This window comes from Aotus nancymaae, unplaced genomic scaffold, assembly GCF_030222135.1.
Source record: "Aotus nancymaae isolate 86718 unplaced genomic scaffold, 86718_ANA_hifiasm-v0.15.2.pri h1tg000015l_1, whole genome shotgun sequence".
NCBI lineage: Eukaryota > Metazoa > Chordata > Mammalia > Primates > Aotidae > Aotus > Aotus nancymaae.
The window spans coordinates 8,276,770-8,493,738 of NW_026988427.1; the positions used below are offsets into that span (position 1 = coordinate 8,276,770).

Consider the following 216,969-nt stretch of genomic DNA (forward strand, 5'->3'; position numbering starts at 1 on the left):
GCTTCTAGTCTAAAAGAAGAGACAGGGAACTAGATCATCATAACACAGCATATTAAGGGCTATGCTAACATGCACACCACTGCACTCCAGCCTCGGCGACAGAGCCAGACTCTGCCTCAAAAAAAAAAAAAAGTCCTGGGGGATATTAGCTTCAGACAGAGTTAGATCCAGGTTCTCATCAGAAATGAGCCTCTCCTCATCTGGAGTGAAGTGGCACCATCTCAACTCACTGCAATCTCCGCCTCCTGGCTTCAAGCGATTCTCCTGCCTCAGCCTCCTGAGTAGCTGGGATTACAGACACGCACCACCATGCCTAATTTTTGTATTTTTAGTAGAGATGGGGTTTCACCATGTTGGCCAGGCTGGTCTTGAACTCCTGGCTTCAAGCGATCTGCCCCCTTGGCCTCCCAAAGTGCTGGGATTACAGGTGTGAGCCACTGTGCCCGGCCTCCTCTGTGTTGACTTAGTTCTGAAGCGGGCTGTCCTTATGTGCTGGACACTAACAGCTGAAGGCTATGACTGACTACTCAGTGGGGTCGCAGGCTCACTCCTGGAATCAGGGAGCAGGTCAGTCCCTCTGAACCACAGGGTCTGAGAATGGAGCAGGCCTGATATCAGGTGTACTCCCAGGCAGGTGACTAAGTTACAGCCCTCAAACAGAGAGGGGCTCCTGAGGGAAATGTCCTGAGGGAAGGACAAGTCGGCCTCAGGAATGAGCAGATATGCTAAGATCAAATCTCTCTCCAAGGATACTTCTTGGTTGTGTAAGCTCTGCAAAACTTTGTCCTTGACTTTCTCCTGTGAAATCAAGTCTTTTCCACTGTCTTGAGGGTTAACTGAAATAGCAAATACTGGGGCTTGTGAAGTCCCCCTGTTCTCTTCCCATTAAATCAAAACAGTAAGGGCTCGGGGCTGGTCTACCTTGCCAGCAAAAAAGGAGTGGACTCCACCTAGTGGCTATTGGGGTCATTGCACTGCAGAATCGACCGTTTACAGAACGTCAAGGTTTCTTCTAAGTTTTGACATCCCTAGACAGATGAAGCAGCATATATGAACAGTAAGCTTGGGAGAGCCAGGCCAGGGATGGGTCTGCCCTGTCTCTGTAATGTGGGCTTTGCACAGGGAAGAGAGGTGAGATTAGGTGGATGGTCAGGAGCGTTCTTCCTATTGTATTTCACACTAGTGCCAGCTCATCAGAGTGTCTGGTTTTGGGGTGGGAACAGCTCATCTGTCAGGGACTGCTGTGAGGAAAGAGCTTTCTTCTTCTTCTTTTTTTTTTTTTTTTGAAGAAGTTCCACTATGTTACCCGAGATGGACTTGAACTCCTGGGCTCAAGTGATCCTCCTGCTTCAGCCTCCCTGAGTAGGATCCCAGGATAGCAGCTGGGATTACAGGCTCGTGCCACCACACCTGGCTTAGGGCTTTGGGAGGAACCTCTACCTGCTTATTGCTACTTCTTTAGGATTTGAGCTGGGAGCTGTGGTTTCTTCCAGCTTTCACGTTGCAAGACAGTATCAAGGCCTCAGGCCACACATAGCTGGTGGCAGTGCTCAGATCAACACTTAGCGACCCTGAATTCCAGGCCAGTGTCCCTCATGCCACCCCTCATTGGCTGCTATATGAGTACATGTATAGATCTGTAGACACAGATCTATATGTGGTATGAATACGACACTGGTGGGCTGTCATATTCAAACAGTTGCTTTGGATCTAGCTCTGGGCTAAGAGCATGATTCCACTTCCTCTTGATTCCATTTCTTCCCCTCAGGTAGTGACGCCTGAGAAGTGTCATTGGCCAAAGAGCCTTGGGCCCGGGATAAGCAGGGGCTCTCCAGCGGTGGCAGGTCTTCTCGCTGGACCCTAGAAAAGAATCACTTCTAGCCACTTTTTCCCCCTCCTCAGTCAGATCCGATTAGGATTCGGGCATTTCATAAACCACTGAATCTTATTACATGGGGCTATGCCAGATGCCATCTGCCTGTGGCCTTACCCCGGCTCCAGGGGGACTCAGGGCTTACTTCAGGCCAACATAGAAAGAGCAGCAGCTATAATTTACATAGCATTTATCATGCGTAAGGCACTATTTATTTCATATCTATCTATTCTTTTAATTTTCACAATAACCCTATGAGGTAGGTACTAACGTTCCACCCTGAGGCAGCTCCGCGACGGCAGAACTGGGATCTGAACCGTGGCTGCTTGCTTCCCAGAACCTCAGTTTTTACCACTACACTAGACTGCCTTCCAGAGCCGATGCCTCCCTGAGACCCTCCCGAGGCACCGAAGCCATGAGCAGGGGCTCCCTCTCACGCTTGCCTGCTGTATTACAGGTCCTGGGCACTGACTTCTGAGACTCTAGGCTACAAAATTCAAATCTGTCTTGAGGATGCTAAGAGTAAGAGGGGCCCTGATTTCAAGTCAGGAACTATGGATTTCAGATTCCTGGGTGCCACCAGAATGGCCAGTATTAAAGAAAACTGACACCACCAAGTACTGACCAAGATGTGGAGCTGTGGGAGCCCCACACACAGCCGGTGCGGATGGAGTCAGTAAAGCCACTTTGGAAAACTGTTTGGCAGCATCTAGACAAGCTAAACATATGCCTACTCTATGACTCCATGCCCGAGTACGTGAGTGAACACGTGTACCAAGCAACGTGCACAAAATTCTTCACAGCGCTTGTATTTATAGTACCCCCAAACCAGAAGCAACCCAATTGTCCACCAGTAGGATGACTGGGCCGGGCGCAGTGGCTCACGCTTGTGATCCCAGCACTTTGAGAGGCTGAGGTGGGTGGATCCCTTGAGCCCAGGAGTTCAAGGCCGGCCTGGGCAACAGAGTGAGACCCATTTCTACAAAAAATACAAAAAATTAGCTGGCATGGTGGCATATGCCTGTGGTCCCAGCTACTTGGGAGGCTGAGGTGGTAGGATCACTTGACCCAAGGAGGTCAAGGCTTCAGTGAGCCTTGATGGTGTTGTACTGGCCCGAGCATAGAAAGTCAACACCAAGACAAAAGTATTGCAGGGTCTTTATTGCCGGCGGCCACGGAGGACTCGCGTCTCTCCAACCCATGGCCCTGAAAGGAGGGTGTCAAGACCTTTTATACCTGTAAAACCATCTCGGGAGTGAGGGTGAGGGGCAGGGGTGAGGGTGAGGGGCTCCAGACGATCTGAGGGCTAGTGGATTCTGTAAATCACCTCCTGGGTGGAGACGAGGGTGAGGGGCTCCGCACATTCCGAGGGCCAGGGGACTTTTGACATTCTGATTGTTACTTAAGTGGTTCACAAAAGTCAAGATTAGCATTTATTTACACATTGTCTGGGTAGGGTGGAAATTACAGTCCTTAATTACTTATTACAAGTCGCAGGGGCCAAGATGGCGTGGGTTTGGACTGCTTGCCTGTCACATTTGGGTTACAGAGAGCAGTTTCAATAGAAAGCCGAGGTGTGGTTGAGGTCTGCAGTTTTATGGGGCTTTTACCATGTCACAATGGCACCACTGCACTCCAGCCTGGGTGACAGGGTGAAAACGCCTCAAAAACAAAAACAACAGAACAAAAAAGAAGGATGGCCAAATTGTGCTATATTCAAATAAAGGACCACTACACAGCATGAAGAAAATGAATTTTTTTTTTTTTTCATTTTGAGACAGAGTCTCACATCACCCAGGCTGGAGCGCAGTGATGTAATCTCAGCTCACTTGTAACCTCCACCTCCCAGGTTCAAGCGATTCTCCTGCCTCAGCCTCCTAACTGAGATTACAGGTATCTGCCACCACGACAGGCTAATTTTTGTATTTTTAGTAGAGACAGGGTTTCACTATATTGGCCAGGCTGGTCTTGAACTCCTGACCTCAAGTGATCCACCCTCCTTGGCCTCCCAAAGTGCTGGGATTACAGGCGTGAGCCACTGCACTTGGTTGAAAAAATTGAACTTCTGAGACATATAGTAACATGGATGAATTCCACAAACATAATATTGTGCAAAATTATGTATAATTCCTTTTTTTTTTTTTTTTTTTGAGACGGAGTTTCGCTCTTGTTACCCAGGCTGGAGTGCAATGGCGCGATCTCGGCTCACCGCAACCTCCGCCTCCTGGGTTCAGGCAATTCTCCTGCCTCAGCCTCCTGAGTAGCTGGGATTACAGGCATTTGCCACTATGCCCAGCTAATTTTTTGTATTTTTAGTAGAGACAGGATTTCACCATGTTGACCAGGATGGTCTCTATCTCTTGACCTCGTGATCCACCCGCCTCGGCCTCCCAAAATGCTGGGATTACAGGCGTGAGCCACCTCACCTGGCCGTATAATTCCCTTTTTATAAAACTCAAGAGCAAGTCAAACTAATCTGTAGAGGTCAAAATAGTGGTTACTTCTAGGGGATACTGACTAGGAGGGGAAATGAGGGAAGGTTCTGGGGACCTGGCAATGTTCTGTATCTTGATCTGGAGGGTAACTGCCCTAATGTATACATATTGAGGATTCATCAAAGTGAAGTCTAATATTGGTGCACATTACTGAATGATGTATCTCAAAGTTAGGAAAAAAAGGAAACAGTTAAACAATTTCTGGGTATGGTGGACAAGTGTTTTTGTTCCCTCCTCCCCATGCATCCGTTCCCCCTTAATCCAGAAAGCCTCCAACTTTCTTTTGGGGTTGCAACACTCCCTTTTTTTTTTTTTTTTGAGACAGAGTCTCGCTCTGTTGCCCAGGCTGAAGTGCAGTGGCACGATCTCGGCTCACTGCAACCTCCACCTCCCGGGTTCAAGCGATTCTCCTGCCTCAGCCTCCTGAGTACCTGGGATATCAGGCACATGCCACCACCAGCTAATTTTTTTGTATTTTTAGTAGAGACGGGCTTTCACCATGTTGGTCAGGCTGGTCTCAAACTCCTGACCTCGTGATATGCCCGCCTCGGCCTCCCAAAGTGCTGGGATTACAGGCGTGATCTGGCCCCTACTCCCTTTCTGTGTTTTAGGTGGAGCTGACTGGGCTGTAGGCACATGACCCAGGCTCCAAATCAGAGTGCCATTCCCCTAGCCACAGTGATTACTCCAGGGATGAGAACAGGACTAAACCGGCTGAGGCAATCCCAGAAATTTTGTTGGAACTAATGGAAAAAGTTGTCTTTCCACTGTTGTTACTGACATACCAGGATAGAAGCCTGGGGCTGCCAGTGGCCACCTTGCCACCTATTAGAGAGCCTGCCTGAGGGCACACAGAGGAAAGCAGAGGGACAGAAAGTTCTTCCTGATGAACCCATCTCTGAGTCTGGGTCCAGCTATCACTGTATTTGAATTTTTCATTAAGTGAATCAATACATTCACTTTTTGAAGCTAACTGCTTGGATTTGGGTTTCCAACAGTTTAATAATGAGAGTCTAATATACCGGGAATGAGCCAAAATTATGAGAAAAACGGAGGGACCTGGAATATGAACGCTGAGCCTTGATCCATGTTTTGTGGCTGCTCACCCTGAGACCGCGGCACTAGCAGGAGACGGGTGAGGCAGGCTGCAGCGGCCATGTGGGAGGGACTCTGGTCCTCACTTGTAAAGGGTTCCAGAGCGAGTCTAGAGAACCAGGTTCTACTCTCCATTCTGTTGCTTCTTAGAGGCAGGACCTTGGGCAAATCATGACACCTCTTTTAGCCTTGCTCTTTCTATGATTTTTATTTATTTGTAGAGATGGGATTTCACCATGTTGACCAGGATGGTCTTGAACTCCTAGCCTCTTGTGATCCACCTGCCTCAGCCTCCCAGTCCTGGGATTACAGGTGTGAGCTACCCCACCTGGCCTCCTCTATATGGAATATTGACTCTTAGCTCAAAGGTTGTTATACAGATCAAATGCTAGTTTCCCAATCTCTCCAGCTTTTTTACACCCTTGGCTGAATCAGCTCATGCATCTTGGGAATTCTTATCATTGTCATAATGATCTATAACCATGTGTGAACCCCCAAGGGCAAGAAAATTTTCATCCCTAGGACCCCTTACCAACACGGCTGGCCACACAGCTGGCAGGGACTACCAAGCGGCCTTGCAGCTGAGGCTTACAGTATGATAGCCCACTCACCCCCATCCTCCATTCCCTTGCTTAGTAGATGGGGCTGAATCTGGCATACTGGGGGAAATTGCTGAGGCAGTCTGGTCTTGGGGAGCTGAATGCTGTGAACCTCCCCTGGAGCTGGGTGGAGCCTTTCACAACTCATCAGAAGCAGGGGCTGAGTGGTGCTGAATGGGAGCTGAGGCTGCCTGGGCCCCTTCCTCAAACTTGGCTGCAAAGGATGGGACAAAGAGCTCCTGAGGCCATAACGTTCTTCTTTTTAAATTGTAAAAATTACATTTTTAGAGACGGAGTCTTGCTCTGTTGCCCATATTAGAGTACACTGGCATAATCATAGCTCACTGCAGCCTTCAACTCCTGGGTTCAAGCAATCCTCCTGCCTCACCCTTCCAGGTAGCTAGGACTACAGGAATGCACCACCACACCCAGCTGTCTTCTTTTAAAATTTATTTTTATACTTTTTTTTTGAGACAGAGTCTCCCTTTGCTGCCCAGGCTGCAGTTCAGTGGTGTGATCTCAGCTCACTGCAACCTCCGCCTCCCAGGTTAAAGTGATTCTCCTCCCTCAGCCTCCTGAGTAGCTGGGATTACAGGTGTATGCCACCATGCCCAGCTAATTTTTGTATGTTTAGTAGAGACGGGGTTTCACCATGTTGGTCAGGCTGGTCTTGAACTACTGATCTCATAATCCAGCCACCTCGGCCTCCCAAAGTGCTGAGATTACAGGTGTGAGCCACTGCGCTCGGCTATACTTTTTTTTTTAAGACGGGGTTTCACCATGTTGGTCAGGCTGGTCTTGAACTCCTGACCTCAGGTGACCCACCCGCCTTGGCCTCCGAAATGCTTGGATTACAGGAGTGAGCCACCATGCCTGGCCACTTTTTTTTTTTTTGAGATAGAATCTTGTTATGTTGCCCTGGCTGGAGTGCAGTGGTTATTCACAGGCACGATCGTAGCATACTACAGGCTGGAATTCTTGGGCTTGAATGGTCTTTCTGCCTTAGCCTCCTGAGCAGTTGGGACTATAGGTGCATGCCACCACACCCGGCCATAACATTCCTTCTCAGCTTATTTTTGGGTCGTGGAAAATGCTCTTTCAAGACTCACCAGGCCTATGATAAGTCCCATGGAACAAACCTATCACTGCGTAAGAGCTGAGCGGGAAAAAACATCTGTCCTCATACAATTCATTCATTCATTCATTCATTCTTTAAAACTTCATGACACACCACTATGGACATCAGAAAGCAGAGATGAAGAAGGCTGGGTCTCTGCCCCGAGTGATGCGCCTGGAAAGTCATACTGGCCTCCCTGTCTCCTTTCCTAACCCCACTGTATTCTCTTACACAACAGTCAGAATAATTCTCTCAAACACATAGCAGATACCCAGCTTAAACCCTTTAAAGACCTTCATGAGGCCCTATGTGACAGGAGAAGCAGGAAAAGGTGGATGAGATGAGGCTGTATTGAAGTTCAGGGCACCTTGGAGACGTTCACAGGGTGCTTGACTCTGTCCCAACTCCTAAAATGACTACTGAGGACCCGGGGGTCTGAGTGGGGTGGGGGTTAGGGGTCAAGACAGACATACTAGATCCCATAGTAATATAACCCTAGATTCGTTAAGTTGCAGTCTGGCTCATGGGAGTAATTCTTTATTTGGACGCTTCAGTGATCAAGAGACGGAGCATTAAGCACACACATCCACACACAGCCACACACACACACACACAGCCACACACAGTATGCAAAGCAAAGGCATTTCACAGATGAAGGGATAGGGAGTGGGGGAAGGAGGCCATGAGAGCAGCTAGGGGCTTCTTTTACACCATGAAGAGAAGCCTCTGATGGTGACACTCCTCGGAATTCTTGCTTCAAAGCTACAAGGAAAAATCTATCTCTGTGGAGTCAGTCCCAGGCCATAAAACACAGCAAAGATAGATAAATCTGGGTGTGGGGCCTGGGGAACATGTGTTCCTCACTGTATAAACCTACATCAGCTCTCCATTTCTTTCTCTGGGACCCAGAAATTGCCTAGTGGATGATGGGGAGGGCTAGCACCACAGCAGCCTGGGCGAGGTGGTCTGCTGCACAAAGGGAAAGAGAGGGTTAATAGGGTCAAGGGGAGCAATGAACCTCATAGCTGGCTGGCATGAGGCAGCTTGCCTTTAGGGGCAGAACCCTCAGGGAGACTTGCACGTGGGTCACTTTCCCATGTGATGTTGGGTCAGAGCACCTCTGATGGAGGAGGGGAAAGGTCCCAACCCCATTGGAGTGTCCCATTATCCCAGTGGACATAGAGGCTTCCCCCAGCCCCAGCTTGTTGCCGCGTGCTGTAGATCCTTAGCACCATTCAGGGACTGTGGAGCAGGGCAGGAGGGGTAGCAATGCTCCACCAAGACCGTGTCATTGCTCCAGGAGGAGACTTCACAGACGGCAGAAACCTGCACAACTGGCCGTATCTTGTCTGAGGCTCGGGAAAGCCTGCACTTGGTGGGGGAAAGCGGAGTGTTGTATCAGCTCCAAGCTTCCGTGTAGCAGCGATTTCCTCTGTTTCCTGCCCTGGCCCAGGTTTGGTATAAAAGTTCCAGGTTTCACTGGAAACGTCTAGGGCCCAGGGAGATCTCTATTCTTTAGTTGCAGGAACTAGCCCAAAACTGACCTTCAGAGGAAAGACAGGTCGCTAGGGCCTCAGCACCTATGGCCCAGAGGGGTTGGGGAAGGGGGAAAGCCATCCTCCAAACTACCACCCCGTGAGACCACAAGCTTCTCAATACCCCTGCCTCCCCTATCATGACCTACAGGACCCCTGCCAAAGGGAAGCAGCAGGAGTGAATTAGCCTGGACCAATCAGAGGCTGTTTGTGGCCCAATCCTGCCTCAGGCCTGTGTACTTTCCCGGTGAGAACAAGGAGTAAGAGGGAGCCAAGGGCTGAGCAGTCACAGGAAGCTGGCTCATGGCTGGCCCAACATCGGACGCTGGGCAGAAACACCTCTAGTCTTCCAAGGTGGTTGAGTCTTTCTGAATGGGTTGCCTTTGCATTGGAATCTGGCCCAGGGATGATGCCACTGTTTTTGGTGACCTGTATTTGAGAAGGAACAAAGGAACAGGGTCAGTGTGTGGCAGCTGTACTGGCTTATTGCAATGACAGCAGCGCCCTTCTAGGGTCTTGGAATAATAGGCAAGGCAGCTTTCCTTCACTGAGGTCCACTGTGGGCTGGCAGAATGCCAGATGCTTAGCTTTAATCATTCCATCCTCGTGGCAATTCTGCAAGGTGAGAAACAACACCCTCATCTTATATACAAGGAAACTAAAGTTCAGAAAGTTGAAGTGGCTGGCCCAAAGTATGGTTTGTTTTGTTTTGTTTTTTTTTAGATGGATTCACTCTTGTTGCCCAGGCTGGAGTGCAATGGCATGATCTCGGCTCACCACAACCTCTGCCTCCCAGGTTTAAGTGATTCTCCTGCCTCAGTCTCCTGAGTAGCTGGGATTACAGGCATAAGGCACCACACCTGGCCCAAAGTATGTTTTTAAGTGGTAGATTTAGGACTGTAGCCCACGCCTTTTCACTATACTAAACCACTGCCTACAGGGCCCTATACAAACTCATTCCATTTGGTAGTGGCAGAATAAAATGAATGGGCTTCAGAGTAAAACAGGCTTGAATCCTAGGTCTAACTCCAAGTAACTAAGTGACCCTGGGCAAGTCAATTAATCTATCTGATAATTAGGGTTTCTTTGGTTGTAAAAGGTGGGGTTGGGAGGGGGTATCCTAATTTCAGACCTCTTGTTGAGAATTTAATGAGACTGACTCAGGTGTTCAACAAATCATAGCTTTATCCTTACAGAAGAATTAGAGACTTTTAAAAATTTTGAGAGGATCTCTCAGTCACCCAGGCTGGAGTACAGTGGTGCCATCGTAGCTCCCTGTTGCCTTAAACTCCTGGACTCAAGCTCTTCTCTCACTTCACCCTTTCAAGTAGTCGGGACTACAGGCGTGCTGCCACACCTGGCTAACTTTATTTTTTGTAGACAGGGTGTCACTACATTGCCCATGCTGGGAGAATTAGAGGCTAATTGACTTGCCCAAGGTCACATAGCTGGAAAGTTTAGCAAGAGAACAGTGAACAACACTAGCACTTTCAGGTCTGGGTGGCCCCAGGGCAGGGCTCTGGTTGGCTCCAGGTTGTCTATTGTAACTGCCATCAATCAAACTTTAAGGGAGGTATGCATGCTGGAACAGTGTGTGAGCTCCAGGCTGAGTTGCTGGGGCTTGTCCCAAGGCTATCCTTAGAGTCCCCCAAAGTAAAAAAAATATCCACAGGTAAAGAGGATGATCTACAGTGTGAGAAAGGAGACTCCAGGCAGAGTAGAGAGAACTAAGGACATTTTCTTACACCAACACCCTGCGTTTCCATCACCTTTAAAATCATTCAGCTCAATGAGCAAAGCAAAACAAATGACTAAAGTCAAAGCAATTATTTCAGCGACTTGCCCGCCTAAAACTCAGTCTCCTTGTCTGTAAAATGGGGATTCTGCTACCCATGCTGGGGTCAGCTGCAGTGGCTCCCATCTGTAATCCCAGCACTTTGGGAGGCCGAGGCGGGCGGATCACTTGAGGTCAGGAGTTTGAGACCAGCCTGGCCAACATGGTGAAACCCCTTCCCTACAAAAAAAACAAAAACAGAAACCAAAACCAAGGTTACGTTGTGGCACACTGCTCATAACACATGTTTCCCTTAGCGGGGAAGGGACAGAAGCATGGAGAACCTCCGGGCCCGTCCTATCCTCGTCATATCAACGGTCCCATAACCTACTTCTGAGCCTGACACCTTGGAAGGAGCATGCTGTGAGCCAGACAGGCTTCAATTTGAATCATGACCCTGCTTCACATCACCACTTAGAATGCTGGTTGTTTCTATCTATAAAATGGGAATCATTATCTCTTCCTCTCAGGGTTGGAAGGATTACCTGAGAAAATCTGCTTGACATACGGCCTGCAATAGAAGAGGGGCACAATGACCGTTGTTTTCAAGATTACCGTGAAGAGGTAACTCCCTGTTTACCTGGTTCCTTCAAAACCCTCATCACAATCTGCAATTCCTGGTTGTTTACTTGCTTAGCCTCCCGTCAGGTTGTAAGGTCATGAGAGCAGAGTCTGGGTCTGTCTAGGCCACCATTCAGATGCTCAACCAATACGTGATTAATGAATGAGAGGGCCTGATCATATCTGATAATGACCTATATATAGAGGGAACTCTTGCCAGCAAAGGGTAGGCTCTCCAGGCTAGTGGAAAAACACTTCCTCAGTCAGAGTGCTACAGAACAGAAAAGCCAGGTGTTCTTAGGGATCTACCAAAGAAATCATGTATGCTTCTCCATTAAAACCTCCAGCCCAGCAGGTCCAAAGGCTGGGCAGAAGCTGGCGGAGAAATACATACAGAGGAGACATTTGTTCCTGTTAGATGATTTATCTTCTGTTCACTGAGAAAAGGCTGCCAGGATTCCGTTTCAGCCAAGAACTACCTGGCTTTGTTCTGATGCAGAAGTCCTGAGTTACTGCTAGAATTTCAAAAAATGGTTACTTACTGGTTCTTGTGTTTGAAGCCACTGACATGAGCTTGGTACTGTTCTATGGAGTTCAGCACTATCTTACACGTTTTGCAGGGGTAGCCCTTTCCAGCTGAAACACATCAAAATCAAGATCTTAGTTATCCAGTAAGAAGGAACCTGAAGACGGCTGCTTTTCAGACTGTACAAATGCCCTTCTGAGGACTGACAGGTGAGGCGAGGTGAGGCTGCTGGCCCTGATGAGAACCCAGAGGTCACAGGGCTCAGGAGGCACAGACTGCGTGCCTATGTGCTTCCTCGGGTTGGGAACATCCTAATTCCTGTGTTCCCAGTCCCAGCATAGAGCCTGGCCCAGACTAGCTGTCCGCTGAGTGACAGAAGAATGACAGAGCAAAGAGGTGACATTTGGTGTAACTGTCTTTTCTACCTGGACTGTGCTAAGTGGCCTCATTAAGGATGCCCTTCACTGAGCGATCTCTGGGAAGGTGTCACTCTCCTAGGGCTTGCAGTAACAGTAATTAATGAGAACGCTGGTTATGAAAATCAATCTGTCTTCCTACCTTGGGATTCACAGAACCCTCTCTCACTCTACTCCAATGACAAAGTGGCTTTTCCCACATGGTCCAGTAGTCAGTGAAGAGCCAGGATAGGGAACTAAACTCCTGCTTCTGCTTTCATGTGACCTTGGCTAGATCCCTTCCTTTCTTACCCTAAGTTTTTCTTTTTTTTTTCCTTTTTCTTTTTATCTTTTATTTTTTTTTAAGATGGGGTTTCACCATGATGGCCAGGCTGGTTTTGAACTCCTGACTTCAGGTGATCCACCTACCTCGGCCTCCCAAAGTGCTAGGATTACAGGCGTGAGCCACCACGCCCGGCCTCTTATCCTTTTTTCTTAACCTCAAACCAACTATACCATAACTTATTTATTTTTTTGAGATGGAGTTTCGCTCTTGTTGCCCAGGCTGGAGTGCAATGGTGCGATCTTGGCTCACCACAACCTCCACCTCCCGGGTTTAAGCAATTCTCCTGTCTCAGCCTCCTGAGTAGCTGGAACTATAGGTGCGTGCCACCATGCCAGGTTAATTTTTGTATTTTTAGTACAGATGGGGTTTCACTGTGTTGGCCAGACTGGTCTTGAACTCCTGATCTCAGGTGATCTGCCTGCCTTGGTCTCCTCACAAAGTGCTGGGATTACAGGTGTGAGCCACTGCGCCTGGCCCCACAACTTATAATCGTAGTACTTATTATAAACATAGCTGCTATTTACCAAATGCCTGATAAATCATGTACTTCTTGCTTATATCCATTACTGGAGATAGTTAAAAAAATATCATGTACTTCATATAATTTTGTTTGTGCCTCATAATGATCCTGTGAAAATCATTTTATAGATGAGGAAAATAAAAGACAGTCAGATGTCCAAGAACACAGAGCTAGTAAGTGGCAAACTTCAGCTTGGCTGACTACAAACGCTGTACCCCTAACATGCCAGATGCCAGCTGTGCAAGACGAGGAGCTGCACACGTGATTTCAAGGGCCCTTCTGGCTCTGGCACTTTTTGAACCATTTGCCACCCTAAAGTCTCACAGCTTTTGAATGAGGTCACCTAGGTTCAAATCTCAGTCCTACCGTTTCTTAACTGTGGAACCACAGGCCAGATACTTAATGTCTCTGAGGTTTGGCTTCCTCATATGTAAAAGTGGGGCTCCTTTGAGACTCAGGTTCCTCACCTATAAAATGTGGTTGATACTAGCATCAACCTCATAAGGTTATTATAATGATTTAAACAAAAGCAGCTGGGTGCAGTGGCTCATGCCTGTCATCCCAGCACTGTGGGAGGCCGAGGCGGGTGGATCACAAGGTCAGAAGTTCAAGACCAGCCTGGCCAAAATAGTGAAACCCTGTCTCTACTAAAAATACAAAAATTAGCTGGGCGTGGTGGCGGGCGCCTGTAATCCCAGCCACTCCGGAGGCTGAGGCAGAGGACTGCTTGGACCCAGGAGGCAGAGGCTGCAGTGAGCTGAGATCGCACCACTGTACTACAGCCTGGGTGACAAAGCGAGATTCCATCTCCAAAAAACCTGGCATACAGTAAGAGCTTGAAAATGTGAGCTTGTATCACTATCACGGTTTCACTCTTATGGGCTCCACAGTCATGCTGACAAAGAGCGAGCAGTGTAGGGGATCTTTTTTGTTTTTTGAGTCGAAGTCTCGCTCTGTTGCCCAGGCTGGTGTGCAGTGGCACAGTCTCAGCTCATTGCAACCCCTGTCTCCCAGGTTCAAGCGATTCTCCTGCCTCAGCCTCCTGAGTAGCTGGGATTACAGGTGTGCACCACCACGCTCGGCTAATTTTTTGTATTTTTAGTAGAGATGGGGTTTCACCATGTTGGCCAGGCTGGTCTTGAATTCCTGACGTTGTGATCCACCCGTGTCGGCCTCCCAAAGTGCTGGGGATTACAGGCATGAGCCACTGTGCCCAGCCTAGGGTATCTTTTAAACAGCCTTCCACGGCAGCCGCAACTATTGAGAACACCAACAAACCCGCTACTCAAGTTACCAACGTTCCTAGTTATGTTTATTTCCTTTGTATCTTCAGGTATTTCCTGGAAGGCACATCCCTTTAAAACATTTAAGGGGAAATTACTGCAATCAGAATTCTGTAAATTCTTTAAACCCTTTTTAAAGAAATGTTACTTTTATAAATTTGAGACAGGGTCTCACTATGTTGTTCCAGCGGGCCTCAAATTCGTGGGCTCAAGGGATCCTCCCACCTTTGCCTCCCAAGTCAAGTAGCTGGGACTACAGGCATGCACCACCACACTCAGCTGCAAGGTCCTTGGTAGACATCAAAGGTCAGTATCATGTTTTAACACTACCAGGGAAAAGATATAATGAACTTGTAGAACCACACTCCTCCCAAGGTCAGGAGTGGTACTTGGGGCTGGTATGGGCATGACAACCACTAATGGTTAAGAGTCACTGATGCCCAGATTACCAAGCTCACTCAGTATCTATTAAGCACTAGACACCATGCCAGAACTTCGTATGTCGTAGGATTCTTATAACCGCCCTGCCAGTGAGGTAGTTATCACCACTTTTCAGAGCAAGAACCAGGCTCAGAGAGGTACAGTGGTTTTCCTGGTGTCAGAACTGGGGCTTGCCCTCTGATCTGACTGTGAAGCCCCTGTTTCTCCTTCTACACTGCAGGTCTCTGGAAGCTGCTATGCCCCCTTCGAGGTACAAGATCTCAGCACACTATTTGCTTATCTGTAAGCTGGATTCAAATAATTACTTGGGGGCAACTGGAGAATTATTGGTGCTTCTAAAAAAAATAGATTTGTCCTATTTACGCAGTAATAAATTTCCATCTGCTTGTTTTTACATGTCTGGTATTCTGTTTTGCCTATGTGATTTTATGAAGTCACTACAGCTGCTTTTTAAAAGTGGCTTATTTAGAAAAGCACCGATAGCAGAAGAATGCCACTTGTCTCCAGCTGTCTGGTCTTTCATCCCATTTCCCTTTCTAGGTACCACCTTTCTTCCCTCCTCTTTTGCTGCCTCACCTCTTGAAAGAGCTATCTACACTTGCTTCTGCATTTCCCTGCCTCTCAATCCCTTTGTAACCTACCCCATTACACATGCACACACACACTTTCCCAGGCCAGTGGTGGCTTCCATGCATTTAAATTTAACGGACAGCCCAGGCGTAATGGCTCACACCTGTAACCCCAGCGCTTTCGGAGGCTGAGGTGGGCAGACTGCTTGAGATCAGGAGTTCGAGAACAGCCTGACCAACATGGCAAATCCTGTCTCTACTAAAAACACAAAAATTAGCCAGGCATGGTGGTGTACGCCTGTAATCCCAGCTACTCGGGAGGCTGAGATTGCAGCAAGATGAGATTGTAGCACTGTACTCCAGTCTGGGCAACAGAGTGAGACTCAGTCTCAAAAAAAAATAAATAAAATTAATACATTTAATGGACAAAATGGATGTTCACTAGGCCTCCTCATATTTGACCTCTCAAAGAATATATGACAGAACTGGTGCCTCTTGCCTTCTTCAAACTTCCCCAGCCCTTGGCTTTCAGTATGCTACACTCTTTCACTTTTTTTTTTTTTTTTTTTTTTGAGGCGGAGTCTTGCTTCTGTCACCCAGACTAGAGTGCAGAACGATCTTGGCTCACTGCAACCTCTGCCTCCTGGGTTCGAGTGATTTTCCTGCCTCAACCTCCAGAGTAGCTGGGGTTACAGGCATCTGTCAACATGCCCAGCTAATTTTTTGTATTTTTAGTAGAGACAGGGTTTAACCAGGTTGGCCAGGCTGGTCTCGAACTCCTGATCTCAGGTGATCTACCCGCTTCAGCCTCCCAAAGTGCTAAGATTACAGGCGTAAGCCACCACGCCCAACCAGAGACAGAGGTCTTTCTATAATACTTTCCTCTATGTATTTAAAAACTTGAAATAATCAGCATAAAATGAACATTCCATTCAGTACTAATTTTTTATTTTTAATTTTTTTGAGATGAAATCTCGCTCTGTCACCCAGGCTAGAGTGCAGTGGTGTGATCTTTGCTCACTGCAACCAGGTTCAAGCGATTCTCCTGACTTAGCCTCCCAAGTAGCTGGGACTACAAGTGCATGCCACCATGTCCAGCTAATTTTTTTTTTTTTTGAGACGGAGTCTAGCTTTTCTGCCCAGGCGGGACTGCAGTGGTGAGATCTCAGCTCACTGCAACCTCCCATCCAAGCGATTCTTGTGCCTCAGCCTCTGGAATAGCTGGGTAATGGTGTGTGCCACCAGACCGGGCTAATTTTTGTATTTTTAGTAGAGACAGGGTTTCGCCATGTTGGTGAGGCTGGTCTCAAACTCCTGACCTCAGTGATCCACCTGCCTCAGCCTCCCAGAGTGCTGGGATTACAGGTGTGAGCCACCGCAACCTGCCAAATTTTTTTTTTTTTTTAATGGAGACTGGGTTTCACCACGTTGGCCAGGCTGGGCTTGAACTCCTGACCTCAAGTGATCTGCCTGCCTTAGCTTCAAAAAGTGCTGGGATTACACACATGAGCAACTGTGCCCGGCCCTAGTTTTTTATTTTAATCGGAAAATTATTCCTGAGGCAGGGGGAGATACGTTGCTCGTTCAAATTAAAAAGGACTCAACAGGGCCAAATTTATGTCAAGAAAATGAAAACAGAACCTTTGGAAAAGCAAGGTAATACTTTTACCCTACCAAGTCTTTCTAGACTGGACACCAGGATGTTTATAATTATTATTACAGTATGAGACTTTGGGACCAGATTCTTTATTTTGTGACTCAGGGTCAATATTTTCTGTTGAAAACACTGACATTATCTTTTTATTACCAAAGATATACAATCAATTTCCAGTTTCCACACATTTATGAAGTAACTTTCTGAAGTTCTCTTAGTGCCCCAAATTTTCAGGGACAGCTATATGAAGTCTCACAAAAATCTACGTATTAGCGCCGGGTACAATGGCTCACGCCTGTAATCCCAGCAGTTTGCGAGGATGAGGCAGGCGGATCACCTGAGGTCAGGTGTTTGAGAGCAGCCTGGCCAACACGATGAAACCCCATCTCTACTAAAAATACAAAAAGTAGCCAGGCATGGTGGCGGGCATCTGTAATCCCAGATACTCAATGGCTTCGACAGGAGAATCACTTGAACCCAGAAGGTGGAGGTTGCAGTGAATCAAGGTTGTACCACTGTACTCCAGCCTGGGCAACAGAGCGAGACTCAAGTCTCAGAAAAAAAAAATCTACGTATTAGTAAACATTATATGTAATAGTAATATGTAGCAAAATTAACATATTAGTAAAATTTAAATAGAACTGTTTACTTTTCAGAAAGGTATCTTTACCATAAAGAAGCTACTCTATTTCTTAATTTATAGAACCAGTTTTTACCCAGAAATCTAAGTAAAATGAATTAGTTAACCTCACTTGAGGTCTTTCTGTTCTGGAGTAATAGATTATACTATGCAATTATTACAGTAGCACTGCCAGCACACCCCACTCACCATCTGCAGATTTGCCTTCTAGGGTTTCAGTTATCTGTGGTCAACTGCAGTCCAAGAATATGAAATAAAAAATGCCGCCAGGCGCAGTGGCTCATGCCTGTAATCCCAGCACTTTGGGAGGCCCAGGCAGGCGGATCATGAGGTCAAAAGTTCGAGACCAGCCTGGCCAACATGGTGAAACCCCAACTCTACTAAAAATACAAAAATTAGCTGGGCATGGTAGTGGGCACGTATAATCCCAGCTACCTGGGAGGCTGAAGTAGGAAAATCGCTTGAAACCAGAAGACAGAGGTTGCATTGAGCCAAGATCACACCACTGCACTCCAGCCCAGGCAACAAGAGCAAAACTCTGTCTTCAAAAAAAAATTGTGGCCGAGCATGGTGGCTCACGCCTGTAATCCCAGCACTTTGGGAGGCTGAGGCGGGTGAATCATGAGGTCAGGAGATTGAGACCATCCTGGCTAACACGGTGAAACCCCGTGTCTACTAAAAATATAAAATAATTAGCTGGGCATGGTTGCACAAGCCTGTAGTTCCAGCTACTTCGGAGGCTGAGGCAGGAGAATTGCTTAAACCCAGGAGGCAGAGGTTGCAGAAAGCCTAGATCACACCACTGCACGATACCCTGGGTGACAGAGCAAGACTCCATCTCAAAAGAGAGAGAGAGAGAGAAAAAAAGCCAGGCTAGGCGTGGTGTCTCATGTCTGCAATCCCAGCACTTTGGGAGGTCAAGATGGGTGGATCGCTTGAGCCCAGGAGTTTGAGACCAGCCTGGGCAACATGGCAAGACTGTGGCTCTACAAAAAATAAAGTAGCCAGATGTGGTGGCAACTTGTAGTTAAGCAATTTGGGAGGCTGAGGTAGGAGGGATGCTTGAGCCTGAGAGGCTGACACTTCAGTGAGCCATAGCTGTGCCACTGCACTCCAGCATAGGTGACAGAGCAAGACCCTAAATCAAAAATTAATTAATTAATTAGAAATAAAAAATTCCAGAAATAAACAATTTTATTTTTATTATTATTATTTTTTAAAGACGGGGTTTCACCATGTTGGTCAGGCTGGTCTTAAACTCCCGACCTCAGGTGATCCGCCCACTTTGGCCTCCAAAGTGCTTGGATTACAGGTGTGAGCCACCACACCCGGCCTAGAAATAAACAATTCACAAGTTTTGTTTTGTTTGTTTTTTCAGACAGAGTTTCGCTCCTGTTGCCCAGGCTGAAGTGCAACGGCGTGGTCTCGGCTCACCGCAACCTCCGCCTCCCGGGTTCAAGCAATTTTCCTGCCTCAGCCTCCTGAGTAGCTGGGATTACAGGCATGCACCGCCATGTACTTTTAGTAGAGATGGGGTTTCTCCATCTTGATCAGGCTGGTCTCGAACTTCCAACCTCAGGTGATGCACTCGCCTCGGCCTCCCAAAGTGCTGGGATTACAGGCGTGAGCCACCGCTCCAGGCCACAATTCACAAGTTTTTTAAAGTGCTGGCCATTCTGAGTAGAGTGATGAAATCTCAGGCTATCCCATTCTACCCTGTTCAGGATGCGAATCATCCCTTTGTTCACCACACTCTATGTGCTATCTTCTCATTAGTCCCTTAGGCAACTCGGTTCTCAGATACGAAAACATAGTATATATAGAGGGTTTTGTATTATCTGCCATTTCAGGCATCCACAGGGGGTTTTGGAACGTATCTTCTATGGATTAGGCGGGGACTAGTATATTCTAAAATGTGTTAGTATGTCACAAAATGTTAAAATACACATAGATTTTGAAATGTTTTATGAATATAATTGGAATGTACAGTAAAAAGGCCGTAAGTATTTTCTCCCAATGAATTCATAGCAAACAAGAACACATGTAAGCAAAACTAACATTAAGGTGAATTTTTTTTTTTTTTTTTTTAGACAGAGTCTCTCTTTGCCTCCCAGGCTGGAGTGCAGTGGCATGATCTTAGCTCACTGCAACCTCTGCCTCCTGGGTTCAAGCAATTCTCCTGCCTCAGCCTCTGAAGTAGCTGGGATTACAGGCACGTGCCACCACGCCCGGCTAATTTTTGTATTTTCAGTAGAGACAAGGTTTCACCATGTGGGTCATGCTGGTCTCGAACTCCTGACCACGTGATCCACCCACCTTGGCCTCACAAAGTGCTGGAATTACAGGTGTGAGCCACCATGCCCCGCCTTTTGTCCTCTCTTAACAGTATAATATTCATGAAGACTGAATTTCTTCCAGGTCTTTTTAAATTACCCTAATGTATTAGAAATGGTCCCTACATTTTAGTTTTTCCCCTAAGTGTTATGTTGGTGATGTTATAAAAAAAATCCTGATGAGTTACAATATATTTAAAGTTAAATGTTAAAAAATTAGGAAGACCAGTGGGGCATGGTGGCTCACGCCTGTAATCCCAGCACTCTGGGAGGCCGAGGTGGGCGGATCACCCAAGGTCAGGAGTTGAGACCAGCCTGGTGAACATGGTGAAACCCCATCTCTACTAAAAATACAAAAATTAGCCAGGTGTGGTGGCACATGCCTGTAGTCCCAGCTACTCGGGAGGCTGAGGCAGGAGAATCATTTGAATCTGGGAGACGGATGTTGCGGTCAGCCAAGATCACACCATTGCACTCCATCCTGGGTGACACAGTGAGACTCAGTCTCAAAATAAGGAAGACCACCTTTCCAGTCAACTTTAAGGAATGTTTATTTTATTTTATTTAGATTTTGAGACAGAGTCTTGCTCTATCTGTCGCCCAGGCTGGAGTGCATGGTGTGATCTCGGCTCATTACAACCTCTGCCTCCTGGGTTCAAGTTATTCCCTGCCTCAGCTAGCCAAGTAGTTACAGGCGCCCGCCACCATGCCCAGCTAATTTTTGTATTTTTAGTAGAGATGGGGTTTCACAATCTTGGCCAGGCTGGTCTTGAACTCCTGACCTTGTGATCTACCTGCCTTGGCCTCCCAAAGTGCTGGGATTACAGGCACAAGCCACCACGCCTGTCCCAGGAATGTTCATTTTAAAACAGCATTAAAAGTACCAAAATACACAAATACTTTGAGCAAGACTTAAATGCATGCTTAATAAAAGCAGGCTGGGTGTAGTGGCGCATGCCTGTAATCACAGCATCCTGGGAGGCCAAGGTAGGAGGATCACTTGAGCCCAAGAGTTCATGACCAGCTTAAGCAACATAGAGAGACCCTGTTTCTTAAAAAAAAGAAAAAAAAAAGATAAAAGCAAGGAATTCATCCTTTACCAATGAATGGTAAATGGATCCTGCAAGTCAAGAGAAGATTTCAATGCTTTCTCTCTTTCTCTACAGATGTTCCTTGACTTACAATGCAGTTACATCTGGATAAATCTATTACAAATTGTTGCCTAGCAGTGCAGGAGAAGTACAGTTTCTACTGAACATCTGTAGCTTTCACACCTTTGTAAAGTTGGAAAATCATGAAGTTGGACCATAGGAAGTTGGGGACCATGTGTATGTACAGTTTTAGTAGTTTTTCTTGGTACCGGTATCTCTTTAATATAACCACAACCAGAGAATGGGGGAGACAAAGTTTTAATGTAGGGGTCTAAATTCTGCTGATAGGAAGCAACCTTTTCTCTCTCAGGGTTTCACCTACGCGGAGGTATAAAGTAAGAACTATCAGAACATGAGGTTCTGATCCAATCTGCCGAGGGTCCTTGGCCCAATCTGGCTTGTAGACAGGTTTGACTTACACAGGGTTTAAAAATAATTTTTTTGGCTGGGCATGGTGGCTCACGCCTCTAATCCAAGCACTTTGGAGGCCAAGGCGGGCGGATCACCTGAGGTTGGGAATTCAAGACCAGCCTGACCAACATGGTGAAACCTTGTCTTTCTTAAAAAATAAATAAACAAAAATAAAAATAATTTTTTTCTTTGGCTGGGCATAGGTGGCTTAGACAGAGTCTCACTTTGTCTCCCACGCTGGAGTGCAGTGGCATGATCTCAGCTCACTGCAATCTCTGCCTCCTGGGTTCAAGGGATTCTCCTGCCTCAGCCTCCCAAGTAGCTGGAATTACAGGAGGATTAGATCAGAACCTCACACCTGTAAATCTCAGCACTTTGGGAGGCCAAGGTGGGTGGAACGCTTGAGGTCAGGAGTTCAAGACCAACTTGGCCAGCATGGTGAAACCCTGTCTCTACTAAAAATACAAAAACAATTAGCCGGAAATTAGCCAGGAAGGGTGGCACATGCCTGTAATCCTAGATACTCAGGAGGCTGAGGCATGAGAATTGCTTGAACCCAGGAGGCAGAGGTTGCAGTGAAGTAAGATCGCACCACTGTACTGCAGCCTGGGAGACAGAGTGAGACTTCGTCTCAAAAAAAAAAATTTTTTTTTTGAAACCCGGTCTGGCTCTCACTCAGGCTGAAATGCAGTGGCACAAACATAGCTTACTTCAGTCTTGACCTCCCAGGCTCAAGTTATCCTCCCACCTCAGCCTTCCCAAGGTGCTGGAACTACAGACATGTGACACCACATCCAGCTAATTTTTAAAAAGTTTTAGTAGAGATGGGGTCTCGCTATGTTGCCCAGGCTGGTCTCGAACTCCTGGGGTCAAGTGATCCTCCTACCTTGGCCTCCCAAAGTGTTTGGATTACAGCATAAGCCACCATGCCTGGCTGGACTTAAAAATTTTTAGTTACACATTTAAAAATCAGAGGGATTTCTATATAAATCTGGCTTTCCAGAGTCTTTTGAAAACCTGAAAGATATGGCAACAACCATCTACAACTGACTAGCAGTGGCATTCACTCTTCAGCTGTCCACATCCCCTTCCTGGCTCTCACTCATTTAAATTTCTCGTCTGGTTTCTGTAGGCATCTGAGTTTGCAAACCCTACTTACAAGACCTAGGGAGGAAAACTACAACGTCGGCAGGTCCAGAGAGCCCCAGGGGGCAAGCCCTGGTCCAGCTCTGGATGTGAGCTAGGCCCTCTCACCTGGAAAGTCAGTGACAGCAGGGTCCGCCATCCGCCCATAGCGCGCCATTAGTTTGAGCTTGGTCTCCTGTTTTCTGTGTTTCTTGCCCACATAATGTTGTTGAGCCATGACAGGGTCGTTGAAAGTCGCATGGCAGAGGCTGCAGAACTTGTCTGGGTCTATCATCTCTCTATTCTGGTGCAAGGCTAAGGTGGAGGCCATAAGGAAAGGATTTGTAAGGCGTTTCGACACAGCTGCGGTGAGAGAGTTCAAACAGAAACAATGAAAAAACCCAGAAGGCGCCAGACTTTTGAGTATGCTGAATAGAAAGAGAGGCTGTATCACCTGTTAATCCCACTTGCAGATGTGGCACTTTCTATGTGAATGGCACAGTGAATGCATTCTATAATTGGGAAAACTGGGAAGATTTGAGGGAGCCCAAAGACTGGCTATTTCATTCAGCAGCTTTAACTACTTTAATAAGCACGCAAATCCTGATTTTCTCATATTCTCAGGAGACTCTGAACTTCTCCTATCAAGTTGCCAAATTACAACAGACTAGATGCTACTTGTACTCTTGCAGGGATACTTCAGCATTTCTCAGAACTTCACAAGTTTGGGAGTTTAATTCTCATCCTCAAAGTAATACAGTTGCAGAACTGGGAACCAATGCATAGATAGAGAAATTGAGGCTTGAGTTCCTAGAGCTCATACAGGGTCATTTAGAAAAGGTAACCATGCGGCCAGGCGTGGTAGCTCATGCCTGTAATCCCAGCACACTGGGAGGCTGAAGTGGGAGGATCTCCTGAGGTCAGGAGTTTGAAATCAGCCTGGTCAACATGGTGAAACCCCATCTCTACTAAAAAAATACAAAAAAATTAGCTGGGTGTGGTGGCACACACCTGTAATCCCAGCTACTTGGGAGGCTGAGGCAGGAGAATTGCTTGAACCCCGGAGGTGGTCAATGAATTCAGTTAACTAGAGCCTGGTGTGGGCATACATGTGAGCCTCTTGTACATCTGCCTATGTCTTGTCTTGATGCTGACTGTGGGCTGCGCTGCTGCCTCATAAAGTGGATGCCACGACGCCCTAACAAGTCCGTGTGGCTGGAATGGTGTCAACCTAGCAATTATCGCTTTAAAAATATGGGGCCCAGGCTAGGCGCAGTGGCTCATGCCTGTAATCCCAGCACTTTGGGAGGCCGAGGCAGGCAGATCACGAGGTCAAGAATTTGAGACCAGCCTGGCCAACATAGTGAAACCCCATCTCTACTAAAAATACATAGCATGCACCTTTAGTCCCAGCTACTTGGGAAGCTGAGGCAGGAGAATCGCTTGAACCCAAGAGGAGGAGGTTGCGGTGAGCTGAGATCGCACCACTGCACTCCAGCCTGGTGACAGACGAGGCTCCATCTCAAAAAAAAAAAACAGTGTGGGGCCCAGAAGCCCCCACCAGTGGTGGAGGAGGGATGGGACTCAGCAGGACTCTCAGATGAGGCAGCTCAGATGCTCTTCCATATCCATACCACTTCAACTGGGGAAGTTTTGAGGATTTTGGGCAAGCCAGAAGAAATTTGCTGGCCTTTTCCACAATGGTTTTCCAGTATAGGAAATCTCAATTTCTCTGCGTGTTGATTTTGTTTCGGCAAGTCATTAAAAAAGTAATGTACATGTTGTAGAATATTTTATAATATGAGAAAATATTCTGTTTGTGGTGTTAAGTGTGAAAAAAGCATATTACGGGCCAGGTGTGGTGGCTCGTGCCTGGAATCCCAGCACTTTGGAAAATTGAGGAGGACAGATTATCTGAGGTCAGGAGTTTGAGACCAGCCTGGCCAACATGGTAAAGCCTGGTCTCTACTAAAAAAATACAAAATTAGTGGGGTGTGATGGCGAATGCCTGTAATCACAGCTTCTCGGGAAGCTGAGGCAGGAGAATCACTTGAACCTGGGAGGCAGAGGTTGCAGTGAGCTGAGATCATGCCATTACACTCGAGCCTGGGCAAAAAAAGCAAGACTCCATCCCAAAAACAACAACAACAACAAAACTCAAGTTACATATCAATCTGCTTCTTATATCCTCAATTTTTTTTTTGTTTGAGACAGAGTCTCACTCTGTCGCCAGGCTGGAGTGCAGTGGTGCGATCTTGGCTCACTGCAACCTCCGTCTCCCGGGTTCAAGTGATTCTCCTGCCTCAGCCTCCCAAGTACCTAGGACTATAGGTGCGCACCACTACGCCCAGCTAATTTTTATATTTTTTAGTAGAGACCAGGTTTCACCATGTTGGCCAGGCTGGTCTGGAACTCCTGGCCTCAAGTGATCCACCCGCCTTGGCCTCCCAAAGTGCTGGAATTACAGGCATGAGCCACCGTGCCCAGCCTACGTCCTCAATTTTATACAACAACAACAAAAAACACATAGGTGATTGCATGGAAAAGAAGATCAAAAGCATAGAGAGTAGAGTGTGTTTCACTATTTTCCAACTTTTCCTTCTTTTTTTTTTTTTTTTTTTTTGAGATGGTGTTTCACTCTTGTTGCCCAGACTGGAGTACAATGGCGTGATCTCAGCTCACTATAACCCTTGCCTCCCTGCAACCTCTGCCTCCCGGGTTCAAGTGACTCTCCTGCCTCAGCCTCCTGAGTAGCTGGGATTACAGGCATGCACCACCACGGCTGGCTAATTTTGTATTTTTAGTAGAGACAGGGATTCTCCATGTTGGTCAGGCCGGTCTTGAACTCCTGACCTCAGGTGATCTGCCCACCGTGGCCTCCCAAAGTGCTGGGATTACAGGCGTGAATCACCGCACCCAGCCCCCCTTTCTTTTTGAGATGGAGTTTCATTCTTGTTGCCCAGGCTGGAGTGCAATGGCGTAACCTTGGCTCATTGCAACCTCCACCTCCCAGGTTCAAGCTATTCTCTTGCCTCAGCCTCCTGAGTAGCTGAGACTACAGCCTCATGCCACCATGCCCGGCTAATTTTTGTATTTTTAGTAGAGACGGGGTTTCACTATGTTGGCCAGGCTGGTCTTGAACCCCTGACCTTGTGATCCGCCCACCTCAGCCTCCCAAAGTGCTGGGACTATAGGCGTGAGCCACCGTGCCCAGCCTGCAATTGTTTAAATTCGAATTATTCATAATGAGTATGCATTGTTTTCATAAAAATATTAAGGTTATTTAAAGTAGTTTATGTTTGCATGCACATATACACGGAGTTAACCTATGCATAAAACAAATATACACACATACACATAACAAAAGATCATAGGAGAAACAGTACTCCAAAATGTTAACAGTGATTATCTGTGAATGGTAAAATTATGGGTAACTTTTCTTTCCATTTATCTGTATTTTCCAGATCTCTTACCATATGTTTGTATTGCTTTTACATTAAAAAATGTTTAATTTCAGAAACATAGTTATAAACTCGTGTAATAAGATGAAAATGTGCTTACACTGTAAAATTAAATGAAAAGTAAAAGCAGGATATAAACGGTACATGAAATTATGATCACAACTATATAAAAACAAATCGGTATGTGGCAAAAGCTGAAAGTGAATACGGAAAATAATCTCTTGAGTATGAAGTTTTAGGGACGAGGCATAACGCAGACAATTTTCCCATTTGTGGAAAGATTAGTCTGTGACCTTATAAAAATTTTTTTTTTTGAGACAGGCTCTTGCTGTGTCACCCAAGCTGGAGTGCAGTGGCGTGATCTGTCTCAGCCTCCCGAGTAGCTGAGACTATAGGCTCGAGCCACCACACTCAGCTAATCTTCATAGTTTTAGTAGAGACAGGGTTTCACTGTGTTGGCCAGGCTGGTCTTGAACTTCTGACCTCAAGTGATCCGCCCACCTCGGCCTCTCAAAGTTCTGAGATTACAGGCATCAGCCACCATGCCCAGCCTATGTCCTATTTTTTCTTTTTTCCTAACCACTAGACTACCAGGGATGTCCTATAAACATTATCATATCCTCACAACCGATGAAGTAGATGGTATTATTATCATTTTATAGGTTAGGCAATTCAGACACAAAAAAAAGTCATACAAACAATAAGTAACAGTGCCAGGCTTTAAACCTGGGACTCTGTGACTTCAGAGTCTGCATTCTGCTGTTTCATACCATTGATAATTAGATGTAGGTGTGATATAGATGTATAATTATGAGTGGTCATGTGTGGCTCATGTCTGTAATCCCAGCACTTTGGGAGGCCAAGATGGGAGGATCACTTAAGGCCAGGAGTTCAAGACCAGCCTGAGCAACATAGTGAGAAGACATCTCTATTAAAAAAAAAAAAAATTATGATTTTTTTCCACTCTATCTTCAAAGCCTTCCAAAACACTGTTGTCAGTAAACAAAAAAAGGATAACAGCATTACTAATAGTGTAGTCTACTTCTTGCTCCAAAATAGAGAAGCAAAAGTTACTAAGAAAACAGTGAAATGAACATCAAAGAACTTACACTCTTGACTAATTAATTGCAGTTAACAGAGGTTAATACCCCAGAAAGTCAGGAGTTAATGAGATGAAAGTGAGGGCTGAGCCCTAGTAGTGACAAGTTAAAGAGGGCTGTTTCAGAAGTCCCTGTACTAGGAATGAATTCATGGCAGCTACAGATTGCTGGGCAGTAGTAGCAGCAGTGAAGTATTCAGCTTTGAAAGGCAAGTCCCTGTCTTGAGGAGAACAGGCAGCTTTTGAGGATTAAAGTGAGTAGGCCATAACCTGAGCATGTGAAAAAGACGAGAATTCAGCTTTCAACTTGGAACATGCAGTAATAAGGGCAGGGGGATGCTGGGATGGAAAAATCTAAGTGGGAGAGGTAGGAGATAGAATGCTCTCATGGTATGTGTGGCCTGGAGGACTCTGGCAATCCTGAGTTATAATTGGCAGGACAAAAGCTCAGGCTATAGAGAAAAACATGTAACCAAAGAAAGGGAGGCTAGGTGAGCACAGTTCTGAGGCTGCATTTCAATGAAGCTGGGTCTACTTGGAGTCTTTTTTGTTTTGTTTTTTTTTTGTTTTTGAGACAAAGTTTTGCTCTTGTTGCCCAAGCTGGAATGCAATGGCACGATCTCAGCTCACTGCAACTCCCACCTCCTGGGTTCAAGCGATCCTCCTGCCTCAGCCTCCCCAGTAGCTAGGATTACAGGCGCACACCACCATGCCCAGCTAATTTTTTGTATTTTTAGTAGAGACGAGGTTTCACCATGTTGGTCAGGATGGTCTTGAACTCCTGACCTCAGGTGATCTGCCCGCCTCGGCCTCCCAAAGTGCTAGGATTACAGGCGTGAGCCACTGCGCCTGGCCTACCTGGAGATTTTTACGGGCTCTCAAAAGCAATTTAACCTCTTCAAGTCTGTGGCCCCAGTGAGCATTTCTGTGAGCCCCTGGCGATGGTGCCAACCAGTACCTTCCATCTTAGTGGATTGCTGCTTCAGCTTTAAGTTCTTTGCATGGGTCTTCCCCAGGTAGTGCGACTGGGCCACGACAGGGGAGGAAAAGGTCATGTTACAGATGGGGCAGCACTGGTTCTTGTCTTTGCTTCTGCTGCTCTTCTGGTTGGAGGAAAGAACACAGGTCTGATCACACCACTGCCCCGCCAGAAAACCTTCAATGGTTTCCCACTGCCCGTAAGAGAATAGGGATTAACACACATTAACCCCAACCTACTTTCTAGATTCTTCTCCAGCTACTTCATCCCAGGCTCTATTCATCATCCCCCACTTTATTCTCTGATGCTTCCTTGCTTTGCTTGGGCCATTCCTACTGTCTAAAATGCTTTTTCTTCCTTTCCTGCCTAGCAGTGCGTCTGCTTAGCCTTCAAAACCCAATTTAAATATCAGCTCTTCTTCTGAGGAAATTTCACTCCAAAAAAAAGAAAAAAAATCATTCAGTAAACAACTATCAAGTCCTTTTGTCCGTGTATTCCAGGAGGAATTAACCCTGCTCCTCTTCTCTACTCCCAGAGTACATTAAATAGACCTCTGTCATACCACTTGCCACCATAAACTGACAGTGTCTTAGCGTAGGAGACTTTTCTATGAACTCAAGTGTGACACTGGGACAGGGACTATTTGACTCATCTTTGTTTCCTATCCTTCACACCCAGCTGGAGTCTGGCACACAGTAGATGCTCAGGGTTTGCTGAACAAATGGACCATTGGGTTTTGTGGGGTTTTTTTTGAGACAGGGTCTCACTCTGTCAACCAGGCTAGAGTGCAGTGGTGTGATCTCGGCTCACTGCAATCTTCACCTCCGGGGCTCAAATAATTCTCCCACCTCACCCCTGCAAGTAGCTGAATTACAGGTGCATGCCATCACACCCACCTAATTTTTGTAAAGACGGGGTTTCACCATGTTGCCCAGGCTGGTCTCAAACTCCTGAGCTCAAGCAATCTATCCACCTCAGCCACCTCAAGTGCTAGGACTACAGGCATGAGCCACTGCAACTGGCCTCCCATTGGGTTCTACTTGTTGATTATGATTAGGCTAGAAAACCATGTATTTCAAGCCTGCATTAACATCTCTCTGAGAAAGCCTGGTATCTGAATAGGGTATTTACTAGGTCAACCTTGGCACTACTGACATTTTGGGCTTGGTAATTCTCTGTTGGTGGTGTAGGGGGTAGGAGGTGGGCAGATGCTGCAATTTCTTTTGTGTGTTTTTGTTTTTTTCCTTTTTATAGAGATGGGATTTCTTCATGTTGGTCAGGCTGGTCTTGAACTCCTGACCTCAGGTGATCCACCCGCCTTGGCCTCCCAAAGTTCTGGGATTACAGGCGTGAGCCACAGCACCCAGCCCAAATGCTACAATTTCATTTGAACCATCAAGCCACCCATCCTGAAGTTAAAGGAACCAAGGTGCAAAGATGTAAAATGACTTGCCCAGGGTCATAGAGTTGATCTTGCCTTTCTGAATTATAAATTATAAGAAGAGGGCCAGATGCAGTGGCTCACACCTGTAATCCTCGTACTTTGGGAGGCTGCGGTGGGAGGATTGCTTGAGCCCAAGAATTCAAGACAAAGTATGACCCTATCTCTACAAACAAATGTTTTAAAAATTAGCCAGGTGGCCGGGCACAGTGGCTCACACCTGTAATCCCAGCACTTTGGGAGACTGAGGCAGGCAAATCACTTGAGGTCAGGGATTTGAGACCAGCCTGGCCAATATGGTGAAACCCTGTCTCTACTAAAAATACAAAAATCAGCTGGGTGTGGTGACGCACACCTGTAGTCCCAGCTACTTGGGAGGCTGAGGCATAAGAATTGCTTGAATCCAGGAGGCAGAGGTTGCAGTGAGCTGAGATTGCATCAGTGCACTCCAGTTAGCCAGATGTGGTGATGTGTGCCTGTAGTCCTAGCTACCTGGGAGGCTGAAGTGGGAGGATTCACTTGAGCTTGGGAGGTTGAAGCTGCAGTGAGCCATGATTACACCACTGCACTCCAGCCTGGGTAACAGAGGTAGATCCTGTCTCAAAAATAAATAGACAGACAGTTAGAGAAATAGATAGAAAGGAGGGAAACCAGGGATAAATAAATAAAATAAATAACAATAAGGGAAACCAGGGGAGGGGTCCAGTGAATTTTGAGAAGAGATAAACAAGTCCCTTCTTAAACTGTGGCTATCATAATAGGAGGTAGCAGTTTATAGAGTAAACTCTTATTTATTGAGCATCTACTAGGAATTGAAACTTTACCTTGCAATACCCTTACGAAGTAGGAATTATCTCTACTTTATGAGTGAAGTTCACAGAGTGACTTGGCCAAAGTTGTCCGACCAGTAAGACACCGAGCCAGCTTGGAGCCCTGGTCTGCTCAACTTCTCTTCCCATAGTGAGATGACACTCCCGAGGGATTGGGGGTTGCTTCAGCATAACGCTCATAGTATTTCTGAGCCAAAAAGCACATGTGATCACCCCTCAATCAGAGCAGGCATTTGGAAAGGTGTTCCTTCTGCTTATTTATTCAAAACATCCAAGTGCTGAACGTAGGTCTTTTCCCCTGCTCGCAGGAAAGCAAGCAGCCTGGCTTCTTTCCACTTTCTCTTGTCTTGCTCCAATAAACCACTAGGTGGTAATATATAACACCAGCACCATTACTGAGTCCCTACTATGTGCCAGGCTCTGAATTAGGTGCTTTTTATAAACCTGCCCTCATTTTAGTTTGGAAAAATCTTGAAAGGTAGTTGATGTTACCATCCTCATTTTTATAGAGGAAGAAATCGAGACTTGGTGAAGTAACAGATTTGCCCAAGTCACACAACAGGGCTGGGATCTGAAGCTGAGACAGTCTGACTTGTTCATCGCACCAACCTGCTGGCTGGCTTCGTCAGGAAACAAGCAGGCTCAATATGGCAGCTGTATTACCTGATCTGAGTCTAGCTTCTTCGTTTCCCCTTTTAATGTCTCCATTCCATGGATTGCTAGGTATCTCTTCACTTTGTTGGCATGTTTTTTGCTCTGCAAGAACCCAGGAAAAAGATCAAAGATAGCCAAATGCTACTTCATACTGAAGGCACTCAAAAACACTTACTAGATTTTCATCTGACTCATCCTCACAAAAGGTTTTGAGAAGGAGGTGAGGGAAGTTTGAGTTCCTACTCTGCGTAAGGCACTTTACAGCTATCAAATTTAATCTTCACAAACAATCTATGAGAAAATTATGACCATTTGATGAGGAAACTAAGTCTAAAAATGATGAAGTTTCTTGCCCAAGATGAGTAGCAGAGTTTTGATTCAAACTCAGATCTATTTAAAGCCAAAGCTCATATTTTATGCTATGCCAAGCTGCAAGGGAAGATATACATATAATGATCCTGATTTGGACAGGAGAGATGAGACTCAGAGAAATTAAGTCAATCTTCAAGGCACAAGCCAACATGCATGAAGGCAACAGCTGGGTGGTTAAGCAATTACGCTTCACCATGCAAGCCAGGGAGAATGAAGGGCTTGGCACTGGATCTGAAAAGAAACACAGTTCTAAAAGTATGATGGCATACCTGGTAATGTGCCAGCTTCTGGGACTCGGAAATAAGCAAGGCGCAGCAAACCTTACATTGGGTGTTGGTGAAGAGACACTGGTTCTTCTGGATCATGTGCTCCACTACAAAGGGGAAAATAAGAAATCAGTGAGTTGACAAACACTACCTCAACAGCACTGTGTTTGAACTCTGCCTCAAACACAGGCAATGAATAATGGGATGCCATACTAGGACACTGGCAGAACTCAGCCACCCTCTCCTACTGCTGCCATGACTCATGCTATGTTCTCACACCACCTACACTATTACTTATTTTATAATTTTATGTATGCCAACTTTCTTTACTTAGGAACTTCTTTTAAAAAGGAATCTTTAGATCATAAACTTAAGTAGATACCAATAAAAATAAATATGATAAAAATGAGGCTTGGAGCATTCCCCAGGGAATGAAACTGTCTTAAGTTTCAGAACTGTCTCAGAAACTGTGCTGAGAGGTTTTAAGACATGGTAGTACCCAACTGAAACTTCTTCCCAGATAGAATCACGAGGACTGAAAGACTTGAAAAGGGAATGCTTTCTCATTGTTCTTGATCTGACTTTGAAACATTTAAAATTACATAACAGGGCTGGGTGTGGTGGCTCAAGCCTGTAATGCCAGCACTTTGGGAGGCTGAGGTGGGCAGATCACTTGAGGTCAGGAGTTCGACCTCAAGTCGAATGTACATTTAGTAGAATGCCTCTACTAAAAACACAAAAATTAGCCAGGCGTGGTGGCGCACACCTGTAATCCAGTGCTACTTGGGAGACTGAGGCAGGAGAAGTGCTTGAACCTGGGAGGCGGAGGCTGCAGTGAGCTGAGGTCATGCCACTAACTCCAACTTGGGTGACAGAGCTAGACTCCATCTCAAAATAAATAAAATAAAATCACATGACATATTACATAAGTGCCACACTGTAGGAAACATGGTATTAACCTGCGCTAATTATTGGACCTGGAGAACAGTCTTACCTTTTTGAGGAGAGGTAAAGATCTCTCCCAAGGCATAAGTTCTATCATGCCACTGGTAATATGTGGCAGAGGCAGAGTGTAAAACTGGGAGGGAGAGGAGGGCAAGCCCATATTTTAATCTTCTGGTCTGGGCCAAAAAGGGATCAAGGCCAGGCATGATGGCTCACGCCTGTAATCCCAGCATTTTGGGAAGCTGAGGTGGGAGGACGGATTGAGCCCAGGAGTTTGAAACCAGCCTGGGCAAGACGGTGAGACTCTGTCTCTACATAGAAATCAACAAACCGAAAACTAGCTGGGGGTAGTGGCACATGTCTGTGATCCCAGTTTCATGGGAGGCTGAGACAGAGACAAAAGGATTGCTTGAGCCCAGGAGGCCGAGGCTATGCTGAGCCATGTTAGTGTCACTGTACTCCAGCCTGGGTAACAGGGCAAGCCCCTGTCTCAAAAAAAAAAAAAAAAAGGTCAATGCCCTGGAAGGAGGTTCTTGGCGGGGAGCTTTTAAGATGCCTCTCCTTAATCCACAAAATCTAAAACTTACCTATGTCAGCCCTTTTAGGCAGAAGGGCTGTATTTCTGTCCCTAAAGATCTCTTTTTATTTCTGCATTTTTCTCTTACAACAGTAAACTTTTGTGACAGACTTTGCCTGCCTTAGCTATGCTCAGAAAAACCAAGAGAAGTGACTCTATAAACAGAGTTGGTCTAGAGCTTTTAAAAGAGTGTCAGAGGCAACCGAACACAGTGGTTTATACCTGTAATCCCAGCACTCTGGGAGGCCGAGGTGGGTGGATCACCTGAGGTCAAGAGTTCGAGACCAGCCTGGCCAACATGGTAAAACCCCATCTCTACTGAAAATACAAAATTAGCCAGGTGTGGTGGTGCATGCCTGTAATCCCAGCTACTTGGAAGGCTGAGGCAGGAGAATCACTTGAATTTGGGAGGCAGTGGAGGTTGCAGTGAGCCGAGACTGTGCCACTGCACTCCAGCCTGGGCAACAAGAGTGAAACTCTGTCTCCCCCACCTCCCAAAGAAAAGAGGGTCAGAGGCTTCTCAGAATGAGAAATTACCTTCCCACATGGGGACGGTAATACCCAGGTATCAGAGTTCAATCATCACTTCCTCACGTAGAGATTGTGGATTTTGTTCTTTTCAAGAGATGGGGTTTCAAGCATACTCAGAATCAGACTCTCAAAGACTAAACAGGGCAAGGACTATGTCATTTGTGACTTTGTATCCCCATTATCTAGTATATTACTGTACCCACAGCAGGGGCAGGTAAGTACCTGCTAAATAAATGTATCTCTGCTGGAATGCACTCTTTGGCCTCAGAGAGTACACTCACATAGTCCACAAACATGTATTTATAGTACCTGCTTTGTGGCAACACTGCACTTAGTGCTGGGGGCCATACCAACAAATAAGATAGGGTATAAAGTAAAAAATAACAAGATAATGACAGAATTAGAAATGCTATGAAAACAAGCAAAGTATGTGATAGAGAATGATGGGGCAGGTGAGTTAGTAAAGCCCATCACAGGGCTGGTTGTGGTGGCTCACACCTATAATCCCAGCAACTTGAGAGGCTGAGGCAAGAGGATTGCTTCATCCCACAAGTTTGAGACTAGCCTGGGACACACAGGGAGACCCACATCTCTACAAAGATTTAAAAAAATGTAGTTGGGCACGGTGGTGCATGCTTGTAGTCTAACTACTCAGGAGGCTGAGGTGGGAGAACCCCTTGAACCTAGAAATTTGAAGCTGCAATAAGCCGTGATTGTGCTATTGCACTCCGGCCTAGGCAACACAGAAAGACCTTGACTCTGAAAACAAAAAAAAAAAAAAAAAAAAAAAGATCATCATGGAGAAGTGCCACAAGAAGGCTTACAGGAAAGGCATTTTCCAGCCTGAAATAGTATTAAGTCTCTGAGGCAGGAATGAGTTTGGCATATCCCATGTTCAAGGAATAGAGAGAAGGCCAATATACCTGGAATATGGTGAATGAGAGAAGAATGGTAGGAAATTAAGTTGGAGAGACAGCATGAGGCCTAGTAGATCATGTTGAATGAATACAAGGCTCCATAAGCCACAGTATGAACTACGGATTTTATTGTTGGTGTAATGGGAGGTGACAAGATCTGGTTTGCCCTTGAAAAGATTACTCTGACAGTTGTGTCAGCAAACTATATGGGGACAAGAATGGAAGCAGAAAGAACAAAGGAGGCTGTTGTAGTCTTCAGAGAATAGATGATGGAAGCTTGGACTAGGCAGGTTGTCAGTGGAGACGGAGAAAAATGAATGAATTTGGAATTATGTTCCGGCAGTAGATTTGACATCTGATTTCTTAGACTAGATGTGGGGGTGGGAGTGAAGGAAGGAAACAAGTCAAGGATAACTCCTAGGTTTTGAACTTGAACAAGTGAATAGACTAGAATTGGGGGAAGGTAGCCTTGGAGGAAAAATTAAAGACTTTTCGTTATGTGAGTGTGAGTGGTCTATCAGATACATAGGTGGAGATGAGTTGGAGATTCAGATCTGTCAGTCACTTGAAGCTCAAGGGGGAGGTAAGACCTAGAAATATAAATGGGGAATCACTGGTATATCAGTCATATTTAACGCTGTGGGTCTGGAAGAGAACGCCTAGTGTAGATGAAGAAGGAAAGAGGTTCAGAGACTGAGCGTTGGGACCTTCCCAATTTTGAAGTCAGGTAGAGGAAGCAAAGTTGAATATAAAACAAGGTGAGTACAGGGTGGAACTTCTGGCCAAGGCAGAGTGAGGAGATCCTCTCCTGCAAAAGCAACAATAAAACAGGACAAAACTGACAAAACCAGCCGCTTCAGCACCCTGGAAGTTAACCAATGGGACTTACCAATCTGAGCAACTTTTATGCTTGTAAAACTGCTGGACTTCAGGTTTTTTTCCACTCTGTGGAAAAAATAGTAGAATCAGTGGCTTTCTTTTTTTTCCAGACAGGGGGGAAAAAAAACAAAAACGTAGGGTTGCCCGGGCTGTAGTGCCCACAGTGGAATGCAGTGACATAATGTCAGCTCACTGCAGCCTCAACTTTCCAGGCTCAGGTGAGGCTGCTGTCATCCCCTCCCACACACAGTTGGTGTAGAAACTCTGGCAAGAAGGTGTTGGCCGGCCGGGCGCGGTGGCTCAAGCCTGTAATCCCAGCACTTTGGGAGGCCGAGGCGGGTGGATCACGAGGTCAAGAGATCGAGACCATCCTGGTCAACATGGTGAAACCCCATCTCTACTAATACAAAAAATTAGCTGGGCATGGTGGCGCGTGCCTGTAATCCCAGCTACTCAGGAGGCTGAGGCAGGAGAATTGCCTGAACCCAGGAGGCGGAGGTTGCGGTGAGCCGAGATCGCGCCATTGCACTCCAGCCTGGGTAACGAGCGAAACTCCGTCTCAAAAAAATAAAAAATAAAAAAAAATAAAAGAAGGTGTTGGCCGTGAAAACAAATAGCTTCCACACAGAAGGAAGGAAATCACTTGATTTCCTTTGTATGCAGCAATATTGTTGATAGAAGCGATGATCTCCAAGGCAGTAAGCAGGAGGAGCCAAAGGCTCGACTGGCTGGAGGTGTGTTCCCGGCTGCCACTGTGTGACAGTGTAGACCTGAGAGGGCCCAAGTTAGCCACATACTCATGGCCCATCCAGAGGCTGCATACACACGTGGAAGAGATGCAGAAGGACCTCGTTGGAAGTAAAAGCCAGGGTAGATCTCAAAATGACTTGCATTTTGAATATGCTTCCCTACCAACACACAGATCCAACAGTACAAGACCAGGGCCTTGTAGGCTCCAGGTGTTTAGGAACAAGATCCTGTTGACTCACTAGCTGATCTGACCACTAAGCAACATAAACGCACTAAGATATAAAATATAAAAAGGAACCAAATTGGGAATGTTGGCTTTTACAGTCTTTGGCCACCATGTAAGCAGTCTGCTCTGAGGCCACCAAGCTGTGAGGAAGCCCAGACTATTTCATGCATCAAGACCACAGGGAGAGTTCCTGACACCACATGAAAAGAGAGATGTCTGGCCAGCCCCCAGAAGCTCCACCCTGCTGCCATTTCAGCTGTAGCCCCCAGAAGCTCCATTCCCCTGATGTTTCAACTTGAGCCACCATCTGACTGCAACTGCGTAAGAGATCCTGAATCAGAACTATCTAACCAAGCCTTTCCCAAATTCCTGAACCACAAAAACTGAGAGGTTTATAAGGCTGGAGAAAGCTAAGGCCCACAGAGGGGAAAAAAAAACCTTAGGTAAAATTGTCAATTAGGCCAGGCGTGGTGGCTCACGCCTGTAATATGAGCACTTTGGGAGGCCTAGGTGGGCAGATCACGAGGTCAGGAGTTCAAGACCAGCCTGTCCAACATAGTGAAACCCTGTCTCTACTGAAAATACAAAAAAATAGCTGGGTGTAGTAGCAAGTGGCTGTAGTCCCAGCTAGTTAGGAGGCTGAGGCAGAAGAATCACTTGAACCCAGGAGGTGGAGGTTGCAGTGAGCCGAGATTGTGCCACTGCTCTCCAGCCTGGGAGACACAGCAAGACTGTCTCAAAAAAAAAAAAAAAACTCAATTAGCCGAGTGTGGTGGCAGGTGCCTGTAATTCCAGTTACTCAGGAGCTGAGACAGCAGAATCATCACTTGAACGCAGTAGGCAGAGGTTGCAGTGACCAGGATCGCGCCATTATACTCCAGCCTGGGTAACAAGAGTGAAACTCTGTCTCAAAAAAAAAAAAAAAAAAAATCAAAATTCTGAGATGGCAGCATGACTACACTTCCTTTTTGCCATGATATCTGCACACAACTTTAATCTAACTACCAACTATCTCTCCAGGATGCAAAAGATTTGAAAGATTTGATATGGAAAATGAGGTGCTTTTCATTCATTCACTGGAGATGCAGGGTGCGGTGGCTCAGTCTGTAATCCTAATACTTGGGGAGACCAAGGCAGGTGGATTGCTTGAGGCCAGGAGTTCAAGACCAGCTTCGCCAAAATGGCAAAACCCTGTCTCTACCAAAAATACAAAAATTAGGCCGGCATGATGGTGTGCGCCTGTAATCGCAGCTACTTGGGAGGCTGAGGCATGAGGATCACTTGAACTCAGGAGGCAGAGGTTGCAGTGAGCCAAGATCGTGCCACTACATTTCAGCCTGGGTGACAGAGTGAGATTCCATCTCAAAAAAAAGAAAGAAAAGAAAAGAAAATCACTGGAGAGGCTGAAAATATGGTACTAGGTTGGGCATCCAGAAACATCTTCAGGAATAATGCATATATGTTCCAATAGGTGACATACAGTCTCTGAGGCTTCCTTCGCAGCTTTGCTGGAAGCAAGATGCTTTGACTGTAACAACTTCTCTCTCAACCTATAAAGCTGGACAATGGATGCAGGAAAACTGATGTAGGAAGATCTCACAGTTCCATGACCTTTCTTAACAGCAACAATAGCCAAGTGGCACAGAAATATGGTCTTTACCACATTTCTGCATTCTACATCTTATAAGATGTTAAGTATTCGCAGGATTTAATTTATATCCACATGATAGCCAAGTAGACGATGTATGGGGCAGAGGTTGAGAGATGCAATCTAGAGTATGAAGCACAGAGCTGCTTTTCACAGCGTTGATGAAGTAGGGACACAGAGAACTTCTGTGGGACAGCAAGATAATTAATAAACAACACATTTACGGGTTGGGTGTGATGGTTCATGCCTATAATTCCAGCACTTTGGGAGGCTGAGATGGGAGGATCACTTGAGACCAGGAGTTCAAGAACTAGCCTGGGCAACACAGTGAGACCCTGTCTTTACAAAAAATAAAGATTAGCTCAGTGTAGTGGTGCACACCTGTAGTCCCAGCTACTTGGTAGACTGAGGTGGGAGGATCATTTGAACTTGAGCCCAGGAGGTCAAGGCTGCAGTGAAATGAGCTGTGATCACACCACTGCACTCCAGCCTCCATCTTGGGTGACAGAGCAGGACCCTGTCTCAAAATTTAAAAAAAAAAAAAGGAAATAAAGTAAATTTAAGCCAGGTGTGGTAGCATGCATGCACCTGTAGTCCCAGCTATTCAGGAGGCTGAGGTGGGAGGATCGTTTGAACCCAGGAGTTCAAGACCAGCTTGGGCAACATGGTGAAACCCCATCTCTATAAAAAACTACAAAAAATTAGCTGGGTGTGGTGGCGCACCCTTGTTATCTTAGCTACTCAGATGGCTGAGGTGGGAGGATCACCTGAGTTTGGGAGGTCGAGGCTGCAGTGAGCTAGGATTGCACTGCTGCACTCCAGTCTTGGTGTGGAGTGAGACCCTGTCTCAAAAATGACTTGCTATTCCTGAGGCCTACATGTGACTTTAGAATCTACGATTGAGTTCTATATAAATTCATCAACTGACTGAAGATGGTCCTTAGAAAGATGAAACGTATTTACAACCCAGTTTATTAGGAGGTAGAGAGTTTTTAGGTACAGCTATAGGTAGAAAGCAGAAAATAAAAGATCCTAGGGCTGGGTCAGTGGCCCATGCCTGTAATCCCAACACTGTGGGAGGCTGGGGCTAGAGGACTGCTTGATGCCAGGAGTTTGAAACCAAACCTAAGCAGCAAAGTGAGACCTCATCTTTACAAAAAAATTTTAAAAATTATCCAGGTGTGGTGGCACATGCTTCTGGTCCTGATTCCTGGGGAAGCTGACATGGGGGGATCACTTGAGTCTAGCAGTTCCAGGCTACAATGAGCCATAATTTTGCCACTGCACTTCTGCTGGGTGACACAGAAAGACTCCCCGTCTCAAAAGCAAAAAAAAACCCTCAAATGATTGTAGGAAAGAGAGGTTGGGTATAATCTACCCATGGGTAAGAATGGTTAGGCAATGTAGTTTTTTTTTTTTTTTTTTTTTGAGACGGAGTCTTGCTCTGTCACCAGGCTGGAGTACAGTGGCGCAATCTCGGCTCACTGCAACCTTTGCCTCCTGGGTTCAAGAGATTTTTCACCTCACCCTCCCGAGTAGCTGGGACCACAGGCACGCGCCACCACGTCCAGCTAATTTTTTTTGTATTTTTTTAGTAAAGACAGATTTCCCCATGTTGGCCAGGATGGTCTAGATCTCTTGACCTTGTGATCCGCCAGCCTCGTCCTCCCAAAGTGCTGGGATTACAGGCATGAGCCACCATGCCCGGCTGGCAATGAAGTATTTTAATGGGCAGTTTGGCCTACAGGAATGAACAAGATGGTCCTATTAAGTCTACTTAGCAGTCCATACTGTTTTTTTGTTGTTTTTTTTTTGAGACGGAGGCCTGCTCTGTCGCCAGGCTGGAGTGCAACGGCACAATCTCGGCTCACTGCAACTTCCACCTCCCAGGTTCCGGTTCAAGCAATTCTCCTGCCTCGGCCTCCCAAGTAGCTGGGACTACAGGCACGCACCACCATGCCCAGCTAATTTTTGTATTTTTAGTAGAGACAGGGTTTCATCATGTTGGTCAGGATGGTCTCGATCTCCTGACCTTGTTATCCACCTGCCTCGACCTCCCAAAGCGCTGGGATTACAGGCATGAGCCACCGCGCCCATCCTCTTTTTGTTTTAAATTTAATTTTTTAGAGTCAGTCTTATTATGTTGCTTAGGCTGAATTCAAACTCCTGGCCTCAAGTGATCCTTCTGCATCAGCCTCTCAAGCACCTGGGACTACAGGCGTGGGCCACCATGCCTAGCCAAATCCATACTGCTGATGGTCTAAAGAAGCTCAAATTTTTATCCAATGAAAACGGCATGAAGAGGCTGGGCGTGGTGGCTCCCTCCTGTAATCCCAGCACTTTGGGAGGCTGAGCTGGGTGGGTCACCTGAGGTCAACATGGTAAAACCCCATCTTTACTAAAAAACACAAAAATTAGCTGGGCATGGTGGTGCACGTCTGTAATCCCAGCCGCTCGGGAGGCATAAAGAAAGAAAGCAGTAAAGTAAATGTAAGGGTACTGATGATGTGCTGCTAATAAACAGAAACGAATGGAAATTCTGGAGTTGAAATTATAATAAATAAAATAAGGCCAGGCACGGTGGCTCACCTCTGTAAGTCCAGCACTTTGGGAGGCCAAGGCAGGCAGATCACGAGGTCAGGAGTTTGAGACCAGGCTGACCAACATGGTGAAACCATGTCTCTACTAAAATATAAAAAACTAGTCGGGGGTGGTGGCACGCGCCTACTCAGGAGACTGAGGCAGGAGAATCACTTGAACCCAGGAAGCGGAGGTTGCAGAGAGCCGATATTGCCACCACTGCACTCCAGCCTGGGCAACAGAGCGAGACTCCATCTCAATAAAATAAAATACAATAAATTTGCTGGAGGAGCTCAATAGCAAGTTCAAAATTGCAGAGGAATCAGTGAACTTAAAGATACAGCTGATCTGAAGAACAAAGAGAAATAACATTGAAGAATAACGAACAAGCTTCAGAGATTATGGAAAAACTTTAAGCATACTAACATATGTATAAGGAGAACCTCAGAAGAAGAGAGAAGAGGCCGGGCGTGGTGGCTCACGCCTATAATCCCAGCACTTTGGGAGGCTGAGGCGGGTGGATCACGAGGTCAAGAGATCAAGACCAGTCCGGCCAACATGGTGAAACCCCGTCTCTACTGAAAATACAAAAATTAGCTGGGCATGGTGGCGCACAACTGTAGTCCCAGCTACTTGGGAGGCTGAGGCAGGAGAATTGCTTGAACCCAGGAGGCGGAGGTTGCCATGAGCCAAGATCGCGCCATTGCACTCCAGCCTGGGTAACAAGAGCAAAACTCCATCTCAAAAAAAAAAAAAAAAAACAAGAAGAAGAGAGAAGAGACAGAAAGAATAGAAAAAAAATATTTGAGTTGGACGCAGTGGCTCATGCCTGTAATCTCAGCACTTTGGGAGCCGAGGTGGGTAGATCACAAGGTCGGGAGTTAGAGACCAGCCTGGCCAATATGGTGAAGCCCTGTCTCTACTAAAAATGCAAAAAATTAGCTGGGCATGGTGCCATGTACCTGTAGTCTCAGCTGCTTGGGAGGCTGAGGCAGGAAAATTGCTTGAACCCAGGAGGCAGAGGGTGCAGTAAGCTGAGATAGCGCCACTGCACTCCAGCCTGGGCAACAGAGCAAGACTCCACCTTAAAAAAAAAAAGAAAAAATATTTGAAGAAAATGTCCAAAAAACCTCCCATATTTGATGAAAAACATTAAGCTACACATTCTAAAATATCAAGGAACCTAAAGTAGGAAAAATATGAAGACAGCTGCACCTAGAGACATCACAGTCAAATTGCTGAGAGGCAAAGACAGAAAATTCTGAAAGCAGTGAGAGAGAAAAATGACTCATCAGGTACAGTGGAATAATTCAATTAATGACAACTTCTTATTTGGCAGTGGAATGACATATTCAAAGTGTTGAAAAAGAATAAAAATGTCAACTAAGAATTCTATATCCAGCCAAATGATCCTTCGAACATTACACTCAGTGAAAGAAGCCAGTCACAAAAAGGCCACATATTTATACAATTCTGTTTACACAAAATGTCCAGAATGGGCATCAATCTATAAAGAGAGGAGAGAAGTCATTGCTAGGGATGATTGCTCCTGGGCACAGGGTTTCTTTACTGGGTGATGAAAATGTTCTAAAATTGGACAGTGGTGATGGTTGGACAACTTTGTGAATATACTAAAAAACACAGAATTGTACATTTTAAACAGGTGAATTTTATGGAATATGAAATTTATGTCAATACAGCTGTTATTCAAAAAATAATACAACACAACTGTCATTCAAGAATGAAGGCAAAACACAGACATTTTCAGAAAAAGATTAAGAAAATTCATGGCTAACTGGTCTGTTTTGTAAGAAATACTAAAAGAAGCCCTTCAGGCTGAAAGGAAGTGACACCAGATGGTAATTTGAATCCAGAAGAAAGAACACCAGAAATGGTAAACATGTGGGTTGATATGAAATACTCTATGAATATATTTTTTCCTCATTTATTCTCTTAACTTTAATTTAGAGGACATAATACTATATAAAGCAATAATTATGACACTGAGTCATTAGGTTTATAACATACATAGATGTAATATATATGACAAAAACAGGACAAAGAAGGGGGAATAGGGCTGTATTAAATATTTTTATATTTTACCAGAATTAAGTCAGTATTAATTTGAAGTAGACTATGATGAGTTAAGATGCATATTGTAGGGCCGGGCGCGGTGGCTCACGCCTGTAATCCCAGCACTTTGGGAGGCCGAGGCGGGTGGATCACGAGGTCAAGAGATCAAGACCATCCTGGTCAACATGGTGAAACCCCGTCTCTACTAAAAATACAAAAAATTATCTGGGCATGGTAGCGTGTGCCTGTAATCCCAGCTACTCAGGAGGCTGAGGCAGGAGAATTGCCTGAACCCAGGAGGCGGAGGTTGCGGTGAGCCGAGATCGCGCCATTGCACTCCAGCCTGGGTAACGAGAGCGAAACTCCGTCTCAAAAAAAAAAAAAAAAAAAAAAAAAGATGCATATTGTAAACCCTAGAGCACCACTAAGAAACTTAAAAAAAAATCAAGAGGAATTAAAATGGTAAACTAAAAATACTTAACACCAAAAAAGACAGTAAAGGAGGAAGAGAAGCATAAAACAGAAAGGAAATAAAGCAAAATGGAAAATGTAATTTTCATATCAATCAATAAAATATGAATAAACAGTACACTCAAAAGGCAGAGACTATCAGACTGGATAAAAAAGCAAGCTCCCACTATATGCTATCTATGAGAGATATACCTTAGTTTCAAAGATACAAAGAGGTTGAGATAAAAGAATAGAAAAAATATATTATGCAAAAATAATCATAAAAGAGCTAGAATGGTTCTGTCACTATCTGACAAAAGACTTTAGTATAAAAAATATTAGAGGCAAAAAAAGACTTGACATAATGATAAAGGGTCAATACATCAAGAAAATATAAAAATTATATGTATAGTGCTCGCTTCGGCAGCACATATACTAAAATTGGAACGATACAGAGAAGATTAGCATGGCCCCTGCGCAAGGATGACACGCAAATTCATGAAGCGTTCCATATTTTTAAACCACATGATTATCTCAATTGATGCAGAGAAGGCCTTCGACAAAATTCAACAGCCCTTTATGCTAAAAACTCTCAATAAACTAGGTATCGACGGAACGTATCTCAAAATAATAAAAGCTATTTATGACAAACCGACAGCCAATATCATACTGAATGGGCAAAAACTGGAAGCATTCCCTTTGAAATCTGGCACTAGACAAGGATGCCCTCTCTCTCCACTCCTATTCAATATAGTACTGGAAGTTCTAGCCAGAGCAATCAGGCAAGAAAAAGAAATAAAGGGTATTCGATTAGGAAAGGAGGAAGTCAAATTGTCTCTATTTGCAGATGACATGATTGTATATCTAGAAGACCCTATCACCTCAGCCCAAAATCTCCTGAAACTGATAAGCAACTTCAGCAAAGTCTCAGGATACAAAATCAATGTGCAAAAATCACAAGCATTCCTATACACCAATAACAGACTTAAAGAGAGCCACATCAAGAATGAACTGCCATTCACAATTGCTACAAAGAGAATAAAATACCTAGGAATACAACTAACAAGGAACGTAAAGGACCTCTTCAAGGAGAACTACAAATCACTGCTCAACGAAATTAGAGAGGACACAAACAGATGGAGAAACATTCCATGTTCATGGTTAGGAAGAATTAATATCGTGAAAATGGCCATACTGCCCAAAGTAATTTACAGATTCAATGCTATCCCCATCAAGCTACCAATGACCTTCCTCACAGAACTGGAAAAAACCACCTTAAACTTCATATGGAACCAAAAGAGAGCCCTCATAGCCAAGTCAATTCTAAGCAAAAAGAACAAAGCGGGAGGCATCACACTACCGGACATCAAACTGTACTACAAGGCTACAGTAATCAAAACAGCATGGTACTGGTACCAAAACAGAGATATAGACCGATGGAACAGAACAGAGGCGTCGGAGGCGACACAACATATCTACAACCACCTGATCTTTGACAAACCTGAAAAAAACAATCAATGGGGAAAGGATTCCCTGTTCAATAAGTGGTGTTGGGAAAACTGGCTAGCCATATGCAGAAAGCAGAAACTGGACCCCTTCCTGACACCTTACACTAAAATTGACTCCAGATGGATTAAAGACTTAAACATAAGACGTAACACCATAAAAACACTAGAAGGAAACCTAGGCAAAACCATTCAGGACATAGGTGTAGGCAAGGACTTTATGACCAAAACACCAAAAGCATGGGCAACAAAAGCCAAAATAGACAAATGGGACCTAATCAAACTCCACAGCTTTTGCACAGCAAAAGAAACAGTCAATAGAGTGAATCGGCAACCAACAGAATGGGAAAAAATTTTTGCAGCCTACCCGTCTGACAAAGGGCTGATATCCAGAATTTACAATGAACTAAAAAAGATTTACAAGAAAAAAACAAACAAGCCCATTCAAAAATGGGCGAAGGATATGAACAGATACTTTACGAAAGAAGACATACATGAGGCCAACAAACATATGAAAAAATGCTCATCATCACTGGTCATTAGAGAAATGCAAATCAAAACTACATTGAGATACCATCTCACGCCAGTTAGAATGGCGATCATTAAAAAATCTGGAGAAAACAGATGCTGGAGAGGATGTGGAGAAATAGGAACACTTTTACACTGTTGGTGGGAGTGTAAATTAGTTCAACCACTGTGGAAAACAGTGTGGCGATTCCTCAAGGACCTAGAAATAGAAATTCCATTTGACCCAGCAATCCCATTACTGGGCATATATCCAAAGGATTATAAATCGTTCTACTATAAGGACACATGCACACGAATGTTCACTGCAGCAGTTTACAATAGCAAAGACCTGGAACCAGCCCAAATGCCCATCGATGATAGACTGGACAGGAAAAATGTGGCACATATACACCATGGAATATTATGCAGCCATTAAAAACGAGGAGTTCACATCCTTCGTAGGGACATGGATGAACCTGGAAAACATCATTCTCAGCAAACTGACACAAGAACACAAAATCAAACACCACATGTTCTCACTCATAGGTGGGTGTTGAACAAGGAGAACACATGGACACAGGGAGGGGAGCACTATACACGGGGGTCTGTTGGGGGGAGGGGGGATAGCGGGGGGGTCGGGAGTTGGGGAGGGATAGCATGGGGAGAAATGCCAGATATAGGTGAAGGGGAGGGAGGCAGCAAATCACACTGCCACGTGTGCACCTATGCAACAACCTTGCATGTTATTCACATGTACCCCAAAACCTAAAAAGCAATTAAAAAAAAAAAAAAAAGTGACAAGCAGGAAAAGTTTATAGAGAGAAAGGAATAAGGCTACATGACAGAAGGCCACCATCCCCAGAGATAACAGGCCTATGAAAAAAGCCACCAAAGAACTTTTTTAAAAAGGCATTTAAAATCTTAAATATTGAGTTGCCTGCATTGTATCATGTAAACCATATTCATTTAGTCATACCTGAAAAGTCAGCTGCCCACACAAATGCCTTTGTTAGGAAATCGCTCAAATTGTTTTCTCATAAGCATCAAGGAAAAAGGGAGTTGTTACGTATCTGGCATAACTGCAGAATGGGGGCAGCAAAATTAAAAAATCAGCAAGCATGTGTTGAGTGTCAGAAATGATTCACGCGTTTTGGTTGTTACAGGCTATAGAAGCAAATAAAGATAACTAAGATGCAGTCTAAAAAAAAAAAAAAAAAAATTATATATATATATGAACCTGACAACAGAGCCTCAAAATGCATCAAGAAAAAATTGACAACTTTAAAAACAGACAAACTAGTAATAATAATTGGAAATTTCAATATGTAAACTAAAAAACTCCTACGCTCCCCAACCAACTGAACAGAACCCCTCCTGACCAAGGCAACTCTAAAGAAACCTGAAAAACTGTGCTCCTGGCCATGACAAGAGGTTAGACACGCCGCGTTATCAAACTTTCTTTTGGAGTTTTTTTTTTTTCCTTGAGACGGAGTCTTGCTCTGTCGCCTAGGCTACAGTGCCGTGGTGCAATCTTGGCTAACTGCAACCTCTGCCTCCCAGGTTCAAATGATTCTTCTGCCTCAGCCTCCTGAGTAGCTGGAACTACAGGCATGTGCCACCATGCCTGGCTAATTTTTGTATTTTTAGTAGAGATGGGGTTTCACCGTATTGGCCAGGCTGGTCTCAAACTCCTGACCTCATGATCCACCCACCTCGGCCTCCCAAAGTGCTGGGATTACAAGTGTAAGCCACCACGCTGGCCCTATTTTTCTTTTTGAGAGGGAGGCTTACTGTGTCCTCCAGGTTGAAGTGCAGTGGCGCGATCTTGGCTCATTGCAACTTGTGCCTCCCAGGTTCAAGCGATTCTCCTGCCTCAGCCTCGAAAGTAGCTGTGATTACAGGTGCCTGCCACCATTACTGGCTAATTTTTGTATTTTAGTAGAGATGGGGTTCCACAGTGAGGCTGGTCTTGAACTCCTGACCTCAAATGATCCGCCAGCCTTTGCCTCCCAGCGCTGGGATTACCGGTGTGAGCCACTGCGCCCAGCCCAGTTTCCCTCCATTTAAAAGGACTGAACTAATAAGTATATTCTTTGAATCCAATGGAATTTAATCAGAAGTCAACAATAAGAAGAAATCTGGGAAATTCTCAAATATTTGGAAATTGAATAACATGGATCAAAGAAAAAAATACAAGGGAAATTAGAAATTATTTTGAACTGACTTAAATGAAAATAAAGCATTAAAAAATTTGTGAATTACAACTAAAGAAGTGCTCTGGAGAAAAAAAACTCAGTTTATCCTACTTTACTTTTACAACACAGAACGCTTCTGTGACCATACATGTGGGCTTTTTCCTCCCAGAAACCAGGCACCCAATTCTGCAGTAGACACCAGTCAGGTGTCCTCTAATTCAAATCAATTCTGACACTATCTACCTGAAGATAGCTTCAGATCCTGCAGGTTGAGGGCTTATTCCTACAAGACTGAGCCCTACTTCTGATGCCAACTGCAGGTTCCATGTTTTCATCTAATTTGTTAGAGCAGCTTACAGAACTCAAGAAAATACATACCGACATTAATCTAAACTATACATATATTTAATATATTTTGGGACAGGATCTCACTCTGTTTCCCAGGTTGGAGTGCAGTAGGGTGGTCACAGCTCACTGACTTTCTGGGCTCCAGTGACCCTTCTGCCTCAGCTTCCTGACTAGCTGGGACGACAGGCACGTACCACCACATCCAGCTTTTTAATTTTTTTTTTTGGTAGAGATGGCGTCTCTCTATGTTGCCCAGGCTAGTCTCTAACTCCTGAGTTCAAGCGATCGTCCTGTTACAGTAGGTAGCTAGGCAGACATGAGCAGAGCAGGAAAGGGCCCCCTACAACCACGAATATCAGGCAACCATCAGGTGATGGTCAGGCAGTTATTAAACTGTCTCTCTAAAATAATGATTAGTCACAGGAGACGTCAGGGAAAGGCAGTCTCCTCACAGATAGAAACACCTGAGGCCGGGTGCAGTGGCTCATGCCTGTAATCCCAGCACTTTGGGAGGCCGAGGGGGGTGAATCACGAGGTTAAGAGATCAAGACCATCCCGGTCAACATGGTGAAACCCCGTCTCTACTAAAAATTAGCTGGGCATGGTGGCACGTGCCTGTAATCTCAGCTACTCAGGAGGCTGAGGCAGGAGAATTGCCTGAACCCAGGAGGCGGAGGTTGCAGTGAGCCGAGATCGCGCCATTGCACTACAGCCTGGGAAACAAGAGCAAAACTCCGTCTTAAAAACAAAACAAACAAACAAACAAACAAAAAAACCTGCTTGCTATCACCACAAGTAGTTAAGAATTAACCTAATAATGCCCCACCTGATATATCCTCCATCCTATAGCATAACAATGTAGCTAGTCACTAATCAATGTTATTTCTGTAAATCAGTGAGAATTCTTGACAACTTTTTATCAGTCCAACTCTGTCCACATTTTTTTTTTGAATTAACATCCCTGACTACGTAGAATGGTTGTCCACATTTCTTTGCCTTTAAAAATCAACTCTGTAAATCGTATTTTGTGTGCTAGCCTCTTCCTTGTAGGTTGACACTTCTATAAAATACTGTGAAAAGAAATATTACCGGCTGGGTGTGGTGGCTCACGCCTGTAATCCCAGCACTTTGGGAGGCCGAGGCAGGTGGATCACCTGAGATCAGGAGGTCAAAACCAGCCTGGCCAACATGGTGAAAATCTGTCTTTACTAAAAATACAAAAAAATTAGCTGGGGCTGGTGGTGTGCACCTGTAATCCCAGCTACTCAGGAGGCCGAAGCGAGAGAATCGCTTGAACCTGGGATAGGGAGGCTGCAGTGAGCAGAGATCACCCCACTACACTCTAGCCTGGGCGACAGAGTGGGATTCTGTCTTAAAAAAAAAAAAAAAATTACCAATCCATCCTTCACAAATTCACAAACTCTTTCAGAAACAAGATGAGGAAGGAGCTGGGCGTGGTAGCTGACGCCTGTAATGCCAGCACTTTGGGAGGCTGAGGTGGTGTGCGCTCGTAATTCTAGCTACCTGGGAGGCTGAGGCAGAAGAATCGCTTGAACCAAAGAGGCGGAGGTTGCAGTGAGCTGAGATCACGCCACTGCACTCCAGCCTGGGTGACAGGGTGAGACTGCATCTCAAAAAAAAAAAAAAAAAGGATAAAAATAAAATTTATGTGAAAATGAAAATGCAAAGGACATAAGAGGATGGCTAATACAATTTGGAAAAAGAACATAATTGGAGGACTTACACTGCCAGATTTTAAAACTTGATATAAAGTCACAATAATCAAGACAGTGTGGTACTAGCTCAAGAATAGGTATATAGATCAGTGGAATAGAATTGAGAGTCCAGAAATAAACCCTTAGGCCTACTGTCCAGTGATTTCCAACACAAGTGTCAAAACAATTCAACAGTGAAAGGATAGTCTTTGTAACCAGTAGCGCTAGGACAGTCATATAACACAATGCAAAAAGAAAAATGTTGACTCTTACCTCATACTGTACATAAAAAATTAACTCAAAATAATTCATAGACCTCCTAAGCAACATGGTGAAAGCCTGTCTCTACAAAAAAAAAAATTAACTGGGTGTGGTGGTGGCACGCACCTGTAGTCCCAGTTACTGAGGAGGTTGGGGTGGTAGAATCACCTGAACCCAGGAGGTCAAGGCTGCAGTGAGCCATGATCATGCCACTGCACTACAGCCTGGGCGACAGAGTGAGACCCTGTCTGAAAAATGATAATAATAATAGTTGTTGAAAACGGGTTTATAATGTCGGGAAAATTCCACAGCGAGACAATGGATCACTCAGCAAGGCTCGTTTACTTCCTGCAGGAAGGGTGCACCTCGCTGGCAGTCTTGCCACGGGAGCACACCTGAACAAGGAGACAGGGACATTTATAACTTTCATAACCTGACGCAATCGTCCTACTGCCGCGTCCAGTTTCCATTGGCCAGAACGGGACCTCATATTCTATGGTTGACCCGACTGGCTAAAAACTTGAAAATTTTCTAAAGAAATAAAGGCAGAGGAGAACAAAGGAAAAGAGGAAGTAACTTGAGGAATGCTTAGAGAAGTGAGAACATTTTCAAATAAGGAAGGGGAATAAGCTTTGACCTAAGACTTGCCTGGGCTTGTCCAGGTATGTCAAGGCAAATATCTAGGTTAAAGTATAAGAACTAAAAGCATGGGATGCACTTATTTCTTTTTTATGACTAACAGCTACTTTAAGATACTTAGCAGAAGCTTTAAAGTAAATTAACCTTTGAAGAAACTATTATTTGTAATGAACTAAGAGGAAAGCTTTGAAGAGGAACGTTTTATTTAATTTCCTGCCATAGTAATAATCATAGACCTAAAGGTAAAGAGCTAAAACTATAAGAAAAGGAAAATCTATAAGAGAAAGTTTCTCAAATCTTGGGTTAGGATAAAGAGTTCTTAGACATGACACTAAAAGCATAATACCCAGGAGAAAAAAATTGATAAATTTAATTTCATCAAAACTTAAAACTTTTGTGCTTCAAAAGGCACTGTTTAGAAAATGAAAAGACAAATCACAGTTGGGGGGAAATATTTGGAAATCGTATCTATAATAAAAGACTTGTACTTAGAATACACAGACAACTCTTACAACTCAGTAGAAGACAAACAGCCCAATTACAAAATAGGCAAATGATGTGACTAGACTATTTCACCAAAGCTCTACAAATGGGTAGTAAGCCCATGAAAAGTGCTCAGTATCATCAGTCTGTAGGAAACCACAATGAGGTGTCACCACATACCCACTAGAATGACTATAATCACACAACAAGTGTTGTCAAGGTTATAGAAAAATTGAAACCCTCATTACATTGATGGCAGAAATATAAAAGGTGACACCATTTTGGAAAACAGTTTGGCAGTTCTTCAAAATATTAGAGTTACTGCAACAAGATCATCTTGATAAAAATAAAAAATATCAAAAACAAAAATTAAAAAGATATATTAGAATTATGATATGACCCAGCAATTCCATTCTTTTTTTTTTTTTTTTTAAGAGATGGAGTTTCACCATGTTGGCCAGGCTGGTCTCAAACTCCTGACCTCAGGTGATCTGCCCACATCGGCCTTGCAAAGTGCTAGGATTACAGGCCTGAGCCACCGCGCTCAGCCAGCAATTCCATTCTTAGGGATATACTCAAGAAATGAAACGTATGTTCACACAAAAACTTGTGCATGAATGTTCACACCAGCATTATTCACAAAAACTCCAAACTGGAAACAATCCGAATGTCTAGAACTAATGAATGGATTAACAGAATGTGTTATAGTCATACAGTAGAATTCTATTTGTCAATAAAAAGTAATGAAGTACTAATATACACCATGACTTGGCTGAACTTCAAAAACATGCTGAGAGAAGCCAAACTCCAAAAATTACCCTAGACAGAAAACAGATCACTGGTTGCCTAGGGCAAGAGGTGGGAGTGGGGATTTAATATAAATGAGCTCAAAGGAACTCACTGGGGTGATGGAAATGTTCTGAAACTGGATTGTGGTAATGGCTATACAACTCTGTACATTTGCTAACAATCATTGGAGATATAATGGGTGACTTGTGTGGTATATAAATTATAACTCAATGAAGGGGCTAGGAGAAGAAAAAGGGTAAGCAGAACTTAGTGTTGCAGGTGTCTACCTAGATTTCATATAAATGTGGAAGAAGTGAGGGGAACCGGGAAACGAACTGGGTCGTAACAGTGCCACTGTACACTCATATACACATAAGCAGATAGTTCACTTTTCAAAGCATAGTCTCTGTGTTTTCTGCTTCAAGATCCAGGGCAAACGTCACTTTCTTTTTGTGCACCTCCAACTCTTAAAACATTCCTCATCACTGCATCCCTTACATTACACTGGAACTGTTTTGGTGTCTGCTTCCTGGACTAGATTGCAAGCCTCCCCAGGGCAAGGGCAGTATCTTCCTCGATAACACTGTAGCTCTGAAGCCCAACCAGTTCTTGGTCCAGAGCAGGTATCAGTGAATGTCTGTCAAATTAATGAAAGGAAAATTGGGGTTGGGGGAGGAAACTACCAGACAAGTTTAAAAGTAGAGCTGGGCGCAGTCGCTCACGCCTGTAATCCCAGCACTCTGGGAGGCCGAGGCGGGCGGTTTGCCTGAGCTCAGGAGTTTGAGACCAGCCTGGGCAACACGATGAAACCCCATCTCTACTAAAAATACAAAAATTAACCGGATGTGGTGGTGGGCGCCTGTAATTCCAGCTACTCGGGGGGCTGAGGCAGGAGAATGGCTTGAATCCAGGAGGTGAAGGTTGCAGTGAGCCGAAATCGCGCCATTGCAGGCCAGCCTGGGCAGGGCAACAAGAGCAAAACTCTGTCTCAAAAAATAAATAAATAAATAAATTAGCTGGGCGTGGCGGCGTGCACCTGTAGACCTAGCTACTCTGGAGGCTCAGGCAGAACTGGGAAGCTGGGGTTGCAGGAAGCCCAAATGGTGCCACTGCACTCCAGCCTGGGCAACAGAGCAAGGCTATCTCAAAAAAAAGTAGGAGAGCTGGGTGCGGTGGCTCACGCCTGTAATCCCAGCACTTTGGGAGGTCGAGGCAGGCAGATAACTTAAGGTCAGGAGTTTGAAAACAGCCTGGACAACATAGTGAAACCCAATCTCTACTAAAAATACAAAAATTAGCCGGGCGTGATGACGGCTGCTTGTAATCCCAGTTAACTGGGAAGGCTGAGGCAGTAGAATTGCTTGAACCGAGGAGCGTAGGTTGCAGTGAGCTTGTGCCACAGCACTTCAGCCTGGGTGACAGAATGAGACCCACTCAAAAAAAAAAAAAAAAAAAAAAAAAGGAGAGACAGGGCCTTATTTTCTGTATCTATAAAAGGAGAGAGGGCCCCAGAAATGGGGTGTGTGTGTATAAAACATATATGTACACATACCATTTCTGGGGCCCCGTCTCTTTCAGATATATATACACATATATATATGTGTGTGTGTGTGTGTGTGTGTGTATATATATATATAAAACACATTAACTTAGGAGACAGCCTAGACTTGTTTTTAAATTGGAGAAGTATATACCAAGGTATAGGTCTGTGTACCACCCCTAATTTAAACATATCTTCCTTAGATATGGTCAAAAATTCAATTTTATCCAGGGCAGTTAGTTCACAAACAGCATATTAAACTTTCCAAGACACTCTGCTCAGCAAGCAAACAAATCACTGGAGAAATCTGATTTCCCTGCAGATACCTGACAGGGTTAGCAGAGAAGCCCAGATAAAGTTCTTGTACATTTGGGTTAGCGTTAAGCAGCTGGCTCTACAAAGGACGGTGAAGGGGGTCACACAAGCAGGTCAGGACAGCTCTTTTCCATCCTTCTCTTTCTATCTCCCATCTTACCTAGTCTCAAGTGCAAGCAAGTTGGGACGCTTCGGCCCAGAAGTGACCCCTGCCGTAGCTTTGCTTACGCTGTTCTCAGCAACTTTGGGTCAAGCGTAGGACACAAAGAAGCTGGAGCCAAAGCACACCCAGACCAGTTTCTCGGGCTCCTGGTCCCCACCTTAGAATAAGGGACCCAGCAAGTAGAGGCCAGAGAGCTAGAAACTGGAGTAAGCCAGGGTTCAGCCATCAAGAACAGGAGGAACTCGGGGGGTAAGGAGAAGGCCTTCCAGAGCCCTCCAAGTGTGGGGCTTGAGAAGAGGGAGAAGAGGGAGGCAAGCGACCCTCAGGGGAAATCTGGAGATTGGGACGAGGAGGAGTCGAGGAGTGGTGAGGGACACTCGGCTCGGATTACGGGGAGTGCCACAGCAAAGACTGTGGGTCTCCGAGAGGTCGAGTATAGGGATGACAGTCCTCGAGTCTGGGAAAAACTGCGCTGTGATGAATGATGACGGAGGAGGGGAAAAATCCAGGGCCTGAGCGTGAGCGGTCCTTCATCCTCAGCGCGCTGGGGGCCCGATTCTTGGGGTGCCAGCGCCCGGATGGGGAGCACAAGTCTGGGAGTCCCGGGGCGCAGCACGGAAGGAGGCGGGCCAGGGGGTGTGACCGCATACCCGGAGGCCGGCTCACGGTGCCGCCGGCGCTTCCGCCGCTCCCCGCGAGCCGCGTGGGCGGATGAGGGGCTTCCTGCCTCCTAAGCCTCCGACTCACCTTCCTCCCTCCCCACTGGCTGGGCAGTGGACACTGCTTCCCACAGGCAGCACGCCCTCTCGCGGTCGAAGCGCACCCAGTCCGGCTCCTGGCGCTCCAGCTCCTCGGAGCTGTTGTAAGGCCCGGCCCCTCCGCCGTCTGCGGCCTTCACCGTGCCCGGTGCGGGATACTCCATCTTTCCCGCAAGCCCTAACTCTTGGTCGAAAGACGCTCAGGCGTCTAGGTATCGCGAGATGGGGACGGGGCGGGGTGGGGGGGAAGGGGCGGAACTTGGCCCGGCTAACAAATCTCGCGACGTTTGGGCGCTGAACTCGCGCCGCCGTGCGGGACCTGGCGCTTATTTTTATTTGCTACCTCTGGTAGGTACCCCGGGGCGTGTGCTGTGGATTCAGAAACCTGTCGCTGATTCCGCAGCAGTGACCTCCCTCCCGGAGGGACTCGTGCGGTTTTGGGTCAGGGCTCTCACTTTGCTCACGGTCAGCCTTTGACACTTCATTTCGTTCTCAAGGTCCCGTTAATTGGGAGTGTTTTCGCCGTTTCGTTTACAGGGAAACAGACCCAGAGCCTAGAAATGGTTAAGAGTTCGCTGCTAGTAAGTGGTAGTGCAGCCGAGGTTCCGTATCACTGCTAATAATGGGTACTATTTGTTGAGTTCTAAGTGCCAGCTCCCAGCTCTAATTTTCCCCGAGACTCCGGACGTACTACATACATCCAGTTGCCTATTCCACAGTTCCACTCGAATGGCTAATAGGCTTTTCCAATGTAACTGTCGGACCCCATATTTCATCTTCCAACCCCAGAGCTGCTCCTTCCCGTGTCTTTGGGAGCCACTATCTCTTGCCTAGGTTACGGTCGTAGCATTTTCACTGGTATTCCCCGCACAGCAGCCCCAGGGATCCGCTCATGACAAATCAGATCACTTCGCTTCGGTTCTCAAATCCTCCAACAGCTTCCCATCTCACACTTAGTAAAAGCCAAAGTCCTTACTTTGACCAACAAGGCCCTGTACATTCTGAATTCCCTTAATCTCCTTGACCTCATTTCCTCATGTGTTACTCAGTCTCCAACTCCTTAATTCCTGTCCCAGTTACACAGGCCTCCTGGTGTGCATTTCTTCTATATATCTTTATGGCTTAGTCTCCCATTTCCTTCTCTGGCTACTCTATCTAAATTATCTTCTCTGGCTATCCCATCTAAAATTTTACTCCTCCACACACACTCATGTCCTTCTTTCCTGCTTTATTTTGTATATATTTTCTTTTGTTTATTGTCTCCCTACTAGAAGACAAGCCCCAGGAAGGCAGGGATTTTTGTCTATTTTCTTTTCTTTTCTTTTCGATGGAGTCTCCCTCTGCCGCCCAGGCTGGAATGCAGTAGTGCCGTCTCGGCTCACTGCAACCTCCGCCTCCCAGATTCAAGCGATTCTCCTGCCTCAGCCTCCTGAGTAGCTGGAATGACGGGCACACGCCACCACACCCAGCTAATTTTTGTATTTTTGGTAGAGACGGCATTTCACTATGTTAGCCAGGCTGGTCTCGAACTCCTCACCTCGTGATCCGCCTGCCTCAGCCTCCCAAAGGGCTGGGATTACAGGCATGAGCCACCGCACCCGGCCTTTTGTCTATTATCGCACCTGAATCTCCAGCACCTTGAAATAGAACCTGGACCCTCTAAGGTACATATACAATATTTGTTTAATGAATGAAGCTTTTAATATTACTAGCTTATTTCAACTTCATTTGTTCAAATACTTATGGAGGATTTACTATGAAGTAGATGATATTTTGAGCATGGAAATATAGTGGTGACCAAGACGGGGAAGCTCTAGTAGAGTATTTTTTATTGTAGTGGAGGGGAGTACAATAATAAAGTTAACAGTAGGCCAGGCACAGTGACTCACGCCTGTGATCCCAGCACTTTGGGAGGCCGAGGTGGGCAGATCACTTGAGTTCGAGAGTTCAAGACCAGCCTGACCAACATGGAGAAACCCCGTCTCTTCTTAAAATATAAAAAATTAGCTGGGCGTGGTGGCGTGTGCCTGTAATCCTAGTTACTTGGGAGGCTGAGGCAGGAGAATGGCTTGAACCTGGGAGGCGGAGGTTTCAGTGAGCCAAGATCCCGCCATTGCACTCCAGCCTGGGCAACAAGAGCAAAACTTTGTCTCAAAAAAAAGAAGTTAGGAACATTAGTCAGGGTAGTGTCAGGGGAAGCCTCTGAAAAAAATGACATTTGAGCTAAGGGTTGATTAATGAGAAGGGATAGCCATGCAAAGAGCTGGGCAAGAGTGTTCCAGGAAGAGAGAACAGCAGGTGCAAAGGCCCTGAGGCAGAAGAGAGCTTGATGTGTTAGAGGAACAGGAAAAAGTACAGCATGGCTGGAGCCCAGCAAACAAGGGAGGAAAGTAGTATCAGAGGAGGCCAAAGAGAAACAGACAATAATTATTCTTGCTTGAGATCACCACAGCTCATCAGTGTAATTTAGTCATTTATACTACAAGTATTTCCTTACTTCAACTACAAATATTGAGCACCAGCTCTCTGTCAGGTCTCAGGCCCCAGAGCTTCCAATACAGTAGGTGACTGATGTTTGGGCAGTGCTTTACAATTTTTTTTTTTTAAGACAGTTTCGCTCTGTTGCCCAGGCTGGAGTGCAGTGGCCCGGTCTCGGCTCACTGCAACCTCCACCGTCTGGGTTCAAGTGATTCTCCTGCCTCAGCCTCCTGAGTAGCTGGGATTACAGGTGGGTGCCACCACATCTGGGTAATTTTTGTATTTTTAGTAGAGACGGGGTTTCACCATATTGGTCAGGCTGGTCTCGAACTCCTGACCTTGTGGAGACCTGCCTCGGCCTCCCAAAGTGTTGGGATTACAGGCCTGAACCACTGTGCCCGGCCTACAATTTTTTTTACCTTTTTTTTTTTTGAGATGGAATCTCTGTCACACAGGCTGGAGTGCAGTGGCTCAATCTCGGCTCATTGCAACCTCCACCTCCCGGTTTCAAGCAATTTTCCTGCCTCAGCTTCCCGAGTAGCTGGGATTATAGGCACCCACCACCACATCTGGTTATTTTTTGTATTTTTTAGTAGAGATGGGGTTTCACCTTGTTGGCCAGGCTGGTCTTGAACTCCTGGCCTCAGGTGATCCACCCACCTGGGCCTCCCAAAGTGCCAGGATTACAGGCATGAGCCACGGCACCCAGCCTACAGTGTTTTTTAATTTTTTTTTTTTAAGACAGGGTCTCACTAGTGCAGTGGTTTGATCATAGCTCACTGTAACTTCAAATTCTTGCACTCAAGTGATCCTCCTGCCTCAGCCTCTTGAGTAGCTAGGACTACAGGTGCACACCACCATGCCCAGCTAGTACATTTTGTTTTGTTTTGTTTTGTAGAGACAGGGTTTCCCTATATTGCCCTGGGCTGTCTCAAACTCCTGAGCTCAAGCAGTCCTCCTGCCTCAGCCTCCCGAAGTGCTGAGATTCCTGATGCGAGCCAGTACACCCAGCCCAGGGCAGTGCTTTACAGTTTGCAAAGCACCTTTGACATACATTATAGCATTTAATCTTCGGGTGGTTCTGTGGGGGATTTCTTCATAAGTGATGATAAAGAAACAGACTAGAAAAGATAAAGGTTTTGTCAAGATCACACAGCTAGTTAGGTACAGAGCCCATGCTTGAACACTGGTCCTTAGACTGCAAATCTATGTCCTTTTGTCGACACCAGATGACCAGCCTAAAAGCCAGTAACTGCATATTACTTACTATCTTTTTATTTATGTATGTATTTATTTATTTTTAGGAACGGGGTCTCACTATGTTGGCCAGGGTGGTCGCAAACTACTTATTTATCTTGAAGAGTTCTAGTTACTCATACTTGCAGAGTGTAAGTTATTCATGGATAACCCCCAAGGGATAGGGAGCATTTTTGTTGAAGTCACAGAACCCACGAGGATATTTTTGAACACACGGAAGAAATCCTGGGAGTGGAGTATGTAAGTTGCTTTGCATATTATTAGAAAACAACCCCTCCTCCTCCCACCACTCTCAATCCAATTAGATGCTCAAAATAATGTCCATTTATTCTCCAATGAGTGCTGTCAGGGTTCATCCCTTGTACCCCGGAGGCAGACTCCTGAGCCACCCTGCTGAGGGTCTAAACAGCCCTCACTGTTGCCAGTTAGAATTTTGTCTTTGTGTGAGTGCTTCCAAGAATGCCCCAGGCCTGGACTCCTTGCTGGGACGTGGCAGTGCAGGTAATGCCTTGTATTTGTTGAGCTGGCTTTTTATTTCTTCCTTGTGGAAAATGAGAACCATTTTCTAACACATCCTACTGTGTATTGTTGCCATGGGTGATGAACGATCCCAGGGAAATGGCTTTGCTAAGGGACAGGAACTGGCTACAGTTCAGCATACATTTCAGTTGCTTAAATACTGACTCTGTGTGTGTGTGTGTGTGTGTGTGTGTGTGTGTGTGTGTATGCACGCACGTGTGCTTTCTTTTCTTTTTTTCTCTTTCTTTCTTTCTCTCTCTCTTTCTTTCTTTTTTTTTGAGATAGAGTCTCACTCTGTCACCCAGGCTGGAGTGCAATGGTGCAATCTCAGCTCACTGCAACCTCTGCCTCCCAGGTTCAAGTGATTCTCCAGCCTCAGCCTCCCAAGTAGCCAGGACTACAGGCGTGCACCACCAAGCCCAGCTAAGTTTTAAATTTTGATTAGAGACAGGGTTTCACCATGTTGGCCAGGCTGATCTTGAACTCCTCACCTCGTGTTATCTGCCCACTTTGGCCTCCCAAAGTGCTAGGATTACTGGTGTGAGCCACAGCACCTGTCCTGAAACTCTAGTTGTTCTGACTCTAGTATGTCTAATCTAGTGATAGACATAAAAGTATCTACCGAGTATGTAATATCAGAGAGTATGTTTTAACTGCTATTACGGAGATAATGACCAGGCTGGGCACAGTGACTCATGCCTGTAATCCCAGCACTTTGGGAGGCTGAGGCAGGAGGATTGCTTGACCCCAGGAGTTCAAGACCAGCCTGGGCAACATGGCAAGATCGTATCTCTACAAAATTAAAAAAATTAGCTGGGCATGGTGGTGTGTGACTTTGGTCCCAACTACTCAGGAGGCTGAGGTGAGAGGATCACTTGAGACTGCAGTGAGCTGTTGTACCACCGGACCACTGCCTGGGTGACACAGCAAGACCCTGTCTCAAAAAAAATTTTAAAAAAAGGCAGGCACAGTAGCTCACGCCTGTAATCCCAGCACTCTGAGAGGCCGAGGTGGGCGGATTACCTGAGGACTGGAGTTCAAGACCAGTCTGGCCAACATGGCAAAACCCCGTCTGTACTAAAAAAAATACAAAAATTAGCCAGGCGTGGTGGCGGGGATGCTTATAATCCCAGCTACTCAGGAGGCTGAGGCAGGAGAATTGTTTGAAGCTGGAAGACGGAGGTTGCAGTGAACCGAGATCGCACCACTGGACTCCAGCCTGGGCAACAAGAGCAAGACTCTGTCTCAAAAAAAAAAAAAAAAAAAATAGAGAGATGACAGCTGAGTGGGGTGGTGTGGATGAGGTGGGACAATGAATCTACCACGTGGGGATCAGAATGGTATCTGGGTTACCTCCTAATAGTCTTTTTACTTCTCATCCTAAGAACACATCTCAAACTGTTAGAGATGGCCACAGATTAGTTTTTACTTATAGGATGTAAAGAAGTATTGTTTGAATCAGAACCTGAGATTGGTCCAGAAAAGCAGGGGTGCTCTTGAGGAGAACTGTGGAAAAGCAAGCCCAGTAGGGGCCCAGGGGCACTTCTTTGCTGCAGTCCTAGTCTACTTCTCAGGTTGGGTAATTTTATTTTATTTTAATTAATTAATTAATTAATTATTTTGAGACAGAGTTTCACTCTTCTTGTCCAGGCTGCAGTGAAATGGTGCAATCTCAGTGCATTGCTTCCTGGGTTCAGTGATTCTCCTGCCTCAGCCTCCTCAGTAGCTGGGATTACAGGCACCCACTACCATGCCTGGCTATTTTTTATATTTTTAGTAGAGACGTGGTTTCACCATGTTGGCCAGGGTGGTCTTGAACTCCTTTTTTTTTTTTCTTTTTTTTTGTTTTGATTTTTTCTTCACACTGGTTAAAACAAGGTCTTGAACTCCTGACCTCAGGTGATCCACCTGCCTTGGCCTCCCAAAGTGCTGGTGAAGCAGGAGCGGCGGGGAACAAACCTCTGGAACACTGAACTGAGGAAGGAAGTGGCTTTTTATTTGGCCAGGAGCTGCGGGGGGGCTACAGCCTCATTTACTGAGCTCCCCAAGCTGCAGCTTCTCTCCCCTTCTATAGGCTTACAATGCTAAAGGGGAAACTGAGGCGGAACTATGTCATTGTCCATTTGATGGACGTCCGACCATACAGTCTTTGGGCTTCATTGATTTGTTAATTCATATGCAGCGTGAGTGGGGACCAGCAGGGAAGGGGCTTACAGAGACAAGACAAAACCAACAAGCTATTTGTTGACAGAGGTGTTTCCGGGAGGGAGCCTGGTCCGTGGAGACCTGGGCGTGTGAACCAGTGCCAGGCTCCAGCTGGCGGGGATAACATTCATTTGCAGCTCTTTCAAAGTTAACAGGTAGCAGAGACACTGGGAACTAAAAAGGGAGTCATTTCCCCAGCTCTTTGGTATCGTATTTTATTTTATTTTTTTCCTTCTTCACCCTCCTTCGATCTGGAATCTGCCCTCTCACTGGGATTACAGGCGTGAACTACCTCGCCCAGACTGCTGGATATATATATATTTTTTTGAGATGAAGTCTTGCTCTGTCTTCAGGCTGGAGTGCAGTGGCACAATCTTGACTCACTGCAACCTTGTGCCTCCTGAGTTCAAGCGATTCTCCTGCCTCAGCCTCCCAAGTAGCTGGGACTACTGGGCATGCCACCATGCCCAGCTAATTTTTTTGTATTTTTAGAGATGGGGTTTCACCATGTTGGCCAGGAGGGTCTCGATCTCTTGACCTCGTGGTCTGCCCATCTCAGCCTCCCAAAGTGTTGGATTACAGGTATGAGCCACCGTGCCCAGCCTGGATAATTTTATAGTATCTTTATTTTGTTTAGTTTAGTTTTGTTTTTTTTTGAGACAGAGTCTCACTCTGTCACACAGGCTGGAGTGCAATGGCTCAATCTCGGCTCACTGCAACTTCCACCTCCTGGGTTCAAGTGATTCCTCTGCCACAGCCTCCTGAGTAGCTGAGATTACAGGTACTAGCCACCACATCTGGCTAATTTTCGTATTTTTAGTAGAGATGGGTTTCACCATGTTGGTCAGGCTGGTCTTGAACTCCTGACCTCAAGTGATCCACCCACCTTGGCCTCCCAAAGTAATGAGATTACAGATGTGAGCCACCACATCCAGCCTCTTCTTCTTTTTTTTTTTTGACATGGGAGTCTTGCTTTGTAACCCAGGCTGGAGTGCAGTAGTGCAATCTTGGCTTACTGCAACCTCCGCCTCCTAGGTTCAAGTGATTCTGTCTCAGCCACCTGAGTAGGTGGGATTACAGATGTGCACCACCATGTCTGGCTAATTTTTAAATTTTGGGTAGAGACAGCATTTCACTATGTTGGCCAAGCTGGTCTCGAACTCCTGACCTCAAGTGATCTGCCTGTCTTAGCCTCCCAAAGTCCTGGGATTACAAGTATGAGCCTCTGTGCCTGGCCCAATTTTATGGTATCTTTAGGGCTACAGGGAAGTACTGTCTTCAGGGGATGCCAGATTTTAATTTATAGATTTTCTAAGGACAGATTGAGGGCATAGGGGAGTTAGTTGATCATAGACTGGGATTTACAGAGGATTTTGAGAAGGAGAGGAAGGAGGAGTATTGGGTTAGAGTCAAGTAATGCTTTCCAGCCTTTTCTCCCTTATCGTCCACATAGAAAATGAGCATATATGTAGAGCATGTTAGACTAAACAGATAAGGTTGCTCCTCCTTATCACTGCAGTGACAGTTTGGGGATTCCAGCCACTCTGTGCCCCACTGGGCCACCCTTGGAGCTCGAGGGATGTATGTCCAGAGCCATGTCGGGAAGAGAGTCCATGTGCAACAGATAGCCATTATATCTTGAACCCTGACTGAGTATTAACCACAATTCTCTGAGAATTGAGCAGTTAAGGCTGTGTGGTACTTAGCTTGACATCTGTTGCTCCATTCTGCACGCATGACTTATGTGATCTTAGGTAAATCTTAACATTTGTGAGGCTGCTTCTCCAACTCTAAAATGAGGAGATGACACCCACCTCAAATGGTTGTTGTGAAGATGATCTAATATAATCTTCATAAACTACTTAGCACACTGCTTAGCACATAGTAAATGGTAGCTTACTATGTAGTTTATTCCAAAAGCTATATTTTTCTGATAATTTAACATACTGATGTTAAGTTCTAGTTCCCATCTTGGTGAATACTATCAGCTAAATCTCACTCTTTGGCTGGACACAGTGGCTCACACCTATAATCCCAGCACTTTGAGAGGCTGAGATGGGAGGATCATTTGAGCCCAAGAGTTTGAGACTAGCCTGGGTAGCTTGACAAAACCCCATCTCTATAAAAAATAAAAAAATTAGCTGGGCATAGTGGTGCACGTCTGTAGTCCCAGCTACTCGGGAGGTTGAGCCGGGAAGATCACTTGTGCCTGGGAGGTTGAGGCTGCAGTGAGCCATGATTGTGCAACTGCAGTCCAACCTGGGTGACAGAGCAAGAACCTGTCTCTTTAAATAAATAAGTCCCATTTTTCTCTATAATTTCTAGAACCAGTTTCAATCAATAGTTTGTGCATTTGATTACAGATCAGGGGAATTCAGTTCAGTTTAATGCATCCAAGAAGATGTAGACTGGCCGAAGATGATCCGACCACACTCTAACACCTGTAGAGTGTTGCCAAGCAACCTGCATAGACCTTGAACTTGTAAATAGTTTGAGTCACATCAAATCAACAGGTTTTATTTGAGGCCTACAATGTGCCATGCACTCAACTGTACCCCTTTCTTTTTCTTTTTCTTTTCTTTTGAGAAGTAATTTCACTCTTGTCACCTGGGCTGGAGTGCAATGCTGCAATCTTGGCTTGCTGCAACCTCTGCCTCCCTGCAACCTCTGCCTCCCAGGTTCAAGCAATTCTCCTGCCTCAGTCTCCCAAGTAGCTGGGATTACAGGCATGCGCCACTACACATGACTAATTTTTGTATTTTTAATAGAGGTGAGGTTTCACCATGTTTGTCAGTCTGGTCTCAAACTCCTGACCTCAGGTAATCTGCCCTCCTTGGCCTCCCAAAGTGCTGGGATTACAAGCATGAGCCACTGCACCTGGCCTATACTCCTTTCTTGCCTGCAGTACTTCAGTGGCTTCCTGTTGCTTATAGGACAAAGTTCAAATGTCACGTGGTGTAAGAGGCCCAGTATATCCTGACTACTTCCTTTTCCACCCACGTCCGATATTCTCTCAAGCACCCAGTCCCAGTGAATGAACTTTAGCACTATGGTTGCTTCTCTGACTGGGGCATCCTTTCACACCACTTCACCTTTATTCATTCTATTCCCATTGTCTTTATTTACTTATTTATTTATTGAGATGGTGTTTTTTTTTGTTCTTTCACCTAGGCTGGAGTGAAGTAGTGTCATTTTGGCTCACTGTAACCTCCACCCGCCCCCTCCCCCCCGACCCAGGTTCAAGCCATTCTCCTGCCTCAGCCTCCTGACGTTGCCTTTAATGTCCTTCTACCATCTCCTGCTGTCCATTTGACAAACTCGTTCAACTTTCACCCCAAGTTTCAGCTACAGCATTAATTATGCAGAAAAGATTTAACATAGGCTGGGCACGGTGACTCATGCCTGTAATCCCTGTACTTTGGGAGGCCGAGGTGAGCAGATCACAAGGTCAAGAGATTGAGACTATCCTAACCAACATGGTGAAACCTCTTCTCTACTAAAAATACAAAAATTAGCTGGGTGTGGTGGTGCACACCTGTAATCCCAGCTACTTGGGAGGCTGAGGCAGGAGACTTGATTGAACCTGGGAGGTGGAGGTTGTAGTGAGCCGAGATCATGCCACTGCACTCCAGCCTGATGATAGAGCAAGACTCTGTATTAAAAAAAAAGAGTTAACATAGCAGGTCTGAGGCTATATTAGACCTTTGAAAGTTCTGCTCTCAAGTTTGGCTTTTGGCTGGAAACTTGGATTTCAGAAGTGTTTCCAAATTCCTTATAAAAGTGACTCACTGAGTGTAAACTGTTGATGCAAACAATATAGTTTGTGCTGAGCATCTACTTTCCTCCTGGGAGTGTGAAATTTTGGAATGCACTAGGCAGGGGTCGGGGTAACTGACCCCTGATAAAGTCCTGGATTCCTAGACTCAGGCAAGCCTCCCTGGTAGATACCACTTCACAAATGTCACAATTAGATGCTGGAGGAATTAAGTGACTCCACTGGGACGGTACTCATGAAACTTGTGCCCAATTCCCTTTGGGCTTCATCCCATGTGCTGATTTTGCTTTGTATCCTTTGGATGTAATAAATCATAGTGTAAGTGCTGTAGTTTGAGAAGCATTGGTTGGTTTTTTTTCCTTGTGGTTTTTAGCTTGAATCTCTATTGGCTGTGTTTCCTTTAACTGGAAGTTATATCTAAACACTTGGTGTTTTTAAGTTAAACATTTTGGCAAGAATACGTCTTTGGAGATGTTGCGTGATTCATGTTGCGTAGCTTCTGAAGAGCATAATAACATCATATATAATTAATTCCCCAAGTGAAGCTAAATTGACCACTGGATTAGGATAACGGTAGTTTAAACCTTCCATTATGTAAATAAGTTTCCTCCCTTTTGATTAGAAAGTATCTTTGTGCTTTTTTTATTTTTATTTTTTGAGATGGAGTCTCACTCTGTTGCCCAGGCTAGAGTGCAGTCTTACTGCGTCACCCAGGTTGGAGTGCTGTGGCGTGATCACAGCTCACTGTAACCTCTGCCTTCTGGGTTCAAGTGATTCTCCTGCCTCAGCCTCCCAAGTAGCTGGGATTACAGGCATGCACCACCAAGCCCGTCTAATTTTTGTATTTTTAGTAGAGTCATGTTGGTCAGGCTGGTCTCAAACTTTTGACCTCAGCTGATCTACCCACCTTCCCAAAGTGCTGGGATTATAGGTATGAACCACTGTGCCCAGCCTTTTTTTTTCTTCCCCGATACAAGGTGTTATATGTAAATTTATGGTGCTGCAAAAGAAGTAGCACTGGAATATAAATTTAATTTTTCTCAGCAAGTCAATTTTACTTTCTGCAGAAAGGGTGCTCCTGTTAGCCATCTCGCCATGAGAGGACACTGAACGAAGAAGCCAGGGCCATTTATATCTAATGCAGCTGCCCTACTGCTGTATCCTGGTTCCGTCTGCTGGAACTGGACTTCACAGTCTAGGCTGCACCCAGTTGGCTAACAACTTAAAACTTTCATAAAGAGGTAAAGGCAGAGGAGAACAAAGGAAAAGAGGAAGTAACTTGAAGAATGCTTAGAGAGGCAAAACTACTTCCAAATAAAGAAGAGGAATAAGCTATAATCTAAGACTTGCCTGGGCTTATCCAGGCATGTCAGGGCAAATATCTAGGTTAAAGTGTAAGAACTAAGAACTGGATACACTTATTTCTTCATTATGACTAACAGCTACTTTAAGGTTATTAGCAAAAGCTTTAAAATAAATTAACCTTTGAAGAAACTATTATTTATTCATAATTAACTAAGAGGAAAGCTTTGAAGAGGAACCTTTTGTTTATTCTTCTTTCTTTTTTCTTTTGAGACGGAGTTTCGCTCTTGTTACCCAGGCTGGAGTGCAATGGCGCGATCTCGGCTCACCGCAACCTCTGCCTCCTGGGTTCAGGCAATTCTCCTGCCTCAGCCTCCTGAGTAGCTGGGATTACGGGTGCCTGCCACCACACCTGGCTAATTTTCATATTTTTGATAGAGATGACGTTTCTTCATGTTGGCCAGGCTGCTCACAAACTCCTGGCCTCAAGTGATCCACCCAGCCTCCCAAAGTGCTGGGATTATAGGTGTGAGTCACTGCACCTGGCCCTGAAGTCAGTTTTGAAATCAGTAAGACTCCATGACCCATTGAATCTGTGGGGGAGAGGGGCTTTGTGGTGGTAGCCTAGGAGGCTTGAGGGAAAGAGTGGATAGTAATGCCATTAGAGAAACAAATACTGTGTTAAATATACAGATTTCAAGGGGAAGATAATAAATTTGGTTGTGAATATTCTGAGTTTTAACTCTGGGATATACGGGTAGAAAAGTCAAGTAGGCAATTGAGATATGCTGCTAGGAATTAGGACAGGAAAAACAGATTTGGATGCCAGTCACCAGGATATAGAAAATCTCCCTAAATGGGGCACTGGGAATCCCAGACCTGCAGTGATTGGCCTGAAATCACTGTGACCACCTAGCTTGAACCCTTAGTCATTTCCTGATGTTTTGGAAAATAAGTGTGATTAGCTTCAGGAGGTTGGAGGACATGAGTGAAGTGACAGTTGTCTGTTTGCTGCTTTTGTCTCTTGGGCTTTTGGGTTGCCCTATGGAAAAAAAAAAAAAAAGATAGGATATTGATAAATTTAGAGAACATGTGATGTGAACGCTTAGGTCTGAAGAATGCTTTGTTTATTATGAGAGGGGAGACCCCCCTTTGCCTCCTTCAATTTCACCTCCTTCCTCCCCCACTTCCAGATGGGAAGGAGGGTGAAGAAGGAAAAAAAAAATGAAATAAAATACCAAAGAGCTGGGAAATGACTCCCTTTTTAGTTCCCAGCACCTCTGCTATCTGTTAGCTTTTTTTTTTCCTCTACTTTTTTTTTTATTGCATTTTAGGTTATGGGGTACATGTGAAGAACATGCAAGATTGTTGCATAGGTACACACATGGCAGTGTGATTTGCTGCCTTCCTCCCCATCACCTATATCTGACATTTCTCCCCATGTTCTCTCTCCCCAACTCCCCACCCCCCACTGTCCCTCCCCTATTTCCCCCATACAGACCCCAGTGTGTGATGCTCCCCTTCCTGTGTCCATGTGTTCTCATTGTTCAACACCCACCTATGAGTGAGAACATGTGGTGTTTGATTTTCTGTTCTTGTGTCAGTTTGCTGAGAATGATGGTTTCCAGGTTCTCCATGTCCCTACAAAGGACACAAACTCATCATTTTTGATGGCTGCATAGTATTCCATGGTGTATATGTGCCACATTTTCCCTGTCCAGTCTATCATCGATGGGTATTTGGGTTGGTTCCAGGTCTTTGCTATTGTAAACAGTGCTGCAATGAACATTCATGTGCATGTGTCGTTATAGTAGAACGATTTATAATCCTTTGGATATATACCCAGTAGTGGGATTGCTGGGTCAAATGGAATTTCTATTTCTAGGTCCTTGAGGAATCACCACACTGTCTTCCACAATTTTTGAACTAATTTACACTCCCACCGACAGTGTTAAAGTGTTCCTATTTCTCCACATCCTCTCCAGCATCTGTTTTCTCCAGATTTTTTAATGATCGCCATTCTAACTGTCATGAGGTAGTATCTCAATGTAGTTTTGAGTTGCATTTCTCTAATGACCAGTGATGATGAGCATTTTTTCATATGTTTGTTGGCCTCATGTATGTCTTCTTTTGTAAAGTGTCTGTTCATGTCCTTTGCCCACTTTTGAATGGGCTTGTTTGATTTTTTCTTGTAAATCCATTTTAGTTCTTTGTAGATTCTGGATATCAGCACTTTGTGAGATGGGTAGATTGCAAAAATTTTTTCCCATTCTGTTGGTTGCTGATTCACTCTAATGACTGTTTCTTTTGCTGTGCAGAAGCTGTGGAGTTTGATTAGGTCCCATTTGTCTATTTTGGCTTTTGTTGCCCATGCTTTTGGTGTTTTGGTCATGAAGTCCTTGCCTACGCCTATGTCCTGAATGGTTTTGCCTAGATTTTCTTCTAGGGTTTTTATGGTGTCAGGTCTTATGTTTAAGTCTTTAATCCATCTGGAGTTAATTTTAGTGTAAGGTGTTAGGAAGGGGTCCAGTTTCTGCTTTCCGCACATGGCTAACCAGTTTTCCCAACACCATTTATTAAACAGGGACTCCTTTCCCCATTGATTGTTTTTTTCAGGTTTGTCAAAGATCGGAAGTTTGTAGATGTGTGGTGTTGCCTCTGAGGCCTCTCTTCTGTTCCATTGGTCTATATCTCTGTTTTGGTACCAGTACCATGCTGTTTTGATTCCTGTAGCCTTGTAGTATAGTTTGAAGTCCTTTTTCTTTTTTTGCTTAGAATTGACTTGGCTATGTGGGCTCTCTTTTGGTTCCATATGAAGTTTAAGGTGGTTTTTTCCAGTTCTGTGAAGAAGGTCATTGGTAGCTTGATGGGAATAGCATTGAATCTGTAAATTACTTTGGGCATTATGGCCATTTTCACGATATGGATTCTTCCTAACCATGAGCATGGAATGTTTCTCCATCTGTTTGTGTCCTCTCTTATTTCATTGAGCAGTGGTTTGTAGTTCTCCTTGAAGAGGTCCTTTACATCCTTTGGTAGTTGTATTCCCAGGTATTTTATTCTCTTTGTAGCAATTGTGAATGGCAGTTCATTCTTGATGTGGCTCTCTTTAAGTCTGTTATTGGTGTATAGGAATGCTTGTGATTTTTGCACATTGATTTTGTATCCTGAGACTTTGCTGAAGTTGCTTATCAGTTTCAGGAGATTTTGGGCTGAAACGATGGGGTCTTGTAGATATACAATCATGTCGTCAGCAAATAGAGACAATTTGACTTCCTCCTTTCCTATTTGAATACCCTTTATTTCTTTTTCTTGCCTGATTGCTCTGGCTAGAACTTCCAATACTATATTGAATAGGAATGGTGAGAGAGGGCATCCTTGTCTAGTGCCAGATTTCAAAGGGAATGCTTCCAGTTTTTGCCCATTTAGTATAATATTGGCTGTTGGTTTGTCGTAAATAGCTTTTATTATTTTGAGATACGTTCCATCAATATCTAGTTTATTGAGGGTTTTTAGCATAAAGCGCTGTTGAATTTTGTCAAAGGCTTTCTCTGCATCAATTGAGATAATCATGTGTTCTTTGTCTTTGGTTCTGTTTATGTGGTGAATTATGTTTCTAGACTTGTGTATGTTGAACCAGCCTTGCATCCCCGGGATGAATCCTACTTGATCATGGTGGATAAGCTTTTAGATGTACTGTTGCAATCGTTTTTCCAGTATTTTATTGAAGATTTTTGCATCTATGTTCATCATAGATATTGGCCTGAAGTTTTCTTTTCTTGTTGAGTCTCTGCTGGGTTTTGGTATCAGGATGATATTGGTCTCATAAAATGATTTGGGAAGGATTCCCTCTTTTTGGATTGTTTGGAATAGTTTGAGAAGGAATGGTACCAGCTCCTCTTTGTACGTCTGGTAGAATTCGGCTGTGAACTCATCTGGACCTGGGCTTTTTTTGGGTGGTAGGCTCTTAATTGCTGCCTCAACTTCAGACCTTGTTATTGGCCTATTCAGGGTTTCGGCTTCTTCCTGGTTTAGGCTTGGGAGGATGCAAGTGTCCAGGAATTTATCCATTTCTTCCAGGTTTACTAGTTTATGTGCATAGAGATGTTTGTAATAATCTCTGATGATGGTTTGTATTTCTGTGGAATCTGTGGTGATATCCCCTTTATCGTTTTTTATTGCATCTATTTGATTCTTCTCTCTTTTCTTTTTTATTAATCTGGCTAGTGGTCTGTCTATTTTGTTGATCTTTTTGAAAAGCCAGCTCCTATATTTATTGATTTTTTGAAGAGTTTTTTTGTGTCTCTGTCTCCTTCAGTTCTGCTCTGATCTTAGTTATTTCTTTTCTTTTCTTTTTTTTTTTGAGACAGAGTTTCACTCTTGTTGCCCAGGCTGGAGTGCACTGGTGCGATCTTGGCTCACCGCAATCTCTGCCTCCTGGGTTCAAGCAATTCTCCTGCCTCAGCCTCCTGAGTAGCTGGGACTACAGGCGTGCGCTACCATGCCCAGCTAATTTTTGTATTTTTTAGTAGAGACAGGGTTTCACCTTGTTGACCAGGATGGTCTTGATCTCTTGACCTCGTGATCCACCCGCCTCGGCCTCCCAGAGTGCTGAGATTATAGGCGTGAGCCACCGCGCCCGGCCGATCTTAGTTATTTCTTGTCTTCTGCTAGGTTTTGAGTTTTTTTGGTCTTGCTCCTCGAGCTCATTCAATTTTGATGATAGGCTGTCGATTTTAGATCTTTCCTTGCTTTTCATGTGGGCATTTATTGCTATATATTTTCCTCTAGACACTGCTTTAAATGTGTCCCAGAGATTCTGGTATGTTGTGTCTTTGTTCTCATTGGTTTTGAAGAACATCTTTCTTTCTGCCTTCATTTCATTGTTTATCCAGTCAACATTCAAGAGCCAGTTGTTCAGTTTCCATGAAGCTATGTGATTCTGACTTAGTTTCTCAATTCTGAGTTCTAACTTGATTGCACTGTGGTCTGAGAGACTGTTTGTTATGATTTCCGTTCTTTTGCATTTGCTGAGGAGTGATTTACTACCTACTACGTGGTCATTTTTAGAGTAGGTGTGATGTGGTGCTGAGAAGAATGTATATTCTGTGGAATTGGGGTGGAGAGTTCTGTAAATGTCTATTAGGTTTGCTTGGTCTAGGTCTGAGTTCAAGTCCTGGATATCCTTGTTAATTTTGTGTCTTGTTGATCTGTCTAATATTGACAATGGGGTGTTAAAGTCTCCCACTATTATTGTGTGGGAGTCTAAGTCTCTTGGTAAGTCATTAAGAACTTGCTTTATGTATCTGGGTGCTCCTTTGGGTGCGTATATATTTAGGATCGTTAGCTCTTCTTGTTGCATTGATCCTTTTACCACGATGTAATATCCTTCTTTGTCTCTTTTGATCTTTGTTGGTTTAAAATCTATTTTATCTGAAATGAGAATTGCAATTCCTACTTATTTTTGCTCTCCATTTGCTTGGTAAATCTTCCTCCATCCCTTTATTTTGAGCCTTTGTGTATCCTTGCATGTGAGATGGGTTTCCTGGATACAGCACACCGATGGGTTTTGGCTTTTTATCCAATTTGCCAGTCTGTGTCTTTTGATTGGGGTATTTAGCCCATTTACATTTAGGGTTAATATTGTTATGTGTGGGGCTGGGTGCGGTGGCTCATGCCTGTAATCCCAGCACTTTGGGAGGCCGAGGCGGGTGGATCACGAGGTCAAGAGATCAAGACCATCCTGGTCAACATGGTGAAACCCCATCTCTACTAAAAATACAAAAAATTAGCTGGGCATGGTGGTGCGAGCCTGTAATCCCAGTTACTCAGGAGGCTGAGGCAGGAGAATTGCCTGAACCAGGAGGCGGAGGTTGCGGTGAGCTGAGATTGCACCATTGCACTCCAGCCTGGGAAACAAGAGCGAAACTCTGTCTCAAAAAAAAAAGCATTTTAGACAGTAGGAATGGCCCAAGCAAAGCAAGGAAGCATCAGAGAATAAAGTGGGGGATGATGAATAGAGCCTGGGATGAAGTAGCTGGAGAAGAATCTAGAAAGTAGGTTGGGGTTAATGTGTGTTAATCCCTATTCTCTTACGGGCAGTGGGAAACCATTGAAGGTTTTCTGGCGGGGCAGTGGTGTGATCAGACCTGTGTTCTTTCCTCCAACCAGAAGAGCAGCAGAAGCAAAGACAAGAACCAGTGCTGCCCCATCTGTAACATGACCTTTTCCTCCCCTGTCGTGGCCCAGTCGCACTACCTGGGGAAGACCCATGCAAAGAACTTAAAGCTGAAGCAGCAATCCACTAAGATGGAAGGTACTGGTTGGCACCATCGCCAGGGGCTCACAGAAATGCTCACTGGGGCCACAGACTTGAAGAGGTTAAATTGCTTTTGAGAGCCCGTAAAAATCTCCAGGTAGGCCAGGCGCAGTGGCTCACGCCTGTAATCCTAGCACTTTGGGAGGCCGAGGTGGGCAGATCACCTGAGGTCAGGAGTTCAAGACCATCCTGACCAACATGGTGAAACCTCGTCTCTACTAAAAATACAAAAAATTAGCTGGGCATGGTGGTGTGCGCCTGTAATCCTAGCTACTGGGGAGGCTGAGGCAGGAGGATCGCTTGAACCCAGGAGGTGGGAGTTGCAGTGAGCTGAGATCGTGCCATTGCATTCCAGCTTGGGCAACAAGAGCAAAACTTTGTCTCAAAAACAAAAAAAAAACAAAACAAAAAAGACTCCAAGTAGACCCAGCTTCATTGAAATGCAGCCTCAGAACTGTGCTCACCTAGCCTCCCTTTCTTTGGTTACATGTTTTTCTCTATAGCCTGAGCTTTTGTCCTGCCAATTATAACTCAGGATTGCCAGAGTCCTCCAGGCCACACATACCATGAGAGCATTCTATCTCCTACCTCTCCCACTTAGATTTTTCCATCCCAGCATCCCCCTGCCCTTATTACTGCATGTTCCAAGTTGAAAGCTGAATTCTCGTCTTTTTCACATGCTCAGGTTATGGCCTACTCACTTTAATCCTCAAAAGCTGCCTGTTCTCCTCAAGACAGGGACTTGCCTTTCAAAGCTGAATACTTCACTGCTGCTACTACTGCCCAGCAATCTGTAGCTGCCATGAATTCATTCCTAGTACAGGGACTTCTGAAACAGCCCTCTTTAACTTGTCACTACTAGGGCTCAGCCCTCACTTTCATCTCATTAACTCCTGACTTTCTGGGGTATTAACCTCTGTTAACTGCAATTAATTAGTCAAGAGTGTAAGTTCTTTGATGTTCATTTCATTGTTTTCTTAGTAACTTTTGCTTCTCTATTTTGGAGCAAGAAGTAGACTACACTATTAGTAATGCTGTTATCCTTTTTTTGTTTACTGACAACAGTGTTTTGGAAGGCTTTGAAGGTAGAGTGGAAAAAAATCATAATTTTTTTTTTTTAATAGAGATGTCTTCTCACTATGTTGCTCAGGCTGGTCTTGAACTCCTGGCCTTAAGTGATCCTCCCATCTTGGCCTCCCAAAGTGCTGGGATTACAGACATGAGCCACACGTGACCACTCATAATTATACATCTATATCACACCTACATCTAATTATCAATGGTATGAAACAGCAGAATGCAGACTCTGAAGTCACAGAGTCCCAGGTTTAAAGCCTGGCACTGTTACTTATTGTTTGTATGACTTTTTTTGTGTCTGAATTGCCTAACCTATAAAATGATAATAATACCATCTACTTCATCGGTTGTGAGGATATGATAATGTGTATTAAAAACATAGGACATCCCTGGTAGTCTAGTGGTTAGGAAAAAAGAAAAAATAGGACATAGGCTGGGCATGGTGGCTGATGCCTGTAATCTCAGAACTTTGAGAGGCCGAGGTGGGCGGATCACTTGAGGACAGAAGTTCAAGACCAGCCTGGCCAACACAGTGAAACCCTGTCTCTACTAAAACTATGAAGATTAGCTGAGTGTGGTGGCTCGAGCCTATAGTCTCAGCTACTCGGGAGGCTGAGACAGATCACGCCACTGCACTCCAGCTTGGGTGACACAGCAAGAGCCTGTCTCAAAAAAAAAAATTTTTATAAGGTCACAGACTAATCTTTCCACAAATGGGAAAATTGTCTGCGTTATGCCTCATCCCTAAAACTTCATACTCAAGAGATTATTTTCCGTATTCACTTTCAGCTTTTGCCACATACCGATTTGTTTTTATACAGTTGTGATCATAATTTCATGTACCGTTTATATCCTGCTTTTACTTTTCATTTAATTTTACAGTGTAAGCACATTTTCATCTTATTACACGAGTTTATAACTATGTTTCTGAAATTAAACATTTTTTAATGTAAAAGCAATACAAGCATATGGTAGGAGATCTGGAAAATACAGATAAATGGAAAGAAAAGTTACCCATAATTTTACCATTCACAGATAATCACTGTTAACATTTTGGAGTACTGTTTCTCCTATGATCTTTTGTTATGTGTATGTGTGTATATTTGTTTTATGCATAGGTTAACTCCGTGTATATGTGCATACAAACATAAACTACTTTAAATAACCTTAATATTTTTATGAAAACAATGCATACTCATTATGAATAATTCGAATTTAAACAATTGCAGGCTGGGCACGGTGGCTCACGCCTATAGTCCCAGCACTTTGGGAGGCTGAGGTGGGCGGATCACAAGGTCAGGGGTTCAAGACCAGCCTGGCCAACATAGTGAAACCCCGTCTCTACTAAAAATACAAAAATTAGCCGGGCATGGTGGCATGAGGCTGTAGTCTCAGCTACTCAGGAGGCTGAGGCAAGAGAATAGCTTGAACCTGGGAGGTGGAGGTTGCAATGAGCCAAGGTTACGCCATTGCACTCCAGCCTGGGCAACAAGAATGAAACTCCATCTCAAAAAGAAAGGGGGGCTGGGTGCGGTGTTTCACGCCTGTAATCCCAGCACTTTGGGAGGCCACGGTGGGCAGATCACCTGAGGTCAGGACTTCAAGACCAGCCTGACCAACATGGAGAATCCCTGTCTCTACTGAAAATACAAAATTAGCCAGCCGTGGTGGTGCATGCCTGTAATCCCAGCTACTCAGGAGGCTGAGGCAGGAGAGTCACTTGAACCCGGGAGGCAGAGGTTGCAGGGAGGCAAGGGTTATAGTGAGCTGAGATCACGCCATTGCACTCCAGTCTGGGCAACAAGAGTGAAACACCATCTCAAAAAAAAAAAAAAAAAAAAAAAAAGGAAAAGTTGGAAAATAGTGAAACTCACTCTACTCTCTATGCTTTTGATCTTCTTTTCCATGCAATCACCTGTGTGTTTTTTTGTTGTTGTTGTATAAAATTGAGGACATAGGCTGGGCACGGTGGCTCATGCCTGTAATTCCAGCACTTTGGGAGGCCAAGGCGGGTGGATCACTTGAGGCCAGGAGTTCCAGACCAGCCTGGCCAACATAGTGAAACCTGGTCTCTACTAAAAAATATAAAAATTAGCTGGGCGTAGTGGTGCGCACCTATAGTCCTAGGTACTTGGGAGGCTGAGGCAGGAGAATCACTTGAACCCAGGAGGTGGAGGTTGAAGTGAGCCAAGATCGCACCACTGCACTCCAGCCTGGTGACAGAGTGAGACTCTGTCTCAAACAAAAAAAAAAATTGAGGATATAAGAAGCAGATTGATATGTAACTTGAGTTTTGTTGTTGTTGTTGTTTTTGGGATGGAGTCTTGCTTTTTTTGCCCAGGCTCGAGTGTAATGGCATGATCTCAGCTCACTGCAACCTCTGCCTCCCGGGTTCAAGTGATTCTCCTGCCTCAGCTTCCCGAGAAGCTGTGATTACAGGCATTCGCCATCACACCCCACTAATTTTGTATTTTTTTAGTAGAGACCAGGCTTTACCATGTTGGCCAGGCTGGTCTCAAACTCCTGACCTCAGATAATCTGTCCTCCTCAATTTTCCAAAGTGCTGGGATTCCAGGCACGAGCCACCACACCTGGCCCGTAATATGCTTTTTTCACACTTAACACCACAAACAGAATATTTTCTCATATTATAAAATATTCTACAACATGTACATTACTTTTTTAATGACTTGCTGAAACAAAATCAACACGCAGAGAAATTGAGATTTCCTATACTGGAAAACCATTGTGGGAAAGGCCAGCAAATTTCTTCTGGCTTGCCCAAACTCCTCAAAACTTCCCCAGTTGAAGTGGTATGGATATGGAAGAGCATCTGAGCTGCCTCATCTGAGAGTCCTGCTGAGTCCCATCCCTCCTCCACCACTGGTGGGGGCTTCTGGGCCCCACACTGTTTTTTTTTTTTGAGATGGAGCCTCGTCTGTCACCAGGCTGGAGTGCAGTCGTGCGATCTCAGCTCACCGCAACCTCCTCCTCTTGGGTTCAAGCGATTCTTCTGCCTCAGCTTCCCAAGTAGCTGGGACTAAAGGTGCATGCTATGTATTTTTAGTAGAGATGGGGTTTCACTATGTTGGCCAGGCTGGTCTCAAATTCTTGACCTCGTGATCTGCCTGCCTCGGCCTCCCAAAGTGCTGGGATTACAGGCATGAGCCACTGCGCCTAGCCTGGGCCCCATATTTTTAAAGCGATAATTGCTAGGTTGACACCATTCCAGCCACACGGACTTGTTAGTGAGTCGTGGCATCCACTTTATGAGGCAGCAGCGCAGCCCACAGTCAGCATCAAGACGTAGCTTGATGCACAAGAGGCTCACATGTATGCCCACACCAGGCTCTAATTAACTGAATTCATTGACCAGAATCAGGGATATTTTCTGAAGGTGAAAATATGAGGTATAGCCTTTAGGTCTTCTTGCCACACTCTGGCAGCCTAGCATAGCAAAGAGAGCATAGGCTTTAGGCTCACAGACCTGGCTTCACTCACTAACTGGGTCACCTTGGGCAAATCACTTCACTCATCTGAGCCTCGGTTTTTCTGAATAATGTGGCAAAGTGATACCTATCTCATTGGGGTAGTTCTGAGGACCAAAGGAGAAAATACATCTACAAAATACCTAACTAAATGTTAACGGTCCTCTTTTCTCCCTACTCAGCCTAACCCAGGATGGAGTGCAGTTGGCGTGATCTTCACTGACTGCAACATCCGTCTCCCAGATTCAGATGATTCTACCTCAGCCTCCTGAGTAGCTGAGACTACAGGCACATGCCACCACACCTGGCTAATTTTTGTATTTTTAGTAGAGATGGGGTTTCACCACGTTCACCAGGCTGGTCTCAAACTCCTGACCTTGGGTGATCCGCCCCCCTCAGCCTCACAGAGTGCTGGGATTACAGGCGTGAGCCACCATGCCCCACCAGTCTTCCTAATTTTTTAACATTTAACTTTAAATATTTTGTAACTCATCAGGATTTTTTTATAAAATCACTAACATAACACTTAGGGGAAAAATTAAAATGTAGGGACCATTTCTAATACATCAGGGTAATTTAAAAAGACCTGGAAGAAATTCAGTCTTCATGAATATTATACTGTTAAGAGAGGAAAAAAGGCGGGGCATGGTGGCTCACACCTGTAATTCCAGCACTTTGTGAGGCCAAGGTGGGTGGATCACGTGGTCAGGAGTTCGAGACCAGCATGACCCACGTGGCGAAACCTTGTCTCTACTGAAAATACAATAATTAGCCGGGCGTGGTGGCACGTGCCTGTAATCCCAGCTACTTCGGAGGCTGAGGCAGGAGAATCGCTTGAACCCAGGAGGCAGAGGTTGCAGTGAGCTAAGATCATGCCACTGCTCTCCAGCCTGGGAGACCAAGAGAGACTCTGTCAAAAAAAAAAAAAAAATTCAGACCAGGCGCAGTGGTTCACGCCTGTAATTCCAGCACTTTGGGAGGCCGAGGCGGGTGGATCATGAGGTCAAGAGATCGAGACCATCCTGGTCAACATGGTGAAACCCCGTCTCTACAAAAAATACAAAAAATTAGCTGGGCATGGTGGTGCGTGCCTGTAATCCCAGCTACTCGGGAGGCTGAGGCAGGAGAATTGCCTGAACCCAGGAGGCGGAGGTTGCGGTGAGCCGAGATCGCGCCATTGCACTCCAGCCTGGGTAACAAGAGCGAAACTCTGTCTCAAAAAAAAAAAAATTCACCTTGATGATAGTTTTGCTTACATGTGTTCTCGTTTGCTATGAATTCATTGGGAGAAAATACTTACTGCCTTTTTACTGTACATTCCAATTGTATTCATAAAACATTTCAAAATCTATGTGTATTTTAACATTTTGTGACATACTAACACATTTTAGAATATACTAGTCCCCGCCTAATCCATAGAAGATACATTCCAAAACCCCCTGTGGATGCCTGAAATGGCAGATAATACAAAACCCTCTATATATACTATGTTTTCGTATCTGAGAACCGAGTTGCCTAAGGGACTAATGAGAAGATAGCACATAGAGTGTGGTGAACAAAGGGATGATTTGCATCCTGAACAGGGTAGAATGGGATAGCCTGAGATTTCATCACTCTATTCAGAATGGCCGCACTGTAAAAAACTTGTGAATTGTGGCCTGGCGCGGTGGCTCACGCCTGTAATCCCAGCACTTTGGGAGGCCGAGGCGAGTGCATCACCTGAGGTTGGAAGTTCGAGACCAGCCTGATCAAGATGGAGAAACCCCATCTCTACTAAAAGTACATGGCGGTGCATGCCTGTAATCCCAGCTACTCAGGAGGCTGAGGCAGGAAAATTGCTTGAACCCGGGAGGCGGAGGTTGCGGTGAGCCGAGACCACGCCGTTGCACTTCAGCCTGGGCAACAGGAACGAAACTGTCTCAAAAAACAAACAAAACAAAACTTGTGAATTGTTTATTTCTAGGCCAGGTGTGGTGGCTCACGCCTGTAATCCAAGCACTTTGGAGGCCAAGGTGGGCGGATCACCTGAGGTTGGGAGTTTAAGACCAGCCTGACCAACATGGTGAAACCCCAATTTAAAAAATAATAATAATAAAAATAAAATTGTTTATTTCTGGAATTTTTTATTTCTAATTAATTAATTAATTAATTTTTGATTTAGGGTCTTGCTCTGTCACCTATGCTGGAGTGCAGTGGCACAGCTATGGCTCACTGAAGTCTCAGCCTCTCAGGCTCAAGCATCCCTCCTACCTCAGCCTCCCAAATTGCTTAACTACAGGTTGCCACCACATCTGGCTACTTTATTTTTTGTAGAGCCAGAGTCTTGCCATGTTGCCCAGGCTGGTCTCAAACTCCTGGGCTCAAGCGATCCACCCATCTTGACCTCCCAAAGTGCTGGGATTGCAGACATGAGACACTACGCCCAGCCTGGCTTTTTTTTTTCTCTCTCTCTCTCTCTTTTGAGATGGAGTCTTGCTCTGTCACCCAGGGTATCGTGCAGTGGTGTGATCTTGGCTTTCTGCAACCTCTGCCTCCTGGGTTTAAGCAATTCTCCTGCCTCAGCCTCCGAAGTAGCTGGAACTACAGGCTTGTGCAACCATGCCCAGCTAATTATTTTATATTTTTAGTAGACACGGGGTTTCATCGTGTTAGCCAGGATGGTCTCAATCTCCTGACCTCATGATTCACCCGCCTCAGCCTCCCAAAGTGCTGGGATTACAGGCGTGAGCCACCATGCTCGGCCACAATTTTTTTTTGAAGACAGAGTTTTGCTCTTGTTGCCTGGGCTGGAGTGCAGTGGTGTGATCTTGGCTCAATGCAACCTCTGTCTTCTGGTTTCAAGCGATTCTCCTACTTCAGCCTCCCAGGTAACTGGGATTATAGGTGCCCACTACCATGCCCAGCTAATTTTTGTATTTTTAGTAGAGTTGGGGTTTCACCATGTTGGCCAGACTGGTCTCGAACTTTTGACCTCATGATCCGCCTGCCTGGGCCTCTGAAAGTGCTGGGATTACAGGCGTGAGCCACTGCGCCTGGCGGCATTTTTTATTTCATATTCTTGGACTGCAGTTGACCACAGATAACTGAAACCCTAGAAGGCAAATCTGCAGATGGTGAGTGGGGTGTGCTGGCAGTGCTACTGTAATAATTGCATAGTATAATCTATTACTCCAGAACAGAAAGACCTCAAGTGAGGTTAACTAATTCATTTTACTTAGATTTCTGGGTAAAAACTGGTTCTATAAATTAAGAAATAGAGTAGCTTCTTTATGGTAAAGATACCTTTCTGAAAAGTAAACAGTTGTATTTAAATTTTACTAATATGTTGATTTTGCTACATATTACTATTACATATAATGTTTACTAATACGTAGATTTTTTTTTTCTGAGACTGAGTCTCGCTCTGTTGCCCAGGCTGGAGTACAGTGGTACAACCTTGATTCACTGCAACCTCCACCTTCTGGGTTCAAGTGATTCTCCTGTCGAAGCCATTGGGTATCTGGGATTACAGATGCCCGCCACCATGCCTGGCTACTTTTTGTATTTTTAGTAGAGATGGGGTTTCATCGTGTTGTCCAGGCTGCTCTTGAACACCTGACCTCAGGTGATCCGCCCGCCTCATCCTCGCAAACTGCTGGGATTACAGGCGTGAGCCATTGTACCCGGCGCTAATACGTAGATTTTTGTGAGACTTCATATAGCTATCCCTGAAAATTTGGGGCACTAAGAGAACTTCAGAAAGTTACTTCATAAATGTGTGGAAACTGGAAATTGATTGTATATCTTTGGTAATAAAAAGATAATGTCAGTGTTTTCAACAGAAAATATTGACCCTGAGTCACAAAATAAAGAATCTGGTCCCAAAGTCCCATACTGTAATAATAATTATAAACATCCTGGTGTCCAGTCTAGAAAGACTTGGTAGGGTAAAAGTATTACCTTGCTTTTCCAAAGGTTCTGTTTTCATTTTCTTGACATAAATTTGGCCCTGTTGAGTCCTTTTTAATTTGAACGAGCAACGTATCTCCCCCTGCCTCAGGAATAATTTTCCGATTAAAATAAAAAACTAGGGCCGGGCACAGTTGCTCATGTGTGTAATCCCAGCACTTTTTGAAGCTAAGGCAGGCAGATCACTTGAGGTCAGGAGTTCAAGCCCAGCCTGGCCAACGTGGTGAAACCCAGTCTCCATTAAAAAAAAAAAAAAAATTTGGCAGGTTGCGGTGGCTCACACCTGTAATCCCAGCACTCTGGGAGGCTGAGGCAGGTGGATCACTGAGGTCAGGAGTTTGAGACCAGCCTCACCAACATGGCGAAACCCTGTCTCTACTAAAAATACAAAAATTAGCCCGGTCTGGTGGCACACACCATTACCCAGCTACTCCAGAGGCTGAGGCACAAGAATCGCTTGGATGGGAGGTTGCAGTGAGCTGAGATCTCACCACTGCAGTCCCGCCTGGGCAGAAAAGCTAGACTCCGTCTCAAAAATAAAAAAAATTAGCTGGACATGGTGGCATGCACTTGTAGTCCCAGCTACTTGGGAGGCTAAGTCAGGAGAATCGCTTGAACCTGGTTGCAGTGAGCCAAGATCACACCACTGCACTCTAGCCTGGGTGACAGAGCAAGATTTCGTCTCAAAAAAATTAAAAATAAAAAATTAGTACTGAATGGAATGTTCATTTTATGCTAATTATTTCAAGTTTTTAAATACATAGAAGAAAGTATTATAGAAAGACCTCTGTCTCTGGTTGGGCGTGGTGGCTTGCGCCTGTAATCTCAGCACTTTGGGAGGCTGAGGCAGGTAGATCACCTGAGATCAGGAGTTCGAGACCAGCCTGGCCAACCTGGTTAAACCCTGTCTCTACTAAAAATACAAAAAATTAGCTGGGCATGTTGACAGATGCCTGTAACCCCAGCTACTCTGGAGGTTGAGGCAGGAAAATCACTCGAACCCAGGAGTCAGAGGTTGCAGTGAGCCAAGATCGTTCTGCACTCTAGTCTGGGTGACAGAGCAAGACTCCGCCTCAAAAAAAAAAAAAAAAAAATGTGAAAGAGTGTAGCATACTGAAAGCCAAGGGCTGGGGAAGTTTGAAGAAGGCAAGAGGCACCAGTTCTGTCATATATTCTTTGAGAGGTCAAATATGAGGAGGCCTAGTGAACATCCATTTTGTCCATTAAATGTATTAATTTTATTTATTTTTTTTTGAGACTGAGTCTCACTCTGTTGCCCAGACTGGAGTACAGTGCTACAATCTCATCTTGCTGCAATCTCAGCCTCCCGAGTAGCTGGGATTACAGGCGTACACCACCATGCCTGGCTAATTTTTGTGTTTTTAGTAGAGACAGGATTTGCCATGTTGGTCAGGCTGTTCTCGAACTCCTGATCTCAAGCAGTCTGCCCACCTCAGCCTCCGAAACCTGGGAGACAGAGGTTGCAATGAGCTGAGACTGTGCCACTGCACACCAGCCTGGGCAACAGAGCGAGACTTCGACTCAAAAAACAAAAAAGATACCCTACACTGCTCGCTCTTTGTCAGCATGACTGTGGAGCCCATAAGAGTGAATCCGTGATAGTGATACAAGCTCACATTTTCAAGCTCTTACTGTATGCCAGGTTTTTTTGAGATGGAATCTCGCTTTGTCACCCAGGCTGTAGTACAGTGGTGCGATCTCAGCTCACTGCAGCCTCTGCCTCAGCCTCCGGAACGGCTGGGATTACAGGCGCCCGCCACCACGCCCAGCTAATTTTTGTATTTTTAGTAGAGACAGGGTTTCACTATTTTGGCCAGGCTGGTCTTGAACTCCTGACCTTGTGATCCACCCGCCTCGGGCTCCCACAGTGCTGGGATGACAGGCATGAGCCACTGCACCCAGCTGCTTTTGTTTAAATCATTACAATAACCTTGTGAGGTTGATGCTAGTATCAACCACATTTTATAGGTGATGAACCTGAGTCTCAAAGGAGCCCCACTTTTACATATGAGGAAGCCAAACCTCAGAGACATTAAGTATCTGGCCTGTGGTTCCACAGTTAAGAAACAGTAGGACTGAGATTTGAACCTAGGTGACCTCATTCAAAAGCTGTGAGACTTTAGGGTGGCAAATGGTTCAAAAAGTGTCAGAGCCAGAAGGGCCCTTGAAATCACGTGTGCAGCTCCTTGTTTGATCTAGCCAAACTAGATCATATGGGAATTCTATGTTAATTTTTTTAAGGAACCACTAAACTGTTTTCCGCAGTGGCTGCACCATTTCATATTCCCATTAGCAATGCACAAAGGTTCCAATTTCTCCACATCCTTATCAACACTTGTATTTTCCTTTTTTTTGATAGTAGCCATTATGAGTGTGAGGTAGTATCTCATTGTATGTGTTTTGTTCAAACACAAGGTCTCAGATATTTATTACTGAATCAACTTCCTTGTGCAAAGCATATAAACAAAGAGAAAAATCACTTTCCCAATAAAACATGTCCCACTGTCCAGATAATGGTGACATTTTCAGCCTGATATGGTAAGAAGCTAGTGACCTTGATTTAGCATAAATACATGTGACATATCATGTGCAATTCCTCATAGATCTAGCTTGGTTCTTATCCAGTGTCTCTTCTTGGAGTTGTAAATGATTTTATTACCAGTTTTCATCTGAATCCACTGGGGAATGGGCAAATTTTGCTTTTGTTTATTGGCCAGGAATTGCTTGATCCTGACTATCTTGTGAAAAGACATAGCAAAGTTTGGAATCAACCTCATACACCATGGTGGAGGAGAAAGGGAGAACGAGCTCATTGTAGTTTTGATATGACTAATGATATTGAGCATCTTTTTATGTAGTTATTGGACATTTGTATATGTTATTTCTTTTTTTTTTTGAGACAGTCTCGCATTGCCTCCCAGGCTGGAGTGCAGTGGCACAATCTTGGTTCACTGTAACCTCTGCCTCCCAGGTTTAAGTGATTCTCCTGCCTCAGCCTCCCAAGTAGCTGAGATTACAGGCCCCTGCCACCACACCCAGCTAATTTTTGTATTTTTAGTAGAGACAGAGTTTCACCATGTTGGCAAGACTGGTCTCAAACTCCTGACCTCATGATTTGCCCGCCGCGGCCTCCTGAAGTGCTGGGATTACAGGTGTGAGCTGTATATGTTAATTGGAGAGATGTCCATTTAAGACCTTTGTGGCCAGGTGTGGTGGCTCTCGCTTGTAATCCCAGAACTTTGAGAGGTTGAGGCAAGAGGATCACTTGAGCCCAGGGGTTCAAGACCAGCTTGGGCAACATAGTAAGACCCCCTATCTCTACAAAGAATGAAAAACATTAGCTAGGCCTGGTGGTGTGTACCTGTAGTCCCAGCTACTTGGGAGGCTAAGGTGGGAGGATTCTTTGAGCAAGGGAGTTTGAGGCTGTAGTGAGCTATGATTGTGCCACTGTACTCCAGCTTGAGTGACAGCAAAACTGTGTCTCCAAAAAAAAAAAAAGAGTTGCTCATTTTTGAATTGGGTTGTTTTCTTTTGTGTTGTTGAGATGTAGGAGTTTTAAGCAATATTTTCTGGATATTAATAAATATATGATTTGCAAATATTTTATCCCCTTCTGTGGGTTTTCACTCTCTTGATGATGTCCTTTGATGTGTGAATGTTTTTAATTTTGATGGAGTCCATTTATTTTTTCTTTTGTTGCCTATGCTTTTTTCCCAGTTTTTTTTTGTTATGGTAAAATACATATAACATAAAACTTACTATCACTGTAACCATTTTAAGTGCCCAGTTCAATAGTATTAAATACATTCATAATGTTGTATAGCTATCACCACCATCCATCTCCAGAACCCTTTTCATCATGTTGCCTGTGCTTTTGATGTCATATTCAAGATATTATTGCCAGATCTAAGGTCATGAAGATTTTCCGTTATGTTTTCTTCTAAAAGTTTTATTTTTTTAAAGCTATTACTACTTTTTAAAGACAAGGTCTTGCTCTAGGAAACAGAGAAAGACCCTGTCTTTAAAAAAGGAACTCTTGGGCTCAAGGGATCCTCCCATTTCAGCCTCCTGAGGAGCTGGGATTATGGGTGCACACCACCATACCCAGCAAATTTTTAAATGTTTTTGTAGAGATGGAGTCTTACTATGTTGCCTGGGCGGGAGTACAGTGGCTATTCATAGGCATGATTATAGTGCACTACATCCTTGAACTCCTGAGCTCAAGTAATCCTCTCACCTCGGTCTCCTGAGTAGCTGGGACTACTGGTATGTATCATTGTGCCCAGCTTATAGTTTATTCTTTTTTTTTTGAGATGGAGTCTCACTATGCCGCGCAGGTGGTATGTGCAGTGGCATGATCTCAGCTCACTGCAACCGCTGCCTCTCAGGTTCAAGTGATTCTCCTGCCTCAGCCTCCTGAGTAGCTGGGACTATAAGTGCATGCCACCACTCCTGGTTAATTTTTTTGTATTTTTAGGGTTTCACTGTGTTTGCCAGACTGGTCTTGAAATCCTGACCTTGTGATCCTCCCCACTTAGCCTCCCAACGTGTTGGGATTACAGGCGTAAGCCACCGTGCCCAGCTAGTTTATTCATTTTTAATTACAAAGTAGTGGTTCTCTTTCTTCCTTTTTTTTTTTTTTTTTGAGACAGGGTCTTGCTTTGTCACACAGGCTGGAGTGCAATGGAGCAATCTTGGTGGCTCACTGCAACCTCTGCCTCCTGGGCTCAAGCTATCCTCCCACCTCAGCATCCTGAGTAGCTGGGAGTATAGGCGCAAGCCACCAAGTCCAGCTAGTTTTTGTATTTTTTGTAGAGATGGGGTTTCGCCATGTTGTCCAGGCTGGTCTCGAACTCCTGAGCTCAAGTGTTCTCCCCACCTTTGCCTCCCAAAATGCAGGGATTACAGGGATGAGCCATCATACTTGGCCTAGTAGTGGTTCTTAAAATAAAATCAGAACATTACAGATATATTAAGGTTCCTTTTGTCCACTCCCAATTATGTCCCTCTAGTTCCCTTTTAAAAAGTATCCTCTGGCTGGGCACAGTGGTTCATGCCTCTAATACTAGCGCTTTGAGAGCCCAAGGCGGGCTGATTACCTGCGGTCAGGAGTTCAAGACCAGTCTGGCCAATATGGTGAAACCTCATCTCTTTACTAAAAGAATAAAAAATTAGCCTGGTGCTGTGGCACGTGCCTGTAATCCCAGCTACTCAGGAGGCTGAGGCAGGAGAATCCCTTGAACCTGGGAGGCGGAGGTTGCAGTGAGCCGAGATCATGCCACTGCACTCCAGCCTAGGCAACAGAGTGAGATTTCATCTTAAAAAAAAAAAGGATCCTCTATTATACCTTTATTATATATCCCTGTATCTTCCCAGGCCTGTGGAAATACTTTTATATGTATCTACAACTTCAAAAACATATGATGTTATTTGTATAAGAATATGTGTGTTTACATAAATGAAATCATAATGGGCATTTCATTCATTCTACTTTACTCTGTGCTAGGCAATGTTCTAACTTTGACGATATAGCAATGCACAAAATAAAGTTTTATTCTCATGGACCTTACATTCTCCTGCCACTTACTTCTTAAAATATCATGTTTTGAGGTCTATGCATGATGATACATGTAGATCTGTTTCATTTCTTTTTTCTGAGACAGGGTCTCACTCTGTCATCCAGTTTAGAGTGCAGTGGTGCAATCATAGCTCACTGCAACCTGGAACTCCTGGGCTTAACAGATCCTCCTGCCTTGGCCTCTCGAGTAGCTGGGACTACAGACACACACAACCACGTGGCTAATTGTTTATTTTATTATTTTTCTGGCCACACAGCATCTGTATAATTTTTATTATTTTATTTTTTGAGATGGAGTCTCACCCTGTCACCCAGGCTGGAGTGCAGTGGTGTGATCTCCGCTCACTGCAACCTCTGTCTCCCAGGTTCAAGCGATTCTTCTGTTGCAGCCTCCTGAGTAGCTGGGATTATGGGTGCGTGGCATCACGCTCAGCTAATTTTTGTATTTTTAGTAGAGATGGGGTTTCACCATGTTGGCCAGGCTGGTCTCGAACTCCTGACCTCAGGTGATCCACCTGCCTTGGCCTCCCAAAGATGAGTCACCACACCCAGCTTATTTTTATTTTTAGTAGAGACAAGTCTCAATGTGTTGCCCAGGCTGGTCTTGAACTCCTGGGTGCAAGTGATCCACTCACCTCAGCCTCCCAAAGTGTGTTTCATTTCTTTTAATTGTTGTATGTTATTCTTTGAATATACTATACTGTGTAATACATCATTCTCTTACTGATGGACATTTAGGTTTATATCAACTAGGATGTTTTCTACTTTAGGTAACAGAAAACATGACTCATAATGGTGTAAACGTTAAGGAAACTTAATATTTCTTACAACACAGAAAACCCAGAAGTTGAACGGTTGCCAGGTATATATGACTGGGGTCCTAACTCTGCTATTTTCTGTTTGTTTTTCTCTCTCTTCTAAGCTCTGTAATAACTATATGTTGTTATGTAACAAATTACCCCAAAACATAATGGCTTAAAACATAGGCCAGGTGCAGTGGCTCATGCCTGTAACCCCAGCACTTTGGGAGGCTGAGGCAGAAGGATCACTTGTGCCCAGGAGATTGAGACCAGCCTGGGCACATGGTGACACTCTGTCTTCACAAAAAATAACAACAAAAGAAAGCTAGCCATGGTGGCATGCACCTGTTGTCCCAGCTACTTGGGAAGCTGAGGTGGGAGGATAGTTTGAGCTCGGAAGTCTGAAGCTGCTGTCAGCTGTGATCACACCACTGCACTCCAGCCTGGGCAATAGAGCGAGACCCTGTTTCAGAACAAACGAACAACAACAAAAAAGTAAAAAAGCCAAAAAACCGTAAAAATACTTTTCACAGGTCGTGAATTGGGACATGGCTTGGACAGGTCTTGGGCTTAAGGTCTCTCCTAAGATGTGGTCAAGCCGTTGCCCTGTGAGTCTTTCTATCTGGCTATTTCTCATGGTGTAGCATTTGGCCTGAGTGAGCCAATTGAGAACTTGAGATAGGACCCAAGAAGGAAGCCACCTTTTGGGTATCGTGAATAGTGCTGCTATGAACATTGGTTTACAAGTATATAAACCATTGGTTTACAAGTATATAATATAACCCAATCTTGGAAATGACATGCCATCACTTCTGCCTTATTATATTGTTTAGAAGTGAGTTATTATGCATAGCCCACACTCAAGGGGAGAGATTACACAAGAGTGTGATTGCCAGCCTGTGGGATCATTAAGGGCCATCTTACAGGCTGCCTGTCACAGGCTCTCTGTCTTCAGGTTTGCAGGATGGCTGCCAACAACAGTGCATCAGTAGTCTTCCCTGAAGTAAGATGCTCTAAAAAGATCTTTCTGGCCCTGCACTGAAACCTTTTCTGATTTCCCCGCTCCTCAATTCAATTCAATCAGCATTAATTGAGTGTTTGCTTTAAGACAGGCCTGGTCCGTCTGGGAGGGGCTCCAGGTGCTCCTCTAAAAAAGACAGGCCCATTGCTACTTGGAAGGATTACATGGATCATATCTTCATAGAGCTCACAATTTTTTTCTTTTTTTTGAGATGGAGTCTTGCCCTGTTGCCCAGGCTGGAGTGCAATGGCACAATCTTGGCTCACTGCAAACTCCACCTCCCAGGTTCAAACAATTTTCCTGCCTCAGCCTGCGAGTAGCTGGGATTACAGGTGCCCGCCACCATACCAAGCTAATTTTTGTATTTTTAGTGGAGACAGATTTCACCATGTTGGCCAGGTTAATCTCTTAACTCCGGACCCCAAGTGATCCGCTTGCCTAGGCCTCCCAAAGTGTTGGGATTACAAGTGTGAGCCACTGCACCTGGCCAGGTCTTTCTTTCTTTTTTTTTTTTTTTTCCCGAGACGGAGTTTCGCTCTTGTTACCCAGGCTGGAGTGCAATGGCGTGATCTCGGCTCACCGCAACCTCCGCCTTCTGGGTTCAGGCAATTCTCCTGCCTCAGCCTCCTGAGTAGCTGGGATTACAGGCACGCGCCACTATGCCCAGCTAATTTTTTGTATTTTTTGAGACGGGGTTTGACCATGTTGACCAGGATGGTCTCGATCTCTTGACCTCGTGATCCACCCGCCTCGACCTCCCAAAGTGCTGGGATTACAGGCTTGAGCCACCGCACCCGGCCGGTCTTTCTTTTTAATAGAAATCATAACTATCTATCTGAAGTCCTGTTTGCTTCCCCCCACATTTCCCCCTACTCCCTCTCTCACCCCCTTACCATTATCATGGTATGCATCTAGTTCATTTTATATGCTTTTACAAATATACTTTTTTTTTTTTTTTTTTTAAAGACAGAGCCTCGCTCTGTTGCTAGGCGCCAGGCTGGAGTGCAGTGGCGCGATCTCAGTTTACTGCAACCTCTGCCTCCCGGGTTCAAGTAATTCTTCTGCCTCAGCCTCCCGAGTAGCTAGGACTACAGGCACGCGCCACCACGCCCAGCTAATTTTTGTATTTTAGTAGAGACAGGGTTTCACTATGTTGGCCAGGATGGTCTCAATCTCTTGACCTCGTGGTCTGCCGGCCTCAGCCTCCCAAAGTGCTGGGATTACAGGCGTGAGCCACTGCTCCCGGCCCACACATACATTTTCTGTAAATAGTACTTACTGTTCTAATTTACCTATTTTTAAATTTACATAAATCATTTCAGAGTACATATTTGTTGGCATGTTGTTATTTCAATAACTTAAGTAGTTATGACCTAGCAAATGTTGACAGATACAGGACTCCTTTGTTTTATTTGTTATCATGCGAGACTTTCTGGAGATTTCTGGTGCTCCCATTTTCCGCCAGGAAGCCAGCCTCCTTAAACATGTCTTGTGGACACCTGTAGAAGTTTCTGTATTTTCCTTTTCTTTCTCTTTTCTTCTTCTTCTTTTGTTTTGAGACGGAGTCTTGCTCGGTGGCCCAGGCTGGAGTGCAGTGACCTGATCTGGGCTCACTGCAACCTCTGCCTCCCAGATTAAAGCGTTTCTCCTGCGTCAGCCTCCGGAGTAGCTGTACAGGCACGCGCCACCACGCCCGGGTAATTTTTGTATTTTACTACAGACGAGGGTTCACTGTGTGATCCGCCCGCCTTGGCCTCTTTAAAGTGCTGGGATTACAGTCGTGAGCCATCGCGCCTAGCATTTCCGTATTTTTCTAGACGTGAAATTGCTGGGTCGTAAATGCACATTTTAAATTTCACCACACCGAATTGTTCTCAAAAGTGGCCGTTCTGTACATTTTACCCTACAGCCATCTCTGAGTCTGTTCCTCCTTGCTTTCCCTCAAAGCGCAAGCAACAGACAGCGCAAGGCGCGAGTGGGATTCGGGCCAGTGCCTCCCGCGCAGTTGGTACGTCCCGGGTGGCTCCCCCGCGGCGGGGGTTGGTTCCGTCTCCGCGCGCCGCGCCTGCGTCCGCCCCGAGAGCGCGTCTCTGACACCGCAAGGCGCGCGCCCCCCTCCCCCCGCGCTCCCAACGTGCGGCTGCTCAGGACCCCCGTCGCCCCGGAGAAGGTCGGCAGAGCGGCCCCCGCCGGCTACTGAGTACCTACAGCCTCCGCCCGCCCCTCCCCGCCGCCTCCTCTCCCTCAGCGGGTCCCCGCCCCGCTCCTCTCCCGGAGGGGCGCCTCCCGACGCTGAGGTAGGCCTCTCCAGACGCCGGGGCGGCCCTTCTTGATGGCGGGGTGGGTCCCTCGCGACGCGGGGGTGGGCTCTGGACGCCGGGGCGGGTCTTGCCGAAGTCGGGGGTGGTTCCTTCCCGACGCGGGAGTGGGCTTGGGATGAGGAGTTGGGACCCTCCCGATTCCCCGGCGACCTCCGGACGCCGGGACTGGCTGTTCCTGGTGCCGGCTTGGGCTTCAGATGCCGGGGCTGGGTCCCTCCTGACGTTCAGGTGGGCTCGGGTCGCGGGGTGGGTCCCTCCCGATGTTGAGGTGGGTTCGGGACTCGGGTTGGGTCCTTCCTGACGCCACGCAGGGCCCCTTGGAACGCCGGGTTGGGCTTTGCATCCTCGGTTGCCGGGCGGGTCCTTTTCACACCTGGGAGGCGGCCCTCATCCTCCCGGGGGTCGGGCGGGCGCCGAGCTCCCTCTGTCGTGGTCCGCGTGGCCTCGCGCCTCCGGGCCTGCCCTCCTTCCCGCGCAGAGTTAGTATTTTGTTGTGCGATCCTCGTTTTTTCTAGTTCTTTGCCCCGAAAAAACCCCCAACGCTCTCCTTGGAGATCCTTCTCGTTCGAACGCTTTCGTCCCCGCAGAGCCGGCGGGTTCCCCTGTGCTCTCAGGCAGCGCCGCAGACTTCACCAGCGCCACAGCCGGCGGGCTGGTGCCCTGCCGCTCAGTTTGCAGGGGACGCATGTCCCGGTCAGTAGTGAAGCTAGATTTGAATCCTGGTAGCTGAACTCCGGTGTTCTTTCGTTTAATCACTACATCGCACTGAGATATAGAAATGACACCCGGAAAAAATGAAAAGTTTCTGCTTCTGTCTTTATTGTTTTCCTGTCAAGGGAGGCAGTGCCTTGTAGTTGAATGAAAAGAAAGTATGTTTTTGGAATCAGATACACTGAGCTTCAGTTCTCATAGCCCTTTACTAGCTTATCCAGCTGTTTGCGTAGGTTTCCTCACGTGGAAAATCGTGATGTGAATATCTGTCTACTACATAGGGTTGTTAGGATACTAGATACTAAAGTTGTGTTTGGATTGTATTGTTACAAACTTGTCCTAAACTGAGGCCGAGTATAAACTGGAAAATGGAAAATAAAGTATCAGGGATGGATGCCTGTGTAGGTATGCATTTACTTTTTTTAAAAAAAATTACAGAAGTAAGCTCATTGTATTCAGTTCTTAAAGCGCTTGGTCGCCGGGTGCGGTGGCTCACTCCTATAATCCCAGCACTTTGAGAGGCTGAGAATGATGATTTCCAGCTTTATCCATGTCCCTACAAAGAACATGAGCTCATCCTTTTCAAGTGATAGGATCACTTGAGACCAGGAGTATCAAGACCCTGTCTACAAAAAAATCAAAAAATTGTCAAAGTGTGGTGTCGCCTGCCTGTAGTCCCAGCTACTCGGGTGGCCGAGGCAGGAGGATCCCTTTAGCCCGGAGGTGGAGGCTGCAGTGAGCTATGATCATGCTACAGCCCTCTAGCATGGGCAGGAGAGTGAGACCCTGTCTCTTAAAACCCTCAAAATAAAAATTAGCTGGGAGTGGTGGCGCGTGCCTGTGGTTCCTAGCTACTCTGGAAACTGAGGTGGGAGGATTTGAGGTGGGAGGATTGCTTGACCTTTGGAGGTCGAGGCTCATTGCCCTACTGTACTCCAGCCTGAGTGACAGAGTGGACCTTGTCTCCAAAAAAAGAAAATGCTAGGTACCTATTCAGGAGTAAGAGTCAATCATTTATAAAGGATTGTTCTTAACGTCCCTATGCCCCCAAGCTTTCAAAGCAATTTTGACAAGTTTGGTGCGTAGACTGTCAAGATTTTAAATTACCTCGTCAGTGATTTTTCTTCAAATAGATCAAGATGATGGATGTGCTGAAAGAAAATGACAAATATCTGAAATAGAGCATTTTCAAGGACACTGCCCAAAATGCTACCTGTGAAATAAAACAAGTCACATTATTGGGGCACCCGTCCTGCTTCTGCATCTTTCTGGAGACATTTCGTTCCTTAATTGTCATGATTAAGAAGCTGCTAGGCCAGGCGCAGTGGCTCACGCCTGTAATCCCAGCACTTTGGGAGGCTGAGGCCAGTGATCACCTGAGGTCAGGAGTTTGAGACCAGACCAGCCTGACCAACATGAAGAATCCTGTCTCTACTAAAAATACAAAATTAGCTGGGCGTGATGGCACATGCCTGTAATCCCAGCTACTTGGGAGGCTGAAACAGGAGAATGGATTGAACCCGGGAGGCAGAGGTTACGGTGAGCTGAGATGGTGCTGTTGCACTCCAGCCTGGGCAACAAGAGCGAAACTCCGTCCCCACCTCGAAAAAAAAAAAAAAGAAAAAAAGAAGCTGCTGTTGGCATCCAGAGTTATTCCTTCATAGGCAGTTAGTGGTAATTCATTTTAGCCTCAGTTCTATAAGTGAAGATAGGCCATTATTTTAGTGAGTTCTTCATCTTGAAGGGTAGTAACCTAAAAAATAGTAGTTGAACTATATGCTGGCTTGCTTGCTTAAATAGACTAATCAGCGACCTTTCTTATTTACTTTTTTAGAATTATCGTGGAAAACAGTAATTTAGTGTGGCTAAATCTCATGAAGCACTGAAATTTTGGAATTTGTTTCTGTGGGGAGCCTCTGCTTAATGCTTCTTACTGATCTTTCATCTGCTGTGATTCTTTGAAAACCCACTTGAGCCTGCAGTGGTTCTATGCTGGGTTTTTATTTATTTACATCCCTTTTAGAAATGACATACATTTTGTGGTATAGCTTTCCTTGCTATCAAATTTGAGCATATGGGTTGCATGGTACATGTAATCCCAGCACTTTGGGAGCCCGAGGTGGGCAATTGCTTGCGCACAGGAGTTCAAGACCAGCTTGGGTAACATGGTGAAACCCCATCTCTACAAAAAAAAAACCCCAAAATTAGCTGGGCTTGTTGGCAGTTAGCTGGGCTTGTTGTTGTATTTTTAGTAGAGACAGAGTTTCTCCATGTTGGTCAGGCTGGTCTTCAACTCCCTACCTTGGAGTTCTTTGGAAACATAATCTAAGTTTGTGATTAAGATGGAGTCATTGTCTTACAACCAGAATACTGACATTGATATAATCCACTGGTTGTGTTTAGATTTCCCATTTTTACTTGTACTCATTTTTGTGTGTGTATTAATTTCTGTACAGTTTTATTACTTCTGTAGGTTCGTGTACACACGTCAGTCAAGAAATTGAATAGTTCTAACACCACAAGGACCACTTTTCATTTATTTATTTATTATACTTTAAGTTCTGGGGTACATATGCAGAACGTGCAGGTTTGTTACATAGGTTTACACGTGCTACGGTGGTTTGCTGTAGCCATCACCCTGTCATCTACATTAGGTATTTCTCCTAATGCTATCCCTTCCCTATCCCTCTACCCGCCCCTCTGCTATTTCTCCCCAGCCCCCCACCCCCCAACAGGCCCTGGTGTGTGATGTTCCCCTCCCTGTGTCCATGTGTTTTCATTGTTTAGTACCCACTTATGGGTGAGAACATGCAGTGTTTGGTTTTCTGTTCTTGTGTCAGTTTGCTGAGAATGATGATTTCCAGCTTTATCCATGTCCCTGCAAAGAACGTGAACTCATCCTTTTCTATGGCTGCATAGTATTGCATGGTGTGTATGTGCCACATTTTCTTTATACATTCTATCATTGATGGGCGTTTGGGTTGGTTCCAAGTCTTTGCTATTGTGAACAGTGCCACAATAAACATAACGTGTGCATGTATCTTTATAATAGAATGATTTATAATCCTTTGGGTATATACCCAGTAATGGGATTGCTGGGTCAAATGGCATTTCTATTTCTAGACTCTTGAGGAATTGCCACAGTGTCTTCCACAATGGTTGAACTGTTTACACTCCCACCAGCAGTGTAAAAGCGTTCCTATTTTGCCACATCCTCTCCAACATCTATTGTCTTCTGATTTTTTAATGATCACCATTCTAACTGATGTGAGATTGTAACCGGGGGTGGGGGGCAGGAGCAGGTTGCGGGGGCATTCCAAAGATGCTCACTGTTCTCTGATTGGATGTGTTTTCCCAGATCCTTGAGCCTCACTCACCCAAGAATGGGGAGAGAGCCCTGGTGGCACAGTGAGCTTGCTCAAGAGAGCTCCCGAGCTGTCCTGGGAGGGGATTCAGAGATGGAGTCTGCATGGGGATGGAGGTCGGGGGGAGAGAGAGAGAGAGAGCGAGTGAGAAAGAGTGAGAGCTCCCATGCTGCCATGGGAGGGGATCCCAGAGAGGGAAATCTGTATAGGTAAGGGAGTAGGGGGAACTTAACCCTGGAGTTACTCCCGCCCCCTTCAGGTTCTCGTCCAGTTAAAGGAGTTTTTCCAAACTTCCTCTGTAGTGATTGAACTTTGACTCTGATGCTGGATTGGCTGCCTGGCTTGCAATAGAGCTCTTCCTTCCAAGGCTTTTGGCGGGCTTTGTAAACAAAGGAAACTCACCTGGGCTGTCTACCCTTCCCGCACGAGCAAAAGTTAGACAAAGAACTCTAGTTCCCGGATGGGGACGTAAATGAAGGCAGGTGGGACATGTTGCTGGGAAATTTCTGCCTTTGAAACCATGCCCCTTGTGGACTTGAGAAGAGAAGTGAACACAGTCCCTCAAGATAGTATCGCAATTTGGTTTTGATTTGCATTTCTCTAATGACCAGTGATGATGAGCTTTTTTTCGTATGTTTGTTGGCTGCATAATGTCTTCTTTTGAGAATTGTCTGTTCATATCCTTCGTCCACTTTTTGATGGGGTTGTTTTTTTCTTGTAAATTTGTATAAAGTTCTTTGTAGATTCTGGATATTAGCCCTTTGTCAGATGGGTAGATTGCAAAAATTTTTTCCCATTCTGTTGGTCGTTGGTTCACTCTAAGCTTTTTTTGCTGTGCAGAAGCTTTTAAGTTTAATTAGATACCATTGTCTATTTTGGCTTTTGTTGCCATTGCTTTTGGTGTTTTAGTCATGAAGTCCTTGCCCATGTGTCCTGAATGGTATTGCCTAGGTTTTCTTCTAGGGTTTTTATGGTATTAGGTCTTATGTTTAAATCTTTAATCCATCTGGAGTTAATTTTTGTATAAAGTGTAAGTAAAGAATCCAGTTTCAGCTTTCTGGATATGGCTAGCCACTTTTCCCAACACCATTTATTAAATAGGGAATCCTTTCCCTATTGCTTATTTTTGTCAGGTTTGTCAAAAATCAGATGGTTGTAGATGTGTGGCATTATTTCTGAGGCCTCTGTTCTGTTCCATTGGTCTGTATCTCTGTTTTGGTACCAGTACCATGCTGTTTTGATTACTGTAGCTTTGTAGTATAGTTTGAAGTCAGGTAGTGTGATCCTTCCAGCTTTTCTTTTTTTTTTTTTTTTTTCACTTAGGTTGTCTTGGCTATGTGGGGTTTTTTTTTTTTTGTTGTTGTTCTATAGGAAGTTTAAGGTGGTTTTTTCCAATTCTGTGAAGAAAGTCAGTGGTAGCTTGATGGGGGAGCAGATAGCATTGAATCTATAAATTACTTTGGACAGTTGGCCATTTTCACAATATTGATTCTTCCTAACCATGAGCATGGAATGTTTTTCCATCTGTTTGTGTCCTCTCTTATTTCCTTGAGCAGTGGTTTGTAGTTCTCCTTGAAGAAGTCCTTCATATTCCTTGTTAGTTATATTCCTAGGTATTTTATTCTCTTTGTAGCAATTGTGAATGGGAGTTCACTCATGATTTTGGCTCTCTGTCTGTTATTGGTGTGGAACAATGCTTGTGATTTTTGCACATTGATTTTGTATCTTAAGACTTTGCTGAAGCTTTATCAGCTTAAGGAGATTTTGGGCTGAGATGATGTGGTCTTCTAATACAATCATGTAGTCTGCAAATAGAGACAGTTTGACTTTCTCTTTTCCTAATTGAATAGCCTTTATTTCTTTTACTTGCCTGATTGCCCTGGCCACAACTTCCAGTACTATGTTGAATAGGAGTGGTGAGAGAGGGCATCCTTGTCTTGTGCCTGTTTTAAAAGGGAATACTTTCAGTTTTTGCCCATTTAGTATGATACTGGCTGTGGGTTTGTCATAAATAGCTCTTATTATTTTGAGATATGTTCCATCGAATCCTAGTTTATTGAGTTTTTAGCATAAAAGGCTGTTGAATTTTGTCGAAGGCCTTCTCAGCATCTATTGAGATAATCATGTGGTTTTTGTCTTTGGTTCTGTTTATGTGATGGGTTATGTTTATAGATTTACGTATGTTAAACCAGCCTTGCATCCCAGGGATGAAACGTGATGGATAAGCTTTTTGATAGGCTGTTGAATTTTGTTTGCCGGTATTTTATTGAGGATTTTCACATCAATGTTCATCATGGATATTGGCCTGAAATTTTCTTTTTAGTTGTGTCTCTGCAAGGTTTTGGTTTCAGGATGATGTTGGTCTCATAAAATGAGTTAGGGAGGATTCCCTCTTTTTGTATTGTTTGGAATAGTTTCAGAAGGAATGGTACCAACTCCTCTTTGTACCTCTGGTAGAATTTGGCTGTGGACCCATCTGGTCCTGGACTTTTTTTGGTTGGTAGGCTATTAATTGCTGTCTCTATTTCAGACCTTGTTATTGGTCTATTCAGGATTCAACTTCTTCCTGGTTTAGTCTTGGGAGGGTGTAAGTGTCCGGGAATTTATCCATTTCTTCTGAATTTGCTGGTTTATTTGCATAGAGGTGTTAGTAGTAATCTCTGAAGGTAGTTTGTATTTCTGTGGGATCGGTGGTGATTCCCCCTTTATCATTTTTTTATTGCATCTATTTGATTCTTCTCTCTTTTCTTCTTTATTAAAGTCTGGCTAGCGGTCCATCTATTTGTTGATCTTTTCAAAAAACCAGCTCCTGGATTTATTGATTTTTTTTTTTGAAGGGTTTCTTGTTTCTCTATCTCCTTCAGTTCTGCTCTGATCTTAGTTGTTTATTGTCTTCTGCTAGCTTTTGAATATGTTTGATATTGCTCCTCTAGTTCTTTTAATTGTGACGTTAGGGTGTTTATTTTAGATCTTTCCTCCTTTCTCTTGTTGGCATTTAGTACTATAAATTTCCCTCTAGACATTGCTTTGAATGTGTCCCAGAGATTCTGGTATGTTGTTGTGTCTTCATTCTCATGGGTTTCGAAGAACATCTTTATTTCTACCTTCATTTCATTATTTATCCAACAGTCATTCAGGAGCAGGTTGTTTAGTTTCCATATAATTGTGCAGTTTTGAGTTTGTTTCTTAATCCTGAGTTCTAATTTGATTGCACTGTGGTCTGAGAGACTGTTTGTTAGGATTTTCATTCTTTTACATTTGCTGAGGAGTATTTTGCTTCCAATTATGTGGTCAATTTTAGAATAAGTGCGACGTGGTGCTGAGAAGAGTGTATATTCTGTGGATTTAGGGTGGAGAGTTCTGTAGATGTCTATTAGGTCTGCTTGGAAGGACCTGTTTTCTAACCACACTTACCTCCCTCCTGTACTCTCATCCCCCATTTCTTTCTTTTCCTTTTTTTTCTTTTTTGAGACATGGTCTCACTGTGTCGTCCAGGCTGGACTGCAGTGTCACAGTATTGGCTCACTGCAGTCTCCACCTCCCGAGTTTAAATGATTCTCCAACCTTAGCCTCCCAAGTAGCTGGGACCATAGGCGCACACCACCACATCCGGCTCTCTTCTCCCGTTTCTCACCCCTGGCAACAGTAATCCCAGCTTCATTTTAAAATTTTGTCATTTCAAAAGTGTTTTATAGATGGAATCATACAGTTTGTGATATTTGGAGGTGGGTTGGCTTTTTTTTTTAAACTCAGCATAATTTCCTGGAGAGCAGCCAAGTTTTGGCATGTATTGATAGTGCCTTTCTCTCGTGAGTACATTCCGCAATATGTATACCAGTTGGTTTAGCCATTCATATGTTGAAAGACGTCTGGGATAATTCCTGTTTTTGGCTATTACCAAAAAAACCTATTAAGATTCATGTACAAGTTTTTGTGTGAATGTTAGATTTTTATTTTTCTGAAATAAATGCTTAGGAGTACAATTGCTGGGTTATATCGTAGTTACGTGTTTATTTTTTTATTCCTTTTTCTTTTTTGCCCACCCGCAACTGTCTTGATCGAGTTACAGATGTGTTTAGTTTTTTTAAAAAAACTGCCAGACTTTTCATTTTACATTTCCACCAGCAACGTATGAGTGATCCAGTGTCTCTGCATCTTTATGAGCATTTGGTGTTGAGACTATTTTTGCTTATTTTAGCCATCCTAATAGACAGCACTACATACCTATTAGGATAGCTAAAAGAAAAATAGTCTCAACACCAAATGCTCGTAAAGTTTAAATATTATTCATTTCGAATTAATTTTGTATGAAATGTGAGGTTTAGGTCAAGATTCATTGTTTTTTTGGCCTATGGATGTTCACTTGCTCTGACACCATTCATTAAGAAGTCTTCTTCTCCAGGTGCGGTGGCTCACACCTGTAATCTCAGAACTTTGGGAGGCCAAGACAGGGGTATCACTTGAGGTCAGGAGTTCAAGACTAGCCTGGCCAACATGACGAAACCCCGTCTTTACTAAAAATACAAAAATTAGCTGGATGTGGTGGTGCATGTCTGTAATCCTAGCTACTTGGGAGGCTGAGGCAGGAGAATCACTTGAACCTGGGAGGCAGAGGTTGCAGTGAGCCAAGACCACTCCATTGTACTCCAGCCTGGGTGACAGAGTGAGACTCCTTCTCAAGAAAAAAAAAAAAGAGTTTGAGCATATTTGTGTTGGTCTCCTTCCAGGTCCTATATTCTGTTCCATAGATCTGTGTGTCTATTCCTCCACCAATACCACAATATATTGATTACTGTAGCTGTGTAGTAAGCATTAATATTGGGTAGAATAATTCCTCTCACTTCATTCTTTGTCAAGATTGTTTAAGCTATTCTGGGCCTATGCCTTTCCATACACATTTAGAATAAGCTTGTCTATGTCTACAAAAAAATCTTAGTGGGATTTTTTATAGGAATTGCATTAAACCTAAGATAATGTTCTGGGCTCCCAAAAGTTGAAGAAAAAAAGAAAAAAAACCTAAGAACAGTTTGGGGAGAATTGATATGTTTACTATGTTGCGACTTCCAACCCATGGGCATGGTATGTCTGTACTTCAGATCTTTGCTTTCTTTCACTAGTTATTCAAAAAACAAAACCCCATAATACAACTTACATATAAATCTGTCCACATACCTTCAGCGAACTCATTTTCAACAAAAGTCCCAAGAGCATACACTGGGAAAAAGACAGTCTCTTCAATAGATAGTGCTTGGAAAACTGGATATCTACATGCAGAAGAATGAAACTAGATCTTTATCTCTCGCCATGTTACAAAAATCAAATAAAAATTGATTAAAGACTTAAATCTAAGACCTCGAACTATGAAACTACTGCAAGAAAACATTGGGGAAACTCTCTAGGATATTAGTCTGGGCAAAAACTTATTGAGTAATATCCCATAAGCACAGGTAACCAAAACAAAAATGGACAAATGGGATCACGTCAAGTTAACGAGCCACTGCACAGCACAGGAAACGATAAAGTGAAGAGACAACCCACAGAATAGGAGAAGATATTTGCAAACTACCCATCTGACAAAGGATTAAACCAGAATATATAAGAAGCTCAAACAACTCTTTAAGAAAAAAATCTAATCCGATTTAAAAAGTGGCCAAAAGGGGCTGGGCACGGTGGCTCATGTCTGTAATCCCAGCACGTTGGGAGGCTGAGATGGGCAGATCGTGAGGTCAGGAGTTTGAGACCAGCCTGACCAACATGTTGAAACCCCATCTCTACTAAAAATACAAAAAATAGCTGGGCACGGTGCCATGCATCTGTAATCTCAGCTACTCGGGAGGCTGAGGCAGGAGAATCACTTGAACCCAGGAAGTGGAGGTTCTGGTGAGCTGAGAGTGTGCTGTTGCACTCCAGCCTGGGCAACAGAGTGAGCCTTATCTTGGCAAAAGATTGCAATGGGCATTACTCAAAAGAAGACATGCAAATGGCAAACAGACATATGAAAAGGTGCTCAGCATCATTGGTCATCGGAGAAATGCAAGTCACAACTACAGTGAAATATCTCACCCTAGTTAAAATGGCTTATATCCAAAAACAGGCAATAAGAAATGCTGGCAAGGATGTGAGGTAAAGAGAACCCTTGTACACTGTTGGTGGGAATGTAAACTAGTACCACCACTATGGAGAACAGTTTGGAGGTTCCTCAAAAAACTAAAAATAGAGTTACCATGCGATCCAGCAATCCCACTGCTGGGTATGTATCCAAAAGAAAGGAAATCAATATATTGAAGAGATATCTGCACTCCCATGTTTGTTGCAGCACTATTCACTATAGCCAGGATATGGAATCAACCTAAGTGTCATCAACAGAAGAATGGATACAGAAAATGTCGTACTTATACATAATAGAGTACTATTCAGCCATAAAAATGAATGAGATCTTGTCATTTGTAACAACATGGATGAAACTGGAGGTCATTATGTTAAGTGAAATAATCCAGGCACAGAAAGACAAACATTGTATGTTCTCACTTATTTGTGGGATCTAAAAATCAAAGCAGTTGAGCTAATGGAGATAGAGAGTAGAAGCATGGTTACCAGAGGCTGGAAAGGGTAGTGGGGGATGATGGGGAGGTGGGGATGGCTACTAGGTACCAAAAAAAAAAAAAAATCCGTAAGACCTAGTATTTGATAGCACAATAGGATGACTATATTCAATAAAAATTAATCGTGGCTGGGCGCGGTGGCTCACGCCTGTAATCCCAGCACTTTGGGAGGCTGAGGTGGGCGGATCACGAGGTCAAGAGATTGAGACCATCCTGGTCAACATGATGAAACCCCATCTCTACTAAAAATACAAAAAATTAGCTGGGCATGGTGGCGCGTGCCTGTAGTCCCAGCTACTCGGGAGGCTGAGGCAGGAGAATTGCCTGAACCCAGGCGGCGGAGGTTGCGGTGAGCCGAGACCGCGCCATTGCACTCCAGCCTGGGTAACGAGCGAAACTCCGTCTCAAAAAAAAAAAAATAAAATAAAAAAATTAATCGCATATTTTAAAATAAAAGAGTATAATTGGCTGGGTGCGGTGGCACGTGCTTGTAGTCCCACCTACTCGGGAGACTGAGGCTGGAGGATCTCTTGAGTCCAGGAGTTTTGGGCTATAGTGCACTATGCCGATTGGGTTTCTGCACTAAGTTTGGCATCAATATGGTGACCTCCTGGGAGCGGGGGACTACCAGGTTGCCTAAGGAGGGGTGAACTGACCCAGGTTGGAAATGGAGCAGGTCAAAACTCCTGTGCTGATCAGTAGTGGGATCGCACCTGTGAAAGCCACTGCACTCCAGCCTGGGCAACATAGCAAGACGCCGTCTCTTAAAAAAAAAAAGTGTATAATTGGATTGTTTGTACCACAAAGGATAAATCTTTGAGGGGATGGATACCCTATTTTTTATGATGTGATTGTTGCATATTGCAAGCATGTATCGAAGCATCTCATGTATCCCATAAATATGTACACCTACTATGTACCCACGAAAATAAAAAAATGTAATAAAGCATGTATATGACTTGTATGTTAAAAACTAAAATGTATGCGGCTGGGCACGGTGGCTCAAACCTGTAATTGCAGCACTTTGGGAGGCTGAGGCGAGCAGATCACCTGAGGTCGGGAGTTTGAGACCAACCTGGCCAACGTGGTGAAACCCTGTCTCTACCAAAAATACAAAAAATTTAGCTGGATGTGGTGGCAGATGCCTGTAATCCTAGCTCTTCGGGAGGCTGAGGGAGGAGAATTGCTTGAACCAGGGAGTCAGAGGTTACAGTGAGCCGCGATTGTGCCATCGCACTCCAGACTGGATGACAGAACAAGACTCCGTCTCAAAAAAAAAAAAACCAAACTAAAATGTATGCTAAAAAACTAAAAATGCTGCAAGATTTTTTTGAATATTATTATTACTATTATTTTTTCTGAGACAGGATCTCGCTCTGTTACCCAGTCTGGAGTGCAGTAGCACAGTCACAGCTCATTGCAGCCTTCATCTCCCAGGCGCAAGTTATCCTTCCACCTCAGCCTCCTGAGTAGCTGGGACTACAGGTACGCGCCACCATGCCTGACTGATTTTTAAATTTTTTGTAGAGACGGGGTCTTGCTGTGTTGCCCAGGCTAGTTTCAAACCTCTGAGCTCAAGCAGTCCTCCTGCCTTGGTTGCCCAAAGTGCTGGAGTTACAGGCATGAGACACTGGACCCAGCCTGAAGATTATTTTTAAATTGTAAAATGGTCACAGACTTTTATACATTTTGAGTAAAGGAAAAAATACTTATAATTTCAGCACACTAAATTATTCTAACATTTATATAATTTGTTTGTATTTATTTATTTATTTTTGAGACAGAATCTTGCTCTGTCATCCAGGCCGGAATGCAGTGGCACGATCTCAGCTCACTGAAGCCTCTGCCTCCTGGGTTCAAGTGATTCTTGTGCCTGAGACACCAAAATAGCTGGGATTACAGAAACATGCCACCACGCCTGGCTAATTTTTGTATTTTTGGTAGAGATGGGGTTTCACCCTGTTAGCCAGACTGGTCTCCAACTGCTGACCTCAGGTGATCTGCCCACCTCTACCTCCCAAAGTGCTGAAATTACAGGCGTGAGCCACCTCACCTTGTCTATTCAGTAAGTGGTTATTGATCACCTATCATTTATCAGGGCATGTGGTAGGTGCTGGGACTGTTTCATCCTTGCCTTCCTTAAGGCTATAGTCCATTGAGAAAGACAAATATTTTCTTAAAAAAATCATACAAATGAATATATAATTACAACTTTGATAACTTATTTTGACAGAGGTGCATGATACTTAAAAAATGTATAGTAGAGATATTTGACCAATTTGGGGAGCCAAGAAAGATTTTAAACTACTGGACTCATAGTTCAACCTGTGATTTGAACTGAGGAGTAGGGTACTGAATATGGGAGTTGATCCTAGGTGTGAATCACAGAGGCTCATGGTATTACCCAAAGTTCAGTCATTTTCATGAATAAACATTTCTTAGTTTGTTTTTTGCTTTTGGTCAGTTTCCAAGTGCTGAAATGATTATTTTGAGTATTTTGGGTTAGCTTTATAGTTTTGAGAAAAGATTTGTCAATGTCCTTACTTAGTCACGATGCTAATCACAACTAATTTTTTTAGTTTATTTATTGACTTAACACTACTCAATGCCCTTTTTGAGTTTTCATGAAGGTATATACCTGTATAATCGCCTCCACAATCAAGGTAGAGAACATTACCTCAAATGTAACCCTCCTGCCTCTTACCAGTCATTTCTCTCCCTCTTCCCACCTGGCTCCAGGCAACTGCCGGCCTGTTTTCCTTTAACCATTGATTAGTTTTTTTCTAGAGTTTCATATAGCTAGAATCACAATTTGTAGTCTTTTGGGCATTGCTTCTTTTGTTCACTGTCATGTCTTTGAGTTTCATCTGTGTCATTGGATGCATCAGTAGTTTATTCCTTTTTATTTTTCATTGTAGAGATACATCTCAATTTGTTTATTCACATGTTGATAGATATTTGGTTTGTTTCCAGTTTTTGTCTCTTATGACTAGGGCTGCTATGAATATTCATGTCTTTATTTCTCTTGAGTAAATAACTAGGAATGGAATGGGTAGGTCATGTAGTAGATACATGCTTTCCTTTTTAAGTAACTGGATGTACCACTTTATATTCTTTTTATTTTTTTTGAGGCAGAGTCTCGCTCTTGTTGCCCAGGCAGGAGTGCAGTGGGGCAATATTGGCTCACTGCAACCTCCGCCTCCTGGGTTCAAGCTGTTCTCCTGCCTCAGCCTCCCGAGTAGCTGGGATTACAGGTGTGTGCCACCATGCCTGGCTAATTTTTGTATGTTTAGTAAAGATGGGGTTTCACCATGTTGGCTAGGCTGCTCTCAAACTCTTGACCTCAAGCATCTGCCTACTATGACCTTCCAAAGTGCTGGGATTACAAGCATGAGCCGTTGAACCTGGCAGATTTTTATATGTTTTCCAATACATAAAATACATACATTAGTATTCATATAATTAAAAAATAAATACACATATATTGTGGTCGTGCTTTAGTTATCAGTATAGGTATATTTTAAAAATATATTAAGGTAAATATAAATAAATATAATATATAGTTATAAATATAAATACATAAATATAAAATTAAATATAAATATATTAATATTTTAAAATATATTTTAAATGTTATAAAATATATTTTTAAAAGGTAAGAAAATATTTGTGCCTGGGTGTGGTGGCTCATACCTGTAATCCCAGCACTTTGGGAGACCAGGGTGGGAAGATCACTTGAGCCCAGGAGTTCAAGACCAGTCTGGGCAATATAGTGAGACCTTGCCTTTACAAAAAATAAAAAATAAATTAGCCGGGTGTGGTGGCACATACCTGTGGTCCCAGCTAGTTAGGAGGTTGAGGTGAAAGAATTGCTTGAGTTGGGGAGGTGGAGATTGTGGTGAACTGTGTTGGTCTGGTAAAGTGCTGGGATTACAGGCATGAGCCACTGCACCTGGCCAAAAATTTTTTTTTTTTTTTTTGAGATGGAATCTTGCCCTGTTGCCCAGGCTGGAGTGTAGTAGTGTGGTCTTGGCTCCAACCCGTGCCTCCCGGGTTCAAACAATTCTCATGCCTCAGCCTCCCTAGTAGCTGGGATTATAGGTGCATACCACCATGCCCGGCTGATTTTTGTATTTTTAGTAGAGACAGGGTTTTGCCATCTTGGCCAGGCTAGTCTCAAATGCCTGACCTCAAGTGATCCACTTGCCTCAGCCTCCCAAAGTACTGGGATTACAGGTGTGAGGCACGATATCTGGCCCTAGAATTCTTCGTATATTCTGGTTGCAAGCCTTTTTTGCAAGATAAATGTATTGCAAATACTTTGACCTCCCTGGCTCAGGTGATCCTTCCACTTCAGCCTTCTGAGTAGCTGGAACTGTAGGTGTGTATCACCATACCCCGCTAATTAAAAATTTTTTTTGTGGAGACAATGCCTTGCTATTTTGCCCAGACTGTCATTCTGTGGCTTCTTAATGGTCTTTTTTTTTTTTTTTTTTTTTTTTAAAGAGCAGAAGTTTTAAATTTCAGTGAAGTCAAATTTATCAATTTAAAAAATTTCTATGTGTCCTAAGAAAGCTTTGCATACTCAAGGTCACTTTTTTTTTTGAGACAGGGTCTCAATATGTTGCTGAGGCTGGTCTTGAACTCTTGGATTCAGGTGATCCTTCTGCCTTGGCCTCCCAAAGTGCTGGGATTGCAGGCGTGTGCCACCATGCCTGGTAGTCCTTTTTTTTGAGACAGAGTCTTGCTTTGGTGCCAGGTGCCAGGCTGGAGTGCAGTGGCGTGATCTCGGCTCACTGCAATCTCCACCTCCCAGGTTCAAGCAATTCTCCTGCCTCAGCCTCCTGAGTAGCTGGGACTACAGGCACACGCCACCACCTCCAGCTAATTTTTGTATTTTTTTAGTAGTGATGAGGTTTCATCATGTTGGCTAGGATGGTCTCGATCTCTTGACCTCGTGATCCACCTGCCTTGGCCTCCTAAAGTGCTGGGATTACAAGCGTGAGCCACCGCGCCCGGCCAAATTTTGGTAGTTCTACACTCTTTTGGGTCTTTAGTTCATTTGAGAATTCAGTGAAAACTATAAAAATTTTTCCAAGGAAGCTGCCGACAGAAACTAATTTTACACACAATTTTAGTGAATCCCCTGAAGCCAATCTATAGATTCTTTAAGGGCTTTTGGATTGACAGGTTAAGAACTCTTGGCCAGCGGTTCTCTAAGATCTGTCTTTTCTTTTGAGATGAGGTCTCACTCTGTTGCCTGGGCTAGAGTGCAGTGGTGCCATCATGGCTCAATGTAGCCCCCACCTCCCTAAGCTGGTGGCTTACACCTGTAATCCCAGCACTTTGGGAGGCCAAGGCAGGCGGATCACCTGAGGTCTGGAGTTTGAGACCAGCCTGACCAACATGGACAAACCCCGTCTTTACTAAAAATACAGAAAATTAGCCAGGTGTGGTGGTGGTACATGCCTGTAATCCCAGCTACTCAGGAGGCTGAGGCAGGAGAATCTCCTGAACCTGGGAGTCAGAGGTTGCAGTGAGCCAAAATTGTGCCATTGCACTCCAGCCTGGGCAACAAGAGTGAAGCGCCATCTCAAAAAAAAAAAACTAAATTGAATAGCTTCTAGAAAACTTATACTTTAAGTAAATTATTATCTTTTTATTCTAAACAAAATTATTGTCCTTTTATTCTAGACAAAAGAATGGCACGGAGAAAGAAAAAAGTTAAAGAAGTTTCCGAATCTCGGAACCCGGAGAAGAAGGATGTGGAAACTACCAGTTCTGTCAGTGTGAAGAGGAAGCATAGACTTGAGGATGCATTCATCGTGATATCCGATAGTGATGGAGAGGTTAGTAAAGTAGAGCTGAAGCTCTCAAACTATGCTTCCTTACCTGTGGGGAGGTTGTTTCGTGATGGACTTTACCTTAATGCCAGCTCACGAAGACCACGAAGTTTTTACTCAGCTTTGTTTTAATTTGTAAGTGGAATTAAGAATTACTTAAGAAAGTAATCCTGTTGCTTAGTGGAGGATGGATCATAGTTCTTCAGTTTTGTAATGTAGTAATCCAAAGTGATATTTTAGAGCTATTTGAATAATCTAATTCAATTGTAAATCTTAGTTTTCATGTGTCTGGAAAATGTGAATTTTTTTTTTTTTTTTTTTTTTGAGATGGAGTTTCGCTCTCGTTGCCCAGGCTGGAGTGCAGTGGCTCCATCTTGGCTCACTCTAACCTCTGCCTCCTGGATTCAAGTGATTCTCTTGCCTCAGTCTCCCTAGTAGCTGGGATTACAGGCGTGCGCCACCACGCCTGGCTAATTTTGTATTTTTTTTTTTTTTTAGTAGAGACAATTTCTCTGTGTTGATTAGGCTGGTATCAAACTCCCAACCTCAGGTGATCCACCCTCCTCAGCCTCCCAAAGTGCTAGGATTACGAGCATGAGCTACCGTGCCTGGCCCAAGAAGAGCCCAGAAGCTTTTTAACTTTTAAGAGTTCACTTCAGAGGAAACAAAATAAAAAAAGAGGACAAAAAAAATCACAATTCAGGAAATTGGGAAGTTTTGAACTTTTTTTCTTTTCTTTCTTTCTTTTTTTTTTTTTTTCCTAGGATCAGGCACAGTGGCTGATGCCTGCAGTCCCAGCACTTTGGGAGGCCAAGGTGGGCGGATCACCTGAGATCAGGAGTTTGAGACCAGCTTGGCCAACATGGCAAAACCCCATCTCTACTAAAAATACGAAAATTAGCTGGGTGTGGTAGCACAGGCCTACATTCCCAACTACTCGGGAGGCTGAGGCAGGAGAATTGCTTGAACAATTTCTCGGGAAGGCAGAGGTTGCAGTGAGCTGAGATTGCACCATTGCACTCCAGCCTGGGTGACAGAGTGAGACCCTGTCAGGAAAGGCAGGGCCTCCCAAAGTGCTGGGATTACAGGCATGAGCCACCATGCCTGGCGTTTTTGTTTTTTTGAGCAGGAGTCTTGCTCTGTCACCTGGGCTCAGGTGATCTGCCCATCTCAGCCTCCCAAAGTGCTGGGATTACAGGCGTGAGCCACCATACCTGCTCAGTGGTAGTTTCAGATTATACTGAATTTCAAAGATTGATTAGGGAGATGTGAGAAGGTTAGTGGAACACATGATAATTTACTTATTTAGAGATAAGGTCTCACTCTGTTACCCAGGCTGGAGTACAGTGGTGTGACCTTGGTTCATTGCAGCCTCAGTCTGGGCTCAAGATTCTTGTGCCTCAGCCTCTTAAGTAGCTGGGACCACAGGTATGCACCAGCACTGGCTAGTTTTTGTATTTTTTTTGTAGAGATGGGATCTTGCTATGCTGCCCAGGCTACAGATACAAATTTATATCAGGTGGAACCAAGAAACACATTATGTGCCCCTCGTTCGTCCTGTTTAAAATTTCCCTTCTGCCTTTTTCCTTTTCATGTGTTAGGTTTTGAGCTCCTTTGCCTGCCTTTTTTTTTTTTTTTTAAGCTTATGAAAACCTGATACTGAGCTTGAGAATGTTGCGGGAGAAAGGGAATTTCTGGGAGACAAGAAAGAGAGGCCGGGCACTGTGGCTCACACCTGTAATCCCAGCACTTTGGGAGGCCGAGGTGAGTGGATCACCTGAGGTCAAGAGTTTGAGACCAGCCCAGCCAACATGGTGAAATCCTGTCTCTACTAAAAATACAAAAATTAGCCGGGGATGGTGGTGCATGCCTGCAATCCCAGTTAATCAGGAGGCTGAAGCAGGTGAATCACTTGAACCCAGGAGGCGGGGGTTACAGTGAGTGGAGATTGCACCATTGCCCTCTAGCCTGGACAACAAAAGTGAAACTTCATCTCAAAAAGAAAGAAAAAAGGCCAGGCACAGTGGCTCACGCCTGTAATCCCAGCACTTTGAGAGGCCGAGGCGGGCGGATCACGAGGTCAAGAGATTGAGACCATCCTGGCCAACATGGTGAAACCCCGTCTCTACTAAAAAATACAAAAATTAGCTGGACATTGTGGCATGCGCCTGTAGTGCCAGCTACTTGGGAGGCTGAGGCAGGAGCATTGCTTGAACCTGGGAGGTGGAGGTTGCAGTGAGCTGAGATCGTGCAACTGCACTCCAGCCTGGTGCCTGGTGACAGAGCAAGACTCTGTCTCAAAAAAAAAAAAAAGAAAGAAAAGAAAGAGGATGTGTTTCTTCTTTTCAGTATCTGCAAAGTGGTAGATACCATTCCATATCTTAAAATTGGTTCAAAGTCTCTTATCTGAATAAGGTGTGTGATTGAAGTACTCATGAAACTTGTTCTGTATTCTGTTACTAAAAACTGTCCTTGGGATCAAGATACTGAAACATGCAGGAAATGGATGAATCTCAGAAACATGCCGTGTAGAAGAAACCAGACACAAAGGAGCATCCCCTATAATTCTATTGATGTGAAATTCTGGAAACACCAAATCTAATCCATAGTGACACAGAGCAGATCAGCGGTTGCCCGGATCAGGGGTAGAAGGTGGATTGACTGGGAGGGGTCAGAGGGACTCCCTGGAGTATTGAGAAAGTTCTTTTTTTTTTTTTTTGAGGTAGAGTCTCGCTTTATTGCCCATGCTGGAGTGCAGTGGCGCAATCTTGGCTCACTGCAACTTCCGCCTTCCAGGTTCAAGCAATACTCCCGCCTCAGCCTCCCAAATAACTGGGATTACAGGCATGTGCCACTGTGTCCAGCCTTTGTTTTTGTTTTGAGACAGAGTCTCATTGTGTTGCTCAGGCTGGAGTGCAGTGGTGGTGCCTCAAGTCACTACAGTGTTCCTGACCTGGGCCTAAGTGATCCTTCCATCTCAGCCTCCCAGGTAGCTGGGACTATAGGCCTTTGCCAACACGCTTGGCTAAATTTTTAAATATTCTTTTTAGAGATGATGTATCACTGTATTGCCCAGGCTGGTCTGGAACTCTTGGGGTCAAGCAGTGCTCCCACCTTGGCTTTTCAAAGTGTTGGGAGTACAGGCGTGAGCCGTCCCATCTGCCCTTCATTTTTATTTTTTTATTTTTATTATTATTATTTTTGACAGCGTCTTACTCTGTTACCCAGGCTGGAGTGCAGTATTGTGGTTATAGCTCACTGCTGCCTCCAACTCCTGGCTAAAGTGATCCTCCTGCGTCAGCCTCCTGAGAAGCTGGGACCACAAGTGCATGCTACTAAGTCTGACTAATTTTTAAAAAAATTTGTAGCCAGGTATCTCTTATGTTGCCCATGCTGTCCTGGAACTCCTGGCCTCAAGCAATTTTCCCAGTTCAACCTCTCAAAGTTGGGCATGAGCCACTGTACCCAGCAGAAAGTTCTGTATCTTGATAGTGGGAGTGGGTACTCAGATATGTCCATTTGCTAAGCCTCATCAGACTGTATAAAATGAGACCCTGTCTCAAAAAAACCTATACACTTAAAATGAGTGCATTTTATTGTATGTAAACTATACTTAAATAAAGTTAATTTTAAATAATAAAACAACTGTCCGTGGAAGTATTTATACAAGGGGAAAGGGGCCTTTGAAAACACTCAGAATTCAGAGATTATTTTTAGGTCTTGCCTAAAAAACCCCCAAAGAACAAAACACCTTTCACCTCAAAAACCACTCAGGAGGGAGGCTAAGGCGGAAGAATCGGAAATGCCTGTTCTAATTAGTTGTGCTTGATAATTGTTGTCATGATATTGATACTAAAATATTAAAGTAGCAATTAAAATAACAAATGAACTATACGTAGATATAAAGAGATAAACGCTTGTATTTATATATATGAGCCTGGTACAGTGGCTCACTCCTATAATCCCAGCACTTTGGGAGACTGAGGCGGGTGGATCATGATAAAAATGACATTTTTATCTTTATAGAAAGCTTTATTCTCCAGAATAAAGATTGTAACCTTTCTCCTTTGTCTTGTATTTCCATTTGTTTATTGGAGTTTTTTACCTGCCTGTAGGTCTCATCTCATAGGCTGTGAATTAAGTCTTTGTTTTTTCCTTCCGATTTTTTCTTTCTCCTATACTTTCTTTCTTTTTTTTTTCCTTCTTCTAGAGTCAGGGTCTCCCTCTGTCACCTAGGCTGGAGTGTAGGAGTGTTAGATCATTGCAACTTCTGTCTCCCGGTCCCACCTTGGCCTACCAAGTAGCTGGGACCACAGGTGCAAGCCACTACACTTGGCTAAGTTTTGTATTTTTTTTGTAGAGACAGGGTTTCACCATGTTGCCCAGGATGGTATTGAACTCCCAGCCTCAAGCAATCCTGCCTCGGCCTCCTGAAGTGAGCCACTGCACCTGTGCAAAAAAATTACATATTGTATTTTTGGTTAGCAAGATTGAGCATTTCTTTACATCTTTATTGGTTTTTAAAAAACATTATTTGTAGTTCAGTTTCTAATTAGGATTTTTGTCTACATAGTTCATTTTATTTTTTTTTGTTTTCTTTTCTTTTCTTTTTTTTTTACATAGTTCATTTTTAAGGCATAAAAGTATGGAGAAGAAAACAAGGGCTAGGCACATCCCTGGTGACTCATGCCTATAACCCCATGCTTTGGGAAGCTGAGACAGGAGGATTGCTTGTGGCCAGGAGTTTGCGAACAGTATGAGCAACATAAGAAGACCCTGTCTCTACAAAAAATATAAAACTTAGCTGGTCATGGTGGTGTGCACCTATAGTCTCAGATACTTGGGAGGCTGAGGCAGGTGGGAGAGTTGCTTGAGCCTAGGAGTTCCAGGAATTTGAGGCTGCAGTGAGCTGTGATCTTACCGTTGCACTCCATCCTGGGCAACCCTCGCTCTTAAAAAAAGGAAAGAAAACAATTGTACTACTTGGATATCATCTTAATATTAACAAGAATAAAAATATTAAATACACAAATACATATGGATATGTTAAAAAAAAAAAGTTGTATACATACATGTTAAAAAAAAAAAACCCAAACCAGCCAGGTGTGGTGGCTCACGCCTGTAATCCCAGCATTTTGGGAGGCCGAGTCGGGTAGATCACCTGAGGTCGGAAGTTTGAGACCAGCCTTACCAACATAGAGAAACCCCGTCTCTACTAAAAATACAAAATGGATTACAGGTGACCCATGCGTGTAATCCCAGCTACTCAGGAGCCTGAGGTAGGAGAATCTCTTGAACTCGGGAGGCGGAGGTTGCAGTGAGCCAGATCGAGCCATTGCACTCCAGCCTGGGCAACAAGAGTGAAACTCTGTCTCGAAAAACAAAAAAAACAAAAAACCCCCAAAACCCTAAATCATGACAAAACAGTTTAGAAAAGTATGAAATGAAAATGTACACTGCAGACATTTAACCATATGCAGTAATTTTTTTCATTTTTAAAGTAATTTCTTAGTGTCATCTGAAGGCAGTAATTTTTTCTGTATCCTAGGAAAAAAATTTTTATGCGTACATCATCAGTAGAGATTTTTATGGGAAAGGAACCATGCTGTGCAAACTGTTTTGCTTTTTTTCACTTGATGTCTTTGTTAGGTCCTCCAGAGACATAGAAGGTCTCTGGATAGGTGGGTGGGTGGAGGGATGGATGGATGGATGGATGGATGGATGGATGGACGAATGGTCAGATGGACGAATAGTCGGATGGAAGGATGGATGGATAGATGGATGGATGGATGGAAGGATGAACTGGACAGATGGGATTTATTAGGTGTATTGGCTCATGTAATTTTGGAGGTTGAGAAGTCCTGCAATAGGTTGTTTGCAAGCTGGGTACCCTGAGATGCCAGTAGTATGGCTCAGTGCAAGTCTGAAGGCCTGAGAACAAGGGGATGGGGTGCTGAGTGTAAGGCCTGAAATCCAAGGCCTGGAGAACCTAGATTTCTGATGTCCAAGGGTAGGAGAAGAATAATGTGTCCCAGCTCCAGGAGAGAGACAGATTTGCCTCCTATGTTTTTATTCTATCTAGCCCCCCAGTCAATTGGATGGTGTTCACCCAGATTGAGAGCCGATCTTCCCCACTTAGTCACTCAGACTTATACTCTAGTGTCTTCTGCAAACACCCGCACAGAGACACCAGAAAATAATACTTACTAGTTCTATGGATATTTCTTACTCCAGTCAAACCGATACCTAAAATTAACCATTAAAGTTAATTTCATGGAGACCATTCTATAGCAGCACATCTATCCTATGTCATATATGTTATACATGCAGGACTGTGCATAAAATGTAAATGCATAGTTTTAAAAATTAATGTGAACACTTGCACTTACAACCTGAGAATCCCTTTTCTCTTAGTGTGTCCCTCCCCAATTTGCATTCTTTTCTTTCTTTTTTTTTTTTTGAGATGCAGTCTTGCTCTGTTGCCCAGGCTGGAGTGCAATGGCGAGATCTCATCTCACTGCAACCTCCTTCTCCCAGGTTCAAGTGATTCTTCTGCCTCAGTTTCCCAAGTAGCTGGGATTACCGGCACCCGCCACCATGCCCGGCTAATTTTTGTATTTTTAGTAGAGACGGGGTTTCACCGTGTTCTCCACGCTGGTCTTGAACTCCTGACCTCAGATGATCTGCCTGCCTCAGCCTTTCAAAGTGCTGGGATTACGTGTGTAAGCCACTGTGCCCAGCTCTTTTCCACCTTTCTAAAAGTAACCACTATTTATTTTGTCTTCCCGTGTTTCTCCTTACAGTTTTACCACATTTACATGTATTCTTAAACAGTTTCCATATATTTTGAAAAACTAAGTATTGCTGATTAGACATGTCTACCAACATTTTCCAATAATCTCTTCATTCTCCAGATATTTGAAATTTTACCTTTATCATAAATTAAAATCTTGTTTATAAATGGGTGTGTTTCTGAGAGCAGAAAACCAAACTGCACGTTCTCACTCATAGGCAGGTGTTGAACAATGAGAACACATAGACACAGGGAGGGGAACATCACACACTGGGGCCTGTTGTGGGGTGGGGGAGCTAGGGGAGGGATAGCAGGAGGAATTGGGGAGGGATAACGTTAGGAGAAATACCTAATGTAGATGATGGATGGGGTGGATGTAGCAAACCACCGTGGCACGTGTTTACCTTTGTAAGAATCCTGCACGATCTGCACATGTACCCCAGAACTTAAAGTATAATAAAAAAAATTTTTTTTAAAATGGGTGTATTTCTGGATTTTTTTTCTTCCATTAATCTATCACATGTTTTTATAATTGTTCAGTTGATTGTCTTGGGTATTTTGAGTAGGCATTTATCTTTGCTAATAACAATCGTGTTTTTCTCTTTCTAGCACTTACACCTTTTTTTGTTTCATTTTCATTGCGTTGGCTGTAGCTTCCAGAATAATGTTGGTTGATACTAGTGATAGAGCAGCACATCTTTTACTTCTGGTGTTTTGCTATTTGTTTCATACTTCTGTTTTTATGTTAAGGAACTATCTTTTAATTGCTTATTTACTAGTAGTAGTTTTAGGAAGTATGTTTAATCAAGTCCCCTTTAACAAGATGATGGAGTAGTTTTTCTCCTTTACTCAACTAATATATTGTGTTAGTATTTTCTAATGTTGGAACATCTTTGCATTGCTGGAATAGATCATACTTGGTCATGATGTGTTACATTAACAATACTGAATTTATTTTCTTAATATATCATTTAGGAGTTTTGCATCTGTACCCCTAGTGCCATTGGTTTTATAAAGTTTTTTTGGGGGTGCTATGGCCTTCATCAGATATTGGTATTGGGGTTATGGTATAAAAGAAAAGGAAAGCTCACCAGTTTTTGCTATGTCCTACCACAATTTAAATAGCATAGGAATTACTTGTTTTATAAGATTTGCTAAAAATCTCCCACAAAACTTGCTACCAACTGATTTTTATTATGTATTTCATATTCTTGTAGTGTCTTGGAACTTTCGTATATTTTTAAAAAAGACTTTTTTCTGCTTTAGAATAGAAAAACGCAGTTGGATCATCTTAGGAACATATTTGTTTTTTTTGTTTTGTTATTTATTATTATTTTATTTTTTTGAGATAGAGTCTCGCTTTGTTGCCCAAACTGTAACGTAATGGCGTGATCTTAGCTCACTGCAACCTCCACCTCCTGGGTTCAAGTGATTCTTCCTGCCTCAGCCTCCAGAGTAGCTGAGATTACAGGTGTCTGCCACCACTGCTGGCTAATTTTTGTGTTTTTAGTAGGGAGGGGTTTTTTTGCCATGTTGGCCAGGCTGGTCTTGAATTCCTGACCTCCGGTGATCTGCCAACCTTGGCCTACCAAAGTACTGGGATTACAGGCGTGAGCCATCGTGCCTGGCCTTTGTTTTGTTTTTTAGAGACAGGGTTTTTCTCTCTCTCTCTTTTTTTTTTTTTTAGTTTTATTTTTTAATTATATGTTAAGTTCTGGGATACGTGTGCACATTGTGCAGGTTTTGCTCTTTCCCAGGCTGGAATGTAGTGGTGTGCTTATAGCTTACTGCAGCCTCGAACTCCTGGACTCAAGCGATCCTCCTGTCTCAGCCTCCCAAGTAACTGAGACTATAGGTGTGCACCACCATGCCCAGTCAATTTTTTTTTTTTTTTTTTTTTGTAAAGACAAGTCTTGATATGTTGCCCAGGCTGGTCACAAATTCCTGGCCTCAAGTGATCCTACCACCTCAGCCTCCCAAAGTGATGGGATTATAGGCATGAGCCACTGTGCCTAGCCATGAACACATTGTTTTTGGCCTTATGAGTTGAAAAACAAATGAATTATTTGATATGTCTTCTGATCCTTGCACTGCCCATAATGTTTTCCAGTTTATTCTTCAGCTTAGATGTCAGTTCCTCTGGGGATCCTTGTAGATCTTCTAAGACTAGGTCACTTGGCCATTTCTTGTGCTTTCATGGAACCTGTTCTTACTTCTGTAGTATTAGTTGTTACACTGTTTTGCAATTGCCACTATATTTTTTTCTGCGTTCATCATTGGACCATTATTTCCTGGATGGCAGGAATTTTATATCTTGAACACCTAACAATAATGCTTGGCCTGTACTAGTGGGCACTCTCAAAATACCTGCATTTGCTGGGCACACCTATATTCCCATTTACTCTGGAGGCAGATGATTGCTTGAGCTCAGGAGTTCAAGGCCACCCTGGGAAATATAATGAGATCCTGTCTTTAAAAAAAAACAAAACCCGCATTAGGTTTTTCTTGTTGGTATTCTTTTATTTGAATATTTCTTTAAGAAAATGTTCTAGTTTTTTGGTGTAGGAGAAGCCAGGAAATGTCTTTTTTTCCCCCATCAGCCCAGCATTACAGATGGGAAAACATGTTTTTGTTTTTATTTCTTTTTTTAAAATCTAAAGGTAATGGCATGAACCTGACATTGTTAGGGCTTCATTCATCCTAACTTTCTTCTGCTGAGTAATGTTACTTGGGTTGATTCATCCTCCTATTCTTTTACTCTCACTTTGTCCCTAGGAGAGCAAACATGAGCTTTTGTAAACCCTGCTGTTGTATTGGAATTGCTGTTTACTGTGTGACCTTTCTGAACTTTTTATTCTAATCAATAACACTAATACTTACTCTGGAGGACTATTGTAAGGATTAAGAGTAATGTAAGTAAAATTTCTTTCTTTTTTGAGACGGTCTTGCTCTGCCACCCAGGCTGGAGTACAATGGCACTATCTTGGTTCACTACAACCTTCACCTCCCAGATTCAAGTGATTCTCCTGTCTCAGCCTCCCAAGTAGCTGGGACTACAGGCACGCACCCCTGTGCCTGGCTAATTTTGTATTTTTAGTAGAGACAGGGTTTTGTCATGTTGGCCAGGCTGGTTTCAAACTTCTGATCCACCCACCTCAGCCTCCCAGAGTGCCCCGGTTATAGGCGTGAGCCACTGTGCCTCGCCTAGAATAATATAAGTAAAATTACTTAGAGTGATACTTCAATATGTGATAACTGATGTCATTGTACATGTTCAGAATATAGTCTGAGCCTGGCAAGAAATAAAGCCAACTGACCTATGTGGATTGTAGGGAACCAGCCTCACATCACATCTGTGGGTACCCTGAGTTTGGTGGCGACAGAGGAATGAGAAGAAGATAGATTAAGAGAGAAAGTGGGACCAGGGGGCCATCACTTATTACTTTGGAGGCAGACAGTGAAAAGAAGGCCCCAAGCTCTGATCCTCCACACTATTTATTGGTTATAATCACTTTGATCTATAGGGTAGGGGTGGAGTGATGATGGGGAGAGGGTGATGTGTTGGTGGAGTGAATCAGTGAGCCAGAACTGAATCAGTAAGCTGGAACTGGTGTGTCATTCTAAAGATTGGTAACAGTGGCGGTTTGGGAATTTCACAAAAGAAGAATATGTGGTTATCTTTAGCCTGTTATCTATGTGCAGCTGGTGGAACTTGGGCCTTACAAGGAGCTTACAAGTCTGGCTACGTCATAGTGCTACAAAGGGGTTTTACATCCTTGAGCACAATATTTATGGTAATAGAGCCTAGGTCACCCTGTACCGGAACATGAAGTATGGAGAAGTTTGCCACCCTCCCCAGGCTTCTTGCAGTTTGCCGTGGTTTGTTGTTCCCAGTTTATATGTTACTCATAACCAATTTATGTAGGCACTCTGTAAGTCCTTTCTCCTTTGCTGCTTTTCCCAACAGTGGATAATAACTCTTGTCTTCTCTGACATTCTTCCATGTTACAACAAACAAAATAAAACAACAACAATAGAAAATCTAGAGGGAAAGAAAGGAACCTCTGGAGCTTATAGATGGTCAGAGCTGGTTTTGTTTCTGACCTTATACTACTTGGGCCTCACTTTTCTCATCTATCAAGTGGGGTCGGCTGGGTGCTGGGGGTTCACATCTGTAATCCCAGCACTTTGGGAAGTCAAGGCAGGAGGATTGCTGAGCCCAAGAGTTTGAGAGAAACCTGGGTAACATAACAAGACCCTGTCTGTACAAAAAATAGAAAAGATGGTGGTACATGCCTATAGTCCCAGCTACTGGTGAGGCTAGAAGGGAGGATTGCTTGAGTAGGAGAGGTCGAGGATGCAGTGAGTTGTGATTATACCACTGTCCTCCATCTTGGGCTACAGAGTGAGACCCTGTCTCCAAACAATAAAAAAAAGAAGTGGAGTTATTGATATTAATTCTCACAAGGTTTTTGAAAGGAATTAAGTGAGGCAATGTATATAATGTGCCTGGAACATAGTATGCAATATATGATAACTGTTATTACTCTTATTTTAGAAAGCTTCTTAATGATAAAAATGTAGTTGGTTATAAATTGCCAGCTAATCTTTTAAAATTTATACAGTGTTTCCAGTAATAGTGTATTAGTAAAAAATAGAAATTCATTCTTCTTTCAAACCATTCATCTCAAAAGCTGGTAACCACTACATTATCAAAAGTATGCCATATCAGCAAGGTAGTTGGGACAGCTGTCTCATTTCCTGAAAGAAAATGCCTGCAAGGGTCAGCAACCAGTTGAGTTCAGTCAGTACCAAAACAGTCTGTGGGATCAGTTTGTTAATTGAATTTATTTATTCTTGTCTTTTTCAATCTTCATTTTTTCCTTTTCAGGATTCTCAGTTGTCACTTCGAAGTATTTTGGTGGAGTAAAAGTCATTACTTTTCTGGCTAGAAATAGAAAGATTCTTTTCTGCCATTTTCTCTCTATTTTCTAGAGAATAGTTCCCTGAACCTCCCAATATTTGTTTTGTTTTCATTATCTGCCCACCCCTTTATGAAAGATAGCTTAGATATCACTATTTGCTCTTAAAATTAAAATCACCTATATACCTAGAAGCATATTTTCCCTCAGTCTTTTGCTTAGGCACAGCCTGCCTGCCTGCCTGCCTGTCCTCTTTCCCTCCCCTCTTCCCCTCCTCCCCTTTCTCTTCCTCCCCTCTCACTACCTACCCTCCTCATCTCTCCCTCCCTCCCTTTTTCCCCTCCTTCCCCTTTCTCCCTTCCTGCCCTCCTGCCTCTCCCCTCCCCTCTCCTTACTTCCCCTCTCCTCCCCCTCCCTCCTCCCTTCCCTCCCCTCTCCTCCCCTTCCCTCCTCCCTTCCCTCCCCTCTGTTACTTCCCTTCCTCCCCTTCCTCCCTCTTTTTCTCTTTTTTTTCTTTTAACAGGGTCTCACTATGTTGCCCAGGCTGATCTTGAATTCCTGGCTTTAAGTGATCCTCCCAAAGTTCTGGGATTACAAGCATGAACCATTATCCCTGGCCAATATTTTTTTTTTTTTAAACTTGCTTCAAATGGTTAAACAAATTGTTCCAGAATTGTTGAACAACCTCAGCTCTAATTGTTCTATCTTTTGGTCTCTGTAACCATAGAAATAATCTAGAAGTTTTACTATTTCATCATTCAAACTATTCCAAGACTTTTTTGTACTCTAATAGCGTACAGAAGTCTTTTGTGTTAGACTATGTCTTGATTTGATTGATTGATTGATTGATGGGGCTCTCACTCTGTTACCCAGGCTGGAGTGCAGTGGTGCAATTACAGCTCACTGCAGCTCACTGCAGCCTCAAACTCCTGGGCTCCAGCAGTCCTCTTGCCTCAGCCTCCCTAGTAGCTAGAAATGACAGGCATGTACCACCACACCCAGCTAATTGACTTGTTTTTAGAAGATATTGTCACCATGTGTTCTATAACAGTGTTTGTGTATTTGGTATCTACTGAGACTAGAAAGTAGGTGTGATGTTTTAAATGATGACTTTTCCTACAAAGTTCTTGTTAGTATGTTAGAGATAGCATTACTGTTAAATTCTGGAGTGTGTAACTCATGATTTTGGAGGTTTTAAAGCACAAATGAAATGTCTTTAACAGATGCAGGGACTATTCTGATTATCTATTTCTCCATAAGTAATGCTAGTAGTTTGTCTTTCAAGAAATTTTCTCATTTCTCAGGTCTTAAATTTATGTACATAGAGACTGGTCGTGGTGGCTCACACCTGTAATCCTAGCACTTTGGGAGGCCCAGGCTGGTGGATTGCCTGAGGTCAGGAATTAGAGACCATCCTGGCCAACACATGAAACTCCGTCTCTACCAAATATACAAAAATTAGCTAGGCGTGGTGGTACATGCCTGTAATCCCAGCTATTCAGAAGGCTGAGGCAGTAGAATCCCTTGAACCCAGGAGGCGGAGGTTATAGTGAGCTGAGATTGCACCACTGCACTGCAGCCTGGGCAACGGAGCGAGACTCTGCCTTAAAAAAAAAATTTATGTACATAGAGTTTTTGTAGTATTTCCTTATTATCTGAGAGTCTGTTATTATTATTTTGTTTCATTCCTGGTATTACTCTTTTCTGTTGTCAGTATGGCTAGAGGTTTATCAATTTTATTGATCTTTATACAGACCCAACTTTTGGTTTTCTTTTAGCTTGAAGAAACTCCTTTAGCATTTTCTTTTTTAAATTAAATTAAACAAATTTTTTTTTGAGACAGTCTCACTCTGTTGCCCAGGCTGGAGTGCAGTGGAACAATCTCGGCCCACTGCAAAACTTTGCCTCCGAATTTCAAGTGACTGTTGTGCCTTAGCCTCTTGAGTAGTTGAGATTACAGGTGTGTGCCACTATGCCTGGCTAATTTTTGTATTTTTAGAGACAGGGTTGTGCCATGTTGCCCAGGCTGGATAAATTCTTATATATTGTTTTCATTTTAATTCAATTATTCCTGATTTCTTTCTTTTTTTTGAGATAGAGTTTCACTCTTGTTGTCCAAGCTGGAGGGCAATGGTGCGATCTCGGCTCACTGCAACCTCTACCTCCTGGGTTCAAGTGATTCTCCTGCCTCAGCCCCCTGAGTAGCTGGGATTGCAGTCATGAGCCACCATGCCCAGCTAATTTATTGTATTTTTAGTAGAAACAGGGTTTTACCATGTTAGCCAGGCTGGTCTTGAGCTCCTGACATCAGGTGATCCGCCCGCCTCGGGCTCCCAAAATGCTAGGATTACAGGCATGAGCCACTGCGCCCATCAATTATTACTGATTTCTAATGTAATTCCCTTAATCATATGTATTTTATATGATTTGAATCATTTTTAAATTGAGTGAAACTTGTTTTATGGCCCAGAATATTCTGTGTGTACTTGAGAAGAATGTACATTTTGGATAGTGATTTCTGTAAATGTCAATCTGATGAAGTTTGATGATAGTGTTTTATCTATCTATCTATCTATCTATCTATCCATCTATATATTTTTTGAGACTGAGTCTTGCACTGTAGTGCAGTGGCTCAATCTCGGCTCACTGTAATCTCCGCCTGCTTGGTTCAAGCGATTCTCCTGCCTCTGCCTCCTGAGTAGCTGGAACTACAGGCATTTGCCACCACGCCCAGCTAAGATTTTTGTATTTTTAGTAGAGACGAGGTTTCACCATGTTGGCCAGGATGGTCTTGATCTCCTGACCTTGTGATCTGCCCACCTCAGCCTCCCAAAGTGCTAGAATTACAGGCATGAGCCGCCGTGCCCGGCCCAAATCTACTTTATATTTATTGATTTTCTGTCTATTCTGCAAATATGTTGAGGAGGTTATTGAAGTCTTTAACCATAGTTGTGGATTTGTCTTAATTTCTCTTTTTTTTTTTTTTTGAGAGACACAGTCTTGCTCTGTTGCCCAGGTTATGGTACAGTGACACGATCTTGGCTTACTGCAGTCTCTGCCTCCTGGGTTCAAGTGATTCTCATGCTTCAACCTCCCGAGTACCTGGGATTACAAGCATGTGCCACCACACCTGGGTAATTTTTGTATTTTTAGTAGAGTTGGGGTTTCACCATGTTGGCCAGGCTGGTCTTGAACTCCTGACCTCAGGTGATCCACCTGCCTGGGCCTCCCAAAGTGCTGGGATTACAGGAGTGAGCCACTGTGCCCGACCCACAGTTAATTTTAGAACATTTTCCATTCCCCATCCCCAAGCCACAGCCCAGTTTCGTTTATACTCATCCCAGAGTACATGATTTGGGGCTGAAGGACAGGTCTTAGGAGAGTGGAAGTTGAAGGCCACAGAGACAGTGATGAGGGTATGGGGGAGAATAGGGAAGGAACAGTGAGGATGGATAGGCTCCTCTTGGAATATCCTTCATGGGCTCCTGTATCTCTTTCACGATTTAGATTTGGAAATGGCGAGTCTGATGAATCCAGCCAGTCCTGCCACGCCCAGGGCCATGCCTCCAGTGATGGCCATGCCCACTAGTTCATCTTTCTTCATGACCTTGCCAATGAAACCGTTCTAGTTCCTTGGCCTGGTTGTTCTGGGGCTCTGTCTGCAGCAGCTCTTGCATGTACTTTAGGGCCTTTTCATATTTCTTGAGTTGGTAGTTCCCCACAGTCAGGTAGAAGACATAATCCTGCTGCTCTTCTTTGTTCCCTTTGGGCAGCAGCTCCTCAAGCAGCGCGATGTCATCATTATAGTTGGTCAGCACCAGGTGTACTCAGACTGCGTGCTCTTGGACACCGAGCCTGCTGCCTTCTCAGACTGAAATTTATTTTCAGACTTTAGCCTGTCATCCATAAACACCAACTTGTTCAGCACAACGTCCATGGCCACTGCCCCTGCGAGCCTCACACCACACTATACTGTGCTACAGTCTCCATGGCCCAGTAGCAGGAGTCTAGAACGTTTTCATTACCCTCAGAAGAAACCCATTTACGTTAGCAGTTACTCTCCATTTTTCCCCAAACCTCTAGCCCTCGACAACCACTAATCTACTTTCTGTATGGATGTGCCCATTCTGGGCATGTCTTATAAATGTAATCATATAGTATATGTGGCCTTTTGCCTGGCTTTTTCGAATTATATATTTTCAAGGTGCGTTCATTTTGTAGTGTGTATCAGTACCTCATTTTTTTCCACAGTGGTGGCAGTGTTTTATATTCCCACCAACAGTGTACTAGGTTTCTATTTTTTGTAATCTGTGCCAGAGCTTATTTTCTGATTTGAAACAAAAGTTATTTTAATTCTCCTAGTGGGTGTGAAGTGATACCTTATTGTGGTTTTGACTTGTATTTCCCTACTGACTAATGATGTTGGGCGTCTTTTCATGTACTTCTTGGACATTTCTATATCATGTTCTTCTTCAGAGAAATTCTGTTCAAATCCTCTGCTTATTTTTATTTTTATTGGACATTTCTATATCATGTTCTTCTTCAGAGAAATTCTGTTCAAATCCTCTGCTTATTTTAATTTTTATTTTATTTATTTATTTTTGGAGATGGGATGTTGCTTTGTTTCCCAGGCTGGAGTACAGTGGTGGTGGTGTGATCATAGCTTACTGCAGCCTCGAAGTTCTGGGCTCAAGTGATCCTGCTCCAGCCTCCTGAGTAGCTAGGACCATGACTGGCTAATTAAAAAAAAAAAATTTTTTTTAATTAAAAAGAATGTTTTTTATTAAAAAAAATTATTGTTTTTGGTAAGGACAGGGTATATCTACATTGCCCAGGCTAGTTTTGAACTGGCCTCTAGCAATTCTCTCACTTCAGCCTCCGAAAGTGCTGGGATTACAGGCATGAGCTACCGTGCCTGGCCTTTTATTTCTTTCTCTATTTTATTTTTTGTTTTCTTGATTATTTTGTGTTTCTCATTAAATTTTAATGTGGGGTGTAGGGTTGGTGTATTTGGTTCTCTTTTTTTTTGTTTTTTTTTTGTTTTTGTTTTTTTTTGAGGCAGAGTCTTGCTCCGTTGCCAGGCGCCAGGCTGGAGTGCAGTGGCACAATCTCGGCTCACTACAACCTCCGCCTCCTGGGTTCAGGCAATTCTCCTGCCTCAGCCTCCTGAGTAGCTGGGACTACAGGCACGCGCCACCATGCCCAGCTGATTTTTGTATTTTTTTAGTAGAGACGGGGTTTCACCATGTTGGCCAGGATGATCTCGATCTCCTGACCTTGTGATCCGCCCGCCTTGGCCTCCCAAAGTACTGGGATTACAGGCGTGAGCCACCGCGCCCGGTGGTTCTCTTTTGTTTCTATAGGATTTTTCATTTATTCTCTTTTTCTTTTCCTTCACTAACCAGTGTCCAAAGAATGATTTAAAATAAATGAATACACACTGAGTTTAAACATTATTATTTTTAAAATCTCAGTCAAGCTACTCTGATCTTAGGTGGTGCTTACTGGTATTTTAGAGATAGACTAGTTTTTGTGTGACTGTTTATATGACAGATATTAATGCCAATATATGACACATTTTTTGTTTTTATGGTTTTTATTGGTTCTAGATCTTATATTTTCCTTTTTATATTGAAAATGATCTTCTAATGTTTTATGTGCATATTTATAACAGTCACCGATTCCTCAGAGGCCTCTATTAGCCATAAAGGAGGTAGAAGAGAGAGAAATTACTACTTTTAATGGCAGCCACACTGATCATATTTCTTGTTTTGCAACAGGAACAAAAGGAGGAGAATGAATTGCAGAAAATGAAGACAAAACAGTCAAATAGAACAAAGTGTTTGGCCAAAAGAAAAATTGCACGTATGTTTTCATTTTTGTTTAGAATGGTTTGGGAATTGTAACAGTCACAGAACTGATACTAGTTTCTTCATTAGGAAAAGAAGACTTCTTTGAATGAGACTGTATGTGTTTTCTGTTTATACTGGATGTCATTAAAATTTTCAGGAGTCAGCAGGCACGGTGACTCATGCCTGTAATCCCAGCACTTTGGGAGGCTGAAGTGGGTGGATCACTTGAGGTCAGGAGTTCGAGACCAACCTGGCCAACATGGTGAAACCCTGTCTCTACTAAAAATACAAAATACAAAGTAGCTGGGTGTGGTGGTGTACATCTGTAGTCCCAGCTACTCAGGAGGCTGAGGCATGAGAATTGCTTTATTCTCTGGGAGGAGAAGATTGCAGTGAACTGAGATTGTGCCACTGCACTCCAGCCTGGAAGACAGAGTGAGGCTCTGTCCCAAAAAAAAATAATAATTTTTTTTTTCCAGGAATTGCCTATATAGTTACCCATAGCTTATACAGTTGACTTATTAGAGGCAGAGTGTTGAAATAAAAGATGTGGCTTTCAGAGTAAGGCACACTTGGGTTTGAATTCTTGCTTTAACCCCTTACTATGTGGATCTTAGGCAAGTCACTGCTTTTAGCTTACCTCTGTTTCCTCATCAATAAAATGCAGATAATAACAGTTACTTAGAAAGTCATTTAATAGAGGCTCAAATAATGATACCTATTACTATTTTTGCCATTCGAATTCTTTGTTTGAGGTTTTGCATTCTCTTCCGTCTTCATTACTCAATTTTGAAGGTAATAATTGTTATCATACTTTTGCTTTTTTTTGAGACAGAGTCTCACTCTGTTGCCCAGGCTGGAGTCCAGTGGCATGATATCGGCTCACTGCAACCTCTGCCTCCTGGGATCAAGTGATTCTCCTACCTCAGCCTTCTGAGTAGCTGGGATTACAGGTGCACGCCACCATGCCTGTCTAATTTTTGTATTTTTATCAGAGATGGAATTTCACCATCATGGCCAGGCATGTCTTGAACTCCTGACCTCTGGTGATCCTCCCACTTCAGCCTCCCAAAGTGCTGGGATTACAGGCGTGAGCCACTGTGCCTGGCCTATACTTTTCCATTTTAATGTGAAATGAAATGTTATTTCAGTTACTTTTCAGTTTTACTAGTTGAAATTATTATAATAATTTAGTCAAGATAAACAAGGCTTTTTTCAGTGTTAACTTAAATTGTAGTGACTTTAAGATGAAATTCTCAGACTTGTGTAATTAACCATAAACAACTCTTTGTTATTAAATCATTGCATTATGTCTAGATACATGTGTCTCTATGGTTAGATCTACTTAATGTACTCAGGTTATTGTCAGTCTTGAGAATAATAGATAGTAGATTTGAAATGCAGTAATCTTTTTGAAATGCAGTCTGTTTGAAATGCAATAATCTTAATGGTTAAGTTTTTGTCACTATTGGTCGACTGTTGATAATTGTGTACTTGGTCGTTGTGGCTCTTTATAGTCAGCGCTTTACTTTTTTTTGTTTTTTTGAGACAGAGTCTCCCTCCATCACCCAGGCTAGAGTGTGGAGTACAGTGGTGTAATCTTGGTTCAGTGCAGCCTCTGTCTCCCGGTTCAAGTGATTCTTGTGCCTCAGGCTCCTGAGTAGCTGGATTTATAAGTGTGCACCAACACACCTGGCTAATTTTTGCATTTTTAGTAGAGACAGCGTTTTGTCATATTGGCTAGGCTGGTCTTGAACTCCTGGCCTCAAGTGATCCTCCTGCCTTGGCCTCCCAAAGTTCTCGGATTACAGGCACGAGACACTGCACCTGGCCTTTTTTTTTTAAGTTGGATCATGCTTTTTTTTAAATCCAGTGTGACAATCTGACTTTTAATTGGTGTTTTTAGGCCATTTACATATAACACAATTACTGATATAGTTGGATTAAAATTTACCATTTTGGAAGATGTTTATTTGTGTCAGTTGTTTTTCGTTTCTTCTTTTTTTTTTTGTTTTCGAGACAGAGTCTTGCTCTGTTGCTCAGGCTAGAGTACAGTGGCATGATCTCAGTTCACTGCAACCTCCGCCTCTTGGATTCAAGCAATTCTCCTGCATCAGCCTCCCGAGTAGCTGGGATTACAGGTGCACGTAAGCACACCCAGCTAATTTTTGTATTTTTAGTAGAGATGGGGTTTTACCACGTTGGCCAGGCTGGTCTTGAACTCCTGACCTCAGGTGATGCACCTGCCTCAGCCTACCAAAGTGCTAGGATTACAGGTGTGAGCCACCGCGCCCTGCCTGTTTCTTTTTTGTCTATTTTTGCATTTGTTAAGTATTATTTTATGATTCCATTTTATTTTATTTTTGAGACAGAATTTTGCTCTTGTTAATCCATGTTAATCCAGGTTAATCCATGATTTAGTATGCATCAGTACTTCGTTCCTTTACTGCTAAATAATATTTCATTATATTAATATACCATAGTATTTATCATTTGGTAGACATTTGTGTTTCTACTTTTTGGCCATTATGACTGATGTTGCTGTAAACATGCGTGTATAAATTTTTGTGTGGACATGTTTTCTGTAGGATCTATAACTAGGAGTAGAATTCCTGGTTCATATGGTAATTATATTTAATCATTTGTGGAATTACCAGGCATTTGTACCGGCAGTGTATGAGAGTTCTCATTTCTCCATATTCTCACCAACTCCTTACTTTCATTTTTAAAAATTATAGTTATCCTAGTGAGTATAAAGTGGTCTCTTATTGTGGTTTTGATTTGCATTTTTTCTCTAATGGCTAATAATGTTGAGCGTCTTTTCATGTGTTTGTTAGCCATTTGTATATCTTCTTTGCAGAAATATTTGTTCACTTCCTTTGCTCATTAAAAAGAAGTTTTTAAAAAAGGTGATAAAATACCCATAACATAAAATGCATCGTTTTAACATTTGAAAATGTTTTTATGAGGAAGTGTTGAATTTTGTCAAATGTATTTTCTGTGTCGATGATTATCTAGGTTTTGTCCTATATATTGTTTATTTCAGTGGTCCCCAACCTTTTTGGCACCAGGGACCCATGCCAATGTTTCCATGGACTGGAGAAGGGGAGGTGTACTTTATTTCTATTATTATTACATTATAATATATAATGAAATAATTATACAGCTCACCATAATGTAGAATCAGTGGGAGCCCTGAGCTTGTTTTCCTTCAACTAGTCAGTCCCATCTGGGGGTGATGGGAGAAAGTGACAGATCATTAAGCGTTAGATTTTCATAAGGATCATGCAACCTAGATCCTTCAACATGTGCAGTTCGCAATGGAGTTCACATTTCTATGAGAATCTAATGTCACTGCTGATCAAACAGGAGGCACAGTTCAGGCAGTGATGTGAGTGATGGGGAGTGGCTATAAATACAGATGAAGCTTCAGTTGCTAGCCTGCCACTTAACCTCCTGCTGTGTGGCCAGTTCCTAACAGGCCACGGACTGGTAGCCCATGGCCTAGGGGTTGGGGACCCCTGGTTTATTTGGTATATAAGTTAAATCAACCTTGCATTCCTGGGGTAAATCTTGCTTTGTTTTAGTGTTTAATACTTTTTATATGTTGCTGGATTTGGCTTGCTAATATGTTACAGATTTTAGTATATGTTTATAAGAGATACTGTAATGTAGTTCTCTTGCAATGTCTTTGGTTTTGGTATCAGGCTTATATTGGCCTTATAGAATGAGTTGGGCAGTGTACTCTTGTATTTTTTGGAAGAGTTTTTGAAGAATCGGTATTAATTTTTCTTTAACTCTTTGGCAGAATTTGCTAGTGAATCCATCTGGTCCTGGTCCCTTTCTTTATGGGTAGGTTTTTGATAATTAATTTGATCTCTTACTTGCTATAGTTCTTTTCAGATTTTCTATTTTTTTCTTGAGTCAGTTTAGATAGTTTGTGTCTTTCTAGGATTTTTCTACTTAATCTAAGTTATCTAACTTGTTGGCGTATAATTGTTCATACTGTTCCTTATGTACAACCTTATTTCTGTAAGCTTGGTGGTAACAGGTCCACTTTCATTTCTGATTTTGTTACTTGCATCTTCTCTCTTTTCCTGTTCAATCTAACTTGTTTTTTTTCCTTTTAAGATGGGGTCTCACTGTGTAGCCCAGGCTGTCCTTGAATTCCTGGGCTCCAGCAATCTTCTGGACTCAGCCTTTCAAGTAGCTAAGACTACAGACATGCCCTACTGAGCCCTCAATTTATCTGTTATTAATGTCTGTCAATTTTTTGAATTTTTGAAAGAATTTTTTCTTTTATTTTTCTATTCTCTATCAGTTTCCCCTGCAATCTTTATTTTTTCCTTTCTTCTTTCTTTAGGTTTAACTTGTCCTTTTTTTTTTCTGTGTTTTAAGTTGGATGGTTAGATTATTGATTTGAGATTTTTCTTCCTTTTTCTAAACAGGGTCTCACCCTGTTGCCCAGGCTGGAGTGTGGAGTGCAGTGGCATGATCGCAGTGCAACCTTAAGCTCCCCTGGCTTAGGTGATCCTCCTTCGTCAGCCTCCCGAATGGTAGGGACTACAGATAAGTGCCACCAGGCCTGGCTAATTTTTTTTTTTTTTTTTTTTTTTTGAGATGGAGTCTTGCTCTGTTGGAGGATTGCAGTGGCGCGATCTCAGCTCACTGCAACCTCTGCCTCCCATGTTCCAATGATTCTCCTCCCTCAGCCTCCCAAGTAGCTGGTACAATAGTCATGTGCCACTGCGCCTGGCTAATTTTTGTATTTTTCAGTAGAGACAGGGTTTCACCATATTGGCCAGGCTGGTCTCGAACTCCTGACCTCATGATCTGCTCACCTCAGCCTCCCAAAGTGCTGGGATTACAGATGTGAGCTACCACACCTGGAAGTTTTTTTTTTTGTTTTAATGTGTATCTATCTGTCTATATCTATCTATCTATCTGTCTACCTACCTACCTACCTACCTACCTACCTATCTATCTGTCTATCTATTTTATACTTTAGGTTCTGGGATACATGTGTAGAACATGCAGGTTTGTTACATAGGTATACATGTGCCATGGTGGTTTGCTGTATCCATCACAGAGATCGAGTTTCACTATGTTGCCTAGGCTGGTCTGGAACTCCAGGGCTCAAGTGATCCACCTGCCTCCGCCTTCCAAAGTACTGGGGTTACAGGCATGAGCCACCACGCCTGGCCTTTTTTTTAACTATAGGCATTATACAGCTTTAAATTTCCTTGTAATTACCCTTTTAGCGTTATCCCACACATTTTGAAGATAACTATCTTCATTTTCATTCATCTCAGAGTATTTTCGTATTTTCTTTGTGATTTCTTTGACTCGTGGTTATTTAGGAAGGTTTTATTTAATTTCCATGTGCAGGTATACCTCAGAGGTACTGTGGGCTCAGTTCAAAACCACGGCGGTAAAGTGAATATTGCAGTAAAGTGAGTCAAGGGTTTTTTGGTTTCCCAGTGCATATAAAAGTTATGTTTACGCTACACTGTAGTCTGTTAAAAGTGTGCAATAGCATTATGTCTAAAAAAAATCAGTGTAATTAATTAAAAAATACTTTATTGCTAAAATATGCTAATAATCATTTGAGCCATTAGTGAGTGGTTATGTTTTTGCTCGTGGAGGATCTTGCCATGATGTTGATGGCTGTTGACTGACTCATCAGGGTGGTGGTTGCTGAAGGTTGGGGTGGCTGTGGCAGCTACTTAAAACAACAATGATATTTGCTGCATTGATCAACCTTTCATGAACTATTTCTCTGTAGCATGGGATGCTGTTTGACAGCATTTTACTCACAGTAGAACAGAGTCATTCCTTTCAAACCTTGTCATTGCTTTATCAACTAAGTTTATGCAGTATTCTAAATCCTTCGTTGTCATTACAACAATGTTCACAGCATCTTCACCGGGAAGACATTGCATCTCAAGAAACCACTTTCTTTGCTCTTCCATAAGAAAGAACTCAGCCGGGCGCGGTGGCTCAAGCCTGTAATCCCAGCACTTTGGGAGGCTGAGGCGGGTGGATCACGAGGTCAAGAGATCAAGACCATCCTGGTCAACACGGTGAAACCCCGTCTCTACTAATACAAAAAAAATTAGCTGGGCATGGTGGCGGGTGCCTGTAATCCCAGCTACTCTGGAGGCTGAGGCAGGAGAATTGCCTGAACCCAGGAGGCAGAGGTTGCGGTGAGCCGAGATCGCGCCATTGCACTCCAGCCTGGGTAACAAGAGCGAAACTCCGTCTCAAAAAAAAAAAGAAAGAACTCATCCATTCAGGTTCAATCATGAGATTGTAGCAATTCAGTCATATCTTCAGGCTTTACTTTCAGTTCTAGTTTTCTTGCTGTTTTCACCACATCTGCAGTTACTTCCTCCACTGAATTCTTAAACCTCCAAAAGTTATCCATAGGAGTTGGAATAAACTTCTGCCAGACTTCTATGAGTGTTGCTATTTTGACCTTCTTCCATGAATCATGGATTTTTTTTTTCCTGAATCATGGATTTTTTTTTTTTTTTTTTTTTTTTTCCCCGAAACAGTCTTGCTCTCTGTCACCCAGGCAGGAATGCAGTGGTGTGGCTCACTGTAACCTCCACCTCTTGGGTTCAAGCGATTTTCCTGCCTCAGCCTCCCGAGTAGCTGGGACTACAGGCGCATGCCACCACACCTGGCTAATTTTTTAATTTTTTGTGTTTTTAGGGGTGGTTTCACCATGTTAGCCAGGATGGTCTCGATCTTCTGAGCCACTGCGCCCGGCCCATGTATGTTTTTAAGGATATCTATAATGGTCAATTCTTTTCAGAAGGTTTTCAATGTACTTTGTCCATAACTATCAGAGAAATCTCTCTCCATGCCAGCTATAGTCTTATGAAATGTATTTCTTTTTTTTTTTTTTTTTTTCGAGACGGAGTTTTGCTGTTGTTACCCAGGCTGGAGTGCAATGGCGCGATCTCGGCTCACCGCAACCTCCGCCTCCTGGGTTCAAGCAATTCTCCTGCCTCAGCCTCCCGAGTAGCTTGGACTACAGGCGTGCACCACCATGCCTAGCTAATTTTTGTATTTTTAGTAGAGACAGGGTTTCACCTTGTTGACCAGGATGGTCTTGATCTCTTGACCTCGTGATCCACCCGCCTCGGCCTCCCAAAGTACTGGGATTACAGGTGTGAGCCACCGCGCCCGGCCCGAAATGTATTTCTTAAATAAGACTTGAAAGTCAAAATGACTCCTTGGTCCATGGGCTGCAGAATAGAATTGTGATAATAGGCATGAAAACAACTTTAATCTCCTTGTACATTTTCATTAGCGCTTTTGATGATTAGGTACATTGTATGGTGAGCAATAATATTTTGAAAAGAATCTTTTTAAAGACCTTTTGAGCAATAGGTCTCAACAGTGGGCTTAAAATATTCACTTAACCATGCTATAAACAGATGTGCTATCATCTAGGCTTTATTGTTCCATTTATAGAGCACAGGCAGAGTGGGCAGTTTCTGACACTTCAAAACTATAATAAGTCAAAGGTTACTGATTACAGGTTAACAGATACAGTAATAATGAAAACATTTGAAATATTGCAAGACTTAACAAAATGTGACACAGGGACATGAAATGAACGTGTTGTTAGAAAAATGGGGCCAATAGATTTATTTAGTGCAGGGTTGCCACGGGCCTTTACTTTGTAAAAAATGCATTATCTGTGAAGCTCAATAAAGTGAAGGTGTACCTTTATTTTTGTATTTCCCAATTTCTTTTTGTTATTTATTTCTAATTTTACATGGTTGGAAAACCTACTTTGTATGATGATTATCATTTTGTTTATTGCCATCAGATGGTCTATACTGGAGAATATTCTGTGTGTACTTGAGGAGAGTGTCTGTCTGACCTAGTTGGTTTATAGTGTTGTATAAGTCTTGTATTTCCTTGTCCTGTCTTGTATTTCCTTGTCCCTGTTATTACTGTTGAGACAGAATCTCACTCTGTTGCCCAGGCTGGAGTGCAGTGGCACGAATTTGGCTCACTGCAACCTCTGCCTTCTGGGTTCAAGTGATTCTCCTGCCTCACCCTCCTGAGTAGCTGGGATTATAGGCATGCGCCACCATGCCTGGCTAATTTTGTATTTTTAGTAGAGAGAGGGTTTCTCCATGTTGGTCAGGCTGGTCTTGAACTCCTGACTTCAGGTGATTGCCTGCGTTGGCCTCCCAAAGTACTGGGATTACAGGCATGAGCCACCATGCCTAGCCCACATTTTCTTTATCCAGTCTATCATTGATGGGCATTTTGGTTGGTTCTAAGTCTCTGCTATTGTAAACATACTGCAATGAACCTACATGTGCATGTGTCTTTATAACAGAACAATTTATAATCCTTTGGGTATATACCCAGTAATGGGATTGCTGAGTCAAATGGTATTTCTATTTCTACATCCTTGAGGAATCACCACACCGTCTTTCCCAATGGTTGAACTAATGGTTCAACACTCCCACCAACAGTGTAAAAGTGTTTCTATTTCTTCACATCCTCTCCAGCATCTGTTGTCTCCAGATTTTTTAATGATCGCCATTCTAACTGGCATGAGATGGTATCTCAATGTGGTTTTGATTTGCATTTCTCTAATGACCAGTGATGAAGAGCATTTTTTCATATGTTTGTTGGCTGCATAAATGTCTTGAAATTAGGCAGTATAATTCTTCCAACTTTATTTTTAAAATTTTTTTTGATTAATCTGGGTTCTTTGCATTCCTATGTAAATTTTATTTTATTATTTATTTATTATTATTATTTTTCGAGGCAGGGTCTTACTCTGTTGCCTGGGCTGGAGTATAGTGGTGTGAGCGCAGCATACTGTAGCCTCAACCTCCTAGGCTCAAGTGATCCTCCAGCCTTAGCCTCCTGAGTAGCTGAGACTACAGATGTGTATCATCATACCTAGCTAATTTTTTTTTCATTTTTTTTGAGACAGGGTCTCCCTCCGTTGCCTAGGCTGGAATGTAGTGGCTCATTACAACCTCTACCTCCTGGGCTCAAGCGATCCTCCAACCTCAGCCTCCCAAGTAGCTGGGACCACAGGTGTGCACCACCATGCCCAGCTAGTTTTTATTATTTGTAGAGACAAGATCTCACTATGTTGCCCAGCCTGGTCTTGAACTCCTGGGCTCAAGTGATCCTCCCACCTCTGCCTCCTGAGTAGCTGGGACTGTAGGTGTGCATCACCACACCCAGCTATTTTTTTAAAATTTATTTTCTTCTTCTTTTTTTTTTTTTGACAGGGTCTTGCTCTGTCACCCAAGCTGGAATACATTGGTGTGATCTTGGCTCACTGCAGCCTCAACCACCTGGACTCAAGCAGTTGTAGGCATGATCCACTGCACCCAGCCCTGCTTTTCAGTTATTCTCCTGTGGTTTTGTATTTTTAGTAGAGACGGGGTTTTGCCATGTTGGCCAGGCTGATCTCGAACTCCTGACCTCGTGATCTGCCCACCTTGGCCTCACAAAGTGCTGTGATTACAGGCATGACCCACCGCGCCCGGCCAATTGTTTTTAAATTTTTTGAGATGGAGTCTCGCTCTGTCGTCCAGGCTTGAGTGCAGTGGCACAGTCTTGGCTTACTGCAACCTCCACCTCCCGAGTTCAAGTGATTCTCCTGCCTTAGCCTCCTGAGTAGCTGGGATTGTAGGTGCCCGCCACCATGCCCGGCTAATTTTTGTATTTTTAGTAGAGATGAGGTTTCACCATGTTGGCCAGGCTGGTCTCAAACTCCTGATCTCAGGTGAACCGTCCAGCTCGGCCTCCCAAAGTGCTGGGATTACAAGTGTGAGCCACCGCCCCTGGCTGAGGTTTATGCATTTTATTGACCTTTTCATAGAACTAATTTTTTGTTTAATTTTTTCTCTGTTGTATGCCCATCTTTTACTTTATTGATTTATTTCTGGTCTTTATATTTTTTTGTTTCTACTTACTTGGGTTAATTTTACTCTTTATATTCTAGCTTCTTAAGGTGAGAAACTTGTATTACTGATTTTAAACTTTTGCTTTTCTCATACGAGCATGTAAAACTATAAATTTCCCTGTAAATGTGGCTTTAGTTGCATCCTAGAAATTCTGATATGTTACATTTTCGTTTTCATTAAGGTTATTTCAAATTCAATTGGGTGCATTTTTTGTGTTTGGATTCGATTTTAGGGATCCCTCGTACTTACTGATTTCATATTATTAAAAAATGTTTAAAATTTACATGATTTCCTAAGTCAAAGTTACACAAAAAGCTATAGTCAACGAAGTGTCATTTTCCTCCCTTGTCCTTTTCACTGTGTTCTCAATCACCTGTAGGTAATCGTTTGCATTAGTTTCTGGTTTATCTTTCTTTTTTTTCTTATTTTTTTTCTTTTTTAGAGACGGGGTCTCACTATGTTGCCCAGGCTGGAGTGCAGTGGCTGTTCACAGGCGCGATCCCACTACTGATCAGCACGGGAGTTTGACCTGCTCCGTTTCCGACCTGGGCCGGTTCACCCCTCCTTAGGCAACCTGGTGGCTCCCCGCTCCCGGGAGGTCACCATATTGATGCTGAACTTAGTGTGGACACCTGATTGGCATAGCGCACTACAGCCCAGAACTCCTGGGCTCAAGTGATTCTCCCACCTCAGCCTTCTGAGTAGCTGGGACTACAGGCACGCACCACCATGCCTGGCTCTGGTTTATCTTTCTTCTTCTTTTTTTTTTTTTGGTGAGATCAGAATCTCTGTCAGTCAGGCTGGAGTGCAGTGGTGTGATCTTGCCTTGCCTCCTGGGTTCAAGGGATTATCCTACCTCAGTCTCCAGAGTAGCTGGGACTACAAGTGCACACCACCATGCCTGGCTAACTTTTTTTCTTTTCAAGACAGAATCTTGTTCTGTCGCCAGTCTGGAGTGCAGTGGTGTGATCTCAGCTCACTGCAACCTCCACCTGCTGGGTTCAAACGATTCTCCTGCCTCAGCCTCCCAAGCAGCTGGGACCACAGGCGCCCACCACCATGCCTAGCTAATTTTTGTATTTTTGGTAAAGATGGGATTTCACCATGTTGTCCAAGATGGTCTTGAACTCCTGACCTCATATGATCTGCCCACCTCAGCCTCCCAAAGTGCTGGGATTACAGGCATGAGCCACCACGCCTGGCCTAAACTTACAGATCTAAATATATTTTATGTGGTTTAATTCACTGCGTTTATTATCCTTATTGATGCTCCGGTTCCATTTTTGGCCAGTGAGGACTTTATTTAATTGGCTCCTAAGTTCTTTTGATATGACTCTAGTAGTATCTAATAGATTTCTTGCTTACATCTGTGACAAATACTGTAGCCTATCTTGTTCATTTCATGCTCTGGACTTGGGACCAGCGATTTCTTCAGTGTACCACAGTTCCTCCTAATGGAGAATGGTATTTGGAGACCGCATTCTTGTTACTAGGGATGTTCTTTTCTACTGGGTAAAGCAGAGAATTCTGAAGAGTAAAATTATTCTGGTTAAATGTTGAGCATAAAGCATTGTGGTATTTAGCAAAAAGCTCTAGAATGGGAATTAATTCCTGTATTTATTCATTAATCAAATATTTATTACGTACCATGTGCCCGGCACTTTATATGCTGGAGATATAACAGTGAACTGTATAGGTAAAAACTCTGCCTTCATGGGAGTTTATAGTCTAGTTAACCCAGGATTCTTGTTGTTAACTGCTGCTAATTATCTTGGCCAACACCTTACCTTTGGGGGCTTTCCTCATTTATAAGATTATAAAATTGTATTATGTGGTCTTGTAGTGCTTCAGTTGAAAAGTTTAATAATTCTCTTTCTTGCCTCCATGCTTATTCATTGTTTGTGGTGTCCCTCCCTCTTTTTTCCCTATCCTCTTACAGAGATGACAGAAGAAGAACAGTTTGCTCTGGCTCTCAAAATGAGTGAGCAGGAAGCTAGGGAGGTGAACAGCCAGGAGGAGGAAGAAGAGGAGCTCTTGAGGAAAGCCATTGCTGAAAGCCTGAATGTAAATACACCATGTTGCAAAAGTTTGTGGAAATTTGTCAACAATATTTTTGACTTCTGTGGTGTTGTAGTTGCGTTAGTAACTAGATGTATTCACTTATAGGGTTTTCACCTAACAAAAGTTTCCGTAATAATTTTTTAAAGTCTGTGTTGAATTGTTGGTTAATCCAGTTTGAAGTGTTTTGTTAATTCTATATGAAAGAGTTTTCTTCTACCCCATGGATTTTTCAGTTCATGGTTGAAAAGAATTATAAGTTGATAGCTTCTGAAAAGACTTACTGAATACCAAGAACCCAAAAGACAGCAAGATAAGATGCTAATTTCTTGTGTTTTGAGAGCAAAGGGACTGAGAACTAGAGGTGGGTAATGGGAAGAAAGAGGCAGTTTTTAAAAATAATCAAATAATGTTAAATTGTCATTTGAATATGCACAACTGAAATGATTTTTTTCTTTTTTTGAGACAGAGTCTTACTCTGTTGCCCAGGCTGGAGTGCAGTCTTGGCTCACTGCAACCTCCGCCTCCCAGGTTCAAGCAATTCTTCTGCCTCAGCCTCCTGAGTAGTTGGGATTATAGGCATGTGCTACCATGCCCAGATAATTTTTGTATTTTTAGTAGAGAGAGTTTCACCATGTTGGCCAGGCTGGTCTGGAACTCCCAACCTCAGGTGATCTGCCTGCCTCGGCCTCCCAAAGTGCTGGGATTATAAGCATTAGCCACCGCGCCTGGCCTGAAATATTTTAAATGTGAAGGATACTTGCCAGTGGCAGATCCCGAACCATCTTTATGCCATTTGCTTCCCTATTTTAATAAAATGTTCAGTATAGTGATTTAGTACAACACTTCGAACTGCACTTTGAATATACTGAATGTGTATTCAGTATATGCTGTGAAATTTAATTGAGCGTCTGCATTTTGGAGAATAGAAACTCTTAGGAACAGTGTCCTCCCATTTTGTCCTTCCTGTGACCCTTCATATATAGTTATTTTAATAATAAACCTAGGCTGGTGTGGGATCACTTGTTTCAGAGTTGCCGGCCTTCTGATGCTTCTGCTACCAGATCTCGACCTCTGACCTCTGGACCGTCTTCCCAGTCACACCAAGAGAAAACCACAGACTCTGGGATCACTGAAGGCATGTCTCCCTGTTCTGACTCCTTCCATTCATCAAGTATAACTGTACCACAGGGATCTCATGCTGAGAGTAGATATATGGAAATACCCCAGATCCTTTTGGTGATAATGAAGTTAAATCAGGAAGTAGTTGAGATCGTAAGAATATCCAGCATACTTTTATCTCCAAGGAAAAAGCAACATTTGGTTAAACCCAAAGAAAAGCCTTTTTTTAACCCATATTATATAATTCTTGGTAAGTGATAGCTTATAAAGCCCTTTTAAAAAAATTTGTCCTTAGCCCTACTTTTTCTCAAATACCTACAGGCATATGGCAGCTGGTACCTCCATCACTGTTTAAAGGCTCACATATCAGTCAGGGAAACGAGGCTGAGGAAAGAGAGGAGCCTTGGGACCACACTGAAAAAACTGAAGAGGAGCCGGTCATTGGCAGCTCAGGAAGTTGGGACCAGTCAAGCCAGCCAGTGTTTGAGAATGTGAACGTTAAATCTTTTGATAAATGCACTGGCCATTTGGCTGAGCACACACAGTGTGGGAAGCCACAGGAAAGTACTGGGACGGGTTGTGCTTTTCTCAAAGCTGCCCAGGGTAGGGGGGACACATCTAGGCACTGTCTGCCTACCCTAGCAGATGCCAAAGGCCTCCAGGACATTGGGGGCACTGTGCACTACTTCTGGGGTATTCCATTCTGCCCTGATGGAGTAGACCCTAACCAGTATACCAAGGCCATTCTCTGCCAGTTGGAGGTTTATCAAAAGAGCCTGAAAATGGCTCAGAGGCAGCTCTTGAAAAAAAAAGGTTTTGGGGAACCAGTGTTACCTAGACCTCCTTCTCTGATCCAGAATGAATGTGGCCAAGGAGAGCAGGCTAGTGAAAAAAATGAAGGCATCTCAGAAGATATGGGAGATGAAGACAAAGAGGAGAGGCAGGAGTCTAGGGCATCTGACTGGCACTCAAAAACCAAGGATTTCCAGGAAAGCCCAATTAAAAGCTTGAAAGAGAAACTTTTGTTGGAGGAAGAACCAACTACCAGTCATGGTCAGGTAAGGGTCAGTGATGCTGTAATTAAGGATGATTTATTCACAGATTAAAACCAGGATTATTTTAGCTGTTATTTTTGTGGTCTCCCCCACCTTGATTATTAAAGTAATACATGTTCACTATAGAAAATTAGGAAAGTACAGGAGAATATAAAGAAGAAAAAAACTACCTGTAAGCCCAGCACCAAGAAGTAATCATCACTATTTCTTTTTTTTTTTTCTTGAGATGGAGTCTCACTCAGCCACCCAGGCTGGAGTGCAGTGGCGTGATCTCGGCTCACTACAACCACCGTCTCCTGGGTTCAAGCGATTCTTCTGTCTCAGCCTCCCAGGTAGCTGGGATTATAGGCACCCACCATCGTGCCCGGCTAATTTTTTGTATTTTTTAGTAGAGACGGGGTTTCACCGTGTTGGCCAGGCTGGTCTTGAACTCTTGACCTCAGGTAATCTGCCCACGTTGGCCTCCCAAAGCGCTAGGATTACAGATGTGAGCCACTCTGGCCAATCATCATCATTTCTATGCATACAAAAATACATTAAAAATTTTTTGGAACAAAATGACTACTCTTTAGTGTAAGTTTTGTTCCTTCCCCTACTTCATAGTTTATCTCAGATCATTTCTTATGTATTAAGTATACCTGAGAACAGTAAATATATGATATATTCCACCACAGGTATACCATAATTTATTTTTGTTTACTTTTTTTTTTTTTTTTTTGAGACAAGGTCTCGCTCTGTCACCCAGGCTAGTGCGCAGTGATGCCATCTTGGTTCCCTGTAGCCTCCACCTCTGGGCTCAAGCGATACCCCCACCTCAGCCCCCCGCAATAGCTGGGACCACTGGTGCACACTACCGTGCTTAGCCAATTTTTATATTTTTTGTAGAGATGGGGTTTCACCTTGTTGCTCAGGCTGGTCTTGAACTCCTGAACTCAAGCCATTCACCTGCCTTGGTCTTCCAAAGTGCCGGCATTATAGGCATGAGCCAACACACCTGGCCTAAAATCTTTTATTATTTCTAAAATTAAATTTTTGAATAGGTAATATTCACACAGCTCAAAATTCAAAAATATATAAGTAAAAAGTCTAACTTCTCTCCCTATCACCCAGCCAACCAGTTCCCCTCTCTGGACTCAATTTGTGTTACTGGTTCTAGTGTATCTTTCCAAGGTACTTTGATCTGATTCAAGCAGTGTACATATTCTTTTCCCTACGTTCTTTTGCACAAATGATTTACACATTATTCTCTACTTTTTTCATTTAATATCCTAATGAGATTATTACATAACAATGTATAGAATTTCTTAATTTTTTTTTTTGGATGTGAAAAATACCATGTGTGGATTAGCCAGTTTATTTTATCTAGTACCATATGTTGGGCATTTAGGTTGTTTCCAATATTTTACTATTATAAATAGTTAAAATGTCCAGAGGACATTTCATCCAAATGGAATATATTTGTATTATATGATAATTTTGTGTAGCTGTAATTGATGGACCAAAAGATACATGTATTTATTATTTTGTTAGCTGTTGCCGCATTGCCCTCCGTAGAGGTCATATACATTTACATTCCCACTGGCAGTGTATGAATACTAGTTTCTGCAGACCCACAGTACTGCAGTATTGTCAGACTTCTTCATCTTTGCCAATCTGAGAGATGAAAAATGGCGTCTCAGTGTAGTCTTAATTTGCATATCTCTTACTATTTGTGAGGCTGAACTTTTTTCTCACGTCTAAGACTCATTTGTATTTCCTTTTCTGTCTGTTAGATCTTATGATCATTTTTAGATAATCTATTTTTTTAGTGGTTTGTGGATACCTTTTATATAATAGAGAAAGTAGTCCTTTGTGATAAAAGTATGGATAGTTTCCCAGTTATTTTTTCCCACTACATAATGGTGTATATTTCTTATTTTGCTTGTAGTGGTTTTGTATAATTTATTGAAACCATCTTCATTTTGGTAATTTAGTTTGCTTTTTCTGACGTAGCTAGATTATATTGTATATGAAAGCTTATATCTTATTTTTTCCCTCTGAACATTATAAAAGCAATAATATAATTATAAACTATATATAGATTATAATTTTAAAGAGTATTCTGTTTCATGACTACACTGTTTTTTCTTGCTATTTCTGTTACCAGGCTTTGATTTTTGGTTTTGTTTTACTGTTACTTTATTCATTTTATACTGTCAGTCTTATGTTATGATAAAGGTTCAAGAAATGTTAACTTTGAGGAGCTTCATAGCATAGAGAACATGAATTTTGACTTTTGTGTTTTAATAATTGTGTGTTTTTTTGACCAAGTCGCTTAACCTCTTTGAATCTCAGTTTTACATCTATAAAATTGGAGTAACAATTCCTGTCTTTCTATAGTTACTTTAGTGATTAAAGTGAATTTGTGTAAAATGTCTACTATAATACTTAGGAGTTTATAGGCACTGAACAACTGGTAGTTTTCTCTAAGGGATCAAAGGTTATCCATTGGGGGCATGCCTCTAGGAATCATTATTTCCTAGTAACCATCTTCGTTCACATTCTGGAAAGATTGTTATCTGGGAAGAGAAGGCATTTTCATTAAAAAAAATTTTTTTTTCTGAAGGTTTATCAGCAAAGAGGCATTTTTAAGAAACAGTTCTTTTAGTGACTGGCTTCTTTTCCAAAGGAAAGTTAGATAATGTTTATGATAAATATTCTGTTTGTTTCCAATTCAGAGATGCTGCTGCTTAAAGTAATAAATTAACTCCAAAGAGCGACACTTAATGATTTATTGTAATTCAAGTTGTTAGCTTGAAAGATCCCAGGGGCCAGAGCTCTAGATCATAGACTTGTGTCAAGTTTGAAAGCAGTGCCTTTGCAGTAGCCTGGAAGTAGTCAAAGTCTAGTGGCTGGTCTTAATTAGATTGAAGTTCTTTGACTCTTAACTTCAGGAGCAGGCTGCCAAATACTATCAGTTGATACTATTTGCTACAGTAAACTAAATTAAGTTAGCTTAATTAAAAAGAGGACTTGGCTGGGCATAATGGCTAATGCCTATAATCCCAGCACTTTGGGAGACCGAGGCAGGAAATTCGTTTGAGCCTGGGAGTTTGAGACCAACCTAGGCAATATAGTGAGACCTCATCTCTACTAAAATGAATAAATAAATAAAGTAAAAAGAGGACTTTTTCATAAGGAAACCAGGTGTCTCACATTTTAAAATAGGACTATAATGGCCAGGTGCAGTGGCTCATGTCTGTAATCCCAGCACTTTGGGAGCCGAGGTGGGCAAATCACCTGAGGTTGGGAGTTCAAGATCAGTCTGACCAACACGGAGAAACCCTGCATGCCTGTAATCCCACCTACTTGGGAGGCTGAGGCAGGAGAATCACTTGAACCCAGGAGGCAGAGGTTGCAGTGAGCTCAGATCGTGCCATTGCACTTTAGCCTGGGCAACAAGAGGGAAATTTTGTCTCAAAAAATAAAATAAAATAAAATCAGACTATAACCAGGCCCAAAGAAGGTACTTGGCATCTGTAATTTTTCTGTATCTTATGGTTATATTGTGTCTGCTTAATTTATCTCTCTGCAGACTTGCATTCTTTGCTTTTGTTTTTCAGGTGTAGGTTGAAGACACTGATCTAATAGCTCTCAAACTTATTACAGGTTACAGGAGACTTACTCTCTCCCAATTCCAATTTTAAATTTTCAGGAAAGGATTTATGGCGCATTTGATACCAGTAGCCCAGTCAACTGTGGCCTGAAGGAGGTTACTTGTCAGATTGGCTGTGAGCCCACTGCTAATGGGATGGGAGGGGTGAGGGACAGTCCTCAGTAAAAGGAGACAAGGCAGACAGCCTAGTAAGTATCCAGCATAGGCATTAACTTTAATTTTAGAAATCACTTGGAGATGTTAAAAAATGCTGAAAAGTTTAGAGTCAAGTTAAAAGCTTATACCATCCAGTGATGTATTCCTTCATCTTTTTATCTTTTTTTTGTATGGTTCAGATCATATATTTTTTGTATCTTTAACGTTATGTAAACATTTTCTCATGATGTTAAAATTATCTATATATTTCACTTTATTTAGAGATGGAGTTTTGTTCTTTTTGTTCTGACTGGAGTGCAATGGCATGATCTCAGCTCAACACAACTTCCGCTTCCTGCGTTCAAGCTCTTCTCTTGCCTCAGCCTCCTAAGTAGGCTATTTTTTTTTATATTTTTAGTAGAGACAAGGTTTCTCTATGTTGGTCAGGCTGCTCTCAAACTCCTGACCTCAGGTGATCCACCCGCCTTGGCCTCCCAAAGTGCTGGGATTACAGGTGTGAGCCACTGTGCCCAGCCATATTTCACTTTTCATGGCTGTATTATATTCTAGCTTATGAATTTACCATAATATTTTAAATGTTTTTCTATTGCTGGATATTTCAGTTGTGATATCTTTCTACATGAAAGTTTTCTTTATTCCTGATCAGTGCACTTAAGCGTAAGAGCCATAAAAATGATGGGTTAAAGAGTTATGAACATAGAGACTTGGTATTTATTGCCAAATTGCTTGTCAAGAAAGGCTGTTAAAATTTGTATTCTCTCCATTTGGCACTATGAGAATATCTAGTTCACTGCAGCCTTGCCAACAAAGAATTGTACCTTTAAAACACAAACTTACTAATTTTATAGGCAAATATTGAAAGCCTTATGATTGTAATTTTACCTCTTGATCTTTTGCTTTCAGGAAATATAGGTAAGAAAGAATTTGTTAAACATTCTCTATGGAACACAGCTTTGCTGGAGCTGCCTGTATTTAAGACCTCTTGGTTGATAGAGATAGCAAGAGAGTCTCAGAAATAGGGACTCAGAAAAACTTGCACTTTGGGGCACATGACTTAGTTTATATTAAGGTTATTAAAGCTTTAGAATCAGATGATAACTGGTTTTTGTCATCACTGATACAAGATAAAGTTGCTAATGAAGGCCTACAGATCACCTTGAAAGCATCATTTCAAGGAGTTGGAAGTGGTAGTATGTTGAAATGGTATAAAAGCAGTATGTGATATACTGCTTTTCAGAATCTGATTCTTAATTCTTCAGTCTGGATATTGGATTTTTTTTCTCAGAAATGACCAGATTGTGTGGGGTTGTGAGAACTGACTTGGATTTGCCAAACTTCAAGCTGATGTATGTATACAGAATGACAGTTTATTAATTTATTATGGAATAGAGACATTTTCAATAACCAGAATATTCAGATCTGCTATCTTCTGTTTTCTAGAATGAAGTTATCTGGAGGGTTGAAATAATAATCAAAAAATGGAAATTTTAAGGGATGGTTCAACTCGTCTATGGAAAAACCTAATAAACTACCACAGTCACACAATAGAGGACATTTCTGTGATGACTAGATGATGTGTCTATTCATTTTTACTTTTTTTTTTTTTTAAAGATGGAGTTTCATTCTGTCACCCAGTTTGGAGTACAGGTGACACGATCTTGGCTCACTGCATCCTCCGCCTCCTGGGTTCAAGCGATTCTCCTGCCTCAGCCTCCCAAGTAGCTGGGAATCACAGGCACACACCACCGTGCCCGGCTAATTTTTGTATTGTTTGTAGAGACAGGGTTTCACTATGTTGGCCAGGTTGGTCTCCTGGCCTAAAGTCATCTGCCCACCTTGGCCTCCCAAATTTCTGGGATTACAGACATGGCCACTGTGCCCGGCCCCATTTTCACTTTTAAATATTTAAAATACCCTTTGATAATGGATCTTCAAATTTTTTTAAAGATTCATTGTAAACCATTCCTTCCTTATTAACATATTATTTCTTCAGGAAGAAGAATATTTTGATTAGGCTATAGCTTCCTTAAATTTTTATTTCTGCCATGTTTTTCTGTTCACCTTGATTAGATTTGGTACTCTAAATTTTATTTGCTGATTTTGCTATCCTATGTTCATACTCTGGAAGAACCTCACTTTATGTTCAGATTACTGCCTTTGAGATGTAAATTTAGAAATGAAAATAATGTATTGAAATGAAGACATTCTTGGGATTCTACACTGAAATGATTAGGAAGAGGATCATTTGAGTAAACAATATAATAGTAATTTTTAGTGCATGGATTTTAGAGTCAGGCAAGTCTCGGTTCTATGATTTTGACCAACTGTATGACTTGAGGCAAATTATTTAACCTCTTGAAGTTTCACTTATTTTAAAAATAATTTAGTGGGTTTTGTTTCTTAAGTTTCTTGTGAGAATTAAAGGAGATAATGAATGTAAAGTGATTAGCACAGGCCTGGCATTGAATAGAAGCACAATAATTTTTTTAAACAATTACACTGAGAAGGTTTGAGATATGCTTTAGCCTAAGGCAGAGATGGAGGTGCCTTATAATTAACTTACTAGTGCCTTGATTGCATCTTAAGACCAAGGCTAGTTTATTATAAGATAAAATTCTGTTAAATGGACACTAGGTGTCAGCATTCTCTCTCTCTCTCTCTCTCTCTCTCACTTACTCACTCTCATTCTCTCTCTCTCTCTATCCTCTCCTCTCTCTCTCCTTCTCTTTTGAGATTTCAATAAAAACCTTGTCACCCCTGAGTTCAAAGGAAGAGACAGATTAAGTATTTATTGCTGTTGTACTTTAGTCCTCTGGTAGTTTTGTTAAGTCTTATTTTTCATAATGACTACATTCTCTATTATTGCACAACTTTCCTTTTGACTGAAAACTCAGCTATTCCTGATTTTTAAGTGTATTTCATCATTTAACTGAACGGTAGCGAGATTCCTAGAGAGATGCCTAACTTGTTTAGGTTATTTGTATCCCATTAGGAAACCTTGAAAACTTCAGCTAGTAGCTTTACATCTAGTGGAAGAAGCCTCACAGCCCAGGCATTTCCTCAGAAGTCTGCCTAAGGTAGCAGTAGCTACCTTTTCATAGCTGCTTTTTCTGTGATCTTCTGTACATGTATGTTTAATGAGTTGGTATTTGTACCAACTCTACCATTAATCAATGAAAATAATCTTTCCTTACATAGTCCTTATTCATTTTCTGAAAAGATAATCCTGTAGCCAGATATAAAAACCACAGTGGCAGATTTGTAGCTAAGAGAATCTTTATGACCTTCCCTTTGGATGTCCTACGTCATGGCCTGGTTTTTCTCAGATCATATATTGCAGTGTTCATCTCAACTCGGTGTTTCCTTTGAAAATTGGCATTTTCTCTATATTTTCCTTTCCCTCTACACAAACTTTATGATTGTTTTTCTGAAATCAAAATTCATTTAATTTACCAATTAATGTTGATATAGGTCTTGCATTTTATGAAGTGCATTGCATACATTATCTTGTTTGATTTTCATAATAACACTCTGTGAGGCAATTGTTAATACCCATTTTAAAATGAGGAAAGAGATTCAGATTCCATTTACCCAATCACAAAGTTGGTAGGTGATTTAGTTCTGCTTTAAATGCCAGTCTTCTGACTTTACAGGGTGTGCTTGTTTTACTGAAACTTACTGGCTTATGGAAAATACTTTCTTCTCATTGCTAATTGTTGAGAGATAACGTGGAACGATTAAATTTTTTTTTTAAAGGAAGAGAAGGCAGTTCACCTGTACCTGTATATTTAAGATATTACGTATTTCTTTGCAGTCCTCCCAAGGGATTGTTGAAGAAAATTCTGAAGAGGGAAACTCTGTACCTGCTTCACAAAGGTGAGAGATTATATGTTGCTATGAATTCTCCTCTGATGGTGCTAGTATAAGGGAGATGAACCACGTGAGGGAGACTGTACATGAACAGCTTGCCAGAGAACTTTAAGCTCTTTTGTAAGTGAAGACTAGGAGAAATTTTATTATTACCTGTAAGCTCTGAGATGTGCATCTCATAGAAGCCCAGAATATTAGAGCTGGAAGAGATCCTAGAGGTCATCTTGTCCAGGCCAGCTATCTTGGCATAAATCTCATTTACATTATTCCTGAAAAGTGGTCACACCCTACTGTTCTCTTAACTAATTACCCCGGTTTTCTATGCCAATTTGAAGGCTCTAGACTGATTTCTTATAGTCCTTCTATTCTTACCCCTTTTCCCAAACTCTGCTTATGCTTATTTTGTCTGTATATCTAAACCTTATACATCTTTTAAATTTACTCTTGAGACTTACATCCTCTTTAAAGTCTTCGTATTATTCAGGCTACACAGGACCTGTGTCACTCTCACTGTCTGTCCTGTGCTACTTTTAATCTGTTTGTGCCGCCTCTGTCCTGTAAAGGGTTGTTTTTGCATTGCCTCCTCCACTGTTGTTGCCGATTGATTGATGGGCTTACCTTCTAAGTCTTCTTTCTTTAATAATAGATAGCAGTTGATTGGTTATAAACTGCACTACTAGCTGGATCATGCTTCCAGTTACTTTCACTTGCCCTTTTTATCTGGTAGTTGAATTTTGAGAACTTCTCAAGAACTTTATTTTGAACTGCATGACTGTGTTCTCCCATATGGGAGTTGAACCCCAATTGCCATTTGCTGTAGTCAAGGTGATAATCTTTCTTAGGCTTCTGGTTACTTCTGATAGTGCTTGGTATTCTTTCCTGGGCTTAAGAATATGGCTTTGGTTTGATTTTCCTGCTGTTAAGACAGTTTTGGAAGTGGTTTTAACAGAGAAGGCTTCTACTCCCTGTAGGCCTCTGCTTTATTGTGGTGAGCATTGTGCAGAGCAGATGTAGGTTTCAATAAATGATTATACACTTTGTCACCAGGAGAGAGTTGGAATCGCAGGCAATGTGGTTTGACTTCAAATTGATTAGCCCATTTTATAAATGTCAGAAAGTTGTTTTGTGATGGACCCTTTGAATAGAGCACTAATGTTACATGCAGAGTAAAACTATGTCTGGCTTGGGTTTATAACAAATGGTATGGTATGTTTTATTTAGAGAGAGAAATCACTTGTGGTTTTCTTTCAGGATTTAGTTATTTATCATGAGTTCAGTTGTAGCTATTCTCTCTTCTCTGTGGTTCTTGGTTGATGTGAGGATTTCTGTTTTTAAGCATCCTCTTGCATACTTGATCAAACTAATCGTAAAGCTCTGTGAAGCATGAGGGGGCTAGCTCAAATGCTCAGATCTTCAGCTATGTGTTCCTATGTCAGGAAGAGATTGTACTCGATGAGCAGGCAGGGAAAACCAGAAGGTTGGATGAGGGAAGCTATTCATAATTAAGTTTTTCTTAGAAGAGAGATTCAATTTATGTGGGCAGATTTTTGCTGCAGGGCAGTTTGGAATTGTATTTTATTTTTGTTGCTTGGAAAGCTATGTCTTGAGATAAAGAGGGAATTTAACTGCAAAATGAGGAGAAAGTTAGTTTGTTGTCAGAAAAATCTCTGTCTTCTCTTGTGAGTTTACACATCTCCAGCCTTCAGAAGGCTGAGATGGAGGCTATCACCTTTGACATCCTTAAATTGGAGTGGAGTTTTTGCCTTCTGTGATATTCACAGACAGTTCTTACCCTTTGACCTTCCTTTGTGAGAACTCCAAAAGGGAATTTGTTTTCATTCAATGATTTCACTGGAACTGAAATTGTAAGCGTGTTTATTTTCCATTATTTCTGGCCTAGAGTTTTCAGTACTGATTCCTTGCTTTCCTGTTGTGCTTTTGTGGTATTAGGCAGCAAGTATCAGATTACCTGTGGCTTTGTGAGTGACTCACCATTGCTTTTGGCCCTGTGTTGTGATTTATTTTATTGGGAATTCATTGGGATTTGGTTCTCTTTCAGTGTTGCTGCTTTGACCAATAAGAGAAGCTCAGTCCTTCTGCCAGAGAGTTCTGCAGAAGAAATCATTGTTTGTCCTGGTAAGTACCCCACTGTGATTTTACTGAATTTCTGATACCTGTCTACCTTTTCATGCTTACTAATTTTCCACTGACTCTTCAAACCCGCTCTCTGGAGGTTTATATGTAATCGATACGTTTGTACGTATCTCCACACATGTATACATATACACATATATGTGTTTTTAATGGACATTGGCTTTTATTCTCAACCTTTTCTCTCCTTAGGGGTAATTTAGTTTTGAAATTAACATTAACTTTTTTGTCTCCTTGATTGTTTACCAGCCTCATCAGAGATGGCAGCAAAGCATCAGGAATAGCACTTACTTAACTGTACATTCAGAGCCTTTTATTATTTAATTTGTTTAAATTACTTTAGAGACAGGGTCTCGCTTTGTCACCCAGCCTGGTGTGTGTTACTGTGATCATAGCTCACTGCAGCCTTGAACTTCTGGGCTTAAGTGATTCTCCCCACTTGGCCTCCCAAAGTGCTGGGATTATAGATGTGAGCCATTGTGCCTGGACTTCAGAGCCTTTTAGTAGTTAGTTTTTATATTGCCATTTGTTGGGGTCTTATTGCATAGGAGGTCCAGAGTTTGAGTTTTGTGCTTGTTCTGTCATTTTTTTTTTTTTTTGAGAGAGTTTCACTCTTGTTGCCCAGGCTGGAGTGCAAAGGCACAATCTTGGCTCACTGTAAACTCCGCTTCCTGGGTTCAAGTGATTCTCCTGCCTCAGCCTCCCAAGTAGCTGGGATTACAGGTGCCCGCCATCATGCCCAGCTAATTTTTTGTATTTTTTTTTTTTTTTTGAGATGGAGTTTCGCTCTTGTTACCCAGGCTGGAGTGCAATGGCACGATCTCAGCTCACCGCAACCTCCGCCTCCTGGGTTCACGCAATTCTCCTGCCTCAGCCTCCTGAGTAGCTGCGATTACAGGCACGCGCCACCATGCCCAGCTAATTTTTTGTATTAGTAGAGACGGGGTTTCACCATGTTTACCCGGATGGTCTCGATCTCTTGACCTCGTGATCCACCCGCCTTGGCCTCCCAAAGTGCTGGGATTACAGGCTTGAGCCACCGCGCCCGGCCTTAATTTTTTGTATTTTTAGTAGAGACAGGGTTTCATTATGTTGGCCAGGCTGGTCTCAAACTCCTGACCTCATGATACGCCCACCTCGGCCTCCTGAAGTGCTGGGATTACAGGTGTGATCCACCGCACCCGGCCATCACTGTTATTTTTCATCTTAGACAAGATGCTTAACCTGGTTAAGTACTTTAGTTTGCTTTTTGTTAATTATAAAAATTAAAAGATACGTACTTTATTTTAGGCAGAAGAGATGCTCATTCAGTGTTGCACATGGATAGATTTAGATATACAAAATAATTTAAAATGAACTAAGATACTTACCATCTAAGGAAACTCCTGAATCATTGTGTAATATGAAGCATTATTTTGTGATATGAACTACTACTTTGTAAGGAATTTGTTTTAGACTATATTTTCCTTTCTGACTTCTGAAAAGTATAGCCCACTGTATTTATCATTAACCTCATTCATGTGAGATTGAGGGACTTCCTGCTGATGTTTAACTTTGAACAGCAAGTATACAGATGTTACCATAAGTCACATCTGGTTTTCCCTCAAGTCTCATATAGCCTATAAGGGTTAGAGATACTCACAGTTTTCTTATTTTGGTTTCTTCAATGTTTTTCCACAGAGACTCAAACTTAGTTTGCATGTAATCTAGGAAAGTTTTATAAATATTTTTAAACATCTGGTAGTCTATCATAAAGGTCTTTATTTATTTTAAAAATTGAACTATGTTCACAGTTTTTTTGTTTTTTTTTTTTTGAGACGGAGTTTCGCTCTTGTTACCCAGGCTGGAGTGCAATGGTGTGATCTCGGCTCACCACAACCTCCGCCCCCTGGGTTCAGGCAATTCTCCTGCCTCAGCCTCCTGAGTAGCTGGGATTACAGGCATGCGCCACCGTGCCCAGCTAATTTTTTGTATTTTTAGTAGAGACGGGGTTTCACCATGTTGACCAGGATGGTCTTGATCTCTTGACCTCGTGATCCACCCGCCTCGGCCTCCCAAAGTGCTGGGATTATAGTCGTGAGCCACTGCGCCTGGCCCACAGGTTTTTTTTTTTTTTTTTTTTTGAGATGGGGGTCTTGCCCAGGCTGGAGTGAATGGCTCACTGACTGCAACCTCAAACTCCTTGGCTTAAATGATCATCCCGCCTCAGTCTCCTAAGTAGCTAGGACTGCAGGCATGTGCCAGCCCACCTAATTTTTAAAACTAAGACTTTGCTTTTTTTTTTTTAATTGCATTTTAGGTTATGGGGTACATGTGAAGAACATGCAAGATTGTTGCATAGGTACACACGTGGCAGTGTGATTTGCTGCCTTCCTCCCCTTCATCTATATCTGGCATTTCTCCCCATGCTATCTCTCCCCAACTCCCCACTCCCCGCTATCCCTCCCCTACTTCCCCCCAACAGACCCCGTTGTGTAGTGCTCCCATCCCTGTGTCCATGTGTTTTTATTGTTCAACACCCGCCTATGAGTGAGAACATGCAGTGTTTGATTTTCTGCTCTTGTGTCAGTTTGCTGAGAATGATGGTTTCCAGGTTCGTCTATGTCCCTACAAAGGACACAAACTCATCGTTTTTGATGGCTGCATAATATTTCATGGTGTATATGTGCCACATTTTCCCTGTCCAGTCTATCATCGATGGGCATTTGGATTGGTTCCAGGTCTTTGCTATTGTAAACAGTGCTGCAGTGAACATTCGTGTGCATGTGTCCTTATAGTAGAACGATTTATAATCCTTTGGATGTATACCCAGTAATGGGATTGCTGGGTCAAATGGAATTTCTATTTCTAGGTCCTTGAGGAATCACCACACTGTCTTCCACAATTTTTGAACTAATTTACACTCCCACCAACAGTGTAAAAGTGTTCCTATTTCTCCACATCCTCTCCAGCATCTGTCTCCAGATTTTTTAGTGATCGCCTTTCTGACTGGCGTGAGATGATATCTCAATGTAGTTTTGATTTGCATTTCTCTAATGACCAGTGATGATGAGCATTTTTTCATGTTTGTTGGCCTCATGTATGTCTTCTTTTGTAAAGTGTCTGTTCATATCCTTCACCCACTTTTGAATAGGCTTGTTTGTTTTTTTCTTGTAAATCTGTTTTAGTTCTTTGTAAATTCTGAATATCAGCCCTTTGTCAGATGGGTAAACTGCAAAAATTTTTTCCCATTCTGTTGGTTGCTGATTCACTCTAATGACTGGTTCTTTTGCCGTGCAGAAGCTGTGGAGTTTGATTAGGTCCCATTTGTCTATTTTGGCTTTTGTTGGCAATGCTTTTGGTGTTTTGGTCATAAAGTCCTTGCCTACACCTATGTCCTGAATGGTTTTGCCTAGATTTTCTTCTAGTGTTTTTATGGTGTTAGGTCTTATGTTTAAGTCTTTAATCCATCTGGAGTTAATTTTAGTGTAAGGTGTCAGGAAGGGGTCCAGTTTCTGCTTTCTGCACATGGCTAGCCAGTTTTCCCAGCACCATTTATTAAACAGGGAATCCTTTCCCCATTGCTTGTTTTTGTCAGGTTTGTCAAAGATCAGATGGTTGTAGATAAGTTGTGTTGCCTCCGAGGCCTCTGTTCTGTTCCATTGGTCTATATCTCTGTTTTGGTACCAGTACCATGCTGTTTTGATTACTGTAGCCTTGTAGTGTAGTTTGAAGTCTGGTAGTGTGATGCCTCCTGCTTTGTTCTTTTCGCTTAGGATTGACTTGGCTATGTGGGCTTTCTTTTGGTTCCATATGAAGTTTAAGGTGGTTTTTTCCCATTCTGTGAAGAAGGTCAATTTACAGATTCAATACTATCCCCATCAAGCTACCAAGACTTTGTTTTTTTTTTTAAGTAAAGACAAGGTCTTGCTGTGTTTCCTAGGCTGGCCTTAAATGCCTGGGTTCAAGTGATCCTCCCACTTTGGCTTCCTAAAGTGCTGGGGATTATAGGCATGAACCATTGTGCTCAGCCTATGTTGGTTTTTATTGAAAGTGGCTCCTTAATTCATTTGAAATGTATTTGGATTACTGCCTAACAATACCCACTAAGAGACTACACTACCAAGTACTCAGATTTTGGTAGGAGCACCCAAGAATGCTGTGCTACCTTTGTGAAAGAAAGCTTTCCCCCTCTCTGTCTAGGACTACTGACTTCCTGGAAGGAAATCACTCAGTCTGTTTAGGATGATGGTGTGTGATATCATGGGATCTTGCAGGAGGAACCTACAAATATATTGATCCTGAAAGGCCTAGTTAATGAGAGGGAAAAGCAAGCCCTTCATACTGAGGTTAGATAGCTTTTATGATCATGACTTGCTGTCATTAGCCTACTAATTAAGTCCAACTGTTTGCTGACATAAACCACTTCCAAATGAGATTGCAAAAGGTATTCATTACATTAATGTTCCTTTTGCTAAAAAAGTATAACTATTTCACCATGAAGCCAAACTTCTGGGTTTCTTTTTAAATATATAATTTAAAAATTATGTATATAAATTGTCTGAAAAAATTTGTTCCAAATGGATGAAACACACATTTAGTGTAGTGTGTTACCTGTTTCCTTTTGTTTTATATTTCTGACAGTTCAGGGGTCTAATATTTAAGATTCTAATATCTTTTTAGTGTTACTTAGTTGAAGACACAAAATTATAGCCTATGCCCACATTTTGCATGCTTCTAGCATTGCTTATTTCTGAGAAGCTAATGCCCTCTTAGTTGGACATTTTAGCCATTCATGGAAAGCTTAATTGAATACTTTTTATTATTGCAGTCATCTAAGCAGTGAATGGTTCTTATTTTTAAATATACTGAAGGTCTTTTTGAATATACCTTTCAGGTAAGTTAACAGAGAGAATTTTTAAGTTTATGTACTGTAAGCCTTTTTCCAACAAGGTGGTATGTGTGTGTGTCCAGTTTTCAAAAAAATTTGGATTTATTAAAATACAGTTAATTCTGGAAATGTATTTAATTCTTCCTTAACGATTCAGAAGATACATTATAAACTTGCAAGATGCTCTGTTTGCCTAACATTAGCCATTTATTGTATTTGTGAAGCACAAAAGTGCCAGTTAGAGGTACAGTAGGTACAGTGTTAGATAACAGATAACTTACTGGATTTGCATTCTGCATCTTAGTTTGGGTTCCTATAACAAAATAGACTGAGTGGCTTATAAGCAATATAAATTTATTTCTCACAGTTCTGGGGGCTGGAGAGTCCAAGATTAAGAAATTGGCAGATTTGGTGTCTGGTGAGAGCCATAGATGGCACTTCCCACTGTGTCCTCACATGGTGGAAAGAGGGTGAGAGAGCTCTCTGGGGTCCCTTATAAAAGGGCACTAATCCCAGTCTTTTGAGGGAGGACTCTATGCTGATAACCTAATTACCTTCCAAAGGTCCCATTTCCTAATATTATCACATTAGGGTTGGGATTTCAACATACAAAGTTTGGGAAGTACACAAACATTCAGTCTGTAACGTTTCTTTTCCAGATATATTGGTGGTTTTTAAAGGTAATTACTATTTTTTGTTGTTATATATATATATTTTTTTAGAAAAATGAAAGCTGATTTTTATTTTATCATCAACAGCCATTCTTTAGACATGAACATGCATACGTAATATTCTACTCACACATCACAGTTTTTAACGTTAATTAATAAAGGTTAAACACACAACATACATCCTTACAAAAAAAGTCAAAATGCAAACTTAAAACTTTAAACAAAAGTATTACTTATTTAAAAAAAGTTTGTGTTGGGTACCATTTGTACAACACAGTTAATTTAAACATTTTCATTTTGGTTGCACATGAAAAAGGCGGCAGTAGAAAATAAAGTCCTTGAGGGTTTTTAAATAGCAGAATAGGCAGTCTCGCCATGCAGGAGAGGCAATATTAAATGTTAGTTTCAAAAAAAAATCCACATTTAAAAATATTTAGTTCAAGTCACAGAATTTTTCTCAGTAGAGATCCCAATGCAGTGCATAATTGCTGCCTTAGGTGGCCTGTTTGAAAGGATGATATCCCTTCAGAGTGTAACTTTACTGATTTTGGCACAAAAAAGAAGTCTAAAGAACCAGAACATGATTAAAAAAGAGGGAAGAGGAACAGAGGAAAGAAATAAAAGCAAGAATAAATGAGATAGTAATTGCAATCACTAAAAAACTGTGTGTTCTCAGTCATTGCAGAATACTCTCTTCTGCCTACAGCAGGTGCTTACTCCAGAACTGTTATTGCAGCATGGATTTAATTTGCTTGGAGGTAGTCTCATCATTCAAATGTTTTGTTGTGTACCTGAAAGCATTTAGAAGACCTTCTACACTATTAGGAGGTTGGTCTTTAAGAACTTTGATACAACCTTTCATATCAATTTTGGAAGTTTTAGCAAATGCTCCCACTGGATGTACGTGGTCATAGGGTATTATGATGCCCACCATTACCCTCAAGCAGAATGACACTGTCTCTTCATTTGTAAATCTGCTTCTGTATTCCAGTGTTTCCAGCATGACTCTGCATACACTACCCATGGTGCTTAAACAATCTGTGGCATTTTCTGTTGGTAAATTTTTATTCTCTGATACAAATTTTATTGTGGCATCACTCAAGGTTTTCAGCATTGGAGTTGCCTCTGCATAAAACAAAGACGTTCGATTTGCCAATTCATTATTTACTTCGTTTTCTCCTTCTGCCAGTACATTGTTAATCCTCATACGACTCAATGTTCTTCTGTAATAGCTGAAGTCATTCTGTATGGCAGGATTTGTCATCTTGAGTTCCTCAAACCGGAGTGTGAAATGAGGAATTTCTGCAGACTGTTTAGCAAGAGCCTGCTCTTGCTCTAGATGCTGGGTAGCAGAATACGGGGTACTTGCTAAGGCTCCCAGAAGACCTCTTAATGCTGCTTCTAACCTCTGAGAAAATTTGTAAAATTTCTTTAATTTGCCTACTAGTGGAACAACTGCACCCCATGCCTTGTCTTGCAACTTCTCATCTGCTGGATGCCAGATTGCCTCCCGTATTTCGTGGCCAGCTCCTCTGTATGACTGCAAGTCCTCCAAGATGCCTTTTGCATCTTTTAATACTACATTCACCTGATTATAAATTTCCTTCTCAGACTCTGTAGGCTGAGCATCTTCAGCCAGTGCTGGTGATTCTGTCCTTGTCCGTCTATCCTCCGCTCGAGCCTCCAGGTGCTTTCAGCCCCGCTTCGCTTCTCCGCCCTCCTCTAGCCGCAGAGGCGGCTTCTCAGCGGCGCTAGGGTGAGCCCTGGGTCCGGAGCCGGGGAGTGGCAGCAGCCGGACCGGGAGCCCCTCAGCACCTGCCCCTGTGGCGGAGCCGCAATCTGTTGTTGTTGTATTAAGTGATCTGTGTCTACAGCAGAGGTTGTCAAATTTTTTTTTTTTGAGACAGGGTCTCACTCTGTAACTCAGGCTGGAGTGCAGTGGTGTGATCATAGCTTATTGCAACCTTGAACTCCTGGCCTCAAGTGATTCTCCCGCTTCGTCTTTCCAAAGCATCGGGATTGCAGGCATAAGCCACTGTGCCCAGCAAAACTTTTTAAAAAGAAAAGACTGGGTAATAAATATTTTAGGACCTGTGGGCCATGTAGTCTGTTGAGACTATTTGGTTCTGCCATTTTAGTGCAAAAACAGCCATAGACAGTACATAGATGAATGAGTATGGCTGTGTTCCAATAAAACCTTACTTAGAAAAATAGGCAGCTGGACCCCAGCTTATATTTTCATATTACTGGTTGCTAGTACAATGCTTGGGACTTGATGTTCAATTAATATTTGTTGAATTAATAGATGCTGCTTAAGAATATATTAAAGAAAGGCATATATTTGTCTAGAATGTATATTCTATTTCTGGTTCCAATTTCTGTTTTTGCTAATCCTCTCTTTTACCTCAGCACTAACATTGACAGGTTCTTGTTTTCTGTCAAATCAATATACTTTAAAACTAGAATTACAGTGAAAATAAGCCAGTTGGTCAATGAATATATAAATTGTGATGTGTCTGTACAATGGAATGCTACTCATCAGTAAAAAGTATGAACTATGGATATTATATGACAACATGGTCCATCTTAGACACATTATGCTAAGTGAAAGAAGCTGGATACAAAAGACATGTGATTCTATTTATATGACATTCTAGAAAAGACAGAATTAAAGGACCATAAAGTAAACTGGTCATTGTAAAGAGTCCATTGGAGTGACCAAAGTGGTAGATTGGCTGCAGAAGCGTACAGAGAACTTTTTGGGAGTGTTGGAAATGTTTTATACCTTGATTATGGTAGTGGTTACACGGCATAAATGCTACAGTGTATAAATGGTTTATATTTGTCAAAACACATTAAACTGTATGCTGAAAATTTGTGAATTCTGTTATTTGTAAATTATGCCTCAGTAAAGCTTTAAGAAGAAACAAATTAGATCTATTAATATATTACCACCATCATATTATAATATCCTAAACTTTAGGGAAAATTGGCATGTTTGTTTTTTTAACTGTGAAAACACAAAATGAAAATTAATGGGATTTTAATTTTTTTAAATTACAGAGACACAGCTAAGTTCTTCTGAAACTTTTGACCTTGAAAGAGAAGTCTCTCCAGGTAGCAGAGGTATCTCGGCTGGAGTAAGAATAATAGTGGCAGATAAGGAGGTGAATATTTTCCTTTATATTTTTTCTCAGTGGTTTCTTTCTGCTGGCAGTCCTCTCTGATGCAACATTGACATTGGCCTGAAAGATTTAGGTGGCAGGGGGGTTTTAGTTTTGGGGGCACTTATGTCAGGGAGAGATTTTTATAGTTAAAATTAGTTCAGCACTGTTTCTAAAAATAAGAGTAGTTACCATTTCTGGAATACTTTTGTATGCATTATTTCTATTACAGATGGGGAAATAGAGGCTTAGGATGTTTAATTTGCTCTAAGTCATACTGCTGATAATGGTATAAATAGAACACAGGTTTGAATCTGAAGTTCTAGGGCATTTTTTATTATGTACCAATAAGTAACTTGGAAAAAATTACTATATTTATATTATGATGTATACATAACTTTCAGCCCTAATTTCTGTATATGATCAGAAATGCAAAGTCATGATAGCTGCATGATAAAGCAAATCTCTGTTTGCCTCATTACCTTTCCTAATTTTATATATCTGGCAGTAAACATAAAGCTGATTGATACAAGTTCATACTTCTGATTAAGATTCTCAGTGTATATATTTTTATTTTTCTTTTTCTTGGGTGGGGTGGAGTTTCACTCTGTTGCCCGGGCTGTAGTGCAGTGGCATGATCTCGACTCACTGCAGCCTCTGTCTCCCAGGTTCAACTGGTTCTTTCACCTCAGCCTCCTGAGTAGCTGAGATTACAGGCATGCACTACCACACCTGGCTAATTTTTGTATTTTTAGTAGAGACAGAGTTTCACTACGTTGGCCAGGCTGGCATTGAACTCCTGACCTTAAGCAACCCACCCACCTCAGCCTCCCAAAGTTGGAACCAGAGCCAGACTTTGTCTCAAAAAAAAAAAGGAAGGTACCGTTTTATACTCTGGGATTTTTTTTTTTTTTTTTTTTGAGACAAAGTCTTGCTCTGTCTCCCAGGCTGGAGTGCAGTGGCACAATCTTAGCTTACTGCAGCCTCTACCTCCCAGGTTCAAGTGGTTGTCGTGCCTCCACCTCCTGAGTAGCTAGGATTACAGGCGTCCACCACCACGCCTGGCTAGTTTTTGTATTTTAGTAGAGACAGGGTTTCACCATGTCAGTTAGGCTGGTCTCAAACTCCTGAACTCATGATCTGCCTGCCTTGGCTTCCCAAAGTGCTGGGATTATAGGCATGAGCCACTGTGCCAGGCCTGAGATTTTTAAAAAACAGTTTTTACAATAGAAGTTATATCCTCTCCCTGGTCTCTGCACTGCAGGTAACTTGGGTAAAAATTCTGCCTTCATGAATCATGCACACTGCCTGGTTCTCTGGAACCTGATCTGTCACAACTGACAGACCGAGATTCCCTGATGCCAGTGGTGGTAGGAAAGACAATGACACTCCCTGCTGCAGAACGACTGAGAACAGATCCTGCTCCATAATGTCATAATGGCTTCTGGATTGTTTTCCCAGGAGGAGACAGAATTTTCTAAATGGGGATGGGGGAGCAGAGTATTATTACCATAGTCATCCTAACATACAGAAGAAGCCCTTAGTTAAGTGATTTCATACCCATCCACAACTGCAAAAGAGCCCATTCTTTGTTTGGGTCAAAGAGCATGAACCCGGTTTAGAATTTATAGTGTACATGTCTGTGCTACTACACATCAAATAGATGGACTTGTACAGCCTTTCTCACATTGAATGTCCTCTTTTTGGTGTTGCTGTTTACTGATATCTGTGGATGTCTCTAAATAGTCTTAGAAGTTTCCATTAAAAGAAGTTAGAGACACTGTAGTTTTCAAATCATTGAATAATCACTTACTAGTTACAAGTCACTTATTAGACAGAATGGAACATTTTACCTGCACAAAGATAGTGTAAAGGATGTGGACTTTTGCCATTGGAAATTGTAGGTCATCTGTCCTAAAATCTCTTCTTTACTGGAAGGTGGTATGGTGTATTACAAGGAGCTTGAGCATTGCAATTAGAAGACGTGGCTTTAAATCCCAGCTCCACCATGTTTTGAATGTTGGGCAAATTAATCATTTTATTCATTCACTAGGCAGCTATTTATAGTTTGTATACTTTGTGCCAGTCATTGTTTTAGACTCTTGGGATGCAAAGATAAATAAAAAAACAGTTCCTGCACTCAAATGGTTCTCGTAAGGGAGGAGACAGACATATAAACAGATAATTGTAATTATAATGTGGTCTGACAAAGGTAATGATAGATTCCCAGGGCATTAGGGAAGCACAGAAGAGAAAGGCTTTTCTGAATTTCAGTTCTTCATATGTAAAATGGAGGCAGAAATATCTGTTTGACTCGGTTGTTCTGCAGATGAAATTAGAAAAAGAATATAAAACACATAGCAGAGATTTGACACAGGTAGAAGTATGTGGAAAGTCATATTATTTTACTGCTTTGTAATACATTGTGACTGTTTAGTTATGTTAGTTTACTAATGACAGAATTGCTCAATAGTATTTGAGGTATTTGGAAATACCCATGGCAGAACTGCATGTAGTCCCCTCTTGATTTCTGACAATAGTCAACTTTCTTCAGAAACAGTATTTTCTGAATATCTTGCCTGAGAGTTTCCCTTAGTTGGAGTCTTAGATAAATATTCTATTCTCAGAAGAGCTAATAGAAGTTATTCAGAGTCCTCCAGAGCTAGTTGAGTCAGTAAGTTTTTAAGTAAACTGTGTTAAGAGTCATGTGGTAAGAAGGGGAAGATCCAAAATAAGGAGGTTTCTAAGCTACACAGAATTAGGTTGGGAAGGGATGGAGAGTTTGGTGATTTGCAGGACATGCTTTTGTTTTCATTGAGTTCATTTCTTGAAGTGAGGTATGTATATATTTTTTGAAGTCTTAAGTTAGGGACCAACAACCTGTAAGATGTCAAGACTCCGTATCCAAGTACCTCTTTTGAAAAATAGTTGTATAATATTTTAAAAGAAGTAGAAGCAACCCTGCAAAGACAAAATCCCTGACTGCGTGGTCCTAATAAAAGCTACTTTGCTTGCCTTTTTCCCCCTTGAGGTTCTTCCATAGTAGTTAATAGTTAAATAGACTTTTTAAATGATGCTGGGAAAAATAATTTATTTTAACATCAAAATGTTGAGAAATCTTCAGGGTTGCCTATGAACAGTAGTTGGAAGTGGTCTCATATTCACAATAAGACAATGGACAGACTACTGCTTCTTGAATACATTAATAGTTAAAGGTACATTCTCTGCATTATATAGAGCTGTGATGAATACAAAGGAGTATAGTGCCGAATGTGAGCACCAGTGACATGTTCGTGTCATATAACATTTCTGTGCTTAGTGAACTTTAGAATGCCAAGTAAGTGCTCATTTACCACTAACTTTCAGTAATTCAGGACTACGTGCAAATTTTACGGTACATTGATCCCCCCTCCCCCCTGCCATCCTTCTGCTCAAGTAGCGTTGCTATTTTTCTTTTCTTTTCTTTTCTTTTTTTTGAGACAGAGTCTCCCTCTGTCACCCAGACTGGAGTGCAGTGGTATGATCTCGGCTCACTGCAACCTCTGCCTCCTGGGTTCAAGCAATTCTCCTGCCTCAGCCACCCAAGTAACTGGGACTACAGACACGCACCACCATCCCTGGCTCATTCTTGTATTTTTAGTAGAGACAGGGTTTCACCATGTTGACCAGACTGGTCTCGAACTCTTGATCTCAAGTGATCCACTCATCTTGGCCTTCCAAAGTGCTGGGATTACAAGCGTGACCCACCATGCCTTGTGATTTTTTTTTTCTTTTTTTGAGACAGAATTTTGCTCTGTTACCTGGGCTGGAGTGCAGTGGCACAGTCTCGGCTCACTGCAGTCTCTGCCTCTCAGGTTCAAGCAATTCTTCTGCCTCAGCCTCCTGAGTAGCTGGGATTACAGTCATGCGCCACCACGCCTGGCTAATTTTTATATTTTCAGTAGAGATGGGGTTTCACCATGTTGGCCAGGCTGGTCTTGAACTCCTGGCCTCATGTGATCTGCCTGCCTTGGCCTCCAAAGTGCTGGGATTAAAGGTGCAAGCCAGCACGTCTGGCCAGTTCAGTTTTTCAAGCTTTACAACTTTTCCTTTTAAGATTTATTAATGGAACCTGGATTTGTGAGAAGATTAGTGATGAAATTTGGAAAATATAGTACCTAGAACTTCTAGACCCACTTGACTTTCCCCATCTTCTAGAGAAGAATAATAAATAGAACTTGATAGTTTCTTAATACCTGGCAGGATCCAGTTCCAGAAACAAGGTGGAATGGGTGAGAGGCTTTTTGTTTCTGCCACCACATGATAGAGTGGAATTACTGAAGATTTTGATACCAGATGGGCCTGGGTTTGAGCCTGGATTGTCCACTTACCAGCTTTGTGACCAGCAGGCTACTTGACTTTTCCAAGGCTCAGTTTTCCCTTCTGTAATACCAGAGCTAGTGATAACCTCTGTCCAGTTGGTTGTTGGGAGGGATGGATATGGAAAATGACTGGTGAAGCCTGCATAGTATAAGAACTCAACAAGTGTTAGTTCCTTTCTCATCTTTTAAGTTTTATGCCTTTAGAGTATGTCTTTTAATAAAAGGCAGGTGTGTTGAAAACAGGATGTTTGCTGGCAGTTTGACTTGGTATTTAGATGGCTTGTTTTCCTCTCTGCTGGATCACATCACAAGCAATAGGTTTTAGAGATAGCCCCAACCTCTGACCCCAAAAGACTCGACTGACTCAGAGGTCAAATTATCTATGCATTGAAATTTTGGTCATGTTTTATTCTTGTATCAGAAGATATTTTATTTGTTTTCCCCGTGTAGTAAGGTGTAATGACAGCCCAGGTATTCCTTGCTTTAAATGTAAGCAGTAGCTATGCAGGACATTTTCACATTGATTGGATAGGACATACTGTCCTTTGAAGCAAGTGTTAGGCAGTAGTGGTGCAGCGCTCACGCACACTGTTGAATTAATCACTGCAGAGTTCTTGGCTCTGATCAACCTGCACAGGTAAAATAAAACTGCCTCTAAGAGACACCAGCAACTGTAGGAGAAATGATGACTACAAAACAGAGAGGAATAAGAGAGATAAGGTTTAAGAGTGGCTTTGACAGAATTGATTGTTTTAACTAATGACTTCTTTGGTGCTTCTTTAAGTATATGGATCTTAGTTTCTTTTTTTACCCCAAAAAGTCACAAATAAAACACAGGTCTTAGGTCTTAGGTCTTATGGGTCTAGGCACAGACTTACATTCTTAAATCCTAGTTGTGCTATTTTTGGCTTAGAGCTCTTTTGTTTTCGAACTCCTTATATCTTAAAGTCACTTACAATAATAATGGTCCTTTTGTAAGATTGAAACTGTGTCCTTAAGGTGCTGTTCATACACAAAATGTGAAACCCAGCAGACACAGCACATTGATGCAGTGAGGATTGTACCTTACAATGTGGTAGAGATTAGTGCCCTCAAATTTCGGAGCCAGATAGTAGTCCTTGGTTTGAATTTCAACTCTCCCACTTACTTGTTCTGTGACTTTGCAAGTTGCTTTACTGTTTTACATGAGTCCTTTTCTCATGTGTAAAAATAAAAGAGTATGCTAATACTTTCCTAAGATTATAAGGATTAAACAAGTAATACATATAGAGTGTTTAATACATAGTTGGCAGGCACGGAGTAAGTATTAACTCTGTCAGTAGTATCTCTCAATCTTTATTCCTGAATTTGATAAGCTGTTGTTGTCTCTTTGAAAGTAAGTGAAATATGAGGTGGAGTCTCTTGCATTTCTTTGAGGGGGAAGATATGAACTAAAGCTATTATAATTGCTGTTTGTCATGTTCTTCAGGTTGGTAACAAGGAAGATGCTGAGGAGGAATTAGCTATTTCTACCTTCTCATCCAGTACCCAGGTATCCTGCCCACTATGTGACCAAAGCTTTCCACCCACAAAGATCGAACGACATGCCATGTACTGCAGTGGTCTGATGGGGAAAGATACAGGTAAAGACCCATCAGGATAGCCAAACTCTTAGTTTTTTGTGTGGTGGTTTTGTAATCCTATACCATACATTGCAGGGAAAAAACAGATAGCTATTCTTCAAAGTTAAAGTTGTTGTTGGTTTTGGTTTTTTTCTATCTAGTTATTTTTCTGGTACTTTTATGTTCATCTTTACTTTTAGGAGGTATATTGTCTTGTTACCCATACCTCAGGAGAAGGGGAAGGGAAAAGTCTTTCATCTTTTAATTTTGTTTGTTTGTTTGTTCTGTTTTTTTTTTTTTTCTTTTTTCTGTCCATCACCTGAGAATGTTTTTTTTTTTTTTAAACGGAGTTTCTCTGTTGCCCAGACTGGAGTGCAGTGGTGTGATCTTGGCTCTCTGAAACCTCCGCTTCCCGGGTTCAAGTGATTCTCCTGCTTCAGCTTTCGAAGTAGCTGGGACTACATGCGTGTGCCACCACGGACCTGGCTAATTTGTTTGTGTTTTTTTTGTATTTTTTTTCCGATAGAGATGAGGTTTCACCATGTTGGCCAGCCTGGTCTTGAATTTGTGATCTCAAGTAATCCGTAATCCTCCTGCCTTGGCCTTTCAAAGTACTGTGATAACAGGTGTGAGCCACTGCACCTGGCCCATCTTTTAATGTTTTAACTTACTGTTTTACATAGATAGGCTAAAAATCAGTGATTGCAATGGACCTTGGATTTCATCTTACGTATCCTGTGGAACTTGAGGAACTATGTTCTAGAGTTGCACATTTTTCATTCAAAATAAATCCCTTGTAGGCTTTTGTTCTCTTTCTGTAGTTTGTTTTAATAGAAATTCTACAGCAGCTGAAAAATATCCCTAATTTACATTCATGTTCTACATATCTCTGCTGAGTTACTCAGGAGCTGTTGATTTATCTCTTTAAGAGTAATACCAAAGGCTGAGTGCGGTGGCTCATGCCTGTAATCCCAGCACTTTGGGAGGCTGAGACGGGTGGATCACGAGGTCAGGAGTTGAGACCAGCCTTGCCAATGTGCTGAAACCCTGCTTCTACTAAAAATGCAAAAAATTAGCCAGGTGTGGTGGCGGGCTCCTGTAATCCCAGCTACTCAGGAGGCTGAGGCAGGAGAATGTCTTGAACCAGGGAGGTGGAAGTTGCAATGAGCCAAGATCACGCCGTTGTACTCCAGCCTGGGCAACAAGAGTGAAACTTCAGTGTAAAAAAAAAAAAAAAAAGTGTGTATCAACATCTGTAGTTTTCGGACAGCATGAGGAGACATTGATCAAGAAAATCTTAATCATAGCCCTTGAAATACCACCTCTGATTTGGCCTTTCTGTTTATGATTTTAAACTCTAAATATGATCATGTCAGCACAGCTTTCTATAGTCTAAGATGCTGAATGTAAACCTAGGTAATTAGAAGTGTTGCAGTGTTCTTCTCAGTGCTACTTGATTCCTGTAACTTAGGTGTATTTAAATATGATATTGTATAATTGTGAAGTGTTTTTAAATTAAGATTGCCAGAGAGGCAAGGCACATGTTGTTTACTTTTTTTTTTTTTTTTTGAGACAGAGTCTTGTTCTTGTCACCTAGGCTGGAGTGCAGTGGCACAATCTCGGCTCACTGCAGCCTCCACCTCCTGGGTCCAAGCAATTCTCCTGCCTTAGCCTCTCAAGTAGCTGGGATTACAGGTGCCCGCCACCATGCCCGGCTAATTTTTGTATTTTTAGTAAGATGGGATTTCACCATGTTGGCCAGGCTGGTCTCAAACTCCTGACCTCATGATCCACCTGCCTTGGCCTCCCAAAGTGCTGGGATTACAGGCATGAGCCACCATGCCTGGCTGTTGTTTACTCTTCTTGAAGTAATATACTTTTTAGTTATTAAATAAGGAAGTACATAAGCAGATTAACAAATTTGTTGATTTTTCTGATTGAAAAGTGATACATGCTCATTGTAATAACAGTGGCTTACATTTATTGAATACTTAAAATTAGACATTATTTACACAACTGGGGCCATGCTATATATAGCTCTTTCTGTATATATTATTCTGCAACTTGTCCTTTTTATTTAGCAGTAAATTTAGATCTTTCCATGTACAGATAAATTTTTGGCATAGTTGAGGTTTGACTGTTTATAAAATTTTATATTCTTCTTTTTCTATTTATAGCATAAACATTTCACCATGTTACAAAAGTACTTACAAAAATATTTTTAATGCTTACATAATATTTGGTAACTTGGATTACTTTCATTTACTTAATTATTATATATTTGAAATGCTTCAAGTTACGGTGTTATAATCACACAGTACTGAGCTTCTTAGCCTAAAGTTGTCACGGAATTTTGGAATTATTTCCCAAGAATATGTTCCCATATGGGGTGGTAGTAAGAAAAGATGGGCTCTGGAGGGCCAGTCAGTTTGAGCTTGAGTCCCGCCTCTGTTACTCACTTACTAGTGTGTGACCTTGTGCTAATTTCCAAGCTTCCCTTTATGCAACTGTGAAATAATAATAATTACCCTGTTCAGTTTTTGTGAGGTTAAATGAGATATTTTAAGGAAAGTGCTTAACATAGTACCTAGCACATATTAAGTACGTAGGAACTATTAGCTGTTGTTAATGTGTTCCCAGTAGTGAAATTACTGGTCAGAGATGTTTTTTTTAAAGGTCTCTCTGCATAGCATTGTAGTTTTTTAAAAACAATGAAAGTGTGGTTGATGGCCAGATTTAGGTCCTTATCAACCACTTTTAGTGGGAGAGCACTGAAGGACTGGAATTTAGATGCAGCTTTAATTCGACAAAGCTCTTTAGTCTGATTTTTTTAGCTGAGTGTTCTAGTGACTAAAAGAATTCTGGGGCTGAGCATTTGGAAGGGAAGAGACTATCTTGTCTGTCTTACTAAGCAAATACACGTACACAGCTGGTATTGGGTATCTGAGTCAATGACTTATTCAACACAACATCAAGGTCCAGAAATAAATGAATTTGAGAAACTAAATGTCCCTTGGAGCTCTAGGAATAGATGACCTCCTTCAGGTCAGAATGATCAGGTAAGGGGTGGTGTAGGATAGCTTCTACTGACGTCTCCCATACTGAATTCCACTAGTTTGTGCTAAAGTAGGAAGCTTTGGCATTCATAACTGTCAGATATCTTTTAACTGCATATTTGTTGTTAAGCCTGTTCTTCCTTACTGGAGTGTGGTAAGAGAACTCAGGCTCACATCCCCAAATTGTTTTGGTTGAAATTGATTCAGGCTTGCTCCTGAATTTTCTCAAACCAATTTTCAGATTTATGCCACTAGAACCAGGCCATTTAGGTGGACAAAGTAGACTGAGTCTTATTATCATCATCGATCCATTCATGGAGGACATTTCAGGTTCTTCTTGTTCTGTTGGGTATAAGATCAGTGACCCTGTCTAATGCTGTTCAATTGGATTTACACTCTGGGTCTCACAGACTTTCAGACATGATAGATGTAAATGTGTTTTTTGATATAATAGAAAGTCCCTATATTTTTGGCATCATATGTCCTCATAGCTTTCATACAAACATCCCAGACCTCCATGTGAAGATGTCTGCTATATCCTGAATGACAGTCACACTTTCTTTTTCATAGGGAAATTTTTTATAAAAACAGTTTAGAAGACACATCTAGAATATAGTGATGTGTTGCTTAGTGATAGGGATATGTTCTGAGAAATATGTCATTAAGTGATTTTTGTTGTGCACATATCACAGAATGAGTATACTTACACAGACCTCAGTGGTATAGCCCACTACACACCTAGGCTATAAGGCATAGCCAATTTGCTCTTGGGCTACAAATTTGGGAGGCCAAGGCGGGTGGATCACGAGGTCAAGAGATCGAGACCATCCTGGTCAACATGGTGAAACCCCGTCTCTACTAAAAATACAAAAAAAAATTAGCTGGGCATGGTGGCGTGTGCCTGTAATCCCAGCTACTCAGGAGGCTGAGGCAGGAGAATTGCCTGAACCCAGGAGGCGGAGGTGTGGTGAGCCAAGATCGCGCCATTGCACTCCAGCCTGGGTAACGAGAGCGAAACTCCGTCTCAAAAAAAAAAAAAAAAAAAAACCTGTACAGTTTGTGACTGTACTGAACACTGTAGTCACTTGTAACACAATGGTATTTGTTTATCTAAACATCTACACACAGAAATGGTACAGTAAAAATATGGTGTTATAATTTTATGGCACCACCATCATATAGGTGGTCCGTTGTTGGCTGAAATGTCTTTTTGTGGTGTATGACTGAACTACATCCTTCTTTTCAATGCCAGTGTGTCTACCTAGAGCCAGAAGTTTGATTATTTTCTATCACCTATTAGTTCATATTTATCTTTAATTCATCTAGAGATTATGGGGCTTTTTTTTTTTTTTTTTTTTTTGGAGACAGGATCTCACTCTGTCACCCCGGCTGGATTATAATGGTGCAATTATGGCTCACTGCAACCTCTGCCTCCTGGGCTCCAGTGATTCTCCCACCTAAGCCTCATGAGTAGCTGGGACTACAAGTGCACACCACCAGCCTGGCTAGTTTTTTATGTCTTTTTTTGTAGAGATGGGGTCTCACCATGTTGCCCTGGGTGATCTTGAACTCCTGGGCTCAAACAGGCATTCTGCCTTGGCTTCCTAAAGTGCTGGGATTACAGGCATGAGCCACCTTGCCTGGCCTTGCACTTTTCTTTTCTTTTTTTTGTGGTGCCAGATCTTTTGAAGCTTACTAAAGAAGTTTTAAGATTTCTGCCATCAAGGAGCTTGCATTATCAGTGGTGAAATAAGCATTTCCCCAAGAAATTAATTATAAGATGACACAAGTGAATAATTGTGTATCCAAGTAAATGTCCCTGCCAGTGGGAGAGAGGAGAGCTGCAGTGAATAAAGATGAGATCCCAGAAAGAGTAGGCTTAGCTGTGGCTTTCCAGCCTGGTTATTTAGGTCTGGATAAACCCATAGCAAGGTAGAGGGCCCTTTCCCCTCCCGTGGGTTTGGATAAGATAAGAAGCAAGGGAAAGGGCTACTAAACAATAGCTTCCTCTTAATGTTCCTAAAAGAGCTCTCTGATTTTTCAGGCCCTATGAGAGGGAGCAGGGAGCCCTCACTGGAACCTTTCCACTCTCTGCATATTCCTCTACTTTCCTAGGAACAGAGTTTGGGGTGTAGGTGGGTTGGGGAATTAGAGGAATTATGCAAAGTACCTGCTAATGTACTTGGCGTACAATAGGTACTCAGTATGTTTGGCCTCTTTACTTGGTTTCCCCACACCAGCTTGCCTGCCCCGTCTTCCTTACCAGAGACAGAAGTTAATGATTGTTCTGGTTCCTCTTAGCTTTATATGTCTGGAGACAGAGACCAGGCTTCCAATCTAGTTTTTTAATCTTTTGTAAAAGGAAGGCTTTTTTTTTTTAAACTGTGAAAAGAAAGGAGTAAATCTTCCCCATTACCTTTTTTTTTTTTTTTTTGAGACAGGGTCTTACTCTGTAGCCTAGGCTGGAGTGCAGTGGTGCAATCATGGCTCACTGCACCCTCGACCTCCCAGGTTCAAGTGATCCTTCTGCCTCAGCTTTCCAAGTAGCTGGGAACACAGATGCATGCTACCATGCCTGGCTAATTTTTTATTTTTTGTAGAGATGGAGTCTTTCTGTGCTGCCTAGGCTGGTCTTGAACTCCTGGGTTCAAGTGATCCTCCTGCATTGGCCTCCCAAAGTGCTGGGATTATAGGCCTGAGCCATCATGCCTGGCAGGTTACTTTTCTTGAAGACGCATAAATCAGGCTTGGAGACCATTGGCCCAGTGCCTACGGGTGGAATAAGAGAGGACTTACCCTCCCAGTATTAAGTATCTAGCTTTTCACTCCTTCCTGTCTTCCCCTGAAAGGGATCCTAGATGGGCTTGGTTTGGCTGTGTAAATGAAATAGCAATTAGAGTCATTTACATAAAGTGTCTACTATTTATGCCTACTTCCCTTGTGGCACAATAACAATTATGCATATCATTAAATATATGTCTGACTAACTTTGCTGTAAGTTTTGTTTCCTTATAATATTACACACTGTTTAAGTTAGCTCAGTCTACTCAGTTTTTTGCTCAAAGACGTTGTCTATTCAGAACTGTGAAAAATTAGAGGGAATGCTTTTTAAGGCACTGTCTGAGGGGATATTGACTAAGTTGATCTGGACTAGAACAAATGCACATTGCTTTTGCTTTACCTTCTGGAAAATGTATCTGAGGCCATTATTGTTTTAAACAGCTAGGGAGAATAAAACCCCTCATTTACTCATTTAATACATATTTATTATATATCTACTATACAACAGATACAGTGAGCAGAATATACAATTAACAGAATATAAGTCCCTGTTCTCATGGAGCTTATATTCTAGTAGTGAGAGGCAGACAAGAAAACAATAAATAGACATGTCAAGTGGTGATAACTGTTTTAGAGAAAAAAGGAGAGGGGAATAGGGAAGATTGAGGTCAGAAGGTAGCAATATAAAATAGGTGGTCAGGGAAGGTCTCCTTGAGAAGATGACATCTGAACAGGGACCTAGAGTGAGGAAATAAACTGAGAAGATTGTGAGGTGGGGAGAGTGCTACAGATAGAAGGAACAATAAATGCAAAAACCCTGAGATGTGAACAGGTTGAGTGTGGCTGGATTAGAGTAAGTGAGGGAGAGCTAAACAGTGAAACCAGAGAGGTAATTGGGGAGGGGTACAGATGAAGAGATCATAGGGTTCTTAGACAATAATAAAGACTTTAGCTTTTCCCTGAGTAAGGGAGGAACCACTGAAGGGACTTGAGCAAAGAATTAATCAATATTTAAGCAAAAGATCACTCCACTCTGGCTGCTACTATGTGGATAGTAGATTATTGGGCTGTGGGATATTAGGCTCTATTTTCCCAGCTTCCACCTGGGAAAATAGAGTCAGCATTTCATTTTTGGCACTACGATGAAGTAAAAGAAATGTAGGTTTTGGAACTAGGAGCTCAGCTTTAATATTTCCTAATTGGCTAATATTTGACAAGTTATCTCTTTCAGGATCAGATTCCTCATCTGTAAAATTAGTATCAGGATTGTCATGAGAATCATAGACACTTTGTAAAGTACCAGGCATTGTGATTAGCATGTAATAGGTATGTAATAAATGGTGGCTGCTATTACTATTGACTGTGCTTTCATGTCTCTGTAGTATTTCTGAGGTCTATGTTTGTGTGTGCTGATGAGACAAAGGATAAGCCACTAGTTGGATAGAACTAAGGGAAAGAAGACAGGCAAGGCATAAGAGTCAAAGGGGTAAGGATAAGTTAAGAAGAAATAGATTATAGGAGAGTTAGGGAAGCTGAAGGCATTAACTATGTACACTTTGGGTCTAGATAGAGGGTGTGGCTTAGAGTCAGGAAACTGCAAGGAGTGCACTTTCTTTTCAGGGATGTCTCCTGGAAAAATAATGTATCCTGAATGGGTGGGTAGGTAGGAGGAGGTAGGAATTCTTATTATAGATATGCCTGAAAGCTAACAGAGAAGGACCAAGGCCTAAAATAGGCTTAACTTGGGTGACTAGCAAAAATGTGTAAGACCTCAGTATCTCTAAGTAAAAATTATTTCTTAAGTTAGACAAAGTTGGACTTTTTCTGTTCTCTGTATGCCTACCTAAATGTAATTTGTACCCTGTCCAGTCTTCTCACTTATATTAATGTGTCCTTTGTGGTACCCAGAATGATTAGATTAAGTAATTGCTATATTGCCACTGGCACCTAGCTACTGAGGTATTGACAATTGTGAAATAGCCTGGGTTTTATAGAAGTAATATGGATTTTGGGAACAGACTGACCTGTGGGGATATATACAAATCAAATATGGGCCCTGATCTTACTGACATTACAGTTCAGTTAGGTAGATAAGACATGCGCATGCATAACTGTAATGCAAGGTCAGAACTAAGGGACATACACTTAAAAAAACTGTGGTGTTTCAGAAGAAATACAGTTAGACATTGAGAGGGAAGGGTATTAATGTCAGAGAACAGTAGGCTAAAATCACATAAATAGAAAAATGTGAAGAGTGTATAGGAAAGAAACAATTCAATATGATTATAGTATGGGCATTATGAAAGGAAATGGTAGGCAATTGGAGAATGACAAACGTAACTTGAATTATGTGGGTTAACATTTATATGAATTATGTGGGTTAACATGTTGTAGCATTTTTTTCAACTCTAAAATAATTATTGGTGTTACTAAAATAATTATTTGTGTGTTTACCCCCGTTGTAGTATATAGGACTCTTTTGAATGCAGGTGTTGGAAATATGATTTCAGTAACCTTAAGCCAAAAATGCAAATTAATTTGTATAATAATTGGTAAGTCTGGTCAGGGGTTAGGCTAAGCTGGATCTGGGAATTCAGATAGTGTCTCTCTCCATTTTTGAATCCAGTGGTCTCCATTCAACAGATGGGCTCTTTTTAAGGGACAAGCAAAATGGCTGACAGCAGCCATAGCTTTTAATGGAAAGAAAGAATTTTTTTTTCCTGAAGACCATAGGTTACTCTAGATGAAGACTCTGATAGGCCTTTCTTGATTCAAGTGTCCACTTATGGTGTGGTCACTATAACCAAGTAGATGAGTATATATGTATTATCATTATTATTTTGAGACTGAGTCTCACTCTGTCGCCAGGTTGGAGTGCAGTGGTGCGATCTCGGCTCACTGCAACCTCCACCTCCCGGGTTCAAGCGATTCTCCTGCCTCTGCCTCCCGAGTAGCTGAGATCACAGGTGTGTGCTACCATGCCCAGCTAATTTTTGTATTTTTAGTAGAGACGGTATTTTTCACCCTGTTGGCCAGGATGGTCTCGATCTTTTGACCTCGTGATCTGTCTGCCTTGGCCTCCCAAAGTGCTGGGATTACAGGCATGACCCACTGTGCCCGGGTGATGAGTATATATTATTTACAAGTCAGAACAAGTAAAGGAAAACTCTTTTACTAACTATGAGAAATTCTATTAGTATCTGTCAGAAAATTCTGTCAGTCACAATAACAGAAAACATCATTAATAGTGGGTTTAACATGTGGGATTTCTTTTTCCTCACATCTCAGATCTAGAGTGAGGCAGTGGCTCATTGATGTAATTGAGGATCAGGCTTTTGCCTTTGGCACTACAGTCATAAACTTGTGGCTTGATTCACCATTTCAAGATGGCCATTACATCTCTAGGCTTCACATGTATGTTTGAGACAGGAAGATGGAGAAAAGGGTAAAGGGACATGACTGCTGATTCTGACTCCCTTGATCTAATACTCATTCCTGCATTCTCATGGAATTTGAGCTTACTTTAAATTATGGTTGAATTAAGGCAGTTCTAAATTTAATGTTTGTTCATACCTTTTATGTGTTTATGTCTTTTTGTGTATAAAATTATTTTATCTCTGAAGTCACTGATTAATTGCTTTTTATAGTGGTTCAGCTTAAGATTTTTTCATACCCTGCTGTTAGTGAAATAATGTGCTGGATGCTGAGGGTAAGGAGGAGGGGCCCAAAAGATGGTAAGGGATATGATACAGAGCTGAAAAGGACATCATATCTGTACTCAGAGAGTTTATATAGTCCAGCAAGGGAAACAGACTTGGGTATGACTATGTATAATACAACTCAGTCGAAGTGCTAAAATAGAGGCACTAACCACCCACAAAGGAAGGTATGAATTATGATTGGTGGAATAAGGGAGGGCTTCTTACTTAATTGTTCCCCTAATATTGGACATGACTTTTTTTTAACCTATTTTTTTTCTATTAAAGATAAGCATCTAGGGTCAGTCATGGTAGCTCATGCCTGTAATCCAAGCATATTGGGATGCCAAGCTGGGAGGATCAGTTAAAGCCAGGAGTTCAAGACCAGCCTGAGCAACATAGGGAGACACCATGTCTGTAAAAAATAAAAAGATGGCTTTGTGTGGTGGTACATGCCTGTAGTCCCAGCTACTTGGGAGGCTGAGGTGGGAAGACCGCTTGAGCCCAGGAGTTCGAAAGATCACTTGAGCCCAGGAGTTGGAGGCTGCAGTGAGCTATGATGGCACCACTGCACTCCAGCTTGAGTGACTGAGCAAGACCCTGTCTCAGAAAAAAAATACATAATTTATATATAAACTAGCAATGAGACTTGTAATGTAGTTCTTTTATCTGGATTACTAAAAGTGGAATTACTAGATTATATGTATAAAGTTATCAGTAGCTTATGAGAGCATTCCTTTTGCCTCCAAATACTAAGGGATATTCTTTAAAAAAATATATGGCATAGTAATAGATAGTAACCAATGGCATTTCATTGTACTTTATATTTCTTTGATTAGTAGTGAAGTTGACTTTTTTGTATTTTAAAAAGTCAATTTATATTTCTTCTTGGAAGAATTGTTCTCTGAAGTTTGCCTCAGCATCTCTTGGGATCTCAGTGTGGTTCTTACCAGTTTATGTAAGTTCTTTATCAATGATTTACTTTTTGCCTCAAAGGTGCTTTCCAGGGTTTGTTTCACTCACCCATCAATTCTCACAAAATTTCCAGATTTATGCAGCTTGGGACAGCAGCCCCCTTCTTGTGTAAACACTGCCAAAGCTTTTATTTCTTGAAGTGGAAGCAGTGCTGATCCTGCAGAAAGAGCTAATCGGTGTGAACAGAAGTGGCACTGATGTAGGGAAAAGAGTATTCAAATCCATGCAGAATTAAGAGGGTGGGTGGGCAGCAAGTAGAAAGGATAAAGAATTCATTGCCTCCATGCTGTTCAATTTCTGTTAAAAAAGAAAAAAGAATTCATTGCTATTGCTAACTGGAGGTAGAAGGAAGAGGAGGTGGGGCCTCTCTGGTCTCCAGGGGTCAACAGGGGTTGGATGCCCAAAGTGTTACTTTTAAAGGAACTGAGATGTATCTCCAGAGCAACTGGGAATTTAAAAACATACCTTCTTCCACTGAATATAAAAGTAATAGAAATAAAACCAACTAGTGAAATACATATATTTTGCTATATTTATTCTTTTTGGTAGGTTGCAAGAGCAAACACTTTCCCTCCTAATATTGGGATTCTGCTGATATGTATCTGGGATTCTGTTGATATCTATCTGTCTGTCTGTCTGTCTATCTGTCTATCTATCTATGTATCTCTCTCTCTCTCTCTCTCTCTGTCTGTCTCTTGTTTTTATGTTTGTCCACCCGCCCAGTATTATAAGCATTATCTGACATGCTGTTAGAAATTATTTATATTCATGACATTGCTTATAGTTTTTAACTTTAAATAATACAAAATGTACTTAATTATTTTTCCTTTGTTGTGGAAATATTTTTTGACAGAGGAAACCAAAGTGACATGAGCAGCTTATAAAGCAAAATGCAAAGACATTTAAGAAAAGGATGTTTTGGAACAGAGTCTGGGCACTAGGTCTTATTAGCTGTAAAGTAGATTCTTCTTTAATGGACTTGCTTCACTCTAGAGCTGTTTAGTGTGTTTTGGAGGGGCCATCTTATTTGAATGCCCACCGTACTGATATATATGTACTCTTAGCCACTGGATGAACTTGTAGACCAGTATTTACACCCCAGATTTATGTTACACTGCATGTTACTTCTCTTGGATTAATAACGTAGAAGCGCCTCCCTGCAACCCCCATGGTCTCAGTTGTCTTCTAACAACTTCGTTTAACTTTTCTGTGGAACGTTTCCTCGTATCAGCCTCACTATGCTACATTAATAAAGTTGCTGTATGATGTGGCATATGAAATGGCAGCCTGACTGCAGTGTAGGTCTGCGTGAATTCACAGTGCCTTTACTCTTCCCATCTTGTGCCTCTCTTAACATTGACTTTGCCTTCACTTTGTTATCCCTATTCGTTGTACCTTGATGCTAAAGAGCCCCGCCTTAGGAGTTCTCTTAGCAGTTTTCTTCTGCCAGATGTGCTTATTCCTTCCTCGAAAAATAAAATAACTCTTTTTAACACCTGAGTTAATACTGAAAGCATTATGTGTTAAAGGAATATCAACAGTAAGAACCATTTTAGAGAAGTTCTTCACTTCATGCTCTAGTCACACTTTTAAATTCAGGCATCTAGAGCATTTTGAGAAAGATAAAAGCTCAAAGAATTAATATTAGATAATTGATCTCCATTACAACTGTCTTAGAGCCACAGTCAGGCCTATAATTATCTATTAATATAAGGATAAGTTTTTGTTATCTCCGTTTTACTGATGATGAAACTATTATTAGAGAGCTTTCGTACTTGCATTGTCCAGCAGTAAGTAAGCAGCAGAGCCAGGCCCCAGAGCTAGCATTCTTCATTACTGTGTTCTTTCTGCCTTCCATGTGTAGAGCTGGGACACACAGGGGAATGTTTGAGGAGATCATGGAAGCCTCAGTCAGTTTCAGGAAAGCAGAATGCTATAGTCTTTTACCTCTTGTAGCAGGACAACCAGTGAACAAAGCCACTTAGACACCGGAGTGAGGAAGGAAAAGACCTTTAATTGGCCATGGAGTCTCGGTGGGCTTACGTCGCAAGTACTGAGTTCCCCTAAAGTAACTTCTTTCCCTTTTTTTAGGCTTACAACTCTAAGGAGAAACTGAGGTGAAACTGTGTTATTGTCCATTGGCTGGACAATTGACCTCTTTGGCTTCATTGATTTGCTAGTTCATATTCAGCGTGCATGGGAATGGTCAGGGGATGGGTCTTACAGAGACAAGATAAAGGCAGTAAATTATTAGTTGGCAGAGGTATTTCCAGTTGTAAATGTGGAGGACGTGACCTAGCACTGGACTGTGGCCTGTAGAGATAACATTTTCTGCAGCACTTTCAAGGTTTCTAGATAGCATAGATACAGGGAACCAAAAAGGAAGTTATCTTCCCAGTTCCTGGGCCTTACTATGGCCTGGGGCAGTGGTGTCAGCAAGTCGCCTGACTGCTGATTCCAACTTCTTGGTATTTCATCTCTCTTCCCTCCCTTCCATCAGGAGGGTGCAAGGCTGAGAAATGGGGGCCTCCTTTCTCACCCCCTCTCTTTGAGACTCTCACCATTCTTAGTGAGAGTTCTTACTCTCACCTTCAGCCTCACTGTCGGGGTTTTCTGGTGAGACTGATTGGTAGTGGTTCTTCGGAAAGTTTTTTCCTGAACCATGGTGATAATAAACCCTCTTACCACCTGAAGAAACAAGGGCATCAAACAAGGAAGCAGTATGCAGGTCCCTATTATTAATAGTACGCCTATGACAATGGTTTTGAATTCCCCTATCGCAGGAAACCAATTCTCAAACATTGACCCGGGGTCGAACGTATGCCAGGCCTGCATGGGTACATGTGCTGGTTTTGTCATATCCCTTACAATGTTCTTAACCACCTGACCTTGGTTATTTATTTGTAGGCAGTAGTTGGTTAAGTTGAATTTTCCACATACACCCAAGTAATTTAAAGCCAGTCTATTCCGATAGATGGCATTTCTTATTTGTTTCCTGTTGGGCTAGGAAAGTTAGTGCCTGGCCAGTGTTATTAGTTAGTATTTCCAAGACAGCTTGTAACCAGATAATCCAATTAAGTATATAGATAAGGGTACGATATCACCATGAGCCATTTTTTGCCCATGTGGCAGGCCCTTAATAATGGATTATTCTCGGCCGGGTGCAGTGGCTCAAGCCTGTAATCCTAGCACTTTGGGAGGCCGAGGCGGGTGGATCACGAGGTCAAGAGATCGAGACCATCCTGGTCAACATGGTGAAACCCCGTCTCTACAAAAAATTAGCTGGGCATGGTGGCGCGTGCCCGTAATCCCAGCTACTCAGGAGGCTGAGGCAGGAGAATTGCCTGAATCCGGGAGGCAGAGGTTGCGGTGAGCCAAGATCGCGCCATTGCACTCCAGCCTGGGTAACGAGCCAAACTCCGTCTCAAAAAAAAAAAAAAAAAAAAAAAAAAATGGATTATTCTCTTGGGGGGCCATTCATTATCCTTTCAGTTGCCTATGACCAGGCCACACTTATTCCAAGAAGTATAGACAGGAAATCCCAGTAATTCCCCAGTTTTTATGGGCAGCAGGAAGAAACAAGCTTAACAGTACCAGTGACACAGCTGTTTGTCAACTGACTCGGTTATTTGGTGTAAGCTCTGTGCCCACATACCCAGTATAAGCCAGGAGGTGCCACCCAGTCCCGGTGGAGCTCTGGATGAGTCTAAGTGGCCCATAAGGTAGGAAATCTTTGGAAAGGGTTGATCTCGGTCCAGTTCAGACTCCACCAAGTGCTTGTTTCACTTGTTCCATTGTACAGTTTCTGTCCCAAGCAGTCTAGTTTGCCCACCAGGACTGTTATGCCCTTTCCTATCCTGGCTAAGCAGTACTGTCCGATAATTGAAGTTTTTAGGGCCCAAAAGTTGCCACTTTGAGCTCTTTGTCCAAAGGTTATCTTCGGGATGGGATCGGTGGGCATGAGTTTTCGTGCTTCCCAAGGCCAGCGATCCCCCATAGTAGTTCCCCCACATACATAGCAAGAGGTCACATTTAGGGACTTAGCTACATGTTCAGCCAGCTGGAAAAACAGGTTCTTAGGGTACTTTTGGGAATCGAGGGAATGAATTGTTCGAGCTCATCATAGAAGGTTTGGTACACTGCCTGGGCTAAATGGAGTACTAATTTCCCCGTTATTACTGTGGTGGTTACTATGACGCCCCAGGGGTCCATGCCTTTTCTGTTGATTCCCAGTGACATAGTTATTTCCTGATTCCACATAGGATCCCCTGGGTTTCTTACGAGGAGGGTTATAGGATTACAGTTTCCAAAGGAACAGTTTGCTAGCCCCGTTCCCTTGACTAAGCATACCTTAGGCTTTGAGGTCCCTGGTTGGCATGCTGGAGACCAGGAAGCCCACTTGACACATGTTTAGAGGTCGAGTGAATCTTCACAATGGTAACTAAAGGTACAGAGATACTTGCGATTTTGTCGGTAGGCTCTTTACCATTCAAGTCAACCACATTCACTGCAGGGACCTCCTCTCCCAGTTTTGGCCTTAATGGCTGTGCATGCATTAAAGCTGAGGGAGATTTCGTGGGGCTTTTTATAGGTCTTTACGCTAGCCAGCAGGTGTCCTTTCTCCCAGCCCCAGTTATTATTAAATCCTCCCAGGTGCTTTCCTGCCTTTATAGTGAACTTTGGAGGTTTAGAGGGATTATAGCAAACATCAGGTTACCCATTTTTTGGGCTGCATACCTTGTACTGGGTAGCATTATATATACATGTTCCCTTAAGGGTTTTTTTACACTCATAGTAACTATAAAATAGCAAGTCTGTAGTAATTTTTTGCTCTGCCCTGGTGACTTGATGTACACACTGGTAACAGCCCTTAAGCTGTGGATTTACTTTCGTTAGGGCAATTAGGATGCAAATCCATAGTCCAAAGAAAAGGATTACCTGTCCCATGGGGGCAGCTCTCATGCTAGCTGTGTGTAGACTATTTAGCTTCCGGGGTGTGCTGGAGCAGGGCTTGTTGTTTTAGCTTTCCTGAAGGTGATCTTGGAGAGGTTATGGGGGTCTGTTTTTACTTCCCAGGTGTCTGGTGCTGCAGGTTTTACACGGTTGTGATGGATTCACGTGGGAACTCCCACAACCTTCACAGTGGTTGGAGTGGTCAAGATGACAGTCTGTGATCCTTTCCACCTCAGTCATAGGGGAGCCACATTCCAGTCCTTAATCCAGACTTGGTTACCTGGTGAAAAGGGGTGAACTGGGGAGAATAAGCTAACAGGGCACCTTTTATTAACCCATACTACAGACACCTTTTTTGCCACCTTTTCCAAAGCATGTAACTGTCGGTACAGTTCAGTCTCCCCTAATTCCTGGGGAGTCCCTGGGAGTCCCTGAAGAATGTGGGGAGGCCTGTGATACAGGATCTCATATGGGGAATACCCAGTTTTCTTAGAAGGTGTACATTTAATCTTAAAACTATAGGAAGGGCCTGTACCCTTTTTAACCCTGTCTCCTGACATACTTTCCCTAAGCTATTTTTAATAGTCTGGTTCATTTGCTCCACTTTGCCTGAACTCTGAGGCCAGTATGTGGCATGTAACTTCCAGCTGATTCCTAGCGTTGTCACTGTGCTTTGTACCAAGTCGGCTACAAATGCAGGCCCATTGTCTGAGCCCACTTGCAGAGGCAGTCCAAATCTAGGGATGATGTCCCTTAAGATAACACAAGTCACTTCATGGGCCTTTTTAGTCCGTGTCAGGTAGGCTTCTACCCACCCGGAGTAAGTACGTACCAGAACCAGTAGATACCGATTACCTTTGCATTTGGGCATCTCAGTGAAGTCCACTTGCAAGTTTTCAAAGGGAGCACTTCCATAAGCCTGGATTCCTGGTGGGACTGTAGGTCCTTGTCTGTCATTGTGCTGTTTGCATGTTTACCGCTGCATCACTCTTTTGGCTAGTGCGGATAAATGGGAGGTGTAAAAATATTGGCCCAACAATTTTTCAATGGGTTCTTGAGCGAGGTGGGAGGTCTCGTGGACAGCTGACACCACCGCAGGTCCCAGCGGTTGTGGCCCTGCTACCCGTCCCTCTGGCAGGCGCATCCATCCTCCCTCCACCTCCTTTCTGCCTTTAGTTTGGAGGAAGCCTCTTTCTTCCTCTGATTAAACCGGTACCATATCTGGAACCTGGGACAGTAGTGGGGGCCATGACCGATACCTGATATGGGATGGATGTGGCCCTCCGGGCCTCCGCATCTGCACGGGCATTTCCCTGGGCTACTGTGGTGGAGGTTCGCTGATGTCCTCAGCAGTACACGACTGTCACCTTTTGGGGCTTCCATACTGCTTCCAGTAGCTGCAGAATTTCCTGTTAGTACTTTATTTTCTTGCCCCCAGAGTTAAGTAGGCCCTTCTCCCTGTGCAATGCCCCATGTACTTGGAGAATGAGGAATGCATACCAAGAGTCAGTAAAGATGTTAACAGTTTTTCCCTCACTTAATTCTAAAGCACTAGTTAGGGCTATTAACTTGGCTCTCTGTGCTGAGGTGACTTGAGGTAATGGTTTGGCTTCTAGGGTTGAGTCCAGAGTAACCACCGCATACCCAGTGTACCTCTTCCCTAGAGGGCTGACAAAGCTGCTTCCATCCATCTACAGTTTCCAGTCAGCCTGAGACCATGGCTGGTCCTGCAGATTCAGCTGACTGGAGTAAACTGAGTCCAGTACGTCCAGGCAATCGTCTGTCACCGGGTCCTCTGACACCGGGAGTAAGTTGGCTGGGTTTAGGGTGTGGCAGACTTCTATGGTTATGTGCAGATTCTCACACAGCAAGCCCTGGTACTTAGTTAAGCGGGCATTGGTAAGCCAGAGATGGCCCTTCATATTCATTAAGGTGACCACGTGTGAGGGGCTTTTATCTTTAAATTCTATCCCAAAGTTAGCTTGTCTGCCTCTTGTACGAGTAGGGCAGTGGCTGCTAATGCTCATAGACATGGGGGCCATCCGTCCAACTGTTTGGACAAATACGCCACAGATTGAGGCCGTGGGCCCACAGTTTGAGTCAGGACCCCCACTGCCATTTTCTCTCTTAGTCACATATAGTATAAAGGGTCTTGTCAAGTCTGGCAACCCCAGAGCCGGGGCAGACATCAGTTTTTCTTTCAATTGTGAGAAGGCCCCCTGCCGCTTCGAGCCCCATTAGAACGGTTCTCCATCTCCCCGCTTTCTGGCTTCATACAGAGGTTTAGCCAGGACCGCAAACTTAGGAATCCACAGCCTGTAGAATCCCACAGCCCCTAAGAACTCTCGTACCTGCCTCCGGGTTTTCAGCACCAGCAGGTTACCGATAACCTGTTTCCTCTCTATTCCTAGGCTTTGCTGCCCCGCTAGATAGTAAATCGCAGACAGTGCACCTATCGTTGGCAAATCTGGGCCTTTTTCTTAGAGACCTTGTATTCACAGGTCTCCAAGTGTCTGAGTACCGAGTCAGTTCCTGGGCACATCCAACCGCCACCGGGTGTCCCAGCAAAAGATTATCCATGTACTAAAGCAGCACACAACCTAGGTCCTTGGTGGGAAACTTCTGGAGGTCCTGGGCCAGTGCCTCTCCAAAGATGGTTGGGGAGTTCTTAAACCCCTGTGGAAGCCGAATCCAGGTGTACTGTGTTCTTATGCCTGACTCCAGATTTTCCCACTGGAAAGCAAACAGTTTCTGGCCCTTGGGGCTAACCAGATACTGAAGAAAGCATCTTTTAAGTCTAAGCAAATGAACAGCTGACCTCAGCTGGTAGTAGTCCTAACGTGCCCAAAGCCACAGTTGCTTGGTTGACCAAGTGCAGGTCCTGCACTGGTCAGTAGTCCTTAGCTCCCGGCTTGGGGACAGGCAGGAGAGGCGTGTTCCAAGGAGACTGGCAGGGGACTATGATTTAAAGGCCTTCAGCCATTTTAGGTGGATTTGGATTCCCTCCAACACCTTTCTCAGGATCGGGTATTGTCTTTGTCTGACTGGTGGTGCCCCTAGCTTTACTTCAGTAACCACTGGGGCCTGGTTTACTGCCATCCCTGGGGGGGTTGTCCTCTGCCCAGGCTGATGGCCATCACTTGGCTAGCCTAGGGGTTAATTCTTGGCCTGGCTCAGTTAGGAAGAGTCTTTACTCCTCCTCCTTCGGGACTGTGGGAGCCATGATAATCCCTGCTTGAGGCAATTTGAGCTGTAGAGAGCCCTTATTAGTGAATGTGATAGTAGCTCTTAGTTTGCTTAACAAGTCTTTCCCCAAGACGGGTAGGGGGCAGTCCGGCATGTACAGGAACTGATTATAATCTCATGGCCTTCACCAAACAGGTCCATGGTAGGCAAAAAGCCTGTTTCTCTGAAACACCAGTTGCTCCAGTTATGTCTATTGTTTCACTGGACAAAGGGGCTATGGGTTGGGTCACCACTGAGTGTTCTGCCCTGGTGTTGACTAGGAAATTAATGTTTCTGCCCCCCACCATCATCCTGACCATAGGCTCTCTGGGGGTGGACAATCCCAGTCCCCCCATTTCAGGCCAGTATCCCTTTGGCTAGGTTGAATAGGGTTCCTTCCGACCCCTCACTTTCCAGTCTCTTCTTTAACTGTGGGCATTTGTTTTACCAATGCCCCATTTCCTTACAATAGGCACATTGGTTCCTCAGTAGGGGCTGACTTCCAGGCTGGGTCTGTTTATTCAGACCCCCCTTTCCCCACCCTTTGAGGGGGGTTTTTGCTGCGGCTAACAAGTTAGCATTCCGCTTAGCCTGCCAGTCATCCTCTCTGCGAGCCTTTCTGTGGTTTATTACATCTTGGTTAGTGAAAACCTGATGTGCTAATTCCAGCAGCTGAGCAGTACTTACAGTTGCCAACCCAACCTGTTTCTGGAGGTTTTTCCTAAATATCCTCAGCACTTTGCATAACTAGGGTCATATTGACCATTGTCTGGTGTTCAGGGCTCTCTGGGTTAAATGGGGTGTACATCCGAAAAGCCTCACATAGCCTTTCATAGAACCACTCAGGGCTCTCATCCTTTTTCTGCTTAACTTCTGACACCTTGTAAAGGTTGGTTGTCTTTTGAGCCCCTCTCTTTGTTCCTTCCATGAGGACCTTCCCATGTTGGAGTATGTTCTCCATACCCTCACACTTGTTGGGGTCCCAATGGGGGTCTGTGGCGGACAAATGTATCTTAGTATATTCCTGAGGATTCTGAAAATCGCTTGGGGCATTCTCCAGCTGCTTGGTGGCTGCCTGGAGCAGCCTGTGCCTGTCGTCTGTGTTGAAGAGGTTCAGAAGCAGTTGATGACAATCAGCCCAAGTGGGATTATGTGTTTGGTTAATAGTTTGCATTAAATCGAGTATGGCTTGTGGCCTCTCTGTATATGTGGGAGTGTTCTGTTTCCAATTAAACAGATCAGTAGTGGTAAAGAGCTGGTACACATATGACTCTCTCTCCCTCATGTGCCCCTCCTCGTCCACTCCTGTGTAACGCTGCTCTCTCAAGGGCATCTGTACTCCACATTTTGGTCGTAGGTGGGCTGCCAGTGGAACGGTTTCTTCTGGTGGGGAACTACCTTTCTCCTCCCTTTTGGGCTGCCTAGGAGTTCTGGGACTCAGCAGTTGTTCTGGTGCTGTGGGCTGTAGCCCCTCTTCCCTATAAGGGGGAGGTTCTAGGGGCGCTGGAAGTGGGGCTGGAGGCACCCTAGGGACAGGTGTTGCTTCTTCCGGCCAATTATTCTCTGATTCTGGGTCCACTAAAACCTTGGGCTTCTGCTGCTTTTGGCAAGTGGAGCATGACTCTCCTTTCCCTAACTGTCCCTTTGCTACAAGCACTGCTGCAGCCTGTTCTCTTAACCACTGCGGGGAGTTCAGCACTAGTTGAAGCTAGCTCTGTATATAGGGAAACCGGTCTGGGTGTCCCTTCTCGTCTGTAACCTGATGCCATACTTTGGAAACCAAAGATTTGTCTAGGCTGCCCTCTGCTGGCCATCCTACTTCTAAGGCTAGCCAATCTATTTCGCACAGAGTAGGCAATTTCCCTGGTATCATAGAGACCCCATAATCTCTATTATACCCTTTCTTGAAATTTTTCAACATGATTCCCAACAGGGTTGGTTTCCCTTGCGCGTTTCTCATCTCCCTCCCTTGACAAAACGCCACTCATGTCACAGGAAGGGAAAAGGGAATGAGGTCGCACACTTGCTTTGCCCGTTGCCGGCCGTCCCCCTCGCGGGAGTATTGGACCCTCTTGGTTTAAGGAAGGTTGGTACAAAGCGCCAACACAGTCTGCCACTTAGTCGTACGAGGCGTCCTACGGAACCGCAGCTCAAGGCTCACTCTGGCTTCGGACTGTGAGGGGAAGTCGGAGCTCCCCACTCGATGCCTCTCAATCTCGCACTTGCACACTCTTCCCACCAGCCAAATTAGAAACAGAAACAAACTTAAGTTGTCAGAACTGGCTTACAAAGAAAGAAAATCGACTATGAACCAAAGTATCAAAGTCAGCACGCCAGGGGTGATCAGGCCACGCCTCCACTCAGAGGGAGTGGGCAACGTTTCAGGCAAGCTTTCAGGGTCGACCCTACGTGTTTCAGTTGTCCTAGTGTCAGTTCCTTCCCGGTGTTCAGCCACTGCGCCGATTGCTGCGGGGGTCTGCCAGATCTCACCTCAGCAAGGCAGTCCACTGAGAAAGCAAAAAATGCTCTCTCAGAGGTGCCTTTAGGACCTGTATCGACTGAGCTAACCAGAGCCCCCCTCGGGGATGCTCCGCAGGGCAGGCCAAAACCTCCTAAGAGGCTGTTGCGGTTGTCAGCCAAAGCAGGTTTCGCTTCCCGGTGAGGGAACCAGCAATGTAGCAACCCATGAACAAAGCCACTTAGACACCCGAGTGAGGAAGGAAGAGACCTTTAATCGGCCATGGAGTCTCAGTGGGCTTACCTCCCAAGTACCGAGCTCCCCGAAAAGCAGCTTCTTCCCTTTTTATAGACTTACAACTCTAAAGGAGAAACTGTGTTATTTTCCGTTGGCTGGACAATTGACCTCACAGTCTTTGGCTTCATTGATCTGCTAGTTCATATGCGGCGTGCGCAGGAATGGTCAGAGGATGGGGCTTACAGAGACAAGACAAATGCAGTGAATCATTAGTTGGCAGAGGTATTTCCAGGAGGGGGTCTGGATCATGTAAAGGTGGAGGACGTGACCCAGCACCAGGCTCTGGCCAGTAGAGATAACATTTTGCAACACTTTCAGGGTTTCTGGATAGCATAGACACTGGGAACCAAAAAGGGAGTTATCTTCCCAGTTCCTAGGCCTTATTATGGCCTGGTCAGTGGTGTCTGCAAGTTGCCTGACCGCTGATTTCAACTTCTTGGTATTTTCTCTCTCTTCCCTCCCTTCCATCAGGAGGGTGCAAGGCTGAGAAATGGAGGCCTCCTTTCTCACTCTGAGTGCAAACATGAATTTTCATCTCATCAGAATTGACCTTGTCAGCTTTTCAATTACCTAGAATAAATGGTTTGATGGATTAGACTCTTTTCCTGGTGAACAGAGTCCATGTGACATAGTTACCTCTGCAAAACCATGGGTGCAAAATCACAGTATCAGATGAACATTGATTGCTTCTTTCTGGTGTTAGCTGTGGAGATTGACCATGCACAGACTGATCTGTTACTAAGGAGTTTTCTGATGGCCTTATAGAAAGGAAATGCTTGATAACAAGGTAATATTTTCTGTTAAGTAAAAGGATTTAATTTGCCAAGTCTTTATAAGCCGTGCTTAACAGTAACCAACATTAGCTACCATTTATGAGCACCTGCTATATACCAGGAACTGTGCTTTTTGTATATAGTTTTAATCCTCGTAAGTCTTTTGAGGCAGGTATTATTTCACTTATAAAAGAGGAAACTAAAATGGGGAAATAATTTCCCCAAGATCTCATATCTAGAAAGTGGCAAGAGCTGGGAAACACCAAGTTTAACTCAAAAGCTAGTAGTCTGTGCTCTATAGAATCTTCCATGAATGTTCAGATTTTTTTTAAAAAGTAAGTTTCAGAATACTAAATCCAATATGATGGTCAATATATTGTTTAAGAATTTGTGGGGGCCAGGCCTGGTGGCTCACGCCTGTCATTCTAGCACTTTGGGAGGCTGAGGTGGACAGATCACCAGGTCAGGAGTTTGAGACCAACCAGCCTGGCCAACATGATGAAACCCCATCTCTACTAAACATACAAAAAGCCAGGTGTGGTGGCATGTGCCTGTAATCCTAGCTACTGGGGAGGCTGAGGCAGGAGAATCATTCAAACCAGGAGGCAGAAGCTGCAGTAAGTTGAGATCACACAACTGCACTCCAGCCTGGGCAACAGAGTGAGACTCCATCTTAAAAAAAAAAGAGAATTTGTAGTAAAACTGTATGATAAAAAGAAAGTAAACGTAATATAATTTTGAGGATAAAGGCCACCTCTAGGGTGGGGGATGGTGTGGAGGCAGAGAGATGGAATCTGGAAGAAACATACAGTTGGTTAATTTGTTTTGGCAATATTCTAGTTCTTAAGTTGGGGAATGGTTTCACATATATATTCTTTTATACGTGCTACATTATAAAACCTTTTAAAGAATTGTATGTTTCTGTTATGCACCACTGTCATCCATTATGTTTTCAGAGGAAGCTTGGTAAACATTTATTAGTAAAATTCAGATAAATTCAGAGTCTTTTCTCCATAAGAAACTTATCTTTATTTAGGCTCTGTTGACAGTATCCTGTGTGATTTGACTGCCATTGATGATTCTTTTTAGAAGGAGGGCTCTTGGAGTATTTTCCTAGATCCTTATCTTTGTTACCTGATTTTCATACTAGTTCAGAAGACAGTGGCTAGTTTATTTTTGATGTTTGTCTTGCAAAAGGACTGTGTGTGTGTGTGTGTGTTTTACTTTTAATTACCAAAAATTTCAAACATAAAAATTGAGAGGGTAGTAGTACCCTGAACCCCCATATTCTACCTAGTCATTCATCAGCTCGTGGCCACTGTTGTTTCATATATATTCTATCTGTAAACCCCCTCCTGGATTATTTTAGATTATATCCCAGATGTCATTTTATAATTTTACTGTGAATTGCTAAAGGATCTCTTTTTTTAGAAAATAAAAAAACCTAACCATGATACTGTCCCTATACCTAAAGAATTAATGATAATTTTTAATACCACCAAATATCTGGTCTGTTCAATGCTCCTTGAGTCCCATAATTTTTTTTTTTACAGTTGGTTTGTTGAAAACAGGATCCAAACAAGTTTTACACATTACAAAAAGTTTTTGTAGCTAATATTTTAGGCTCTCTTAATTTACAGAAGAGTCAAACCCCAAGAAATTCTTTTTAAAGACTTAATCATTCATGAATTACACATAAGCTTAATACTGTTATTTTTCTTTTCTTCTTTTTTTTTTTTTTTGAGACAGAGTTTCGCTCTTATTGCCCAGGCTGGAGATCTTGGCTAACCGCAACCTCCACCTCCTGGGTTCAAGAGATTTTTGTTCCTCAGCCTCCTGAGTAACTGGGATTATAGGCATGTCACCATGCCCGGCTAATTTTTTATTTTTAGTAGAGACCAGGTTTCTCCATGTTGGTCAGGCTGGTCTTGAACTCCCAACCTCGGGTGATTCATCCACCTGGCCTCCCAAAGTGCTGGGATTACAGGCGTGAGTCACTGCGCGCAGCCAAGCTTAATATTGTTAACAGTAACTGTGGCATAGTCCTTTTTATTCCTTCCATAGTATCTAAGATAGTACTGTGCAGGTAGGCCCTCAGAAAATGTACTCTTAAAAGCAAAGTCTAGCAAACTTTTTCTGAAAGGAAGAGATAGTAAATGTTTTAGGCTTTGCAGGCCATATGGTCTCTGTCATAACTACTCAAGTCTTTGTTACTGCTACTCAACTCTGCTGTTAAAGCACTAAAGCAGCCATAGACAATTTGTAAATGAGTCAGGTGGCTGTGTTCCAATAAAAGTTTATTTATAAAAAAGGTGGGCTGGGCACAGTGGCTCAGGCCTGTAATCCTAGCACTTTGGGAGACCAAGGCAGGCTTATCACTTGAGGTCAAGAGTTGAAGACCAGCCTGGCCAACATGGTGAAACCTCGTCTGTACTAAAAACACACAAATTAGCCGGGCATAATGGCGCCTGCCTGTAATCCCAGCTACTAGGAGGCTGAGGCAGGAGAATCATGTGAACCCGGGAGGAAGAGGTTGCAGTAAGCCGAGCAAGATCCCACCATTGCACTCCAGCCTGGGCGACAAGAGCGAAACTCTGTCTAAAAAAAAAAACAAAAAAGAAAAAAAATTTGCTCATCGCTGTTCTAGAGAACTGGTTTTTTTTTTTTTCTTTCTTTTTTTTTTTTTTGAAGTAGGCCACATCCGGCTGAGAACCCATTTTTCAAAATGTCTTCTGTAGTTAACTAGGGTTCTGTAAAGGTGTGGGAAGGGCAGAATGAGTACTAGTAACACCCTACTACCCACCTCAAGATCTCTGCATTTATTTATTTTACATACTGGGTTTCATATAAAATTTTATTTAAAAACAGGATTCTCATTTTTTTAAATTGAAATTTGGCTGGGTGTGGTGGCTCAGGCCTGTAATCCGAGCACTTTGGGAGATTGAGGTGGGTGAATCACTTGAGGTCAGGAGTTCAAGACAAGCCTGGCCAATGTGGTGAAACCCTGTTTCTACTAAAAATACAAAAATTAGCTGGGCGTGGTAGCACACGCCTATAATCTCAGCTACTTGGGAGGCTGAGGCAGGAGAATTGCTTGAACTCGAGAGATGGAGGTTGTAGTTAGCTGAGATGGCGTTACTGCACTCCAGCCTGGCCAACAGAGTCCATCTCCTTAAAAAAAAAAAAAGAAATTCATAGGTCTGTGACACACTACTGGTCTTTTTTTTTTTTTTTTTTAATAAAAGAAATGGTGTCTCAATATGTTGTCCAGGCTGTTCTTGAACTCCTGGGATCAAGTAATCCTCCCGCTTTGGCCTCCCAAAGTGTTGGGATTATAGGCATGAGCCACCATACCTGGCCACTACTGGTCTTTATAATAACAGTGACTGTTATTACTGCTGTTATGTGCAAGGCACTATGCACTTAACTCTTATTTTACCTGATCTTTGCAGTAACCTTACAGGTTAGACTCTGTCATCCTTAAGGAGAAGTAACTTGCTCAAAATCATTACGCTAGTAATCGGTAGTATGGGAATTGAGATTTAGACCTGTTTATTTCAGAGCCTATACTTTTTTCCTATTTTGAAAATTTTTAAATTTCAAAAGTACGAAATAGAAAAATAGTATACTTTCTTTATTCCTCCTTTTCTTTCTCTTCTTTTCCTTTCTCCTATATATATTTTTACATATATGCACTATTCCCTGACCGTTTGAGAGTTAATTGCATAAATCATGACACTTTACCTCTAAATACTTTAATTAATACGAATCTTTTTTTTTTTTTTTTAAGACAGTTTTGCTTTGTCACCCAGGCTCAAGTACAGTGGCAGGATCATAGCTGACTATAACCTTGAACTCTTGGGCTCCAGCAGTCCTCCCACCTCAGGCTCCCAAGTAGCTAGGAAGGACTACAGGCACTCATCACCACACCCAGCTAATTTAAATTTAAATTTTGTAGTGATGCGGGGGTCTTGCTGTGTTGCCCAAGCTGGTCTCAAACTCTTGGCCTCAAGAGATCCTCCTCTCTTGGCCTCCTCAAGTGTTGGAATTGAGCCACTGAGCCTGATCAGTGTGCGTCTCTTAAAAACAAGATCATATTCCTAGAAAATTGTAACACCATTATTAAACTCAAGAAATTTAACATTAATGCCAATACTATTATCTTGTATACAGTTCACATTCATATTTCCTCGGTTGTCCCAAGAGTATCCTTTGTATCTCTTTTTTGGGTCAGGGATCCAATTAAGTATCATACATTGCATCTAATCATATCTCTTTATTAATCTTTATTTTAGAGGATTCCCCCAGTCTTTTTCCCTCTGGTATTTTATTATGAAAATTATGAATACACAACAAAGTTAGAAGTACTTAGATTCCACTAATATCTTACTATGTTTTATTACAAATCTGTCTATTTATATCTCTAGTCATCCTTTAATCCATGTTATTTTTTTGATGCTTTGCAAAGTAAGTTGCAAATATTGGTTCATTTCCCCTGAAAAACTTAAGCATTCAAATCATGAACTAAGTTCCAATATTTGTGTGAAATGCACAGATACTAAGTGTAAATTTACTGAGTTTTGGGCAAATGCATATACCTATTAACACATGGAGCATTAATATCACCCCAGAAGATTCCCTCATATCTCTTCTTGACCCCTCCCACTAAAGGCAACCACTGTTTATTTCTGTGAAATATAATATGATGTTCTAGAATTTGATAGTAGAATCATTCCAGTATGCTTTTGTGTAATCTTTCACTTAGCGTAATGTTTTTGAGATTGATCTGTGTTGTATTCCTTTTTATTACAGAGTAGTATTGTAGCGTATCAGTATACCAGTTTCTTCATAGAATTCTTGGTGATTTTTTCACTATTATAAAGAAAGCTGCTGTGAACATTCTTGTACAGGTTGTATAGTGGACACAGGATTTCACGAAATCTTTTGAATAAATAGCTAAGAAAGGAATTGCTAGGTTATAAAGAAACTGCCAAACCTTTTTTCAGAGTAGGCGTACCATTTTAATTCTCACCAGTAGTTTATGAGCATTCTAGTTGTTTTACATTTTTGCTACCATTTGATGTTCTGTTTTACCCCCTTAATTTTAGTCGTTCTGGTTATCATGTAATGATTCTAATTGCATTCCCTGATGACTAATGATGTTTTTCTTATGATTGTTGTCTAATTTTGTATCTTCTGTAAAGTGTTCAAATGTTTTAACCATTTTAAAATTGGATTGTGTGGCTTTTTATTATTGAGACAGGATTTCTTTGTATGTCCTGAATACCAATTGTTTGTCAAATATGTGTTATACAAATATTTTCTTCTAGTGTGTACTTTCCTGTTCATTTTCTTAATGGTGTCTTGAGGTGTACAAGATTTAAGATGCTCTAATTTTCAATTTTTTCCTTTATGGTTCTTATTTTCTGTTTAGGTTTATGGTACATCTTGAATTGATTTTTGTGTATGGCGTGAGTTAGGGAATGAGGTTTATTTCTTCTAAATGGATATCTAGTTATTCTGGCTCAGTTCATTGAAAAGACTTTTTCTCAATGGATTGCTTTGGTGCCTTTGAAAATCAACTGACTGTATAAGTGAGAGTTTATGTCTGGGTTCTCTTTTTTACTTAATTGATCTCTTGTCTTTGTGCCAGTTATAAGTGTCTTGATTATAGTAACTTCATAGCGAATTTTAAAGTCAGGTAGCATCAGTTCTCATTTGTTCTTTTTCAAGATTGTGGTATTCTAGTCTTTCACATTTTCATATAAATTATTGAGCCAATATGTAAATATACTATGTAATTTCCAGTTTTATCTCTGATAGTATTCTTTTTCTTTTCTTTTCTCTTTCTTTTTTCTTTCTTTCTTTCTTTTTTTTTTTTTTTTTTTTGTGACGGAGTCTTACTCTGTTGCCCAGGCTGGAATGCAGTGGTGCGCTCTCAGCCCACTGCGATCTTCACCTCCCAGGTTCAGGCCATTCCTCTGCCTCAGCCCTGAGTAGCTGGGATTACCGCTTGCCACCATGCCCAGCTAATTTTCGTATTTTTAGTATAGATGGGATTTCACCATGTTGGCCAGGCTGGTCTCGAACTCCTGACCTCAAAGTGATCCGCCCACCTTGGCCTCCCAAAGTGCTGGGATTACAGGTGTGAGCCACTGTGCCCAACCTTCTTTTTGTTGTTGTTGTTGTTTTTGAGACAGAGTCTCACCGTGTTGCCCAGGCTGGAGTGCAGTGGTACTGTCTCAGCTCACTGCAACCTCTACCTCCCAGGTTCAAAGGATTCTTGTGCCTCAGCCTTCCAAGTAGCTGGGATTACAGGCATTTGCCACCACGCCCAGCTAATTATTTCTTGAAGGGTATTTTATCTGATAGAACAACTAGAAATAGTTTAGTCATTTTAGTCTTATTCCTGCTGTTTCCCTGATATATCTTTTTCCATTCATTTACCTTTAACTGATCTGTGTTTTTATTTTTAAAGTGTGTCTCCTGTAGACAGCATACCATCATTGGGTCACGATTTTGATCCATTCTGACAATCTCTCATTTTTAATTGGAAAATTTAATTAACATCTAACATAATTATTGAAGTGGTTGGATTTAGGTATGTCTCTCTTTCCCCCAATTTTTCTTTTTTGTCTTTTTGTTGTTGTTATTTAAACATATTGTATAATTTCATTTTAATTTATTTTTCTAAGCAATATCTTTTTTTTTTTTTAAGTGGTTGCTCTAGGAAAAGTGTTTTCACAGCCTACTTAGAATTAATACTATTTCACAAAAAGTGTAACAGCCTTGTAACTGTAAAGGTCCATTTACTCTTTCCTTCTTTCTTTTATGCTATAGTTGTCATGTCTCACACACACACACACACACGTGCACACACATATACATATATTATGAATACCAGAAAACAATGTTATAGATTTTGCTTTAAACAGTCCTATGTATTTATTTTATTTATTTTTGAGACAGGGTCTCACTCTCTCTCTCAGTCTGCACAGTGGCATGATTATGGCTCACTGCAGCCTCAAACTCCTGGGCTCAAGCTATCCTCCCACCTCAGCCTCCTGAGTAGCTGGCACTACAATTAAAAATTAACCACGCCTGGTTAATTTTTGTATTTCTTGAAGAGACAAGGACTTACTGTGTTGCTCAGGATGGTCTCAAACTCCTGGGCCCAAGCAATCCTCCTGTCTCAGCCTGCTCAAGTTCTGGTATTACAGGCCTAAGCCACCATCCCTGGTCATTCCTGTGTATTTCAAAGAAATCAAGAGCATAATAGTCTTTCATATTTACTAGGTATTTACCATTTCCTCATGGTGATGTGAGTGTCCATATAGTGTGTTCTTCCTTCAGCTTGGAGAATTGCCTTAGCATTTCTTGTAGTATAGGTTTACTGGTAACAAACTTCCTTAGGATTTTTATTATTTGAAAATGTCTTGATTTATTCTTGAATGATATTTTCACTGTAGAATTTTGAGTTGTCTCCCTCCTTCCCTTCCTTCTTCTTTCTTCCCTCTCCTCCCACCTCCTCTCCTCCTCTCTGTCCCCTCCCCTCCTCCTCCCTCTCTCCTCCTCTTTCCTTCTCCCTCTTCCCCTCTTCTCTCTTTTCTTCCTTTCCACTTTCCTTTTTATTTTCCTCACTTTAAAGATTTTGTTTCACCCTCATCTGTCCTCCATAATTTCTGATAAGAAATCTTTGGAAACAAGTCACATTTCCCAGTGTCTTTGAATGTTATTTGGATTATATTCTGGACATTGTGAATGTTATATTGCATTCTAGAGTCTGTTTTATTCTTCTGAAGAGTATTTTTGTTTGCTTGCTGGCTTTATCAGACAGTTAACTGGATTGCATTTAAACTGTGAACCTTTGTTTGGGGAGGCAGTTTGGATCTCTCAGTTTGGTTCTTTCATCTTTAACTAGAATCCGTCTAGTGCGTGAATGGTTCTCAGATCAGCCAGAGGCTTGAGCAGGGTGCTTCATAGGTACGTGGTATACTTTATATTGCATCAGATTGGGAGGTAGATACTATCTGGTTATCTTTCTTTTTTATGAGTTTAAGATTGTTCTGTGGGGTCAGCTTGATCCATCCATTAGAAAGCTCCCTATCAGCATTTACCTACTGTTCATCTATGCTCATTGCCTACATTCCTTATTTTATTAGAGATGTCTCTTGATATTTAAACAGTTGTTTTAAATTATAAAAGTGGTCCGTGCTCGTTGAAAACAATCAGGCAATATAGAAAAGTATAAAGAAGAAAACTATACCCAATTTCTGCTCCTCCAAATTATGGTTAATATTTCAGTATACTCTATTTTCTTTCAGTCTTTATTTTGAATCCTTATGTAGTACTTCATCTTGTTTTTGAACATTGGGCTAAGTTGTTCATTGTTATAAATAATGCTTTGAGTTACCTTTGTTTATACAGTTTCATTTAAATTCAGATTTTTTTAGAGTAGATTTTTAAACTTTAATTCGTGGGTCAGAAGATATGAATTACTTTTAAGTTCTACATATATATTATCAAATTGCTTAAATAAAAATTTCAGCTGTTAAAAAGATTAAGTCATAAATATTATAGACAAGTAGTAGTAGGAAGTAGATCAGTGAAAGTGCACCTCTTAAGAAAGCAGGCTTATCTCTAAGCTTTAAAGAAAATTGCTACGATTTGAGTAGGGATGGGGCCCTCTGTGGCTTTTTTTGCAGCAAAGAAGGCAGTTTGGCATTGCAGTACTATCTTTGGACTCTAATAGCCTTTGAATCCTATCCCAGAGCAGGTATTTATAGGCTTGAAGCCCCTAAGCCTTTGTTTGCTCATCTGTAAATGGACCCAGCAATGCTTATTTTTTTAAGCTTGTAAAGATTTCTATTTAGGAACTATCAGCATAATCACATAAGATGTTTGAGTTAGCAGCTATGTCTATTAGAGTGTTTATCAAGTCTAGTACCTGAAAGAACAACAAGAATTTGTTTATTGAATGGAATGAGGCAGATAGGGCCTTTCTGTTTCAAGAGTTATTTCAGATTGGGCTCTAAAAACATTTTAATCTAAGTTATAAAAATATTCTGTCACTCTTAAAACCAAGAAAATATTCTATCAAACTTATAAGAAATGACTTTGCCAAATTGATTGATTACATTTATACTGAGTGTCAATTTTATGCCCAGAATGTGAAATATTGAAGTGATTAAGAGACAGTCTGCTGGGGGAGATAAACAGGTAAAGCAATAATTAATATATCATGTGAGAGATGCTATGATAGATAAACACACAGAGTCCTGTGTGAGTATAGAGATTGGGGCCTTACTGGGGCAGGGAAGGCTTCCTGGGTACTGCCGTTGGTAGTGCTGGACCCAGATTATTCATCGAGCAGTGTGGAAGATTGAATGGAGGATTGAGACTAAAAGCAGAGAGACAGACAATAAAGCAGTGTTAGTTGAAGTAGACAGACTTGAAGATCTTTTGGTGAGATAAACAAACCTTGTGACTGGTCAAGATGAGAGAAGGCAACCTTAACTCAGGCTTCTGGCTAAGCCAGTTGTAGGATACTCAACTTAGAAAGCCCTTCTGAGTAATTCAGAAGATAACTGTGTTGTGTTTAACTGTATTATTTGTACTTCTTTACTGACAACCCAGCCGGTATTTACTTAGCAGCAGCTATAACCCAGATACTGTTCTACAAGCTGAGGGTAGAGTACTAAACACAAGAGAAGTCAGTGTTCTCATAAAGCTTACCTTTTTGTGAGAGAAATAGATAATACATACAATTTAAGAAAAACAAGGCAAGAAGAGGAGATGGAGCATGACTAGAACAGAGGGAAAAGGGAGCTGTATTAAAGGGAAAGATCAAGGGAGACTTCTTGAGGTGATACTTGAATAGAGTCATTCTGGGTCAGGGAATATAAAGGTTCTAAAGCAAGAGTGTGTTTGGCATGTTTCTTAATGCTGCAGGAAAGACATATTGACTGAGAGTGAGCGACCGGGGAAAGGAGAGAAGAAATAAACAGTGGTCAGATCATGTGAGGTAACGTTTCTGTACTTCATTCTAAATATTATGAAAAGCCATAGTGGGACTGAGAATGAGGGAATGATGTAATCTAACTCTGGCTACTATGTGGAAAATAGTCTATAGAGGGACAGGGGCAAAAATGGAATTGAGGCTAAGCAGGAATGGAGGGGGCTGTTGCATTATTCCAGGCAAGATCTGTTGTTTGCTTTGACCATAGATATAGCTGTGAGGTAAATAAGTTGTCAGATTTGGGAACATTTTGAAGGTTGAACCTACAGGATTTGTTGGAGTGTGAGAGAAAGAGAAAGACTAAAGTGAAATCAAGGTTTTGCCCCAGGCAACTGGGTTAATGATGACTTCATTTTTTGAGAGCAAGAACACTGGGGCAGGAGCAGGTTTGGAGGAAGAAACTAAGAATTTAGTTTTGTAAATAATTTTAAGATGTCCGGTGAATAACCAAACGAAGATGTTGAGCACACACAGTAGGATATACAAGTCTAGAAATAACCTATGGGAAATATTACTGCATGTTTGTATGCTGATGGAATGATCTAAAAAAGAGGGAAAAATTGATGTTTCAGGAGAGATAATGGCAGGTGGGGAAACCTTAATTAAGCAAGAGACATTTGGATTCAGGGTCAAGTGGAAAAGTTAGCCTTAGATATCTGTGGGCAATTCATTCTGTGCAATAGGAGGGAAGGCAGAGGAGATGGGTATATTTGCAGGTAGACTGTTACTTTTGGTGGTGAAACAGTGTAGAAGGTATCTCAAGTACTAGTTTTTTTCTCATCAAAAATGTCTGGAAGGTTGGTTTAACATTAGAAAATCAGTTAATATGATACACTGTATCATAGAACAAAGGACAAAACCACACGATACCTACATGGACACAGAAAAAGCATTTGACAAAATTCAATACTCCTTCATGACAGTAAAATACTCAACAAACTAGAAGTAGACGGGAGCTTCCTAGCCTGATAGGGGGCATCTGTGAAAAACTCATAGCTAATATCATACTTAATAGTGAAAAACTGAAAGCTTTCCCCCAAATCAGAAACAAGACAAGGGTGTTCATTCTTACCACTCCCATTCAACATGGTAAAGGAGGTTCTAGCCAGGACAGTTAGGAACAAAATGAAATAAAAACCATTCAGGTTGGAAAGGAAGAAGTAAACTACTGTGTTAGATGAAATTTTTTATTTAGAAAATCCTAGAGAATTCATTGAAATAAAACAAGCCTTTAGAACTAATAAATGAATTCAGCAAGTTTGCAGGATACAAGGTCAATATAGAAAATCAGTTGTATTTTTGTACATTATCAGTGAACAATCTGAAAATGAATTTAAGAAAAGTTACATTTAATAAAGTATCAAAAATAATAAAATACTTAGGAATACATTTGACAAAAGAAATGAAAAACTTCTCTGAGAACTATAAAACATTGCTGAAAGAAATTAAATGCAATCATACTTCATGTTCATGGTTTAGAATACTTAATCTTGTTAAGATGGCAGTATTCACCAAGTTGATCTACAGATTTCAAATCCCTTTCAAAATGCCAGCTAACTTTTTTGTATAAATTGACAAATTGGTCCCAAAATTCATACCAAAATACAAGGGACACAGAATAGAACAGTCTTGAAAAAGAATGAAGCTAAGGGTTTATACTTTGCAATTTTATGACTTACTAATTAAGACAGTGTGATTCTGGCATAAAGGTAGTCATTATAATTCAGTGGAATAGAATCGAGGGTCCAGAAGTAAAACCATACATTTGTGGGCAATTGATTTTTGAGAAGGATGTCAAGACAATTTAGTGGGGAAAACAATCCAGTCTTTTCAATATGTAGTGCTGGGACAACTGAATATCCACATGCAAAACAATGAATTTGGACCACTTCTTTATATTACATATGAAAATAGATCAAAGACCTAAATGTAAGTCGTAAAGGTTTTATAGGCAGCTGTAGTGGTACACGCTGGTAAGTTTAAGTCCCATCTACTCGGGAGGCTGAGGCAGGAGAATCGTTTGAGTCCACCCTGGGCAACGTAGTTGAGACCTTGTCTCAGCGCGTCAGGGGAAGTGTCTTAGGGGTAAAACTTCACAACCTTAGGTTTGGCAATGGATTCCTAGATATAATACCACAAGCACAAGCAACAAAGGAAAAAGATAAATTGGACTTTATCAAAATTTAAAACCTCTGTGCATTGAAGGATACTATCAAGAAAGTGAAAAGACAACCTACAGAATAGGAGAAATACTTGCAAATCATATGTATGTTAAGGGTTTAGTATCCAGAATATATAAAGAACTGTCTGTCACCCAGGCTGGAGTGCAGTGGTACAATCTTGGCTCACTGCAACCTCTGCCTCCCTAGCCCAAGTGATCCTCCCACCTCAGCCTCCCAAGTAGCTGGGACTATAGGCACGTGCCACCACACCCAGCTAATTTTGTATTTTTTGTAGACATGGGGTTTCACCATGTTGCCCCCTGGTCTTGAACACCTAGGCTCAAGTGATCCACCTGCCATGACCTTCCAAGGTGCTGGGATTACAGGTGTGAGCCACCACGCCCACTCTGTAAAGAAAGCTTACCACTCAACAACAAAAAGACAAACAGCCCAATTAAAACATGGGTGAAGGACTTGAATAGACATTTGTCCAAAGAAGATAACAAATAGCCAACAAGCACATAAAAAGATATTCAACATCATTAGTCGTCAGGAAATGCAAGTCAAAACCATAATGAGATACCACTTCATACCCACTAAGATCACTGTTTAAAAAAAATAAAAAAAGAAGGAAAATATGCATTGAAGAGAATGTGGAGAAATTGGAACCCTAAAATGTTGGTGGGCACATAAAATGTTGTGGCCACTGTGGAAAGAGAGGAATGAAGTACATCCATGCTGCAACATGCATGCGCCTTGAAAACATATGTTAAGTGAAAGAAGTCAGGCATGAAAGCCTGCATACTGTCTGATTCCATTTGTGGCATGCCGAGAACTGGCAAATCCATGGAGACACAAAGCAGATTAGTGGGTGCCTAGGGCGGGGAGTTTGGGAGAAACTGGAGAATGACTGCTAATCAGAACAGGTTTCCGTTTGGGGTGATGAAAATGTGCTAAAATTGATTCTGGTGATGTTGTACAAGTCTTTGAATATACCAAAAATCATTGAATCATAGACTTTAAATGGGTGGATTATGTGATACATGAATGTATCTCAATAAAATTATATTTAAATAAAAAAGAATGGTAATACAGGAATCAGAATGGATATTAGAGGTTTGAGAATAGCAGAGAAGATGTGAAATAGTATCTGGGAGGGTGGAAGAATGAACCAACTAGGAAAATATATTAGGATTGCCAGGAAGTACTAAGAGACAACTTAAGATTTTGATCTTAAATAAAAAGTGAGCCCAGTTAGCACTGTTACATATGTTTTTGTTCCTGTCACATTCAGTAGATAGGACATATAATAAGTAGAGGGCTATATTTAACCAAAGTTGGATTTTGCAAGGAAGTACAGTAGAAAGAAATTGAGAGAATATTCAAGGGAATTGTTAATATGATACCTATGCACACTAAGGTAAGAAGGAATGCAAGGATATGACAGGGTAATAGACAGTGAAAAAATGATAGTAGTGTAGGATCAGATGTCCTAGTGGGGCTGCAGGGTGATTGGCATAAGAACATTACAGAGGATGAGTTGGACAAGTTAGGTGATGGTGATCAGAGAATGGACACCTGAAATTGAACTTGTCGTTAATGATAGGCTCAGCTAGAGTTCTTCATTGGAACCATAGGAGTAGGAATATGAGGCCGGGTATGGTGGTTCACGCCTATAATCCCAGCACTTTGGGAGGCTGAGGCAGGTGGGTCACCTGAGGTCTGGAGTTCGAGACCAGCCTGACGAACATGGAGAAACCCCGTCTCTACTAAAAATACAAAAAAAAAAAAAAAAAATTAGCCGGGCATGGTGGCACACGCCTATAATCCCAACTACTTGGGAGAATGAGGTGAGGGAAACACTTGAACCTGGAAGGCAGAGGTTGTGGTGAGCGGAGAGCTTGCCGTTGTACACTAGCCTGGGCAGTAAAAGCAAAACTCGTCTCAAAAAAAAAAAAAAGTCAGAAGATGAATTGACTGCTTACTTCTCCCTATGTAAGTGTGATACATAGCTGGTACCATTTTAGATGCAAGGGACAGAAATTGATTCATAACATTTGGTGGATGCCTTAGGGCATTAGGCTTACTCCTTTCTTGGAACCCCACTGGAGAAAGGCTGGGATGGTAGGAGCCATAGGATTTAATAAACAAGAGGTCAGGGAACTGAGAGGCCAGAGTACTAGATGGATCATATCTTGGGTTGAACTTACAAAAACTGCAGCTTCATATGGTTCAGTTCTAATATGTAGATATTGAAATCACCAAGAATGGTGGCAAGAGTGGTAAAGATAAAGACAGTAAGTGATAAAACTTTCACTCAGTGGGTGGGGCACAGTGGCTTACGCCTGTAATCCCAGCACTTTGGAGGCTGAGGCAGGCGTATCATGAGGTCAGGAGTTTGAGGCCAGCCTGACCAACATGGTGAAATCCCATCTCTACTAAAAATACAAAAATTAGCTGGGCGTGGTGGCAGGTGCCTGTAATCCCAGCTACTTGGGAGGCTGAGGCAGGAGAATTGCTTGAACCCAGGAGGCGGAGGTTGCAGTGAGTCAAGATCACACCATTGCACTCCAGCCTGGGCTGCAGAGCGAGATTCTGTCTCAACAACAACAACAACAAAAACTTTCACTCAGTGCCCAGGCATTGCTGTGGGGAAGGAGTGACTAGGATGATAGTAGATTACTACCTTAGGTTGAAGTAGGGGAGTGGTACAATAGTTTGTGCTTCAAACTGGATTTTTCCAATAATCTGGAAGCAGTGATGGAAGGATACTCGCCCCAGGTCTGGTAGTATTGTGGTCTATAGAAGAAGAAACATTTGGGAGGCCGAGGCGGGTGGATCACGAGGTCAAGAGATCAAGACCATCCTGGTCAACACGGTGAAACCCCGTCTCTACTAAAAATACAAAAAATTAGCTGGGCACGGTGGCGCGTGCCTGTAATCCCAGCTACTCAGGAGGCTGAGGCAGGAGAATTGCCTGAACCCAGGAAGCAGAGGTTGCAGTGAGCCGAGATCGCGCCATTGCACTCCAGCCTGGGTAACAAGAGCGAAACTCCGTCTCAAAAAAAAAAAAAAAAAAAAAAAGAAGAAACATTTAATACTTGAGAAAGTACAATGAGAAGCAGTATCCTCATGAAAGCCTTCTTTCAGTTAGAGCGAGAGGAGGGAACTTTCACAGGAGGTTGAGAACAGGGATTTTGCTGATCACTGACACAAATTCTAGAGGGCAAAGTTACTAATATTTCGAGGGTGGGCATGGGAGATTGAGTTGGATTAGAAAAGTCCCCCAGATGACAGAGTCATATGTGGATGAGAATCCAGGTGAAGAGGTGTGCCAGAGGAGGCTTAGATTTCTTTTGGTACCCAAGATAAAGAGAATTAAGGCATAATAAGATTGGTCCTGGTTATCTCTTGAAGGAACAGCACTAATCCAGTGGGACCTTGTGCAATGATAGAAATGTTGTATATTTGTGCCACCAAATATGGTAGCCACATGTGGCAATTGAGTGTTTGAAATGTGGCTCATGGGACTAAGGAATTCAATTTTTTAATTATTATTTTTTGAGATGGAGTTTTGCTCTTGTTGCCCAGACTGGAGTGCAGTGACGCAATCTCGGCTTGCTACAACCTACAACCTCCACCTTCCAGGTTCAAGTGATTCTGCCTCAGCCTCCCAAGTAGCTGAGATTACAGGCATGCGCCACCACACACAGCTAATTTTGTATTTTTAGTAGAGACAACAGTTCACCATGTTGGCCATGCTGGCCTTGAACCCCTGACTTCAGTTGATCCACCTGCCTTAGCCTCCCAAAATGCTGAGATTACAAGCGTGAGCCACTGTGCCTGGCCCAATTTTAAATTATATTTAATTCTAATGAAGATTTAAATTTAAATAGCCACGTGAGTCATAGATAATTTGTTCTTTTTTTTTTTTTTTTTGACAGAGTCTCACTGTCGCCCAGGCTGGAGTGCAGGTGGTGCAGTCTCCACTCACTGCAACCTCTGCCTCCCAGGTTCAAGCAGTTCTCCTGTCTCAGCCTCTCGAGTAGCTGGGATTACAGGCACTCACCACCATGCCCAGCTAAATTTTCTATTTTCAGTAGAGACAGGGTTTTGTCCTATTGGCTAGGCTTGTCTCGAACTCCTGACCTCAAGTGATCCACCTGCCTTGGCCTCCCAAAATACTGGGATTACAGGCGTGAGCCACCACACCTAGCCAATAACTTGTTATAATAATAACCTTTGCTTGAGGCTAGTCTCTGAGGTCATTGGTTCTAGGGAGGCAGATGGCATGGCTGCCTCACTGTGTGCAGGTAGAGCTCACCTTCCCTTGTTTTCCTTATACCCCACTGAAGAAGTGTCAGGCTGAAAGAGGGGTGGTCTTAGCAGGAAGAGACACAACTCTGAGTTCCCATTATTTTCTTCTGAGGTGGTTTTGAGGTTGAGGGAAACAAACAGAGAAGACTTTAACTACACTTGCCATTCTGTCAAAACTCCCTTCTTTGTATATATAATTTCCACTGTCCTCAAGGAACTATTATCTTTACTATTTACAGTACTAGGCCATATGTTTTTTATTTTTTATAGCTTGTCTTCTTTGAATTTTGGAAACAAATGTGTTGATGTTTATATAGTATTGATAATTGTTTATAATGCCTAGGCTATTTACTTGTCCATTTTGTTTGTAAAATTTAGTATGGAAACCGCTCAAGACTAAGATCTAGCCCAAATTCTAGGCTGGCTAGTGGTCACTGGTTCCATGGATGAGTTTATGTCTTTAGATAAGGCTAAGAAATAAATCTGGAAGAAGAAAAATGAAAATTATATAAACACTTAGTAAATAAATGAAACTAATGTTTACTGAGTGCTTTCTGTGGGCTGGATGTTCTTAACAGTATTTGATATGATTGTTACCAAAACTCATTAGGTTAAATCCAGTTATCTCATTCAACAGGTAAGGAAATTGTTACTCAGTTTAGGGAACTTGTCTAAGGCCACACAGCTAGTAGAGGTCCAACTTAGACACCTCCTGTCCAACTCTAAAGCCAGTGAGTGCCCTTTACTACAAGGCTGTACTGATTATTTGTATCTTAACAGTGCCAAGCCACATTTTTAAGTGCAGCCCCTTAGAGCATTTCACATACAATGGAATGTAAGCAGCTGAGGTAGTGGTCGTATGTTTATTGTCATCTCTCTCAGCTTTCAGTGATACCTGTCCTCTTCTGCCTTTCCCTGATAGTTGTACTCAGATACCATTGTTCTCTTTTGAAATCTGTGGCTGCTGTTGTCAGCAGTTTGGTTTTTGAATATATGTTTCCCAGTGAATTCTCTTCCTGAAGCTAGTTTAAATAGCCATCTCAACCCTCAGAAACCATAAGTGCTCCTTCAGAGCAACCTACACTTCTCTGCTCTTTTGTAGGGGTAGTAGGTTTCAAAGGAAAAACAGTGGCAAGCCCCAGTCCAGTCTGTTGTGATCATAACATTTAATAAAATTACCATATAGTCCCAACTATAAAGTTTCTCCCCTCAGATTGTCTTCTACCTGCCCACTCATTTACTGCTGAACCACCTCTTCTCTTCCTATTCTTTAGCTTCTTATCTTCCAGGAGAGGCAGCCTGCTCTTGTAGAATAACATATGCTTCTGTAAAGTCAGATTTGTATTGCATTTCTTGTGCAATTTTTTTTTTTGGCTTTGTGACCTTGATCAGGTTACTTAATATTTCATTTACTATAAAATAGAAATAATGATATATTCTTCATAGCATTGTTGTAAAGATAGAAATTCTGTTTTTAAAGTCTCTGGCACAAAGTAGGTCCTCATGAAACAAGAGCTCTTTTTTCCTCTAGAATCTATTGATACAGTTTGATTCAGCAAATATTTATTAGCATTTAATCTGTACTAGACTCTGCTGAGGATGCTGAAGAGAAAAAAATGAAACAAAATAAAACCCAGAGTCTCTGAATTCAGAAAGTTGCATGATGTGGAAGGGAGACTGACATAAATGAATAGAAACAGAAATGTGCTAAATACAATAGTGGTATATATACAGTGCTAGCATCAATTCTTTTTCCAACCCTCTCTGTGGAGTGGTTTCCAAGTATTTCTTTTGGAAAAATACATGGTAGTCAAGATGGGGGACATACAGAGAAAGGAAAATAAAAAATACGACTCCTAAAGAATTTTGTAATCTTCGAGGTGCCAGCCTTTTAAGGATTTCAGCAAGGCATTTGATAAAATCTCTCATGAAGTGCTTGTATGTAAGATAGAGAAGTATGGGCTGGTTGATAGAATTGGAGGTGGATTTGAAGCTGGTTCTGTCCTTGATGTTTTTTCTCCTGGAGTACTTTAATTTTACTTATAAAATCTCTGGGTTGGAAGGAACCTTAGCTCATTTAATCTGTGCCTGACTATATATAATCTGATTCCCCCCCTTCTAATTTTTAATTTGACTTACAGGAAAGTATACAGTGGAAAGTATGCCTTCTTCCTCTTCCAGTCTTCAAGTATCCCTGTCATCCTCCCCAGAGGCAAACAGTATTATTAATTGCTTGTGTGTATTATCTTGTTTTATTGTACATATCTCTTTACATGTTGCGTTGTAGTTATTTGAATGTGTATGCTGTCTCCATTAGTAAACCGTACTCTCCTTAAGAGCAAGGACATTGCCTCATAATTTCCCATATCTCCCCATTACTTGCACATTGAAGATTGTCTATAAATGTTTGCCTGGTTAATTATTTATTAATTATTTAAAGGAAAGTTGGACCAGGGAGAAGACAGGTTTCTCTGGTTAACATGCCACAGTTTTGTCCTTGACCATATCCTTTATAACCATTTTTCCCTAGTGACTTGGTTGAAGATGTAGAAAGCATGGTTGTCATATATGCAGATGACACACAGCTGAGAAAGATAGCTAATAATATCAGGTGACAGAGTCAAGACTGCAGATGATCTCAATAGACAGGAATATTCAGCTGAAAAGATCAGGGACAAATATAAAATCCTGTGTCTAAGGAGAGAAAAAAATACCCAGTAACTTAGTTAACCCAAGTACAGAATTAAGAGACTTGTCTTGGTAACATTGTATTGTAGTGTAGTGTACTGTAGATTTTTTTTTTTTTTTTTTGAGTTGCTCTAGCTCTGTCACCTAGGCTGGAGTGCAGTGGTGCAATCTCAGCTCATGGAAGCCTCAACCCTCCCCCCTGGCTCAAGCAATCCTCCCTCCTCAGCCTCCTGAGTAGCTGGGACTACAGGCATGCACCCCCATGTCACCTATTATATTTTTTGTGTAGAGTTTGGGGTTTTACCCTATTGCCCAGGCTGGTCTGGAACTCCTGGTCTCATGTGATCTGCCCACCTCAGCCTCCTTAAAGTGTTGGGATTACAGGCATGAGCCACTACGCACAGTTATAACATTTTATTTGAAGATAATTTGGGAAGGTAGGGGATGGATCTTAATTTCCTTTAAGTTCAATTTAAGCCAGTAGTATACCAGGATTGTCAATAAAGCAAATACAACCTTGACTGAATCAGTAGCATATGAGTCCACATGGGGTAGCCCGTGGTTCTTCTGTTCTCTTTACTAGTTGGATTGTTTGTTGAATATTGGGTTCTGTTTGGGGTGCTACGCATATTAAGGAAAACTGACAAATTGGATTGTATAATATCTAAAAGAGGTTAATTAGGAAGGTAAAACGTACGTATAGGAATCAGATCTAGATTCCATCCTGGGTTTTACTATTTAGTAGTTTTGATAGCGAGATGAAGTCCATTCTTCTCAGTTTATTTCCATACCATTAAAATGGGGGAAAAGTAATACCAATCTTGGAGGGTCATCATAACGATTAGAGGAAACCTAGGCACTCAAAGGTTTGGTAATCCAAAGCTTAATAGAATAGCTTTAGTAACTAGGTTCAGTTCTTCCTTTGATGATGGTTGCATTTTAGTGGGCCAGAAAACTGAGTAAATTCAGGATTTTATAATGCAGCTTGTTGAGTGTTCAAAGAGCTGACCTCTGGAAAGGTGGGTAAATGTATTCATATGGTCCCCAGTAAATGCAGATTGAGCCAGATTGCAAATGGAATGGGTTTCCCTAGGAGGAGGTGAATTTCCCTCATTGAAAAGATACAGTCAAGTTAGCCGGGCGCGGTGGCTCATGCCTGCAATCCAGCACTTCGGGAGGCCAAGGTGGGTGGATCACCTGAGGTCAGGAGTTTGAGATCAGCCTGGCCAACATGGTGAAACCCCATCTCTACTAAAAATACAAAAAATTAGCTGGGTGTGGTGGCGGGTGCCTATAATCCCAGCTACTTGGGAGGCTGAGGCAGGAGAATCTTTTGAACTTGGGAGGCAGAGGTTGCGGTGAGCCAAGATTGCACCATTGTACTCTAGTCTGAGTAACTAGAGTGAGACTCGATCTCAAAAAAAAAAAAAAAAAAAGATACAGTCAAGACCATATGATTACTTGTCAGAGATGTTTATAGAAGGCATTTTTGTATGAGTAGGAGGTTGATCTAAGAAGGTTAGGCAAGTGGGGGCCAGCCATGGGCCAAATCTAGCCAGCTCCTGTTACTGTAGATAAAGTTTTATTGGAACGTACCCATTTGTTTATGTGTAGTATGTGACTGTTTTCCTGCTACAGTGCAGAGTTGAGTAGTTGTGACAGAGACTATATGGCCTGCCAAGCCTAAAATATTTACTCTCTGTTCCCACAGATAAAGTTTGCTGACCCCTGGACTAGATAAATGCTTCACAACCTAAGTTACTCGTAACCTTTCTAAATTACCTGTTGTGGGGTTTTCAGGTGTTAGGAGGAAAGAACGCAGAGTTTTAGGTGAAATTGTCATAGTTTTTCTTGTTATTGCAAGGAATGAACTGGAAAACACTTGATTAAATAAACTCCAAGATCCTTTAAGAAACTGATTTTATAGACAGATGTCTTTTGGTATGAGAGACAGTGTATTTGTATATCATTTGGGCTAAAGCGATTTATACCCACTAGAATTGGGAGGTGGTACTAGTGTAGTGAGAAAAGACTGGTTGTATTAACTGTTCTGAGCCGCAGTTTTTTCACTGCAGAACTTTGCAGAGTTTTATGAGGATTGGAGCTTATGTAGGCATTCAGATGTACCTATCATTACTGTGTTTCATAGAGGACCTCACTGGAGTGTTATACCAGATAGAGTTTTGCTTGGAAAAGTATAAATCCCTCCCTTGAGTGCTGCAAGCTGGGATAGTACACAGAAATCTTTGTTGGTGTGGAGTAGATCTTTAGATCTCATGGCTTAGCAAATAGCAGAATATCTTGGGGCAGACAGAATGTTATCAAAACATTTGTCTTGGTGCAAATGTTACAATTGCTATTCTCAATGCTAGAAAGATTGAGACTTCCCAAACAATTCCCAGTGGGATAAGGTTTTAAACTTTGCTTCTTCATATATATTTTGTCTTTCATATTCAGAGTCTACTGCCAGCTAACTGTGTGTGTGTGTGTGTGTGTGTGTGTGTGTGTGTATTTTTTTTATTACAAGTATTGACTCGGAGGCAAAAAGAGACCAAGACCAAGAGTGACGGTGGGACAGCTGCCCAGACTTCTCTAGACATTGACAAGTAAGTAGGTATGGTCTGTTCACAGAGCTCTTGTGTAACATGCCATCGTTTGGACTGACTAAAAAGACCAGTTTCTATATTACCCTGTGTTTCTTTGGCCTGCCAATCACTTCATTGCTTGGATGCCTGAATTTGTTTTTCATATTTCTAGTCTCTGTCAGTGTAGGTGGCCTTTGTATCCATTTTTAATACACTAAAAACAATCCTGCCACCCATTCCACTTCCACATTGCTCTTAGGTTTCTGTTTTTTAAAATTTGCATATTGATGTTTGGTGCCCTTTGGGGAAGGATTGAGCATTTTATTATGTAATAGTACAGAAGTTGAATTGCAAAAGGTTGGGCAATATAGGACTCTTTTTGGTTGTGTGTTGCAGCTTGACTAAGAAAGCTCATTCTGAGGAAGGGGTCAGGGTAGGTGCTGCCTCCTGAAAGTAAAGTCGTTACCAACAGTAGATTAGAGCAGTTACTAAGCAGAAACTTTTATCTTTGAAACACAGATCTTAGACCCTGATCTGTCTTCCCTAATTTAGTGGAGCAGAGCTGATCCTTTGGAATCTTACTGTAATGTAGACATTCCTCTAGGAATTCCTCACATCGTATTGTAGTAATTTTTTTTTTTTAAGAACATTTCTGTGTTCCTGGCTAGTCCAAGTTGTTTGAAGACAGATACTTGCCTTCATTCATGTTTATATCCCCAGCTTCTAATAAAATGTGTCTGAGACAGCAATAACAATAAGAGCTGTTTGTTTAGTGCCTAATATGATGTGCCAGTCATCATGCTGGGTGCTTTGTAACTCTCACTGCAGTTGACTTAAGGTAGTTATTCCTTCTTTTTTTAAGTAAGGAAGCTAATGAGAAATTATATATAGCTGGTTAAGCTCACTGCAGCTAGAAGTGACAAAGTCTGTCTGACTCTAAAACTCCTGCCTCTTAGGCGGTGCTTCTGTCTCTCATGTAGTAGTGAATTAATAAATGCTTTTTGCATTAATTGATACAACTTAAAAGGTATACTAGTGTAGCTTTTCTTATAAGGCAGCATTTTGCTTGCATTCTTCTGGATAATTAAGTATTTGAGAGACTTACTTCTCCTATTTTCAGAAAAAGTCTTCCTTATAGCTAATCGAAGTCTCCCTTGCTGTAGTTACTGAATAAAAATGGCCAGAAGGAGATGTCCAAGGTAGCATTCTTTGGAAAATTTTCTTTAACTTCTTAAAACCAAGGTGATCTTAACGAGTCAGGCAGATCTAGCGTCTGACAATTATTAGCTATAAGACCATAGTAAGACTAGCTCCTTCTTAATGGGGCTGAATAATTAATTGAGAATTGTGTTTAAAAGGCCTTGCCCAGGTTCTCACCACAGAGAAAATACTTAATAAATATACATTTTTTTAATTTTACCCCAATGATTCCATTTTTATTGATGCCCAGTAAATTTTACCTCAAGGACCTACTTTTCCTCTCTTTCCCCAAACTCAACTCTTTTAAAAAGATAAAAATAGCTGTGTACATAAAATTATGCGAAAGCCTCTGGCAGAACCACATGCTTTTAGTAATTTCTTAGTTGATGTTGCAGATTGTAGAATTAAGAAAGTCATCATATAGACAGACTTGATTTACTAATCAGATAAGTTCATCCACCCTGGTAAAAATGTCAACTTAATTTAATGCTCTTGGTGCTCCCTTATCTGTTGAAATTTTAACTCCTCTTTGAAAAAACTATTACACTTAATTTCAGAAGAGTTTGACAGAATATTTTATGTCTGAAGAGCAATCAGCATTGTTTGAGATAGTTTGAAGAGCTGATTCCATTATCATCCCACTGCTGCAACAGCAGGGTACAGAGAAACAGCCAGGGAAAACTGCTAATCACTCAGTCCTTTTGATTGACATTGGGTTAGTTTTATTGGTGATCCTGCTGAGTAAATCTGCATGGGTTGATATGTCTCCTCCACAGAATAACTTTGGGACATAAAAACACCATTTGAGACATATCCAGGGGCCCAGAGGAAAAGCACATCTTAAAACTGTGTTTTCTTCCTTTTTTCTTATTGGCTAGGAATGAGAAGTGTTATCTCTGTAAATCCCTGGTCCCATTTAGAGAGTATCAGTGTCATGTGGACTCCTGTCTCCAGCTTGCAAAGGCTGACCAAGGAGATGGGCCTGAAGGGAGTGAAAGAGCATGTTCAACTCGGTGGGGGAAGCGGCAGCAGCGGCTGAGGAACCCAAAGGTATGCATAGAGTGTTTTGGAAAAGGCTAGCTAACCCTCCTGATTGTTAGTTGTTAGAGGCCACAGTTCTGTTCTGGCTTTTTCCCTTGTCTCCTTCCCCTCTTCCCTCTATTTATCTTTAAACAATATTTGTGCTTTTTAAAATTATTTTTTGTTTTAATTTAAAAAGTAATACATGTTCATTGTAGAGAATATGGAAAGTTCAAAAAATATAAATAATTGGGGGAAATCACCCATAATTTAGCTACTCAAAGATGGTAACTTTTAATGTATTGGCCTGTTTTCTTCCGGTCTTTGTTTCTATGCATTGGTAATGTAATTGACACTATTCTCCCTCTCCCCCCTTCTCTCTCTCAATATATATACAATAAGCACACATACACACACATACTACATACTATATATCGAGTACTATATGTGTACTATATTCTATATAGTACTTGATATGTAGTTTTCTGTTTATGAAAACTTAAGGTATAGCATAAACATCATTTTGGGTTTTATTTTTAAAAATTACTGTTAATGTATATATTACACAGATGGTCATTTAACCATTCACCTATTATTGGACATTTCGGTTCTTCGGTATTATAAGATTGTATTTAAAACATTAATCAGTCTTTGGACTACTGACTATTTCCTTAGAATACATTTCCTGACAATGGAACTATTAGGTCAATGGATATACACATTTTAAAGTCTGTTGAAACCTGCCAAATTGCTTTCCAGAAAGGTTATCCAATTCATAATCCCACTGCCAAGAATATATGAGAGATCAACTCTGTTGAACTCCTTGTGTACCCCGCCTTAGGAAGCTGCCGAGTCTAGGCCCTGGTCACTAGGAAGGATGGATGTACTTACTTTCTGGGCCTTGTAATTCAGGAAGACCAAGTTTTGGCTTAGATATGAAAGATAAAGCAGCAGCTCCATATTCTAGGGTTACCGACAAAGGAGTCACTATACACACTAAAATGAGGAAGCTATTATCTGTCATGCCAGAAGAAAGAGACCTCTCTATGGATGGGGTGATTTTGCGGTGGAGATTTGGAGTTATGGTTTATAGGTAAGCGCTTACTTATACAGCCAGTTTATTCTTCTGGCATGACTGCCTGTAGACGCCACCTTAAAATTTATTTTCTCTTTTAAATCCATGGTAATCTTGACATAGCGATGTATTCTCTTCATTACAGTTTGTTTTTTCACTTGTGTACCCTCATTTATTAGAAAACAAGGCCGGGCGCGGTGGCTTGCGCCTGTAATCCCAGCACTTTGGGAGGCCGACGGGGGCAGATCGTGAGGTCAGGAGATCTAGACCATCCTGGCCAACATGGTGAAACCCCATCTCTACTAAAATACAAAAAATTATCTGGGTGTGGTGGTGCATGCCTGTAGTTCCAGGTACTTGGGAGGCTGAGGCAGGAGAATCACTTGAACCTGGGATGCGGAGGTTGCAGTGAGCTGAGATTGCGCCACTGCACTCCAGCCTGGCGACAGAGCAAGACTTCATCTCAAAAAAAAAAAGCAAAAGACTTTCCTAGAGCTGTGGCACCACATCTTTTCTCTTCTATAAACACATGTGATCTGGGCCATGGAAGTTGTATTTTAGACTCTCTGCCATGAAGTTTTGTCTATTTTTCTCTGTTACAGAAAAAAGGCCACAGTGAAGGCCGACTCCTTAGTTTCTTGGAACAGTCTGAGCACAAGACTTCAGGTGAGGACCCCAGGACCAGTTTTTTGGGCTTCTGCCTAAGGCCTTTCAGTGAAGATAGCCATCGCCAGCCAACCCCCTATTTGCTGGGGTTATCTGGGTACACACGTGACCCAATCAGCCAGCCTTTGAGACTCAGTCTAGGTCATCTCTCTCTAAGGAACATAGGACAATATGCTGTCTTTTTCATCCTGTGTTTCATTTCAGGCTTTACAAAGCCTTGGATCAGTACTGCCTGTTGAATTCGGAAAAAACACTGTCAAAACACAGGGGAATACGACAAGCCCCAAGTATACCTTCTAAAGGAACAGGCACAGAAAACTAGATATGGAGCCATTATCGCTTTCTCCTATTGTTTTGTGCATCATTCATATGTTACCTTTAGCTTAGTGTCCCAACCTGCGATCTTGAGGGTTTGTGCCTAGTATTTAGGAGTGGTAGAGTGTATTGGTTAAGACCATTGCAGGGAGTTAGTGATAGCAAACCTCATAGATTGCAAGAATTATATCTGGTAAAGCTCCAAACATACTCCCTGGCATAAGTAGGCTCTTGATAAATGTTAACTGCTATTATTACTGTTGTTATTAGTTGCTATTGTTAAAATTCACCAGATGCAGATGGAAGAGGAGCTCTTGCTTAAGCCTGCTGAGATTTGCTTACCATCTACTTCTAATAGTTTATTCCCACCAAGCAAATCTGTTGTGCCTTCTGATGACTATAAAAAGACAGCCTTTCCCAACCTCATATCCTGCTGTCTCTAGATAACCAGTTTGTGAATCTCTGCAGGTGGCAGATTTCCCTTGGCAGCTCCTTGTTCCTCAAGTTCAGAATTGAAGTAGGTTTATTCAGAGGTTGTTCATTCAGAAGTGTTCATCTGAGTGCTCCTGCAGCTGAGTCTGTTGGACACTAATGCTCACATTTGTGGGTTTAGGGGATTGGGGATCTGAGCTGCCTGGATAGGCCTGATGAGTAGCAGTGCCTAGAACACAGGAAGCAAGAGATCGGTGAGAAGTGATATGATTACTAACACTACTACCAACATTACTATTTTTTCTCTCATATCACAGATGGAGAGATCAAGTCTTCAGAAACAGGAGCCTTCAGGTGAATTGGGTTGTGCACTGAATTGTGGCTGTCAGCAGTTCTGAAAAGTACAGGCCTGGTCCTGTGTTCTGTGTGTAGTGTGATACTCAAACTGTTGCAGTAGAAATCACTGTGGAACTATTAGACCTCTTTGTCAGTATGACTCTGTGCTCCGCATTTATCTGAGCTAAGGATTGGATAGCTCGATTCATTCATTATGTTAAAACAAGCAGAGCAAAAGTTACGTCTTACTCTTCTCTACCTCTCTATCCCCATCCAACCCTAGTTGTCTGACCTGGATTCTCAAGCAGCTTGGGAATTTGGGTCTGAGTTCTCATTCTCTCGATGACCAACTTTAAGTATATGATTTACCCAGTGACTTCATCTGTGAAAACAGTGATGATACGTGGTGGGATTATTACAAAGAATATTTTTACTGATAATCCCCTGATATGTAAAATCTGATACAGTGTATAGCATATCCTTAATGCTGAATAGGTTTATATTGAATCCGAGTCTTTTCCTTCTCTCTAGGGTGCCCTCACCAGGGATGGAAGAGGCAGGCTGCAGCAGAGAGATGCAGAGTTCCTTCACACATCATGACTTAAATGAATCTCCCATCAAGTCTTTTGTTTCCATTTCAGAAGCCACAGATTGCTTAGTGGACTTTAAAAAGCAAGTTACTATCCAGCCAGGTAGTCGGACACAGACCAAAGCTGGCAGAGGAAGGAGGAGAAAATTCTGAATTTCTAGGGTCCAGAGGTTGACAAAACCATTAGTAGGAGGGGTGGGCTGTGTTCTGGTTCATTGTTGAGCAAGTTTTAGCCCTGCAGTTTTCATCACCAGCACCCACTCAGCATTCTGGTTTTTATGTTTTTTATGATCTGTGCAGATAACTGTGTATAGTATTCTGTTTTATAACAGTTTGTTTAAATTTACTTACAGTTAAAAGAAAATTTAAATATATTTATGTTTGTATGAAATCTTATTTCAGTAGATGGAAATTTTAATTTTTTTCCCTTCATATTGCAGGGTTTGGGGTGGGGATATTTTCATCATAGAGGTAGTTTATTAGACTCATAAATCACAGGCTGAATGAATTCCATTATTGATCCTTGACATACCATGTATATATTTACTTGATGTGCACTGCACAATTCTGAACACTGTGTGGTTACTTCCTTGACTGTTTCTGACAGAATTCTGGGAGGTGCCAGGGGCATTGACTCCCACTATCTATTCTGCTATTCCTACCATTCAGTGACCTGTCCCGTCATCTTGTACTCACAGTGGAATTCTTAGCCTGAGCATAGAACCTTTGAGAGATGTGTCCTGCCATTCTTCCCAGGACTGTGTAAGTGAACACTTGGTTATTAGGTCCCTATGCAATTATGTTTTCTAAATAGGTTAACCAGTGGGGATGCCAGGCATATTCATCTGTTCAAATCAAGATTGGTTCTCTTGATGCCAAAGGTTAGCAGCAACAGGAAATAGCTTCTATTTCGGTAACATTACTAACATAGTGCACATTCCTTACCATGTTGCCTAGGAGCTTCCAGTGCAGAACAGAGATGTGGTCTGTTCTCAGTGCATGCACAGACTCCAAGGATGAGAGGATGTCATTTGGCAGAAGCAGCTTCCTGAGGGAGGTGACCAGACAAGGATGGGAAGAATGCTAGCTTTGGCCAAAGCTGATTTGAAGATGTAATGAAAAACTGGGGGAGGTGGCTGTTGACCAGGAAAGGATCTTGGGACAGGATAAACAGGCACACTCAGAAAGGCTCTCCTAACTTCTGGTTATGTCCAAAGTTTTCTTTTAACATGAAAATGAAGTCTGTATTAGATTGGGGAGTTTACACATGGCTGGGATGGAAGATAGCACAAACATTAAGGCCTTGTTCCTGCTTAGAGGTCCCTTTGCACACAAGCTTTTGAGTTAGAACGAGGCAAGATGGCAGTGTCACTGTCTTTTCCTTCCATAGATAATGTCTTTGTGTTGGATGGCACTGACCTTGTGGCTAGCATCACATAAGAAATAGCTATTATTCTTTGAGCAACTACTACGCTCCAGGCAATGTATATGGCCTTCATTTAATCCTCATAGCGGCCTCTGGGGTACGTATTATCTCAGTTTCCAGATGAGGAAGCAAAGGCTTAGAGGAGCAAATAAGCCACTTTTTGTCCATGGCAGTAAGACCACAGTGCCCCTAATCTTCATTCCTAAAGAAAATGCTATATTTTGACTCCAGTATTATTTTCCTGTTTTCCTTCTAGTGAAAAGTAGTTTATCAGTTATGTCTCATAAGCTTAACTCTCGCTTGTTTTCTGTCTCATTAAATGGCAATTTATTGGAGGTAGAGCTCTATAAACGGGATAGTGTGTGTATCTGTTTGCCTGAAGATAAGAAAAGGGAAAGGGCTACTTCTGGAAAGTGAATTATTTAGCTTAAAATTGAGCAATCTCCCTAAAACATGAGTCAACAGCAGGAGGGTATAGATCAGCCAGACCAGAAACCATAGGCTTATTAGCTAATGGGGAGTCAAGGGAAGAACAGCCACCCACTGCCCCTGTCACCTCCCCATAACAGTCTTATTTGCCCACAATTTTATTCTCTGCATGCTGTGATCCTGTGAGAGGAGCATTAGTGAAAGAGTGAAGAGACAAAGTAGAAAATGTGTGAGATCAGCCTACATCCGCACCCTGCTTCTGATAAAAATCAGCCTCTTTGAGATCTGGTAAAAGCATACTAACAGGGTTCTAAGGATTACCATAATGTGCATAAAGATTCTAGCACATGGTCTTCATCTAGAAGAATGAATTAGTGGCAGCAGTTGTTATTAATGTGATGCTAGTCTATGTGTCCCAAATGATGTTGCACTAAGGGGTGGAAGGATGGGGGCGGGGGTGCAGATGGAAGAGGAGACAGTTTTCAGAGGAGTGCGTGCTCAGGAGGGACTACTCTGGCTCCACCAACCTTCAGGCTTCCACAGGAAACTTGGGTCCTGGGCATCTAGGCTCTCCTAGGGCCCCTGGATTTCTTTTACTTCTGAAAGTTGACAGACAGCTGTTCTGCTGGTGCTGCCAACTCATGGAGAACTGGGAAGCTCCATGAACTCCACGAGCTATTGCCATAAATTAGAAGAGATAGAGGAGGACTTCTCTTTGTAAAGCACTATAGTTGTGTTTTTCATTCAGTCCTTATAGCAGCCCCAGCAGAGGTTGCGCCTGGCCCATTTCCCCCAAGCACTCACCATTCTGCTATATACCCACAGAATTGTGGGTATTGCAAGAACCTGAGACTCTTCGCCTGAGAACTTCTCTTGGTTTGTGTTGACGCAAGCTGGGAGTGCCAGAGAATTAGTGCCCCTGGGGCAGCTCTCAGCCAGTGGAAGTGGTAGGATAAATACCCCAGCTTCCTCACTTAATGAGAGACAACTCTAAGGCACCTTCTACCTGTCAGTGTTCCCTGTGGGAGTGAACCTCTGTAAGCTCCTAGTAACATTGCATACACTTTGTTGACTTCTTTCTCTTCCTACCTGGCTTCCAACTCTTCCATGTTTTCTGGATCAGGACTGGAACTAGGGTGAGGAGCCTTTATTCTTGGGTTCATCTAAGTGCAAGGTTGGCACCTATGTGAACCTGAGAGGGTCTCTTTACTTTCTGTACCCTAGGCATGTCACTTGCATTGCCCTAATCCTGGCCCTGTCCTGGATCACTTCCTGAATAAAGTTATTTGCATTCAAATTAGGTCTGCTTCTGGGGGGGTGTAATGTAAAGCAAATCCTATGAAGAAATTCATCTCCATGTTTTATACAAGGAAAACCGAGGCTCAGAGAAGTGAAGAGATTTGCATAAGGTCATTCAGTTGGTAATGGGATGGGATTTTGAACCCAGGTCTGCCCGACCCCAGAGCTGAAGCTCTCTGTACTATACCACACTACTTCCTACTTTCCATTTCAGTCACAAAACTAATGACTCAAGGGAAATTTCAGGTTTGGGTCAGCTCATTTTTGCCTGTGAGGTAGGGTAGCTGTGGCCTAAAGTTGTTAGCAGATGGGAATTTGCGGAGGGGAAGGCAGGTAGTGAGTGGATAAGAGGGTTGGTAGTTGTCAGTGGAAAAATGGATGAGTGAAAGACTGCTGAAACCATATGCATCAGGAAGATAGTACTTATTTCCTTTCTGTTTCAAAGGCCCTGGACTTTTTTTTTTTTGAGAGTCTTGCTCTTGTCACCCAGGCTGGAGTGCAGTGGCGTGATCTCGGCTCACTGCCACCCCTGCCTCCCAGATTCAAGCGATTCTCCTGTCTCAGCCTCCCAAGTAGCTGGGATTACAGGTGCACACCACCACGCCCAGCTAATTTTTGTATTTTTAGAAGAGATGGGGTTTCACCATGTTGCCGAGGCTGGTCTTGAACCCCTGACCTCAAGTGATCCACCTGCCTCGGCCTCCCAGAGTGCTGGGATTACAGGATTGAGCCACCGCACCAGGCCAGCCCTGGACTGTTGAAGTTGTGGGAAGGCTCTTCAATTTAACAAAAATTAACAGATTTGTTCCTTACCAGATACAGGACTACGCTCTGAGGCTGCACAGGTGAATAAGAAACATTCCTGGGAGCCCACAGTACAATGGGGAAGATGGACACATAA

General features: G+C 42.6%; 2 protein-coding genes, 1 non-coding gene and 2 pseudogenes across 9 annotated transcripts; 2 read left to right on the forward strand and 3 right to left on the reverse strand.

Annotated features, from left to right (window-relative positions):
• Window positions 1-7,700: 7,700 nt before the first annotated feature.
• On the reverse strand, window positions 7,701-54,580 carry ZNF346 (zinc finger protein 346). Of its 5 annotated transcripts, XM_064376595.1 has the most exons (8): window positions 40,668-40,890; window positions 35,465-35,520; window positions 31,609-31,712; window positions 30,977-31,069; window positions 28,022-28,166; window positions 22,633-22,866; window positions 11,652-11,745; window positions 8,969-9,143 (listed from the first exon to the last, which is right to left on the reverse strand). In XM_064376595.1, exons 1-8 carry the CDS (start codon window positions 40,754-40,756, stop codon window positions 9,056-9,058), a joined length of 903 nt encoding a protein of 300 aa, XP_064232665.1. In that variant the 5' UTR covers window positions 40,757-40,890; the 3' UTR covers window positions 8,969-9,055. The 5 variants fall into 5 exon arrangements, with proteins under 5 accessions (XP_021529097.1, XP_012321842.1, XP_064232665.1 ...); XM_012466418.3 differs by lacking the exons at window positions 35,465-35,520; window positions 40,668-40,890 and adding an exon at window positions 54,389-54,580 and having other exon boundaries at window positions 22,633-22,818; XM_012466417.3 differs by lacking the exons at window positions 35,465-35,520; window positions 40,668-40,890 and adding an exon at window positions 54,389-54,580.
• Window positions 43,593-43,699, forward strand: LOC135275193 (U6 spliceosomal RNA). The gene has a single exon (XR_010342891.1). It is a non-coding gene; the product is annotated as a U6 spliceosomal RNA (small nuclear RNA).
• A 35,834-nt stretch (window positions 54,581-90,414) lies between the features above and the next one.
• On the forward strand, window positions 90,415-213,333 carry UIMC1 (ubiquitin interaction motif containing 1). Of its 2 annotated transcripts, none has more exons than XM_012437948.3 (15): window positions 90,415-90,484; window positions 106,881-107,035; window positions 124,525-124,609; window positions 136,501-136,625; window positions 137,652-137,757; window positions 138,063-138,799; window positions 146,422-146,483; window positions 148,537-148,613; window positions 157,233-157,336; window positions 163,163-163,316; window positions 207,224-207,302; window positions 209,360-209,531; window positions 211,179-211,242; window positions 212,307-212,343; window positions 212,857-213,333. In XM_012437948.3, the coding sequence occupies exons 2-15, from the start codon at window positions 106,889-106,891 to the stop codon at window positions 213,065-213,067; spliced, it is 2,160 nt and encodes a 719-aa protein (XP_012293371.2). In that variant the 5' UTR covers window positions 90,415-90,484; window positions 106,881-106,888; the 3' UTR covers window positions 213,068-213,333. The 2 variants fall into 2 exon arrangements, with proteins under 2 accessions (XP_012293371.2, XP_012293373.2); XM_012437950.2 differs by lacking the exon at window positions 90,415-90,484 and adding an exon at window positions 90,581-90,736.
• Window positions 122,241-122,681, reverse strand: LOC105707135 (mitochondrial fission 1 protein-like; annotated as a pseudogene).
• On the reverse strand, window positions 154,218-155,840 carry LOC105707134 (CYFIP-related Rac1 interactor B-like; annotated as a pseudogene). The gene has a single exon (XR_002478997.2). The product of XR_002478997.2 is annotated as a CYFIP-related Rac1 interactor B-like (transcript).
• Window positions 213,334-216,969: the final 3,636 nt, after the last annotated feature.

Excerpts from the sequence above, each read along its gene's own strand:
- ZNF346 (XM_012466417.3), bottom strand. The coding sequence starts at position 54,563 with ATGGAGTATCCCGCACCGGGCACGGTGAAGGCCGCAGACGGCGGAGGG. Across the intron at positions 31,713-54,388 it reads GCCAGTGGGGAGGGAGGAAG|TGGAGCACATGATCCAGAAG; the intron begins GTGAGTCGGAGG and ends TCCCCTTTGTAG. Across the intron at positions 22,867-28,021 it reads GCAATCCACTAAGATGGAAG|CTGTGTCGAAACGCCTTACA; the intron begins GTACTGGTTGGC and ends CTCTCACCGCAG.
- UIMC1 (XM_012437948.3), top strand. The coding sequence starts at position 106,889 with ATGGCACGGAGAAAGAAAAAAGTTAAAGAAGTTTCCGAATCTCGGAAC. Across the intron at positions 136,626-137,651 it reads CCATTGCTGAAAGCCTGAAT|AGTTGCCGGCCTTCTGATGC; the intron begins GTAAATACACCA and ends CACTTGTTTCAG. Across the intron at positions 148,614-157,232 it reads AGAAATCATTGTTTGTCCTG|AGACACAGCTAAGTTCTTCT; the intron begins GTAAGTACCCCA and ends TTTAAATTACAG.